Source organism: Paramacrobiotus metropolitanus, unplaced genomic scaffold, assembly GCF_019649055.1.
Source record: "Paramacrobiotus metropolitanus isolate TYO unplaced genomic scaffold, Prichtersi_v1.0 Parri_scaffold0000068, whole genome shotgun sequence".
NCBI lineage: Eukaryota > Metazoa > Tardigrada > Eutardigrada > Parachela > Macrobiotidae > Paramacrobiotus > Paramacrobiotus metropolitanus.
The window spans coordinates 1,818-272,047 of NW_026570288.1; the positions used below are offsets into that span (position 1 = coordinate 1,818).

A 270,230-nucleotide genomic window follows, 5' to 3' on the forward strand; every position below is an offset into this window, starting at 1 on the left:
CAAAGAAACCAAGAAAAATTAACCAACTACTAAATAAATATGGATATATGTAAGTATTTTTATTGTAAGTATTTTAAGTATTTTTGTTTATGCATAAATGATTTCGCTCACCTTGACCGGACGCTGCAAACAGCAGACAAGAGAAAACTATAGTTGAAGCAAAAATGATACGCAATCGAGCCATAATGGAATATTACAGCAGCCAGTAAATAACGGTCTGGTCGCCCGAACAACAGCCAGACAACGCCAACCAGGATGCCAGAAATTAGGCAATAAGTTTTCCAGCGAGTAGTTTAGGTTAATTTCTTCCGTGTGTCAGCGCCGTCGCTGGAAGGTGACTGGCGCGTTGAGAATATTCACTTGGTTGTATGTATCAAGCTATCAATATGTACTTATGGACAAGGCATGCCATAACTGGTTAGCCGCTGCATAAAATAAATTTTCGATAACTTTGAGCAGGCATGTTTGATTTATAACACAATTTATTGTTTTGCTAATGGTTTGCCCTTGGCGAAGCAAGTAAATTACAGAAGCTTGCATAAGGTTAAGGTGCGCCGTCAGCTGGTCATGTCTGCATGCGCTGTGAAATCTCCATGCACATCACTGACCGTGAGCCTCAAAATCAGCGCTAGCTGTGTCACTTCGCTAAAATTTTTAAGTATCCGTTTGCGTGCCGGCTCCACTCTTAACTAACGCCACTCATTCACTCTTGTCGCATCAGAATTTGCTCTCTGAGTTTGCAGAATAACTGTTGCCGCTTTAAATTTAAATATTTTTCAAGACGCTTCTGCATGATTTCTGGACTTATCCGATCCGTATAATTATACAATTTCACCGATGCCAGTCCGAACTTGCTGCTTGCGCACTCATGGTCAGACAAATACATAAACCATTCATGGACAAACATTTACGTGTGCCCTCGGAGGCCTGCAGTGAGTGATACTGTTTAATGCGAGAAATTAATCTGCAGTTTGTGCACTCGTTGACTTGTATTGCTAATACTGAGGCTCCGATGATCCTGACCAACATGCAGCGGAGAAGGAGATCCTTAGCTCTAGTGTCGGAAGTCCAGTCTGAGCAACCTGTGGTCGGCAGGGACTATCGCAAAAATACCGGGATCTTAAAAAACCAGACAAACGAATTCGTTCACATTATTCTGGCCTGATGCCCATTTTCTCAATTTTTTTTGTAATAACTAAATATATGTTTTCTGGTCGCCGGTATGAAGCAACATTTTTTGGTCTTTCATCGGTTAGGTGCATTAACCGGCAACAAGTTTGGAGCTCTTAGTTAGTCCGTTAACCGATACACTTTACATACATGATATATTTGTACTCGTATCGCTTAACGTGCTTCTTAAAGTTATCTGTACGATCGCTGTCAGGTAAAAATTACTACTGATCACTTTTCAACGGTACTAAGGTACTGAGGCGTACTTATTGTTTTGGCTTCACAAGACCTTCGACATGTCGATTTCTTAAAGGATAAACTGGCCAAAAGTGGCATTCATTAACCGCAAACTACATCAGCATATAAACTGCTTCACTAAACTAAATAAAGTTAACTGGCGTCAGTAACCCCAAATCCATAATACAGTACAACTATTTTGCGTTTAAAATTAACGAAACTTTAATGCTGTTGGAGCCATTTAGTCTGATAGATTTTTTCGTGAGCAACAATGCATTTTCCGACTGTGTCAAAGCAGCTTGAGAGGCCAACAGCTTTCGCATTACGACTTAACTAATTATTTACAAAAATCTCTCAGCTAGCAATCTAAGCAATAGAAACGCTGAATTCGTCAAAGACCATTATATATGGTGTGCATGATGACACAGCTTGTCCTTAGTATTTCCACACCGGGCATTGTAATATACAAATTTTCCACCCTGCCGAAATTATATATTTCAAACTGTTTCACAGCATACCTTACTGTGGATGTTAATACATTACTTTTATGAATCCTCTTCCGGAACTCTTCATTGCCATCCGCTTGTCTCGGTTTCTGTATGTTGCTGCGTCGCATTCGGCAGACTCGTTACATCGAGATTTTGGCTATAATTAATATCGTTGGCTCTTGCCTAATTATATAATTGTCAGACATATAATACGATCATGTACAACATTTCAATGTCCGGACATCCGGATTACAACCAGCCGGCGTCGATAGTCACAACTTTTGTTTATCCGCCATTTTTTATTATTTTACTGTCTGTCTGCGTGTGCATCGCAGGAAAGCGAACCAAGTACTGAATTTGCATATCTCCAAAAGTATGCATAAAGATTATTATATTTATGCATAAATGCTTGCATTCGTATACGTAATGTAGAGAACTTTTCGTCACCGTTTCATAGTGTGATAGGAGATCTGAACAAATACGTTCAGCGGGAACAGCTGCGTGACAAGTAAAGTATACGTTGTCGTTACAAATAAAATGTACGATGACACTTTCATAATTTGCGTACTTACCTACATTCCGCTGTTGCATATAGCGCCAAATCATAGAACACCCTCGAGTAAATTGTCATTGATTCTCCCTTAAGTAGAAAGTATTTGCATCAAGTTTTTACTTCGTTGAAGCCTTTTGATTTTATGATATAGTATGGATTTATTTTGGTCAGTTGGATCACTGGGTTTGTGCAGCTATTTACTATTTTCATGTCGCCATGTTCACTGCAAGAATCTATAGTCTCCTGCTGTCAATCAACCTATGATTCTCAATCTCCAGCTACTGTTGCTGAAGAGTTTACCGGTAATTAAAATAATGCGAAGGTACCGGCAAAATACTAATGAGCAGCGCAGCTAAAGGGAAGTGTAACTCACTATGTAACCCACGCTAACATGCCGTAGCACAGTTGATTCTTCGTCATATTGTTCTGGGAATCCGTTCAAAACAAGTTCTCTGAAGTCTGAAGTATGTACATTAAGAAACGAGGTAACCAAATCGGTTGCAAGTGATTCATTGACAAGTTCACTTCACTGGAGTCGTTGTATCGTTTTGTACGTCTCCACTTTTTTTGCTGACGTTTCAAGTGTCTCAATCGCGGAAATCGCCTGATAAACCGGTGACACGGACAAGTACATCTGCCTTTATTAGAGCCCAGGGGCACTATCAAGCCAATCAGACATGTCAAACAGCAAACTCAGCCGTGTGTCTTCTTCGAACAGAAGAATGAACTTTGCTCCATTCAGCATTTCACTGGTATAAAAGCAGCAATCTTAGTAAGTTTTCTTTACTGAGTTTTTGTATTCTGTCCTGTTTGTACTGCGTTACTGTAATAACTGCTTGTTTACCATGTCCACTATTGTCGTTGTTTTTCCTGTGTGGTTGCCAGCCTTTTGCCGGGACTGTCAGCGCCGTTAAAGAGACCGGGATTCCCGAGACCAAATTGAATAACTACTGCAATTTTAGCGCATTTGATATCTACCCCGACTTCCAGCCGGTCAGCATCAAATGCTCCAACGACGAAAATAGCACCACTGATGACAACTACGACAGCGGCTTCTTCCCCATCAATTACATGCAAGCGGACAAAGGAGCCATGTCGCGCGCTATCGAGGACGCCGTTAAAAAGGTCAAACAGCGCTTCTCCAGGAACAGCTCCGTCTTCTTTGGTTTCGAAATCAACGGATTCCACCCTCGCTCCTATCAGCATCGCTATGCGGAGATCGTGGCGGTCATCGATGTATCCAACAAGCTGACGGCGGCTATTGGAAAGAAAGATGAAGTGAATCTGAAGATCCAACATGCCGGTGTTCGGTTTGACCCCAAGAATGGTGCTGATAAGCGCGTCAAAGTCTTTGCCGACAACAGCGTCGTTCTGCTTAACTGGGATTACTTGGTTTAAGCAAATTTTTATCAGGGTGCAATTTGCGGAGTTGTTTGACTGGAAGAAGACTGATAGACTGCACCATATAACTGGATGAACAAGCGCAAAATATACCTGTACTTGCCTCGCATTTAAAAATTGTCTTTAATAAAACCAACCAAAAAGCTGCTTTTAACAATTACGCAGCAACAGAGCTAACAAAGGAGCACAAATACTTACTTACATAAATAAAGGCTTATATTAAATACGAATACATTGTGCATATACACTAAAAACCCAATTAAGTACATACCGATTGATTGCATTCCCACACGAACGATTGATGGTCAAGTACAAATCAAAGTAACGTAGCTTAATTAACATAATACTTCCACGCTTGTAAATTTTAAGACATGCTTTCTCAATGTAATGTGCATTAAAAGTGCATGAAAGCCAAAATGCAAAAGAATAAAAAGATTTCCCCCTCGAGCACCACAATTCGAGACGGAAACGCTCCATAGTGATTGTCGCCCACGCGCCGGTGCTCAAGCGGGCAGAACTAATCTCTACCAATATTGTGCGGAAAAACAAATTTTGCAAAACTCAAGATGCAAATTTTGCTATGTGGGTGACACACGCATCGCAACGATTTTACTCTCCTGTAAACTGCAGGAAATGGCCACCTACCTCCGCGCAGAACGTCGCCAGTAAACGAGGAAGTTACGGGAAAAAGTGTAATCAACGTCGTTAACCGTAATGGCAACAACATCGGTAAATGCGGTCAATGTGAAGATGCCGTCAATGGCGGTGGACCAGTGCGGGCATGGTGGGGTCGATGGTGGTAAACGGAGGTGCCATCCGTTGCGAAACACAACTATCTGTACTTTACCCACGACCCTGCACGCTATCTGATACCTCGTACCCATGATATCAGCCTGAGTAGATACAAAATCACAAATTAATATTTCTTGAACTCTTATTACGTCGGACTAAGCATTCGACAAGTTTTTCCAGAAACGGTTGATAAACACACATAATTTGTAAACGACAATATGAGAAGTACAATACTAATATCGGTCTCTTTTTCTGATAATTTGATCAATAAAATATGGAGTTTCGTTTACTGATTTCGAAATTTATGCCACATGGCTGCAGTACATTTGGGAGTATAAGGATCTTTTCGATCTACAAAGCAGCTGGACAGTGGACATGCGATCATTTCGACAGTCGGCACAAAGCCGAATGTACAAAATGTATGCACTACTACAAATTTTTGGGTGGAAACCAAAATTGGCTATAAAACACTTCCAAAGACGTAGCAGACATGAGACGTGGACTCGTCAACCTTCAAACAGCTATAAGGTAACTCGTATCTCATGATACAGTATTTATTCATGGTCAACGTTTTTGGTACATATATAGTTATTGCTTAGTTTAACTGTAAACTGACGCAGGAATTTCGAACAGCGTAGGATGTTGATTTACTTTTTTATTTTACTGCACCATAAAAACACTATATCTGAGCGTAGCGTACAAAATTAGAACTGCTGATGCCTTTAAATATCAGTTCGTTTGATACAACATAATAATTTTTTACGTCGAGCGCTTTGTTATAGAATGTACAAAATACAAACTGCTTAACAATATTATTATCATCACAGCAAAAATGGAAGGATTAAGTCCAAAATCCAAAATTAAAAAAAAAAACACGCCAAAGGTTTGCACGACAATTTAAAAGTTATTAATCACACGCCCATCACATCAATAACATAAACAACTATTATATAATTTAAAATATTATCAACTTAAATTAATTTAGTGGTAACATCAAGTTCAGATGCGCAGCATTCTACTGTATACGAATACGTGCAGATATCGGTACCTCTAGGTACATATACACCCTGTCCACGCCAAGTTGGCGGCTTCCCTTTAAAAATTTTCTGTTAACCCACGGTCAAAAACTTAAAATTTTTTCAACTTCTACGGTATCACCCAATGTATCCCACATCTTTTAAACACAGGGTATCTAAGATTGGAGCGTGTGACGAATCACAAGAAGATCAAAACTAGAGCAGCCTCCGTTGACAATGCGATGCAGTTTAGCTACCGTGGCTGCCTTCCCATTATTCAAAATTTATTTTAAATTCCCAGGAATGCTTTAGTCCACCGGCTTCAATTTGGGTAAGTTACCCACCCAGTGGTCCTTCAGAGTGCAGTTGAGAGACTTGACTTAAAGTCCCTCCTGGGTCAGGGCAGCGGTTTAGCGGTGGGCGTGGTCAAAATGTAGAGCGGTCTCCTTCGCGAGGTCACCGTGCAGCCGTGGGAAGTCCTTTTTGACCATGCTTTGCAAAATACAGTCAAGGAGGAAATGGGCGTCAACTTTTGCATCACCGTTCGCAAATTAAGAGCGCGACCTTGGAGACTGAGAAATCCCAATGGCCACTTAAATTGTTTTCGGGCAGAGCTTTGTTTTGAAGTAAAAACGATTTTGCTCCCCGTGGCGTTTTGCGGGTTTGGTCCAGCAAACGAATTTCAGTTTTTTCTCACGAAACAGCCTCTCAATTGTTCTCAAAGTATCCCTAATCTCAAGCGCCTAAAGTTGTTCCTGAATTTCTGGGTGAATTATATTCGTTTTAAACGCTGCCATGCATCGTGCAATCGATGCCTTCGCTTCGAAGGTGCTGGTCGCGACACGCAACAAAAAGTCGAGTGAATTTACACTCAGAAAATGCGCAAGAAAAAACTGCACTGTAAACTTTTAAAATAGGGGATATTAACACGCAACACGATTCAGCAGAAAAATAAAATGCCATGCCGCCAACTTGGCGTGGACAGGGTGTATAACATTCAACGTTAGTTAAAATCTGAAGATCACTTTAATTTCAACATTGCGGCATTACCATCGCAAACCACGGTTTACCGTACTGCAAAACTGTTTTCATGCGCGACAAAACGTAGCAGTGCATTGAAATGTCATGGAAAACAAAATCGAACTTTACAGACCAATTTATAAAAGTACATCAGCGTCTGAATTCGAATTTCGTTCGACGATAAGAACGCTGCAAAAACGCCTTGGCGCGCATGCGGGAGAACATTCCTGAACCCTCGATGGAACAATAGGTCTGGAAGCAGAAAAGGGCACATTCGAATTTTGCAGCGTTTTACCAGCGTGTTGAGGCAGTTGAGCTGCAAAGATAGTTGTCACTGATGATTACTGCCGTTTATCAACCGTTAGTTTTCTGCTTAGTTTTGTCCAGACTTCATACTACAGTATTGTGACAATTAAACGGCCAACTCTGCCAGTTTTGATTTACGCGATTCCCCGTTTCCCAGCACTGGTTCAGCGTGTAAACCTCCTTACGATCTTTGTGATCCGCTTTCCTCATATTGTTTTTGTTTTTGTTTTTGGAGGGGCATCACAGTCACCCGTTACTACAATTATAAGTCAGTAAGTGGAGAAAATTACTTACAAGGCTGTTTTATCTGAGTGCTGTCGGTTTTAGTATAAAGCATTAGGTGCCGATATCATTATAATTTTGATTTCTGCAAGCTGACAAATCATCCACTGGGTATTTTCATTTTATTACATTTGAACGTTCACTGTTATATTTTATAATTGTGTATCAAGGTTATCGAGGGCGCTGCGATAATTGCAAAATACTCTCGAGTACTATTTAAAAAGTTTTGTAATTTTCCCGAATTACAGAGTAATTGCCAACTTTTCAGTTTTGTTTTCGTACAACGGTACAACTAATACGTATTAAGCCGATGCTCTTTTCATAAAACTGCATGTTAATTACTAATATCATCATCAGATTCTAAAGACCGGATAAGAAATAAACGATGCGTTATGGAAATTGATCCTGACATGAAATGGTATCTTGTAATTTTAAACTCTTGTTTGGATTTTAACGAAAATGTAAGTGAGATACGGTATACAATATAACTAGTACGCCCAACGCACTCGTCAGAGTCGGTGTCGATTCGAGAACCGAAACGTGTTCATCGGTTGGTAAAGAACTACAGGTCACGGATTGCAAGTTCCATGTGGTGTCATCAGAATGCCGATTTCATCACATGCGCCTGGTGATCAGAACCATGATTATACACTCTGTAGAGTTATAATTACTTACACAGGTGCTTCAGCTAGTAGAAAATTTTGCAGATTTTCCCATGCGTTAGATGTCCTGATCGTAGGACTGCATACACGCGAAATACTGTCTAATTGTTGCTTTAATATGATGATCCTATTATTGTGAGACGCAATTAACATAAGTAAATTAAATATCAAAATTAATGCCACTTCCACTCGCACTTCGTGCTTGTAGGGTAAGGATATACAGCTTCTGAAAATGTGGACACACTTCGTTTGGATTGCCGGTGCCATAGCGATCGCCTTGTGCCAGCCAGTACAGGCAAAAAGTGATCCACTGCCACCTGGTAAGAAGAAGCCTTTTGCACGGACGTTTTGTATTGTACGAGTATTAAACCTTTGCTAACTCACAACATTTTGCTGGGTCGAATCTAGGAACTAAGGAAGCAGTAAAACCATTAGTCGAGACTCGCCCGGTTCCTGCCAATTTTTCCGCGGTTTTCACGTGCAAGCACAAGGATATTACAAAGGAAAAGGTGTCCTGGCAGCATAACAAGGCCAAGGTTATGGACGCGATGGATGACAAGAATACGCAATACGACGTGAAAACGGAGCCAGGAACGTCCACCCTCACTATCGCACGCGTCCAGGTCAAAGATCAAGGCAATGTTACATGCCAGGTGCAGAGTGGGGCAGGGACTGTCGAAGACACGGCGGCATTTAACGTTAGCGAACTCTGTAAGTCAGACATTTTATTACTGCTGGGAAAACAAAGTTATTATTATTGCCTGATTTGCAGCGATAAAAGTAAATCAGCAAAATGTCGCAGGCGACACCGCCTACATCCCTGACGGAACAATCAACGTGACGTACAGCTGTGCTATCCGGTATGCACCGAAAGATGCCAAACTGAGCTGGTTTGATAAGGAAACCGAGCTGACCGCGACAACCTGCAAAGGTGAGATTCTACTACTAGTACCTACGGTAGGATTATTTTATGAATAATATTTATATATTTGTTGTTGGATATATATTAGTTGTTGTTTAACAATATTCACACTACATAATACATTGTTCAATAATATTCTCACTACATATACAGACAAAAACTGCGAAATCCAAAACGGCGCTGCAACTGCGGATGTTAAGGAAGCCACCGTTCTTTACGCTGCCATAGAAGACGTCCTTTACGACGAGCTGCAGTGTAGACTGGTCAGCACATCGTCGCCGGACGGTATTGGTGACAAAGCGCTACTATCGGGAGTCATCAAACTAATACCATATGGTACGCAAGTGATCTTAAATTAATGTAAATACAGTATTATTTTGAGCACATTTCAATTACGTATTGGTGAAAATCGCCCTTGAATATTAGCGAGATTGACTAAACGCTGGCTGCATGCGTGACTGAAACATTCGACAGTATTTTCTACATGATAAATTATGCCAACGATGGCACCTAATTGAACGCTAGCCCAGTGTCTGCCCCGTTCAAGCGAATTTAGAATTAGTTTTAATATCTTGTTAAATCAGTTGGTTTTATACCATACTCTACAGTATATTATGCATATCCTGACTTTTATTTGAGTCATTACTGGCTGTTGCAGGAAAGCCGAAATTTACCGGAACGAATGTCACAATTGCAGAGAATTACATTCAGGTGGAAAGCGGTCAACCGTCACGTTTAGTGTGCACAGACTCCTTGGGCGCAAGCCACACGTCCAAACTGCTTTTGTACCTCAACAACACAAAGGTTGTCGAATTGGTCAGCGGCACGGATAACGAACCGCTTAATGTGATTTACCAGTTCTCTCCTGACCGAGAAAACCACAACGCCCTGTTCGAGTGTAAAAGCATTAACAGAATTCACGGAGAAATGAAAAATTCGTCCGCCCAACTACCACTCCGCGTAATATGTACGTGTCATGCATGTGTGTTCTGTTTATGTACCGTATGTACGTATATACATTATGTACTTCTTGTTTATATTTTCCAGTACAGTTCTAAGTAGAATACAAAATCCTGTAATTCTGAAACAAAACATATCATTTCGATAACTAAAATCGAGAATATTTATAGCTACATTTTATTTTCTACATGTTTTGGATCAACTTACCACTTCTGTCAACTGTGAAGTGCACAGACAGACATCTGCCGCTGTCTCAGACAATAAGTTAAAATTGTATTAGAAGCCAAATCATTCTACTTTAAATCGTTGCACTTACAGTATAATTCCAGTACAGCTTAATGCGCTTAAATGTAAAAATTCTGAAAACAAAATTTGTCAGAAAATGCACTGCGTCGTTCCGTGCGCTGTTCAGTGTTAACTGATGTAAATCACAGTAAAGCGCACCTGTTCGAACAGATAATGCACAGATAATGGGGCTGATAAAGGCATCAGATATCCTTTTTTTGCAGACGGCCCCGAGAACGCATCCGTGATACTGACAGCGCCATCAGTCTTTTCCCCCAGCGAAACTTTCGAAGCCCGCTGCCATGCTGGAAAAAACAATCCGATGATAACGTTTACCTGGACAGTAGATCCTAGGAGGGGATGGAGCAGTTCCGTCAACCACACGGATTGTAGTAAAAATGGTATGGTTATTGCGCCTAAAAAAATTAAACCGAAGATCTGGCTACAAAACCGAACATTTACTTGCGTAGGACCCAACAGTTGGACAGGGGAGACAATATCGTTCGCCAACATTTTGGTAACACCCACCTACGCCGACACTCAGGTCAACGTCACCTGCGTTGTCACGAATCCGGTCAGCGGGGTAACCGTTGCAGCCACCGCAGTAGTGAATGCGAAAGCCCAAAGCGCCAAATCGGGAAAAAACATTGTCGCCATTGTTGTTGGATCAGTGATTGCGGGCATTTTGGTAGTGATACTGGTGGTGGTGTGGGTCATCTATCGCAAAGCCGGACTGCGCCCGAATGCGACCATGCGAGCCAACTGGTACGTCACTAATGTAAACGCGTATAAAACAGTTTTACTTAATACCACACTCTTATGTACTGCTTGCTACCTCGCATTCTAAAATTGTCGCAAAACACTGTTTGGAATACACGTTGTTTCAAATATTTGTAAGCACAGGTATGAGGACAGTGAATTTACAGTGTTCGCCATTTTTCTTACAGTTTCCCCTTGTTGGAGCAGCCGTGCTAACCTGCACTAACCAACCGGCGATCAGTCATGCAGCGCAGATTGTTGCAAATTTACTCATGCATACTCGTACACTTTTTAATTACCGTTAATATTGTATCATTACTTATGCAGTTTTGTTGTTGCTCTTTTTCTGGTTAATCTGCGTACATTTTTCGTATACGCGGGATGAGCACCGATCATTTCGACAGAATGCCGCATGGACGTATAACACTGTATATGGTGTGTGTGGAATACTGCAATTAAGAAAAATGGGTAATGCCGACGGCCCGACTGATGGTTTTTTCAGACATCCAGAATGCTGCAGTGACTTGCTCAACCAATGATATTAAAGCTTGAAATAAAGCCGAAAGCAGTTTGATGACTACAGACGTTTATCCATATTATTTTTTAATCGCCGAATTAATACATATAAAGTGGTATACAAAATTTAGAGAAGCGTTGAACTTGATGTTTTGTGCGTGTGCAGTTACGTAGACATTCGCACTTCCCAATCGTATAACGGTTGATAGCGTCGTACGTTGTTGATCGTACTTACAGTAACAAAAACCGAAAGACTTTAATTAGTGCCGTATTGAATGAAAATGTACTACAGTGGAATTCTCTCAAAGCACAGCGACATCATTACAACAAGTCTTCAGATGAGTTTAACTTTTACATAATTATAAAAGGAATAATAAAAGGTATAATATTAAAAAAAAGAATAATAATAATAAAAGTATAATAATAAAATAATAAAAAAGGAATGGGAATAATAATAAAAGTCATAACTTCTTCATTAAACGCGACAGTAAGCGAGTAGATGGTACATGTATATGAATTGTATATAAAAGTAAACGGTACATGTACCGTTTACAACTTGTACTGTTTTCTTATACCGTTTATTACTACGGTACGACTCTTATATTATTATTCCATCATCCATATGCAATACTAAGCAATGATTTCGCATCGTAAGTCAGACAGTTTAGTGTAATAGGTCTCCCTGATTTTCCCGTAGCCATTTCGGCTGTCAGCGTTTTTATCAAAGCCAGCCAGGTTCCGTTTCTTCTTTGTTGCTAGCACACTGAAAAACATTATGTAGAAGTACCGGCAACTGTTCGTATTCGTATTCATCTGCGCATCAGAACTGTGATGTTATCACTAAATTAATAATTACTTTAGTGGTAGCATCAAATTCAGATGCAAGCATTTTATTTGAATACGTAAAGATACCGGTACCTCTACATGATATTAAACGTTAGTTAATAACTGAACATCACTTTAATTTTAACGTTGCGGCGATATCGTCGCAAACCGCGGTTTTCCGTACTGCAGAAACTGTTTGCTTGCGCGACAAAACGCAGCACTGCACTGAATGTCACGGAAAAGAAAATCAAACTTTACATGTAAATTGGTAAAACTGCAATAGCGTCTGAATTCGAATCTCGTGCGACGGTAAGAACGTCGCTGCGAAACAAGTCTTGGCGAGCATGCTGGAAAACATTCCTGAACCCTTGATGGAACAAGAGGTGTGAGAGTACAAAAAGGCGTATTCGAATTTTGCAGCGTTTTATCATGTATTTGAACACTGCGTATTAGCCTGACAAGAGTAGTTAGTGGTTGCTGCAGAAGTTTTTCGTTGATCAGCCGTTGATTTTAGGCCTGTTTTTGTCCAGAATCCATGCTGCAGTATTGTGATAATTAAACGACCAGCTCCTCCAGTTTTTTATTATACGGTTCCCACGGGTTCAGCGTGTAAATTTACGGCTATTGCACTTGTGTGGTGTCAGTGTATCGGTGTGATTCGTTTTCTTCCTTGTTTCGGACTATAGTCCTTCTTTCGGAAGGACACATCACACTCATACCGCACCTGTAAGTGGAAAAACTGTGACTTTGTTATAATTAATAATGTGGCTATTTCATCTGCGTGCTATCGGTCTTATCATCAGTATAAAAAATTATATGCAGATATAAATATTTCATTTATGCAATATCTGGCAAATAATTCTACAAGTATTTTAATTTTTTTTTTTTGAAATAATTGGCAGCTTAGCGATTTTCTTTTCGTAATGTTTATTGCTGTTGCTCTTTTTATGCATGGTGACTGTTAATGCTGTTACCTTCAGAACGGGCAAAAAAACTACAAATACGCCATACGGTTATCAAGTTGTCGCAATAAAATTTATCGTGTTATGTTAACTCGTATATTCTAATAAGCCTTAAGGGATCACTAGCAATAAAAGTGGGTTTGGGAAAACGGAATAGCTCGAAAACAGTGACCCTTAACCGTGTCTGTACAGGAGCTCTAGTCTTTTACGCTTGTCTAACGTTTTCTTGAGCTATATCAGCCGTTAGCTGCATAATAAATTGAGGAAAATTTAATTCTCTACAATTCAGTATATAACTTGTCCAGGAAAATATAAGCTGAGCAATGCAAAAAGAGTTTTACCGAAAAATTCCAACTGCTGAACCACCTTGCGAACACCCTCGTTTGGCAGTTCAGTGCAGCAATACAGTACAAGACTTTTTCGTTTAATGCTTTCTGAAACTATTTCAGAAAGTTTTGCTTGATCGATTCTGCATCTAAATGTAGAGAAAAAAATTCTCTACGTTTTACTATCTGCCTGACATTCCAATCTCTCCTGAAAAACGTTAAAATAAAAGAAACTTCGATTCCACCCATAGAGCCCCATGCTTTCTCTCGTCTGAAATATTCTGTGCACAGTGCATTACAAAACCCGCATGCACGCGGGTATTGCTCATTTTACTTGCGTTGTGCGTATTCACAGTATTTAAGTGCTTTTTATTTTAGTTGTGCGTATTAATTTAAGTGTGTTAAATGTAAGTAAGTATTAAATTTAAATGTGTTCTACATACATTTAGCATGTCATTTTCACTGGCTCACATTATTAGCCTAATTTTCATAATTTTTCTACATAGGTATTACACTTTGGTAAAATGCCCTCCAAATTCCACTAAATAGTCAGTGTCTGTGTTCCGCTCGTACATATTTGCTCTTTAATTTATACGTGTAGGCCATACACCTACGGAAAAATGAGGACGCTCTGGATGTGGATTGCCAGTGCCACAGCCATCGGGCTTTGCCAGCGAGTACAGGCCAAAAGCGATTTACTGCCGTCCGATAACATACCGTCTGGTAAGGGGATTTCCTGCATGAACTTTTTGCATGAGTCTCATAATAAAGTTAATAAGTTAGTTTAATTAGTCTTGCTAATTTACGACATTTTGTCCAGGGACCAAGGAAGCAACAAAGCCGTCACTCGAGGCGCACAATGTTCCTGCCAATTTTCCGCTGTCTTCACGTGCAAACACCCGGACGCTACAAATAAGACGGTGTCCTGGCTGCATAACATGGCCAAAATTATGGACACGACGCAGGACAAGAAAACGCGATACAATGTGACAACAGAACCAGGGACGTCCACCTTCACTATCGCACGTCCAGGTCGAAGATCAAGGCAGCGTTATGTGCCAGGTGCAGAGTGGGGCGGGGCTTGTCGAAAACACGGTAACCTTTAAAGTTAGCCAATTCGGTAAGTAATGGCTTTATTACTGGTCGACAAATTGCGTTATTATTGCTTGCATTTCTAGAAATAAAAGTAAACCAGCAAGATGTTACTGGCGAGACCACCTACGTTCCTGACAGAACAACGGGTGTGACGTACACCTGTGCGATCAAGTATGTCCCGAAAAACGCCCACTTGAGTTGGTTCCATAACGGAACAGAGCTGAATGCAACGACCTGCAAGAGTAGGGAGTGTTACTGAGAATTTTGTCGAAGAAATACTGAGTAGTTGTTTAATAAATATCTGCATTATACAGACAGGAAATGCATAATCGAAAACGACAATGTACCTGCGGATGTAAAGAAAGCCGTCGTTTATTATCCTGCCGTAAAGAGCGCCCCCTCTGATGGCATGCAGTGCAAGCTGGTTGCGCCGAACTTGGTGTTCGGTGATGGTGGCCACGCGCAACAGTCAGGAGCCATCAAACTGGTAACATATGGTGCGTAAGTGAGAATCGTTACAAATACAATGAGATTCAAAGGCGCGTTGGCGAAGGTCATCTGTATGGGCGAGAATAAGTGAACACTGAGTAATGCTGGTTATGATTTTACTTATTGACTGAAAAGGTCAAGGATATTTTTATCGACATTAAATTTTTAAAAATTCATCTGTATTACTATTTTTTAGTAGCCCAAATTGAACACTAGCTTGTTGCCGGCTTCGTACATTAACGGATATATGTAGACGTACAGACACATAATTATAAAGTACATGCAGATATGTATGTATCTCGTAACTGTATATCATGCGCATCCTGCCTTTTACTTGTTTGTGATCCTGATTGGCTGTTGCAGGAACGCCAAAGTTTTCCGACTCGAATGTCACGAACCAGCGCATTCAGGTGCATAGTGGTCAACTTTCGACTGTTGTGTGCATGGACTCCGTGGACGCAAAGCACACGTCCAAGCTGCTTTTGTATATCGGCAAAGCGATGGTTGCCGAATCATTCAGCGGCCCGGATAACAAACCGCTAAATGTGGCTTACCAGTTCGTTCCCCACCGAGATAATAACACTGCCCTTGTCGAATGTAAAAGCATCAACAGAATCTACGGAGAAATGAGCAATTCATCCGCCAAACTGCCACTCCGCGTAATATGTGCGTGTGTATGAATGTACCTTACGTACTTAATTCTGTACTTCGTAGAATACAATATCATCTAATTTTAAACATGAAGCAAGAAACAAATTTTCAAAACTAATAGTGAAAATATTTAAGGTTATCTCTTACTTGGTACATACGGTGTAAGATGTTATAAGATTGTTTGAGCTGCCTTTGTCCACTGAATAAAGCAATAAATCAAATTAGTCCTTAAACAAAATCATTCCACTAAGAGTTTTTGCACTTGCAGTTCGAGTACTGTGTTATGTACTTAAAGTTAAGAATTCTGTAAATCTAGAATTTTTATGTAACCATATCGTTAAGTACGAGTAGTCATAGACACGAGTAGTTTTTGTGTAACCATATTGTCATGCACGTAGTACGAGTAGTTTTTGTGTAACCATATTGTCATGCATGTTAAGCATTTTTTGGTCCAGTGCGGTGTCAACTTATTTCATATTACCGTAAAGCGAACCTGTTCTATGAGCAAATAATGAGCGCCGCGCTCGGATCTTAAAAGTACAGATAACTACTATATTAAATAATGCCTTCTTTTTTTGTAGATGGCCCCGAGAAAGCATCCGTGTTAGTAACAGCACCATCAGTCTCTCCACCAAACGAAACCTTCGCAGCTTACTGTCATGCCGGAAAGAACAACCCACTGATAAAATTCACCTGGTCCATACATCCTTTGAGGGGACGGGGGAGTTCGTACAACCACACCGACTGCAGTGAAAAGGGTATACTTACTGCACTTAAGGGATTTGGCCCGGTACATAGCACCAAATTCGTGTACATACACGGGAACTTTCGCTGTCGCGCACTCCCAAACACTTTTTTGCATTGCTGTATGGTAGTTTGTAGCCAAAAGATTTGTATACATAGGCGTGAAATCCGTTTGTGCGCGCAACATCCGGTCCGGGAGTTATGGCTGTTAGAATATTCCAAAAGTTTAAATGCATTCAGGTGTACCAAAGTCTCATTATGGACCGATCCTTTCAAATTTTGCACATAAATGCGCATTACCATGAAGATTGTTTTGGTACGGATCCAGACTTTCATGATTTTTTCGAATTTTAAAATGAATTTTAAAAATTTTAAAATTCATTTTAAAATTCGAAAAAATCGTAGAAGTCTGGATCCGTAACAAAACAATCTTCATCGTTATGTACGTGCAAAATTTGAAAGGATCGATCCATAATAGACTTTACACTGAATACATTCTTTAATTTATTACCCTCATAACTCCGCAACCGAATGTTGCGCGCAAACGGATTTCAACTACGTACACAATTCTTTTGCCTACAAAATACCATAATGCAATGCAAAAAAGTGTTTGGGAGTGCTGTGCGAAAGTCTCGTCGGTGTACACGAATTTGTACATATAGGCCAAATCTAAAAAAACTGATACCAGAACACCCTAAACAAACGGAACATTTCCTTGTGTAGGAGCAAACAGTTGGATAGGAGGGGCAATATCACACGCCAGCATTATGGTAACACCTGCACACGGAGACAAGGAAGTCAACATCACGTGTGTAGTCACGAATCCGACCAGTGATGTAACTGTCGCGGCAACCGCAATAGTGCAGGTGAAAGTCGAAAGCGCCAACACAGCAGGAAACATTGTGGTCATTGTCGTTGGAGCCGTGGTTGCGGGCGTTTTGGCACTGATACTGCTGATGGTGTGGGTTATCTGTCGCAAAACCGGACGGTGCTAGAGTGGGACCATACGAGCCATCTGGTATGTTACCAACATAAAATATAAGCATATGTAAAATAATTTTCGTATTATTGGGCTCTTCTTACGTGCCACTTGCCGCTTCGCATTCAAAATATTGCCCTAAAACACTGTTAAAGATTAGGCCTGATTTACTTATTTCTAAGCGTCGATATCAGAGATATATAATGACAAACGCATCATTTTAATTAGTAATTTCAAAATCAATATTGAACCTGTTAGTATCTGTAGCGTATTTCAGCATACTTTATCAGGCATAATTATCACGGCAATAACCAGACACTACTAGTACTGCTTCAAAATTAAGTTAGGAAGTAGTACGTATTGCTTTATTTGTTTAGCGTATTGTTGCATGTTCGATCGGAAGACAATTGATTACTTGTAGTGCCAACAGACAACTGCAGTAAAAATGAAAGACAGCCAAATGGTTCAAATGTAGTACCATTTGCCCAATTATGGAGTGTGCTGTAGTGCGACTTTAATGTTTTAATTGTACGTAGTGCGGCGTAGTGGCATTAGCCCAAACCATCTACAATATCCGCCTTTTTTCAGCTACCCTTGCTCATGCGGCCATGCTATTGCTAACCAACATTAGCAAGTCAGCGCTCAATCCTATTCAGCACATATCCTTGCGGAAATCATTCATACTAGTAAACCTTTTTAATCGTTGCTAATATTATAAATTAGATGGAGTTTCGTTTTGTTATTTTCCGGGTTTAATACGCTACTGCACGCCTGTAGCAATGCTGGGATACTGTACATTTATAGGCTTTTAATTTCGTATAAGGGGACAAGCAGCTGGACAGTGGTCAAGCATTACAGTAAATTCGACACAAAGCCGCATGGCCGTATCTTGGATGTATATGGCTCGTGTAGGAAACTGGTGACTTGGAAATAAAGCCGAAGGCATTTGTAAAATACCAAAATTGATTCGGATTAGTAGTGGAATATTTGCGTATACCGAAAGGTTTGGTTTAATGAGTGCCGCCCTTTCTCAGCCAATCAGCTAGTTAACGTTAGGTCTCTTTAGCTAGTTGCGATTCATTTCCGGTCATCCTGCATCTACCGTACATACTGTGAACTGCCACATTACTTAATCATTTCCTACTATAATACATAAATAACACGAGCTTGCAGAACGATTTTTTCAAATAGCATTACCATTATTCCGCTTTCAGACAATTGCTGGTGATATTGTTGTTAAGATTATGTATATATGTATAATATACTCTGTACTTTGGCGCACCGTGTACAAACACAATTTCAGATTGTGAATTTGTAATTGATCATTAAGCTTTCTGTACTGAGATTCTAAGTAGCAGCAGTAAAAACATGACCAGGAAATGCTTTTCAGCTGCATACTAATGTTCATTATTCAATAAAAATCCCAACCAAATTGACGAAAATTTGTTAATCAATGTATATAAATTTTACTAGGTAATTTCGCAAAATAAATTAACAGTGTATTGTACACTCTGCGTATACTGTGCAGTACAGACCGTTACGGGCTGCAGACGAGTGCATTACTTATGCACATCGCACAGCCACTCCCATCAGAATGACGTCCCGACATCTCAAAAATTTCGAAAACTAGAAATAAAACGCATTTCGGTTACCCGACTAGACGGTGCTACCGAGTTATCGTTTTTGTGGAAGCCGTACCCTCGAAACACTTTTTTCGCCGTCTCCGAAAACGGTGATGAACAACAACATCAGCGAATGTAGAGCAAAATTGAAATGCCTCCAGAGGATTTGTTTCATGGGGTCTACGTGACAATCGTGCTTCAGATACTCAAAGGAAATAGTAGTGTCTAGAAGACATTCAGGCTTCTCGATCATATGGGCAAAGAGCACCGCGGAGAAGCAGGTCAGCAATGCCGCTTTTCGGTTATGAAGTTACCGGTACGAGATAGGACAGCCAGACAGTGCACTACCCGCAGCAGGTTGACATAAATGCTGACGCGAATGCAGATCTGCGAAGCTGAAATTGACCAAGTAATTATGCAGGTCAAATGACGCATTAATACTGCACTGCTTCCTCTTGGTGGCCGAGAACACCGCACCAACTCGCACATGGCTGTCGCTTGCTGCCGCCATTTACTGTTTGTTCCGGACCTTGATGACTCGCTGACGTGCCGTTAACGGATAATATACCGGGTTCGCTTGAACCGGCCAAAGTCTCAGATTTTGAGAAAATTATTGTCACGGACCCGACATGCCAGATGTAATTCATTGTGATCTAAGTGTAGCGCGTAGCATATGAGCACGGTGGATCACGTCATGGCATGTCAGATGTAACATCCCGCTGCAGATTTGGTAAACAAAAATAATGAATCAGGTCGCTTTGGTTCAGCAGTCACTGGGTTCCGCACTTCTTATCGCACACGGATGGCACAGGATAATATGACCTTGACCGCCGTCCTGGCACGATGTGGAACAAAGCTATCTCAAATTAACTGCACGGATGATCTTAAAGATTCTGTTGCACATTCGTCTCTCTGACGAATTCTTTATAATTTCGCAGATATTTCGACTGTGAGCCGTTCGAGGCGAACTCTAATACAATGATGTGCACAGGATTGTACTTGAGTTTCCTTCGAGCTCCTCAGCCGGTGCAGAACGAGGGCAGCGATAGCTCTGGATGCACCGGTTATAAGCGCTGGCTACGCAGCTCGTACAGTCGCGATCGTGAATGGTAACACAGTCGAAAAAGGTCAAAAAATTCAGCGGCAGACTCGGTTCCAGCACATTGCTGGAAGCTGACAGCATAAACCGACAGGGCATTCTCGTCACCCGGAAGTTTTAGCAGCAAACCATCCGTAGTATGCGGCCGGAATCAGCATGCCGGACCCAGTCCTGGGCGACACAGAAGAAACTTTGTAGCGCACAAAATTCCAAAGCCAGGTAATTCCACCAAGGTACGTTATGGCTACCACTGTAAGCAGTATCTCGTGGACTAGAGTAAGCTGTCTACATACTTTCGAGTCCGTCACATGCGCCGACACTGTCACCTCCAATCTGAACGCCGGGACCCGACTATCGAACAACAGCCACTTCCACATTTCCGATGTGGATGCGGAAGTTACCGTTGCTTGACAGTCGATCCTCATCCAGTAACCCTTTAAATGAAGTCGAACATCTCGTCACCAACTCGGCGTGCGCTGTGAGAGATGTTATGGTCGTTGTATTCCGCCGCTGCGCATCGCAGACACTCGTTCCAACTTTCTGACCACACGTCTGCCTGCGTTCCGATAGTAATCATGAAGCCAACAAGCTATGCATGGCGGCTACCTGAACGCCGGAAGCCGTATCGCCAGACTTTGGTGAGAAGCCGGTTAATTGTCGATCGAAATGACTGAAGTTGGGACCGGGCCGAGCGGTGAACAATCCAGCAACAGCCACTTCCACATCTCCGCTGAAGTACGGGCGGCCTTGAAGGTGTTCCACAGCATACGTCTGGCAGATGATCCTTGATGTACAACGGTGCTAACTGGACTGCAACGTCGGCAAGTTGCTTGTGCACCGCTGGTATTGCTGCCAAAAGTCTTCCCGAGATTAATGCCCTCAATAATGACCAGTGTGTCGCCTTTTCAGAGACCTAGTCACGGATGAGTTGCATCCGTCAGTGGGTTTCTGAATAGGCAATACGGTCGCACTTCCGAATTTGAAGCATGGAGATCTTGCCAACCAGCTTCCTGGAAACTGAAGTGGTGCATAGGAAACATAAGACAGCATATAGAAAGTCATGATTTAAATTAAAAGCTAAAATAAAGTTTTCAGTGAATATAAAAAGCACTGTCATCGATATCTGAATAACCATTCAAGGAGCACAATTCTTGAAATTACCGGCATTTTATCTATTTGAATCACAAAACAAATTAAAAGAACAGTTAGTTGTACACTGGGATGAATTTGAATTCAAGAATTATGTCAGAAAAGGCGTCGTTTTTATGAGATTGGAACCGGTTACTGGATATAAGTAGTTTCTTTCGTTTTGGCCACAAAACATCCCACCTTACCGATTTTCAGCAGTGCTTGACATACCGGACGGAATTAATCCGGTCATCCTGTTTCCCATAAAACGCCGACAGGTATCTTCAGCCCGATTCCGTTGATTTTGTGTTGTGCTGCTGCAGCAGTCGCACAAATTCAACGAAATTGTGCTGAAGATAGACATCCACACGACCGAACTGGATTTTATCCTGAAAAAAATTAGGATTTTTGCGATTAATAATTTTAGTAGTGATCGAACAAAAATTAGTCACCCTTGTTTTAATGGTTCAGTTTTAGATGTCCATTCCATGATCTGTATGTTTACAAAACATCAAACAAAAACCAGAAAGTTTTGATACAATATATCATTATTAAGGGATATTGTAAACATTCACTGATGCAAGCATAGAAATATTTAAATGAGCAATCAGGAATCCAACCAGTCTATGATTAGCGTCGATAGAATTAGTACCACTATTCCATCCAGATACTCTATATAACGTATGAATCGGTATGATTTTAATGTGCACATACGTTATATGACATACTTAATGTATTGTCAGCCTGACAATAAATAGTACAACAATAAATAAATAATGTGCACATACGTACAACAGTACGCATGTGCACATTATTTATTTACGTATGTGCACACATAATAAATAGTACAACATTACTGTCCTACCTATTTTAAATTTGTTTGGGTGGAAGACGAAATTCTTTGCGGCACAATACAATTAAGTGGACAACGCAGAATGCTGAAATGTAATCGCCTGACATGCTTCCAAATTCTGATCTGGTTTAACTTGCTGCAGTTTGATACGAGCTCGTACGTCCTAATGCGCTCAGAGATTTTTCTTACATTTCCCAAAAAAATGCAAAGTTTTGCTCAAATGATTCTTCACTCTATTCTAAAAAGATTGTCAATATCAAATATATCGCTACCATGAGTGGACATCGGTCAGAATGACCAGAAGTAGGCAATCTATTTTCCAGTGTTTTATGATTAATCACCTGTGCCCAGGGCCGTCGTTAGACCCCTATCCAATTTTCAAAACACTACTCCTCCTACAGTTTCCATCCGTTAATTTTTCTGAATACACCATTGAACTCAGCGTAAAATTCTGAACAAGATGATTGAGGCCGATTTTTGAAATTCAAATTTCCCCTGGATCGACTACCACGGGCGGTTGCCCTGTGCGACAAACATGTTTTTGGGGCTTTCCCCCCTGGCCCCCTAAACATATTTGACACTAAAAAACACGTTTTTAGCTTGTTTTTACTCGTTTTTCTTGAACTTTAACTAATATTGAGTGATTTAAATTTTTTCATGATTCTACATCCCCCTTCCTTTTCCGAGTAGATCGACATGTCGTTAAAAGACCGCGAAAGATCATCACGAATAAAGTTGGTAAAACAGGATTTGTCGACGGTCGACGTTCGTAACTTTTTAAAATTGTAAAGTCTGTCATGTTTTTTATGTCGAGGTGCGTATACTGAGCTGACGCTTGCTAGAATAACAAAATGTTTCAACACCTTCATTTCTTTACCTAACATTGGCGTTTTGTAAAATATTATTCTACAAAGAGAAACGGCTACACGAGCTGGTGATCAAGCAAAAAGACGGCACGAAAAACAAGTAGAGCTTCGTTTTGGTAGCCCGGAGCGATTGCATACTTGGTGAAACTGGTTAGAAAGTTGGTCCTGTTTGGCACAGCAAAAAGAAAATCGCTCAAAACCATTTAAATTTGATAAAAAACGAGTAAAAACAAGCCAAAAACGTGTTTTTTAGTGTCAAATATGTTTAGGGGGCCAGGGGGGAAAGCCCCAAAAACATGTTTGTCGCACAGGGCAACCGCCCGTGGTAGTCGATCCAGGGGAAATTTGAATTTCAAAAATCGGCCTCAATCATCTTGTTCAGAATTTTACGCTGAGTTCAATGGTGTATTCAGAAAAATTAACGGATGGAAACTGTAGGAGGAGTAGTGTTTTGAAAATTGGATAGGGGTCTAACGACGGCCCTGCCTGTGCCTACCGAGTCATAGTCGCAGTAGCGCATATCGAGAACCGGAGATGTTGGCGAAAACGTCATGGCAGATTAAAAACGATCGTGAAAACATTGAACGTCTTTAACAGCGGAAGGGAGTTAATCTGTGTGCTACCGGTATATTGCGGGTCCGTCTGAATTAGCCAGTACGGATACGTACGGACTCTGATGTCTAATCAACTGCACCGGAAGCCGCATTCCCTCGTTTTTTAGTATGTAATCGCTGAGATCGACGCGCACTGCAATGGCCTTACAAAATTTCTTTGTCGCAGCCAGACATTTTCTCAAAGCCGTTTTCTCATTTTCTTACGCAGCTAGACATTTTCTCAAAGAGCTGCCTAAACTGCAGTTGTAAATGTAAAAACGTAAAATGATATAAATAATTAAAAAATCAGTTCCGTATTAAGTTGAAATTTCAGTTTTCTCAAGCACCGAAATCTGCCTAAAAAAGTAACGAAAGCAATGAAAATGTTGAACATACTGTTATACACTTACAGCTGGCCCGGTAACGATACTATTATAGGTTCTTCGAGCTTTAAATCCGGATCCAATTGAAACACGCGGCTGACGGTACCAGCGTAAATCTGGGCAATACATCCGTGAATCAGGAGGTTCATAAACTTTATAATGCTGCATTGGCGAGGGAGAATTCCGATACAACATGTACACTGTAATGCCGATGCAAAATGGAGCCACCATCGACATGCTGTACAATAGAAAAAATATCAGTGCAAACAAATTAAAAGCAATTTACGAAGTCAAAAAGGTCATATTTGATTTTCATTGAATAATAAAAGTACCGAAGAACATCCTACTGGTAATACGAAAATAGAGATGAAAATAAATTTTTGCTTCTCTCTATAAAAATTATTCACTAGCCAACCTAGCTTTGATCGCGTATTTTGTGAATGTGAGAAATGTGGGCTTGCCGGCTGATAGCTGCTATCGACCTTTGATACGATCTGCTGTGGTCATTGCAAATGCGACGAACATCCCGATTGTCGCGCACGCTTCATTAATTTTGTGCATCGGTGTTTGGCACTGCGAGAAAACAGGTGGTGGTGGACTAGTGGTGGCGTCTGTCGCGCACAGCATGCTAGGCCTTTCTGCACCCGCGACTGTTTCAAGTTATTTGGCATTGATGAACGAACAAAAAATCATAATATTATTAATATTTGGCGAGTACAGACATCTTTTTTCGCAAACTGGTATACGGTCAGCTCGGCGCGTTATCGCCCTTCAGTGTCCGATCAAGCTAGATCGGACAAAGAAACGACTAGGAATGATAAGGTTTACTCTAAAAACTTTATGGGTATCACAGGTCACTGTGAAGATAATGAATTTGCACTGCAAGCATTTTTTCTAATTGCTAACTTTGGTCATGCTAATTGCCGGCATCCAGCCGGCGGCCAATCCTGATCAATGCATACCGTCGAAAAATGCATGCATCTCGTGCACTTTCTTGCAATCACTGATAATTAGGCAATTCAAAATTACAAAACTTTATTTGTTGTTTTTCTGAGCTAACTATGCATGCCCCGTAGTTGTGTTTAGTCTGCGCGTAGATAATATATCTATGTATGTATATCTAATATATATACATGTATGTACATCTTGTCAGGTACTTCGGCATTTCTTAGTAATTGTTCGAATAATACATCTTGGACAGTTGTTCGCCCGTTCATAGCAAAGCAGCAACGACTGTCTGCGAACATCATTTTTCATGTAACAAAAACTCGATGAGAGGGTCGACCATCGTCCCGCAATTGTTGAGAAATGTCGAAGTGCGTCAATCGACAAACCGCAGAACAGTCGATAAGCCTTGATTACTTGGACATAAGGCCGCGTACACAGATATGTAGCGTACCGTACATAATTTATGCCTGCGTCACAGGCTGCATGAAAAACTAGAGTAAGAATTGCGCAACAACAACTAACGCCTCTTTTGCAGAAGATAATTTTAACATGATACATGAACTTGTCTAACTTTCAAAGTTCAGTAATAAATAAGAAAAAAGCACTTCAAAGAGCACTCGCACCTCCATAAATTTAATCAAATTTGGTACATTTGATATCAAATTCTGTTACTGCTGTCTCAAACAAAAATGCATCACAAAACCATCCAGTAAAATCAGAACGACATCAGAATAGCAGGTCCCAAAATTTAAAAATCGTTATAAAATTTTGCAACGCAATATCAACCAATCTAGAAGAAACTCGATCATAAAATTAGTATAATTCCATGCTATTCTGACCAACAAAAATGGTTTTTCAAGCTCCGCACATGCAGATAACCGGCTAATCTGCTACAATGGAAAGTCTTGCTTTTTTCCATACAAATTAAGTCATTTCCGGTACTCTCTTAGTTTTTAAAGCCATCCAGAATTCCTTATTATTTGTTGCGCCTTGCAAGCACACTTAACCCAAACAACCACGGTGCAAATTAAATTTTAAGGGACAATCGTCAGTTCGACTATCATGATTTAAGTTCCATCTGAATTCGAACTTTTATGTGCCGTTGACAACGCCTTGGCAAGCACACTGAAAAACATTCCTCGACCCTGGATCGTACAGTAAGCTTGAAGTGAAAACTGATACTCAAATTACAGCGATTTACAATGTAATGGGTAGTGCGTGTCATGGGCTTTGCTGTCATAGTTATTTGATAAACTCTTCCTCGTTTCGAGTTTTACATTTTCAGTAGTTTTCAGCGTGAGAAAATGCAAAAGCTTCCAATTTGGACGTTCTTGTGTGCACATTTTATCATCTGTGTTGTAGCAAACGACAATCTGCCTGGTAAGATGCTCTGTTCATGAGCGCAACTATAAATAATATCAAAGCGCTGTTAAGCGATACTAATTGTTTTATAGTCGTTGTACCATCAAATACCGGCAAATTGGCCTCTCAGCCTTCGATACAATATCGTAACGTAACAGTGGGTGCCACTGCCGTCTTCAATTGTACCATTCCCGGAAGCAACAGACAGCTGAACGTGTCTTGGCCGGTTACTTAATGGATCGACCATAGTTTTTGAAGACCAGCCGCGATTAACCGATACTCGCCAGTATTTAACACCGGACAGCGGACCATGGTCAAGTCTCCGCATCACCAAGGTAACGATCGATGATAGCGGCGAGATGAAGTGTCGCGCCCGAATGGGAGAGGAAATAGCAGAAGCGACCGTGTACTTTGCAGCTCGTCCGCTAGGTGAGTCAACCACTTATAGGGAAAACTAAAACGCTGTCTGGGATAACAATCTAAGGTATTAAACACGTTTTGTATTCATTGCATACTTATCTAATCACATAATCACATCGAGTTTTTTCACTAACTGCTAACATTTTAAGTTGTTAATGTAGTGTTAGTGTTATTGTAAGTACTAACTGCATTCAATTACCTGCAAGCTGCGCATCCACATAGTTATGGACTACAGACTACCTCGTATATGTCAGCGGCATTTAAATCATTTCGACTTCTAAAAATACAGTACTAAGACATAACTAAAAGTGCGGTCACTTTGACTCCCAGCAAGTTGGAGTGGTGCTCTTACTTACAATTTGATTCTACTACAACATTAAAATTAAAATAACAAAAAAATTAAAATAACAAGCTGAACGATTAATTACCATTCTCATTTTCAGTAATTGAAGTTCATAACCGGACTATTACGGATACCATCGCGTACATCCGCGACGACCAGGCCTCAAATGAACTGTTATTTGCCTGTTCCGTTCTGGATGCACCGCGAGACGCGACACTCCGCTGGTACGATCAGCAATCCCGCGAAGTGACCGCAGCGTATTGTAAAGGTCAGAGCTGAATGTACACTGACTTGACTACACGTACTATTACGCGATTAACGGTTGGTAATCATGCACAGACATATGCCGGGTGGACAACTACGATGCCGCATTAGAAAACGTTAAAAAATCCACAATCGTTTTTCATGCCGCGAATAAAGCTCCTGAGAGTCTGCAGTGTAAACTGGTCGATGAAGCTGGAATTGATCTGTTAAAGCGGAAACCCATAACAATGGATGCTGTCCGTACGTGTACACTTGAATACCACTAGTTTTCGAATACCTATGTACCTATTGGAACATATTCTATTCTACTGTATTATTAATGAATTTATAAGCATTATGCTGGTAATACATGTAGGAGCTGAAATAAAGGTCATTAATATTGCAGAGGTCATTAAATTAAGAACTTCTAAATCCGCATACCGAAATGAACACAGAGCTGTATTAGTGCTATCACCAACGTTCCCTGTCGTGGCGGGGCCATACAGCCGAAACTGTCAACAAACAAACAAATTAAACTAGCCGATGGCTAAGTACCTGCACAAGCTCGCAACAGGGCGAACGATTCATACTCCGTATCAAATAAAAACTAAAGTGTAACGTTGTTCGATTTTGCAATTCATGATTGGGGAATACGGTACTGTTACGTTGTAATTACCGATTTCTCAATAAAAGATCAATTATAGGAAAACCGAAATCGCCAAGAATGTTCCCTTTCAATGCCACAATTCGCGACGGAAATCAGCTGACAGCCCAATGTTCGGCGTTTACCGACGGAAGGCACCAGCCACGGCTATTGTTGTACTTTAACAATACAACAGTCAATCAAACCTCATCGGTTGTCGGCAGAAAATCAAACCAGCTCCTGCAAGTGAGCCACACCTTTGATGTTCACAGCGGACATCACCACGCTATGGTTCAGTGCATATCCGTTAATATTTTATACGAGGCAACAACGGGAGCGCCATCCGCTAAACTGCAGCTTGAGGTTATCTGTAAGTTTTGTGCCCCGAGTGAAGACGCTGTACGTAACTATGCAAAACCTGCTTTCAACTTTAGCTAAATTCTTCAAATCGTTACAGTCCGACACAATTTTGACCAAAGGAATAATAAAAAAATTACACAGTAATTAGTCTCACAATAATTAGTCTGTCATCGCTTTTTTAATGTCTGCAGTTGGTCCCGACAGTTTGTCTGTTGTGTTGACTGCCCCCAAGATCACTGCGCAAAGCAACAATTTCAATGTCCAGTGCAGTGCAGAAAAGAGCAACCCACCTGCGCACATCATGTGGTTAGTTGAACGTGGAGACGTAACCGGAGAAAATGTAACCGTCATAGCTAACCGCATTGCCAACAGCGCCGGTAATTTCTTTTCCCTTAGTATAAAACGCATTTATTTGATTTAGAATTCAGATTGACTAGATGTTGCCTAAATGCAGACAGCAGGCCATCCTGGGCCAGCGCGACGATCAAGCCCCATCCAGAAGCTACAAGTGTCGGGGTCACTTGCATTGCCAGCAATCCCCAAAGTGGCTACGACGTGCGAAAACGTGAAGTGATTCAGGTAGTAGGGTAAGCCAACCAGCCTTTACCAGATAACACGAAGGGCTGTTGTGCTTTACATATTTCCATTGTCTTCGGTTCTTTTCAAAGCACATTTACTATTTCTCTGTATCTATGAAAGTCGCATATTTTTGGTTTGTTCTATGTAATATTTTTCTATAGCACGTGCCACTTTGTTTACATAAATACGCTTAAAAAAACTGACGGAGTAATTCAATGAGTTAGTATTACTGTATCTCGGCCAACGTCAGACTACAGAAACTCAACGAACTTTGAAACCAGTCATACGGCTGCCGCTTTATTTTTACAGAGAGTGGTACACTTCCACATACGGTTATTATTGCAATAGTAGTACACATAGAAGTACGGATAGAAGTGCATTTTTATTTGCGGGCGTGAAAACGAAATTTTATTCAGTTGTGAGACCAATTACGTACGAAGCCGGAAAACTTTCAGCTACACTGTAGTAGAAAACCACTATTGCGAATGCCTTTGACAGAAAGTTCTATTTACGTATTCTGATTACGCGTACACTACATACGGTACAAATCAAGTTAACAACGTTCCTCATGCAGTTTTGCAAGTAGCGCTACGCGCATGCAGTATCATACCCGAAAAGCAGTGAGTAAAGCTGCATAAGAATTAATGCCAGTACGTCAGAGCAGTGATTAAAAATGTGCGTACTTTCATGCACGAATTTTGCGATGATACGCGAACTGATCGGATGTGCGATGGATGATCCACAACACCACCATCATCATCCCCACCATTCCCGCGATCGCAGCCACCGATAGAGCGCCAATTAAGGCAGCGTCAGGTTTATCATGATCAGCAGGTTGGTTCGCTACGTGCAAGAATTCGGTGAGCTTAGTAGGCTGGATGTCTCCAGTGATTTCCGCTCCGGTCTCATTGTTGGCGCTTTCGGTTTTCACATAGACCACGGCAGTTGCAAGAACGATTTGACCGCTGCCCGGTTTCCGAGCCATGCATTTGATACTGATGGAGGTGGCACCGGCTGCTGGTGTTACCCAAATTCTACCGTACGTCGTTGCCCCACCTAGCCGACAGAAATGCGCTTTAAATTAATAAAAGCCTGAAGTCCTGTACAAGCCAAAGTGGTTCTTGTACACAGTATAATCAGCGTACCATTTTTGTGTTCTGTGTGTGTGATGGATGTTCCACACGACTTTCCCGGAAACGCAAACCAGTGAAGCCTTGGCATGGGATAGTTATGTTCGGAATGGCAGCGGACTTCAAAAGTTTGGTTGGGCGAAACAGTGGCTGGCGCAACCACAGTTACCGAGCCGTCCTCGGGGGAAACTGCCAATAAAAAGGGAAAGATAATTCGTAATCGGTGCATAGTCATAGTGCCATACCGTTTCCAACCTTTCACTAAATAGTACGCCGACAAAGAGCACCGACCGCAAAAGCATAATAAACTCGGTAAACCCAGATCATTTTTCAGTGTTTCAGAATTTCAATGAAAGTATGACAGAAAATCACAAATGTTGCAAGCAGTTTACAATCATCACAATCATTTGGGAGAAGAAGAAAGGAAATTTCTGAAAACTTTCAAGCTTACTGGTTAATACCGAATCATTCTGCCACACCCGGGGGTTATAATTACTGAAGCACCGGAAGTATCTAAAATTCTTTCGTTTTGAAATTCTTTGCTTACGAGGTCGTAAAAAATAACCAGAAATTAATCAGGAAAATGATTTGCCGAGAAACTCATGGATGCTGAATTAAATCTCAGGTATTCGGCTTGAAAAAGCTCTACGCGTTGTCAAGGCAGTAAAAATTACGTGGCGCCTTACATAATACGCGAAGTGGCAGTTTGGCGAATGGTTCCATTTCCTCGTGGGTTTGGTTAACGGCGTTACACTTGACCCGAGCGGCGTTATTTTCTGGGTGAACAATGAATCGATAAGTCACCATTATGCGTTGGCTTCGCACAAAGATGACGGATTCGGCAGTCTTCGTGTTGTTCATGTACAGAAGCAGTTTGGGTGCGTGTTTTGGATCTATGTAGGCAGTGCAGGTAATAGTGGACGTTTCGCCGCTGTGCAGTTGAATTTGATTATTTAATTTTTTTGTAACGTCCATCCCGCAAAACTGTGGCTCTCCTGCAAAATGTATTATAAATTATAAACAGTTGCGATTGCTTTTGGCAAACATTTTCTCAACTAAACTGCATTTCATAACACTAGAAGGGTGGACGATCGTTGCCAATTTGTATTTCAAATTATCTAGGAATATCGTTTACCAGTAAGTGTTTTCAGCTTGACGATGGCTGACTTTTGCGCGGTGCCTCCGGTACTATTGATCAGTTTACAACGTAGGCCATTCTTGGGAACGAATTTTACAGCAGAATACACAACGACGGCTTTCTTGATATTCACAGAGTCAGTGTAGCTTTCGACGTCGCAGTTCTTGTCTGCAATATAGTGGATAATATTTAATAAAGAACTCAAAGAGTTTTTTACAGAACAAACGTTCTTCGAGTAATTCCCAGTTCCCACCCCTGCAGATGATCGTGGTCAGCTCGGTTTCCTTATCAAACCAGCTCAATCTGGCGTCTTTTGGTGCGTACTTGATCGCACAAGTGTACGTTACTTGGGTCGTTTCGCTGGGGATGTAGGCGATTTCGTCGATGACACTTCGCCGGTTGACATCTACCGCTACAATACAAACAGTCAGCATTAACATAAAATGGATGACAAATTAAGTAGACATCGGCCAGTCGGTCCGCTGTCGCGTTTCATCCACTTAGGTGTTTATATGTATGGCATGTACAATAATACGAGTACATAGCAAAGTTTATGTACTGAGGAATTATGAACATGTTCGCTTACCGATTGCGCTGACTTCAAAGGTCACCGTGTTTTCGACAAGCCTCGCCTCAGTCTGCACCTGGCTTGTAACCGTGCCTTGATCGTTGACCTGGACGTGCTCGATGGTGAGGGTGGACGTTCCTGGTTCCGTTATCACAGCGTATCGCGTATTCTTGTACAGCGTCGCATCCAAAATCTTGGCACCGTTATGCTGCCAGGACACCGTTTTCTTTGCAATATCGTGGTGCCTACACGTGAACACAGCGGGAAAACCGGCAGGAACATTGTGCGTCTCGACTGACGGTCTTGTAGCTATTTTGCTGTTAATTCCTGAGTTCGAACCAAAACAATGTCGTAAATAAGCAAACTTTAATACAAACATCTCTTGAAGATACTCTTACCAAGCGGCAGGAAATCGGGTGGAAGTGGATCACTTTCTGCCTGTACTTGCTGGCACAGCATGCCCGTGACACCGATCATCCACAACAAGAGCGTCCACATTGTACTAAAGCGGCTGTATACCCTAGAGTACTCTATAAGACATAAATACAAATTACGAAATACGAATATGTGCAACAATATATAATTGTATAATAATTTGTATTTTACGAGTAGACGATAAGCGCTGCATAGAATACATATAATTATTCACGCATAATTATTTTTAAACTAATGTGGCACTGCTAACACGACATCAAAAGATCCATATTCGGAGGACATTTTATCGAAGCCTATTATGTAATAAAAAAGGAAAATTGGGCTAGGAATATGAGCGAGAAATGGGAAAGCCTTTATGCACGTCTTAAGCAAACGGCAAATGCGATCCGGTTCCCTAATTGATGGGTATCCGTTATGGCGTCTGCGTACTATTACTATCTCATCTCTGTCAAATTACCAGTATCACACTCAAATTTCCATATAATATTTCTTTTATTGCAATAAGCGCCGCGGAGCTTAAAAACCAGGAGATTCCATTAATTGATAGGCAATCATGATCCCGTTTTAATGCGACATTTCTTCAGTTCCTCACCTTAAGCTTCTGTAATCGCACTAACTGCAGAGTCCAGGCCCACTTTAGTTCCTCCAGTTCAGTTTTGTCGATGAAAACTGGAACGATTTTTAAACTGGAACGGTTTAAACAACAAAATAACAATCAGTCCGCATCATGAAAAAAGTGCATCGGCAATAAATACAAGAAGAGCAAAATTGCCATATTGTCTCGGAATGGTTGCGAAATTTCCTCTAATACTCGTATGTAGTGGATTAAGTAATTGTGTAAGTACAGAAAACAGTCGTGCCATGAAGTATACGACTCCCTCTTCGCTATTATAAAACCGAGAATAGCAAAATATGCAATAAAAGTAATACATAAATGCATAGAACAATTTGCCACCTATGGCAGGAATCCAACATATTCCTTATTAAAATTCAAATTATTTTACGGCGCCCAAGATACGTAAAACAATCAAATTTTTTTCCACGCACCGATGCAGAACGAGTGAAAACCTTCCAAAACATAGGCGAAGATAATACGAGGGAAAAACTGAGTCACACACAAATATATACAAGTGCAACAGCCGTACAGTGATTCTCTGAATCAATCCTGAGAATGGCATATTAAATCCAGAGCTGTGCTTAAGAAGTTGGTCGTATGATTATCATAAAACAAAAGCGTGGATTCCGGATAAAACAAAGCAAAAATAATTTATGAATGGTAACGATTAATTTAATTACTATCACCCGTGCATGTGGTCATGGCGTACAAAGACTACAGTAATCCGCAGTGTCACTTTTCACCTGGCAAATCATAAAAATTCGAATGCCTCCTATTTGCTTCCACGTCTATTGTTCGATCGAGGGTTCAGGAATGTTTTGCGGTATGCTCGTCCAGGGGTAATCGCAATGTTCACAACTTCATACCGGTGCATGGAGATTCGAATTCAGGCTCTCGAGTAATTTTAAATCGGCTCGTAAAAAGCTTCATTCTGCTTTGTGATATATAAATGCGATACTTCTACTGCATCTTGCGGCGCATGCAAACAGTTTTTATCGTTTACGCTGATAATGGTTTGCAGCCTTGCACGATCGGGGGTACAGATAGTCCAGCAACCACACAACCACCACCACTATCAGTCTCACAATGCCAATCATATTGAAAAAAGCAGACATATGTAAAAACATTTAAAGTGTTCGGTAGTTATCAGTCGGCAAGCCCACATTTTTTCAAATTGCACTCCTGCTGTCAAAGCAGTGGCAGCACGCGACACGTTGGTGGACTGTGCTTCGGAAATGTCATTATTCTCTCCTTTACTCGTCGATTCAAGTTCACTTCCGGATCGCTGGTAATTTCTTTGATTTTTATCGAGAGAAAGTAACAACACTTTTTCATTTTTATCTTCATGTTCATTGCTTATTCCAGGAGCGTATAACTTTAGCGACTACATGTCTTACAGTGCCTGTTGGACAGTACGACCTTTGTGCGTGGAAAATCCAACGCGACATGCATGACTTCTAAAATTAATACTCGCTTTCAAGATATCATATTTAATGCAGTTATGGTTCTCATTTATCTTTCATTGCTCATCACATGGATTTTGTGTCCTTTTCGCGACTGCGCCGACAGTATAGCTATAGTATCGAAATTCACCATTACCGATGCAGGCAACACGGAAAAGTTTGTGCATCTCCATGTACACAGGGACACTGGCACGGTGTACGTCGGTGCTGTGAATCGCTTGTTCCAACTGGATCCGGATTTAGCGCTCGAAGAATCTGTCGTTACCGGACCAGTTGTAAGTGTCTTTGACCGGTTTTTAAGCAGGGTAGTGTTTGGAAAGGCTGGAATTTGAATTTGTAAACTTATTAAACAGATTTTCTTAATTTTTGTGTATTCTTATTTTTAATTTTCATCATGTACATTGGCGACGCATAACAGAAATGTACAGCACATGTACAAAAATTTTGTATAGTACCGATATTGCACTGGCTCCCTGCATATTTGCCCATTCAGATAATTCTATGCGTGCAAGTTGCAACAGTGAAGCTTTACAAAATTGCATAATGATGATATTTTCATGAAAAACTTTTGATTATTGTTTGATGCAACTTGTAAATAGCGATCACGCAAACGGAAATTTTAAACCGTAAAATTAATATAAAGGCGATCATATTGTCTTATCGGTAGGAAATATCAGGATATTTTTTTCCAGGACGAAAATTCAGCATGTCCGCCGCACGACGACTGCTCCGGCCATCCAAGAGCCCTTAAACCGAACGAAAACCCTGTTCTGATTCCGTACTACGAACGCGAACAGTTGATCGTCTGCGGGACAGCTAACTACGGTAGATGCGTTATGCGAGATATGAAGAACATTACGGAGCTGCTAGAAAGCGACAGCGTAGAGGAGGCCGTTATACCGATGGATGCAGAGTTGTCGGTGGTGGCGTTCGTCGCACCTGGGCCGTCGAATGCTGTTGCGGGCAGCACCAGTCACGTTTTATACGTTGGAAGATCCGTTTACGCTGGATCGGAAGACAACTTACTGGCCCTAAGCAGCCGCAGTTTAGATCCTCGTAACCTTTTCCAGCTGGCCTACAATGACCTTATGACCGGTACCGGCACCTATGTGATGGTCGACTCAACAGCGCGGCAACAATACAAAATCAACTATGTGTACGGATTTGCTTCTGGAAGATTCAGTTATTTCATAACAACGCAACCGCGTTCAACGGATCGGTATGAACCTTTACAGAGCAAACTGGTTCGCATCTGCCAAGACGATAAAAATTATCATTCCTACACAGAGATGCCTCTGGTCTGCGTCAGTAAGGATAAGACATATGATGTAGCGCAGGCCGCGTCCATAGGAAATCCGGGAGCAGAGCTGGCCGCAGAGATGAATATAAAAGTAACGGATGATATTCTGGTTGTGGCCTTCACGGACCAAACAAAGGAAAACGATCGAAACCGGCCAGGTTCCAGTTCGACTGTGTGCAGATACTCACTGGCACAAATTCAGCGGCAATTTGCTAATAACATCCGGCAGTGTTTTACGGGAAATGGGAAGACCGGATTTAGTTTCAGCCGGCAAACCAAGCAGTGCTTAAAATCCGTAAGTTGTGACGGTTTGTGATAAAAACCATAGGAACTGCAAAAAAATTACCGCGGTAAACGAGGCGCGTGTTGGGATAATATGCAAATACTATAGTTAAAAAATATGTAAAACAGTTCACACAATGAACCGAAAGTGTGACCCGTAGATTGCAGTTACCCTGATGCGATCTCGTTTTGATGACCCATACTTTGAACATTTGTATATCGTGTTTGTTCCCATGCGAATACCTATCCCTCTTTAACTGATACCAACAGAAACCGATTTAATTTTATGATGGTATCCACGAACTACGAGTAGTTGCTTGGTGTTATCTAATATCAGCGGTATATGGTGCAAAATGGCAGTGTTGTACTGTTAGAACAACAGCAACACGCCTACTTCCGGTGCCATGTCACGACTGACACGACATGACCGGCTAGTTCTGCATTCTGTTTTTCAGTTGGCTGAATTAAGCAAAGCAGATAAGCTGCACTCGCACTCTAGAGATAGTTGCTCAGAAGAAAAAGCTAAAAATTCAATCGTAAAATTCTTATTTTTATTTAAACTGAAGTTGGTCAAAGGTTGCAAAAAAATGTGAGCAATGAGCACACAACGGCCGCCCCGCTTTGAGTCCATTCACAGTAGGCTTTTAAAAATCTTTTCCGCTTAAATTTCCATGACGGTTGTATACCTTCAGACTATGGTTAAAAGTTGGCTTGCGAGCCACTTGCCCTACCTGTTTCTTCCCCGGCGCTTTGTTCTTTAATTTGTCACTATTAGTAATAAGTGTAGTAATAATATGCAATAATTTCTACTTTTCTAGCACAGCCCTGCGTGTGCACTCTTATACAGTATATCGAGCACTACATGTCAGCGTTAGGTACAACATACCGGCCACATATAACCATAAATCAGTCCCCTGTTAGGTTTTCGGTGCGTCCAGCACTGTGGACTGGCAAACCCGACAGAAAATGTGTTGAAAAATGATAGGCAGAAAATGTGTTGAAAACTTCTCGAATTATGGGGCTCAACGGCAGCTATCTCGTCTTAAAAAAGTTTTTTATTGCAGTACCTAGAAGTGCGTGATGATTTCTGCGGCTCGGATTTCAATTATCCAATAAGCGGCTCAATTCCCATAGCAGCGGCTTCTATTCTGACGTATCCGGAAGGTCGAATTACAGCTGTCGCCCTATCCGTCACCCACATTTACACTGTGCTCTTTCTGGGGACGGAGAAAGGGGTTCTGAAGAAAGTAAGTACAAAGTTTTGAAAACGGGTATCAGTATAATTCTACGAAAGGATGTGTTTTATATTTTAATATTTATATTGCCCGTATTGAAAAGCGATAGGGCAATCTGCAGAAATGTCGATAAATAACATAAGTTTCGCCCGTTACGAATTTTGTTTTTGGAACTTGGTTTGTATTCAACATATACGATATTTATTAAAGGTACTTTAAATACAGCTTGGTTTGTGGCTTTGTATATTGGATTAATCTTTGCAAAACTTGCACACTGATTGACATGATTGTTGTGCAGGTTTATATTGATCCCAAGCGACCTGCCCGCGAATATGAAGAAATTTCTCTGTCATCGGTGCCTATTTTGCCGGATATGCACATCTCCCCAGCGAAAGAATTTATCTACGCGGCCACAGCCTCGCAAGTTAGAAAGTTATCCTTGTTTAATTATTTTCTAAATAACTACTAGACGGCCTGAACCAGTGGCGTTACGAGTTCACGTGCCATTTGTTTAGATCAGCAAAATTCGCATACACAATTGCTCTGCGTACAACACCTGTGGAGATTGTTTGGTAAGCCAGGACCCGTACTGTGGATGGTGCTCATACGAAAATAAGTAAGTTTTGTTAACGGGAGCAATTGCTGCATATTCAGTCATGGAAAGCGAACACTTTTCTAACAGGAAGGGAAAACTCACACCATCTTTAGGCAATAGCTATAGCATTTGTATAACTTTGATGGGCTGCAAAAACCGAAATCCGCTTGGTCAATTGGCACAATGCATGGTGTGGCCCTGCCAGAAGAAATCTGAGGGAATAAATATAAAGTTGCTTGCTTGCTTGCTTAAGGCACTTTATGGCTTTTTACATGTTGTTCGGGAAGCTTTTGAGGAATCGTTAGTAATGATGTAGGTACCATACTGTATTGTGTTTAAAGGTGCAGTTTGCGGAGCCAATGCAGTTCTGCCTACTGGCTGCCGTTGGACAAACGAAAGTGCTTTCGTATTATCTCCGTCACGCCAAACCAGATACAGCGTACAACATCACGCACAGTAAGCACCCGGTGATTTGTAAGAAGCTCACGCGCTTATGAGTAATACGAATTCAAGTTGTTCTTGAATGTGTCCTGCGTTTCAGAATATCGTTCATGAATGTTTCTCTTTTTAGAAGACTTATTAATTGTTATTACGAGTATTATTATGGTACATATTGTTAATAATTGTTATTAATTGTACAATGGCAAAACATGCAGGGCTAGTAAGCAGTCAAACGCATATTGATAAAATATTTAAATTTCGATGTAGTACTTCAATTTTATGACTTTTGATGCAATGGCTGGTATCGTTAAACTTGTAAGCTGATATATCTGTAGTTGTTAACTTATAAAACCCTGAATAGTTTGATTTTTCGCTTTCCGTAATGCCGAGTGCTATTTTCAGATAGCTCTGGAAGTTGGACATCTCCCGCATTTTAATGGGCCACTTGTGTGTGTCTTTTCGGCACAAGGTCGCAGTCTGGAAACAAACGCCATTCGAACACAAGACGGTGTTTCCTGCTTGACACCAAGGGCAGATTTGTTACCTCAACTCCCGGATGGCGGGAATGCACTATCGGTCCGTGTTGCGATCCAAGAGGAAGGTACTGGAAACGAGTTCGGCGCGGACTTTGTGACCTTTTTTGACTGCGCCACGTTTAACGACTGCACCAGTTGCGTGGTGAGCCCTCTTCCCTGTGACTGGTGCCTCCAGAATCATCGCTGCACGTCCACTGCCGAAGAGGAGTGTCCCAGCGACTACCTGGTCAATGGGCATACTAAAAGCGGGTACAACGCACGCTCGGGACCGGATTTCTGTCCCCGCACTGAACCGGCTGAAGGGTTCGTCGAGGCTGGATACATCTTGGTGCCGTCTGGTCTGCTGAGGGAAGTCAAGGTCAATGTGGAAAATATACAGCCGTTCCAGACACGTCTCACCTGTGTGTTCAATATTGACGGTCAAGTAGAACGAACGGAAGCCAGTTATGTGGGCGATAAGGTGTTGTGTTCACCGTTAAAATTCGCCTACGACACAACGGCGCCGAATGTCACTGCGCACTTCGCTGTTGAATGGGCTGACAGGAAGCCGTTGGATAACCCGAAAAATTTGCATGCCGTTGTGTACAAGTGCTCGATGATGGCGCCAAACTGTGGGTTATGCCTGGATTTACCGAGCGAGTTTGAATGCGGTTGGTGCGAGAAGAATTGCCAGGTACAAGGACTACCAACAATCCAAAAAATACTGATTTGAGTATAGTATAGGTGGTACTTTCAATCGTTTCGTTATCTTGGTAGAGGCAAAATATCTTTATCATTCGATGTATCTGTAGTATAAATGCATACATATATGCTATGCCGGTAATTTAAAGACTTCTGGCTCATGAGTGGTTATCCAGATAACAAAAATATTTATACTGGTTGCAAATAATGATTTCATTACAGTATTTTATGTTTTCTAGGTAGCACATCAGTGTCCCGGAGTCTGGTTAAACAAAAACTCCACTTGTCCTAATCCCGAAATACAACAGTTTTATCCGTCGCTGGGCCCATGGGAAGGCGGCACAATGGTCACCATTAAAGGTATCAATCTGGGCAAGACTTTCGATGACATTGCCAGTGGTGTACAGGTAGCTGGCAGACGTTGCAGTCCCCTTCCAGACCGTTATGCATCTACATCAAGGATTGTCTGTCAGACGGATGCTGTGGAGCAGCTTCAAAATAACCAGATTCTAAGCGGTGACGTTCAAGTGGCTGTTGCCCAGCAGTTCATCGCTCGTTCCACTTCCGAATTCAGTTATGTCGACCCGCAGGTAATCGGCTTCTCGCCTAAGTTGGGACCCATGTCCGGCGGTATGCAGTTGACTATTCATGGTCGTTATTTAAACGCCGGCAGTCGTGTGGTCGTGAAGATAGGAAAGAACGTCTGCAATGTGCAGCAACGGAACGCAACGACCTTGACATGCGTCACATCGCGTGCCGACGCGCCGACGCGAGGCTCGATCGAAATGATAATAGATCGTGGTCGACGGCAGTTGAAGGAGCCATTGTTTGAGTATGTGGCGGATCCGGAAATAACGATAGTCACCTCCTTCGGATCCGGACAAATTAATCTAGGTCCACGAGGCACTGCTTCCGGTGGCAGTTACATCTTTGTTGAAGGAAGCAATCTCAATGTTGTTACCTTACCGCGCATTGTTGTGCGCTACAGTGGAAAGGATTACGAAGGCATCTGCTTGGCATCATCCGACATTCGGATGGAATGCCGCAGTCCCACCATTCCTGCCCTAGATTCCCCATTACTTTGGCACGGCTCTATGGAACGGCCACTGGAACTGCACTATGGTTTCTATTTGGACGACGTCCAGTCGGCGCGGAATATCTCCAGACTGGGCACACAGTTTCCCAAATTTAAGTTGTATCCCGACCCGGTGGTGGCCAACTTCTCCGACCACAACGGGATTAAACATCACAATAAAGAAGAATATTTACTTATTAGTGGTGAGAATCTAAATCAAGTGTTTCGGTTGGAAGATTACCGCGTGGAGATTGGCTTGGAAGTGTGCAACGTCACCTCTCTAACGCAAAGTCAAATAATTTGTCGCCCTCCTCGAACTGCGCCTCTGGCGCGCCGATTGGATGGAGATGTGCGCTGGGAAACGCAGCCAGAAGTCCGCGTTGCCATTGCTGGGCGACCAGCGGTTACCATCGGGACCTTGACATATGAACCGCTGACTGGTGAGTGTGGAATATTGTTAATCTACTGTACTATGTAAATTTTTTAATCAACAGAAACACACTTTTCAGTTATTTTAAAGCTGGTATCACTTGACCTTTCCAGTTCATCCTAGCACAACGCTGACTGATGCACAGACTGGTGCCATCGCTGGCGCAGTGGCATTTATGGTCGTGCTAGTCCTGATCATCGCGGTGTGGAAGAAACGATCACGAGGAAGGGCTACCGCACCAGTATCCAGCTTCGCAAGCCGCTTAGTTGAGAACATTGAGCTGTATGGCAAGTTAAGGGTCATCGATCTGCCTCAGTCGCTGTCACACCTGCCAAATGTACGTGCTATACCCCAAGAAGCTCTAAAATTCGGTAAGCAACCGTCGCAAATACAGCCACAGTTTACATTTTCGTCAGTGTCCGATATTTCAGAAGCAGGGAACCTGGGTAAAGGAGAATTCGGAATAGTGAGAAAAGCAGTGGCCTTATATGTACCCGGTTGGCCGTGCCCGTGTCCTGTTGCTGTCAAACAGATACTGGACTACAATGCGGAAAATTCTCAGCGAAATTTAATCGAAGAAGTCACCGTTCATAGCCGCTTGAAGCTTCATTTAAACGTCGTTAATCTTCTTGGGATAACGCTATCTGGTGAGAATAGTCATCTGGTCTCCCAGAAAAAGTATGCAGTGCTTAACGTGTTCGTTTTGTCATTAAGGTGACGCCATACACGGAATCGTATTAGAGTATGCTTCGCACGGGTCACTAATGAAATATTTGCGGCAACAAAAAGAATTTGTCAGACCGCAAAACATGCAATCGGCTCTACAGATTGACGAGCAAGGCTATCTTAAGCCCAGCGTACAGGATGACCGAACCCAATGTCCCCTCAACCAAAGCGACCTTATTAATTTTGCTTACCAAATCTGCCGCGGCATGTTACACTTGACCAGTCATGACGTTATCCATCGAGACCTGGCCGCTCGCAACGTCCTAGTCTGTGATAACAAGATTGTGAAGATTTGTGACTTTGGATTGGCCAAGCAAAATTCGGAATACTATCGAATGAGGGTACGGTAATGAGCTGCTAGGTTGCAGACACCGACATTAATTTACCATGATTGTGCGATTTAGTGTGACATTGTCAGCCACGAAGAGTACGCCTTGCACTGTTAATTTTGCTAACCACAAGCTACAGTCGGTACTGCATAAAATCGGCTTGCTCTAAACATATCCGTTACAGAATTGATCATAACACCCCGAATATCTAGAGCGTATTGTAAAGGTCATAAGCTGTCAGAGAATTTCCTTGTGCAAACGGTTTTTTGCCTGAAGGTAAATGTGAACGGTTAAATGGGTGACCTTTTCCCTGCCCTATAGGACAAGAATACACCAATGCCAGTGAAATGGATGGCACCACAAAGCGTCATGGATTTGACCTTTTCGGTGAAGACGGATGTGTGGTCGTTTGGCATCGTCATGTGGGAAATCTTTTCTTTCGGGGAAGATCCATACAGCGACATTATCCGGAATTTCTCGATCGCGGCTATGCAGATGACGCTGAGTAACGGAAGCCGACCGCTAAGACCGCTTAATTGCTCAGAAAAGATGTAAATGTAATAATATCGGCTTTTTGGTATGCGCTGACTTGTGCCAACAGTATTTGCAGAAGCGCTTCTTTTCCTTTGACAGATATGAAATCATGAAGTACTGTTGGAACTACGATCCTGTTGAACGGCCCACGTTTGCGGCTCTTAACGGCTTAATAGAGCCACTTACCGAACAACGTGCACGTGATACCTATGCGGTTTTGGATCAGCCATATCGAGCGTTAAACATGGACTATGTTACTATTAACTTAGTTTCGGAATCCCGCAAGAGCGCGAGCGAGGTTGAATCAAACCAAACTAATGCACCTACACACTCTGGAGCCATGCCAAGGCAGCATGTGGATGTGGGTGGTCCCTCTGTCGATGCCGTTTGGTCTGGTGCCCACGATGTATGCATGTCATCGTAAAGAAGTTTCCAGGGAGGTATCTCCGCTCCGACCGGAACCATCAGCAGGATCTTCTCGACTGAAATCCTTTCTGTTAACAAATTCTCGCTGCTATCTCGGCTCCTGCCCTAAATTCATATTAAAACTGTTGATCTACAGCACATTACGTTATTGACTCAGCTTATTCTGTGGCTCCAATAACATCGGAAATCGTCGAGCTGCAACTGGAAAGTGCCGCGTTTGTGCCTGTTTTCTCCTGTATCCTGCTCAGCCTTCTGGCCGGAATTGCCAGTGCCATTAACGAGACTGGAATCCCTGTAACAGAGTTGAACAATTACTGTGGCTTTAACGCCATCTTCATTTATCCCGATCCCCAGCCTGTGTATATAAAGTGCTCCAACTACAAGAACAGTGCCACGGACTATAACTATGACAGCGGCTTCCATCCCATCAACTACATGCAAGATGACAAAGGAGCCATGTCGCGCGCTATCGAGGACGCCGTTAAGAAGGTCAAACAACGCTTCTCCAAGAATAGCTCCACCTTTAAAATTAATAATATGAAATTTTACTTCGAAAGCTGTGAGGTCATACAGTGCTTTATCATTACAGTGCAAAATGTAAATGAATAGTAACAATGTTAAGTCCAGTTAAGCGGCGTTCTTATGCGGATTAGCGTCGAACGAAAATACCAAAATTTTTGGAGCCCGAACTGCTCGATCAAATTAGTCTGTCATAGCGGCAAAAGTTTTGGGTGATTGTCGTAGCTGTTATCTTGTTTTTCTCTTCTTTTCCCATTTTAAAGCTTATTCACCATTTCTCCCGCGTTCACCATCTATCTGTAGCAAGCGTCTGCAGATAAGTATTATTTTACAGTTTATGTAAAACTAAGTGCCGTTTTTCTTTATGTGCTGTACAGTGTTCTTACCGCTTTTTGAGTTGTTTTTTTACGTGTAAGCACCAGGATTTTACAAAAAAAAACGATGTCCTGGCTGCATAACAAAACCAAGATTATGTACCCGACGCAGAACACGAATACGCGATACGATGTGAAAACGGAACCAGGGACGTCAATCGGCGAACGTGCAAGATCAAAGAATAGGGCACAGTTACGTGCCAGCTGCAGAGTAGTGGCGGGGGCTGTCGAAGACGCTGTGACCTTTGGAGTCAGCGAACTCGGTAAGTAAACGTGTTATGAACTTCGTTACGTATTATGTTAATACTGCTTGGTTTGTGTGTGCGTAGCGATTATAGTGACTGCGCCAGTCACCTTTTTCACCCAGCCAAAGTTTTGAAAGTTCGCTGCCATTCCGGCAATATGTATCCTATGCTAAGGCTTCACTCGATTGCGATTCCTGGAAAGTCGAGTGGAACATCTAGCACACACACAGTGACACACTCAATACGGAGATGGTCCGTTGATTATCCTGTGTACATGAACCGTTTCGGCTTGTACAGGCCTTGATTCTGTTGGTAAGGTGCAGGCCATACCGCAGAATTTGAATTAAACCCGCAGCACGGCAGCCGGAACCGCCTCCATCAACATCACCTTCCTGACCAGGAAGCCGCGCAGCGGTCAAATCTTTTAGGCAAAGGCCACGGTTTATGTGAACGCCGGAACCGCTAACAATGAGACGGGAGCGGAGAGTAACGCCAACATTCAGCCTGCTGGGCTCTCCGGTCCGTTAGCTATCCGGCGACCAATCCTGATCAATTCGCACATCGCCTCAAATCCATTCAATGAAGTAAATTAATTTTTAACTTTAAAACTGTTTTGCTTAAAATTGTAACTATTAAGTGTACGAGCGCTTACACTTTTGTGCTATTTGGGGCGGCTGTTGCCAGTGTACACATAGCGATTTTTAACTTATGCTTTACGTTATTTTTTTGGTTATGTTAAATACTGCATGCGCTTAGCACTCGTGGCAAAGCCGCGTGTGCGTATGTACGTACATTTTAATAATTATTATTGTAATTGTATCCGTCCTTGTACATCATTGTACTTGTACATGGCTAAATATTAATATAAATTGGGCGACAATATGATTGGGCGACAATACTACTTACAAGTAATATCAGGTGAAAAATTAAAATAAACGGGCGTAAAACACTGGAAACGGCATAATGCTAGGACACGCTTTTCCATTACAGACATACCGAAGTTATGTAAAAAAGACGTGTTCACCTAAAGGTTCAGACTTGCATGGGAGTAAAGTATGTCCAGTTTGAGAACTATTTACTTGTATCTCATAATATTGTTACGTGGGGCCTTATGGGCGCCCACGTACCTTCGACGGCGAAACAGCGGCGAACCCGGATTGAGGCTGTAATGCCGAAATCTGACTCGCGCACCGTGGCGCAGTAACACCAGACTAATGAGATCGGATCCTACAGCCACCGCAGCTGTGCTGTAGGTCCGTCAAAACAGCAGCAATGTGTGGGATGGAAATCCCCAGAACAGCAAAACACAATGGCGAATGGCCAATCATGAAGGAGGAGCTATCGGCCTTCACAATACCTTTACGTAATAAGGCATACAGCATAAATACGCGCTAATACGTATATTAGAGTAAACTACTCTGTGCCCACGACAGCCGCCCATACCGCCGCCTACCTGGTTGACTCAAGCTCAAGCACAAATATCTTGATCTTCGCCAACAGCGGCGATGGCACAGTGGCTGTGCTACGTGGATCTCACTCGGTAGCCAGCGGTTCGATTCCGCTCCATCGCCATTTTTGCGAATGCCTCACGGAACCGCCCTCCTCGCTGAGATCCCCACGGACAGCCGACTGAGGGCTGACTCTGTAACACGTAGTATTTTGTAAATGAAAATAGCGAACCATGATTTTACAAAAGCAGTATCTTTCTTACAGTCTGCCTGGATCGTGCTGACCCGCAACAGCCAGCCGGCAATGTCAATGTGCACGAATACCGTGATAAAGGTCATTCAATCTCTATGTGGTTATGGAGTTTTATTTGTTCATGTTAGGAGTTAGTTGCTGCATGTCCGTAGCCTGTTCGCGTTGTACTTATTGTTTCTTTTATACGTCGGTTACGGTCGGTAGCTGGACATGCATCGATCCAGCTTCTGGACGTGTACCGCATGCACATATATGGAATCTTCCTGTGGGAAACTTGCGAGTTCTGACAGCCGGAAACTGATGATGACTAAAGTTTTTCAGTAGAGATATCGAGCGTAACGCATGAAGTTTTTAAATTTTCATGGTTTAGCCTGGAAATAAAGCCGAAGGCTGTTTCAAAACTACTCGTAGATATTCTCCGTTATAGTCAGATGTCTGACATAGGCCTCCTAGCAGTGCTTTCGATTCGCCCTACATTTACTGATGGAGATTGGAGACCAGAAAAAACTAATGGCGAAACTCTGCCTTCGCTGTATCATGCATTTTATGACCTTGTTAATTGTAGCGCGCGGAAAAAAATTCTGATAAAACACACTATAATTCTGATAAAATAAGCACTATAGTGTTCCCGAGACTAAAGGAAGCTCTATTTTACTGGTACTTTTCTAGAATTGCAGTAGAATTTTATCAACATACATTTTGTAAAGAAAGGGTGAGGCCGGAAAGGCTCCCTAGGCTAAAATAAAGCCGGGATAATTATTGTCAGGCGACAGAATACGGCCGTGACGTCAGCATACTTAAGGACTGACATCTATGCCAAAACCACTCAGTCTAGCTAGAATTAAAGGCACCCAGCCCTTCATAATGGCTTGCAGAGGAAGTGCTGAGAAAGCTTAAGAATGATATATTACAGTCCTAAGAAGCTGCAATCCAACGAAATAAATATTGACATACTACACGCGGTTACTACGCGTGTAGTACTACCAACCTGACCGCAGTCAGCAGAGAAGAAACTCTGGAGATTGGTGTTGGTTCTGTTGCCTACTACCGCAGACAACAGGTACCACGAACACACTCTCACCACACTCACTACCACACTACAGGAATACCACACAGTAACTTCCGCCTAGGTACACACTACTGCTTTCCCTAAACGAAGGTCACTCACAGCACAAACACCAACAGGATCACAGTGATGTTACTCGTTTTAATCAGTTATTGATGTTCACTCCAACTCAGTCACACCGTAACTACTGAATGCTAGCCGACGACGAAGCGCAGCTTCTGATCGGAGGCTACCGATAAGAACACAGATCATACGTCATCGCTAGTACAACAGGGAACACTCGTACAAACGCACAGTAAAGTCATACAACATAATCCCAATTATGTCAATATTCTTTTTTGGCCACGAGCTGCTTTCGCTTTCCGTATTTTATGACCCTTTCGTCATAATGCCGTAGAATCCGCCCGAAGCAACGTTGCAAAAGGCGCAAAGCACCACACCAAACGACAAGGGAAAATTAACGAACCGGCTGCTGGTGATTCATCGGCAAGTTCAGTGGAACCTTGAATGGAATCGTTGTGCAAATACGAAAAAACGAACGTACAAGTAAACGTATCGTCAGACATATTTTCGTTTCTTTTGCTGATGTTGCAAGTGACTCATTCGCTGAATTTGTCTGAAAAACAGGTGACACGGATAAGTCACAGGATGTTTGCGTGGGCCTTACTCAGAGCCCAGGGGCGCTATCAAATTGCAATCAGAGATTCAAACAGCAGTTCAGTTTTTCACTTCTCCTTCTAACGGTCGAGTGAACTTTGCTCCGTTCAGTATTTCACTCGCGTATAAAAGCAGCAGTGTGAAGTGTATGCTTAAGTGCTCGTTAAGGTTGTTTACGACAATAGATCAACGCTTGTGTGATAATCGTAATTCCTTCATTTCCTTGCTCACCATGGCCGCGTCTTTCGTTGTTTTCTCTTGTATCCTCCTGAGCCTTCTGGCCGAAACTGCCAGCGCCGCCAACGAGACTGGAATCCCCGTAACAAAGCTGAACAACTACTGCAGTTTCAGTGCCATCTTTATTTATCCCGATCATCAGCCTGTCTATATCAAATGCTCCAACTACAAGAACAGTACCACGGACTACAATTACGACAGCGGCTTCAACCCCATCAATTACATGCAAGATGACAAAGGAGCCATGTCGCGCGCTATTGAGGACGCCGTTAAGAAGGTCAAACAACGCTTCTCCAAGAACAGCTCCGTCTTCTTTGGTTTCGAAATCAACGGATTCCATCCCGACTCTTACCAACATCGCTATGCCGAGACAGTGGCGGTCATCGATATCTCCAACAAACTGACAGCGACAGTGGGAACAAAGGATGAAGTGAATCTGAAAATCAAGCATGCCGGTGTTCGGTTTGATCCGAATAACGTTGCCGATAAGCGCGTCAAAGTGTTTGCGGAGAACAGTGTTGTGCTGCTTAGCTGGAATTATTTGGTTTAAGTATTTTTCGCTCGCAGTACAACAGTCCGTAAAGTTGGAAAAATTTCTTTTTTTTGATGCCATAGAATTATGCGCAAGTGCAGTATACGTATAAGCAGATTTTGGGCTTATGTAACTCTTTAAATTTGATTGTCGCATAAAGATATGTGTGCGTTTGATTACCGAAATCAGAACTCCAAATTCTTTCGAGATGAGCTTTTCAAATGAAATTAATTTTAATAACATCGTCCAGCAACCAGCATTATACGCAGAATGGACATTATGAAGTACATGCTTTAACAATAAAGTGCAACAGTTTGATCGTGTCATTGTAGATTTCAAATACTCGTACAATAAAATGGCATAATGTGTAGAAGCGCCATTTACCGAATACTACAACCGTATTTTGGCGATATCATTATTGTCTGAAGTCTGGCGACTTTAATGGGTTATTCACGTTAACATAGATTAAAAGCAAAATTACGCAGTTCATCATTTCAACACGTAATACACTTCGTCCAGTCTCTTACCGATACAAAACGTTTCCTGAACACAAGCAGCATTACCTCGCATTAAAGCAACACTGATTCTCTGCTTCAGAAACTGAGTGAGTGGAGTAGGTATTGTACAGTACAATACATTACAAAGCATTACATCACGTACACCTTGTTATCACGTACACCTTGTATCTTGGCACTACTACGTATTTTTTCTGATTTCTGACTGAACTGAATATTTCTATTTCCTGGATGATAAATTTCCCATCATCCAGTATGGAGGGTGGCTGCGGGACGTAGCTGGATAGATATCCAGCGAGCTGACGTGGCAGCTGTCCCGCAGTACCCAGCGCCCACGACCGTTACTGACGTAAGTTTCTATTCTCTCTGGTCTCACCACGATATTTCCTCAGCTGATTTATGGAGACTAACACCGTTTCTCCCTCTTCGAGCGCAACAACGGCTTCTAGACGAAATCAACCAGTGAAGCAGCCAGTTGCCTGCCCAGACTGCGGAGAGCTCTTCACCCGTCTGGATTTACATCGCAACAAATCGACTTGCCTGAAAACCCAAGCAAGTAAAGAACGAAACATCCTCCCCACAACGAAATCTGCGATCCCCGCCACTGTGTTGTGCGAAAACCAGGCTCAAACACTGGCAAAGCTCCGCGCTGCTACTCCGTTGGCTCCCCGGGTTCCCCGAGCGTTACGAATCTCTGTTGCGAACGATTTGTGCACGTTGCTTAACGAATGCTGTACAGGCAACACACCGGCGGCATGGACGAAGTTAAGCACTTTTGCGTTCGAGATATTTCGCCTACCAGCTGAGAAAACGGAGTTATCGGTAACCGCTGCCCTACGTCTAAATCTCATTACCCGTGACGCGCCTCCCGTTCCCCACATCCGTCCCCGCCAGGCTGCAGGAAATCCTGAAGAAGCCATTGCACGAAGAGTAAATAGCAAATTCCAGGACTGTGCTATTTCGGCCGCAGTTAAAGCCCTGTGCTCGACGGATAACGTTATTCGTCCATCCCCAGAATCGGCGTTGGTGTTGCAGGAGAAGCACCCCCGGGCGTGTGCTCATGCGACACCGGTTGACAAGCCCCAAGCACAGTTCTTGATCTCTGACGTTACCACTGATGAAATACTCGACGCCGTCCGTTCTTTCCCGCATGGATCCTCTGGAGGTCTATTTGGTATGCGCCCTCAACATATGAAAGACCTGATAGGATACGGAACGAACGAGCACGAAAAAAGACTTTGCTCAGCACTTGCAGGTGCCGTGACGAAGATGATCTCGGGGGATTTACCTGACGAAATCCTCCCCTCGCTGTATGGCGCTACGCTGACTGGGCTTCAGAAACCGAACGGCGGGATTCGCCCCATTGCAGTTGGTAATACGATCCGCCGTATCGCATCGAAAATCATTTGTCGCAGAGTGAAAGATCGTATGGTAGAAAAGCTGTTCCCATATCAAGTTGGATTCGGTGTAAAAGGGGGAGCCGAGGCTGCCATACACGCGACACGCATGTTTGTTAGTCAGGAGGGTGAATGTCGTGTACTTGTCAAGTTGGATTTCGCGAATGCGTTTAATTGTGTTTATCGGCACAAGATCCTAGAGACGGTGAAAACCGAAATGCCAGAATATTTTCCGTTTTTTCATCAGTGCTACGGTAAGCCAACCTCCTTGGCTTTTGGGGAGCACATTATTCAGTCAGAAGAAGGACTTCACCAGGGCGACCCATCAGCACCCCTGCTCTACAGCCTCGTTACGTTACCTATATCAAAAGCTTTGAAATCCACATTAAAGGTGTCATTTCTTGATGATGTCACTTTTGGAGGAGAGTTCGACGTGGTGTGTGAAGACATCGACACTGTCCGGGCGATGTCAGCTGAAGTGGGACTGCAACTCAACGAGGACAAATGTGAGTATTACATCTGTGGAGGAAACCCAGAACAGCGCGCGCAGACCGAAGCAGCTTTCGTTCAGCGATACCCAAGCATGAAGCGCCTCACCGAGCAAGATGTCATCCTCCTTGGTGCAGGGATTACACGTGAATCGGTCGGCCCACTTTTGGAAGAGAAAGTCGATATGGTAAACAAGATGATATCTCGTTTGCCACTTTTGCCATCCCATCAGGCACTCTTTCTCTTGAAGAATTGCCTGTCTGTCCCTAAACTGATGCACATTTTACGAACTAGCGAAGCCTTTAGTTTTCCGGAAATCCTAACGAAGTTCGACTCTACTGTGCGCAAGAGTCTGGAAAGAATTGTCAACGTGAGCATTACTGACGAAATCTGGGAACAAGCATCCTTGCCTGTCCGGGTGGGCGGTTTGGGCATCAGACGCACCGAACGACTAGCAGCTTCGGCATTCCTTGCCTCGGTCAATTCGGTACGCTCGCTGGTGCCATATATGACAGACCTGTACAGCGAAGCATATGCGACATGTGCGGAAAAAGCTTGGAAATCAATGGGGCCCGCGGAATTCCCCGATGAAAATTTGCGTGCTTCGCAGCGTGCTTGGGACATCCCGGTCGTCCTTTACCAGAAAGAAGCAGTATTACGTCAAACTGATTCCGTTAACCAGAAAGCCCGGCTGTTAGCTGTGTCTCAGCCTGAGTCTGGGTTGTGGCTAAATGCAGTCCCAGTGGCGAGCCTCGGCACTATGTTGTCGAATACCGAAGTAAGGATATCCATTGCGCAGCGCATCGGCGCCCCAGTATGCGTCGAACACCGGTGCAAATGCGGCAGCACTGTTGATAAATGGGGATATCACGGCTTAGGATGCAAGCACCTGAAAGCGAAAATTTCCCGCCATAACGAAATCAGAGATGTGATCCACCGCGCCTGTGGGTCAGCCAGTATCCCTTCCGTTCTCGAGCCACCAGGCCTTTACCGCGATACCCAGAAAAGGCCAGATGGCATGACCTCGGTTCCCTTCAGTCAAGGAAAATCCTGGGTGTGGGATGTCACCTGCACGGATACCATGGCCACCAGCTACATCGCCAAGACATCCCAGGAAGCCGGCGCTGCCGCCACCATGGCGGAGGCGAAGAAAAACCACAAGCACGGATATTTACGCGATAATTTCAATTTCTCTGCTTTGGTTTTTGAAACAATGGGTGTGTGGGGTAAAGAATCGAAATGTAAGATGTCTATACTCGGTAAGATGCTTTTTGAGAGGACACAGGAGAAACGGTCCACTCAGTTTCTGAAGCAGAGAATCAGTGTTGCTTTAATGCGAGGTAATGCTGCTTGTGTTCAGGAAACGTTTTGTATCGGTCTGAAGTCTGGTGAAACCGCCTTTCCAGAAGGTACATACTGTACCTATATCGAACAGTGAGAAATTACCTGCATTTCCAGGCTGTCCAGATACTTTATCAAATTACTCGTTTTTTTTGCTATAAGTTAATAATCTGATTAAACGTAAACTGGGATAAAGGATGCCGAGAAGCGTAGAAATCTGGCCTACTCGCTTTAAATGCACTTATACCACAAAAGTATAATGTATGCGTTTGAATCCGGAACTTAAAATTTTTAATTTGAAAATTTCACTTTAAATACACCAACGTTTACACTGCTTTTATTTCAGGATGTACAAATTTAAATTAATGCCCGTACTAATCTTGTCTGTCTGTAGTACAGTATGTATGTAATACTACGTATTCATCTGCGATAACACATCCTCGGTACATGAAATTTTAGAAATATTGGAAAAAAGTACTTCAGTTAAAACAGGTTTAGATAAGCAGCAAAATTAGGCAAGTTTAATGACAGTTAAGAACTTAAGGTAACCATAATGTTAACATTGCGGAGATCTCTCTGTAAACCACCATTTAACACAATGCAACAATTGTTTGCATGCACCGGAAGATGCAGTACAAGTACAACTGTACTATATAAGTATTGCACTGGATTAGGATGTTACAGCTTACAGGGAATAAAAAGAAGTTTTACGTGCCAGTTTAACTCCACCCAAGCGTTTGATTTCGAATCTCCATGAACCGGGATGAACGCTACAAAAACGTCTTGGCGAGAATCTTGCAGAACATTCCTGAACCCTCGGCCGAACAACAGACGTGGAAGCAAACAGGGGTGCATTCGAAATTCAGTCGTTTACCAGGTAACTGCTGTGCGTGTTATTAGGTTCACCAGGCAGTATCGTAGTAGTGACGATAATTTGATACCGTTTATAAAATAATTATTCTTATTCTTGGTTTTTGTCCAGAATTCATGATTCAGTTTTATGGTATTATCATACGACCAACGTCTCTTCCAGTTGTGCATTTATTTCCGATTCCCAGTACTGGTTCAGCGTGGGAATCACTGTACGACAACTGCATTTGTGTGCATCTACGTCATTCCCCTTCATATTATTTTCGCTTCTGTTTTGGATGGACTTCACAATCACCCACACCTGCATCGGTATGTGGAAAAAAAACTTAAGGTTGTATTACAAGGCTTTGTTGCCTGTTGGTGCCGTAAGCGTGATTCGAGCAATAAATATGTTTGACTGCTCAATGTGCAACAGCTGGCAAGCAGTTTTATGCATTTCTTAATTCTGTTTAGTATTTCATTATTATTTTTCCCAGTTATATTAAGGAAATCGCATTTCGCATTGTATGATTTGTATCCTATAAGTTTCTGTACTATTACAAAAAATTGTGCAGCCGTTCCGAATAACTGTGAACATAGAAATTTTCTCTTTCTATGTATAATTTTACTGCCGAAGCCAAGCACTCTTCGTCGACCAGGGTATTAGTTGCAGTTTTTATGGGCATAACTGATAATCGAAACTGCGGCCACTAAACTGAATTTGGCGCTTACAGACGTTTGAGGCGACAAATCCTAAACGGTTGTCGTGATAAAGAGTTATTCTAATTAATGGTATCTTCTAGTTTTACATTTCAGCTGTGCGTATTTGGCGAAAATTTAAGTGAGCTACAGAGTACTGTAAAAATTAAAATTAGTGCGCAGTCGCCACAACATATATCTATCAGGGAATCGAAGGGTGCTTACCGTTTGCTGAAGACGGGACGTAACGTGTCTTCAGCATCCTGATTTCATCAGACGTATAAAACCCGTTTGATGCTCAGAACCATAAATATTGATCACCAAAAAGGTGCTTTCTATCAGGATGAGGCGTAGTTAGTACATTATCCGTTGCTTGCTGTGTACAGAAGATACGGCAGGCATGTACTCGTATTATTAATTTTTATAGTTTATGTAAAACTTAGGTGCTGCTTTTCTTTATGTGCTGTATTTACAACAAAATATTCTCATTTAATTTCTCTCATTTTACGTCGCTCAAATGCCAGATGTACAGTATACAACTTTATTATTTAATACGCTACACATACATACGCTTTTATGAAGAAACACAATATTTTGTTTTTGTTGATTTCCCGTTTGTAAGTAAAGCCAACACCGTCCGAAAAGACGAAAAAACTACTCTCAGTTCTATGCTTCATACGACTAATTGAAGGAAGTAAACACTTTTTGCGTCCAGGATGTACAACTGCTTAACCATGTGGATGCTTTTGACGTGGATTGCCGGTGTTGCAGCCATTGGGCTCTTCCAGCGAGTGCAGGCTAAAAGTGATTTACCGCCACCCGATTTCTTTCCGCCTGGTTAGAGGATTATCTGTATGATCTGTTTATATTAAACTAACTTATAACGACATTTTGTTGGTTCGAACCCAGGAAATGGCAAGAACACAGCTGGAAGACCTTCGGTCGAGACGCACAATGTCCCTGCCGGTTTTCCCGCTGCCTTCACGTGTAAGCAGCAGGATGTTACAAATGTAACGGTGTCCTGGCTGCATAACACTACCAAGATTATGGATGCGACGCAGGACAAGAATACGCGATACGCTGTGAAAACGGAACCAGGAACGTCCACCTTCACTATCGACCACGTTCAGGTCAGAGATCAAGGCACGGTTACGTGCCAGGTGCTGAGTGGGGCCGGTCTTGTCGAAGGCACGGTGACCTTTGAAGTCAGCAAAATCGGTAAGTTAACGTGCTATTTACAGTTGTTATGCATTATGCTAATACTGCTTGATTTGTAGCCATTGAAGTTAACCAGCGTAATGTTAGCGATGAAATCGCCTACATCCTTGACACAACTATTACAGCGACGTACACCTGTGCAATTAAGTATGCACCGAAAGACGCCAAATTGAGCTGGTATGATAAAGAAACCGAATTGAACTCGACAACCTGCAAGGGTGAGAATTACTGGGAAACTGTTTGTTCCATGTAGAGTAAAAAATCTTGAATTTCTTATTATATTTTATCTCCATATTACAGACGGACAATGCGAGGTTATAAGCTATCCTGAATCTGAGGATGTCAAGAAAGCCATCGTTATGTATTCAGCCGTGAAATTCGTTCCCAAAGATGGCTTGCGTTGCAAACTAATCAATAGTACTGGTGGCACCGCGCAACAGTCAGGCGTTATCAAACAGATAACTTTTAATAGTAAGTGATAATTTTCCATATCTGTTAAATGTGTAGTACTGTACATTGGCGCCCCTTGTCATTTCTAGTTGGGCGTGATAAAAGAAATGTTGCGCAATACTAATAGTTATTGCAAACTTTATGGCTTAAAAAAGCCGAGATATTTTTTATATGTTGACTATGTGTTGATTAATCACATAAATAAGACTTATGTGATTAATGAAGACGTAGTCATAACTCATAAGGCATGTAGTGCCGTGTACGTAAGCGGACAGTCCCTTTATTTTACTGTCTTCCGCGTACAAATACTTATGATTATCGATAATCGCTCGATTTAATATGCCATGCTCTTCTGCAACTTGCATAGCGATTATTTTACTTGTTTGTGGAAATCGGTTGTTTATAGTTTAAAATGTGTTTTGCAGGGAAGCCAAAGTTTTGCGGGATGCATGTGACAAATAAACACATTCTGGTGGAGAGCGGTGAAATGGTCACTATTACATGTGTTGCCTGCATAGACCCCAAGTACGCATCCAAGCTGCTTCTGTACATCAACAACACGAAGGTTGCCGAATCCGACAGCTGTGTGGGAGACCAGCGGCTAGTGCTGACGTACCCATTCGTTGCTCATCCAGAAAACAACACCGCTCGAGTCGAGTGTAAAATCGTTAACGAAACCCACGGGGAACTGGAACCATCCGCCAAACTGCCACTCCGCGTACTGTGTAAGTGGCCATATTTTTTTACTGAATTTATTTAAAGCCGCACATCAGTGACATCACGCACTCGCACCCGTACGAGAGATCTGCTTTGGTTTGACCTGTGTTTTTGGAAAATTTTCTAGAAATCTGCTGACTAACTAATTCGAGTTATATTTTTCACGACAACCTCTTAGCTAAAGATTTTAAATTGGTAAAATTTCAGCTACTTCCGGTGCGTGACGTAACTACAGCCGCCCGTTTTGGCCGAGTAATACGCTTTCTGGTTTGAAGTTTTTGAAAATTACCCTTCCTTTGATTTTCCTTGTGGCGCTTGGGATTTGCTGCCATAGTTTCATAGAAAAATTAACGAAAAAGTAAAATGAATTATTTTAAGCTGTAATTCAGTAAACGTGTGAGGAATAGGAGCCTGGAGATTTTCAGAAACCCGGCGATGAGCAAGTTTTTGGTTGTGCGTTTTAGTATTATTTTTTTTAAAAACGGGCCGTTGAAACGGGAAATGGGATGGGATGGAAGGAAATGGGTCTGATCCAAAAATTATGGGATCTGGAAAAAGGAAACATGTGCAACCTTTGGTAACGAATATCATCTTCTTTAATAACTATTATTGGTAGTTGGTCCCGACGACGGATCGGTTATAGTGACTGCGCCAGCCACCGTCTCGCCCAACCAAAAGTTTGAAGTCCGCTGTCATTCCGGAAATAAGTATCGCATGCTATGGCTTCACTGGTTTGCGATTCCTGGAAAGTCGTATGGAACATACACCACTCACACTGAACCTGGTACGTTGATGTCCTCTGTGCATGAACCGTTCCTGCTTGTACAGGCCTTTTACAGGCGTTTATTAATTTAAAGCACATTTCTGATGGTTAGGGGAAACGATGCAATACGGCAGCATTTGGGTAACACCCGAAGCCGGAGCCACCTCAATCAACATTACTTGCATGACCAGGAAGCCGCACAACGGTCAGATCGTTCAGGCAAATGCCGTGGTTTATGTGAACGCCGAAAGCGCCGCCGACGAGACTGGGGCGGAGAGTAGCGCCAACATCCAGCCGGCTGAGCTTACCGGTTCGTTGCCGCGGACGAGCCAACCTGTGGATCATGACGAACATGATGCCGTCTTCGTTGGCGTTGGATCGGTTGCTGCGGCCGCGGGCGTGGTAGGATTACTGATGGTGGTGTTTGTGGGTTATCCATCGCACATCCGGGCATTCCACGAAAGCGACCTTGCGAGCCATCTGGTGCGTTACCGTCGCAACTAGCTGATTACTTCATAAAGTTAAGTGAAATTAATTTCACTTAATATCGGTTTCAAGTTACGTATTTCTGGTTACGTACCACGCATTCGAAGACTTGTTTGGTGCACGAATTTGGTACCATGTACCGGGCCACTTCCCTTAAAAATAAAAATTATGAAGTTGACGATCGTACGATACTAGCTATTTTCTTGTAGTGTCCCTTGATCGGAAGAACCTCACGTTAGCCATCCGGCGAACAATCCTCAGTTCGCATACCGCCGCAAAATTCTTTCAAGAAAGTACCCTCTTTATTATGTAGCTTATGCTTTACTCGTTATTTTTTGGTTATGAATTATGATAATACTGCCTGCGCGAAGCTCTCGTGGAAAAGCCGCGCCTGCGTACGTATGTGCAAGCACTACTACTACTAAAGTAATTATTACTTAAGTATGATTCATGTAGAAAACTGGAACGGCAGAATGCGGGCCAGCGTTTTTCCAGTATAGCCATGCCAAAGTTATTCAGTAAATAAATTCTTGATCAGCTGCTTGAATTTAAACTGGTGTAAACATTTCGAGAAGAACGTTGTTAACGTAATCAGAATACAAAATGAAACTTTCTGTTACAGACATTCGCAGCTGCAGTTCCCAACCAGGTGCCACCGGCTGCGGCTACAGTAAAGATAGGATTATACATGTTTTAGGAAAATAAGGAAAACAAATACTGGAAAAGGCCTGTAGACAACTGCTCATTTTCGCGCTGTATATACCCTGTGGCTGTAACACCTGCTTTTGCGCGCCCGCAAACACCGTTGCCGCACTGTTTACGGCACTGTTTACGGCCAAAACGAAGTGAAAAATTGCAGAAAAAGGGTTTGAACAATTAGTAGGTCATCTGGCTACAACATGTTGTTAAAAGTAATGCCACAAAAGCTTCAGTTTTATCTATACACATAATTATGCACTTACTACCACATACACACACATAGTCACTGACATCACCTTTGGACGGCCAAAACGGAGCGTGAGGTTTAATAAGGTAGTTTGCACAGCGTCGATCGAGAGTTTTAAAGCGCTGTATGGAACTTCGCCGAAAGAAAAATTGGCGAAGTTCGTTACAGCGAAACAAAAATCCCACATGGGTTTCTGAAAAAACGGATGTTCTTTTTCCGAAAAATCAAGTAATCAAGACTTTGTGGTGACATCCATTGGTACAACCGTACAATCATTACAATTCTCGGAGAAGCGTCTACGCTGTACAGAGAAATGACAACGGAAACAGCATCTCCTCGAACAAATCGCTTTTATTTCAATGAAAATAAATGCTAAAATCACATCAAATGCAAAATCTAAAGGAGAAAGGGCATAAAAACATCTCCATGCTGAAAGTACTGACGTTGTCACTTGTCAGTACCGATGCTGGCACTCGACTGAACTGGCATGATGAAGCACGCGGTTTATCCGTGTGCTGAGTGGCCAAAAAGGAGGCGTGGCTATCCGCCGTATCCTGTGCTCTATGCACGGCACTCTGACACAATGGATGTCACCACAATGTTTCGATGACCACAGAGTCTTGGTGACTAAAGTCTTAACTGGATGCTAGAGGCTTCCATAACTGCTAATTTTCCGCTACAGTACCTATAGTGGAGCGTTTGATGGCTGCATACGTGCTTGAGTGATTTTAATAATAATATCTCACATAAAATAACAATGAAATAAAAACTACGGATTTCATGTGGTGGCGCCTCGAGTAAAATGACTATTCTAGGTACTAACTTTTCGGTTACTTATTAAGTTTTTTTAATGGAGAGGACGAGAGCAAAATTTTTAATTTTGCTTTCGCCTCGTGCACGCCATATTCTACTGAGCTTGCAACGCGCCGAAGATTTTCATGAGCTTCCTCTGATGTAGTAGTCAGCAAATACCACAATAACCCTGGAGTTTTCGAAATATTTTACCGACATACGTTTCCACACTGCCAACCAACTATTTTACATATTCTAACGTTTCACTCTGCCGTGATTTTTTGCATACACAATGCACGTAGTGCCGTACCGTACATAATCGGAATCAAGGAGACTCAGCTTAGCACGTATTCGCAAATCAGTTGCATTTCCGCTAAATGACTTCGTATGCGATTGATCTTAAAGTTAAATACACCGACAGATACAGACCTGTAGAAGATTTATGATAATTCTATATGTAGTGGCGTTTCGAATGAATATGTACCGCAAAAAAATCCTTTCAAAATAAAAAGGCATCGCAACATGTTTTAAGATGCGTTAAATTTTTATACGCGACACTAACTGAGCAATAATATGCTAGGCTATAAACACCTATAATTCATGCAGCCCTAAACAGTGATTTGGCTTCTCCTTTCGCTTATCAAGCTGATATAAGAGAACTTCCTGATTTTCCCGTGCAAGTCAATTTCCGGTGTCCGCTTATTTACCAAAACCAGCCAGGCTCCATTTTTTCTTTGTTGCCAGCACACTGAATGCGAATAACCACGGATCAAATATCGCCTGTATGGAGTACATCGTCATGGCCACTGATAGCACATTTTCCGGTATCCATTTCCCCGAATATTTAATCGTACCGAAGCTAACAATACCCGGTGTCCAAAAGATGAAACAGCTGACGGCCGTCAAAGACAACACCAAAAACGGTTTACTCGCTTCTTTCCGGGTGTTCTGTCGGTCACTTGCACCGGATTCGTTTCCTGACGTATAGACTGCGTTCTTCCGGTGTCGTTTCCATCGGTTGATACATAAATGCACATACGCCACGATGATGAACATCAATGTCAGCGCATGCAGCGCGAAATCGAAATGGCTCCACAGGATTTGTTTCATGTAGTCCACGTGGCAACCGTGCTCCAGATAATCAATGGAATAGTACAGCGCGTCGAGGACACATCCGGGCAATTCGATCAAATGAGCGAAGAGCACCGCGGCGAAACAGATCAACAGCGCCACTTTTCGGTTGTGATGTTGCCGGTACGAGATGGGAGAATGCACTGCCCACAGCCGGTTGACGGAGATGCTGACGTGAATGCAGATCTGCGAAGCCGAACCGACACTGGTCAAGTAATTATGCAGGTCGCACAACGGTTTGCCCATCCACCATCTCCCGTGAACATTGCTCAGCAGATCCATCATGGGCGAAAACTGATAGATGGCGTTGCACACGGCGAGTGCCACCACGTACATGGTGAACGGAGTCAGCAAGGATTTGCGCAGAAACACTTCTACTAACAGACCAACGTTGGACGAGAATGACAGCAGCACCACAATGGTTTGACCAATCAGGTGCGAACTCCATTTCACTGTTAGCGCACTCTGATTTGCAGCAGTGAAAGTATGATTCGCAAGGCCAAGAAGGGAGGTGTTAAGGTCAACCCTGGTTAAAGAATGCACGGTGCCATTTGAATCCATAGCCAACCGGAAAACATGCGTTGAAATGTTTGATGATGTGGATGCGTAAGAAAATGATGCCCGAGTGCTGAAAACATGTGTTTAAGAACCGGACATGTAATACAGGGCAAAATGGGTGACAGCGAATGCCCAGGGCACGAAATCACACGACAAGCGATTGTAAGAAATGTTTCAAAAGGTTATGCAATGCGTACGGCACTAAGCTTTCCCTGCTAATCTGATTAAATGCCAACGAATAAACAATTCCAGCATATTTTCCAAGGCTACAGCATTTTAATCACCATAAGTTTGGTTTTTCTACCGGATTATGTGCCAGGTTAATCTTTGCTGCAGCGACTGGTTTTCTGGAACTGCTCAATAAACTGTAGAATACCCAACAAGATATTACGCCGGACCTACCCCTCACCCGATGCGATGCATATTAAACTGACCTTTTAGGTATGATAGTAATCCTTTTGATTACACAGTAAGCAAAACATCTTTGCAGATGTGCGGCCTTTTCTAATCCGCGCAACTTTGGTTTTTCAACCAGATTAACTGGTTCGACTGCTATGGAAATGATCAGCTGAAATTCGGCCTTTACAGCTGCTGATTATTCTGCAGGTTTCGGCCTGTACAGTTATATACATGCAGTGACGTTTAAATAAGCAGCAGTTTAGAGGCGATATTTGGAATATGATGCATCTGGATGAAAAGAACGAAGACTGTAATACTACCGCTCGATTCTCTGCGGATTGCGTAAGCAGTTTAAAACACACCGGCATAATTCTTGTTCAAGCGCAGATTTTTTCCGAATAAGTTGCCAGACGTGACACGTAACGCGCTACAGCAGTATTTGTCGTTAAGCATGGATGAACCTTGCTAAATAAATTCAGTAACCAATAGTGTCCTGAGTACCACGCAAGGTACTGTTACTAACGGTCACCAGACGATTTGTTTCTCGCGGGGATTTAGTCGAGCAGTGGCAGAACAATTAAAAGCGGTTGCAAACTCCTCCATGTTAGACATCACACCATTGATTCTCCACTCCGGTGGGGAGTGAACGTTGGTCAGCAGGGATACCCTTTCATCCTCCGGGCGCATTTTGAAACAGAAAACCTACGTTGACCAAGAAAAGCCGCTCAAACATCGTGCTAGATGTAAAGACTGTGACGTAAACCACGTACAAAATCAAAATGCTAAAACAATTATGCAGAAACCTGAGCACCTACTTGTGCTGCTGACAGGAAGAACAACTGATCTGGTGAATACTTTTCCAGTCCTTTGACTACTACTTCACCATGTTTTAGCCGCTCCAGATGGCGAAGATATCCCTTTAACAATAACTGTCATATACAACTGAGCGCTGGCAGCACCACTGCGACAAGCGTGCGTTGCACCGAATATTACGAAACACCGAATATTTTGTAACACTTAATGAATACATATTACGAATACATATGGTGTAAATTCATTGGCTGATACTGTGCTTCTAAAGATAAATTTACTGCATTTCGTCATATTTTTTTGCACATGATTTATGTGGCTTACTTTATAAGCAGCGCGCATGCCCCCGTTATCCGAAATATTTTCCTCCAGGGTGAGGCGCCCATTAATTTTGCCTGCCCTTGTGGTGTAGTTGTTATACTGCGCCATGATACCATCGCTTTTGACTTTGAACGCAGCTCTTGCCTGGTCGGTGGCCCATGATCGTGGAAAACCGCGATAGTCGTACAGCACACCAGTACTGTCGAAGCCATGGGTAAATTCGTGTCCAATGATCAGTCCTATGGCGCCATAATTATAGTACGGTGGACTATCGGGGTCGAAAAATGGTGGCTGGAGAACGGCTGCGTTGATGACTGTAATTGAACGATTTGATAAGGCATGAATGACGTATATTACTACGTACTACCCACTTATATACAATTATTCTTTGTGACCTTTAACCCCCTTCAAATTCTTCATAATGGTGTTCCGCTTACTAATGCAGTTCCTGTCAATAGAATAATAGGCACTCGGGGAACTGATGTCCAGTTCATGAAATCTGCCGAACGCCCCGCAGCCCACAATGGACGGTCGTACAAGACGGTGCAGGTCATGAGATCGCTTGTTCTTCTCGATTTGCATCATGGAAAGAGCGTAGCTCTCTTGAATAACTATCTAACAAAGTGCAGAAATATATGACATCAGGTGGACTGTAGACATGCCATTGGAAAGGCACAAGCTACTTGCATTTTCGTATTCGGCGTCGATTAAAGTAGTGTTGGAAGCCATGAATTCGGGATAAGCGATCATTCTCTGTGCATTATCAAGCTTCCTTAACGCTGCTTCGTGTGTGCTGGTATCCATCCAACTGGCCGACGTCAACAATAATCTAAAGGATGCCTCAATATCGTCCACCATAACCGTGGCCTGAAAAAAAGAAAAAGCAGTTAATATTACAGTGTAGCACTTCACGGTAAGACAGATAATGTTGATACGTACCAGACCTGGGCAGTTAATTTTAACTATTTAACTTAACGCGAGTTTTTTTCGAGTTAACGAGTTATAACTTAACTTTGAAGCTTAACTCGCCAGGACGAAAACTTAACTCTAGCGCAACTCAAAGATAATATAGCGCAACTCGAGTTTAACGTAACTCTGCGGGTTTCGGTTGAAAGCAAAAATGAAACTAAAATATAGAAAATATCAGAAAAAAGGCATTTTAACCGTGGATCGCATAAACTGCCATAATTACAAAAGTATGTGTGTACAAAATTTCTCGAGCCGACGTACACTACGACCGCCCAAGGCTTTGTCTAGATGAATATGCATCGGGGAGTCCATGCTGACAGGGAGTGTGGTCGTACAATTTGAGCTCAATTAACAGCGTGCAGAGAACGTAATTTTTTGCGCAGCAAAATTTTGCCAACGCGAGGACAAATCATGTTCCGCCCCAAAATAACACGGGAATTGATCGTCTGTGCGTCTTCGCTACCTGCACATTAGGGAAGCGTAATAACGCGGTCAACACTGTCAAACAGCTACACTAACTTCGGTAGCCATGTGAAGCGAAATGATAGTAAAAAAGTTCATCGTTGCCGGCGCTCGGCCCTAAAAAGCCAGGGTCAAAAAGTGGGAGGAATTTTGAGAGGGAGGAGTTTTTGTGTGGTTAAAAAGAGGGAGAAATTTTGTCAGATAAGGACTTTTCTTATGTTTGATTTTTTCTTGAGGGAGAGAGAAAATAATAAGAACAAAAAACACAAGAATGTTTTCTTGTGTTTCATTCTTTTGTTTCTTTCTTATTCTTTCTTATGTTTCATTTATATTTTATCTTCTTCCCTCAAGAAAAATGCGTCTCTTGCTCTCTCCCTCAGGAGAAACATGAAAAACAAACATAAGAAAATGCATGAACTTTCCAAATCAGTTTTAAGAAAAAAATTAATAATGGTCTGTCTCAAATCTGGTGAAAGTGATATCGGCATGCATAAAAGACTACTTGAAATTGATTAATAAAATTATGATTTTTTTTTAATTAGAAGTTAACTCCAGTTAACTCTAGTTATTGCGGCTGACTTAACTCGTAGCGTAACTCGAGAGCTGCGATTAACTCTTAACTCTAACTATGAGCCGAAATCTCATAACTGCCCAGGTCTGATACGTACCTTTGGCTTCATATCTTTTGGTATAATATTCCGCACATACAGTGCTCCCATCGCTAAGGGCATTGCGCCGGTTACAATCCCCAAACAGCGTTCTTCAGCGGTTGGGTCGTCTCTGACCTTTTGGCCTCTGGCAGAAGCTTTCTGATTAAACTCCGCCAGTTTGTGCCGGTAATCTTTGGACAAGTGCCTCAACGCAGTCACAATCGCTCGCCAACCAAAGTAATTCGCCATACGCCTTAATCCGTTTTCCCCTTGCTGCTCCAGCTCTACAAGCTTTTTATCCAGAGTTCGCCAGAATTTCGGATAGTCTGCAATGACAGTTGTGTTGCCGTGGATTTTCTCCGTTATTCCAGCTTCAGCAAAATAAGCCTGGACGTAAGCTGTGAGGTTTCTTAAAAGGGATGAGTTAAACTGGTGTCTTTCTTGAAGCCTTGTTAAGGTCATCTTTGTGGAATTATCGCTGTCACCGGGAAGATACGGTCCATACTCTTTGCTTTCCCACTGTAATAACAGATTTCTAGTACATAAAACATACCGGCAAAGATACTCGGGGTTACCCTTGTCAAAGGTCGTTGAATTGCCGCAATATCCAAAAGATCTGGTGAGACGGCATTCAGATCGACCGGCAGTTTCTTCTCCCGGAGCAGCAGCTCGGTAACGTTGAACATGAGTTCAAAGTAACTTTTAGTGTACAGTTTGTCTTCAATATCGCGCATCAGCAGATCACCCATCAGATCGCCGACACCCAACATTGACGGCGCCTCAATGTGGATGTAATTGGTCAAGGGATTTTCCGGGTCGTGTTTGATAGAAATGTCGAAGAACGTGTCGGTTCCCACGATCAGACTGTTGACTGAAGCGCTAAAGACGTCGAACTTTGAGGAATTCCAGTTGGGTGTAACGATAGGCCAACCGCCAATATGCTGGTCAAAAAAATCCAGCAACGGCTTCGCTCGTAATCTGTCGAACTCGTCTGCGGATGATTGCATTGTGGTATAGCATATTCATATTTCACAATAGCACAAGATCGCTTTATTTTACCTTCGTTTGTACATTGCTTATATAACTGCTTTAGCTTGACTTCCGACGATGATGCGTCTTTTGATAAGTTACTGAGCAGCTCTAGAATAAGAACGGCGACTTTAAGTATGATAGTGAATGTAAGTTATCTCGATTTGTTCAGCAGGGAACAATTACCTTGGCCAACGCGTTTGACAAGTTTTGTCACAGAATGGAATTCACTTATAACAGTCTCGTTATCCGGGATTTCGTATTTTTCACCCATTCTCCACATGCATATTCGTAAAAGTTTTCGCATGGATCGGCACTGCTGTTAATGCGGCTTAGGATCTTGTCGGCTAACAGAAACGTTTTAGGTTAAATGTTGCACTAAAACGGCACAAAGTCTCGACATACTTGAAGCTTTAGTTTCAGACACATCGTATTAATCCGACAGCCGCTGACCGGGTTATCGAAACGTTACACTATATGCGGTTTACGGGCTTGCTTACCAACTTTTCTGCAAGTCGCTGTATCGCAAACCGTATCGTTTGCGGTGTGCGGCGAATTTTGCGGAGTGCCAGAATCTAAACACATATGGCCGAACGCAACAGTAACAGTTAAAAGGGTAAATGTACAAGCTTGTCCCGTAATTTCCATCGCATCAGAACAGCGAACATTACAAATTTACGTGTTGCGCGTAAATCCGTACTACGGCGCGCCACGCCACACTATTTAAACACGTAACATGCATTTGGCTGGCTGGTGGCTTGGTACACGCCATATAATTCAATGAGAATAACAGTAACTGCCTGGCGTAAGGTGGCTAAGAAACAGTCGGTGTGGTAATGGACAATCTAACTACGGAGCGGATTTAGGCAAGCAGATAAGCGTAGCGACGTGGCCATCGTTTCAAGCGCAAATTTCGCGCTAGCTGTACCTTTACGATGGAAATTAGGGGACAAGCTTGTAGACCAGTATCATTATGGGGTTTCTTGATGAGCATTACCGTAACTGTTGCTCGACGTGCTCAGCTTGTAGTAAAGTGGTGCATTTCCGCTGAGAACACGGTCCTCTGGATACATAGCTGCGTGGACTGGCTGATTAGGAAAGTCATTGCCGGTGATGGGAGTAAACGTTACAGCTTCGTGATGAATAGCAGCCTTGACCACAGCCAGGTAACCAAGGAAGCTCACGGCTTCGATAAACTGTACTGTCGCAATTAAATGCATTAAATTTTGTTTCTCATAATCGTATCTATGTACAGATATAACGCTTTACACAAATCTATCTGCCACTTTAAAACAAAAACAAAGCTCTGGAATTATTTTATTACGTGTCACTACGGTTATGCTTTAAATTACAAGTAGAGATTTTCTGTTGCTTGTAACTCATAAGCGTTCTTTTAAGCATCGAAAAAAGTTCCCGCTGTACAGCCACAGGTAGCGATACATACAGTACGTATCGTTACATACAGTACACTTTGTACAATACAATACATGCATCTTTAAAACCATGATGATACTATCGCACAATTTATTATCACTGTGTAAATCGCTCATCCATTCTGTAGGACTCTCGAAATCTCCGAAACGAACTCATTCAGTTGTGGGCTGCTGCTGGTCAACGTACAAAGTGCAACTGTGAACAAATTAGTAATATCGTATTGTGAGCAAAATAAAAAATTCAGCAAATAAATCCAATCCACTTAAATGTTCCATCGGAGTACATCGGAGTATATAACTACAGCAATACTATAATTATTAGTACTGCTGTAGTATTGCTGTTATAAGATGTGTATTTTGCCTTCAAATTAGCCGAGCGAGAATGATGTTGTGTATTTTTGTTATTGTTACTTCTGTAATACGCGATGATCTTTCAGTGTGGCGCCTATTATGCGCAATAAAGCCATACCTATGTATAAAAAAAATTATTATGACTACGTTCATTGGCAGATCAGGCAGTTGTGTTTTGTGCATTGACGTAGTATAAAACTGAAGAACATACGCAGATTTGGCGGCTTAAGGCGGGGTACAAGCAGAATTTTAACCTGCATCTTCAGCCGTACGAAATTTATGGTAAATTATTCTGGATCGGCAATATGATATTCATCCCCACTTTACTGTTTAATTTACAGAATTCTGTTAACGCATGATCAGCATGATCAGTTAAAGATAAATGGTGGATAGTTCAATAAAAACTGTGCTAAAGGAGTACTCGTAGTAAAATTTTAAGAGTGACTCAGTCAAGGAAGCTGTAATGCGTAAGTATTACAATACTGTACATATAATATATGCACAATAATGTAAACTAAGTACAAACTGATTAAAACAAAAATCCATAGCAAAAACACTTCCTCTACTCTATCTTGATCAGGGATTGTACCCATCACACAAACTGCGTTAGCAAAATTATTTGAATTGTGTTTTTTTCGCAAAGAGTGATACACCATCGCAAGCGAATCCCTATCACCACACACTTTGTTTATCTCGAGGATTCATTCGGGCAGAGGTCGAACAGTTAAATGCAGCAGCAAACTCCCGCATGTTCGACATCATTCCATTGATTCTCCATTTCGGTGGGGAATGCCGGTTGGTAAATAAGGGAATATGTTCCTCTCCCGGCCGTGTTTTGTAACAAAACGCCTGTGTTGGCAAATGGTTGTACCGATTCCCGCGGAATTTACTGGAATTGCTTTAAGAACACAGGAGCATTTACCTGCGCCGTAGAGAGGAAGAAGAGTTGATCCGGCGAATAGTTCTCTAGCTCTTTAATGACGTCTTCACCATACGGCAGTCTCTCCAAATGGCGACGATACGCCTGGTAACCGGCATAACGAAGTTTCAGCAGTCAGTGACATTTTACGATTAGCTTCACGAATACGTCAGTTTTCATACTTCGTAAGCAGCGCGGATGCCTCCGTTGTCCGCAATATTTTCACTCAAAGTCTCCTCCCCGTTCACTTTCCCCGCAGGCGTGGTATAGTTGTTATACTGCTCTACAATACCTGCGTTCTTAACGTTGAATGCCGCTGTCGCCGTGGCGGTTGCCCATGAGCGTAAAAACCCGCGTTCATCAAACTGCAAACCATGGCCGCTGACGCTATGGGTGAACTCGTGTCCAATGATAAATCCTATTACACCGTAACTGTAATAATGTGGAGCATGGGGATGGAAGAATGGTGGCTTTAGAATGCCCGAATCAATTTCTATAAACAAACGGTTCCATAATACATCATGCTTAACATTTCTCAGATAATTTAATAAATTTAGTTGGATAGAATCGGTAATAATACGCGGTGCTGATAGTCCCTTACTCATGCAGTTCGTGTTTTTGAAGTAGTATGCAGTAGGGAGAGTGATGTCCTGTTCAGAAAGTTGGCCATAACCAAGCGCGCCACAGCGAAAAATGGTTGCTGTACCAAACGATGAAGTTCGCGAAATCGCCTGCTTTTCTCGATTTGCATCATGGAGTGGGCGTAGTTGTCTTTAATAACGATCTGAATAGCAACTAGTGTTGTGCTACTAAATAAAATTAAATAACGGCCATTTACTTAGTAAAAGTCCGCCTAATATTAAAAGTGTAGTAAATAGTAAGGTTTTGGAAACAAAGTAAGTAAAAGTAAGTAAATGTGCTGCCGGAATAGTAAAAAGTAAGTAAATATTAAGGTTCAGCGTTGAATAAATAAAAATCATTTACTAAATTATTTACTGATTTGTTTTATCAGCGTTACGTAAAATTGGCGTGGCAGGAGCCACCACTCGCTGGTAAAGTGAGAGTGCGCAGTAGTCGGCTGCCAGCCTGCCGCCCTCAAAAGCAGCAATATTTACTGTTCAGTATGCACCTGTACTGTATAGCTCGATTAATGCATAAGAAATTCATCTGCACTATTTTCAGTAGTCTGTTGCGCTCTGAAACTAGGGCAATTCGAAACTGCTAATGCTAAATTATATTTATTTAGTAAATTTACTTTAATTTAGTAAGTAAATGTCCTTGGAAAAATTGAAATAGTAAGTAAAAGTAAGTAAAAGTCCCGAAAAATTTTGAATAGTACGTAAAAATAAGTAAACTTCCAAAAGCAGATAGTAAAAATAAGTATATTGGCAAGGACTTTTACTACCCAACACTAATAGCAACCCAACAAAAGTCGATAATTTGTATTGCGGGTTCAGTTGGAATTAATGTTTTGGAATCGCTAATGGAAATTCTGGTACTTGCGCTTTCGTATTCGGCGTCGATCAATGAAATGTTGGAGGCCATGAATTGTGGATAAGCGATAATCTTCTGCATTCTAGCGAGTTTCCGCTGCGCTGCTTCCTGCGTGCTAGCATCCATCCAGCTGGAGGAAGCTAATAGTAATTTAAATTCAGCCTCAACGCCGTCCACGATGGCCGTGACCTGAGCGAAGGCTGTAGTAATGCATAGTGTCTAAATGAGGTCACGTATGATAGATAAACGCACCTGCGTCTTTAAATCGTTTGGTACAACTTCCCGTACGTAGAGTGCTCCCATCGCTAACGGCATCGCGTTGGCCACGACATCCACGCAGCGCTCTTCAGCCGTTAAATTGTTTCTATTCTTTTGGCCTTTGACTGAAACTGCTTGAACGAAACCAGCCAGTTTTTGCCGGTACTTCTTAGATAAATGATCCACTGATGCTTCTATCACTCGCCAACCGATGTAATTCGCCAGGCGTTTTAATCCTTGCTCACCTTGTTTGTCGAGTTCATCAAGAATGTTATCCAATACTTGCCAAAATTTTGGATTTGCTGCAATAACGGTGGTGTTATCGTCGATCTGTTCTGTTAATCCGACTTCTGCGCAATATGCCTTGATGTACGATGTCATATTTTTCAAAAGCCAAGATTTGAACTGATGTGCTTCTCCAAACGTCGCCAAGGTCGTTTTTGTAAAGTAAACATGGGCTGTTTTCCGCTACAGGAACAAATATACAAGGCGTTGATCGTTCTTATGAAACCCGATTTCTGTACTACTGCACCTGGTATAGCTCTTTTTCAAGTATTACAATGTCTTCCATGCCCGAATGAACGTTTGATGCGATTCCCAATAAACCGTCGACTTCAGTGAAATTCAGCTCCCATATCACCAATGCAGTTACATTATAAAAAAAATTTAAATAATGTTCTCTGTAAACCACATCGTAAATATCGTGCATCTTCCGGGCCTCAAGATAGATAATACTGGTCTGGGGGTCTTCGAGGTCAGCTTTGATGGAGATGTTGAAGAAACTGACAGTTCCCACAGCCAGGCTGTTGACTAATGCGCGGAAGACACTGAATCTGGAGGAGTTCCAGTTTGCTGTCACTAGAGGCCACCCACCCATGTGCAGATCCAAGAAATCTAGCACTGGTCTTGCTCGTAGTTCGTTAGTTTGATCTGTCGATGATCACATTATGTTCAGCAATGAACTGATACTATGCGTCGTAAGAAGAGTATTTACTGTACCTTCATTTGAGCACTGTTTGTAGAGCTGTTTCAGTTTGACTTCCGAAGAGGACGCGCTTCTTGAGGAGTTCTTTAGCAGCTCTGAAATTAGACCCATGAATAAGTATACAAACATGTACAGTATATGCATAGGTGACCTCAAATTGTCGCATGGAAGATTACTCGTACCCTTGTTAACTTGTTTAGCAAGTTTCTCCATAAGATAAAATTGGCTGACGGCTTTTTCTGTATCAAAAATTTCCTGCGAGTCAATCCATTGTCCACAGGCATATGTGTAGAAGTCCTCACAAGGATCGGCACTGACGTTAATACTCATTAGAATCTTGGCGCCTAGTGAGAATTGTGGAAAGGTGCATTAGGTGTAACGCGAAACAAATGTCTTGCATTCCACGAGCATTGATTGGAATATTACCGATTTCTCTGCATGTCGCTGTATCGCATACCCTCTCGTTCTTGGTGTATGATGAAGTTTGCGGAGAAACGGTTGCATCTACAACAAAGAACCCGATAAACGTAATTTTTTTACATTAGTGAAATACGTATCCTTGATGTTCTAACTTCTAAGCGATTAGCGTACTATTGCTGCCTCTGTTCGACGTCCTGATTTTTGTGTCGGTAAAAAACGGGGCTTTCCCGTTGAGAGTACGGTTGTCTTTTAAGACATGTACAGACGCAGCGTGCGTCTGATGAGGGTTATCTTTGTTTATTATGGGAGTAAACGTTGCAGGTTCGTGATGAATGGCAGCCTTCGCTACTGTTAAGATTCCAACGAACCTCAGAGTTTCAAAAAACTGTATTGCCGCAATCGGATGCATTTGTGATAAATTTGTTGTTATTCTGGGCAAGTGCTGCTGTATTTACCATTTAGTACCTACAGCAACACGCGAAAACTTTAACGATTTCACTCTACAGATACTTATCAAAGCGTTTGCTTGGAGATAACATCTGGATACCGTAGGAAGATATTTAGGTTGTAAAAGATATCTGCCCATAATATGCATTGACAAATTTTCTCACTGTACGAGCATCTGGGTGCAACCGTATATCTGTGCGTACCAAGTTTCCGCCTTAATCTAAATACAACACAAAATTCATTAAAATTTTTAGTTGAACTATTTCACAATTATTCCTAATCCTTCATATCCTTATCCTTATGTCCTTCGTCCTTATTATTCCTTCATATTTGTTATTACAAATCTTAAACTAGAACGGATCGCTAATCGACTTAATGTACGAATTAAGTACCAAACCAGTCGAATAGGTGTAGGTTTTCCATAAGAAGATGATCGAGTTTGGTCAAAATCCAGGCGTTGTAACTGGGCTATGAAGCAGTATTAGCGAGCACCACCTGCGTGTTGGTGATCACTGGAAAAGGGAATTGCAGTTTTTCCAAATTCCGTCTAAAGCATGAAAAAGTTCCTTGATCCTAAGAATACTGAAAAAACTGCGTTTGAAATTAGATCCTCTTATGCAGCAGGTGACGCATGGGTGGTTAACGTTTTGTCTATCTGTGATTATCGGAGCTGGGCAAAGCTCTGCTTGTGTGCTCGGCAAAGGTTTCAGTGGTTACTTAAAGTAACCATTACTGCCATAGGGTTTACAAGCGACATTTCGTTTCACTTATTGCGTAGCAGCAAAAATTTGCTGTGCCACAACCTGTATCGCAACCGCTACATTGAGTGATATTAAATTTGTTGGCGCGGCACTTGGGAGTCGGAAAATTCTGGACGGGCAAATTTATGGCAGCAAACATTCGAGCGACACAAAAACGAAGTGCCTTTTGGTGAAATATGCGTAAAACCGATAGCCCCACAGGCTACCGCTAACTGTCTCCCGGCAAATTTTTTCACGGCAAAATGTGAAATGCAATGATTTGGCAACTGCAATGATTTGTCGCGGCGCAGTTGGATAAACGTTGTGCTCTTTAATGCTAATCAAGTACAATATACTAGTTGGTGTCACTTGTGGAGATTCTGAGCTTTATGTTGACTTGTTTTGTCCAGCTGTCTTTAGTGTTTGGTAGATTTGCTAATTTTGCTAGTGTTACTGTTGTTGCGCGCTGTCTTTATCATTCTAACATCCTCTGCTACTACGACCCAATAAATATACGAGCTAGATTTCTAACCGCAATCGTACAAGCAGTATCGATTGGCGGTAAGTTAAGGATTAAAACCACCCTGCGAGTGGCGCAGCGTAAACAGCAATTTGCTGAAAAGAAGCAAAGATGCAATGCAAACCAACCAGACATTAGACAATATAAAGTAATCTATGTCAGGGCTTTAGAGACTACCAGACGATTCGTTTGCTCTCTGGGTTCATTCTTGCACCGGAAGAACAACTGAAAGCTTTAGCGAACTCCTCCATATTCGACATCATGCCGTTGACCCTCCACTGCGCCGGTGAATGAACGTCCGTTAGTAATTTGGTCCGAGCAGTCTCCGGTCGTATATTTTGACACCAGACCTGTAGTTGCCAGAAACTCTCGACTACAGCCGGGGCATTTTCGTTGCATGAGTACCTGGGCAGCCGACAAGAAGAACAGCTGTTCAAAAGAATACTTTTCCAGTCCAGCAATCGACGTCTCTTGCCGCGATGACAAGTCCAAGTGCCGAAGATATCCCTTTAGAACAGAGAAGCACGAAGTAAACCTTATCAAATTTTGTTAAGATTATAATGGTACAATAACAATACTTTGTAAGCCGCTCTGATTCCACCATTATCAGCGATATTTTCTGTCAGCGTCAGCTGGCCATTGACCTTTCCGACAGCAATGTTGTAGTTGTCGTACTGCGCCACCATACCGTGCGTTCGCTCGTCAAACGCTGCCCGTGTCGCGTTCGACCACCAAGATTTTCTCGCTCCCTGGTCGTTATAATTAGACCCGAGGCTATCGAATCCATGGGTGGTTTCATGCCCAATTACCGTTCCAATACCGCCGTAGTTGTAATACTGGGGACTCTCGGTGTCATAAAATGGTGGCTGCAGGATGGCGGCGTTTACATCTACGATTTTGCTTTTGATTAACTGTGCTTCACATAAACGTATGGCATCTGTCGCTCACTTAGGACGTTGTTGGCTTGTTCATAGTACGAATTGACCCAAGTGACGTCCAAAGTGTCTCGTACTGGGTCATATCGTGGATTGTTCCTTGGATATCGTTGCAGCTCGCGATATTTAGCGTTTCGAGAAACTTGCCACATGGTTTGTACATAGTTTTCATGAATGACGACCTTTTCGAAGTGCGAGAATGCGGCTTTGTATATTATTATTATTGCTAATGTGCATGAAGTTAATACGTGTACTGCGCGCATTATTAACGATACACTTTAGTTGATACTACTTAAGACGAACGATGATATTGATGGTGATCTACTCTTTGGTAATTTATAGCATGTAGGTTTACTATATACATATCTCGCAGACTCGCACAGTGTTCAAGGACTTACGTCAGCATATTCCGCATCAATCAGGAAGATGTTGCTGATTAAGATATCTGGGTACGCCGCTACATCAATCATCGCCCCAAGTTTCTTAATAGCAGCTTCTCGAGTTGCGTTGTCCATCCAACTGGCCGAACTCAACAACTCTCGAAATCCATATTGGATGTCACTGACCATGTTTGTTGCCTGCAAGGTATATGGCATTCTTTTCGTGTTATATCACTTACAGTATATGTATGCCCCATTTTATGCGATGACTGACACACATAAACAATACGTATACCACAGTTACCCTACATGCATACACTTGTAAATTAGAACGACTCATTGTACATACTGCATGTACCGTACGATGTATTCGTACAGTATGTAAAACAATAATAACAACGAAAATTAATTTCATGAATAACAGAATAAGTACTTTTTCTTTGAGTTGCTTAGGAAGAGTGTCCCGCACATACACTGCACCGATCGCTAGCGGCATGGCTCCGGTGACAACCGTTAAGCAGCGTTCTCCAGCGGGCGGGTTATCTGGCGCTGTTTTGCCAGATATCTTCTGGTTGTACTCCGCCAAGGCAAACCGGTAATCTACCGGTAAGTAGTCTAACGCACGGGATATTACGCTCCATCCGATATAGTTGGCAATTTGCTTCAAACCGGCATCGCCGCCAGATTCCCACTCAGCCAATCGAATGTTAAGTTTCGGCCAGAATTTCTCATTTGGAACAACCAGGGTGTTGTTTGCGGAGATTGTATTCGTAACGTTTGTTTCGGTGAAATACGCAGCAATATACATTGGGATATTTCGCAGAATAGAGGAATTAAGACAGAATTTCTCGCCAAAGTCGGATAGCGGCACTTTGTTCAAAAACAGGGAATCGTTCATTGATTCTACCGTTGTTAGTTTTTCCTATTGATAAATACAGGAACAAGAAATTTCTATTCATGCAGATGTCAACTTTCGTAATGACCACTATTACCATTCCGAGATAATGTTGAAAATCCACAATTTCTTTTATACTGGCGACATCAATTTCGGATTGGCTTAGATTCGTGTCTCGCAACAGCAGTGCGGTAACGTTCGATAAAAGCTGCTGGTAGCTTTCTGTATAGAGTTTCCCTGTGATGTTATTGGTCAAAATATCGACTCCTGCATAAGTATCGCCTGGTTCGACAACGATTACATTGACCAGCGGGTCGACCAGATCCTTTGTTACTTGCATGTGGAAGAACGGCTCACTGCCCGTAAAATAAAACCAGACCAGAGCGCTGAAAATATCGAATCGGGAAGCATTCCAGTTGGGAGTGATAATTGGCCATCCACCAATGTGCGTATCGAGAAAGTCCAGTAGTGGCTTGATGCCAACGCGTGCAGTTTGATCTCAGAACAACGCATACATCAGTACTTACAATTGTCAAGCCTAAAATATTCCATACCTTCGTCTTTGCACTGCCGGTATAAATCCTTCAGTTTGGCTTCTGATGGAAACATTTGATTGGTTTCGTTGTTTAGCAGCTCTAAACAAACCAAAATCGTTAAAGATAGCTAAAAAATATTCAGTAAATAAAAAAACAATAAAATGCTTTTACAAATTTTTTATTAATATTATTTACAGATTTTAAAAGCTACTGTAATTATACAAACGAGCTTTGGTCAGTTCATTCATGAAAAGTATTTGCCTACGCTGCCCGGTTTCTTTAATGGCTTTTTGCAAGTAGTAGAATTCGTCAACGGTGGTTTCGTTGTCGGGAATGGGATGCGCGTTTAACCAGTTTCCACAGGCGTAGAAGTAAAAATCCTCACACGGATCAACGGACGTATTTATACGATCCAAAAATTTCGAGGCTGTAATGCGGATATAAATACGTACACGTAGCACATGTCTACATCGCCATCCTATAGCTAATGTACAGTCTGTATCACAGCCATAGGTACAAAACTTGGACTGACCAGTTTTCCTGCATTGTGGTGTTTCGCATGCTTTTTGGCTGGATGGCGCATACGATTCCAGTGCTCTGACAGGATCTACTGGAACACGAACGAACAATGTATTTATGTAACCCTGGGTGGTGGTACCGATTAATCTTAAGACTTACTTTGGACGATGAGCAACCACTCAAACACTCGCAGTAATGAAATCAGCGATAGGAAATACCAAGATGGATCCATATGATAGTTATATACTCCGAGTATACGAGTATAGTACTCGTATACTGATTACGCTTCTACAGAAGCAGCGGCACTCTCTGCCTAAAGTCAGCCTTACAGTATCTGTAATTCTATTATTGCACGCAGTTGCTGCTTGTTCTTTTCATTAACGGCGCATGTCTCGAAGTATGGAAGCGCGGAAGTATCGCTATAGTGCACTTGTTCTCTACTTGTTTGTGCGGTTCCGTTGAACACTTATACAACACATAATATTTATACCGGAATATACCTTACCGCGGGCATGAAAACCGTTCACATTGATTGCACTTTTGTAACAGAAGATGTAATGCGACAATTCTGTTAACGATATTAACCTGTAATACTCACTCTGCTACAGGTACTGTAATGTACCTCAATTCTCGTAATGAGTCGTACCTTTAAATGTATCGGCATTATTGTTTAATGCAATGCGACCACTTACATATGGCGATACACTGGATTCGTCTACACAAAACAAGAAAATGCAAAACTCCAGAAGTCCATCTGATCATAAATTTTAATGCGATACTGCCGCTTTGGGTTTCAATGGACGTACAACGCTTTTCAGCGCTCTTTTTCTATAAAAACAGCCAGCCGTACGCAGGCGTAAAGTCTTCAGGCTTAGGCAAAAGAATACCGGATCTAGGACCGACTGTAGTCGGTAAATGAGTGACACCGCTGTGAAAAGGGATGGAAACTGGGCCCGTATGCTTGGCTTGAAGTCCAGTAAGGTATAACACACTATTCCGGGTATCCAGCAAACAGCCGCCGTGCATGTGTACAGAGTTAAGATGACAAAAGGACGGGGCATGGAATCATATTGTTGTCGATTGGCTGCTTTGATGCTTATGTTCCTACGTGATCTTTGGCGAACATCGCGGATTCGTTTGAGAGACCTCCAAAATAGTAGCGGATAGCACAGCGGAACGAACAGCTTCGGTATATCAAAGGCGACAATCTCCGAAAAAATGGTCCACCCATGCTGAGCGGTGGCGTTCATCCGGCAAGCACTGCCGGGCGGACGATAATACACAGCGTCCAAGATAATTCCTGGTAACTGGATAACGTGGACATACACTACCATAGCGAGACAAATCACCCATGCCACAGTGTAGGTGTGATGGTGCCGGTAGGAGTGCGGCCAGAAGAGCGCCCACAGACGGTTCAGGGTGATGATCCCGTGACTGTGCACCGTGATGACCACGATGACGTAACGACAGTACAAGTGCAGCGTGCACACGGGATGATATGACAGCCAGGTTGTGTAACACAGGGTGAGAATGGTCATCAGCTGGGTAAGTCCAAGATACAGGAGATGGCTAAGTGTTATAACCATAATGTATACGTTGAATGGTGGCCGCGGGGAATTCTCCTTCAGCAGAACCCATAGCACGATAACATTCAGAATGCCGGCTGTGGCAGAAGTAAAGACCAGTTCGTACCAGTCGTACGGCGACCCGGGCGAAGCGCCGGTTGCATGTGTATAGGTCGTGTTGTGCGATCGCCCTGTCATTTGAAATTCGGATAAGTTGACAGGAATGTTCAGCATCTTCTCGAACCGAAAAATACGCGAGCGGTTGTTGGAAGCGCAGCGCGCTTGCACAATCCAAGTGCATGTGAATAATCCATGTGGCAGTTTTCCAAGTGCAGGTGAACAGGAGCGGGCGTTGTACGGCTGTACTTCCATTTTCAAAACTGCACAGCTGCAACGCAGATTTCCAATGTGGGGGAGTCAAACATCTCAAAGGTTAGCCAAAGCTCAAGGGCAGTTTTTCAGTATTACGATGGGAATACGTATCTGTAAAGTGACGCTGTTGTTTTCAAGTCAACCGTGACACACTGATTGAAAGAACTGCTACAGGCAAGCGGCATCGTTTACTAACCTTTAGCACACTGGATGGTTCTTATGAGATTGTCCATAACTGTCTTCTCCTGTTTCAGTCTTCGTTCATGGCTGAGATTTACATTTAACAGCTCTGGGTTCATGGCTACGATTTGCCTTCTTCGGGGTACTATGTGATGAAGCGGGGGTTGCTTGGTGAGGCGGAGAGGCAATGGCGAATCCCAGCATTTATCCTATGCGAAGATTGTTCTACTACCGATTTATTGTATTGCTCACTGCACTTAGACCAAAAACTGGTCTAAGTGCAGTGAGCCGTATAAATAAACAAATTTTATTTGACAGCTACGAGGATACCGTGAATAGATGAGATAAACGAACGTGACCGTGAACGGAGTGCAATGAAAATCGGCCGAAATTCTTTGATTACAGCAGGGTACATTTACCGGGTTCGGGGCAGCGCATATACACAAAATGGTCAAGCCCCAGAGTGGGCATCGCATTGTATGTCCACGTAAGTTGTGACGTAACTATCTCAGAATTTGTATGTTTCCCACGCCTGATGCACAGCGATGCGTTCGAGCGACAGGCGAGTGTGACGGGAAAGCGGCATCAAGCTTCGAAACCGAGACACACTCTCGCTTTTGTAAAAACTCGAAGGAAGCTAGCGACTCAGTGTAGCTATTTCCAGTCGGTTGCACGTGAGTAATTTTAATTAACAAGTTAAACGGAGGATTGCAGCTTGTGATAGTTTGCAGCACTATGTCGATTTTGGACGGTAGTTGTTGAATGTTCGGCACCATTTCCGGTATAATACGTCCTGTTTTAGGGGGCGACCACAGTGTGTAGCCTAGCGTACGAGGTGTTACCAATTTGACGAATCGTTCCAAATGACGCTTAACATGGATCACGACTCTCTGCGTCGGAAGCCCATCCAGTAGGCAGTAAGTGGGGACGGTGTGCAAAGTGCAAAGACTATCATTTTATGGGAAGCTCGTAAGAATTCTTGGTTAACTGCCAGTTTGTGGCACTTTCCATATTCTGAGATTTAATTCATTGATTTCCCGTTTTATTCCTGTACGCTCCGGCTTTATAGTGGGCCGACGGCCAGCTCGTTGGTGCGTAGGCCTTTTCTTTCTCGTATTCTCGTCTGGGGTGCTAGGATATCCGAGATCTCACTCCAGAATTCTGCCTTCTATCAGAAAGATGTCATTCTGTTTCTCCGTCACAACGAGATTAACTAAATTCCCATCGCGAAATATTATCCCGGCTCCACTATGTCTTATAAATGCAAGCACAGAAACGATCTCTGTTTCCTAGGGAATTTACGGTTTTACCTGATGCACTGCTATTCCCATGACTGGTTTCTTGGGAAAGATATCGCATTGGCATTGAACGTGCCCGCAAATGCAAACTGGCCCTGACAGCCGAATGTCGGCCATGCCGAATGTCGACCAGCCAGTGGACCACATTGCCGAATGTCGACGGAATTCCTGAGAACACTAAAGTAAAGTTTTAAAGTGATGTAGCCTTCAATGGAATGCATTAAACCAAGAACTAAACCAGCAATTAAAATGTAAACTGAGCTCCTGCAGTCTTGCATTCGCTATGATCGCTCGGCATGCGTTTAACTGCAGGCATTAAGTTCAAGAAAACTGTCCAAGATTTTTAAACCTGAATCAAATAAGATAGATACAATCAGCAGATCCGCGCTCAGCGGCCAGAGAAACTGAACTGCATTAACGAGAAAACCGCTCAACAGCTGTTGGAGGCCGTGGTGGACTTCGAAAAGGACAAGGATGCTCGAGTGGCGGTGATATATGGCAAAGGTTAGTGGCAACAGAAACGTGTGCCTCATATCAAAATATCCCGTGTTTCAGTTTTACGAATGTGACAGCAAAATATTTTCTTTTAAAATTTCTACAGATGGATGCTTCTGCTCGGGCTGGGACCTCGACAGTCTGTTTGGCGAAGACGAGAAAGGGGCTATGAACATGTCAAAACTACCCGGTCTCCTTGGACCACCGCGCAGGAATTTGATTTCCAAACCGATGATTGCGGCTGTTAATGGGCTCGCTGTGGCTGGCGGTTTAGAATTGGCGCTCCTATGTGATATGCGCGTGGCTGAAGAGGACGCCGTTTTTGGTGTCTACAGCAAGAAATACGGTACGGTACGTCTCCATTTCCGTACGAGGTAAAACTAGCAAAATCATTTTATAGCCGTTGCTTTGCTCTAAGCGCACACAAGGGCTTCTCTGTCCGAACCGGGTGATGAAGATTTATGTGCACTGGGTGTTTTACCCTTCGTCGATTTTGTTATTAGAATTTTGAACCGTCTGGCCAATTTCCACCTTTTTATTCCTCCCACATTGTACTTACGTGTTAGTTATTTCTGCTTTATTTTAGTGCTTTCTGTTTTAGTGAATCTGTATTTCATTTAATTCCTGATATGATACAAACTGCTGCACATCTCAGCTTTTTCTTCTTGCGTAAAACGATTTCTGTGAATTCTGTAGCCGCGCAAATCTCTATTTTGTAAACTGGCAAATTTGCTTATTATATCGCTTTTGTGTATCAGAAATTTCCATTTGATGTGGGTTTCGTTTTTAGATTGTTGTATATTTATTTTATATTGTGTAATGTTTGTTATTTTGTTTTTTTATCTAAATTAGCTGATCTTACGGAGCAGTTCTGATGAATGGTGTATACATAGCTGATTTCCATTTTCCAGGTGTCCCTCTGGTTGGTGGCGGAACCGTTCGTCTGCCAGCTTTGATCGGGGTGTCTCGCGCTGTGGATTTGATTCTGACTGGGAGAGGAGTTTCCGGTCAAGAAGCTCTTCAGATGGGTTTAGCTAATCGCATCGTCGACAGAGGCACCGGTACAACTTGCACTGAAACTTTTGATCTAACAAAAAAAATCGGGTATTAGTCAGTAGTACTAATTTATATGTGGCGGCAGCGTTTAAATGGTGGTAACGGAAAGTTACGGAATTGTGATGCATCCAGTGAATCAACCGTACTTTTTAGATATTTTATTTAGAAAACCTACACCAAAGCTGCCAGACGTTAACTTGGGTGTTGTCCTTTCCAGCTGTAGGTGAGGCGGTTAAAATGGCAACTTTGATTGCGAAGTATCCACAAGAATATATGCTAGCTGATCGGAAGTCAGTCTACTATGCCACATACAATGCTAAAACGCACGATGATGCCCTTCTGTTTGAACATGACAACGGCAAAGAAATAATTGCGAAGGGTTCGGAAGGTGCGGTACCTTGTGTTTGTTATCGTTTATTTGTAATCAGTAGGCAATGATGTGTGAAAGTAGGCAAAACTCTGAAGGTTTATTTGCCCACGAGTAAACTTTGTGTAATGCTTCCTGATAGTACACTAGTTTTGTATCTCCTTCCTTGTTGAAGTTGCGTAGTTTTATCAGCTGAGACCGCTACGTGCTCATCAACCAACTTTGCACATGGCTAATGAGTTTGTTTTTGAAGGGTCCCCAGGATTCCCTAGCGGTGCAGGAAGCGAAGACAACGGTTCCGATGCCAAAAAGAAAGGGAAAAAACCGGGAACCTTTCATCGTCTTTGAAAAGACAATTACTCTTGGAAATATTGTGCTATGGGTCTGGATCTGTTTTGTCACTTGGGTGTTCAGTGTATACCGAACCTGGTAGGTAGACGCTTGATATTCAACTTCGGACTATCGTTACACTTTGTTACACGCATGCATTTGAGCTGAAGTTTTGTGCATGACATGCGCTTGGCGACGTAAAATTGCTTCCTATGATATAAAATATGACCTGATCACTGATGCAACCTTTCTAATTTTGTGTAAGTAACTCTTTTTTTGATAAAAATTGATTCGCTCTAACGATGACGGTTCAGATCGTACTGAAGTACACGACTTTAATGACAGGTGTAAATGCATCGGTGACCAGTGACCACTTTTCTTTAGATCTGTGCGAGTAGTTTGAATGCAGTTTTGTTAACCCCATGATCAACTGTTTAACTGTCCAAAGCCTTTCAGACACGAGTACATCACTCGTATGCAGTACAGTATGCACTATGCAGTACGTTAACCAGTTTCCACAGGCGTAGAAGTACAAATCCTCGCAGGGGTCAGCGGACGTACTTATACGACCCAAAAATTTTGAGGCTGTAATGTGCATATAGCTATATAATGTGTATATAGCTATATAACTATATATAGCTATAATGTGTATATAGCTATATAATGGCTATATAATGATGTAATGTGCATATTTACATACAATGATACACGTAGCACATGTCTACATCTGCACATGTCTGCACGCATACGGTGCGTTTCACAGTTGCAAAACATGGACTAACCGATTTTCCTGCATTGTGGTGTTTCGCATGCTGTTTGGCTGGATGGCGGCCGCATCATGGCGCATATGATCCCACTGCTCAGACAGAATCTACTGGATCATGAACAAACAACGTATTTGTGTAATCGTGGGTGGTGGTACTGCTTAAGACGTCGTACTTTGGACGAACACCAACCACTCAACAACTCGCAGCAATGAAATCAACGATAGGAATACCAAGATGGATCCATATAATAGTTATGTATATGCTCGTATACAGACTGCGATTTTACGAAAGCAGCGGCATTGTCTGCCTAAAGTCAGCCTTATAATCAGAATTACTAAGAATCAGAATTACTATTCAGAATTACAATAATCAGAATTACTATTTTGATTATTGCACGCAGTTGCTGTTTGTTCCTTTCATCAACGGCGCATGTCTCGAAGGTTTTTTGCAGAAGTGGAAGCGCGGAAATATCGTTAAAGTGCACTTGTGTTTTCTGCTTGTTTGTTCCATTCCGTTGGACACTTGTAGAGTACAACGTATAATAATATTTCTACCGGAATATACCTCACCGCGGGCACGAAAACCGTTCACATTGATTGCTGTTATAACAAACGGTTTAACTGCGACCATTCTTTTACCGATAGTAAATCATTAATCTGTATGCTCACTTGTGTCATGCACAATAAATGCTGAAATACGTATAGTACTATAGGTTACGTATATAAATATACCTTTCGATACTTGCACGAGTACCTTAAAATTAATACACCTTCAATACTCGGCAGTATTGTTATCCACTACGAGCACTAAAGCTTACGTATAACGATACACTGGATTCGTCTACATAAACAAGAATCCAGTATTTCAGCATTTATTGTGCATGACACAAGTGATCATCTGATCATTATTGTAGTGCGACGCTGCCGCTCTGGTTTTCAAATGGACGTACAACGCTTTTCAACGCTATTTTCCTATAAAAACAGCCAACCGCACGTATGCGTAAAGTCTTCAAACGTATGCAAAAGAATACCGGATCAAGAATCGACTGTAGTCGGTAAGTGCGTGACACCGCCGTGAAAAGGGATGGACACTGGGCCTGTATGCTTGGCCTGAAATCCAGTAGGTATAGCAAACCCAGCATACCGCCGCCCTGCATGTGTAGACTAGAGGTTCGAGATGACAAAAGGAGGAGGCATCGAAGCTTAGGCCTTGTCCCGAATTCAAAGCGAATCTCGTTATGGTACGGTTGCTCAACCGCACGAGGTGGCTGTATGCAGTGGCCACGCCTACAGATACGGTACGCGAAGCCACCTCGCGAGGTGGAGTTGCTGTATCGCAACGAGATTCGCTTTGAATTCGGGACGAGGCCTTATTGTTTTTGGCTGGTTGCCGGCATCGCTGTTTTGATGCTTATGTTCTTACTTGACCTTTGGCGGACAACGCAGATTCGTTTGAGAGACACATAGTAGTCGCACTAGTCGCTAACTTCCGTTGTAGTAGCGGATAGCACAGCGGAACGAACAGCTTCGGTTTATCAAATGCAGTAATCTCCGTAAAATGATCCAGCCGCCATTCATCCGGCAAGCGCTGCCAGGTGGACGATAACACACTGCGTCCAACATAATTCCCGCAACTACTAGAGTAGGTAATATGCACAATTATGCTACCATAGCGAAGCAGAATATTAAGCCAAGCCAAAATGTACGTGTGATGTTGGCGGTATGAATGCGCCCGGATGGAAAACGGTGGAAGTGGTTCGCGGATTGCTGTTAGATTGGGGTATCACGTGCCGAGATATACGATGGGTGACTCTTCCATCGGAGCGACTCCAAAGAATAATGGCGCGCCGGCCGAACAAGCGTTTGTGGAAATAAACAAGATGTACGTGGGTATTATTGTTAGCCTGTGGACCTTTGATGTTTGGTGCAACGCTTTTGGTAACCTCTCAAAGAAAATCGGGAGAAGGCTGTTTAAAAGAACCAAAGAAGGTCGCCTTTTTTTTGTATCAAACTTTCAGCCTCGAGATCCAACGCGGAAATGCTCTGAGTTTGTTTCCGTGGGAATTGTTCCTTTCCGTGTTTTTAACATGTGGGAACTGTTCCTTCACGTGTTAACTGGCTTTTTACTTAAGCGATGTCTTAGCGGCGCAGCCATTTGTAAATACTGAATTAAGTTTTCCACATATTATGTAACTTTAAGTGTGAAAAAGTTAGTTGAATCGTCCCCATTGCTTTACAATTCTTCCGCGGAGCCACTGGTCGTTGCTTCGACACGGTTACATCATGATGTTAATTGGTCTGTTGCCGTTCAGTTTAAAGGCGCTGCGTGTATTGTACTATAAATTATAGGCGCAGTGTTATTACTTGTGTCCGAACTGAACCTATTAACCTATACTTGTTATGCCTTGCGCTTGTACTGTAGCTGGGTTAGTTTTCCGTATTTGGTGCCCTTTTGTGCGACCATGGCCGCGAAAGGACTGCACCAAAAGACGGAACGCCGATCCACATGTAGCTGTTTACCTAGTCCATTAGCTGTAGTGTACAGATTTAAATTCAGAAACGAAAGGGCCTGTATGCGTCGTAAAAATTATGTAAAAATAATAGCACTAGCTTTACCGTAGTGCATATGAAGCCGGCTTCATATGCGGCTGCATATGCACTACGGCTTTACCATACGTGTCCAAATGTGCGAAGAACTTTGAAACGATTTTGAAAGTTAAAACAGCTGTCTTTAAAAACAGTGAAATACCGACAGATATACGGTCAAAATACCCTCTATTAAACGGCGGCTAGATTCTTGCTTCGTTACGAAAAACTGTAACTTTTGCTTCACGCTGTACATTAAGCACACAAAATGTCTCGTTGAACGTTCTACGCGTTTTTCAGTTCAGCGGATCGAAGCAGCTGTTCGCGATGCCGAAAACAACATGAAAGATGGTGTTATTAATCTTCCGGAAATCAGTCCTTATAGCCAAACTGACGACCCCGCCCTAACGTATGTCGAAGTGCCAGTCGGAACGACTGTCAATTTTTCTTGCCAACCGTTGCAGAATGCTGGACTGTATCTGAGCAACTACAGTTCGAATGAAGTAGTTTGGAAACATAAGAATATCGAAATTCGCTCTAACGCTGTACCCGCCATTTCCGAAGAGTTCTTTTACAGCTACGGTAAAGTCAAAGACGTCTACTATTTCTTTATCCATAACGTCAGCCCTGGTAGTGCCGGGATTGTGGAATGGCTGCAAATCTGTACCAACATCATAACTGCAAACCTGTGCTTTATTCGAAAATTTTTTCTGCGACCGACATATTTGCGTGCCAGTGACCTTTTCGTGAATATGTTTAACAACATTACGACCCGGTTTGGTAATATCTCATTTACCTGCACGGCGCGCTTTGACTGTTCAGAAACCGATACTGGGCCGCATTTTATGTTCAAAATCCGCGATTATTTTTTTGGCCCCCCTCGGGATCACTATCTAAATGTCCTGCCGATTACATGCTTTAGGGATATAGCTGAACTAGCTTCCGAGAGCAGAAGATCCTCCCCTGGCGATCCAGAACCTTTTGCGAAGTGACTGTATTCTTCGTGATGTTGAAAAAAGCTTTCTGGAAGCCGGTACGAGTTCAGTGTTGGGTGCGACCTAATGAGAACAGTGATAAATGGTTTGTGCAGTCCGCATACGCTCTTTTCAAAGCGGAGCCTTAATTAGCTGGCAAGATTGCTTGGATGGAGAAGTACAGTCCTAAATGTTTGCAGTGAATGATGTTGTTGTATTCCTTCGTTTCTGGATTACTTTCTTCGACTGTCGTTAAAAACCAAATATAGTTAATAAAATCCTATGGTTCAAAAAGAGCGATGTACCAAAAAGAATCGTGACGGAAAACTGTTGAAGAATACTGTACGTACTACGTACCATTGAAGTGACTGAATGCTGAAATTACTACTGCGTCTGCCTGAAGCGGCTACTCCCATACGCGGCTACGCCATTATACGAGTACATACAACAATACTTGGCTTCGTAACTAGACGAGATGAGAAAATAATATATTTTGTATACCAGTATACGGGATCGGATACCGCACCCGACATACACTAGTAGTTCATTCATTCTGTACTACTGGACAGGGTAGATCGCTGTTCTGACTGGATGCAAGTATGGGTCGTGCTGATCCTCTTCTTCAAGCGGACCTCATCGGTTTCGACTGGGGATTACGGAAACTTCGACTGGCTAACTGAAGCGGTCAGCTACTTTTGTACCCAGCCCATATCTATCGTAGGCCTAAAACCCAAAAAATACTAACATATCGTATTTTATCAATGGAAGACAGACAGACATGAAAGTGCCTTTGGCCTGGTCATTGAGAAATTTTAACTAAACTATGGTGCGCGAAACGTTTTGTTGGTTAGCCGCTTCTTTAATAGGACCGAAACGCAGAAATGAGAATAACAAAAACTTCAAAGGCTACTTTCTAGTTTCTACTACTAGTGTAAATTATAACAGGCAGAAATATGCAGGCATAACACCGGGGCATTTCCATTTATTGCAAGCAAGCTTAATCGCTTGTTAAATATGCCGAGCAAACGGCATTAAAATAAAGGTACCCTTATGGGCACCCCCTAAAACCCCCGTATATTTTAGGCACCCCTTTTCTCACCCTGCTTATTATAGGCACCCTTTTTTAATTATGATGTACAATTAGATTCAATGTTCTCAGATAATAATACTGCTATACACATACACATATGTATATGGAAAGATGCGGATGATTTTGTCATATAGCTTCCGCCCAACCGCCACGACATCTGCCAGTTCGCTGTCGTAAAGGTCCAGCGTGACACCTATGCTTTTTTCACCAGGGCCTCGGTTTTGAATTTTACCTGCTCTCGTTCTAATATTCACAGGACATCGCCACGAATGCTGGCTGCAAGCCTGACACGAGCTGGGCACTGGTTCCGTCGACTATGAATGAATATCCGAACGCCAACCTGCTTCTTTTCGTATTCTCTATGAAGCACAGTGACTGTACACAATCGTAAACAAATCTTTTGTACTTAAGGGAAGATTGCAGAGCTTTCCCTTCTTGAACTTCTCGGACTCGTATTATACGAGTAAATGTCTGGAAAGTCCTGATATCTTTCGGAGTCTTTCTCGAATTCTTCGAAAGAAGGGTATGCATCCTTCAGGTTATACTAGATGACTACTGGGTAGATCAGCGATCATGACTTCCGATTGCCGCGGCACAGGAGAGCTGCTTGAACCCGCCATAATATATGAAATTTGCCGATTACAACACAAAATTTCTGGTGCTTTTCTAATAGTTATGGTTGTGTATCGCTATTAACAACATTGACCTTTTGTCCATAGTAAGTTTTTGCGTTCATAACAACTGTATAAAACAATAATAATTTAATATCGGAATACGTAAATAATATTGCGCTCACATAATACTGTATACCATAATTAGTAATTCAGAAAGGGTGCCTATAACAAACGGGGGTTTCACGGGGTGATATAACGGTTTCCTGACAATAATACAATTGTACTTTGATCCAGCCCTTTAACCGCAGGCATCCTTAGGTCCAGCAGGATACGACGTGATTTAAGTGTATTACTGTTACACGTTAAACTGTGCTTGTATTACGGTTAATTACTTTTACCGGCAAAATCAAACTGGTTGATGGCGATGAATATCATTACGGTGGCTTCTTTCTGCATTAACTGTGTCACTTCAAACCTTAGCGTTGTAAACATATATTGTTCCATGTGTGAGCTAAATTATTACAAATCAAGTTAGTTAGTGATAGCTATTAGCTATACTTAATGCAAATCCTTTACCAGCGACAAAGATACGAGTACAATGCCCACTCGAGGCTTATGATTTTATGGACTTTCAAAACGATACTGTACGGGAGAAGGTATAATATAGAGAAACCGACTTAGGGCGACGGAGAGGTAATCGGTCTTCTCTTCAGGTGAAACATATTGATTATCCCCAACAGATCCTACAAGTGCAGTTGGTACTGGTAGGACACCGTTCTGCCGCTGCTAGGCTCTATTATTGCGAAAGCCTTCGACTTGTTGCAAAGGAAGCATCAATGAACAAAGCCCAGGTCTACCTTAATGTGCCGAATTTGGTCATCGTAGCGGAATGTCTTAAAAAATCGACGTCGGAATCATTGCTTAATATAAAAAATGATCTTGTATTTCATGCAGTCCAGTAAAACACAAATCGGAAAGAGTGAATATTTTTATGGCAAAATCAAAAATGTCTGCAGGTTTTATTTTCCGGCTCGCTGTTGATCGGCATCTTGCCATCCAGAATGATAACATGCTATGGCGCATGTACCACAGTACGAATATTGCTTTTGGTTAACTTGTATGAGCTCCGGCACGCGTCTGTACGACGGTGCGGTTTGTCCTGTGTTAAGTCATTTATTACGAGAAATTCCATGTTGTAACATGCTGATTTGTACCTGATTCTGGAGGCAGAATCAGTCGATCGATACGTGAGCTAGCGAAATAAGACCTAATAAACTTGTGTTGTGATATCCGGATATTCGTGTGTTGTGGTGACCTTCGTAAAGACAACTAGGGATAGTTATCTGAGCGGAAGTCAGTGTGTGTAAGTCGGAAGTAACATCATCAGACAAAATCTGGGACAACAACATCGTCCTAGTAGGATCCTGAGTGTGTGTGTGTACGCGCGTGTTTGTAGGAAATATTAGTGCTAATATTTCCGTGGTGTTTCCATTATTATACATCTAGAGCAGATTCCATCTTTATTGCCTGAGTAAGGTTGGTCATCCTGCTGTACTTGTGAGTACAAGTACACCAGAGCATGTCAATGATGAGACAAATTTTTTAGAAAACCACGTGCAACGTTTTGCTTAGCCATCCGATATTTTTTAATAAAGAAAGCCCAGACACAAAAACAAGCGTTTAAACAAAAGTATTTTGTCTCCCGTTAACAACATCGATCACATGATGATGAAAGATAGTTTTGGCAAAAGCGTTGATTGGCGAAAAAGTCAAGAGTGCTCTCAATGTATACTTAGTATATATGTGGCGGAGCAAGTAGCAGACATTTATGGAATTGCATGGGTAACGAATGCGATAGCTTCACTAAAGTAGTAGTTTTAAAAGTTATATCGATCATTGATGTACCAGTGAGTTCAGAGAGAAGTTGAACCGCCTCGCCCAGTTTCGACTTTCACCAGGAAGTGATAATCACGCCAAATATTCTCCGGGTCGCCTTTGTGCCGCAAAAACAGCCCCTCTATTTGTGCTGGGGTAGTTTTGGTGTTTAGCTCATACGCTTTTTCCGCAAAGCTCTTCGCAAAGTCGCCCGCGTTGTCCACCACGTTGCACCGGTATTATCGTCGCGGTAAGAATAATGCCGCTTACACAGTAAATTCGCTATGCATTCACAAGCCATCGAAATGATCCTAGATCGATCGTCATCACTGCACTGGTTGAATATCTTGAGAATGACCTCTGAGTCTTGGAACTGCCGTTTATACGTCTCTATCGCCGAGGTTTTGTTATTAATCAGGTGCTTATAATGCCAATGCAAAAATAGGAAACGCAAAAAAGGCAAATGTAGGTAAATGCAAAGAAAGTATTGACTTATTACTAAGTAATGTTATAATACTGTACATCCCTGCCAACATAATGGGCTTTAGACTACTGCGCACCAGTGATATGACTCGTATGATAAAATTATTTAAAGATACTCCACAAACTGGAAAGGCCGAATTTCTCCACAAACCTGAAAGAGCCGGTTCCGGATTCTTCTTCTCTTAACTGCACTTAATTCTGGTACGCTTTCCGAATAAATAATTAATAACGAATAAACAAACTCAGCTCAATGAATACACCATTTCGTATGCTGTCTCGTACCGGGTCATATTCGGGGATTATTTCTTGTATATCGTTGCAGTTCGGGAACTGCATATTTGGCTTTGTTTGTAACTTGCCACTTGCATTGTGCATATGTCCTTCGAATAAGTGAACTTATCAAAGTGCGCGAGGGTGCGGCATTGGCTCACGGACATCATGTGGACTAACATTTCGTCGACCGCACGATGTCGACCGTCACGAGGGCGACGAATAAGAAAACTAAAAAACATATGCCGATTAACTCCCGACATGTTAACCACTCCAGCCGACCGACGGAAACCCACGTCATCGCCGTCGGATCGGTGGCTGCCGGCACTTGCCGGTGGTTTATGTTATAGGCCCCGGACAATCCGTAAAAGCGCGAATCATTTGTTTGTATTGAACATTTGCATATGTATCAGTTTGAAATATTTATCGGTTTTAAATTTCTTTCTCACGTAACAGAAGGTCGACGTACTATTCCAGAATCCACATTTTTACAAAAAACAAAGAACATATCATCATCTCTCTTAGTAACAGAAATTCATCGTGAAAATTTACTGCGCTTTTCTGCAATTAAAAACCTGTGCAAATGTCAAAACCAGCTGTCAGGGAAAGTAGCGAGCAAAATCAGCAACAGCGGTTCCGGTTTCTGGTACATACTGTACTGGAGGCGCTTACGTACGGCATAATATTGCTGTGTATACCTTAAGTACTCGTACATCGAACAAAACGTTGCCTCTTAGACAGTCTACACCACTTATACGAGCGAGCCCAAGTACTTACAAGAATGACGATAAAGAAGTACCCGTAGAAGATGATTTTTTCATTGCTTACTTGTTTTTAACTCATGGAGCAGACAGATATATCGTTATCTAACCCACACCAAACCTCCTATAAAGTACTGTACTAGTTCTACCACACCACATGTTTTGACTTTGGATTCATTTTGGCATCAGCAGAACAGTTAAATGCTTGAGCGAACTCGGGCATGTTGGACACCATGCCGTTGACTCTCCACCTGTTGGGCGAATGCTCATCAGTCAATATGCTAACCCTTTGGGTTTCGATGCGCACTTTTTCACACCATATCTGGAAAACCAAACACTTGGAAAATCGTAAGGCTATTCTCACTGGTCCGTAAGACCTACCTGTGCATTGGACAAAAAGAAAAGCTGGTCTGGGCCGAAATTTTCCAAGCCAGGAAGTGCCGGTTCCGGGTTACTTCGACGCGAATAATGCTGGTAACCCTTTAAAAACAATAAATGGAATTTCGGTTTTATGAACGCACGCTGTATCTAGTTCTGCCATAAAAAAAAGGAAAAAACGCTTTCCCCAAAAACCCCACCTCATATGCTGCCCTCATGCCGCCGTTGTCGGCGATATTCTCCGTCAGCGTCAGCTCGCCATTCACTCGGCCGGTCTCTGTCGTATAATTCCCGTACTGCCATTGTATCCCCTTGATTTTTTCGTTATAAGCCGCCTGTGTGACATCCGTCCACCACACCCGTCGTACGCCCTGATCGTCGTACTTGGCACCCTGATTGTCGAATCCATGCGTAGTCTCGTGGCCGATCACCGAGCCGATTCCTCCGTAGTTCATACACTTGAGATTATCTGGCAAATAGAACGGACTTTGTAGGATGGCTGCGTCGATCACTGCAAAATTCGTAGTGGTCAGAAAAAAGAATTATTTTAATTAAAACTGTTTACGTAGTAGACGAATGTCGCACCTACTTAAACCGTTCAGGTTAGGATTGTAGAAGGCATTAACCTCCGTGACATCATCCGTATCGCGAATCGGATCGTACCGTTGATTGGGTTTGGGCAGACGCTTCATTTCTCGTACTGCGTAGTTCTTTAGAATCTCCATGACGGTTTTCACAAATGTTGGTTGAGGTTTAATCTGCAAGCAGATACACTTGTTGCCTGTTGGTGAACATCGCAATGGTATTCGGTTCACCATTGGATGGTACTTACGTCGGCATATTCAGCATCAACAAGACTGATGTTTTTCTCGTAAATGCTCGGGTACGCGACGACATTAATCATCGCTGCGAGCTTCTTTAACGCCGCGTCACGCGTAGTATTATCCATCCAGCGTTCATTAGCTAACATATGTCGGTAGCCTTCTTGAATATCCTTGACCATTTGCGTCGCCTGTTACGAGAACTCAATTTTAAACAACCGTCATGCGGGTGTTAGTGCCAAAGGCGTAGTTTTAGTGACCTTGGGCTTGACGCTTTTCTGGACAACATCGCGTACGTACAGCGCCCCGACCGCCAATGGCATCAGTCCCTTGGCGGTATCCCAGCAGCGTTCCCCGGCGGAGGGATCCCGCTTCTGCACGCGTCCGCTAATACGCTGCGTATGCGCTAACATCGCGTCGCGGTAATCTTTGTTGAGATAATCCGTGAACCCGTTAATAATCTGCCAACCAATGTACGTCGCCAGACGGCGTGTTCCCTCTTCGCCCTGCTGCTCAAATTCCACCAGTTTCTGGTCGAGTTTAGGAAAAAATGTCAAGTTGGGCAGAACAATCTTCGTGCCGTAATGGATTAAATAACCCAATTTAGCGTTGTCAAAGAGTAAGCGCAGACGGTGCGTTGTGTTACGAAAAACAGAAGAGTTGAAGTTATAGCGCGTTTCAAATTCGCCCAGGGTCATTTTGTTTAGGTAGATGTCGTCATTATTTGCTTCCGTTGCTGACAGTTGTGCCTGAAATACTCAAACTGAAATCGACCAATTGAAAAAAAGGTTTCTAGCTTTACCATGCCGAATTGGCGTTCCATGTCAATCAGATCGGTGATATTAGCCGAAAAATCATCGACGCTGGCTGGAGAATTGGTGTCGTTCAGCAATAAGGCCGTAATGTTCGTGACCAGCGTCAAGAAGCTTTCCGTGTACAGCTTGCCCGTGACCTCATCGGATAGAATGTCCACACCGGCGAAAGTAGCCGGTGGTGCGAATTCAAGAAGATTTACTTTGGGGTTCTCCACGTCTGGCTTGATGTTGATCTGGAAGAACGGTTCAGTTCGCGTGAGGAAGGTGCTTCGCATAGCTGTATGTATGTAGAACTTGGAGGAATTCCAGTTGGGCGTTATGATGGGCCATCCGGCAATGGCGTGATCCAGCAGCTCTAACAACGGTTTGGCACGCAATGCATTGATCGTTGCTAAAAGATTTTCAACCTCAAAACATCACCACGTTATAATCCAAAATTGGAAAAATTCTCCGAGGACCAAGACCTACCATCATCGCTGCACTGGTTGAAGAACTTTTTAAGTATGACCTCGGAGATATAGGATGAACTATCGTTTACAGGTCTCCGCAGCATTTCTGCAGGGATGCATTTTTGTTTAACAACCTATTTCGCGACATGATACGAAGAACATTTTACCTTGTCCAATGTTCTTGGTCTGTAGTTCTAGGTAGTGGAAGTTGTGGATGTCGGTTTCGTTATCCAGAATCTGATGGTTAGCTCTCCAGCCTCCACACGCATACTCATAGAAATCTTCGCAGGGGTCCGCCGAAGCGTTCATACTTTGCTTGGTGAATCTTGCTATAAGAATTTTAAACCGACTACTATAAGTGAACTAACGAAGTAATATTACGATGTGCAAGTGGTCACTAATTTGGAGATTTGCTTACCGACTTTCTGGCATGTTGGTGTCTCACAAATCTTTGGCTCCGCAGGCCTGTTACCTTTGGCGTTGAACTCTGAGCTAATAAACCCTGTTAAAAATTATGCACAAGATTCCAGATTTAACCCGTAAAAAGATCTTTCAAAAAATGAAAATTTTTCCGTACCTTTGTGCTTTAGTATGGCGCACGATGAGGATGATAAACTGCCGATAAACAAGAAACCTGCAAATAATACTGAAGACATTGTGGCATAAAGGACGAATGTTTGTGTCCGCCGGATGCGAATGTTTGCTGCAGCATCAGATGAAATTAGCAGGCCACTAGTTCTGTCAACCAAACATTTCAACTTCGGTTATTTAAAAAAACATAATTACTCCGTTAACATAGAACAGCAGTAAAATTGACGGATTAAATAGCTGCGCTTATAGTGATTTCTGCCTCGTTTACGACAAGTCGAAGGCTTTCGCAACAACAGCTGTAGCAACGGTATTCTACAAACTGCAGTTGTAGAGTTTGTTGAAATTAATACGTTCACCGCTACGAAAATACCGGTTCCCTCTCGCACCACACCGGTTTTATGCTCTTATTTCCGCCCGTAGCGTTTTGTTTTGAGAGACGATCAATTAAGTGCGACAATGGGAACTGCTTGATTATTATCGCTAAATTGATAAGACACGAGGAAGGGGCTGAGGATATACAATTATACATAAGTAAATAATCAGTAATTAACTGGATAATAAGTCAAATCACGTCATATCCTGCTGACAGGAGGTTGCCTTCGGCTGACGGGTACTCGTAAAAATATTCATTATGTCAGTCACTGGATTCCGCTAGGCATTTTCTGGTTGCACTTTCATTCATGCATGAAAACGCGTTTTTTTATAATTAATTTATTTACGACACGAGCAGCTTAGTCCCACTTCATTCATTTTTATTGTGCCAAATAGTAAGCGTGCTTGCAGAAAAGGGAAATGACCGTATTTCCGTACTTTTACGCGTGACCAGCGAAACTCCCTTCGTACCCCATCCATAAGTGCCCAAAACTTTGGTGACCCGACTAATGCACTTAATTATGTCATGATTATGACCATGCATACGGGTTACTACATAACTCGTACACTACGTCCATGAGCCGCAATCTGTATGGTATTAATCTCAAATTTTTAACAACCGGTTGAATTACTTGTACAGACCGAGATCTAGAGAAAGCAAGTGATTTACACATCCGCTGATCAAAGCGTGACGAACTGGCTATACGGAGTAACAACTATCTTTAATTCTTTGCCGATGTTTATCACTACAGCGATTCTTTGAATAATTTTTTTAAGTTTTTGGATGTACACTGAAAATCTCGTGTTTTTCTGTATAATACCAACGCACTTTCATACTTAGAAAGCCATACAGTTTACCGGAGTGACTATCGTTGTAAGACATTTTAATTTACGTGAGCAACAAGACGTTCACGACACAAATGAATTTTTAATTGCAGCTACTGTATTTGATTAAATACAGACAGAAATTGCACGAAATCATATACAGACAGACAGCAAAATGGAGCACAATAGGAAATTGCTGAACTCCAGATTCTCCAAACAGTCATCGACTTCAAATTAGCCCGCAAAACACCACAAATATTGACAACGCGTTTAGTCAAGTGCGACCTTTACTTCCACCACGGTCCCGGACCGCCGAAGGGTCCACCGTACGGCCCGCCGTATCCGAAAGGTCCTCCATAGCCGCCATAGCCCCAACCACCGCCGAACGGACCACCCCAGCGTCCACCGTAGAAGCCGCCGAATCCCCGTCCGTACCATGCGTCCGCCGTGGTCACAGCCATCACGATGACCGCCAAAACAAGGAGCAAGAACTGCAAAATTAAAGACAGTCAGATACAGCAGTCAAGCCGTGTGCATTCATTCGATATCAAATAAACTACACTGAGATTTTTTCGAGCGACGATAAATCTACAGTTCAAGGAATTCAACAAAAACATCATCGTCCTGATTATCGTTTGCAAAACCGACTCAGCATAAAATCTTAGCCCAATAGCCAAAAACTAAGAACCGCATGTGCGGTTTACAAATCAAGTGCACTTACCGATTGAATGGAGATCATGTTGGCAAAAGGTCACGCACTGGTCCTAACCGTTACCACAAACTACAAAGCACGACGGATCAGAACTAAAAAAATCGACTAACCAAACGCAAACTCTATCAAACCGAAGAAATTCCAACTACAAACTCAGCATCACGCTGCGAATGGCTTATATAGGGGACAGCCAAGACTAGGAAAACTGCATGCCGGATGTATGCACCATCGTTGCGCATGTATCGGCTGAAATCCGTCGCTGCGGTTGTCAGTTCATCTCATTGCGCTGGTGGAAACAGGAGATCATAAAAAGATTTCTGAAAACTGGTAAGAATAATAACTTCTCTAGCGTTATTACTCGGCAAAAAAATGTGAGATTCATACCGAGAAGTAGGATCATACCCGTATAATAAAAATTCGTGTTATGATAACACCATCGATCTGTATTATAACCTTTACTATTATGGACAAGCTTTACACCGAAAAGACGGCAATGTCCCGCGTTTGCACTATACCTGGCGAGTTTAAGTTTAAGTTTAATGGTTTAACGTCCGCACACATTCAGGGAAGAATCCCAATTCGAGGCAGCAGACACTCACAACAGCAACAATGCAACAGAGTCATACGCCCGTTATTTTAGTAACGAAATTTGCGATAAGACAGCTACTTTTCTAATGATCAGTTGACGGATCGTGCAGGTAGTTTTCGTTAGCTTTACTCGATACTTCGAAATTAGCATGGCTGCGATCATGCAATAGAGCTACCAACGCAGCAAACTATCTAACAAAAATTCGAAAATTATAATTACGATTAAGTTCTCTTTCCTTATAAAAATGTCTAGAAAATGTATAAACAACTATTCACTCATAATTTTCATGGTACGTACGATGAATGATAAATCAAAATATAATAAATTCATAATCTATCCATTAATTTATTGTTAATATTGAGGGCAAGGGCATAAAGGCTGCCAAATTATTATTATTGTATATATAATCGCATAAACGACTCAAACTTCAGACCTATATAATATATTATATTTTACTGGATACTGCAACATCTGCAAACAAAAATTTAAAAATTTTACGTGTATTATTGGCGTACATCGAACATTTGTCAAGCATGGAGTTCACATTCTCCGCGCATATGCCCCTGTTATTGTCTGTGTGTATTATTGGGCATGTAATTTACGAGAGCATGGAAACAGCGGATAGCCTCTAATACTCGTACAAATTTTACTCCAGCTGGTGTTGTAAATGAATGACATAGGTAACCGCTACTGATCCATCAAAGCGATGCTTAATGATACTTCTCCAGAATGTAACCATGCATAAAAAATTACGCGCACCTTTATCATGCAGAAAATTATTACTATCCAGCAATCTCTCGATGGTGTCGTTTTCCGTAACAACTATTCGATTTTTCACCGAACGGACATTAATAACAGCAGCACGTACGAATAATCGTAGCTTTTCTTAAATTTTTGAATATTTTACATAATAATTATCTCAATCTTCCGGTTGACCAGTTACAGCAATATGCGGATGGAAACCGGTATATATGCACACGACATTAAACATATCTCGGTTAACCTGTTATAAGCGCTCCATCGTTGTCGGCTTTTTCGTGATCCACCGTGCCAATGCTGTTTCCAGTTTCCTGCAGTTTGACTTCAGCAAGCGCTTAGTATTGTTGTTCCGCTGCAGACGAGTGTTTGTTGGAGTGTTACATCAGCCTTTTCTCCACTACCTGTATGCTGTGTGTGTTTGACTCGGCAACCGGCACCGTGGTGCGATAGAAAAACAGGTCACCTCGTCATCAGTCAGCCCAGAAATAACAATCGCTTCCTGCTCGCCAAACAACGCGAGAGAGAGAGACTTTCACTTTTTCCACCATCATTTGTCCATGCATTGTTATAATTATGTGAGACCTGCCAACTGCATGTAACCCGCGCGTACAATGACTGGGAGATTTATTGCGCTGTTCACCTTGTGGCATTGCTGATACAGCGCTGTCATTATCCGGCGCTGCGTATATACGCACGCGATGCCATTGATATTCCAGTTCCTCTTGCGCTAGTGGTGTTTGTTGAATAATTTTTCTTAAAGGAACGGAAAATGTGGATCACGTATTGCTGTTTTTACTCATTTTTGCCGGTGATATTATCCGCTGCCAAAGCACAGAAAGGTCAGCCACATAAATGTAATATATAAACGAATATGACTTATATATGCTATAATGCTTCATAAATCACATTTTAGCGGATTTTATTATGACAAGCTGTAATCGTAATTTTTCTTATTGGTATTATAATATTCGCAGGAAACGTACATGAATTATTTTTACAGAGATTGCTGTTGATAATTATCTGGACAGTGCACCGTTGATTAGCTCACAACCGGTGATACAGGATGTGGTCAACGCTTCCGCTTCCAATGACACAGCAAAAACCATTTGCACAACGGCATCGTGCCAAAAAACCGGTAAGCCAAGTCGTGCACTGCCTAATTAGAGGTTTGCTTAATCATGTATGAAGGTTGCCTTGTTGATCTCTGGATTTCAATTTTCCCGGTAATGGTTAGTTGTTTTGTAACTAAAATGATACGTAACTAAATCTGCAAGCTGAATACAAAGCAAAGATCCAAGATCATTACGTACATATAGAAGTAATAGAACATGACGTTATCCGCTGTGTTTAAAACAAATTACTGTATATGAAAATTGCAATATGTATCAAACTGATTTTGGTTAATCATTGGTTTACAAAATTAAACGAAATGGAAAATCTATATCTTGGATTAATAATTTTAAAAAGAATACAGATAGTGTAAAACGTACAAGAAAATACACAATGTGTGATTCTGATGTGGGACCGGCTGAGGGTCGATAAAAAGAATAACCGGTACTGTATCTGTACATAACAGTGTACTGTAGTAGAATGCATATATTTTATATTCCAAATGAATGTAATTTTTAGCTGATAAATTTCTCATCCGGATCAACAGTTCCGCTGATCCCTGCGATGACTTTTTCGAGTATGCATGCGGCAAATGGGTGAGCACGCACGAGATCCCCGATAACGAAAGCGAAATCAGCGACTTCTACTTCTTGACGCAAAAGATGAAGAAAGTCGGACAACGTAAGCCTTCCCAGTCTTTCTGCATGAAATACGGAAATTTTCCATTTGTATTCCCATTTTAATAGAAATTTTAAGATCCATGAAGGGTCACATGTTCCCCTCGGAAGTTAAGGCCAAAACTCTTTTCCGGCAGTGCAGCAACGAAGGTACACGTTTATACACAATCGAGATGATTAAATTCCCACAAAATAAACACCTTCTGCGTTGCTAGCGGAAATTGAGAAATTGCGCGCGCAACCGTTGTTGGACATCCTGCAGGAGTTTGTCAGCGGATGGCCGCTGCTGGAATCCAACTGGGATGCATCGCGTTTTGATATCTTCGACACACTGGTGAAGAACTTCTTCGTGGGCAATGAGCCCTTCTTCGCCGTCACCGTGGCCGCAGATGTGGAAAATCCCTTGACGAATGTCATACAAATTAATTCCCCTTCGACGTATGCCGCCATCGATGTGCTGACCAACGAAGTTACCGGCAAACTGTATACCGAGAGCTATTTGACCTTTCTGATGAACATGACTTCGTTGTTGTTGCGGGATTTGAACAGCACGGTGGATGTGAATACTTTCTCGCCTAACATAACGGAAATTGTGGAGATTGAGAGATCTTTTGGCATGGTAAAGAAATAAACAATGTATTTTTGAATCATTATACCCAACGGCGCGATGGTCTATCCCATGGACAAGTTTTTCACTGTCCGCCTTTTTAAAAATTATTATTTGTATAATAAAAGCTTATCATAAATGGAATCTTTTTTCAATTGTTATGAATAAATGTAAATATATTACAATACAAGATAGTTTTAATAATACGGTTCCTTAATAAAAATTTCTCTTAATATAATATTCAATATACATACATAAAACTGAGATAATTATATGTATAAAAATTTTTCCTTGTCAGAAAATACAAGCGCGCTTATTTATTATAATTTTTAAGAAGACCTTAGCTAATGTGTTTTACAGGCCAAATTAACCGCCGTAGAAAATGCCGACGACAGCATATACCTGAACCGTATGACCTTATCCCAACTACAAGACCGCTACCAGTTCAACTCCAGTATTTTACGCAACCTGACCAACTACGTCCGCGAATATTACAGCGCCGCCAATCTGTCCAGTGCCATTACGGACAACACCACGGTGGTGGTGCCCAATCTGCGATTCCTGCCGGTCATCGATGCCCGGCTGGCGGAATTTGAAAGCCAGGGGGAGGAGGGAAAACGGCGCTTAGCTAACTACATCGGTTGGCAACTGGTATCCGGTATGCCTATTTATTTACCCAAGGAATACCGGTACGCGCTGGCGGAGTACAGTCAGCGGATTACGGGCCGGAAGGCCAAACGGGATCCGCCGGTGGGCGAGCGGTGTCTGAGTATTGTCACACAGACGATGCCGTTGTGTATGGGAGCGATGTATGTGAGGGATTCGGTGCCCAGTGGAATGAAGTCAAAGGTCAGTATTTCATTTTGAACAAAACCCTGATGTGGCAATATTGTATGGGCTTATAATTCAAATATAACTCGTCGTGCTACACTGTGTCTTAATGCGAAAAAAAAACTACATATAAGAAAGATTTCGGTAGACTTTCTCTGATGATTTGTTTGTTTGTGTGTTTGCTTAATGTCTAATCTTTTTTGTACGGACAGAATCAGAATAATTAACGAAAAGATATATATGTGTTTGAAGTATCTGTAGGTACTCATAAAAATTTAATGATTTCAAACGCCTTTTCTCGCAAGAGGGGTGTTATGTGAATTACCCTGCATTTTAATGGTACTACGCGGTTTGAAAACGAAAATTTGTAGTTCACGATAAAAATAAATTTGTCGATAACGATAATCGCATATTCTGGGACTTAATAACGGTCTTTTCTGGCACGTGAAAACAACATTATTAAAAATATTGTAATTTTCCAGTCTTTTAGTGAAGAAATTATTACTAGCGGTACGAAATGCCATTAAAAACGACGTGCTGAAGTTTTTTCCAATGTCTTGTACTCGTATATATAGGCCACCATGATGGTGAACGATATACAAGTTGGCTTTCGAGAACTGCTGGACGGCGCAGACTGGATGGACAATGCCACCTACCAGAAGGCGATGGTCAAGCTGAACGCCATCATCAACGTCGTCGGGTATCCTGATATCTTTCTCACCAATACCTCCGCGATCGATGAGGAGTACCAATACGTAAGTCGTAAGGACACATTAATCGATTCAATATGATGGATATGGCGGACTGTCTAAAGGAACAATAATAATTGAAGGTCACGATTCAGCCGACATATATGGAGACGATTACCAAGAGCATCAAGAACGCGGTGGTGCGTGTGATGAAGCGATGGTCAAGGCCCAATATCCGCTACAATCCCATCGAAGATACCATGGATATAACGGAAGTCAATGCGTTCTACTCACACAATAATAATCTTCTCAGTATGTACCGTACTTCATATTATACAAACATAGTTTATATGTGTAATATGCCAATAAGATAGACAGAAAAATGATTACACGTTACATACATACATATGCACTAATATCTGTTTACATAAAGTATTACATTTATCATAAACGTAATAAATATGCATAAATGATTTATGCATATTTATTACGTGCATATGCGTAATACATTTATTGTGCACATTAAGTTCTCAGTAAAGATATCGGATGTGTATATGTAATTTCAACAAATAAACAGAAATTATATACGTGTGTGACGTAGCCGATAAATTGTACAATTTGGCTGCAGCAATGTTAGCCGCCATATTGCAGCTGCCGTTCTATGACTCCAAGAGTCCGCAGTATCTGAATTACGGAGCCATCGGGTCTATCATCGGGCACGAGACAACCCATGGGTTCGACGATACCGGTGCTAAGTACGATGATCAGGGTTTCCGGCGCGTATGGTGGACCAACACTACCGCGGTGCTGTATGAAGACAGGAAGAAGGGAATGATTGAACAATATAATAATTATACGCTGCCAGCCGGAAAGGTCAACGGGCAATTGACACTCGGAGAGAATATTGCGGATAACGGAGGATTAAGGGCGTCCTTTAAGGTACTTTCAAATACACCGTGCTGCTCGTTTATTGACGTAGTAAAATTTATGTGATAAAACAGAATATGTGATACAGTAACTATACGAAGTTTAATACGTGATCTTCGCTGCGAACCGTTTAAATGTAGGGCCTATCGGTAACTCAACGGTGCAGCAAACGCAAAATTAAAGATTTAACTGATTGGAAAAAAATTAACATGGCATGTGTTAGTCACAGTGTGTCTGTGCTTGCACGTTACTGCCTACTAGAGAAAAAAATTAATTCAATATTCAGCAAATTTATTACGAAAATTATGCGAAAATCTGGGTACGCTCTTAAGTGATTCATTATCCATCTTTGCAGGGATATACGCGATACCTACAGCGGTTATCCAAACCAGAACCTGTTCTACCTGGACTGGTGGACTATACACCACTACAGTTATTTTTTCTTTCGTTTGGCCAGGTTAGTACTGAAATTATAACATATACTTTATATTATCTGATTGTGATGATGAGCACGTTGCTTGGCTTACTGCATCGCAGAGGGTTTTTGAAAATGTATTTTATGAAATAACTGGTTTGCAGGTGTGGTGCAATAAAGAGAGGATAGAAAGTGAACGCGTAGATTTATTAACGGAAGAGCATTCTCCTAATCGATTCCGGGTGAACGGAGCGGTGTCCAATATGCCGGAATTCGCTCAAACATTTAACTGTACTGAAAATGCTAGAATGAATCCCGCAGTCAAGCAAGTTGTCTGGTAATTATTCAATGTTTAATATAAATGTGAGTTAATGGTTATGTTTACTGGTTTGTTGTACATGTTGATGTTGTCCACTCATGATCATGATCACAATACGTGCCTAGTATGTATTGTACGAGACGTTCAATTAAAAAAACAAAAAAGCATTAATATCGTGCGTTGTATTTTATGAGGGAATTGCTCATAATATTAGTAGCTAATAATATCGTAATTGTATCCGTAACTGCGTTTACGTATGTATGTGAAATTAAAGTTTTACAGATACTATATGCATATACTGTAATATCTTAGTACGAAACTACTTACAAGTTAGCAGACTGCAGCCAGATCGATATCAAGGTTTAAACTTTTAATAATTTCCATTACTCTTGCATTATTTCAAACAATTAATCACATGGACGCGCATTTGTCTGATAAAAGAATTATTATGGTCTTAATGCGTGTGCGTACTGGTAGTACTGAACACCAGCTATAATAATATTAATTTTATCTATGTTCCATCATTATCCGCATGCAACTGCTCCTTCATTAACACTTCTTATTATTAACTTATGACACATCATGGGATTAACGGTCTTAGTAATGAGATGAGTTCTACTGAAGTATTGGTATTGATATTTATCAAACAGTGGTATGTCGCAAGTAGTAAACGAAAGCCTTTTAAATTTAAATTAATGGAATAACTATTTTCTAATTAATCCGCAGGTAGTGGCCGGCAACAAGGTGGTCAAGTTAAAAAGCGTTTTTAATGCTGCCGCAGCAATATCATTGACATAGATAAAATACTGTACATCGCACCAATAATTATTATTATATTCGTGATACTGTAATTGTTCTTGTTATCATTTGCAATGATGAATATTTCGCTGCTGTTGGGTGTATTATTTACTAAAATTAGCATAATTACTTATGCTGCAGCACACCGGAGGTTTGCATTGATAAACTCATCGGCATTTTTGAGACATCACCGCGAAATCGTAAAGATGTAGCCGATGTGCGATAATTATTATATATAATGATTATTGCATCAGTTTTATCATTTCGATAGATATATAGATAAATAAATATAATGAAGCATATCAGCTGACATGTTTCCATTTGTTTTTTTATTAATATTGAATGTACGATTCTAAAAGGCGGGGTGAGTAATCCGCGGCTTCCAAGAGCAAATTGTGCGGTTTTGAACTGTTTGTACTTTCGCCATGAGTCATAAAGCGCCGTATAAAATGCATGACTAAGCCGGCCGGCTACAAGCGAAAGTTGAAGAGAGCCGTACGAGTTGGAGAGAACACGTTCCATCCAGCTGGTTGGCACACTACCGACTGACTGCCGGTCGATGATATCAGAGGAATGACAGCATCTGTATTGATTTGTTGTGAAAAAGGCTAAATCTGATAAATCCACTTTGTACAGTACAGTTAAGCCGGCACCGAATATTTCGTGTTTAAACCTGAAGCTAGCAGTAGCATCGGCTACAGTAGACCGATCTCTTTATAAACGCCGTTCATCCTTTTTCTATCGTATTATTCACTCGAGCATCGAGTTGCTTCGCTCTTTTTATTTTCCTACTATTAAATTTTTATCAGCGACATTTTTCTCTCCTCTGGAAACCATGGTGGCGTCGGGTCCGGCGCGCCACATGATGGCGGAGTTCATCAAGTACCTCGGGAATGATCCCTACATCGCCATCCGCATCCTGGTCGTCGTCGGCGGGGTGTTTGTGGCGCTGGTGCAGAAACTGATCTGGAATGTGTCCATCGCGGATTACATGAACTTCCTGGCGCAGAACCCGTACTTCGGGGCGACGTTCGGGATCATGGGGGTGGGGGCGGGGTTGGCGTGTCTGCAGCAGATCTGGACGATCTGTCGGAGTTTCTACACGAGCTACATGACTAGCTCCCTGCAGATCCCCAGCACGGATCAGAGTTTCAACTGGGTGCTGCAGTGGATCTTCTCCCTGGAGATGGAGAATCAGTTCCATATCAGTGTCAACACCACGACGTCGCACAATAATTATGGGCATGAGTGCGGAGTGAATTTTGATTTTATCCCCAATGAAGGCGTCCATTTCTTCCGGTGAGTGTTACCGAAATTTAGAGCCCCCAAACAGTAACAAATTTTTGTACGGCTACGTACGGTTTCCGCGTACGGCTCCTACGGCTACGGTACGGTTACGGCAGAAATAACTGGATTGACCGTACGGTATACCGTATACGGCAGTACCGTATACGGCAAGCCCATTGTAAAACCGTGTTTTTGGCTTACGGTTACGTACGGCACTTTCGTTACAGTACCAAATTTCACTACGGTTACGTACTGTTGTGCCGTACAGTATGCCGTATACGGCAGTACAGTATACTGTTTGGGGGCTCTATACCGAATTTATTGACATTTTTTTATTTTTTTAAACGTTTTCTGGTATTTTTTTACTTTAATATTTTTAATGCGTCATATGAAATTTTTTAATTTTTTAATGAATATAAGCGACTTAAATCAGTGTATGAAAGTGCCCGCCTGCTAAAATTATATCAAAAATAATGATTTGTAATAAAACAGACGACGTTAATGGTTTAAATCAGAGTACAAAAGTGCCGGCCGGCAAAATGACATCAGCACAGTGTGAGTCATTGTGCTTCACGTAACTATATAATTATAGTAGAACTACTGTTAATAATTACAATCGTTGTACTTTGATTATTGATAAAAGCACATGGCGCTTATTGTAAACGTTGACAGATGAACTTAATTTGCTGAATAATATCAAATCTTTTGGTGGTCAATGTTATCTGCCGCTTTTTACATTTAGACGTTATTTACGTATTATGAGATTCGTTTTGTGTTTTTTGTTTTGTTTTGTGTTTCCGTGATTACACTTTGCGCCAGCGGGTAATTTGTGCACGGATTGATCAATTAAATACCTAACAGTATTTAAAATCTACTATCATTTGCAGTTATTAATTGTATGAGTATAACAATTTCTGAATTTGCAGGTTTAATAATCAATGGGTCCAAGTCAGTCGTACCAAAACGCCCGGAGATCGTTTGACCGGGATGCGCTCTTTCGAATGCATTACGCTGACCGTCAATAGTCGGGACACGTCCATCTACAAAGATATCCTGAACGAAGGTAAACGCGCTAACGCATTGTTCCTTAAACTGTTTTCTTACAAATTTGTTGCATATTATTTTTTACAAACAATTATACAATTTTAGTAGCATTTTTAATTAATTATTTTGGTCTTGAAATAAATATAAAGTATGTACAATTCGTACATTGTTTGTATTTGTATATCTCTAGTGCCGCAATTTCCAAAATTAATTAGAATAAATACGAGTTAATAGTATAATACAATAATAAATGGAATAAAATTACTTTTTATGCTGACATGTATCGTTGTCATTATAGCGCACAAATACAGTAAGGCCAAGGATGAAGGCAAAACGCAGATCTATTACCCATCCGGCGGCTCGTGGTACAGCAACAACACGCCGCGCTACAAGCGTCCGTTGGAATCCGTCGTCCTGGAGAAGGGCGTCGCCGAGAGTATCATGGAGGATCTGGATGAATTCTTCAAACATGCCAAGTGGTACTTGGACCGCGGTATTCCCTACCACCGCGGTTATTTGCTGTACGGACCCCCCGGCACCGGGAAGACCAGCTTCATCACCGCGCTGGCCGGGCATTACAACATGGACATCGGGATTCTGAATCTGAGTGACCGGTATCTGACGGACGATACCTTCAACCAACTGCTGACCAATGCGCCGAACGGGTGCATTTTGCTGCTGGAAGATGTCGATGCGGCGTTTGTTAATCGCGAGGAGAAGAGTGTTGCCGACGCCGGTGTGGAAGCTAGCGGTAAGTTAATTTTATTTGTACATCTACTTAATTTACTACTGATTGTCATTCGAGAATTCTTTTTAATTTAAAGCTATGTGTCGACTTTCTTACGCTTGTAGTTTCGAGATTGAATTATTTATTTAAACCGCGATATCAACGTTGATGCAGTGCTAGTGCTAATTATTGAATTATGTATTATACGAGTATATGCACTATAAGTAATTTTATGTTTTTGCTGGTTATTCGTTGACCCTTGATACCTGATACTTCGTAAAATTTAGCAGACAACTGTAGTAAAAAAATTATGCAGGCAGTTTTTTTGATTACTTAACATTTTGCAGATAATTGTAGCGCTACAAATTTTGCGGTTAATATTATCTGGGATTTCCTTAATCTTTTTATTAACTTTTTTTATTTTCTAGATGGAACCGTGGCTCATAAAGGCGTCAACGCGCTGACCTTTAGCGGGTTCCTCAACGCTTTGGACGGAGTGGTTTCCGGCGAAGGCCGCATTCTCATTATGACCACGAACTACATTGACAGGTAGGAACATTTTCACACTCCATGCAGCAAATTTTGAACGACATATATTTTATTAAACTTCGATGCGTTACAGACTGGATGCCGCTTTGGTACGTCCTGGTCGTGTGGACTTCCAGACCGAGATCGGTTATGCCAGCCGCTACCAATTGGAGAAAATGTATGCCCGCTTTTATCCGGAAGTGGGCAGTGCCGAAGCGGAGAGTTTCGCGGAAGAAGCATACAAACTCAACCCGGAAATCACGTTGGCGCAGGTGCAGGGACTGTTCCTGCGGCATAAACACGATCCCAAACATATTCGCGATGATTTCCACCTCTTGTTGAAAGCCAACGCCGGACCGAGGCGGCACAATCTCTGAGAAAACTGGCAAATTTGGTGATAGTCAGGATAAAGAATCTGCGATAAAAATGAGTGTTTACTGAATTCTGGATCTGTTGGAATTTTATACCCTTTGATTCGGTGATGTATCTCTGAGAATTACCACATTAGCGAAGCGCTCATATCCGTAGTAGTGCCTTTTATCGTTTTTATGCTGCTTTCTCGGACATATATTTTCGCCTTTTTTTGCCACTCAACGCTTTTGCCAAAGCTTGATTAACTTCCCCGATACATAGTACTTTCATGTATAGTTTGTTACTTTATTTGGGTTTTGTTTCTTAGAAAAACCAAATGGTTATTCCTGTGGCATTAAAAAAGTTTTTATCAAATAAAATGCTACACGTGATTTTCTAAAAAGTCTGCTAATTTTGATAGACAAAAATTCACAAAATATAATTTACCACCACCGGAACGTAAATGCACCAACAGTTAAACAAGTGAGATTAAAAAAGAACAGCATATAAAAGGAAGAACGACAGTGATCATTTTACGATGACGAATGGTCCATCAAGTCATCCAAAAGTTTTCCGTAGAGATTCAGATCCCGCGCCAAAATAGCCGACATGAGGCGAACGCGTAAGCTGTGCAGTGCCGGTTTCATCGCTGGTAATTTGGGGGCGATGCGCGCGGCCAAATACCAGAACTGATCGGGCGGTTCCACTTTGCGTGTCTGCTGGAAGACCAGCGCGCCCTGGATCAACTTCAACGCTGTCCTGCAGATACAAGACAAAAATTTCGCTGATCAGATTATATAGAAAAAAAATAAGCAATATGGAAAACCATGTAGAAGATGCCATTTATTTTATGTTTATTCCAGAGTACTCAGGCTCGTGAGGAAAATCTTGGGCTTCGACATGCTTTAACGCATAATAATAAAACAATAAAAAAAATTAAACTGGTTAAATGAATGCAATATGAACCAGAGAGTAAAGCGATTATAATGGCGATTTTGTATTATAGTCAACATGATCACTACACTACGCAATTTACTACAAAAACATGGGTGTGCTGGACTGTATACTTAAAGAGTTAAAGCTGAAATTGATTGATTGAAAATAATCAAGCAGTAAGTACGTACATTAATTCATCCTTGGCCGTCAGCGTTAAGGCTTTATTGTATACTGCGCGGGGAAAATCGGGGCTCATGATCAAAACCTGATCCTGAACTTCCAGGGCGGTGTCGAACTGGCGGAGATTGTGCAGACAGGCACTGATCTGATTCAGTACCGAGGGACTCGTCGGGCTCTGTCGGATAATGTGCTCAAAGTGCTGACCGGCGGCGGCATACCGGCCCTGGCTGAATTCCAAAATGGCCAACGCCCACTACAACCGAAAACAACTTACAGCTTGAAAAACACGCATTTTTATTTTTATTCGACCAAAAATTAACAAAACGTTTGGGCCAGCGCTGAACCTTAAAATAATATAGACAAATTAATTAACAATATTCGTTTGTGCTAAATGAATATAAAAATGGCGAAGTAGAAAATTACTGTAACCGCACGTCTCATATGGACCAAATCCTAATATTACCGGTTATACTCCAGAACTGCGCGATAAAGTATAAAACTTTAGTAAAATTAGTTTAAAAAATTACGAAAAATATCGGCTTGTATGCACATGTATAACGGGTATAAATGCTATATCAAATAATTAGAAGTCAAACTTACGCGTAATGTGCCATCGGCCGGCATTTGCGGAAGAAATTCCTGGCAGATATCGGTCAATAATCCGGCAACATCTCTCTCCCTAAAAAATCAAATATATATTTCAGGAAGATTTGTGCTGACGGGAAACAGCACCAAACTAACACATCGCAGCCATCAGCGGAATTCTCATCGGACTGCAAAAATCCCTGGACCATAGCATCGGATAGCGCGAAGTAATCCACCATCCACTGGAAGAGCACACTGTGCATGGCGGCCAGATCGCCTTCATTGGACAGGCACGTTGCCAGCAAGAGCAGCACCATATTTTTGGAAGATTCGGAAGGGTCGTCCTGGTGAGCAAGATACCTGCAAAACAATTATCGCAAGCATATTATACGTAAATTCCACGAAAGATTTATATAGCATACCGTTTGCAAACGGAGATGGCTTTGCTGTCGTTCTGGCTGAAATAGCTGGCCAGCGCAAGGAGCATCCAGGCCTATCGGAAAAGCGTTCTGGTAATTAACTTGGAATTACTGCATTCTGCAAAGACTCATTAGGGAATCAGCTTTAACTTTCATTTACGAAATAAATTCAATAACGCGTATAATAAAGTTATTCAGAACTATGGTGAATGCACTATGCTTATAACGTATCCGTTGTAGAGTAGTGACATTCAGATGACGTGCTCGGTCATACTTTAGGCAGTCGTCTCGATAGTCGATAACAAAAGCGTTGATGATTAAATAAGCTTTACCACTTTGTAAACTTATTTAATATAATTTTATTCTTACCGCGTTGCTTACGCAACAATCACGAATTCATGGTGCACGTTTTAACTGTAAATAACTTATGCATACATCGATACGCAAGTGGCAAAGCCGAAGCAATTTTTCAAATCTCTAAATCGTCGTTGAGTTGTTATGTATATGTCTGCAAAATCTAATATATAAACTACCAAACGCAATGGCAATGCATGGATTCCTTTCAACTATCTAGCGGCATTTTAAATATCAACACTATTGTTACTAATTTTTGAAAGTCTATTGTCTATCAGTTGTTTCAACTACCGAAATACATACCTCGCAGTTGTTCGGCTGGGATTTAGTAACAATCTCCAGGAGCGGAATGGCCTCCACCGGCTTGTTGGCGCTGATCAGATCCGCCGCTTTACTGAAGGCGTCCGCGCAGTTCGCCATGTGCAGCTTGGATAGGATAGGCTATAAACGGATACAGTGAAGAAAACACTGGAAAGGGCAATTAATTGCTTCAACCTGCATTCCTACTTCCGATATGGCAAACCGCAGTCAGCGTGAAATCTCGTAGTACAAGGTCTAACTGCCGCATGAAAATAGCAAAGCTAACCACCATAAGTTCATAACGATAACAATTTGCCACATTAATCATATACTTGTACTTTCCGGATAGATTTTTCTATTCGCTAACGAGGAAACACAAAATTTACACTCAAAAAATTTTTAGCAATAAGCAAATAGTTTCAAAGCATTAAATTAACGCACAATCGTTCAAATTCAAAATCTGTCACATTCACAATGTACTTACAGTAATTAAATACAAATTTTAACGAAAAAATACAAATTTTCGCACTACAACTTTGACGAGCAGGAAACGAACAGTCAAAAAGCAAGCAGTAATGTGAAAAACCACAGTTAGTCGGAAGCCAGAATGGTATTTTCTATACCATTAAATTTTTTTGATTCATTTTACTGTAAATTCCGCACAAACGCACCTTTCCTGCCACCGGTAATCCCATCGTGAACGACCGCGAAAACTGCTCAATCACCGACGTCTCCGGCATGGTCTGCGTCGTTTTCTGCTCATGGATGCGGTGCAGTGCCGTCAGGAGATTCCCGACCACCGCGGCCTCCCAGGTGGGATTCTGCACTTCAATCAGACAGTCCACACCGGAAGTGGGGGTGCAGTCGTCGTGGTGGGCATCGGAAGTGGATGACTGACTGGCAGCACGCTCGGAAGACAACTGGCAAGGAGATTCCGGGAAGTGCGTGACGGTTGGCAACATGGGGTTGCGCAGGAAGGAAGGGTCCAGAAGAAAGGAAGGCGGGATGAAACAGAATTCCGAGAGAACGGCCGAGAGCGCTTTCTGCAAAATTCATCAATACAAACGTCGAAACTGCATGGAAATGATGAACGGAAGGAAAACAAGACAAAAAATCTGCAAGATTACAAACACAACAACGAGCGGAATGAAACAGTCAAGCACAGAACTTTCCAGTCAGCAAAAATCAGTCAATTTTAAATGAAAAAAAGGCAACTTAGTACAAATTTCATACGCGTACCATTTAAAGAGCGACAGGTAAGGATATACTAAAAATTATCAGAGGAGAAATCACAACATTAAGCGAACAGTTTGAGGATAAAAAGCGCATGAATCACATAAAAATGGAGGAACGCAAAGAACTTGACGAAGAACGCAGTTTGCGTGTGTGCGACTTACTTCGGGTTCTTCCACGTCAATTTCTGGCGATTCCACTGCTGTATATGGGATTGCTGGAGATTCTTGAGACAAGGTAGTCGTGTGCGTGTCTAAAATGGGTTCTTTCAGTTTCTGGAGCGCCTGCATTGCAAATAGGTACGTTATTCCACCGTATAAAGTTATAAACATAATAAACTCACTGTAAAGACCTGTATGTTACCCGTATCATCATAACATGATGCCTTAGCCCTTATGGGCTTTCTAAAAGCAGTGCCATTGTGATGCACGTTGTACCTGGATAGGTGTTCCCTTCAACGTTTCCCCATGCTCCTCAGCTGCTGCGGGATTGGATTCTAGCTGCACTGTGCTACCCGTGATAGTCTGCTCGGTATGTGCTGCGTCGTCGCAATGGTTGCGCAGCACTTCATCGACGCTTTCCATCTGTGCTGCGAGCAGCGCAACAGGGCTGGCCTCCCCGCATTTTGCACCCAGCAACTTGTCCAGGAAGGTATCCATCGCGTAACTGCCGGAAATGCAGGATTATGCACTGCTTACAACGAGCAACTGGATCTAGCAGTAGCAGATCAAAACATTGTTCCAACACATTGCAACGTTCCAACAGTTGGGTTGGAGAATCAAGAGGGACCAGTCGATTCCAGTGGCAAATTCATTCGAATGCAGTTTCAACACGGTGACTGGCACCAACCACTCGACTCTGGAATGATCGAGCAATATAAAACCGTGATAATTAACAAGGAGCGATAAGTATTTGAATTTTACGTTGACAACGACATCAAAAACTGCAGTATAAATTTCAACAACTTGAAAAGTTGCACGAGTGACGAGTACTGTTAACTGTACCTTCTTTTCTGTTGCAGCTTGCAGTTAGCACTGCAGGTGCTTGTTTAATAAGTACTGCAGAGATCAACGTACAGTCGCCCAGGGCGGTCGCAATCAGTGCGCTGCTTTTGGAGGCGGGGTTAGGACCGGAAATTTGGTTTGTGTATGCTCGAAAGCAGACAGCTTGCTTTCGCATCTTGCTTTCTTATTTTTGATCAACAGACTTCACTCAAAGTTTTTAAAATTAGAATCAATCAATCAAACCAAAATCTTTACCAAATCTGTTTAACCAATTTCTTCCCAAATTATCTGAATCAACCAACTTGATCAATCTTCCCATTTCCTCTGCAACCAAAGCCTCTGAAGTCCGTGGACTGGCAGTCGATGTTGTTCGTGGTAAAAATCAGAAAATGGACGACAGTTTTCTCCGCTCGGAAATGCAGGCGCGCATGGAATCTCAGGATCGTCGCATCCAGCCCCGGATCGTCTTCAACGACAACGATGTGACATCGTTCCGGCGCATCCTCTCCTACTACATGGCCGGGGATTATTCCTCCGCCATGCTGGAGATGAACGGCCTGAAGTCGCGCGGCTACACCGATGTCGTGCACATCAATCTCAACGATCTGGTGCTCAAGTTCTATGCGTCGCGCTGTATCGAAGCCGAGGTTCTGATCACGGACCTGCGGGAGGCCATGATGAAGGTACGTTGTCTGCTAATTTTTCACAACATACAAGTTGTAGTTGAGGATAAACAACTGCAGAAATTCAACGGGCTTTTAAAAGTGGATTGCAGATTTAGAGTTGCATGGTAATTACTGCGCATGTTGTGAGTTACCAGTTGTGTTTACGCCGTATTACGCACACTGTACAGAGAAATTGCGCGCTTTCATTATAATATTGACTTGAAATAATCACAAAATATCAAAGCAATGTTTGCAAACACTCAGCCAAACAGGGTTACAGGAGATTTATGTTGCAGGCGTACGGGCCGATGTTCGAAACCAGCAAGGAACGGGATCTCACGCAAGTTGGATATCTCTACAATTACGCCTTGATATCGTTCTATTTGATGCGCTATAATCAGGCGCTGGCGATCATGAATGCTGTGATGCGCTATGCAGAAACCCTCGGTAAGTCAAAATCGTAAAAACCATTCGCAGTTTGAGTGTTTAACGTTCATCATTCAGCGTTTTTTTTGTTGTTTCTCTGAAATTTGTTTCTTCTAAGTCTTCATTTTATAAACCTGAACTGGCAGTCATTTCCCTAAATTATTTTGAAATTTTGCGTAGAATTATAAGATTAGCTGCCTGTTTTAAGTGTTTTTCGTGAAATAAGTTATTTACAGAGATTTTTGTATTGAAATCGTGTACAGTCTGTACTGGTGGTGCCTTGTGTATTTGATAGTATCTGTGGAGGTTGAAGCTGTTTATATGAATTTTGCAGCTGTGAGGTCTGCCATTATTAAATGAAACTTCACTTTTATACTTTCGCGTTTCTTGTGCATCAGTGCATGTACAGTTGATTTGGAAGACGGTACTTGCTTTGTTTTTGTGGAACCGAACGATGACATTCGTAACGATAATGATACGTTAATTTTTACCAATCCCTAATTTACTTGACGTTGATCGTTTGCAGAAGATGGATTGGTTCGCGACTGTTGTTTTCTGCTTCTGGAACTGCACATACGGCTTTTTCAGGTGCGCTTTATTGCTGTTTTTATCCGGTACTTATACAGTTATACTTTCTTAATTTTTTTCCTTTTTTGTAAAATATTCGTGGCAAACCGCATACTATTGTGTTTGAATGTAAAATCCATCGATCTGATATATCATGAGAGCATCATTGTGGTTTGGGAGTGCGGGCGAAGTGGTTGTAAAGACGGTATTAAATTAGGTGAACGAAGCGCTGCAAGTGATTAGCTATTTGGAGGATGATTTCGATGAGGCGACCGGCCTGCGTATTAAACTCCCGGATAACTACCACACCGATTCCCTGTTGTTCGATGAAAACTGCCAGCTCTTCCGTCCGGCTATCACATTTAAAGCGAAACTCCAACTGGTTAGTGCACGATAATGGGATCTTGTATTTTCTTTATTTTTACATAAAAATATTTCCGGTGACGACTATGGATTAGTTGGTAACGGCGGGTGCATTTTTACGTTAATGTAATTTTGTACGAGTATCTTTTGTATTTTATTGCGTATTGTTAGAGTAAAATATCTATATGCACATAATAAATTTGGTTTTTAATAATGTTCTCGCGTTTTTCTGGGTATCGTTAAAATTTTCAACTTTCCGATCCGGATTTGATTTGCATTATGTCGGCCTTTCGTTGCAGTACAAACTGCGAGTGGTCAACATGTTGTGGAACCAGAATCAGAGTAAGAAGGAATCCAGAGGCCTGCTGTCCACGCAAGGCACGGTGAGTACTGGAATAGCGACTTAAATCGGTTTGCTAAGTTGTAAAATGTCCGGGTTTGCAATAACCCAACAGCACCCATTAGTGCTGCATTGTAATTTTTTTAAAAATCAGTCTGCGACAATGGGGAAAGTTGAGTAGTAGCTGGTACGGGCACTTTAGGTAGTCGATTGTGTGTCATAATGCCGGAAATCATTAGTTTTGTGTGGAGATAGTTGTACAACGAGTAAACACTAATATACTGGTTAAAATTGCATCCAAGCAGTTTTACATATGGAATACGTTGCGAGAATAATAAGCAGTATGTAAATAAAATTGTTAAATTGTTGGCTGGTGAAAATATTTATAACTGCACGCAATTATTAAAGCGGTTTTCGATCAGATTGATGGTGAATAATTTTATCCTACTTCGAATTGATGGTTGACATTGCTTATAGAACCCCGTGTCATTGTACCTGAAAAGCCAGTCAGAGTACAACCGCGGCAACTACTCGAAAGCCATGAAAGCCCTCAACCACACGGCGCCCAACGCCAACGCGGCCAGCAGTGTCCTGTCGGGCGACTGCCTGCCCTCGCTGTACTACAACAACATGGCCTGCATCCACAGCGCCATGGGCAAGAACACCATCGCCACCGTCTACTTCAACCTGGCGCTGGAGGAGAACACCAAAGCCATGCAGGCGCTGCAAATGAACGGCAAGGTGGACTACGGGCAGATGCCGTTGCAGTGTGTGCAGGCCTCGCGCTTCGCCGAGTTGGTGTACAATCTAGGCACGCAGCTGCTGGTGTCCGGGCAGCCGGCGCAGGCCTTCCCGCTGCTGGTGGAGGCCTCGCATCGCTACCATCAGAATCCGCGGTTGTGGCTGCGGCTGGCCGAATCCTGTATTGCCAAACATAAAAACGTAAGGAAAATCGGTTTGATTGTGTGGTGCATAGACATACTAAATTATTCTGCAGTCTTAACAAAAGGGACAAGCGAATTTGATTACTCGTAAAAAAAGTTGGTATATTTACTCGTTTTATTATCTTTAGATGAAGCTTCCACATAGTTAATTGATAATGGCCTAACCGCAACTTTTACATTAAGGCGCCGTTACACAACGTTGCCATCTCCAAAATGTTAACGTGTGAATTTGATATTGATGTAGCTTATATTTGTACCATGTCTTTGCAGTTTAATGTAAGCTTTCGTAGTTGCGAATTGATCTCTTATGTGAGCATTACCTGAATGCGTTTTCAGCGGAGTACCTAGGGGTTGCATGGTTTATTGGTTTTACACCAGTAAAAAATACTGTTTTTATTTATTTGTTTTCACAAACGTAAAAAATCGTGAAGAATATAATATACCTATCTTGTTTTTCACTGCGTGTGAATATTAATAAGCATTACTAATACTAATTAATAAGCATTACTAATACTTTATGCTGTTAAGGGTGTTGGAGCATTACTAATACTTTATGCTGTTAAGGGTGCTGGATTGTTATGTTCTTTGTTGTAGGATCTCATCGATCCGTTGCATCGGCGTAAGCCAACCCGCTACATGATCAAGGGCTCGATCGGTGCGGGAAAGTACCGGAAACTCCTCTTATCATCAGTATTACTGCCGTATCAGAAGCAGCTAGCTCAGTAGGTTATTCTTTTAATTACGCAGTCTCCATGCAAATAAACTGGATTTTCTTATCTTTGTAAAGGCGAAAAGTGCAACCGCAAACCGAGGCGAAGAAAGACCCGTCGGAACCGGCGCTGACCATCGAGTTCGCTCGCATGTGCCTAATCAACGCACTGGCCACCGTCAATCGGCACCTGGCCAGGTAAGAAACGCCGAATAAAATTTGTTGTTTTTACCTAACATGTTTTTGTATTTAGGGGAAGCGGTCTGCCGATGGAGGACGTGTACGCCATTGCACCCAGTGGGATGACATCCAAGCAGGAAATTATGACTCTGAAGTATTCCGGTTTGGTTGGGAAATTCGGATTATGTGCGCTAACGGTTGACATTGTTGTAGGGCATACATCCTGGTTAATCTAGCCTTTGTTTCCAATTCTTTATGGGATTTCGTTGGGGGAATTGAGTACTCCCGGCAAGCTGAGTCCATTCCGGAATTGCCTGGCGTAATGAAGTAAGTTATCAAGAGTTGTATGATGCGTTTTTGAGAGTTGTATATTTGCAAATTTGCACACATAGAAACTGCAGCAAGTACTGTGCGGTTCTAGAAAATGATGGGGATTTTATAGGTCAGTTTAATTTGATATACTAATTGTGTCGTCATAGGCAGTAAATTATTTCCATTATTGTGGATATGGTTGTACTTACTGGTTAAGTACTACCGTACTTACCAAAATCACGTATATTCATATGCTAAAAGTAATATAATTACTTATTATTTGGTAAGTAGACGTCTTTTAAATCGTTGGTTAATATCGATTAATGTTTTGAGCGCTGCGAAGAAGTCATTACACTACGCTGCACACGTAGTTGCAATAAAGGTGTCGAGTTGGATAATAATGCTGTAAAATTTTACATATTTCTAAATCTGCTGTTAAATGAACTTGAACTTCGTTAGTCGGTCGGCAGTAGCTTATGTTAAGAAATAGCTGGCGCTCAGTCGGAATAGATTTCATCCCAGATGATGTTGTTTACGTTGTGCCTAGCAATGCATTATTAAACTGCTTTTGTAGTGACTTTGTACTGTGTATGCGGAACGTTTGCAGTGATCGTCATGAGAAGTACCTTATCACATTTGCGTTGGATTATTATAGGTTTCTGATTTCGGCCTACGCTAGCGAAGGCTTCATGCGGCTGAACCGATTAAACGACGCCGGACACTATTTGTCAGTATCGAACATCAACAACATCTTCCGCCAGATGAACACGGATCTGGAGAAGGACGGCCAGGTCAACATGACCCGTTCGCAGGCGGCCAGCCATGAGTCGGCTGCATCGCCCGCTGGAACGCGCAGCTCGGAAGAAAGTGTCAACGATGAGCAGGGAAAGATCTACGAACAGCCGGAAGCCGTTATCAAATGTATGGAATTTACACGCGGTTTTTGTAAACGAAGTTAGCTTATGCACAGATTGATTCTTGCAGCGTTCCTCCACATTCCAAATGATTATCTGCGGAAACGCCCGGTGTTTGCCAGGAATCTCTTGGGCTACAATCATGCGGTGTGGTTGGCGATGACTGGGGATTTGGAAGCCGGCTATGAGATTGCCGAAAAGGTATGTGGAATCACTAGAATGTAGTTAGCCGCTTTCCTTCGGTGCTTGTTTTTTTTCAAGATTCTTCGTAACAACACTTAACATAATATTGGTTTACTTGATCTTACTGTGGCAATATGTTCACCGCTCAATCTTATTTATTGGCGTTTTATTTATTGTGTTGTTCCTTTAATTTTTAGGTATTTATTTTTCTTTTGCTTTTATTTTGTTTCGTATAGATAGTTGGGCGTTGTTCAGTTAGCGTGTTATCATTATTCCTTGTTTTAATTTTTTGTTAATACATTGCTTCTGAAATACTGTACAACTACGAGTACTTTAGTGAGTACGCCGCGGCGTACTTACGTACTTACTTAAGGTAATAAAATAAACGGAGAATTAAACAACGCAATGCAAATGAATTAACGCTCATACACGGCATTGAATTTTGCCTAGTTTATTATTTATTTTGGTTATTTGCGTTACGGTCGTTACGGATCCCTTACTTGTCTTTGAATTGATTTTATATTTTCCCTTGTGCAGCTGCGCAGTGCGGAGACCAACGCCGATTCCATAACGCGTGCCCGCGCCACCCAGTTGTGCATCTATATCCGTTTCCGTCAGGAGAATCGCACGGAAGCACTGAAACTGATTCTGGATGAATGCCCGGAATGGAAAGACCGGTTGTACAAGGATTTCGATGAGGACGAGAAGAAGCTGCGGGCGCTGCGCGAGCAGCAGGGTGTCCCGTGGATTCTGGAAGGATGACTGGGATGATACTTGTGATGTTGCTGCTGATCAGGGTTTTTGCTCGTTGTTATTGATTTGGATGTTGTCCTCTGCGTTCGCTGCCGATGCAGCGTGCATGCTAGTGTAGTCAGTGTTTTTAACCGTTTTGTTGTTTTTTGAGCGTTTTGGAACGTTTGGATTTTGAACGGGAAATTTGTTTGCCTTAATTTAATGATTATGGTTGCGCAGTACTATTCCGAGAGTGGACAGTCCAGCTGAACAGTGCGTAGTTTCCGGCTTTGACTGCTGTTGATTTTGTGTTAATACGAAAAATAAAACCACCTTTAACGTTGAATGTGTTAACACGAACTCGTACAAACTGAACTGAAGAAAGTTTTAATTGCAGTACTTTTAACTGAACAACTGAGCCCATGGATTTTTTAATAAAGAGCAATTTTCAAATCACTGTCAACACTTCTTGTATTCTCAAAAACGAAATTATTATTATTATTACATCAAGAGCAAATGGCGAAATGACAAGCCAACCCTGGTTAACAAAGTTAAGCAAACACAATCGAGATAAAAACTATCAAGATAGCAAAAAAGCAAAGCATTTCAATAACGCCAAAACGTCACAGGCTCTACGAAGAGTCATATGGGAAAATCCCTCTACCGGCTATTTTCTTTTCTGTCCTGACTGTTCACGCGTCGCTCGATAGGGGCAATTGGTACTCCCGGGTATCTTCTTTTCTGTTCTGGCTGTTCACGCGTTACTCGGGTGAGGTCATATGGGGAAACCGTTACTGGCGGAAATCTTCTTTTCCGTTCTGGCTGTTCACGCGTTAAGCGGGGCTCGGAGGGGAACGGACGCGGCGGCTGGACCGTGGCGTTTTTGTACTTGAACAAACTCAGCAGCTCCGCATCCGTCAATAACCCGCTCTGCAGCCATATCTGTACAACAGCACGAAATCAGTCAAAACTGAATGCACACAAAATTACAGCCGCCAATGGACGGCGCAAACTTCCACTCACTTCACCCGGGCCGTCCGCCAACTCCTGGTTAGTCAACAACGAAAAGCGCACATGGAACAGCGCTTCGCCCAGCATCTCCCGTCGATTCGCGGCCGACGCGGCCATGGCGTTACGAGCGCAGGCGGCCGTCGCCCATCTAAACAATCACGCATCGGTGTCACATTCGTGACATTCCCAACATTCTATCAAAATTTAATAAGGACGCCACTTTGCTTACAAGTCTGTACGTTTATATTCAAAGCGCTTACTGTTATTATTAAAATGTATAATATAAACATATGCATACAAACATTGTACAAAGATTTTATTCATGTAATACGTATTTATACGATTATCTGAGTACATGATAACCTCTACTCTACGTATAACTGGTCGTATATAGATATATTATACTCTTGTCGTATTACTTTACGTTGGCTTTTACGAATTAATTACGAAGAAATGTAATTACGAACGTAATGTAATTAGTAATTACGAAGAAATGTCACCGTGATTGCACCTCTTTCTTTCTGGTGGCTTATTACTTACCTAATAAAAGCCAATACACGTTTGTATTTAATTCGAGACTTAACTAATAACATCAAATGTTTACCTTGTATACCTAATAACATATTATCTTGTAATAACTTACCTGGTATTACGTAGCTGATAAAAGTCAATATCTATATCTGCATACGTTTGTATTCTAATTCGAGACTCCTATTTTTTATCTTCAATAATGTCGAGGTTTTTCGTGACGTTTATGGTTTATATTTATTCATACGAGGTGCAGAAAATCACTAAATCTGTACCGTTCAACAGCCCGATAAATGACGAATTCCTCCGCCATCAGGGTGTTGCGCTGCAGAATACGCTGCAAAATATCCTTCGAGATGTCAGTGAAGTGGTCCGACTGCAAAATCGCCACAGCATCCTTGTCCACGATAGTCAGACACTTCTCCACGATGCTGTCAGCATGCCAATGCACAGCCTACAGAAAAGAATGAATCCATCCCTGATCTTCACAGTACACACTTTTACATCACATGAGCGATGTGAAAAAACTGCTAACAACAAGGTAAAAAAATTATGAATAAAAACACAAACGTAAAGTACTCGCATTTCCATTTATGTTTACAGAATAAATTATTTCCACGTTGCAGTTGCCATAAAAACATTTATTAAGAGATATGTGTGTGATCAATTCCTTGCCTGTTCTAAATTGGACATCCATGTGGTGGTATTCAACCGGTTACCGATGAAACTGCAGCATTTTTGCACCAGCTCCGGCAAATCGTACTTGTCAGCGCAAACCATCGTCGCGAAAACATTGTCGTTATCCAGATCATCCACGGTATCGGTGTACACGTAGCTGCAAATGGACTCGTTGAACGGCAGCTTATTGTAACAGTGAAGGAACAAGCGACGACATTAGACCAGGAATCGTCATCTAAAATCTACCACTTCAAGTACTTCTACAGTGCTACTGGAAAAAGGCCAAGCTGTCAGCAGAGCAGGTTCCGTAAAATAAAAATTTTCAGTCCATGTTGCGCTACTCGCAACACACCACATTATAAACGGGTACATACCGGTCATACCCACCTGAGCATATTGGCAAAGGCATCGGGAATAATATCGGGAATGTCGATCGTATCATCTCCTTTTTTAGCCAGCCTGCCGTAGAGCATGGCACGAAACACGGGACTGCGCATGCCCAGGAGGAACCTGAACAGATGCACAGACTCACAGATAGAACACAGTTGGCATCGTTACGAGCACACCGCAATTTGCCAAGATCCTAAGGAACGGGACAGAAGAATACGCAGGGATCATACTTATGCGCGGGGAAGTCTTTTATGCGACCAAACTGACGTCCCACGGTGAAGCACACATCACTCAGCTCTCCACTGGCGTGCGCCTGCTCCACCAAATCAGCAATGCGACTGCGACCACCTGCATTTGTGGACATGGTTAGCTAATTCGTCGACAACGGAGGAATCAATCAATATGGAAAATACTATGCAGTGTAAATGGGGACGGACGCTGAGAAGCTCTTCCTAAAAGTTAAAAGAAGGTGTGCTGTGGAAAAACAAGTGCTGTGGACCCGGAAGGCCGAAAAATATGAGAAAACAGTACAGTATACGTTCACGTAAGCGCCCTCCCACAGTTGCCGGATGTGATGCAAATATTACTGCAAACTGCAAACTCGTTAGAAAAAAGAGTATCAAAAACTATAGTGATACTATACTACTTTCAAGTTTCAGGCTTCACTTCTCCTGATTGATTCGATTTTTTTTTGCTCAGAACTTTGCATCTCTTTCTCGGCGTTTTCCGTGTGCGATCACCGCGCGTCCGCATATTGTGTTGATGCGGTTCATCCTGCGCTGTACTGCAGCATGCATTCCCCGCACTGCAAAACCCCGTTGTAGAGCCGGCGCACGTTCTGTGACGACACGCTCTTCCCATCCCCGATCGCGGACTTCCCTCGACACCATTCCCTCTGCCTCCGCTGGGCAAAAGGTAATGCCCGGTCTGACAAGTGACATGATTATCGTTGTCAGTCGCACACTCACAGGCAGTTCACTGACTTGAGCCTTCTTCGACCGAAGTTGCTCCATGTCCGAGTTACCCAACAGCGACATCGACGTTGCTGCCCATCAGGCCATCACGTCAGTCACGGATTAATATTTTTACAAATAAAATTATGAAAATTATTTCTAAAAATATTAGTATATTTAACAAGTGGGAAAGAGAGTAATCGATCCAAAATAAAATCAGAATAAATAAAAAAAATAATGCTGAATTCTGGGCCGTGCAGCTTGCTTCGTTCTTTCAGTGCCAGCAGCTCGTGGTAATTTTAGTTAATTATTTTGTTAAATTTTAATCTATCGCGTTAACAGGTACCCCTGCCCAGCCGGCTACCAGCATGAACGACGAGATCGAGGTCCGCGTCCCCGGGAGCCCCAAGCGCTTCCACCTCAACTGCTGGTCCGTGTCGGGTCTGGAGTCCTGCGTGACGGTGCGCGTGGACGATTCGGTGCGGTATGCCTTCGATATCGGGCATGCCACGCGCGCCTCCATCATGTGCGACCATGTCTTCGTCACGCACGGCCACATCGATCACTGCGGCGCCCTGCCCAAACATGTCTCGCAGCGGGAACTGCGCAGTCGGCCCCCGTCCACGTACTACTGTCCCCCGGACATTGAGGAGTCGCTGCTGACCATCTGCCAGGGATTCGCCGCCATGAATGAGGGGTACGTGGGGAATGAGAATTAATTAACAATACGCAAGGAGAATTACAAATTGGTTCAAGGCTTCAAGCGATTTTGTTGGCGCAACGTAACCGCAATCCTCTTGCTTGAATGTATTTTGACAAAATGATTTATTGAAATAATTCATTAACAAAATAATAAATAAATTCATTGTTTTATTTATTTAAATTTTTTTCAGTGCGTGATGTTTCGTTGTTGTATTCAGTGTAATGTGGCGTTCGGCTGAATTTGTGGATTTTCATTTTTCACTGTGTTTACCTTAGCAGTACTGTACTGATAGTTTTGTCCTTCTCTCGTTCGTGGTCGTACATGTATCGTAGTGTGTGGGATATATCTATATGAAGATATATGAAGTGTGTGGGATATATCTATATTGGTCGAAATCATTGTTACAGTCCCCAATAATACCAGCTGATATTTGTTTATGGTCGGTCGAATTTTTTATATTTTACATACACCAAAGAATTGAGCAAAATTAAAGAGACATTTTTGTTATTATTTGTTCAGGGAGAGCAGATCAGAGCAGAGCAGATTTATTTCGGGGTGATTTCTATTTTTTAATAAACATGTTTATTTCTTCCGGTGATATGTGCCTTCACGAAATTGAAACAAATGAATTGACGGTACTAAGAATGGCGCATTTATGTTGAGCTCAACTGGCTGCACCGTTTGCAGAGATAAACAAGCCTCTCTCACCCAGCCGCAAATCCGTGGCGTCCCCCGTGGGCCAGGACATTCCCTTATCCCATGGGCGTGTCGCGCGCCCCTTCCGCACCTACCACCGTGTGGCCAGCCAGGGCTACCTCATCTACGCCCACACCCGCACCCGCATCACGGAGTACATGCACCTGTCCGGACCGGAAATCGGCGAGTACATGGCGCAGGGCATCCAGGTGTGGGAGAACAAACACCTACCGGAAATCGCCTACACCGGTGACACCACCTTCGACACCTTCCTTGATCCCGACAACGCTGATCTCCTGCGCTCCAGTGTAAGTGTAGCGCATGCAGAGTGCAGACTAATTAGTGCAACGAAAGAAGTTCAATAACCAACCCGGATAATTCAATATTGAAAATAAGATGTAAAAGTAGTGTTCCCCTGTTGTATACTGTGTAGTGTGTACTTATTTAAATAATGTACATTTAATTCAGAACAATGAATGGTTTAGTCATTAATTTAAAATGTATGTAATTAAATGAGTTTGGAGTAATATTTTATTTTGTTCCTCTGTTTGAGATAACTTTTATAATGTTGAAACTTATTATGCGAAATGACTGTGCCCGACAACCCGTTATCGTTAATGATTGCGTCGTAGTGTATGGGATGCAGATACAGTATTTTAGGCAACATCGGTTTCTGTTCTGCGATGTGAAAATATACGTAACAAGAGAGTGCTGTTGTCCTGTTTGTGGTTTGATTAAAGTTTTTTTGTATGTGTAGTTTTTCTCAAATATATTTTTAAAAATGCAACGGTGGAAAGAGAATTGCAGAATATAATTAAATATTTAATAATATTTACAAATTACCGACTAATAATTAACAGTTAAATATTTACTAATCTCTCCGTATTTGAAAAACGGTAAAGTGGTTTGTCCGCGTCTGCCTTCCATTATTTAATCATAGTTCTGATATAATCCAGTTATGATTCCAGTATACTTCTATAATTAAATATTAAATATGAGTCTTCTATGTTGAGTGTATTTTTTAAAATTATTTTCGGTGGCTGTAGTTGCTGAATTGGTGATAGGTTTGTCGATAAAAGCAGCTCATGGAAAAATATTATAGATTTTGATAACCGAAGCTACGTACATTGACGACCGGCAGCCGGCGGAGAAGGCCCGCCAGCGCGGCCACATCCATCTGCAGGACATAGCTAAGAACGCCGAACTATTCCGCCATATTGGCGCGCTGGTGCTGGTGCATCTGTCGGACCGGTACACCAGCGGCCAGGCGCAGCACTGGGTGCGCCGTCTGCTGCCGCAGTGGTTGCTGAATAAAACCTGGGTCCCCATGTTGATGAAGGATATGGAGGGCGGTTATACGTACTGAATTACCCGGACCAGTTTGTGTCATGATTTCATTCGAAGGATTCTTCCACAGTGATGATGGCTCATGGATATTTGACGGAAGTACTTGACGTTTTTGTACCACATTGTTATTTACAGTGTGAGTATCTGGGATGACGGTCCGGTGGTTTTTTTTTTGGACCTTTTATATAAAAAATCCAGAGATTTTGTTTGCGGTGAAATGAAGTTAGTGGAATGGTTGTGACTTCTGTAAAAAAAACTGTGAATAGATTTTTGTAGAATTAAAACTGCCTGATTCATTCTGTGAAACTTTTGCCTGTCGCCTTTTCGCAAAGAACTAATGGCTTGAAAATGCAGCAGATTAAACTGGTCTTCATTGCTGCGTTGTTTATCTACGAATTATGCTTGGCGAAGACGCTTTTTTATTGGTGCCATTTCTTTTATTATTATAATTAGAGGTCTGTCGTATTCCGGCCGCTTTTTTCAATATATCTTCGTATTCCAAACACCAGAAACGCGGAATTTTCCGCGATGTTCCACATAAAAAATTGGTTCTAAAAGCCTATAAATCATATTTTTGTCGTAAATACTAGTGCAAACTTATGCACAAGGTTCATAAAGAATTATCAAGTTTCTCATTTTAGAGAAAAGACATAATGAGTAACGGCGTCCGGAATGAGAAAAACATGGAAGTGTGCATTTAACCGTACTCGTGTACTATAGATATTATCATACAGTACATATTACATAGTACATTGCAATAGGTACAGTATCTATATCTATAGTAGGCATACTTGTGCTACAGACAAGTAGCCGGAAGTTGTGACTATCTGCAGGATGCATTTTTTTAGAAGCATGTGCTTATGTTAAACGTTAGCACACTGCAGAAATATCTTATTAGTATACAATTAAAATTCGAATGCATTTTAATAACCCACGTTGAGGCAAGGAACACAAAAGCCAGTTGCTATTTAACATCAGGAAACATCAGTGTATCACAACAAATCCATACCCGGTAGTCAACAATGGCATGCTCCAAAATACGAGTTTTTGCGGCTGACGGACATTCGGTTCTACTTCAGATAACGGCGTTGTACGACGTACAGATCACCAGCAATAAAAAGTGTATTGAAAGTTGAACGGCGATGATCCTGCCGCCGGCTAAAACGGTAGCTTGTGGAGATCATGTTCCGTGAAGATTTTATCCGTGACCTCGTAGACCCTCTGCATAGCTTCCCCGGCACTCCGCGTAATCCTGATGGTATCCTCGTAGTTGTACTTGGATGTTTTCTCGCACAACTGCACCTTCGTCGGCAGTGTACTGATAGCGAAACCGGCAGCGGCGCTGAGCAGCCAGGAATGATATTTACCCAACGAGGCTTTATATACCGGCTGACATACCGTCGACATTTTGTCATCATCCCCAATGTTTTCCAATTGGCCAAGGAAGCGAATGAAGAAATCCAGCATCCTGTTGAGATGTAGCACGGTGCGGCTGCCGGACTGGCTGGGATCTTTGGCGCGGCGCTGCGGCTCCAGTCGCCGGTCATCCGCCGCCTCGAAGGCAACCAGGCGCTCAATGGTCGTGTAGTGCTCGCGCTCACCAGATTGCAGGTAACGCTCCAGGATGCGAATCTGCTCCCGGATGTCGGCGGCCATTGTGGCGAATAGAACGCCCATCATTTCGAAAAATCTACAATACATGTTTTTTATTACACGGTATGTTGCTCCTATGTTGGAGTGACAAGATAGCCTGTGGCGTAAAATGGTTGTATACAGGTATAACAAAAGAAGTTAAAAAAACCGGTGCAAAAAAACTTTACCAGCTTTCAGCAGAGCCTGCAGAGGTCGTAATTGTTTTCCTACTTTTACTTAGATGACGATTATGTCCAATCTACAACGCACTAATGCTACCGGTATGCTCAGTAGTTTATATGCGCAGCGCATTAAGGTCATTATTTCTGGTAATTTAGCAACAATTAATTTGCCACCGAAATTGTTTAGCTTCTTCTGACCGGCAGTAACTTTTTTCGCCACAATGAATTTGTTGGCAAGAAAACGTGTACTAGATTTCTTTCAAAAATGGCAAAATTATTACTATAAATGGGATCCGCGAACATCGTCCGCATGATGTCATGCAGGTATACCTCGCCAGCTCTTGAAACGCCTCAATATAGCTGGTGATTTCCACGCCCGCATCCTTTTCCAAGGCGGCATCAAAGCTGTCAGCAATCAGTTGATTGTCGATGCCATCCTCGCGCGGAATATAATTAACAAGGGCCATCCCTCCCGTGATTATAACAGTTTTTTATTAATTCGAAGCAACTTGCTGGCAACACACTCAGTGTACAGTCAGGACAATGCAGCGAAAAACTCCGCGGAAAGATGCCGATAGTTATGAGTAAATAAATTCCAGAATAGTACGTGACTTCCAGCCGACAGTGATGAGTAAATAAAATTCCAGAATAGTACAGTACGTACGGGCGCACATGACTTCCAGTACCAATAATTATAATTCAGTGCGGCAGTAAAAGATTAAAGAGCCGCGCGTTTCAAGCCAGTGGCCGTGCAGTACGTACACTCACAGTACACCGCATGCGACATATATCGGATCTTTTGTTTAACTCCAGAAAACACTCATTCCGAAACCGGTTTCCATTCTCACCCCGTTTATTACGGCGGTTTGTTCACACTTGACTGATAGACTTGTTATACTTCGATGGAGGTACATGCACCAGTATCAAAGGTTTTATCGCGCAATGTGTGCTCTGCAATGCAGTGGGTGATATCATTCTTGGATGTTGAATGATATCAAAGTGGATTGCTCATTTATCGAAGAATTCTGTCAGTAATAAGTGTAGCCATTTCAAAGTCAAGTACTCGGGTATATTCCGAGTATACATGTACCGTGGTGGTGATAACGGATATGATTTACGGCGTTCGACTGGAGTAATGTCCAATGGGCGTCCGATTGTCCAGCTTGTTACATAATGAACACTGTTACACAATGATCTCGTACACGAGCTGCAGATGACAGACACAGCAATACATGATATTATACCTACATCTGCAGTTGTGCCAGAACTCAGCGTTATAAATCTCACTTACAATTGTTATCGTTAGTTTGATTTTGCAATCACACTCACATACGATTCTACGAGTATACCTAATTGCCACCTTTTTAGAACTTAACATTTCCGTCACATTTACCAAATCGTTGGAAATTTATACTGATATCGAATTTTTATTGAATCATATTCCGCCATCACCAGTACCGACCTTATGAATTCAGCGATGTGACGAAATGTTTCAGGATACACCGTACTGCGCCGACAGTGCTGGCGCTCAGTGCGCTCTGCTGTGGGCCGGGTGTCTTCTTGCAGTTTTGCTAACTGGAAAATAGGCACGGCGTATCCTTTCGGCTTCAGTTTTTCAGGCAGAAAACAAGATAATACGATTAGTACTCGTATTAACTATTAAGTATAAACACTGCATGCACTCTTCAAACCAAGCCGCCTTAAAAATTCGGAAAAGTCTCGGAACTTTAGCTCTTCCGTGTCCCCGCACTATGATTTTCTTAATTTCGAAGAGGGTTTGTAATAATGTACTACGCAAAAGTACTGTAAATGTGTGAAAATGATGGTGACCTACCGTTGGATGTCATCACTCTCGGAAGGGCGGCTGCCATGGTGACAGTTGGACAGACATGAGTTTTTGTCTGCTTTCTCAGCAGATCCCTTTTCTTTTCTATGTCTAGCCTCCCAGAAATGAGTTTCTGCATTCAGTAATATGATCCATAATACTGCACAGTTATAGTAAGTTCTTGATACAAGTATTATCATTTTTAATAATTTTGAAGTCAAAGCCACAGTGCCTTTAAACCTTTACGAACAAACGCAGTCCCTAGGAGGCTGGCTTACCACCTGAATCCACCACCCTGGCGCGGCGTGTACATTATGCTAGGGTAGGGTTTTAAAATGCTGTACACAGTGTACAGCACTCTGTAACTATCGATGTCTTGTTGGTGTTTTTGTTTATATTTATTTTTTTGAAAGTTGTCTTCTTAATTTGGATGTATCAGAATTTTTAAGATATAAATCATATAACTGTGTTTCGCATTGTAGCATCATCATCATCAGCTGTCATCATTGTGTTTTCCTTCATATCTTTGCAGTCTTTGCATGCTGCGTGATAAAGAGTAAAGACCATAAAGTGCCACTGTGCAGTTCTTCGTTTGCCCAACGATGTCTTCAAATGCAGTTTCCTCGTCCCCTAAGGCACCAGAGTGCCAAGAGTCTGGCTGTGACTTCATGAAACTGCTGAAGCAGACATTTGCGAGCGGAGAACTCAGCGATGTGTGTTTCGCAGTGGGACGCGACTTTGGTAATGCACAGAACTTTCCCGCACACAAGTAAGACTCCGTCTCTCCCTGCCGAGTTCTTGTACGACGTGCTGGCTTCCGTTCCTTGATTACGTGCCTAGGTGCCTTGACATTGATCATCGCATGTATCTGTAGACTTATCTTGAGCATCCGCAGCGCAGTGTTTCGAACGATGTTCTACGGAAGCCTGCCAGAAAACTGTGACAAGGCTATCAGCATTCCCGATATTCATCCAGATGCGTTTGCCAATATGCTCAGGTGCGGGGGGATTTTTACTGTATCGTGTCAAGTACTTTAACAAAGCTCGATGTGTTGTACCTTCAGCAAAGTACGGTTGTATTCACACCCAGGCTCGAGGAATCAGTTTTTTTCTTTATGCTCCTTATTTTGTGGATAATGCGTTTAACGTTGTCTTTTTCTCGGTCTTGCAGTTTCGTGTACACGGAAGCAGTTGAGAATCTCACGTCTGACAACGTTTTCGCCACCATGAGCTGTGCGGACAAATACGATCTACCGCAGCTGGTGCGGATTTGTTCTGACTTCATCGGGAGCCATTTAAATGCCGAGACCTGCCTAGCCACTTTGCAACAGGCACGTGAGTCTTGTGTTTACATTGACTTTGTACTGCATCACATGCGGGGTGCCTGAGATTTGTCTGTTTTGCAGGCTGTTTCTTGGCATGCTGACAGCATCGTGGAGAAATGCATGGGTGTCCTGGAGGCGAACACTGTGGCGATTCTGCAGTCGGATCAATTCACCGCCATCTCACAGGATACATTGAAAAGCATATTACAGAGCGACACACTGTCTGCGAAGGAGCACGCTGTCTACTTAGCCGTTGAACGGTACGCGAGACGTACACAAAAAACGCAACATTATCGTCTGAATTCCGGTGCCCGAATTTTCTGGCTGCTGGCACAGTATAGATATGCCGTGATCGTTGTTACAGGTGGGCATCAGCAGCCTGTGCGCGCAACGCTCTGGATGCGCTAATCGTCGCCAGGTACTGGGTGACGCTTTGTTTCTTGTACGCTTTCCGCTCTTGACTGGCGCCCAACTGGCTGATGGTCCCTGTAAGGTTGGTTGGCCTTCAGTTTGTCATTTTGACCGGTCGATATTTTCATGCTGCGTTATGGTAGAGCGGTCTGCTAACTGAGCTGGAGCTGTGGAGCCTGTTCATGTATCAGAATGCCGCGGTGAAGCCACCAAATCTAGCGTTTCCGACGGAGCGCCGAACAGGAGTCGGTAAAGCCTTTGCGGTGGGAGACGCAGTGTTTGTGCTTCAGAATAGCACGTGGTGGATTCCAGCCACCATAAATCAGGTCCAGTCGGAACGTATTTCGTTTACTTGTTATAATAACGGCGGCGAGAAAAATTATGCAAGGGCAGACCAGGTAATTGCTGTTAAGGACATTCTGAAGACAGGCCAGGTGGTGTATGTGCGTTCGGCGGGGCAATATGGAAAATACGACCATGCAGTGGGGGATGACCATCGGATTACTGTGAATGGAAGTCTGGTTGTGGGAATCACGGATTTGCTGCTGCGGCAAGGTGATGTAGTGTCATGGAAGGCGAAGAATAGGAATTGATGTTTACAAGTTGTGTTTAAAGTTTTAACTGTTTCTCCACGTTTTATGACTGAAAGTTTGATTTCCTTAGTTTCGTATTTTGCAAAAATCGTGACTTTTGTGTTCTGATCGAGTTTAACATTCCTAGTGTGTAAATAACCGCTTTTTAATAAAACTCTGCGCGCTTTTTGCATGGCATTTGCGTTATTAGCGTTCTCAGTTGAATCCCAGATGCATTGTGCAGTGCAGTCCAGAGCAATGGCGTGGTGACATTAAGGATGAAGCTCATTTTTCGGATTTGCTGTCTAAAGTTAAAGGAAGATGCGAAGTAATCGTGTTAGTACTAGGCTAGTACTAGCACTTATGCTCACCATTTATGGTGATAATTTACTCGTGGTTAACAATGCTTTATGTTAAACACTTCGCAGGCAGCAGCTTCTAATTAGTGTTGTAATTTGTAGGAGCCGGGGTCGAACCGCTTTCATTATGTTGACAGTTGACAGTTTTATAACATCATCTTCGTTAAATATTTACAACACTTCGATATCCGAAAACTGGAAGGAAGGTTCAAACAAGCAACGTGAAACCTTAGTACAAATATTTGAAACTACGCCCCAAAATATGATGCGTAGTAAATATCTGCATGGCATCGACAACAGTCGTCAGTACTGTACTCACAGGATATGTGCTATAATACAGTACTATAATACTTTTCGATCTGTCGAATCGAGCATTGCAACTTGCAAGTGCTCCGCGCGTACGTCTCCAATCACCATAAATGCGTTCCTTACAGTTAGTGACATTCCTTCCCCAATACGTATGTACTGTATGAAGTGACTTAGTGAATCACTTCAATCCTGTCATTTGCAGTAAAAACCGGAATCCCAGTTAAACTATCAACATGCGCTTGGTCTTTGGTCAACGCAGCTGCCGCCGCCTTCACCCGGCAACAGATAAAATAATGCTCCACAAACGTATCAGTAACGTCTTTGACGTCTGGTTAAGTTTATGGATGTTCTTTACAAAGATCAGCGGACAATGCCCTTTATTAACGCGTCGCGCCGGCTCATCCACATTCTCAACCATTATTTCCCATTTTTGGATCGTGACCTTCACCATTCTTCGCTGCGTCTATCTGTGTCTCATAACTGCTCCGTTATTTTTCAGAGATTTAACCGGCACTCTGGACAGTTTCATCGAGAATATGTGTGCAAAGCTAGGCGATGTCGTGGGATTCGTCTCCGCCCTCTTTATCGCGCTGGAATGGAGGGGCATCAGTATATGCATCCAGCGGATACGGAGCTACGAAGACGAATACTTTGCACACCGCGAGACCAGTCTACTCGTCACAGTGACAGCTGTTTTACTGTCGGCGTTATGTACATTGGCGTACCAAGCGGCTACTTGGTTCCGCCTCTCACTGCAACGTTCCGCGACAATCGAAGCGGATTTCTGGGCGCTACACTACGGGGTCACCGTCTTCCGGACATCCAGTTTTATTAACTACGCTTGCGCCTTCCTCCATGTGATCCGTATATCCTCCGTATACTGCATCCTTGCCATTTGTTTTCTGATGTGTTTAACTGCCGGGCGGTTATGCCGTCGCATGAAGCAACGTCTCGGCGTTGTTAAAAACACCGAGCTTCTGGATAAAATTACACAGGACCATGTCGGGATATGCCGGTGTATTAAGAAGCTGTCCGGGCATCTTGATGTGTTTCTGCTGCTGTTCTATCTGCACGCCACCATGTGGATTGTGTGGATTATTAACAGTGTAGCGGGGAGCAGTTCAACGGTGTATGCATCGGCCGGTGTGCAAATACAGGGCGGAATTGCGGTGTTGCTGGTTATGCTGATTATAACATTCGCTATGATTTACGTGCACGAGCAGGTAAGTTCCCAGCACCGCATACTTGCAAGTTAAATCAGTTTTTGGATCACCAACTTTGTGAAGTTTACTACAAGTTCGTACTCGTAGTTTGCACTTTGTAGGCGGACATTTCTGATGAAATTCAAGAAAGGATAGCTCAAGAAGCCGACGATAGCAAAGTCACCAGGTTATTGGCTGGTCTCCATCGAATAACGACCAAACCTACCGGTTTCTCAATTGCTGGAATCATCCTAATAAACCGACCCTTCATTGCTACGGTAGGGAAGACAAACAACTTCATAAACTTGTATGTTTGAACGTAATTTATAACGCTCTGTGATTTTGGTAAAATTTGTAGATGATGGGCATTTTGTTCTCTTATGGAACGTTCGTCCTTCAGCTTAAAGAATCCCGCAACGAAGGCGCCAGAAGAGATATGGTGCAGCCGGTCTCCGCCAACTTCACGGCATAAGATCCTTGTATTATATCAAATCGATCCAGCTTTGAATCTTCCTTTAGTGTGTACACAATGCTAATGTTCCAGTTTGAAAGCAGTTGTGCAAAATGTGCCTTTCGCTGCTTTTAATTCATAATCTGACATAGCACGCCACATGTATTGAACGTTATACTGTATTAACTTGTACGCTATTGGACTAGTACGCTATTGGCTTGTATTGTAGTTATTGGACTTCGATCTAGTGCTGTAATTAAAAAACATGCTAATTGAACTGATTCTATGTGCGACTTGGTTTTTATTTAGTACTTCTAAAAAATAATTTCTTTTCGCATTATTTTGTGATAAATATAGCTGTACGAGGGAGCCAATAACTTTCCAAACGTACCCTATTATTCTGCGGCACTGTTTACAGAAGTATAGCTGAACTCCAATATGTTAATTTTGTAAGTGACAAATCTCTAGGGCATAACAAATGGACAAAAAATATATATCTTCTTTGGTTTATTCCTTCTTAGATCACACAAGGCCAAATGAAACTAAATCACACAGATGTGCCTCGGCGAGCTCTATATACACTTTTACTTTCTATCCAATCCAGAACGTTTCGACCAATCCCTTACCCTGCAACAGTGAAATAACCCTTTATCGTCTCACTGTTCACTGTTTTAGATCTGTTTTCAATGGTACTGCAGGCAGGTGCGTTAATAACACTGGTACGAGTACCTTCACTTGCACTTGACCCCGCGGTAGAAGCTTTAGGCGGGAAGCAGCTTTAATTTCTTCCAATTTCAGCTTCGTACTGTCGCTGATGTGAATTCTTGATGCTGAAGTAGACCGTGAATATACGTAAAGAAGGCGTTGTTGTACTTGGATATTATTCAGGATATGTAAACTGTATAACGGCTCTTGCTCGGTACACCCGGCCCATTAGAAAACAAGACTAACGCACCTTCTCCATGACTTTCCATTCGGCTGGCTGTATTCATCGTGTCGCCAAACCTGAACCAAAGTAAGGCGATTCAGTTAGTTCTCATTCAGGGTGCTCCCAGTAAAGGAATAATGTATGTAGCTTACAAACAATATCGTGGCATTATCACACCGATGATTCCCGCCGCAATGGGACCTGAGCAACAGTTTAACCGTGTACGCAATACGAACAGTAATTCAGAATTTAACAGAAATCGATTGGCATTACCAGTATGGATGCCTATTCGGATTTTTAGCGGAATCTTTTTCTGCCGTTCCAACTCCAGCAAGATATATTGTGCGAGCGACACGACTTCGTACGCGTGCCGCTCTCCATTACGCAACGGGACACCGCTCGCGACCTGGGAATCACAGGAGCGGTTAATTAATACGTACCGCAATTCGTAGCATCAAATCAGGTTGAAAAGTATTTTAAAAGGAATACCGTAAATAAAATGATACCTTTCAAAATAGTTTAGTGGTGCTGCTTACCACGTAGCCATCTTTGACCGTCTCCACTTTATACACATCGTACATGTGGAGGGTGCTGTCCACGAAGGTGTACAACTCGTTGAGGAAGCTGCTGACTTGCATGGGTGTCACCGTATTGCAGAACACATCGAAACCCACCATACTACTGAACAGGATCGTCACGGATTCGAAGGCTTCCGGTGGAACAACGACTTTGTCCCGCAGTTTCTTAATAAGAGATCTGTGAACATACCACACGATCGTCAACCTTTAGATCAAGTACGCACAATCGATGTATAGTACGCATTGACTGCAATCGTGTAAATGCTGTTGTACTACAGCAAATATCCGTAACAACTTTCAGTGAAAGTAGTCATTGATTTTCCCATGGTTTAAATTAATGTCTTGCAGGTATGCTGTATTTCCTTACGGTGGTATTATTTCCGCAAGTAAGTTATCGACTTTATTCTGCTCCGTGACCAACTCGGCGGAACGAGCCATCACGATTAATTCCAGATTCTCCGCGTGCTCTTCCAACCGTTTGATCAAACTGGCAATGACGGTCAATCGAGGTCGATAGTCAGCTAAACGATTCTGTATGGATTTTACACTGGGACGGGCTTCTTTTTTCTCGTAAAGGCACGCTTCGATCACGCCGCTGATTAGGCGGATAAAGGGCGCTTCATGCAGCTGCTCTATAGAAAAACAGTAAACATTTATTAACCAAAAGCTGTTTTTATAAAGCACACAAATGTATGGTGACCTTACTGGTTTTGCTCGTTTGCTGGTTTCTAACAGCGTCGCCTAGTATCTCCTGCATGATTACTCCCAGAGAGTATATATCGCTTTCCTGCGTAAGGAAGTTGCTGGGATCAGTTACGCATTCGGGTGCAAAGCTGGTTTCTGTATCGAGCGTCAGAAACTTTCTCGATAATGCTTGGAATATCCGTATTGAGCCGATATCACAGATCTTGGCCGTGTAACGATTATCTACGATGACGCTTAAACTTGACAAACTTCCGTGGCAGCGTAACGGTGACGCATGGATAAATTGCAAACCCTGGAAATAACAAATCCATCTTAATATTGCTAAGTTTTACAGTAAATCTAAAACACATTAATCGAAAGCACATCAGCGTCATTCTTGTAAGTCAAACCTTATGGCCAGAAATAATGAGCGCGTGAATTGTGAAAGGTCATGCAGTCATATAGCGTGCAAAAACGACTTCTCGATAATTGGCCATTAAAAACACCCTTAATGCTGTTTTTGCTGGCTGTTGCGTCACTTTGTTCGTAATTCTTACCGTCAGGATATTGTAAGTGAGCGTTTTCTGGAGAATCACGTCGGCGATGATGGTCTCGTTAGCGAATAGGCAGCGTAACGGTCCGCGCCCGTATTCCCACACCACACCGACATACTGCTCCATCCGTGCCACACCGTAAAAGCGTCCCAACGTATCGTGGCGAGGTATATTGCGAATCTGACCAAATTATTCTACTTAAAGAGACTTTAGCGTCAACTTTCTAAAGGTCACCCATACTGTACCTGCATCAACACGCTACGCAGAGCTTTTTTGCTCAATACTTCCGCTTCCGTGATCGCTACGGTCTCCGTTCGAATCCACACTCGATCCTGGCCGTAATAGCACTGCATGGTGCTGCCACCTGTCTGGAAGACGCTGTACCCTGGTTTGTAATCATCGCCGTGTAGAAGCGTCGCATCCAGCAGCCACCAGTTGGAACTGTCTGTCAGTGACGCGGTTTTTCTGTAAACCGAAAATAACCATTAATTTTCTACCTCAGCTAATTTGGTTACGTAATAATTCGACGGTTAGTTTACGCGATTTATAAACGTACATGTAGATGATAATTGCGATGCCAATAATTACTACCGCTCCACACCCGCCACACACCGCCGCGATAATAATAGTCCTCCCTGTGAATTTAGCCTCAAATGAACAGGTGACGTTATTGTTCAAAACTATACATACCATCATTGGCCGTCGCACACCGATCGCTGCGGAAGCCGCAAATTGGCTCATTTAACGGAGGCGTCGATCGTCCGTTCCAGTCTCCCTCCAGTTGCGGATTGAGAACGGATAATTTGGCTTTTGGGAAGTCGTAGTACCAAGTCGGCTAATCAATGACAACGCTATATAAACGCAAAACTATACAAAGCGTTTGATACATACCTCAAATTTCCGGCTGGTGCTGTTTAGTCGGTACAATATACTATCCGACATGCGCATCCCATTGGGCCCAATGCGCACGCGCCGTACCGGTGTGTAGAACGTGCGATTGAGAAACTGCTGACGGAATGTTGCCGTGGTCAGGTTCTCCAGGGGGACGGTGCTTTCATTTAGCACCTACACGTTGCCAACACGCGATGAAAAGTGCCGATTATGACATACTTTTACGAAATCATGTTTTTGCAACATCTCTAAAGAGCACCGTGTCGGATAACATCACGCACCCTGCCAATGGCGAACATGATCTCCGGAATGGACAAGGCAATCTCGTTTTCCTGTCAAAGCGAACAAATCTGTTAAAATATTAAATGAATCGTGTCTTGTGTTATTTATATGTTTACCCGCTCGTCTTGCTGGTAGGTGTGGTTGTATTTCGTCCGCGCCAAATCAGTCGTCATGTTAATCCAGCCGGCTAGTTCGGTGTAGTTCGGATTGACAAAGTTAATGGGCACCAGTGGTTTGTAAGCTTGAGCAATTATCTAAAAAAAGGTTAAGCAATAAAAATGTTTGGTTCTAACAATCGGATGCGTAGTCGTGATGCAGCGGAACCGGCTAAAGTGTAACGTCTCTGCTCACGGTTTTTGCAGCGTCATTACTGAGCGATTGAAGTAGTTACTCGGTGCACACTCACATCATCCAGGCCGTCGTTGCGATCCACTTGCAGTTCGATAAATTCCGGACCCTGACATGGCTTCGGATTAATGTAGACCTGCAATCACAAATATCTGGAATTTTACAGATTCCTTCAGTGTTTTATACAAGCGTACATTTATCGACCGTTAAAGTTGTCCTGATACAATTATTTTAGTTTTGCTGTTATTGAATATTATGTATCATTCTGGTCGTTCTGTTTTAAGCCATATAATTATGAAAAGTTATCTCACGTACGTATTCATCGCCAGTCATGTTCAATCGATAGGCAACAAGCTGCAACAATAAATCGTTCAAATCTGTATCACGACACCGGAAACATTGCCGGTGTAGAAGTATACACTTAGCATTTTACCATGAACTTGCGCACTTCATCCCCATTGGCAAGAAATATTATGACTGAAAATAAAAATTTGATGTTCAAAATTCCAATAACCGGAATGGAATACATGGAATACTGCGAAGTAAATTAAAGGATATTCTGGTACATTTCAACTATTGAGATATTGACGATGAAAATCTAGTTACCACCTGACGTATGCAAATCGGGCAACACGTGGTGAATTGATTACTGTATTGAGGTACGTAACTCGATATACTGTACTCGTATTAGAGGGATACAATAGGTATCCGTCGCATCGTGAGTAAATTAATTAAAATTGTGCATACTTCGGCTGTTTTGCCGCGCTCGCAGGAGCATCGCATCGTAATGCGGATCAGCCAGCGTGGAATCAAACACTTCCGAATACAAATCGAATTCCGCCGCGGACCCGAATGTCGTCTTGAAGGCCCGGCACGTGATGCCCAGGGAACTGGCTGCACTGGTGAACTTGGAGTAGTTATCACAGAATAAGGTCACCGTGCGCCAACCGTACTGCTTGACGAATGCGCGTGCAGCCGAGGAATGACTTCCTTGACCTCTAAAATATACATTACGTTAATAATCATCTTTTTATAAAACGTTGAAAAAAACGTACAGTGGTCCGAACGTAATTATCGTTGGGAAGCGTTTGGCGTTGGCGAACATCAGATCAGCAGATGTACTGTAAATGAAAATGAAATAAACAAGCGGTAAACAATAAGGTCATGTTAGTAAAACGCTCATGGTGTTGCGTATACCTGGCCATCAATGGAAGGTTGACTTCTGTAAGAGAAATGTTTTATGAAGATAAAGTGTTTGTTTACTGTCAGCACTAAAGGAAAGAAGTACCACGTGCAAAGTCTCCCAGCGGCATCAGTTCCAGGCTACATCCTGCAACACAATCAACGACTGTCTGGCGTTCATGGCCCAAGTGGGATTCAAGTAGGCGCTAGAGTGTGTGCTCTTCAGAAACCGAATTAGTTCGACGGATCAGCGCTGTTAAATAAATATTAAAATATGCGGAAAAAGTACAAAAGGGTTGTAGAGAATCGTTTTTTAGTAGCATTGTGCTACCAGTTTGCCTCGTCTCGCTTACGAGAGAGTAAATAATTTCGTTACACAGCACTTTTTTCAACAGGTACCGTATTTCTAAGAGGAGCTAACAGGGGCTTACGTAATAACTGTTAGCCATTTAAAATTTTTTAGTTTAACTAAATTCAGTTACACTTAATTACGAGATCATGCATGAACAAAAATTGTCGCAGTAACTGGTGTCGAAAAGGAAATTGTGAAGAAATTATTTAGAAGAGCACAAACTGGGACAAAATATTCATAATCAGACTTTTACAGATTTCGCAGTTAACATTAAAATTTTCCATTTTTGGCAATCTATATAATTATGTAAATCTGTTGGTTAATTCGTACAGCTTTATACAGTGCTTTATCGATCAAAGCTTACCTGATGATAAAAGAATCGTAAATCCGCTAATTTTCGATATAACGTCGTATATTTCCCCCGTTACACCGAACATGTAATCACCGGCATCGTTACAAGACGGTATATTGGGTTTATAGAAAACCTTCCGGGTGGCATTGGCGAAGACATTAGGATACAGTTTGGTCATGGCGTCAAAGGCCACATCATTAAACGGTCCGGCAGCATAATATCCATACAACAAATTATCCCCGATAATCACTTGTACAAAATTAAGACTAAACCCATTTGTTAACAATAACCTGGTCAACAAGACGAAAGCTGCACCGGCAAGATTCATGGCATATTTATTCGGATTATTCCCTTCCCGACCGTAAAAACTAATGGCAACTGCATGGCGTGGGAAATGAAATTGTCACGAAAGGATGCTGCGGTCACCGGCGCAGCCGGTAAGTGGTGTATTGATTAAAACAGTCACCACCTACCGTCGTCAAGTAGATACTTCGGCGCCTATGTGTGGAAGACAAGGGGCTGTATTTGATCTTTCGATTTTATCGACAAACAGCGTGTGTAAGGTTATTGCAAATTTTTGTGGAGAGGCAATTTTAATATGCGGCTGTAGCGGCGAAAATAACAACTGACAAGAGTGTGGTGCACTGCCAAGTGTGTCGGCATACACGTCATAACGGGCGTTTAGGTACGTCATTAAGCGCGTCGCTGCTTATGATCGGTGGTACAAAGTAATGCGAATGTCAACTTAGCTAACCAGTAAAATTAAGATTAAAAAATGCGGATGCGGACCGGCTCTTAGTTTTTGAATGTAGCCTCACAGGTACACTTTGCATCGTGGTCTACCGGAAATAATCAGGAAGCTGACAGATCAGTTATTATGTATTTGACTACGAGCCTAGGTCGGAAATAATTATTTACGGTCTCATATATATCCTTATTGGCGGTGTATAGCAGACTTAAAAAAAGTAACTTCCGGAAAGTGTTTTTATAAATCCGGAAACGACGTAGTGGGACACGAACGGAATGAGGCATATATACGTAGCTTAAGCTTATTACCCTGCTTGTTATCCGAACGACCATGCGCCAGCAAAATTAAGAAGCCTGTGCTTTTATAAAAAATGCATCGGGAAACTGTCAAGGCACGTTCGATCATCTCGTGACGGGCTGTATAATCCCACAGGTGCTAACTCACAATTCTGATATGATAAGCATCCGTTTTGGGTTTGCAGTCCTTCGTCCAAAAATGATGTAGACACAAAATGGGCAAGAATACGTATGGAAGTGGGCTTTACATTGTTAAGCGCTGGTACGTATAAATTATACGTACGGTATAATTACATAAATATATATAATTACATTACATAAAATTATATAATTGCATTATATAATTATAATTATACGGTATAATTACATAAATTGCGTAAGCTAGACGCAAGAAGGTTTTTGTTAATAGTTGTGCGAACAGTAAATACGAGTAGCTGGTAACATTTCCTATATTTAGGAGAGTATCCATACGAGAAGCTGCATTAACAACGTAGATTTTCAAGTTTTGCCAGCCTCATGCACCGTCCCGCAAACTTAATTCTGAGCCGATTTTCCATAAATAAATCGCTAATGTTGTATGCCCCTAAATCCAATTTACAACATACGGAGTATAACAAACATATGTATTTGTTAGTCCAAATATTTGCACCAGCCGTATTCTGAGCAAATTGCCAAGAAAGTTATTCGCTTTGTAAAATTGCTGAGAGTTGCGGAAAGCGTCCACACCGGGCGCACAACGTACAGACAGTGTGCAGCAAACATGTACAGTCTGTACATTAAAAAAGTGATATGGTTATCAATGGCAATGATGCGCATTCCGTGGCAAGAAAGTGTTTTTCCGGAAGCAGTTAGGTAGCGCCGCTTAGCCAGAAGGTTTCGATCAAGCCCTTGCCCTTAAAAAACGACGCCTTATCACCCGAAGCTTTTTCAATGGAAATTCACGGAACGCATACCTTTATCATGATAGATCCACGACACTGGAGGTTAAAACGTTTATCCGCGGCTAAGTATTCCTTGGCAGCTGGGCTCACGTGGATTTTCGACTCTAGAGAAGAATCCATGCGTGAAGCATTGTTCGGACATCTTATACCTGTTTGCGGGACAAAGTTCACCTTCTCCATGGCTTTCCATACGGCTTGCTGTATTCATTGTGTCTCCGAACCTTCACCACAAATACAATAACCGTGAGTGTAAGTTATGTAACCGTTAATAGGCCCTCTCGCCGCGCACCTTATCACTGTAGGTACAAAGTGGGCCAAGTCTTAAAACTTTTAAAACTTTTAAAACCTTTAAAAGTTTTAAAAGTTTTAAAACTTGGCCCACTTTGTACCTACCCTCTCGCACTTTAACTTACAGAGAAATTTAAGGTGCGCAGCGAGAGGGCCTGATACACGTCCGTGTGCGTATAAAGCTGTTGACAAAATAATAAATTAACCCTACGTTTCCACTCACAAGCAGTATCGCGGCATCACGGACCCGACAACGCCGGCAGCTATCGGACCTACAGAAACATTTGTACTGGTTCCCTGATGTTCGGGAAGTGTTAGCTGTCTGATCGATGTGCAGATAGGGACACATAATACCTGTATGTATTCCTATCCTTATTGGCAGATGATGCTTCAGGTTGTCCGGTGTACAATTGCCAAGTACCAGCAGCGCAAACTGGGCGATCTCTTTGGCGTGCTCGTCACCGTTCCTGATTGGTACGCCGCTCGCCACCTAACGATTGTTAAAAAGGCCTTGATGAACTTTGTAAGACAGAAGACGCGATCGACGTACAACATAACCGTCCTTGATGGTCTCGACTTTGTACACATTAAACGACGCCAAATACCCATCGATGAATGTGTAGAGTTCGTTGAGAAAGACGCCGACTTCCAGCGGAGATTTGGCTTTGCAGTAAAGGTCAAAACCGACCATACTGCTGAACAGAATGGTCACGGCTTCAAAGCGTTCTGGCGGAACGATGATTTTATTCCGTAGTTTTGAAACGATTGACCTAACAATAAGATCCACGGTTCAAAAAGTAGGTTTGTGATAACCTTGCATATCTTACGGTGGAATTATTTCCGCTAGTAATACGTCCACTTTTTGTCGTTCTAGCAGCAACTCTTGCGTTCGATGGGCAACGGTGTGTTCTAAATGTTCTGCGTGTCGTTCCAGCCGCTCCAGTATACTGGCCACCACGTTGCCCTTTGGCTGGAACGAGCTCAGACGTTCTATCACTTGTTTAATGGTTGGTCGCGCTAGTCGATCGGCTGCTGTACACTGAGAAATCACAGAAGTTACGGCGAGTTGGAAAGGCATATTTTCATACTTTATGGCATCTACAAAAATACGCCCATTTTTTAAACGATTATTGTAGAAGACTCCATAAAGAAGCCGTATCTACTAATATCAAGGGTTTCGCTGGGTGATATTTTTGATCCACGCAGTATTTCATAAATTATGACCCCCAGGGCAAAGATGTCCATTTCTGGAGAACCGGCAACCTTCCGTTCCGGACCAACCATGACATCTTGTTCCGTAATGATGAAAGGCGATTTGTACAAAATCTGGTAGAAACTCTTTGATGCGATATCACATAATTTGGCCGTAAACCGGCTGTCGAGGATCACAGACATGCTGGATAGGCTCCCATGGAACCGAAACGGTGTTTGTAAGTGTACATATTGTAAACCCTGTTCAACAGAAAAAACATGGTATACAAGTATGTTTCCTTAGACTGCAGTATAGACTGTATAGATGCAGTTTATGTATCTTGAGTAAAACTTAAATTATTTATTTTAATTTTATATGCTGCAAAGCTACTATTAATTTTATTTTTTGCTCGTACGTTTGCTATTTTTTGGCAGTACACCTTTGTATTTATTCTCTAAACCGAAAGACATAATTTAAAGAGTGTTTGTACACTCGTCTTAAGTAATCCTAGCGAAATCAAATAAAAGTTTCTTGAGGTACCGAAATTATGTTGAAAACAAGATGGAGCTGCACAATCGCATCCGATATAATCGCCTCCTTGGACAGAAATAACCGCAGCGTTCCCCGGCCGCCATCCCATACTACGGATGTTGTACTAGGTGTCAGTATGATGATGCCGCGAAAGTGGGAAATATTTTGATGCCGCACCTGTCGAAGCTGAAAATAACCATATTACCGCATAGGGTCATGCTGCGTTCGATAGATCAATGCGTACTTGAGAGAAAAGAACGCGAATCGAAGGCATCAACAAAATATCACCGTCTCGCGTATTGATGCTCTCCGTGCGCAGCCACAGGCACTCGCTATTAATCTGCATAGTTTGGACGCCGACATTAACCGTGGGTTTGTTGCCATCCGTGACAAACGACTGTGGTTCGAGCATCCACCAACCACTCTGATCGAATTTGGTCGATTTTTTTCTGTAACATAAATACCCAACTTACAATATTTTGCGGAAGGCAATGACAGTAGGATACATATACCAGCTGAACGTACATGAAATAGTAAAATCCAGAAAAGATTATAGCGGCGGCTGAGACAATACCGCAAACCGATCCGGCAATAACTGCTGTGATGTCTAAAACGTTATTTTCTTACGTTTACTAATCTGAAAACAAAAGAAAGTAAATGCAGAAAATGCGTACTGTCACTTAAGAGACAGCGGTCACCACGGTATCCACACATTGGTTCGTTTAGCGGAGGCACACCGGCACCGTTCCAGTCATCCGCCAATAGCGAGGTTTTTTGCAATGTGGTTGAGGCGAAGTTGTAATACCATGCCGACTGAAAATTGTCTTATTTATCGGTGTCGCAACTAGCAATTTTTCTGAACAACATCACCGTCAAACCTCAAATTTTCTAGTTGTCACATTCAGCCGGGAGAAAACCGAGTCACACAGCCGCATTCCCAGGCCACCCATTATCAAGGGTCGGACGTTGGTCCGGAAGTAACGGTTAAGAAAGGCCTTGCGGAATGTTGTTGTGTCAAGTGGCGCAAGGTTTTTGTCGAATTCATTCAAAACCTGCGACACATATGCCACACATGTAATTGGATCCGGAAATGTGTATCGCACAGCGGGTACGTATATCGTCCTGCACGTGTGTAACGAAGCACTTGTAGTCACCGGATCCGCTTACAGTACCTCTCCAACGGCTGTCATCATCTCCGGTATCGCGAGAGTTATTTCATTGTTCTGCAAGATGCAAAGTAAAGTTTGTCGTAAGTGTTTAGCGTAACGTTGGGAAAGACCTTAAGAAACAAAATAAACGAGGAAGGCTGACCTTTTCATCGATTGTGTAATTATGATGAAAATTTAACTGCGAGTTGAGCGCCACAGAATCCGTGAAGGGTGCCAGTTCGACGTAGTCGGGGAGTGGAAAATTCAACGTTATTAGGCTTTTATACGCTTCGAAGATGTCCTGGGAATAAACGGAAATCCAGTAGGAAATTCCCAGTTTTGCCTGACAGATAAAGCTGACCTTATCATGAACGGTGCCGGTATCGATTTGTATGGGAACATAATCAGGGCCTTGCACCGGAATACAGTGGAGAAAAACCTGTCATTAAGAATTGATTTCTGGTCATCCGATATCGATAGCAGTCACCTGCTTGTGTTACAAATTCGCTGTTTGTCATGTTCAGGGTGTGCGCCAAAACCTGTCAACATTGCGGCTTTTGATCGATCTTCACACGTGTAATACGACAAAAACGGCAATTATGTACCATAATTTTCTGCAGTTCATCCGCTCTTGCGAGGATAATAACGACTGTAGAAATAGATTGCATTAAGCGAAACGCTATAAAGCCAAAAGATCAAGATAATTTACTTCGGCTCTGGCGTTTGGCTCGCAGCAAGCGTGCTTCGTAATCCCGACCGAACTTGGAGTCGTACGATTCCAAGTAGAAACTGTATTTTCCCGCCACATTTAAAATGAACGTTATCGATCGGCAATGGGCTCCCAAAAATGCCGCTACCGTCGGAAATGCGGAGAACGCATCGCAGAACAACGTAACGGTCGTCCAGTTGTAGTAATCCAGAAAGGCTTTAATCGCCGCGGCATGGCCGCCTTGACCCGTGGATCCAAAGGAGAGAAAAGTCGAGTATCGTTTTACATTGGCAAACATGGCATCTGTGGAGGTGCTAAACGAAAAATCCGAGTAAAAATATTTGCAGTTCAAATTGTGCCTTATAGGTTTTAATGTTTCGTATCACAATAAAGTATCTGCTTTAACTAGGATACTAACCTTGCCAACAGCGGAACGTTAACCTCTACAAAAAATCTGGCATAAAAACAGAACACTTTTCTGTTTACAAATATTCTGTTTACAATTTACGTACCTCTCGCAAAATCTCCCAAAGGAACTAGTTCTAAACTGCAACCTTGAAGAAAATGAAAATATGATTGCCTAATACCAGTAATAATTTTCGGATGATAAGGTAATTCCGTTAGTACGTACGGTTTTACCTGGTGCCAGAATCACATTAAAAGATTGTGATTGTTTAATAATTTGGTAAATTTCCCCGACTAGAATGTTCATAGCCGCCGCGGCATCCGGACAGGCAGAATTTCCCGGCTTGTACAGTACTCTTCGTGTGGTGTTGGCGAACGCCGTTGGGTACGTTTTTGCTACCTCGGCAAAAGAACTCTCGAAATACGGCAACGCTGCATAATAGCCATATAACGGGTTCTCTCCAATAACCACTATGATGAAAGTCACGTTAACACTTCTAACTCGCGATTGCATTGATATCAAAATTAAAATACAAAGTGTATTTTTAAACATTTTGCTTGTTGTCAAAGAGCGTTTATTCGCGGTAAAAGAGTGCAAGACGTCCACATCACGGTAGCTACAACTTGTGTTCAACGCTTCGGGAAGATTTGTATACGATAAGCCGGCAGTGGATTTGGTAGTATTGTATTGATCAGGGTTAAAGTGTAAAGGCTGCTGTATCTTTAGTAAACGACCGCCTGAAAAGTATTATACAGATACAACGGAATGACACGAGTATGTGTACAATGCTCGTATCTATCGAAGGGATCAGTGTGGGCGAGCAGCTGCCTGGCATTTCCGGAAGGTAATAGGCGGGGAAGACGTCATATTTGTCGAGCGATGGCGTAATTAGCGGGCGTGCAAAGTCTGCAGACGAGTATGACGTAATTTGCGTAAAGGCTTTTAGCTGGTTTATGGACACGTGCAGGATTACACTAATTTTTGACATGGCGAGAACTCTTTCATTAGGCTTAAATCTTTCATTAGACATGCACTGTTTCATTAGGTTTACGCAGAAAGTTTACGTATTTGTAAGTAGATTCAAAATGTCAAAACAGTGCGAGTTTGACGATAATCTGGGCACCGTGTACCGTATCGACAAAGGTCACTCAAAAGCGAACGTTGTATTTAACTTGCTTGAGATATGGAGGCTGCAGCGACGAGTATTTGATACTAAAGTTAGCAAATTGCCTCGAACTCTTTGACTCTTACGTCAACCGCGTAATGCTGTATAGCGTAATCAGTTATACGACTCCATCAGAAGGATTAAAACTGAAAACGGTGAGATGGATTTGCAACCGGTACCTGGTGGCAGCGCTAAGATTTAATCCAGGTAAGAATACTGTGTCGCTTGTCATCAAACTCTGGAACGGCACTAATTAACTGAATGTCATGGTTAATTCCTTGTCAAGTCATAGTCAGTTCCTCGCCACACCGCTGTAAAGCCATCCATGACTGTAAACACCTTAGAGTCTTAAACAGTTAGACACCAAACTTTTAATTTATTACGCTGTTTTTGCGAGATTGCGGAATTTTCTTATTAAATCACCTAGTTTCTGGCCCACTCATACAGTATCACAGTGCTGCTTTTGACAGTGGTTGTAACACTTGTATGTGGGTCACCCTAAAGCGATTTCCGTATTGAAACGTACGTGCGTTTTTCTTTGTTGTACAGTATGTGCGAGAAATGTTATTTGCTTGTCAAATCACGGTAACTGTTACGAACAGCAGCTGTTTGTCTTCTTATTCGCGTGAAAAATAACAGCAAATGTAGCGAGAAAAGCTGGTCATACAGACTCATACTCGTAAATGAGCGGATGTTTACAAAAGTTACACTTAAGGTGTCGCGAATGCACCTGAGCGCTAGCTAAGGCGAGTCGCCGCTATATTATAACACGGCGCGCGCATAATGTTTAGCTCGTAGGAATCAATTTTCGCATTTGAAAATTTTAATTTGTTTGCGAACTCCAAGGGTTTTGATAAAGATTTAACACCGTAATGCCATTGTGGCAAAATAACCCGCCAGGAAATGCCGGTTATAATCCGGCTGCTGGCAATGCGGATTGGTTGTACGGAAACAATGGGAACGGGAGATCTGGATTGAGGTTTAACAATTTTGATGCCAATGAGACGACGCGGAAATGGTCGTGGTTCTATGAATCGCCACGCGTATCGTTCGAGCGCAACGGATATCCTCCACCTACAGCACGACGCAGTGCTCCATGCCTTACTGGCGAGAACGTCGACAAGCAACAGTCTAGTATCGACAGTGTTAACTGGGAAAAACGTATGGTTAAACGGGTTGACCAGTACGGAATGGAGGGGCGTGGGGGATACGGTTATACGACCTCTTCGGAATTTTTAGCGCGGAAACCCAATTTTCTTGCAGAAATGCGCCAGTTTTGTGCGTATTATCCTACGTAGTCAGTTGCCCTTAATCAGGGTTTCCTCAATATTGTACATCCCCTCGCTGTATAGAGCCAGTTACTGTAGTTGTACTGAGACATCAATAACTCTTGGGACGCCTTAAAATTATTTCATATTGTGGTATTTGAATACGTCCACACGGAATTGAGTTTTTCGTTGAGTAAAAGTTAGTTTATGGCAAATTGCTTATTGCATTTTGCGGTCGGGTAATCCGTTTTCGGCTTTCGGAGAGGAATTTTTCAGCTTACCGACTGTTTATTGTTGCATTTTTCTCACAACTCCCAAAACTACATTACTTTTGATTTCCTAGGCAATGCAGAAGATTCTCATGCCAGAGGAGATCATCCCAACAAAGAATACATAAATATCCACAATGCTGAAACCAGCCAACCTGTGACGTATGGGCATCGTTTTGTCGGCTATGGTTACCCCGGCAAGAATGCTGCCAAGAAAACCAGTGATTGACTACACTTTTTGATTTTTTTGTTCTTTCTATTCTTCGACAAATCTTTATGCTATACTACTCTGCAGTTTATATATATTGCACATGTAGATACAAATGCAACAAAGCCACGTCTTTGGGCGCCAAATCCTTATGTATGATTACAAGAGCTTCTTTTATTTCCGTGCAACAATCATTGTCTTTCATTTTGTTTTGCAAGTAATGTTGGAAACTGAAAGTGCCGGGAGCGCCGCTTACGCATTATTTCGCGATATTTACGGTTCAACGTATGACACTAAAAAAAGAAGCAAATGGCCGGTTATCGTTATGATGCACGTTGCCGCCAAGCTGCATCGTTCGTGCACTCAGCAAAACTAATAATTGTAGAAGAGTTTCAATGATAAATGCACCGGCAAGCTGTCATTAGTTAATGACTATGCTGTATTGCCTTGATTCAACCAGAAAGTTTCAATCATTCCTTTGCCCTGTTGAAAATGAAAATAAATAAATTGCGCATTGTCAACCAAACAGTTAGAGAGATAATGCAGCAGGGTCTTACCTTGACAGTTATAAGCCCACGTGATTCGATATTGAAGCGATTGTCACCAGTTAGAAATTCTTTTGTGCTAGGACTGATGTGAATCTTCGATTCTATACAGAAAGTTGGTTACTAAAATGATAAAACATTAAATCGGTGCCGTACGCTGCCACTCTCACCATAACCATGGCTTTCCATTCTACTAGCCGTGTTCATCGTGTCTCCAAATCTGGAACATGAGGTGTGTCAGAAATTCACGTTACGAAATTTCAGCGCAAAGCTGTACAGTACTGTAGTCATAAGTACTGCAAACTGCAAACTCGCATTTGCAGTCATAAGAAACAAGTCGATCCTTACAAGCAGTAACGCGGCATAACGGAACCGACAACCCCGGCAGCAATCGTCCCTAAAAAAGGCAGAATCTCTTGGGCGTTTTGCACCGAGCCAGTATAAAGCAGTTAGGGCAATGTCAATTTACCTGTGTGTATTCCTATCCTGATCGGGAGATAGTTCTTCAGTTTGTCTTTTGTGCAGTTGCGCAGCACCAATAAAGCAAACGATGCGATCTCCTTGGCATGTCGTTCCTCGTTACGGATAGGTACTCCGCTTGCTACCTGAACCGTGTGCGTTGCGTGTGTTGCAACGAATTAGTAGGCAAACAAAATAGAACTGCAAGTATCAATTTTGCAAGTTACTTACGACGTAACCATCTTTGATTGTTTCCACTTTGTAGACATCGAAAGAAGCCAGGTACCCGTCGATGAACAAATACAGTTCATTCAAAAATATGCCCACTTCAAAGGGCGACCTGGCTTTGCAATAAAGGTCAAACCCAACCATACTGCTGAAGAGGATGGTTACCGCTTCGAAACTCTCCGGAGGAATCACAACTTTGTTGCGGAGTTTCGTGACTATCGATCTACATACAAACCGGTTAAACGCTCAGCTGAAGTACTCTAACATCAAACGTAGTCTATGTTTATCTTACGGAGGAATGATTTCGCCCAACAGCAAATCCACTTTATGCTGCTCCGATAACAATTCCTGAGTTCGGTGAGAAACGATATGCTCTAAGTGTTCCGCGTGCTTTCCTAGCCGATGCAGTATATTAGCTACAACGCTTCCCTTTGGCCGGAATTTATTCAGACGATCCGCGACTTCCCTAATAGACGGTCGGCGTGCTGGGTCCGCAACGATGCATTTCGCTATCATGTCGATTGAAGCCGTTTGGAAATCAGCGTTTGCATGTTTGACTGAACCTAAAAACCGATCGGAAGATTTTAAACCGAGTTTTGTAGTAAACCCATCCAAACGTACTGGTGTTAATGGTGCTGCTGGGAAATACCGGCATGCCCTTTAGGATCTCGTACATAACGATACCAAGAGCGAATATATCCTTCGACTGCGAACCGTCAGTCTGTCTATCCGGCGGAAGCATAACATCCTGATCAGCTAGAGTAAAGCTAGAAGACTTGCTAAGAATCTGGTAGATCTTTCGAGATCCGGCATCACATAGTTTGGCAGTGAAACGACTATCGAGAGCTACTGACAAACTGGATAAACTTCCGTGGTACCGAACCGAAGTTTGGAGGTGAAGGTAGTGAAGACCCTGAAAAACTGTTCAGTGCCGCTTTGACCGTTTCGTTGTATGTTGATTTTAATACCTGGATTACGTTGCAGACGAAATGCAGTTGAATCACTGCGTCGCACATGATGATTTCTTTTGATAAGAAGGAGCGCAGCGTTCCTTGTCCGCCTTCCCAGACTATAGATGTCGTTTTGGGTGTGGATAAAAATATACCACGAAAATGGGAGATATTTTCGTGGTGAATGTGACGAATCTAGAACGCCAAGTGGTAATGTACGATGTTCATTCAATCACATGAAACATGCCTGTACCTGAGAACACACGGTACGAATTGGACGCATCGCCAAGATATCTTCTTCGCTAATGCCAATAACCTCAGTTCGCAGCCACAGCGAATCGTGGCCAAGCGGCATAATCTGGACGCCGAGACTGGGAGACACAGCCATGACCTTTGGCACAAGAAGCCACCAGTTGCTGCGATCCGCCGTTAGTGAGTGTTTCCTGCAGAAGATTCTGGATAACACATATAACTGTTAGTCTAGTCCAAAACTTACATGTAGTAGAAAACTCCTAGCAAACTAGCAATCAGGATAACAACAATTCCGCCGATCGATCCAGCTATGATAGCGATTGTATCTACGATAAATTGTGTATACTTAAACCGTTGCTGTGGACGTTGAAATATTAACCATACTTATCAGCAAGCAATAGCTTACTATCAGTTTCTGCGCATCGGTCTCCTCGAAAACCACAAATGGGCTCATTAAGAGGAGGAGCATAAGCGCCGTTCCAATCGTCCGCCAGGGCCGAAGTTTTGGTCAGTGTTTTCAGTGTGAAATTAAAATACCAGGCTGCCTGCACCAAAGAATATTTTTGCTGTACCCGTATTGCGCGCTGAAATTACATTGCATTACTTGAAACGTTTGTGTCGTCGTGTTGAGCCTGGAGAAGACTGAATCAACCAATCGCATTCCAAGTCCACCCATCACTACCGGTCGCATATTTGTTTGGAAGCGCCGCTTGAGAAAAGCTTTACGGAATTCCTGTGTGCTCAGCGGAAAGCCAATGTCCTCAAACTCGCTCAAAACCTGCAGTACAAGGGACCTGGATACCGGTGCACAAAAGTTTCGATCAGTGAACCAATGCAAAAATATACCTGGCCAATAGTAATCATCATTTCTGGTATAGACAGTGTGATCTCGTTAGTCTGTACGAAAAGAACGGATTATGTATATTACGCTCTGCTGCCTGACCACCTGTAATAACGCTACCTTCTCATCGTCGCTGTAGTTGTAATGAAACAGTGTCTCCGCAGTACGTGCTACAGCGTTCCCCAAAGATAATCGGGCGGCATAGTCTGGCAGGGGAAAATTTAAGGTCACCACCTGTTTATAGAGTTCCACTGAATCCTGAAAACAGCAGGCCTATTCCAGTTTGACAGGGTACACACTTTAGCGGAGCACCAAGTCATCGTGTGTAGCCGGCAGAAAGGTGGACGCGTGGATGGTGGATGTTCAATGAAATCGCATCCACCAATCTGCCGACCTTCGGCAGATTGGTGGATGAGCCGTCCACCTTTCTGCCGGATCACATCCACCTTTCTGCCGAAGGTCGGCAGATTGGTGGATGCGATTTCATTGAACATCCACCATCCACCCGTCCACCTTTCTGCCGGCTACAATCGTGCACATGCAACCTTCATGCGCATGCTTTCTAGGTTTCAATTTTATATATGAATGGGATGTGTTTGCAAACCTTGTCGTTTGCATTTATTTGTATCGGTAAGGAATCTGGTCCTTGAACTGGAATTGGATATATGAAAACCTATAAGATGAGAAATGAAATTGGAACGGTATAATTGTAAGGTTGAACAAAAATTTTGCGGTTCGTCAGTTGTATATGTCTTACGTATTCGTTGCTGGTCATGTTGAGCGAGCGAGCCAAAATCTAGCGCAATTATCTGTATATCATGCATCAGAATGCTATCAATCTCCGTATTGCTCCATTCGCATGCCATCTTCGCATCTGTCTGTCTGATTGAAAATTGTACGTTGTTCTGTGAACAGCAAGTGGCGTATCTCCAGGAAGCACGCACCTGACTCTGAATTGGCTCGGCGCAGACGTCGCCGTGGGCGGAATCGTATTCCTGGAGACGTTTACTCCATTTGATATCGATCGACGGATCCAGGAATGCCGCTACGTGGAAGGCGGAGGCATCACAGGACGGTTGTCTGTAGTACTAGAAATCTGACGTCGCGCCACCCTGGCCGTGGATGCAAGGATAAATCCGGTGTTGGCAAACATACATCCGTGCTGAGAATAGGCTCAGACTGTTGGCGTGTAAATATCTGGGTCGTTACAACAATAATTTTGCATTTTCGCTTACCTTGCAAGCAACGGCACATCAGTTTCTGTAAATAAGACAAAAACGTTATCCGACATATTGAATGCTGTTGCAGGATAGGCATATAACTCTACACCAATAGGAACTACTACGAATGCATAATGTATCCAAAGACCAAAGATAAATGGCAATGAAACGGTTTGGCGGACTGAAAGTATCTGTGCAAAACATATTAGTGCATACTGTACGCACCTCGGGCAAGATCTCCCAAGGGAACCATTTCCAAACTGCATCCTGTAAAACAGAAACTCGTTATAGAAAATATGTACGGATGCCAAAGCAGTCGAAAGCGTTTTCGTCGTATAAACAAAAAATGTGAATTATCAAGTGGAAGAATTTTTGTTTCCAATATCATAGAAGCTTAACGAAAACCAGACGTGTATGTCTATCTTGCGATATGTTAAGTTGTTAACCATACAATTTGTTGCACATGCAGATGCCAGCATTTCATGACAATGATTTTTATTAGCGATTTGTGCTGGGAAATGTAAGCATTTCATTGTACATAGTACGATTACCATAACTGATAACACAATATAAAAAAATTACCAGCAACAACCAAATCTTTTGCCAAAGAGTTTTCCCCGGCAAACTGCCGAGAAATGGCTGCGACCGAGAACACTTAAGAAAACATAAGATAATACAAGAACAAGCTTTAACAGAACCGTTGCACATTATTACAGTCTAGCTAGAAAGCCATACCTGGAGCCAAAATGATATTAAATGACGTTGATTTGGCAAGAATTTGGAAGACCTCCCCGAACAGTTCTGGCATGGCAGCCACTCCATCCGCGCACGTTGAACTGCCTTTTTTGTACAATATTTGCCGTGTTACATTAGCAAACACCTTGGGATACAGCAGAGCAACTTCTCGAAAGGCCGTTTCGAAGTAGGGCATGGCTGCATAATATCCGTACAACGGGTTTTCGCCAATGGTTATTATTATGAAGTTAACTTTGAAGGCATTACATTTCAGATAAGCAGCTGCCAATAATAAAATCACTAAGAGAAAATTCATTTCTGGATGTCAGCTGTGTTACCGCTGAAAACAGATTATGACGCGGGGGACATAATGACGAGACGACCTTTAGAACTGCAGAAATACTAAAGGCTCACGAATGCTTCTCGCATCAAAAATAATTATGGCTCGTAGGAACCGGAAAAGCGCCAACTTTGTTCGCGGAAGGGCGGATATTTTTCAGTAAGGTCAGCAATTTATAAGCAATTATCCCGCATTTTACTCCCAGTTACAACTGCGCTACGGTTATACGCGCAGGTTTGTTAACTTCACAAACTCGGTAAATAGAGATTCTGAACGTGGTATCAAACAAAACTGGTCGCCTCCAATGGAACGATCAGCGCCGTTTAGGTCTTGCATGTTTACTTATGGTGTTAACACCAGAGATCGGCTAGGAACTGATGCAACAGCCATTGTTAATTATGCTGCGTGAGTGCTTGTACAGACGATATTGTACATACACTGTACAATACGTATTTTACACACACATACACCACACTTATCTTCACTTTCATGAGCCATCAGACTTTTAAACCAGCTGTGTGATCAGCCGATCCATGATGTTGTATGATACTCCAATTATTTCTTAAGTGCCCAGTGCTCACATTACAGATAATTGCGCAAGCCAGCCTATAAAGTACCGCACAATACAAAGGTATTTTGGTGCCGTTCAATATTGCAGCATTAGTAACTACAGAGAGATTACGTTAAGTTCCAGAATCCAGATGCTGCCAGTAACTAGAATGCTTATAATTTTAAGTGATCACATGCCGGCGCTCCTTGCTCGACTATAAGTGTTGATGAATACCAGGGGTTTATGCATAAAACGTGAAACACGGCATAAGCCTGATTATGAGTTTCATCTAGAACGAAGGGCAATCACTTTGCGTAACCTTTCACGCTGACGTGCTAGACCGGGGGAACGTATGTCATGTCAGCTGTACCACCTGCCTGTTATCTGCTATACTGTTCCCAACCGCTCAAGTTGAACCACAGACTCCTTTTAGGGTTGAGGGAAAAAATCGCACGCTCTGCTCGATGCAATGTGTGCGACGCCTGGCAAGGCTACTGGCCGGGCTTGGCAGTGGCGTAACTGAAGTCACTGGGTTCGGTGTAACAACAAAATAACTTTAAATGGTGTACAATAAAAGCCCGCTCAAAAGAACTGAGATAATGTATACACATTTTAGGTAACAGCCACCTCGTGCGGTTAAGCAACCGTACCAAAGCTATTTGTTGCAGTGCAGTGAAGTGTTGCAGTGTTTTCACAACACTGTAAGCACGAATTTGATTTTAAGAAAAAAACATTTTAAAGGAAACGTGTGAAGCGTTTGTAATGATAAATGCTTGTGCGTCCTTGTGAAAACGAAAAGAAAAAACTACTTCCGGTGCCAGTATGATTGTTATGGATTTTCATGCCAGGTACAATACAAAATCAATACGATAGTTATTGTTATTTACGATTATTAATCAAAGCACTGGCATGCGGGACTTATAACATTTCTACAGTACGTACTTGAATCGTCCGCCAAAATTCAATGTAAACGGTTCAATGAGATTCTGTCATTGTATGTTTCTTTTCCGACCGGAGAGGCATAAGAAAACCTCAACGACTTACCATGCTTCTTGGAAAGAGGATTTATTCAAAGCGAACAGCAAAAATTTCTATTCAAAGTGAATATGAACGTTTACATAATACTTGTCAAAAATGTACGAATGCATCTAGCTGACACTTGTTACCCCATATAATTAAAATAACAGCATACAATAATAAAAGACGAACAAAACATGTAACATATTACAAAAGGCAAATTAAGGCCGCGACAGGGGTGCATAATGTCAAAGAGCCGGAAAGAATTAATATGAGGAAAAAAGAGATAAAATGAAGTTAATCGTCTACACAGGGAACAATGACATCCGTCAAATTACTTAACCGATCGACCACAAACAACAGTCGCTTATCTGCTACACTAAACAGGGACTCCGCGGCATAACAAGCTCATATATCGATGCTGTACTGCGCCGGACCGCTACATGCAGCTGCACTATATCTTGCAAACAGTGCCAGCAAAAGGTCAGCAACGTCATCTGGCGGTTACTCGTTCCACTCATCGGACTGCGGATCGCGGTACACTTTGGTCAGAAAGGCGGTCGACAGCTTATTCAGTTTGCGCACATCCACATCGGCCATGGTCTCCAGCGTCCAGTCCCAGTCGCGGTAGTGCGTGGTGGTCGGGCGTGGATCATCCGCCTGGTATCCCTGCTCCTTGTCGAGACCCTGTAGGAATACAGGAATTCAGTACAGTACATCAGTGTGCATCAATGTGTGTGCGAGGTGTCGCCCGTTTAAACAATCGGTATTAGAACATCAACGTACATCTGGCCACGTATATAATAATACAGAACCTATCTGTACCTGCCAGAGGATGTTGACGCGGCGGTTACTCAACTGGCATTCACCCGTGCCGCTCGGACGATGGGCGGCAGCGATCATGGCCTGCAGGGCCGGCAAATCCAGCGGCGTCTCCAGTACGAGATTCTCCTCGAAGAGCCCCCACAGCTGCAGCTCCATGGTCTGTCGCGAGGCTCGGGACTGCACGCTGAACTCATGATGAGCAATGTCAGCCTGCAGAAATCCGTCCTCCATGCGGCAATCCTTCCACACTAGCCGCTCGCACGGATACTCGACGGCCACGCCAGCCTCCAGCTCGATAACGTCCCGGAAACTTAGTCGGTCGCAGCCGAAATCGCACTTGTAGAAAACCAGCAGCGGCAGACGGCCGTTGTTCAGTTTGAGCTTAATAGCCGGAAAGAGCGCCTCCACGCTGCCCAGCTGCCGGTGCGTGATGACCAGCAGCTTCGTGCGACGACTGAGAGCCTTGAGGATGCCGGCCATCGCCCAGTACATGCTGGCCTCACCGAACACCCCCTGGTCCCCGTAATCATCGATTTCCGCCGACACCCGCACATCCGGGAAGGGGGCCGCCAGGGTGAGCAGGTCGTTCCACCGCGCGCAGAGCAGCCGCGCGCGGACGCGCTCGATGGAGTCCAGCGAGCGGAACAGCTCCAGCAGCACGAGATCCGGCAAATGCAGACACCCGGCGCTACTGTCCAGCACCTTGCGCCGTTTGCGGCCAGCGGGCCCGCTCCCGCTGCTGACCATCATTGCCATCACCGGCTGCGCTTGTCCCGCCAGGGAACGAGATGTGATGCAACTGTCTTCCGCTGTCGCCAGCTGGCATACCTTTTCCTGCAAGACAACTTCACTTATTTCACTGCATGCGCCCGGGCATCATTACATTACACTTGTACGTTGCTCGATTTAATTCCTATCGCAATCCTGCAGCCCTACATCTGTACAGTACCCGACACCGTAATATTAATAATAAAATAATTAATAATTAACGCGAAACACACGTCAGAACAGGTGCTTACTAGTTCCTGCTACATGTAGTGTCTGTCTGGCAGAAGCCGTGAGAATTATAAGTAAACTGAAATAATCTAGACAGTTCAGTGAATGCAGATTGTACGTACGCGCTGACTGTATCTGTATTTACCAGTCTATCAGCGTCCAGTTGGCCTCTGTAATGGGCCTTCTGCAGATAAAGCAGAGTCTGGTTGAGCCGAGCGACGAACAATACACTGTGCCGCTGGCCAAATTCCCTGTTGAAGACCCTGCCGAGCTGCGGCATACCGGCTGACCAGTAGGCGGCCGGCAGCGGGCAGCAGCGCACCACGAAATCATTCTTCTTCACGCGCCGATTGGTGAGATGGGCGTCCGCGGGCGGCACGCGCACTTGCCGCTCCGGGACCAGTTCCTGGACGGGGCCGTGCGGCAGCTGCACCTCCACGAAGCGAGCATCATCGCTGGAGTACGGGCAAACGTTGGGAACGATGTGGCCCCCGTACCACACCCATGGCTCGTCAGCTTTTAGCTGCCGTCGCAGCAGCACCTGCACATCGGCTGTCCCGCTCTGCACTGGCGCGCGCTCGTGCTCGCTGTAGCGAAAAATGCGCTCATACTCCACAAACTGCGAGCGCTGGCTGGCGCAATGGAAATCCACGATCAGGCCGTCCTCCACCACGCCGATGACGTTGCCGTGCTGCAGCGGACCGTCGTCCACACAGACATCCACGGCGTTCCACGCTGCGACAGCGTCTCTGTAAATCAGCATGGCGCAAATACAGTTAGGGCTGCAGTCGAACGCGGCAGCACAGAGAGTCTCGGTAGTCGTGGCTGGAGACGCACCAGCAAAAACGCAGACCAACGCTGATCGATCAAGCTAACGCAAATACTATCACAGATTGACAGAAACAGAAATACTGCGATTGTGTCTCCTCAGAGTAACAGACAGAACTACAAGGGAAAAGCGAAAACAGAAAGTAGTTCAAGCGCCAACCAACAAAAAGTCAAATCTACAGTTTCCAAGTACTGTACGCCAGCGGATCATGTTCTGGTCAGCGGCTTTGTAGTGTAAGTACAGTACAGCACTCACAGAAACACACAGAAGCATGTTTGAACGGCAGTGGTAACCGCCAGCTCGTGCGGGCTGACAACATTGCCATTACTCAGGAGCGCATCGTCCACGTTATTTGCTGCTTTCGTTTGTAACAATTCTTCGATGCGTAATTTCTGCATTCGTGCAGGAAATACAGCATCCACAGGACAATATTTAGGTGGAATTCAGTCGAACCTTTGGTTCTGTTGGACAGTAACTGGCTCATGGCTGCAGCTGAATCGCTGGCGGTGGACGACTGTGTCTGCATTAATGCCCAGATCGATTACTTAATGATGAGATGGGGATCATCAAAATGTCGTCCTTCGCAACAATCGCAAGTGCATGGGCACTGGGCAGTGTCGTAGATCTAACAAGTAAATTATTACATTATCTAAAAATATCTAAATCCGTGCCTTTGCGTTTAAACATTAACCTGACTCGGTAGCGCCCTGTCTGCTACTTCTATTCCTACGAATGAGAATAAATTCATGCTGATAAAAATATTGCAGCACTGCGCTAATATCTATATTAATAATTGTATTCGTCCAGTTGACTTCTGTAAAATATAAAATGCATGCTGGGATCCGGTATCCCAGAGTTTTAAAAGCCGGAGATCGTATTCGTCCTACCACAGATGTGATACGCGTTTTGCTGATTGTAATTACCCGGGTAATTGGTAAGGCAACGCCACGCCGGTCGGTATGAACCTTTGGCGGTACTTTTGAATAGTTTTGATTCACAGTCTGTGTACAGCTACATGCGCGTAAGCACGTATACATTTCTTCATTGTGCGTGCATTGGAAGGTATCTTAAAATTATGTCGTAAATCAGAGCATGAACAAAGAAAATGGCTTGGAAAAAAGGCAGCGATAAAAGTGATAACTGCAGCTACAGTAAATCGAAATTTAAGGCAGACGCCTTATTGCATAACACCTGCATATTCTGCTGAGATTGTGCAGAATTATCGGTGAGTACCGTATTATCTGTCGACTGCAAACAACGAAAATTTTAGCGAGTAACATAATTATAGCTTACCCATGATCGTTACTGACATAAATTGTCAATAACGTTTTCCCCATCCGTGTACTTCTTTTATGATGCAAAAATGCGACAAACTGTAACATTAACCTTAACCTTATGGCTAATTTGGAATGCCTGCGTCGGTAATACAAACACAAAATTGTAAAATTATAATATGCGTACTTTTAATGCAGTATTATCTGGGCCTTTTTAGATTGTCAGACGACGACGTCGCGACCGCCGTACACTATACCGCAAGGATTAGGATGTGACCGTTGGAGCCATCTAATAGGTGATTCGTGCTTCTACTTTGGACAAGATCCCGGCTCTACCTCGGGTGAGCGTATTCGCTATAATTTCACCGAAGCGCGAAAATTTTGCCAGACAAAATTCTGGTATGGAGATTTGGCTTCCATTACGTCTTACGAAGAACAAAGCTCCATAAACGACATACTTCTTGGGTATGGCGCAGACTTTTGGATTGGTTTACGGTAAGTACTAGTATAACTTCCATGCGTTATTTACGGGTACTCAAAATCTCCGGTAAACTGACAGAGAAGTATGGAGTGCATATAATAACTGGATAGATGGAACGCCGGTGACCTACTCAAACTGGGGAGCTCCTGGGGTGCCTGCGCCCAGTCCTGCGAACCCCCGATGCATTGGAATCCGAGGAATGTTGGCCAATAATCACACTCGCGGCATGTGGTATCCCGATTACTGCAGTATTGAACGACCCGCTCTCTGCAAAGGTCCGGCTTTCCTAACCACAACCAGTGCGCCGCCGCCAACCTTTACAACCACACGAACTACCTCCACAACCTCACGGCAAAGCAGCCCTTGGACGTTTGCTTCGACCACCCGGACTCCAGTGTCAACACGTCCGACCACGCCCAACTGGCCGTACACCGTGCCACCACCCACTACCAGACGGCCAGCAGACATTACAACAACTCGCCCAACAGTACCGCCCACCGAAATTTCCTTTGAGGTTCCGTCGTACCTGCTGAAAACGTTAAACGTTACTTGCCGGTTGGGACGAGTGACCCTGCCCGAAGAGGATCTGGATCTGGTGGACTCGCTGACGACGGTGTTTGACGGTGATAATACACTCAACTGTCGTGTGATCCTCCACGATCTGCATTCATGGATCGTGGCTAAGACTGGCGAAACCAGACAGAAACGGGCGTCGTTTTATGAACCGATTAAAGTCGAATGCACCCGGGGAAATTTAACCGTATCCAACGTCGACCCGGGGACATCAGAATCCACGGGGTTGGTCTTCCGCACCGGCGGATCCAACAGATGTATGGAGACGTACAGAGAGTTTTTGAGCTATGTTACCGGCTTTCGCCACTTTTGAGTTGTTTAGCAATTTGTTTTTACCCGCTGACAACCGAAGCAACAATAATTGCAAATACCGTTGCACTGAAGTAGTTCCTCGAGACATATACGAGTTTTATTAGCGGCCATAAAATTGGCAGCTTTCATCCGTTGTACTGTCGCAGAGCGAGTCACCGACACTTTGTCGACGAACACTGCGTCTAACGTCAAAAGCTCGCTCGTCACGACATTAAGTAAAACTATAAAAATAAAAAAACCTGAGAATGCATAAGAAAACTAAAACTGTTCAGCCAAGTATTAGCTCAAATTGAGGACGTGACGGGCCGGCATCGTGTCATTCTACTTAAAGCCGGTCGACAAAATGGTGGGTCACCGTCGCAACGCACAAACTCACACGATATGTTGCCCAATTCCCATCGCTCTGAATAAGGAAGAGCAAACGCATGTGTTCGCGCATCAGTATACAGCATCACTTTGCTGGAGAAAAGACCACGAATCAGACATTACTGAACCACCTGTAGGTAATGGCCTGCAGGCTTTTTAGCACAGAGCGAGCTGAAAAGGCCTGCAAATAATCAGGTTTGGCCAATAACGTACGGTGGGTAGTCATCAAAAAGTATGCGCTATCAATGAACCCAAATACTACAACCCGCAAACTGCATTACAGTAAGTAATACGTTGCGCTTTGTCTATGTTGCGATAACGCGTTAATACTGCACAATACTGCATGATATATTGATGATAATATATGGAATTTTCCCCTTTTGTCTACCGAATAATTAAAACAGAGCTGAGCGAGTTGCAACTGCCGACTGCAGATCAGGTTATCATGTCCACGTAGTTCCATCTGCAGAAGTAAATACATGTGCTACTTTGCAGGTTCAATGTAGGTATATCAATATTCAGATTCCCGCTACGTTAGTCCGTGAACACAGTAGAATTCTTTATGGTATTTTGGTTATTTTGAAACGTTAGTTCGTTCTCTGGAAAAGATGAAAACTCTGATTAAGGTTGTAGCTTTAGGGCTTATTTGGATGCGCGGCGCAGGTATCTACTAAATATTATTGAACAGCGCCGGTACAGCTTTGGTACAATGGATATTACTCATTGTAGAATGTGACATCAGATCGGCATCGAAAATAGACATTCCACATCCAGATGGATGTGATCCTTGGGGAGTACGGTTTAATAGTTCATGCTTCTACTTTGGGGACAACCCGAGCGACGGATCCGAATGGGTTCCCCGTCCTTATCACAATTTCGATAATGCACGACAATTTTGCCAGACAAAATTCACCAACGCCGATCTAGCCACCATCGGCAGCATGCAGGAGCAGCAACTGATGTCGAACGTAATTTCGCGCATTGGTGCAGAATTCTGGATTGGTTTGAGGTATGTATAGCGCAAAACGGCAAACGGTGCTGGTACCGTTTTGCTAATATCCGGTACCATCTGAGCGTGGAAAGGATTAGCCGCGAATAATTATTATTATTAACACTTATTCAACTGTAGCTTTACATATGCATGGATACATACATATTTCCGTGCACTTGTACAGCATTCCACCTTCCACAGGGAAAACAGTGATCCATGGACTGCCTTCAACTACTGGGTAGACGGCAGCCGAGTAAAGGTTAGTAATTGGGGATATGGACAGCCAGCCATTTCTCCATCTGTTGTAAACAGCTGTGTGGGTTTGCGAGGATCATATGGTAAAGAGCATTTACCCGGCGACTGGTTCGTGGATAATTGTAGCGTACGGAGATATGCCCTGTGCAGAGCTCCAGTTTCTGACCGGGTCACCACCACAAGCCGCCCACAACCTACGTACACTACTCCTCAACCTCCTACTACGGATCCAGCGTATATAGATACAACCAGCACATGGCCTTCCGCAGGCCCGGTGTCGCCGGTTGATGTTCCATCCTATCTGCTTGAACCGTTGAACATTTCTCGCAGTCTTGGACGAATGCAGTTTCCCGAAGGTGATCTGGATCTGATGGACTCGCTGACGACGGTGTTTGACGGTGACAACACCCTTGACTGCCGTGTGATACTGCACGATCAGCATTCGTGGATCTTGGCTAAAGCCGGCGAAGCCAGACAGAAGCGTTCATCGTATTACGAACCGATTACAGTGCAGTGTACATGTACGCGGGGGAATTTAACTGTTTCCAGCCTGGATCCCGGGAACTCGGAATCCATTGGTTTGGTTTTCCGCAGCGGTGGATCCAAGAAATGCATGGAGACATATAGAGAGTTTTTGACCTATTTGAATGGATTTTACAAAGTATAAGTTATGTTGTTGATTTGACGGTGTTTGGCAGTGCGCGTGAGCCAACATGCAGAAGATCTCTATCAACGAAAATGGTTATTCTGAAGCCAGTTTGCGATAACTGTTGACTCTGCATTGTTTAATTTTGCTTGCAACGTACAGATTTTTTATTGGACTGGCTAGCGGCTATCGTTCGTAATGTAGTGGAACTTTCTACCAGCTGAGCTCTAACCGGTGCTGCGAATTCCAGTCGTTACTTCCAGTCGTTTCCAGTCGTGACGGGCCGACATCGTGTCGTTCGACTTAGTGCTGGTCGACAAATGGAGGGTCACCGTCGCACAGCACAACTTCACACGATATGTTGCCCGATTCTCATCGCTCTGGAATTAGGAAGTGCAAACGCATGCGTTCGTGCACCAGTATACAGAGTCACTTTATATACTGGATAAATGACCACGAATCAGACATTATTGAGCCACCTGTACGTAATTATGCGTCGCGGAAATGGGAATCAATATGCAACGACTTACAAAGTAGCAGATGTATTAAACTTTCTGTTAATTATTTCCGTACGCCACCGTATTTCTGCAATATTCTTATGTATCCCGCATGTATTTCACTATAAAGAAGCCTAAGGGCCAAGGGAATTGAAGGGAAGCCTAACAGGATACATCGAAGGTGCAAAAATTAAGAATACAGCTCGTACTGTGCGAAGATTATACCCATATAAAGAAAAAATCAATGGTGCATTCAATTTAATCGCAGCGGCATAATTCTTCCCGCCACATTAAATTTCCTGTTAATTTCTTCAGAAGTGCAATTCAAGTACACTGCCAGTACACTGGAATTAAGCAGTTGTGCAAGAATGCATGGGTGTTTATAGCGCTGCAAAGTGCATACTGAAGTACGTCTAATATTGTATTCCTTCTTGTATTTCAATTGTCCTTAAGAAAATCATTGTTTCTAGTTCGTTAGCGATATTGACTGGATGATTATGATGAATACTTGATGTGCATTCGATTCTGTGGTTGTTGATTGCGGGCTGAGGGGCTACTTCCGGTTGCTGCCTTGCCGCGGCTCGTACTGAACCAGTGTAACGGTATATGCGGTTGGCGTTGTTCGTAGATGGTTGCCTGATGACGAGCAGCTGGCGTGATATTACTGCTGTTGCCCTTAAACAACGCGACCAGCAACCAGTGCACGCACTACGTACCGGCTGGACCGCTATTCGGAGCCCAACCTGGCGTGCTGCTCGTGGTTCGCCGGGAACGCCTGCTGCAAGCGCACGGAGGTGACCAGCGTCTTCGCCGACATGTTCCAATTATTCGGCGCCACGTAGGACTGTCTGAACCGCATCAGCTACCTTATGTGCTACTTCTGCAGTCCCGACCAGTACATCTGGACCCTGGTTACGCGAGTGTGTATGCGACTCCTCCGTACTGCTCAGTTAACTGAACCGCAAGTAACCACCGGTGTTGTGTTGTACGTTTTAGGAACAAGAAGGCCAGCATCTGCCGGTCGTTCTGCGAGTCCATCTACGAGTCGAGCGCCGACGACAGCTTCAAGTCCGAGGGCGAGACGCAGACGCTCTTGCTGAAGGATCCCTTCGCCCAGAAGGGCGAGCGTGAACACCGACGACGGCGGCTTCGGTCGCAACAACTTATTCGACGTCGTCGAGGGCGATAAGGACGGCTACCGCTTCGACTCCACGTCCTTCAGCCAAGCCCACGCCCAGTGAGCACCTTCGCCACCCTCCTACCGACCGCGCTCGGCGTCCTTCTTCTCTTCCGCTCATGACTATCATTCGCGCTTCATTCGACCAAGGCAACAACAATTAGTAATTGCTAATCTGCATCCAGTTAAATTAACAAAATGTGTGATAAAAACAGACTGTCATGTACCGGGTAAAGTTAACGTGAATTAAACAGCAGCAAATTACAGTGGACTTCATAAATGTGGTTACACATATGACATAGCCACCCGTATGCATAGCGCTATCGGCTTTAAGTGTAACCACATTTATGAAGTCCATTGTAACAGGTCGGGCTAAAGGCTAAAAAACACAACAAACATCCAGACAAGAGGTAGAGCAATCAATTACAAAAACTTAAGGCAGACAAATCATGGCACGCAGACCGCGCAATGAATAGTGTCGTGTTTCTGTCCGCGGAATTCCTCGTGCGAGATGTATCCATCCTGCCACGAAACGGTCGTACAGAACCATCGATTGTTTCCAAACCTCCCTGGATTCCATCAAGTGGAAAGATCTTAAGTGGACTAAACGTTTCTGCATACTGAACTACGGAACTACGTGAACTGAACTGATGGAACTACGTGGACATGATAAACTGATCTGCAGTCGGCAGTTGCAACTCGCTCAGCTCTGTTTTAATTATTCGGTAGACAAAAGGGGAAAATTCCATATTATCATCAATATATCATGCAGTATTGTGCAGTATTAACGCGTTATCGCAACATAGACAAAGAACTATTACTACAATGCAGTTTGCGGGTTGTAGTATTTGGGTTCATTGATAGCGCATACTTTTTGATGACCGTACGTTATTGGCCAAACCTGATTTATTTGGAGGCCTTTTCAGCTCGCCTCTGTGCTAAAAAGCCTGCAGGCCATTACCTACAGGTGGTTCAGTAATGTCTGATTCGTGGTCTTTTCTCCAGCAAAGTGATGCTGTATACTGATGCGCGAACACATGCGTTTGCTCTTCCTTATTCAGAGCGATGGGAATTGGGCAACATATCGTGTGAGTTTGTGCGTTGCGACGGTGACCCACCATTTTGTCGACCGGCTTTAAGTAGAATGACACGATGCCGGCCCGTCACGTCCTCAATTTGAGCTAATACTTGGCTGAACAGTTTTAGTTTTCTTATGCATTCTCAGGTTTTCTTATTTTATAGTTTTACTTAATGTCGTGACGAGCGAGCTTTTTTCTTTTTGAGATATCACTATAAAAAAGGCTACTTAATTAGCTTTTTAATGAATACTAGCACTTGTAGAACGATTCAGAGGAAAGTGCGCAGCGAATTCCCAAAGTTGTCATAAATATACGCATGCTATAAACAATTACCTCCCGTTAAGAGCTTTTACTACGAAGGATTGATCGCTGTGCATCCTTAATTGCGCGAAGTGTCTCCGGGCAACGGTTTTTCTTGGAAATGTAATTCGTTAATGGAAGTCCTAATTAATGGAATTTTAATTTGTTAAGGGATTATTTAACCGTAAATTGAACTAGTATAGGTTGTTTTTTTTTACCTTTCCTGAAATATTTATGGCCCCCCGGGGGGTCGGGGGCGTCTTCACTATAGTTAAGCGTAGTTTGAAATTTCGCTTTAAATCAATGGTAAACTAATTCTTGTCAATAAATTTCATATGTGCACTGGAGGCTGCTATCGCTTTTCCAGCAAATGAAAGTGTTGCCATGAAACAATAATAAAGGTCAGTCGGATATCACGAAATTATTGACAGATTGATGTAGCATAAGTTCAGTTTATTGATGTCAACAATAATCAAAGCTACATTCAGCAAAAGATGAAAAATGTTGAAAGTCGGCGACACTTTTGACGATTACGAAAGCGCTATAAATTCTTTAAAAGAGTACGAAAAAGCGACTTTCCAGTTATTCGTAAAAAGTCGAAGTTTTGAAAGGCTTTCAATAAATCATCCGTGTTACAATGACTTAAAATTTAGCTCGATAAAGTTTGTATGTAAACATCATGGGAAATGGCGCAGTCATCGGAAAGACTATGCAGTTGAATGCAGGAAGGTTCAAACAACGGTAAAACTTGACTGTCCGGCATTTGTCAAGTTCAAGCTAATCAAGAATGTCGTCCACGCAGTAACCGTTGCTGGGGCATCGGATCACAATCATGCAGTCGAAGAATCTGTGTGGAATTTTTATCCGGAAAACAGAAAACTGGCGGACGAAGAGAAAAAAGTGATAGATGGTCTTCTCAACTGTGGTGTCCAACGGGCGACTGTTTGCAAAAAAATAAATGAACAGTGTTGGAAGTCTGGTGTAAATGGCCAGTTGAGAACTAAAGATATTCATAATTATGCTGCAGTAACGCAAAGGAAAGTCAAAGGTAACAAACCGGAAGGGCAAATACTGGAAGAATATCTCCAAAAAGTTGTGGAAGAGAATCCCCATACCGACATCTTCACAGTTACTCATCAAACAAATTCCACTGACCGGACTTTGGACATTCTGTACATTCAAACTGGTGAAATGAAGATTTTCTGCAAGCACGGTCAAGCTCTTTTCATGGATAGCACCTACCGGCTCAATTGTGAGCATTTTTGTTTGTATTGGTAAGTCCCCTTCCACTTTGTAGTTGCACATACCAAAATACCATTGCCTTAATTTGGAAATGTAGTACAGAGTGTACAGAGTTCGGGCACAATTTTGTAACTATTTCTGTAAACATAAAAAGTGGAAGTACTGTATGTGACCGTGTATGTGACAGACCCAACATACCAGGTTCAGACTTTTCTCAAAAACTAATAATGGCAATGCAACTGGGTATTTACTCTTCTGGGTATTTACCTAAATGATAGAAACACGTAAAGTGTGCAGTAGTGTGAATTACAGGAACGGCGGCAATAGTAGAAGATTTCATTTTTATTTCAAACCATTGTATATAACTTTCGATTTTCTATTTCTAAGTTTGGCTACCCTTGTATGTTTCAGTATACTGGTGGAAGACGAAAACGGTTTCGGGCAACCTGTAGCGATGGCATTTCTACGCGATGAAAAGAAAAACACGTTGGAAAGGCTGTTCGAAATATTCAAGGAAAGAAATAATGACAGTGTCGAGGGTATTCAATGTATCTTTGTGGATAAAGACTTTGCACAAATTGCCGCGCTGGAAAAATCGTTTCCTGCATCGCCTGTATTATTGTGTGCTTTTCACACCATGAAAGCTTGGAAGACAAAAATAGCAACGCAAAAACTGTCACAGACCGAGAAACAGGAGCTACTCGCTCAATTTAAGCGTGTGCTGCATGCCGACAGCATGAACCGGTTGGAGGAAGAAGAGCGCAAATTGGAGATACTCCTGCCAGACGCAATGGCAGAATATTACTCAAAACACTGGAAGTCTAGGATAAACATGTGGGCATTTGCTTATCAAAAAAGTATTTTGGCTTTTGGTAACCGTACAACAAATCGTATCGAACGCTTTTTCCTCATGGTTAAGTCAGCGTTTCGGAATACCGGAAGATCGGTGTGGACGCGCTACCATTTAAAAGATTGTGTGGAGATTATTCTACGAGTAGTCTCGCATAAACTTGAAATTGCCAAGTACGAAGGATATGTGAACAAGGGAAAGGCCCTTGTGTTGCATGGTTTTCCTTCGATTCAGTATGCCGAAAGCGTTGGGCGTTCGCTTACAAAAATTGCAGCCCTTATCGTGCAAAAGCAATTCATGCTAATGGGAGCCGAGACGTACGAAGTCTTGCCGAGTACTGCCGATGAGTGGAGTGTTACAAACACTACCAGGATAGAGCATCGTACATACGATCTAATACGAATGGACGAAAGGTATACGTGCTCGTGTTATACAAACTGCTCATTTGGTTTGCCTTGCCGCCATATTCTTTATTTACGAAAGAGCAATGGTGAGGACATATTTTCATTGAATGACGTTATAACTAAATGGCATCGCGGAAGTAATGCTTCTGAACTGGAACGTATCCCCGAAAAATTTCTTGACGCGGCGCTGGAAGGTGTGCCAGATGAGGTTCTGGAATGCGAGCGCACGGAAATTTCCAATCAAAACTTTCCGACAATTGGCAAGCGGTTCAGTGCAGCAAAGGATATATGCAACAGAATTGCTTCGATGGCTGCTAATTTTGGTGGTAACCAGTTTAAGGAAGTACTTACCGTTTTAACTTCAGTAGAAGAATCGCTGACAAGCGGCTGCATACCTACTGTAAGAGGAAGTGACACCTCCAGTAAGTCTCCGCTGGCCTGTCCGTTGTTAGCGACTGGGGAATTAGTGCTTCGATCGAGCAACACTTCTAAACCAAAAGGTCGGCCAAATGAGGGAGGTCGGTTTAAAAAATTTAACAAAAAGAACTTAAAGTGACTGCAAAAAATTGTGAGTACTGCAATGTCGAGTAGATTGGATTCTGAATATTGTAATTTTCCCGTACTCTGGATATTCCGAAGCTAAATTAACAATAAAACTACGTCAATTTTGCGCAAAAAAAGATTTGTTTATGTCGGCGCTGTTTGTTTACTGGAATGATAGTCGCTCAAAGTGGCCACCGTTAATTAAGAATTTTACGAAACGATTTTTTTCCGGTTGTTTTCTGTACTTAGTTCAGAATAACGAACTCTATACGAAATACGGGGAATTTTTAATGCTGGTACGTATGCATAGTACTTAGTGTGTACTAGTACGTAGTAAACAACATAAGCATTAATCAACATCACTTAAAGGAGGTTACAGTAAAAGTATTTCATCAGTTCTTATGTTAATTTGTATTGCATTGCTTTTTTAAATCTAAACATGTGAAAGCTGTCCTTAAGGTTCCAGACTGCATTCACAAAAAAGGTGACAAAAGTTTTCTGAGAACGGATTCGGAATTAGTGAGTCCGATTTACCTAATAAAAATAGTTTAAAAGCGAAAAGTTGATTCCCCCTTGCTTGAATACGACTGCCCGTGCTTGGAACGGCGGGTCCATTTTACTTTACCACGTCTCGCTTTTTTAAAAGTTGACAAAGTTCTTAACTAATTACAAAACCTATTTTTTAAAAGTTGACAACGCTAGTATTTCACTTATGTTTAAAAAGCCAGTAAAACAAAAAAGGGAAAGAAAAACTCATTGGCGACGCGGGAAACGGAGTGTCTCATTACTCGGAATATTGCCTTGTTACTCAACATATTGTCCCACTTTTCTGCCTTTGCGAGTAGTAATCGTAAGTTGGTATGTAAAATAAAAATTGGAGAACACAGTAATGTGGAAGAAAATAAAACATAGAAAACAGAATAAAAAAAAGGTATGAGAGTTGTCACACGAACGAAGAAGGGGCTACCCGAAGAAAATAAATGTAGCCCAAATCTAACGCAGTCAAAGTAATCAACCAAGTAACTGTTTTGCTGCGTATGAAAGTGTGTAATTAATATTACTTACAATACTGCACGATATAATGAGAAAAAATGGCAAAATGGTTCCTTAAACTTGACGAAGCTTTACAATACTGCGTGTCAAAGTGTCCCAACACGTTAAGAGTCTTCTCTTTTGAACAGTCTGAATCGGGGTCACGAAAGTTTATTGTGGCTGAATGCGAGCAAATTTGGCGGCTTGTAAATGTTGATTATAAACAACGCCCGTATTTTTTTGAGGTGGTTCTAGAGAGTTGGAAACAAAAGTTATATTTTGACTTAGAATGGAAAATGCACTCAGTTTCTCCAGCGACAAATCTGATATCAAAATTTAGCAGTTTTGCTTTGGCTGAACTAAATACTGAAGAAATTATTGTTTTTGACTGCTCTCGAAATGAAAAGTGTAGTTTTCACGTGGTATTTCCGGGAGTCATTTTTGGCAATCTGAAGCACCTTAAAGCAACTGTGGTAAAGATCGCGCAGAAATTCCATCAACTAGAAACGGTTCCTTTGGTTGATCTTACACCTTACACTAGGAACCAGCAATTCCGAATGTACCGATGCGCGAAATTTGGACAAAGTGCGGTTTTCGAAAAACATTCACTGACAAATGTCCACACTTCAAGCGAGTACAATTTTTTCCTTCTAACATTGCTTAACACTGTGCACTGCCATGAAAAACTAAATGATAATTTCACACCCGTCTCTTTAGCGCGCAATAACGCTTACCCTGCCCGCCTGACTTTGACTTGTTCGGTTATCAAAAATTTGCTTAGCCGGTTTTTTGGTTTTACCTTAAGCAACACGTCTTTTTTCGCCAAAGTGGAGAAAGACATTGCTATTTTTTACGGCTCGAAGCTGACCTTCTGCAAAATTGTGAATCGCTTTCACCGCTCTAACAACGTATACTTTGTGCATGCCTTGGGATCATCGATTATGCAACAACGTTGCCACTCTGTCGCATGCAAAACTAGCAACTACCCAGAACTTAATGTGCTGCCTGCAGAAGCTGCCGCGCTCAGAGCACTAGTCGAAGGTATGCGATGTTGCCAAGAAACCTGTAAAAAATTTAACACGCGGCGAACCGGCTAGAAGTGCAGGCTTTGCAAAGTCTATTTAGATTTGATGAATTTCGGAGTTTTGGTCAAAAGACTTAAGTATCTATATATATTTAAATAAATCCAAGTTTCACATTTATCCAGTCACATTCACATTTACTTTTTTATTTATTTCTATTAGAAAAAATGAATACTGGAAAGGTTGTGAAAAAAACACGTGGTAATGGAAGAAACACCAAAGTCGTGCAGCTGGACACTTCTGATGAATGCGAAGACGAGCAATCAGCTGACCTTCCTGCGTTTACTATCACGAAAGTTACCGTGACTAAACCAAACCAAGAAGACGAACTGGACCATCTTGACAAAGCCTTCGCTGTTCCCGTTTTGCAGGCAAGTCCAGTGATGCAGAAAAAAACGGGATTATAAAAACGAATTAATTTCCCTAATTAACTATTAATTAATTTTTTTATTAATTAACTAAATTGTTTATTTTCCTGACGTATAACTAGTCCTTAATATTACTCAACTAAAGCAAGTGTGGGAGAACGTTTGGTAATGTAGGTAAACGCGCGCGCATCCAAAATACTGCCTATCGGGGCATCCGAGATAAAAATCTTCCCTCAGTATTAAGCGCTAACCTGCCTGTAACAGTAGTCACGTTACCGAGTAAAAAAATACTGCAACAGTGCAACCCATACTGCAACTAGCGCCTAAAGATTGGTTTGTCGTCTAAAAAGATCGGCATTTTTAATGTACACGCGCTTACGCCACCTAACATTCTCCCATTCTTACTTAGCTCAGCATTATAAAAAAAATTTAACGGAAAATTTATAATTTATTATAAGTAATATACGGGGAAGGCTCCGCACACCACGTTTTGTTATTTTTCAATTTTTTTGAAAAAACCACCTAAATCTCCTAACACCACCAGGAGCGTAGTGCACACCACCAGAGTCTCTGCACACCACTATTTTGGAAGAAAATTAAGCAGTTGTTATTACGGGCGGAAAAACAATAGCTCTTTTCGTCTCGCGGTCTGGCTCCCCTTTTTTGATACCACTCGCTGGCCTCCGCTTCCGTTATAGTTAGCGATTTTTTTCGGTTTTACTCGCTCGGCCGCCCTGCCAGGACGGTGTTTGAGTTTTTGCACACGCTTAGCTTCGAATGGTGTTATAATCCACTCCCTCAAGGTTTTTTCAGAAAAGGATCAATTTCACAAAAAAAGGTCAATCCTGTGGGTCAATTCCATTGAACAGCTCGTGCGCAAACGCTAAAGCGTAAAGGAGACAATCGATTCCGTTTCCTTGGTTTTGGACAGCCTTGTGGCTAACCGTAATCTGCTTTTCCGGCAGTGACGTCCCATAAAGCAGCCATATTTCTTCTTTAACATGCCAGTTAAGCTCCATCGCCAAACTATCATACACCAGGTCACGCAACAGCAAACACATGGCATCCGTAATGTTCGGAGAAACGGTCTGGTTGTTTCGCACCCTGGCACTATCAACATCCAGCACACTTAGTCCATTAATAATGTATCGAACGACACGGTCACCCAAAGTGACATTTACGGTGGATGTGGACGCAGGCACCAAAGGGCCCGTTTGCGCCGCTGGTAATGTTTGTCTATTTTGGCTTGAGGGCGACGATGCTTCTCCAACACGCTCGTTAAATTGCGAGTGGGTTTTGTCTCCTTTCTGGACCACTGGTCGCCCATGTTTTCTGCCTGGCACCGGAAATGCCAAAGAGCCGGAAGCAGTGGACGAAGGAAGTTTATCGCCGCCGGTTTTTGCCTTTTCCGTACCATGAGCGTCCGCATTTCCCACCGGCTCCAGACCTTCAAGTCGTGTTACGAAGTCTTGCACAAGGTTCAGATACGCAGCGAGCTCAACGCGGAAGAGGCTTGGTGGCAGCTGTGCCAGCTTGCTTTCGGCAAGTTTGCTGACTTTTCGACCAGCATTCCAACGCTCCTGTTGTCCCATTTTTGCATTGTACGGCTCGTCGTCGTTTTCCTCTTCTATGCTCCCTATTTCGGTGACCTTTTCGATCAGTCCCTTAAAATTATGCGCAGTGTAACTCGTTTTTCTGTTCCAGCGGGCTAGACAATCCCGGGCGCCCGCTACTGGTCAGGAAGGACCTAAAATGTCTTGTTGTTTTTGAAAGTAATTACATAGCCCATAGTAGTCGTATATACGACCGACTACTGCATATCTTCGAAACTACGAGTAAAATGTGGTGTCCCAAGACTACCGACGTTTCAAATATATGTAGTGGTGGCGTAAAAATGGTGGCCCGAGTCAAAACGTGGTGCGAATAGTGGTGTGCGCAGCCTGGTGGTGGTAAAAGGTGGTGTGCGGAGACTTTGGTGGTAAAACGTGATGTGTGCAGCTTTCTCCACAATATATACTATTTATTTAATTTTACAAGGCGATATTCGTCTCATATTTTGGTGAATATGCGCTGATTTTAACTATACTGTTTAATTCTGTTGTGGTTCGCGATTACAATTGAAATTATCAGGCCTAAGCAAATTACCCATGCAAATCGTGTACCGACCAATATAAAGCTCGAGTGCTTGTGTCCGTGATCGGTTTGTTTTTTTGAATTTTGGTTGCGACATAAAATACGTTTCAGAGTTCCTGAGAATTCAATAATTCTGCAATAAAGCGTTAAATAATAATAATTAATTTCTTGTTTTAAAGCATTTAATTAAATATGAAAAAACTCGTGTCTATTGCCATAATTTGTTAAGGATGTTTTGCTTGGAAACGCCCCGCCAATGTTTCCGCTTATCATCACAAACAAACGTGGAAGCAATACCGAGACTACCATTCTTGGACGTGACCGAATTCACGCGTCGTCCGGTAATTAGGCTTCTGGTCCGTGAGTGTATTACAAAACTAACGTCTGATTTTTTAGCTTTCGTGTTGTCGAAAAAGGCAGTGAAAGCGATGCAGTCAATGAATTTGCCGACTGCGGTCAACATCACCAAATATTCTTTGAACTCCGAGTACGAACGTGGCATGAACGATTCCCTTTAAAATTAAAATCTCCAATAACCTGTATAATTTCACAATTTTCAATTAACTTGTAGTGGCGCCATTCACATTGATGACTTGGTTCCAATAAAAACCGGCTGTACGATGGGAGACTACATTGCCTCCAGACTGCCTGTGCCACAGTTTGTGACTGTCCAGTCCGTTGGTTGTACCAAGGCAGTGAAGATGGATATCTTTGATTTGGACAAAGAGACAGATCGGTACGAAAAGCACACCATACGAACTCGCAATGTGTACACAAACGTGGTATCAACACAAACTTGTGCATACTGTATGTACAAAAACAAAAACTTGCATTTCAGAGCGGAGCTTGTGGTTCAGATCACTAATGTTGCGGTGAAACACAAATCGAAAGGCACAGGGCGCTGCCTCCTATTTGAAGCAACGGACGCAACTGGGAACATGAGTGGCCGCCTTTGGGATAACGTTGAAAAATTCGAAGATCTGCTACTAAATGGCGCGCATGTCTCTATCAAGTTTCCAAAAATCGCCTACGCAAAGACTGAATTTAATAAGCCCTACAGTTCGCCTTTTCAATTAACCATCATTCGTGACCGCACTCAAATTACCACTATAAATAAGTGACCTTTCTGTTTTTCTTCAAAGCTGTTTTCAGTAATCGTTTTTCATTTATATTATTATTGTTTCATAGTAACGCGTGACTAACGTTACACTTGACGTGACTTTTTCATTTGCTTAACAATTATACGAGTATATACCTTCTTTACTTTATTTTTTACTTTGTGACAACTGACTTCCTTTATTACCGACTTTGTGAGGTCTGATTTGCATTTATCGCTATTTGTTGCCTTTTTTTCGCATGATTATTATTTCTTGAAGCTTGAGTAACGTTAAACTCTAATTGACAGTAGCTAACGATTGATTAAACTTGTCTCAAAAGCAGTTTTGGTCAAAAAATTCAAACTAAATGTACATGAAATGTTCATTTTTCTGGAGGTTTGCAACATACGTAGTGCAATCCGAACTGAGGTACATATGTAGTAGTATACGTACCATTTTTCTGGTCTTTAAACAGCGCGGTCTTTATAAGGTTTTGCAGACGGTCGTGTTTTAACCATAGACTTACAGGTGCCTGCAAACTACTAGTTACATTTTTGCGCTTAGGCTTTTTCCACTTGAATTCCCCATCGTTTCCATGACGATTGTCGTCAAACATATGGTATTGAGTGTCCACAGTCTTGTGACATACTTTAAATTTGATGAGGCATCAAAACGAATACAACACAACTATCTATATACCCGTCCCGTTACAAGCCGAGCACAGGTAAATATCGGACGACGACTTCTAGAAACTTGATAATATTTCGAGGATGTTTCTTACCGCATACTTATATACTGTCATAACACAAAGTACTAAATACGTTTTTTTAGTACAGTAAAACCTCTGTAATTCGAACACCAACGGTTAAAACAAATTTGTTCAACGTAATATGCTACTGTTCAATATGCTACTGCTACTGTTCAATATTCGCAGTATCTCACGCAGTATATTAGACGCGCCGATTCCTGTCCGGGAGTATATCAGTACAAGCTTGTCCAATAATTTCTGCCGGTTCGAAACAACGAAATACACAAATTCGCGTATTACGCCAAACGTAGTGTAGTGGCAATCCTATAGCGCGAACTTCGCGCTAAATATGTGCTATCTGTACCTTTACGACAGAAATTACCGGACAAGCTTGTACAGTTCGTTTTACTGCATAGTACGGACTGCAGGCATGTACGGACTGCCGACAAGCTTAGTGCTTAGTTAATGCTTACGCACAGTCGCACATTAATTTCAAGAGTAAGTTTGTTCTCCTTCACGTTCGCCAAAATGGTGGGCATAAACTTAGAAGCAATTTCTTGCACTTATAAAAAACAGGAGGTTTCCAAAAGCAGTTTCTTGCACTTAACAAACCGTAACTGAACTGCAATACTGCCTACTACAGAAATCACCAAAAATAAATACAATCACTAAAACGCGGAGGCTAAAGTGCAGCTAGTAATAATATCTTATAAATGGTATTGTCACAATATTGTCATGTGACTTATTGGGATTACTTTATTACTCTACGGACAAAGTTTTTCACGACAGTACAGTTCACACAAAATGCTTATTGCTTAGTCAAGTCCGTCGCGCCATACCTGTAGGTACAGGGACCTTGCTAAGTAACCTTGATGTTCTCGCTAACTAGAAAACTTTAAACGTAGCCACGCTGTGACTTAAACGAGTAAAATTACCGAAACGGGTTTTGCATCCTCAAAAAAATGAAACCATCTACCAGTAAATCTGGAAATGCTAACGTGACTGAAGAACAAGCGGCTCAAGTTTTCGAAAGAGCCCTACAGCTTGCATTTCATGACCTTACCGAAGTTGCTTCTCCCGAATTGTGCAAGGCTTTGTCCTGGTTTGCCGTTGACGGCAAAACAAAGGAATCTGCAGTGCTGATGTCTTTGATGGCCCTGACAGCCACCATTGCCAGTGGGAATCTTGCACTGAAACCGGACGAGGCAATAGACCATCACATCGTACCTGCTTTACTCATGCTAGCAATTGCAGCTCCAGGAAGCGGGAATTCACCGGCAATTGAGCGCTACTGCTTAGGACCGCTGTCTGTCATTGAGTCACTATTCCAAAAGAAATTCCACGACCGGCCTTCGAATAGCGCCAGTAAATATGCAGATAGTCATTAACGAGTTTGCTATAAAAGTTTAGGAACACACGTCTTTTGTATGCTTGTTTAATTTGAAAAAAAATTTTACCGCTACTTTACATGCATTACCGTTAGCTAATTTGGCTATACCGCTGCTCTATACATTTCAGAGGAATATTTTTTATGCAAAACTATTTCTTTTTGTTTTATGGAATACATTTTAATCTCTTTATTTCTAACATAACAGTATGTAATTGTGCAGTGTGTAATACTAAAGCCAAAAATTATGCTAACTTGCAGGCTTTCGGAAATTAATAAAAGAAACCGATGGAAAAGTTTCGATCATTGGAGACGAGTTTTCCAAATTCTTACACGACTTGACCCAGGGCCCAGCAGCGCAGGAGACAATTGCATTCATTAACACAGGCTGGAGTGGCGGGCGCCTCTGTGCAACCTACGCAAAAGCGTGCAGCGTGAAAACGCAGGACTCCTGTGTTTCTTTATACGGCACAATACACCCTCCTACCCTAGCGAATACCATTCGAAATTGGACCGGTGGGGAAGGTTTGAAGGTGTGTACCGCAATTCATAGGTGCCTGTAATGCAGTACGCTTATAATACAACACACCATTTCATTTTCTGCTGCTTCTGTAATCGCATATGAGAATTCTGATTACGAACAGTTAGTATTCGTTTTTTGCTTAAAATACGTTTGGAAAAACTATTTCCACTGTTTGGAAAAACTCTGCCGCTCAAGAACTATTTCATGGCTACAGAGAACGTTTTTCCAGATGTGTGATTGAAAAAATTTATTGTCCGCAAAACCAAGATAAAACTGCCTGGTTGTTAATTCCAGTCCAACACGGTACTATTATACCACTGCCGCTCATGTTGGTACAGTTATCTTCAAAAATTACCATGAATCTCCCGTCGGCAAAGATAAACTTAACTACTATTTAAAAATCTGTCCGACTTCTTTTGCGTTTGAGGTTTTCATGCCGAACTAAAGCTAAAAAGTCATTCGACCCATCGAAATTGTTAGGCATTTGCCAAAAGAGAATCTTTCGAGGTGTTTGCCAAACTCACAACTGGTCGGCGTGGTCGCTATCGACTGTACTCTCTGTGCCACCCGATTATAGTTAGGCTTGAGTAGGGTTATTATCGGTACGATTTTGCACCGGTACACCGGTGAAATTCGAGAAAATCACGGTGAAATATCGGGGAAGATTCGCGTAGTCCACTGGTGTAAGGAAAAAATCACAACGTCCATAACCGGTGAAAACAGCGGTTCACCGGTGTCAAAAATACTAGAAAAAAAAAGGAAAAATGTGTATAAAAAAACTTTTACGAATAACTTCTCGTATTTTTTTAGCTGTTTTCAACTACTTTTCAGCTGGTGCGCATATGATGAGTGAAGAAATTATTGTTTTGGCTGTCGTTTTTCGTTCCTTTTGGCGTTTTGGAGAAATCATCACTAGAGTCGGTGCGATAACAAAATCGCAAAATTAACACCATCGACTATGAAAGGCTTAATTTACGCACCAAATTGCACCGTTAACAACCCTAGGCTTGACTGACCGTAGTCATGTAAACAGAGAACTGGAAACTGGCCTCTTCTGCCTGATCGCCGCTGGCCTCTTCTGCCTGATCGCCGTATAGTCACCCGGTACCGTATTAAAAGTCTCGTGGTGCTAGTCACCCTATTCTTACTGTGCAATGGCAATAAAAATTTTTTCGAAGTGCATATTAATGCCGCTTTCCACGAAGTATTCAAGAAAAGCATTACATATGTAAATCACTCTTCCCTAATGATGAGCACGACTAGGCAGTGGCCATTTAGTGGAGGTTGCGAGCCAACCCAGATCATATTACGAGGTACTCGTGAGTTGTGGTCATATTAACGTAATTTCGATACATGTACTGTGCGCATGACGGCGATTGTCATGGAAACTAATAGTGCAGCACAATCACATTTCCAATATTGACTGACTTGTTCTGCTCTTATTTATTTAACAGGAACGCTGGCTATTCACAGTTATTGAAGATGACACAGGCAATGCGAGAAAATTCCGAATGCACAAACAATCCAATACATCACAACCTTACAACATTCAAGCTACCTTTACGGCCCTGTACAGATTTTTAACTGATCAACCCGAACTATTCGAAATATCATTGTCAGACGAAGCCCTCGAACGATATTTCCAACTTTCCGAAGAGATGGAGCAGTTAAAAAAAGACCGACATGTCAAAATTCGCGAAAAAAAGATGACCTCGTTTACTCAGAGTTATGCGAAGCTGAAAGAAATGGTGTTAAAACTTGCTTTGATACTACATGTGCTAGAACGCGCTCTTCAAAGTTTCAATGAAACCGGAACCATCGATATTCCACAGCAGATCTCCTTAAGTACTTTCGAACACGCCATCAAGTATGCGCAAACAAGTCAGCAGGTTTTGAAAATATTTTCCAACGAAAATGTCCCAACAACTGCAGAAGGTGACATGCTTCTGCTGTATGGCAACCTACTAACAACTCAACTGGTGTCGGAAGCAACACGCTACAGGAACTGCTACCCTTTTGCAGAAAATGAGAAATTCGTTCAGTTTGCAACAACACTTCAACAGCAAGGCTTAGGTCATCTTGAGAAAGTCCAGTACAAAAAAGGAAATGCTACCTTCATGACATCTGTTGATGTTTTCTTCAAAGCACCGCCTTCAGATTCCATTGCTTCACTTCTTGCTACTCATAGCATTACATTAAATGACTATGCAGAAGCCTACAACGCTAAGCACAAAATGCGACCATCAAAAAGGAAATACCTGAACCACCTCATACAGGCATTAGATGAATTTGATCCATACGTCACACGTGTCACCATACTGCGGAATTCCGAAGAGGTGGAAGAACAACACGAAACCGAAGATGACCGTTTTCTTTGTAACGAAGCCGATACTGACAGCATCACCTCAGAAACGAAAAGCGACGGCTTGGAAACAATCATTCAGGATTTTGAAAAAGACGAGTTCCTTCCAACCTGCGATTTTGAAGATGTACATGAACGAAATACCGAACCAGCGACGCCGGCGAAGAAAGCGAAGCTCGTGTGAATTTTCACTTTTTTACTACTAAATCTTCAGAATTTTTACAGGTTTACTCCTGATTTTCTCTTATTCCTAAAGATTTTTCACACGTTTCAGTTATTCAGCGTTACTCCTCATTTCAGATACTTTTGGTTTCGTATTAGTTTTTGCAGTTTTGTTCATTTTTAGGGACATTTCTTTTAATCTAGACTTCAACGAAGATAAAAGGACTTTAAAATATTGCAGAAGCTTTACATATGCGTTTTTTAGTTTAAGTTTATTTTTATGTTGGCTGGCTGGTGGGCTAAATTTAGCTCCGCCAAGCCAGCGGAGTTTCTTTAACTTTTTCCTTTCAAAATGTAACAGAAGCAACTTTTTTCTGTAGTAGAATGTTCAGTAATTTTTTCTGAGTCTTGCAACTGTAAGTTTGTACGGATTGGTTGTATATAATCGATATGGGGACCAAAAAACGCTGCAGCTTATCTTCAGTGGCTTATTACCATCTAAATATACAGGGCATTAATAATCGCAATTCGACCAAGCATAATTTGGTTGAAAGTATTCTTCTCTCTGATGATAACATTTCTAAAATTTTCTGTATTTCGGAATCTCATCTTTCATCTTCGGATCCTGATCAATTATATGAAGTCCCTGGATATAAGCTGTTTCGTAAAGATCGCAGTAAAGACCACTGTAAAGTTCGCGGCGGAGGTCTCCTGCTGTATGTGCCCAATTATATCACCAGTAAACTCGTTGATAGCAAAGAAACGTATGCTCATTGTGAAAGTTGGTGGGTTTTATTACAAATCGGTAAGCGAAAAGTATTGGTGGGTTTGATTTACCGTGCTCCGGATTCCAACGCTTCAGATACAAAATATTTGTTTGCGCATATCGATAATCCTGTCTCGGTTCCCTGATTGTGATTACGTGCTTACGGGAGACTTGAATATCGATACTTCCATCAGTAGTACTCCGTACCACCGCTATTACCATGATCTGCAAACAAATTTTAATCTCGACGAAAAGGTGATAGGTTATACTCGCGTGGCCACCAGGAAAATGAAGAAGGATAACATGAATTCTATCAGCTGCACCAAAATCGATACTATGCTGTGCTCCCCGCCTTCCCTGTATGCCAGTATGCCTGCTACCGATGTCAGTTTTTCGGATCACCGCCTGTGTCGTACTGTTGCACAGTACAAAACTATAATTCCAGTTCACAAAACAATTCAATTTCGATTGTGGAGCCATACGGACGATAACAAGTTTTTGGATGAAATCGGCGAAACAGTGAAGCGCTACGAACAGTATGATGAACAACGTGACGTAAATGAAGTTGTGGAGAATTTCGTGCAAGACCTCTCAGCTGTGGTTGACAAATGTTTTCCTACACGCTCCCGACGTGTAAAGCGTGCATCTCCACCGTGGATGAACGATGATTTAAAAGCTATGCTAAAGATCAAAGACCAACTGTACGAAGAGAAATGCAGATCACGTGGGACACCGATGTACGATCAGCAAGCCTGAGAGTATAAGCGAGTGAAGCTAGAAGTGACCACGGCTATTTTAAATGCTAAAGAGGCGTTTTTCAAAGAAAATCAGCGCAGGAGTGACGTAGTGTGGAAAGAAATCGGCAGAACAATGAAAAAAGATGCGAAACCTAGTGCGGTTGCAGTTAATTTAAATGCGATTAATCAACATTTCGTGACAATGGGCCAACACGGGGCTCCGCACGATCCCCCACAGCGACCGCCACTGGGGGACGATAGTAACGCTTTGTTTTCTAGGTTTGCGCATGTTGATACAGCAGTGGTGGCTGGGATACTTCATCGAATGGCCGCGAAGAAAAAAAGCCCCGGACCAAACGGGATGCCACCAAAACTGCTACAGAAAATCACGCCGCTCATCGCTCCAGTCCTTACGCAAATGGTGAATCAGTCGCTGAAGGAGGGAGTGTTTCCTTCCGTCTTCAAAAAAGCCGAAGTTTACCCCTTGCCAAAAAGTGTTTCCCCGCAGTGTGTTGATGACTTCCGCCCCATTTCGCTACTTTGTAATTTCTCGAAGGTGTTTGAGAAATGCGTCCAATTGCAGTTAGTGCGTTTTTTGAAAGAACAACAGATCTTATCCCCAAATCAGTCTGGATTCAGAGACGGTCATTCTTGTGAAACGCTATTGTTAAAAACAACGGAGAAATGGAAAAAGGCATTGGATAGCAGGAATGTGACAGCAGTGTGTTTTTTAGACCTCAAGAAAGCATTTGACAGTGTAAGCCATTCGCGACTACTGGACAAGATGAAGAAAATCGGAGCCGGGGATATCGTAGTAAAATGGCTACATAGTTACCTTACCGGCAGAGTCCAAAGAGTACGAGATGGGAAACGAACATCCGACTGGCTGCCATTAACATCTGGCGTCCCGCAGGGCACAGTGCTAGGACCAATCCTGTTCACCATCTACATTAATGATGTACTTACTGTTAACGCAGAAGATTGTGAGGTTGATTGTTTTGCAGACGACACAATTGTCCATGCAACTGGAAAAACGAAAAGTATTGCTGCCGCTAAACTGAATGCTGGACTGGTGCGTGTCGGCCAGGTTATGGAAGAAAATCTCTTGCACGTAAATGGAAAGAAATGCCAAGCCATTTACTTATGTTCTGACCGAAACAAACAACCGGATCCGGAAGTCGTCATCAACGGGTCGGTTGTCAGCATTGCAAAATGTGTACGGTATCTCGGCGTTGAGATCGATAACCACTTGAAGTGGAGTGAACAGTTCAGAAAGGTGCAACGGAAGGGGAATTTCGGCATTGCCATGATTAAGCGAGCACAACAAGGGCTCAGCATGTCACAGCGCAAAGGTCTTTACCACGCTTGCTTTGGATGCCATATCGGACACCAGTCGCCGGTATGGTCTGCAGCGTCTTCGACTGAGCGCGACAAGCTGGACGGACTGCAACGTAAAGCTCTGAAAACCATCAGTGATTACAAGATGCCGGTTACTCCGGAACTGTATCAGAAGTTGGGTATTCCTCACATATTCGACCGATGGCGTCAGAGCGATGCGGTGTGGTTGTTCAAGTTCTGGAACAGAAATCAGTTCTCACTTCCGGCCTACCTCCTGGACATGATCCAAGTAAAAGATAACACCGCGCACTACAACTTGCGGAAGCCGGCCCGGATCGATGTTACGCGGGCAAAGAAAGTTATCGGAGGGTCGACTATGGAAATGCGACTAAAGCGTCTTCTTGATAAAATTCTTGCTGTTATCCTAAAATTCTCGAAGCTAGTTCTGTACCTTCTTTTAAATTTCTACTCAGATCTGTTAATCTCTCCTAAATGTTTTGTTAACAGAAAATTGTTTTGTTCGACCAGACTTGAAGTCCCTTGGGGGTTGTCTGCTCTTGTGCCGTAATAATAATAATAATAATAATATGATCCTAAGTAACATTAGCCAGTACGATGACCAGGTGTGCTCGTCTCTAGTTTCCCTCTGCTAAACAATGCCGCGATGCGCACTATAACCAGCCGCCACAATTGACCAATTTAGGTGTGTACCGGGCATTATGTGCCGGCATGGAACAGATAATCATGACACAATCAGTCGACCCGATCTTCGGTGTCCCCTTCTCAAAGTGTCCCGCAGCGGACACTTTTCCGCCTGACTGACCAGTAAACACGGTCAGGCCTGGACTCGAAACAACGTTCGCTGGATCCGGAATAAATCGACACTTTGGACACGTCGAAAAAATAGGAGACATTGGCCTTTCCACACTTACAACCAAAAACACTGCCTGCTGTTTACTTATTTTACTGCTGTTTGCTGCTCCGCTCCGCTTGCCTAATAAAATAATTTACAGTATATGCTGTATAAATAACTTACAGTATATTTTGCCCATTAAAATAATATACAGTATATGCTGCCAGGAAGGTTTGTGTATATTTACAAAATAATTATTAGCTAGGTATAATTATTTGCCTATTAAATAATTTTGTATCAATAGAAATGAGTTTAAATTTCTGCTGCCAAGAAACATTTGCATTTACTTAAAAATAATTATTCGCTTTATTAATTTGCTCATTAAAATTGTCTGTAAGTACTCGTAGAAACAGCCTACATTTAATCCTGGCCTTTCTTTAAATAGTCATTAATAAAACTACATTTAATCCTCGCCTTTCTTTAAATAGTCATTCATAAAATGATCGTATTATAGTTCCGTTTTTTTCTTTAAGGTTTGATTCAGACGTTTATTCCCTTTTAAAAGGTTTCAAGTTTTTAATAAGTAGGAATAGGTTTTTTGTAAATACTATAATGCACTAATATACTGCACTGCTATATTAATTAGTAAGTACGAGTATGTTACAAATAGCTGTTTATCTGTAAGATAGACATGTTACGTAATATCAGAAGGCCACCATGCTCCACCATAGGCTAAAACAGTAGGTTACTGTACCACCATTACAATGGTAGCCGAAGCCTTCACTCTATGGCCTAAAGAACATAAAAAGCATGGACGATGTGAAACCGAGCGTCATCATAATAATGACCTTATAAAACCTTTGATATGAACCTCAACAACCTAACCATAATAATATTTTAGTGACGTAACTTAAGTAGGCGGGGCTGTCACACTGTCACCAAAATTCGACCACAAAAGGAAAATAATAATTTTTAAATAAATTTAAAAAATTATTATTTTAATGACGTAACTGAAGTAGGCGGGGCTGTCACACTGTCACCAAAATTCGACCACAAAAGGAAAATAATAATTTTTAAATAAATTTAAAAAATTATTATTTTAATGACGTAACTTAAGTAGGCGGGGCTGTCACACTGTCACCAAAATTCGACCACAAAAGGAAAATAATAATTCTTAAATAAATTTAAAAAATTATTATTTTAATGACGTAACTGAAGTAGGCGGGGCTGTCACACTGTGACAGCTGGCGAACAAAGGCTCACGATAGTGAGAGAAGGCTTTATTGTGGATAGCAATAAAGTACAGAGAACCAAAAACACAAAGGCTCGATGTGAGCTGTGGAATGAAAATCACCGAATGTCAGCTAGTGAATGAAAATGAACGGCACATCGAGCCGAAAGCATGGGAAAAAGCCTAATGCGGCACTGGGCAGATCCAACACGAGCGAACGAACGCTGATAGGACGAGATGTGGAAAGGGGGCGTGGCTCCGCCTACATCGAGGCCGATGATTGGCCGAGACGAAAGGCTGGGCGGAAAGCTGCCTGAGTCGAGGCCGATCTAGCGCTCGACAGCGAGTGCGACTCGGTGTGAGTCAGCACACCGGAAGCGGGAGACTGTCGCTGGCTGCCTACTCGTAGGCTGCCATAGCGACTGGCCCAACATGCCTCTGGGCGGGAGTCCGAGCCCCTGCGAAGGACCGGCCTCATACCGCTCAGTGCCCGCTCCGCACACGACCCTATTGGGGTCGGTGGCTGCGCCTCGGGGGTGTCCGATGACGAAGGTCTCTCGGTGCCGCGTTCTCCTCCGGACCCGTGGTGGCGATACAACTCACGGCCGAAATCCGAAGGTCGGTCGGTGGTGTTGTTGGACCGGTGTAGGCATCTGTTGGTCGTGTCCGTAACGGCGAAAAAGTAAAAAAAAATAAAGTATTATTCCATCTGTCTCTCTCTCTAGTAAAAATAACATCACAATTCGTGGTGAGCAGGTTAGTGAAAAGATCAATAAAATTGAGAACATCATTTCGAGATTAGAAAAAGTAAACTCAAAGTCTTTGGTCCGGGTCTTTGGTCCGGGTGCTCATTCCGACTAGAGCTGATCCACTCACGGGGGCTCCAGTCCACAGGATATCCGGCCATCTAGGTCCGAGGCATTGGTTCTCGGGATACCCAGTGGTACCGGTTCATTTCACCGAGGGTCGGGGGTTCGATCCTCGAGGGTCAAAGGTTCGACCCTATCAGCTTCGGGTAAAGGGTATGGATCTCCGTTGTCGGGTGTGAAACGGGCGTGAAACACACTTTCCGACCGGGATCCTCCGGTAAAAGGTTGATTGGAACCTTCTCAGCCGGGTAAGACAAGTCGTACTCACGTCCAGCCGGGGTTCATCAAGTAAGGTTAGTGGAGAGGCACCGTCGCATTCGCGAATACCATAAGGTACCCTCTCTAGGTGCAGGATAAGACCTATTGGGTCTATTGAGCAGTGGATCCTCCGGGAAAGTCCGGTGATCCGAGGTTCCATCCGGGCAAAAACCGTAATTTTGTATCCTGTCGCCTATTGGGCAACAAGGACCGGTTAACGCCTGGTCTCCATAGGGTTGAATGGTCGATGGACGTGGTTTACACTGCACTGTGCAGTGTAAACCACGTTCTGGTCCGAATAATGATATGGCCTCTGTACGGGAGTCCGACCCTGTATCCGGTTGACTTCAAGGTTTTGAAGTCCGATGGTAGGCTCGGTGACCGAGGGTCAGCTCCGATTGTGAAGTCAGAGTCCAAACTCAGCCTCGGTTGCTGAGTCTAAGTCCATTGGCAGCCTCGGTACTCGAGTTAGAGTCCGGGTTGTACCCTCGGCTGCACTGGCAAATGGATACGGAGATGTTCCGCTCGGCTGAGAATCCTGAATTCGTCTCCTGTCATCTATTGGGTAACCCGGAGAGGGTGATCGCCGAGATTCGAAAGGTCCGAGGTTCCGAGCCCGAGGGTCGGGGGTTCAACCCTCGAGGGTCAGAGGTTCCAATCCTCGGTATCCAAAGGTCTGATGGTCGTTCCATCTCGGCAAAAACCCTTATTATCGGTGTAAGTCGCCTATTGGGCAACTCTACCGAGGGTCTCGCCGGTGAGATGAAGTCGCTATCCGGGGCAGCCTCGGTGGTGAGGTAGTCAGCATCCGCTAAAGCTGGTCCAAGGCATTCTGCCCGGGCAGAAACCCTTTTTAACATCTCCCGTCACCTATTGGGTAACATGGAGAGGGTCAATGTCGCTGGACAGGGTCCGAACAAGTATCCGAGGGTCAATTGGCCTCAGTGTCCGGGACTCCGAGCCTCGGTAACGAGACTGGCACAACATGCTCTGGTGGGAGTCCGCTTGATGCTAGAGATATCCACCGGGTGACTAGCAAAAATCATGCAAAAGAGGCTCCTCGGCGGCTGCGTAGGACCTAATCGGGTCTAAGCCACGAGGTAGGCACTCTAAGTTTTAAAGACGGAGTCCAAGGTGGTCCGTTCCTCGGCTGATCCCGTGCTTCCACTTAGGCGGAAACACCCGGGATGCCGGAATATGGGGCTAAAGGCCTGTTGGGCCTGTTGGCATAGTTATGGACGTCCGTAGCCTCCTTCTGGGCGTGCAGTCGTGCCGGACTCATGAATCCTCTGCCGGCTGTTATAGCTCTTCAGGGGATTCATGAGTGCCCTAACGTCCTGGTACATCCTTCCGGTGACCACAGTCCGATTCACGGTGAAATGGTCATGCCGGTCACTCATACCATTACTCCAACACAGCGTTGTGAGTAGGGGTAAGGGCATGAGTGTGCCCTAATGTCCCACTTCTTCCGTTCCGTTCCGGGGGTGGAAGGGAGGCCTATTGGGCCTCAATGGGCATCCGCGGTAAGGTAAAGATCGTGGTTGATCTGCGTCGCTTGACGTGGTATCAGATCGTGGTTGTATGCGATCTGCGAAGGCTTGCATCCTCCGATGGTCCTTCTGCCGGAGGGACAGGCCGGTGGAGCGAAGCGGATCGCGCCGCGCAGCACCGTCCCGTCGCTTTTCGTACGACGGATTCCGCCGGAGTTATGCTGCCGAGGCCTATTGGGCACTCGCACTGACTTCGATTACATTAGTCAGCCAGCTACTACTCCGATTCCCGGGGTGTCCATGGGTCTGTTGGCAAGCACGGTGAAGAAGGCGGCAGTGACGTCTTCTACACCATGCTAGCGGAATCCTCTTGGGTTGAGTTCCGGAAATTAGTCATACGGGTTCGCTGACCGAGGGGGTATTTCGTCCTAGGTCGGCGTAATCCGTACTCCGTTAAAGGTTCGAGTCGTGCGGATCGGGTTGGGAGCCTATTGGGCTCTGAAAGTCGGAGTTATGGAACCGTATGTTCACCGGGTCCTTCTGCCGGCTGGGTTTAAGGAGGAGTGCCCAGCAGGCCATGCTGGGAACCCCTAGATAACCTCCTTACGTGCGAAGGGTCCGATATTGAGGTATCGAGCAATCTGCTCGGATCGAAGAAGGTTCGCATTCTGCTTCCGCTGCCGTTGTTCAGCAATGGATTGGAGCTATGTAAGATATAGGAACAGAAGTTCCTATATTATGCCGAAGTCTGGATCCTTCCGCAGATGGAGGCCTATTGGGCCTCATACCCCGGAGCCTTTAGGGTCCGGTGAGGTATCGAGCAATCTGCTCGGACCGAAAGACAGGTTGGTCTGTCGTAGTTAGGTGCGGTCTGCAGGTTGCCTTCCTCGCTGAGATCACCACGGACAGCCGTACTTGTGGCTGACTCCGTAACTTCTTAATGGTAGCGGATGTGGTTAGGACTGCGATCTGCAGGAGGGTAAGATCGTGGTTAAGGCTATGATCTGCAGGGTAATGAAGGTTGGCTCGGTGAAAGGTATGCTCCGGGCCGTTTGGGCGTAGTACAGGGTCAAATCTACCGTCGTATCCCTTATTGAGGGTCCGGACTCGGTAGCTGATCGTGGTTTAACGGCTATAAAGTGGTTGGCCAACGATCTGCGGCTCCACAAGCTGGGTTTCATCTATGGGATACGTCTCTATTGGAGACGTCGTCATGTCCGTTTGACCGGTTTTTCGGTTAGCCTAACCCTATTGGGGTCCAGCTACCGGTCTCTTTCACTCCAAGTCCACGTTGACCGGGGCTCCACCACCGAAGTGGGAGCCTTCCGAGTCATCGTCCTTATCCCTTCGTCCCGGGTGGTTCGAAGATGTAGCCTCCTGGGTGCAGGTTGACTGCGATTCCGAGGCTTCCTGTCCGGGCTTTTCAGCTTTGGTTCGGCGGGCTTCGCGTCTTCGGCGGTTCCTGCCCGAGGATGATGAACCTGGCCACATGTTATACCGGTAGGATGACTTGCCCTCGGGCATCGGTGGTGATGTGAACCCGGGCGGCAAGTGGCGATGGGTCCGGCACCATTCCGAGAGGGTCGAGGCTTCATCGACATCCTTTTCCTCATCCGGATGGTACTGGTATTCCTTGTACCATCGCTCCGCCGTCATCAAGAAGTCACGCAGCCATAATCCTACCACTGTGTCTCGCATCGGCGCGCTCAGCTGGGCCACCGCCGTCCGAAGTCGGGGCGGAATGTTGTTATTCCGGTACGCGCAGTACAGGGTGTAGTGGCTGTGATGGTGGCCAAGTCGGGCCGCGAAGATCAGTCGCAAAGCTGTCTGGAAGGCCAACGGAGCATCTCCCCGGGCTTCTGGTTCGATGTTGCCAAGGTATTCGGGCAAACCCTGGGCCGCTCTGGCTGCAGTAATCACCATGGCTGCTTGTGCCTCGGTGAGTACGAACTGCGCCACCCATTCCGTATGGTCCGTGATCTCCCGTTCCGAAGAGAACAACGGGAGCTGGCTCAGTTGAGACCAATCCAGGTGGTCAAGTGGTAATCCCAAAGTCGCTGGGTCGGTTGTGCTAGGCAAACCGTTCGTCCGGTAGTATGGGAATCCGATGCCATAAGACAGCCGATCATTCATCTCGAAGTCCTCGGACCATTGCCGATGTTCGAACATCTGTTGGTATCCGGAATGGTCGAGGAAGATCCGAAGGTCATTGACCAGGTGCCAGATTTGGTTTCGTCGATCCTCCCGGTACTGCATAGTGCCCATGATATAATTCGTCCGTTCCGTCGGGTGTGGTATCTCCACTGCCATACCCTGTCGGCGTGCATGGTCGTACCGAGGGTCATGCTGGCTAGGCACTACCGGTTCCGGGTCTGGTAATGGGCGCTGTGGCACTGGCAGCTCATCCAGCTGTTCCAAAGGTGGGGGTGGTCGTAGGGCTTGGTGTCGAGCCGCCTGATGTCGGGCCACGGGCTGGGTAAAGTTACGCCGGGACTTGCTGTTGGAGTCCACGACGAGCCCGGTATCCTCCGAACCGGATCGCTTGCCGGGGGAGGGTCGGGTCCGATCCTTCGAAGGCTGTTCATCTGGCCTATGTTGAGCCTCCAGCTTGTGTCGTAGGTCCCTTCCCAGCCTATGACGCAGGTCGCCTGGTGCCAAGTCCGACACACTCTGGGTTCTGCGGTTAGACGGAGTGGACCCTGTTGGGGTCACTGCTGCCGTCGCTGGTGGTTCTGCCGATCGAACCGCCGTTAGGGCCGGGGGCTGCGAGGGTGCGCTGTCCATTTGCTGGAGTGAGCCACCTTCTTGTGGGGCTACCAGCTGCTGTTCTACCTGGCTCCGCTGAATTGCCGGCAGAGCCTCCGTTTGTTGGGGGTCAAGGATTTGGGCCATATATTGTCGGCCGTCAGGTCCGGTGAGTGTTACCGTCAGCCCAGTGAGTGGGGCGGGGCCGACCTGGAACGCATTCTGGAGGCTGGACGTTTTTAGGGTCCGATCCGGATTCAGCACGTCCATATTAAGAGGTGCTGAGGGCTCATCCGGGAACCTTTTGGGTTCCGCCATGAGCCTAGCCTGTAAATCGCCGGCTACGCCTAACGTTGGATTCTTATTCTCCTTCTGGCGTGCTCGCTCGTCGCGCTCGCGCTGGGCCTTAGCGATTCTCCGGTCAGCTGCCGCTATTTCTCGGCGGTCGTCCTCGCGCTCCTGCTCCCGTCGTTGTTCACGGGCATGGACCAATCGGGCGTTGTCCGGGACTGCTGGGGTGTTATCCCAGCCGGGCTCGTGGGTACGTCTGCGGTAGCGCTGCATGTCCCACATGTAGAGCAATTGTCGGCCGTCCAACTCATCAAGGATACGACTGTTATGGACGGCGTGCATGTAGGCACTCAGGTTCCCGGTGACGACCTGGACGTACAGGGCGTTAGCCTGGTCCCGTCGTGTGACTCTGTGATCCCCGGCTTGTCTGTCCAAATGTCGTAACAGGCATTCTGCACAGGGTTGACGTGTCCGAGGAGAGTTGTTATTGGCCTTGCACGCCTGGCAGTCCGAGTCATAGGCTTCCGTTCGGGGCTGGGGAGGCTGTGGTCAAAACACTTAACTTAATATTGTTAAGTTATTTTTGTTTTTAAACCTTTTGGGTCATTACGTAAACCTATTGGGTTAAACGTTCTACGGTTAGATGTAAGCTTAAACGGTCGGGTACGGTCAGGTCTTGTCCGATCCTTTCTTTTCTCGCCTATTGGGCAAGAGAAACATCCCCGTTACGGAGGTTATAGGTCTCGCCTATTGGGCAGGGAACCTCCGATGATGTACTTCCGTTTAGCTCTTCTTCTTCGGCAGGTCAGCCGGGTTAGTTGACTTGGCCCGTGCCAACCGCTTCTGGGCTTCCGTTTCGGCCGAAGTAGGAGCCTTCGCCGGGCTCGCCGAGCTTGCCCGCGTCTTAGGCAGGTGCTGTCCGAAGTCTTCAGGTAGGTAGAAGACGGAGAAGCGCTGCCCGTGGGTCTTGTACACCTCACTCGATCCGAGGACTTTCTGTCGGCAGGCTTGCTCGAGGACATACTCCAGCTCATCGGCCAGATAGTACAGGTTGGTTTCCTTTCTTCGGACCGGTCGGTACCGTGCATCTTCCAATTGAGGGTAAGCGGACATCAAGATGAACTCGAACCGACCTATTAGGTGGTTCAAAATCTCCCGGCGAGTTAATCCTTCCGGGTGTCGATCCGTCCGCAGGCAGGCGATCACTGCGTCCCGCCATCCGAGGTAAGTCTTCGGCGCTGGGTCTTGTTCTTCCCTCGGAAAGACGTAGTACGGTCGTTCCGTTTTGGTATATACCCGAAGGATGGCACCAGTCTCGTATGCCATCCGACAGTAGATCTTCACTCTGTCGAGGCTAAGGTCGAACCAGCTTCCGTCCTTGTCGACGCGCCAATGCTTCAGCAGCTGGTAAGCCAACTCCGGGGTTGCGTAGGTGGGGCCCGACCATGACAGCGCCTTGAGTGCAGCGTGAACATGCACCCATCCAGGGTCGGTGTCGGAGATCCGAGGCTTCGGCTTAGATGCCCGCATGGTTGCCGGCTGTTTTGGCCAAGGAAGCCGAATGATAGGCTTCGATGGGATCTCCCGAGGCAGAACTTGCGCTGTGTCTTCGTGCCACTTCATAAGTAGCTGGTCGGCCGGAGGGCTTGGGGTCCTTTGGTCGAAAAGGCCCGAGGCTTGCTGTCCGGAGGGGACCTTAGATCCCGTGTCCTCCATTGGATCGTCCGGGTCATCTGCCGGAGGTTGTTCCTGATTGTCAGGCTCATCCTCCGGTTCTGGATGTTCGGGTGCCGCTGTTGGCGGCTTCCCTTTGCCATCTTCGTTGTCGTCGTCGTCTCCATCCGAGTCGTCGGATTTGTCAGAGTCTTGGTCTGACTTGGCGTCCTTATCATCATCATCCTCCGAAGAGGGTTCCTCTTCCTCCTCGAGGGACTGGGCATTCCGCGAAGTCCTACCCTTGTTCTTGCGCTTCTTAGTTGAAGACTGGCCCCTTGTTGAGGTTCCAGCCTGCGAAGACGACAAGTCCATGGGTGACGGGGGTTGGGATCCCGGAGGGGCTGAATGTGTGTCCTTGACAAATTTACCCCTTCTGTCTCGGGCCGAATGCTTAATGGGTTTACTGCCGGAGTCTTGGTCGGCTGAGGCGGACCTTTGCAAGCCGCCCGGGGCCCTTGGTCGTTCCGGAGGGAATCTACTACCCGAGGAGGCCGCCGTTGATCTGGCCAGCTCCAGCCATACTCTGGCCTGGGGTGCAGGGTCTTCGTCTGGTCTGACCTGGACCTCAGCTCCTTCTGGGTCGTACTCCTTTGTGTGGAGGTACGACATCCGAAGCTTCTGTTCTCTCCGGTTCTTTTCGGGGATGAAGTTTGGTACTGTGTACCGGAGGTGGACTCTGCGCTGCGCGTTAGTAGTCTGCAGCTCCCTTCGTAGCACCATGGCCTTGAGGGTAGGATTTACTTCCCTCATGATATCTTCAATCTCGGCCTCTCCTTTCGGGTTTATCGCCGTAGGTGTACATTTTGTTGAGGAATCGGGCGATCTGAAGGCGAGTGGTACCTCTTGGGTTCCGATAATAACCGATAGCTCGAACTATCCGCTGTTGCGGTGTTTCCTTCTGGCTTAACTTAGCCGGTGGTTTCGGGAGTACCAGTTCGCCCATTCGGTCCCAGGATCGGTGGAGTATAAAGGCCATACATTCATCCTGGATCCAGCTGACTATCTTCCGCATGAATTGTGCGGTAAGGAAATGGCCTCGCTCTACCCGGTATTCTTCGGTGAGCCTCTCCACTAGGGCCTGGTAGACGTCTCTGCGTTCCGCGTCAGCTGTGGTAATGATCCGCCGGACGTCTTCCTTAAAGATCGCCTTGGAGAAGGTCGGTTCCGGTTCACCAGGTTGTCTGTCCGGCAGCCTGTTGCGGATGTTGTGGGCTGGCAGGTCAGACTCATCGGTGTCAGCATGGTAGTCCCACATCTCTTCACGGGGACCCTCGGCCAGATGTTGGGCCGAGGTTGGTTCCAGCTGGTCCGAGTCATTAAGCTTCCGTTTAACTGGGGTATTCTCCAGTGAGATCTCCGGGGATGCCGAACGTTCTAAGTCCCGGTCCCTTTGCTGGATGTTGTCAACCATCCGCTGGAGGTATGGTGGAAGCGAGGAGTCTCCTTGTGACTCCTTTTTCTCCTTCTTGACCTTGGGTGCCTCTTTTGGAGGCTTCTCCTCGGCCCAGTTTCGGATCTCGTTGATCCAACTCTCGATGCTTTGACCGGGTTTCAACTCGGGCCTAGGCCCCCGATTCTTGTCGGGTTCCTGTCGGCTCGATGTTGACTCTGGTTCGCTATCCGAGGATGATTGCTCGGGTCGGACCTTTCTTCGGCCCTTGTTACGGCGGACTTCTACGTCCGAGACATCGGTATCTCCGCCGCCGCGAGGTTTCTTGGGCAGTCGGTTCGGAGACTCCTTCTTTGAGGTCGACTTTTTGGCCTCGCGCTTCTTCCGCATAGTGGTGGAGTTGGCCGAATGGATTACTGAGCCGCTGAATGTCGGCATTTCCTAATCTTCGATCTCCACTGATGGCCGCCGTTTAGGGTCAACCATCCGTTTTGACGGGACCACGGACGCCTTTTGGGGTACCGTGGCCTTCGAGGCTTCTTGTCCGCTGATTGGGGAAGGTGCGATGGGGTGCGGCGCCGGGATTTCTCCGGAGGCTCGCTTCTTGCGATAGTCATCGCCCATCTGCTGCACAATCTCTTTCATCCGTTGGGTCAGGTTATGGTACTCACGGATGGTTTCGTTTGAGTCGTTGTCGGGCAGGTTATCGCGGCGACTCTTGAGGGCGTTATAATAGTTACGCTCCGCGCTCGCGGCCCTATTGATGCAGTCATCCCTTTCGGTCATGGTCAGGTCCTTTATGGAGTCCATGGCCGGGTCGTCATGGTACTGACGGTGGGTCTGGTTACTAACCGCGGGCCCTAATTGGGGCTGCACAGCCGGTTGTACCTGACTTTCAACCGTCACTTCGGCGGCTATGTCCGGCACCGAGGTTGACATCGATGCTGTGCTGCCCGGCTCTTTTGCCGCTATCTGCAGTTTTGCCGGAGACGAAGTGTCCATCCGTTCTTGGGAGGCTTGCCGAGGTGTCCGCTTCGGGGAGAACCTCGGTGGTGGAGGCTGGAGAGGGGTCATACTAGGCATCCGGTTCGGCTGAGACAGAGCCCTAGTTGGGGACACCTGTTTCACCGGGGACCTGCTTCGTCCACTAGTTGACCGAGGCTCAGTCGAGAGCCTTGATGTTGACCGAAGGTCATTTAGCAGGGCTTGTTGCCACTGTCGCTCCTCCTCGCTATCCTCCGCGGCGTAGACATTAGGGTCCTCATCGTTACCTCCCGAGTTGTCGGGGTCGATTTCAGGGATAAGGTCGGTTTTAGGCTGGCCTTCCTCCAGGGGTGGTTCGCGGATACATACGGCCGGGTTGATCCTCGGGTTCCGTAACAGCTGGACATAGTCCAAAACCACCCTCGGTAACCTCTGTGTCCGAGGTACCTGCATGCTGCTCCGGAGTGCCATAAGTCTCCGTATAATAGTGTCGCGGTCGGTCGCAAAGTCCAAGATCTTCTGGGTTATGCGGTTCCGATCTCTTGACGACATCTTATGTTCGAGCTGTCCACCGGTAAGTTCACCTTCTTGGATGACCCGGTAGAATTCGGCCTGTTTAATCTGGTCTACCAGCTGGTTGTGGTAAGCCAGGGCTTCCCGTTCCGTTGCGGTTAAGTCCGGTTGGATGGCCTGTAGTACTAACTGAGGCTGGGGGGCCGTCTTGTGGCTCTCACCCGGCGTCGGTCGTACCTTCTGACGGGGCTTCGATGGGTCTGAAGCTGTTTCCCGCATCACAATCTCTCGGACCTGTTCGAGGGTCCGGACTTGTCTCGGTGGTGATGAGAACAGCTTCCGTTTCGGGCCCTTGTCCTCATCCCTGTCCTTAGACCGAGGCTTCCTCGCGAACTTAGGCGAATCTGGGCCTCCGGGCTGATGAATAGCCCTGCCATCCGGGGTGCTCTCCGGGTTATCGGACTGTTCTGTCGGACGTCGGATGACGAGCACCTGTTCCGTTCGTTTTGGCCGAGCCGAACCACCTATTGGGGGTACCGGCAATGTTGTTGGCCTCGGTGCCTTGCTTGTGCTCGGTGGGTCCGGGGTTAAGTCCCGCGTCCGAGCGTAAGCTTCCCGTTCCGCTGTGGAGGGCTCGAGGGTCTCTTCTTCACCTTCTAAGGGTGGGACATCCATAGGCTCACCGGGCGGCGTAGCTGGTCGTGCGGGTGGCTTAGCCTGTTGGGCTTTACGCTCCGCGGCTTCACGTCGCTTGTTACGGTAGTAACCCTCGGTGATCCGCTTAATATCTTGCAGCGCCTGTATCAGGGTCTCCTCGGTGTCCGAAGATCTCGCTGCCGATAGGGTTAATATGGTGGCAATGGTCTTCCGGCTCGTATCCAAGGTGTTGGTATCGACGTCGAGCCTTGCCGCTCTAGGGTCCCAGGCGTTCATGGCATGAAGTTGAGCATGCATTTCATGGCTGGCATCCTCGGCTCGCTGAAGTGCTCGCCGAATCGTTTCCTCCATTCCGGGTACTGCCAGTGGCCAATTTCCTGACGGTGGAGTAGCCGTCGAGGGTGGCTTGATGGTCGGTCTCCGGGTTGATTGGTCAGATGTACCCTGCTCTGGGGGTTCAATCTGCCTGATCCGAGACTGATCCTTGGAGGCTCGGTCCGCCTCTCGCCGTTCTTTGGCCTGCTTTTCTTCTTCATAATCCCGGATGAAACCCGAGAGCCAAAGCACGCATGATTGCAGCTGAGCCTGGCTGTACTGATGTTTCGGGGTTTCCGGGTGTAGAAGTATCCGAGTTGCCCGGGTGTGGTTCTCAACTCCGGTGATGTCACCATCCAGTTTGAAGAACTCTGCGCTATGACGGTCGCAGAAGCCTCGGCGAGTCCGCATCTCCGTCAAGATGTTGTTAGCCCGAGTCATGGCTTCAACTATGTAGGGTTGAGCGTCGGGCGGCAGGACTCCCGGGTCCGATATGTTTTCCATCGCCCGTACCATTGAGCGGGGCGAAAGGCGCTGGGTCGGTGCAACCTGTTGGGTCGCTACCGGCCGTTCCGGTTGTTGCGGTAGGTTCGCGGGGGCTTGAGTCGGCGGAGTAGCCGGGGGCTGAGTTGCCCGGGTAGCCGAAGGTTGGGTCGGCTGAGTGGCCGGAGGCTGAGGTGGAACCGTTTTGCGGCTCTCTTCCTCATGCCTTTTTCTCGCAAGTGCCACTTCTAAATCGGCTCTTAGGCTCTCCAGGTCCATTGTGGCTACCCGGTGTTGATCTTGGATCCGCTCCTTCAGCTTCCTCTGAGCCGGGGTCCGATCCTCCAGTTGGTTAGCCTGAGCGGCTAAGTCCCGGACATAGCCTTCGTTAAGGGCTATGTCGTCACGGAGAGTTTGGATCTCTTGTTCCGTCGGGGCTGGTTGGAGTTGAGGTGGCTCAGTTGGGTTGCCCCTCGAAGGTCCGGGGGTCCGAGGTTGAGGAGGCCCCGATGGTTGAGCCTGTTGAGGTCCGGGGGTCCGAGGTTGAGCCTCCTTGTGGCTTCTTTCCTCTAACTTCCTCCGGAGTTTCTCGGCATGCCCACGAGCCATGTCGCGCTGTTCGGTGATGGTCTGTAGAGTCGCATCGCCCGGTTGCAGCGTAGCAATCCGCTGGGTCAGAAGGTCCGCCGTTAGCTCAGTTTCGGCTAAGTCCCTCCTCAATTCTTCGGTAGTTATGGTGATACCGAAGTCCATTTCCGGTGGGTCATCGAACATCTCGATGTCCGGTGAGGGTATCGGTGACGGAGGTTCTGACATTGGTGATGCGCTTCGGTGTGAGCCTGGGCCGGGGGTCACTGTTGGTTCCCCATCACGGCTACGGCTCCGACTCGGACTATATTCCGAGTATTCATCCGAGTCCAGGTCGCCCTCTTCGGCGATGCGTCTCCCGAGGTATCCGAGTGACGCATCCAATTCCCGAACGTCTGCTGGTGCTGTTGGCATTCCGGCCTCGGTGAGCCTAGCCACTTGACGGAGGTTTCTCTCCAAGTTGCACCGATCATTCAGCAGCTTGGATTGTTCACGGTCCTTGTCGAAGTGAGGCTTGTCCTCCGGCTTGTTTCTTTATTCTAAGGTGGATAGGAGCGTATGGCCCTTTTCTAGGGTCTTCCTAATCTCCTGCCACTTGCAAAGTCTGGCTTCGGCTTCGTCGGGCCGGTTTGATGAGTCGTCGGAGAGGACTATGCCGTAATTGTCGGCACGTCGTTCGATGGAGGACAGAAGTCTCGGGAGCTCACGGGTTTCCCAGGGTCCTGTTGGGATCCCTTCCCAGACTAGGCCTGCAATGTCTGCGGATTCTCGGTTAACTTCGACAATTAGGTCAGTAACTCGTCGGGCGGCTTCTTGTCCGTTGAGGCTGTAGGCCTGTTCGCGGCGTCGTATCAACATCGTTATGATGTTGTCACTGAGCCTCCTCACTCGGTTGACTCTTTCCCAGAGTGCCATTCTGTCTCTGGCTCGGTCATACGCCTGGCGGGTGGCGGGGCTAGGTTGTTGCCCTTCCGGTCCGGCTCCCTCGGTTAGGTTGAAGGCCGCTATCTGTTGGTCCACATAGGCCACCGCGCCTTCCAGGAGCCATCTGTCACGGACGTCCGCTGGAATTCTGTCGTGGCTGAGACGCTCAATTTCACCGAGCTTCAATTGGATCTCGATGTTGAGTTTCTCGGTTTCCGCCCATTGTTCCGAGTTAAAGGGTATCGGTCTCGGCGCCGGCGTAGTTCCGTTAGGAGTACGAGTCCTTGTTGCCGAGTTCTGCGGATAGCCACAAACGCGTCTGACTTGGCTACGTCACGCGGGGTCGGTGATACCGGGTTTTGGTTGTCATCGATGACCCTACGCAGGTTCCGGAACGCTTGCCGGGACTGCTGGATTTGCTGCGGGGTGAAGTTAGTAACTTCAGTTGACCGTCGGAGCATGTAGGAGTCATGGATGATACGGTTGATGGTCAATTCCTGATCCAAGTATCGAGGGTCGGTCGGTGAAGTTTCTTGATGCTCGCGGTTAAGTCGCACCGCTAAGTCATCCGACTCCCTCAAAGTCGCATAAACTTGTAGCCGGCTTGGGCTCGCTTCTCTGTCATCCGGGGTCCTTGTCGTTCCAGCCGAAGCCCCCGTACTTGTGGTTGCGACGGCTGATCCCCGTTCTGACCCTTGGCTCGTCAATCCGGGCACATCCACTGTTCTAGGGGGTGCCAGAGGGTGTTCGTCTCGAGCCTCTTCGATCTGGGCCTTCAGAAGCCAATAATGGGTGTGGATCAATTGCAGTTGTTGTCCTGTTAGAGGGGTTCGCGACAGCAGTTTCCGGAGTATTTCTACTCCAAGGTTCAAGGAGCTGACCCACGTGCGTTCGGATGCCGGATTTTCCAGTCCTTCGGCTTGTATCTGGCCTCTCATCCCTTTCACGAGAGCTTCGGTCTGTCCGAGCAATGCGTGTACTTCGGCTATTGAAGGGTCAGGAGGAGGGTTGGTCGCTCCGGCCGAAGCCCCCGTAGTTGCGGTTGCTAAGGCTGGCCCTCTCTCCGAGGCTGGAGTCTCGGAGGTTGACTTCCGGGCTCTAAGTATGGCTCGGGTATCCTGGATATATTGTTCCAGCTCCTTCATCTCCGAGTTCAGTCGGGTCAATTCTTGCGCGAAGTTAGGGTCGCTCAACTTGAGAGCTTCTATCTTGCGCTGGACGAGAGTCCATTCACTCTCAGCTTCCATAAGACCCAGTGTGAGTTCTTCCGAGGGTCGATCCGGCCGAAGATGCGGCCGAGATCGGTTCAACCGTAATTGCGGTTGCCGAAGGTCTGGCTGTGGAAGGTCCGGGTATCGAGGGTTCGGCTGTCGGTTGAGCCGGGGCTGCCTCCGCCGATGATATCGGAATCTTCGGTCTTTTCAGCATATGGACCGAAAAGGCCTTCGTTCCGTCTTCGTAATATCGAGTGAACGAAGATGGTGTCCGTTGACGTTCCGGCCGAGCTGTCGCTGATACCACCGGAGGCATATTTGTGCCGTCCTGTCGTGGCGCCGCCGGTAAAGTCGGCTGCTGCGAGGCTCCCATGGGTCCGGTTACTATGGGGTATCCCATCAGAGGGTTGACCGCGCCGCCTTGTGGCTGGTTCATACCCATCTGGTTGCACCATTGGGTGAACATGGCGAACATTTGGTTCGGCATGGGGTTCATCCCGGCTTGAGTCATCAGCGGCCCTATTGGGGCCGGCTGGATGCTCGTTACCGTAATCGGGATGTATGGTAGCGTCGGTGGCATGACTGGTCCGGGGATGAATGGTCCCGGTAGAAGTGGCGGGCGGATCTGACCTAATGGGTCGATCGGTACTGCCGGTACGTTCTGACCGGTGGCCGCGCTCACATTCACCAAAAGTCCGGTTTCGTCGAGCATAGTGCCCGGTGGCAAGGTCTGGAGGGGGCATCGTCCGGGGTTGAGTGACCATCCGTGACCCGACCGTTAAACCTGCCAAAGAATCAGCCGCTACGTTCGCATGCGGATTTGTTACCTGTGGGATTGGGGTTTGGGTGGCCGAACGCGTTTCAGCTCGAGCCCGATCGGTCGTGCGGGTACGGCTGAGATCGTCGGTTGTCGCGTCGGCTGCTGTTCGATCCACTCGACGGAGGGTCTCGTCGTCGGTCAGACATCGTTATGAGAGGCTATTGGGATAAAGGAGATACGGCTCGTTAGCATTCTGATAAGGCCAAATAAGTTCAACTGAAGATTCCATGCACAACTGAAGAGGTCCCATTCCGACACCAAAGGTCCATTCTTAACTATGTCCTAGCTAAGCCCTAACTTATTCTAAGTTAACTATGGCCCTATGTTTGTGGTGTGGTGGGTTTTGATGTTTTGGGCTTCTTTGTGGGTTTGGTCGATTTGACCGGTTCTGCCCGTCCTTCAGCGATCCTGTCGAGGATGTCCTTGTGTGCCTCGTCTTCGGCCACTTGAGCTTCTTCAAGTACTTCCTGAGCCGTTAACTTAGGCTTCTTAACCGTCCCGTACTTCCGCTTTGGAGCCGAGGGTTCAACTGTCTTATCGGTTGGGATTGTCGGGACCGGTGTGTCGGGTCGCTTCTTCACCGGTTTCGTCGCTTTTACCGGCTTCTCCTTCGGTACCTTAAGCTTCTCAGGCTTGGTTAAGGTAGCCTCGGGTTTTGCGGCTAAGTCCACTGACTTCTTCGGGTTAGCCTCGGATGATCCGGCTAAGTCCTTGGGTTTCTCCGGGATGGCCTCGGGTTCATCCTCTATCACAGCCTGCTTCTGCAGTTCCTGCAGGGCTGGTGTCTCGAAGTCCGACGGAGGCTTCTTCCTCGGTCGGCCACGTTTTCCTTTTGGTTTGGAGGGTTCCACTGGACTTAGTTTGTCGGACGGACCCTTATTGGGGTCCTGAACCGACGTTAAGTCCGGTTTCTGAGGCTCCTTTGTCGGTTCCTTTGGCTTCTTTTCGGTTGAGTTAGCCTTTCGGGCCCGGGTATTGCGAGCGGGCTGACCCTCATGGGGGTACGGCACCGTTGCAAGGTTATTACCCGGGGATACCTCGGATTTCTTCTGGCCGTAAGATCGGGTGATCCGCCGACGCTTGTTGCTTGGATGATGCTTACATCTATCCACGGCGACAACATCTTCCTTTCCGGTTTCGACGTTGCGGAGCCAAAGGTTGTTGGGTCCTTTATAGTTGAGTACCGTCCATACTCCATCGTACCGTTCCTTCCTGGTAGGATCCTTATTGGGATACTCTACCAGGACGAGGTCTCTCTTCTGGAAGTCCGGTATGGATTTCTTCTTGTTGTAGAGTTCGGCTGCTTTCTGGAAGGCTTCGTCGATATTTGTCTTCGCGATGTCGTGAGCCCTCCGGAGCCGTTCCTTCATCCTTCTGATGTATTGTTCCTTGTCGGTGTAGTGTTCCGGTGCGTTGGTTCCGGTGATGACGTCCTGAGGTATGGTCATCTCACGTCCGTACAGCATGTAGTAGGGTGAGAACCCGGTGGTCGCATGTTTGGCTCGGTTGATTCCGCATACTACGTACTGTAGGTTCCGGTGCCATCGGTGACCATCCTTGGCGTCGCATTCCTTCCGAATTCCGTCCCAGATCGTCTGCATGGAACGTTCGACTTGGCCTTGACCCTCTGGGTGGTAGGCTGTTCCGAAGGTATGCTCGATCCCGAAGATCCTGGCCACTTTGGCGAAGGTCTTAGCCGTGAAGTGGGATCCTTGGTCGGTGTGGAGGTGGGTCGGCATGCCGTATTTCAAGACGACATCCTCCACGAAGAATTTTTCGAACTCCTTTGCCGAGTTAGTCTTGGTCGCTCGGGCTATGGTGAACTTGGTGAACTGGTCGGTAACGACCGCGATATATTGGTATCCTTTCGACTCAGTCCGAGGTAAAGGTCCTTTAAAGTCCGCGTAGATTCGGAACCATGGTTCACCGACCTCCATCTTCTGGAGTTTACCGGGTGGTTTAGTCCGAGGCTTGGTCACCAAGGTACACCGGGGGCAGTTATCCACGTAGTCGTGAATGTCGGATAGCATCCGGTCCCAGTAGTACCGAAGCTTCGCTGCCTCCAGTGTCTTCACGCGGCCGAAGTGGTTGCCGGTTTTTCCGTCGTGAAGTGCTCGGATGATGCCTTTTCGCATGAAGAGCGGGACCACGAACCGTCGTTCCAACTTGGTGTTGTGGGTGGTCAGCCGGTACAATAGGCCTCCGCTCATTTGGTAATGTTCCAACAATGGCGACTTGTGGTCCAGCTGGTCCTGGTTTTCCAGCTCATCGATCTTTTTCCGGAGGTGAGGGTCCCGGAGTTGCAGTCTGCCTAACTCCTTATTGGACTCCATCGGCTTTTCTTCTTCTTCGTCCTCGGGTTCGCCTTGTGAGCCCGGGACCTCCGGTCCGTTAACCTCGGTAGTCCGTACCTTTGCGGTTTCGACCCTAGACTCGCCTTGTGAGCCCGGGTCGTCCGGTACGACTACGTTGATTACCCTTACATATGGGGTAGACAGGTCGTTCCAGTCCGAGATGACCTTACATCCGGGCAGCGGAGTTGCTTTTGGAACGGGGCGACGCATATTTGTGGTCTGCCTCCATTCAGCTGCCACTCGGAGAGACCTTATTTTAGCCTCGTCCGTCCAGCCTCCGGGCTCGAGTATGAGGTCCGGATGTCTTCGGCTCTTTTCCTTGATTTCGTGTCTTTGTACCCGGAGAGACCTTATTTTGATCTCATCCTTGAAGTCCTCAAAATTAGGTACCTGGTCCAATTCTTCATGGGGGTCGTTATCGTTCAAGGGGCCACCGAGACAGAGCATCCGCATTATCGCAGAAAACTCCAGGTTTGTACTCGATGGTAATGTCCTTGCCTTGCAGAGCCAAAGCCCACCGTGTTAACCGGGGGTTGATGCCGGGTCTATTGGACTCACAGCGCATCAGGTTCTGTAAGGCTCGGTGATCCGTTTTGACGGTGAAGGTTCCGTGGTCAATGAAGTGTTTGAACTTCTGGACGGCCCAAACTACGGCTAGGCATTCCCATTCGGTGACTCCGTAGTTCTTCTCGGCTCCATGGAGAACTCGGCTGGCAAATGCTACGGGGTGGTCTTCTTGTGACAACACCGCGCCAAGTCCGGCTCCACTGGCATCACATTCGATTACTGTCTTCTTGGTCGGGTCGAACTTTGCGAGTACCGGGGCTGTGGTTAGAGCCTCTTTGATGCCGTTGAACTCCGCTGTATGGTCGTCCGTCCAGTCTGTCCGGATGGAATTAGTCTTCCGAAGGAGTTCGTACATCTTCGATGTCCGTTGGGCATAATTACGGATGAATTTCCGGTAGTAGTTGGCCAACCCGAGGAACGACCGCAATTGGCGTTCTGTTCGCGGGGGTTGGTGTTGCGCAATAGCCGCTACCTTTTCGTCGTCGGTTTGGACTCCGGCTTTGCTGAGGACATGTCCGAGGAAGGGTAACTTATCCGTTCCAACCTCGCACTTCGAGGGTTTGATGGTGAACCCGGCCTCAAGTAGGCAGTCCAGGGTGGCTCGGAAGGCTTCCTTGAATTCTTCAAAGGTCCGGCCGAAGAAGATGATGTCATCGATGTACGCAAAACACCTTTCTTGCGGGCTTTTGCAGTTATCTTATCGACATGCATCTGGAAGGTTGCGGGTCCGTTACAGACTCCGAACGGCATCCGGTTAAACCTGTACATGCCTTCTGGCGTAACGAAGGTGAGATTTATTAGCGCAAGCCAGTTTCACTCACACAGAATATAAAGAAAACAGAAATAATTACAGTAAAAATATTTCCTTAAATTTCTCGGCTCCATCCATGGTTCCGAGTACGGAAGCAGCGTTGCCTCTTTGGATTTCAATCGACAAACGCTGACGGAGAAATTCGAGTGAGCGAAGCTCGCCAGTATGCTGCTGTAATCGTTTGCCAATTTCCTTCACTAAAAGTGATGCCGACTTTCCCCAGGGACCAAAAGTCTCGAATGCAAGAGGCGCAAAGATGTATCGGCCCTCCAGATAAGCATACAACTTGGCTTTTTTATCTTCCGCCTGCGCTGCTGCGGATCCGGCGGCAGCCGAAGTAGACTTTATATGGGACAAGGCGACAGTATCCACGCAGGTCACGTCCCATGCCAAGCACATGCCACGTTTCCAGGCAAACGTAGTGCATCCGTCTGGGCGGCGACCGGACGTATGGGACGTACCACGCGGTTCCAGTTTTGCTGGGACGCCCGCTGAAACCAACGATCGGCACACAATGCTGTTAAGTCCACCGTGTCTAGGATGACGTCTAGCGGAAAATGAGCATGACAGTCCGTGGTGGCCATATACATCTACGGGCTTGTGACATTTCGCGCATAGATGTGCTTCGCAAATGATAGCGCCTAACCTGAGCCCAACTGATATCTTCAGGGTGTCGTCGTCCAGGAGGTTGCCGATGTGAGCTGAAGGCAAAGCATTCAACCAAATGCCAGCTTCCGGTTTTGATTGTGCGAGGAGTCTGGCCCTGTTTATTTCATCTTCATGAAAGATCTCAAGCAATGTGGACAGCGATGCATTACATAACGGTAAATCCCACGTGCGTTGTGAATTCCTGAAAGAGGCCTCCGGGAGTTCCGTCTGCCGGGATTTAGCTTTCCACGACTGCCGTGCGCTTTCAGCGTCCACTGCCGGGTGATGAGGAAGCAGTTGCGGCATTAGTTCGGATACGGAATGAATCGAAGCCAAATAGGCTGGGAGGGATAATTCTTCCGCCCGACGGATGCCGATACCGCCTCTACTCACTGGTAATGACGCTTGCCGCCAACACGGGTAATCGTTTTGGTTTGTTCGCACATTGCATAATATCTGAAAACACTCCCGCATCGCTTCGTCCAACTGATAAAGCTGTTGTGGCTGCTTCCAAGCGTTGCAACATCGCAGCATGTACATTATTTTTGGGGCACCGAGGCAGTTCTTTAAGAGGAATAATGCCTGGTGCCGGGGGAGGAGCTCCAGTCTCGCGCAAGCCATTTTCAACGTGGTAGCCTTCTCGGCGATAGCTGGGCCGATAGCGTCGTCCAGAACGGGAGCGCCTAGCAATGAAAATGTCGCACTGGTTAAGATTCGCAGACTGGGGTACTTTTCTCGAAAACTGTCCACGACTTCCTGCTGAGCTTCCTCTGATCCACCGCAGACGTAAAGCTCGCATTTCGCTTCGTTAACAATCAGACCGATAGCCCGTGCACGTTCGGTGATCTGATCAAACGCATGGGCCACTGCCGCAGGCTTACCGCCCAAGGTACCGTCATCTAAGAACCACGCATTCAGGTCCGCTATCAGATCCGCTATAACCGGTTGTAGCGCTAGACAAAACAATAGCGGTCCCAAAGGATCACCCTGCTGAACCCCGGATTCAGACGACAGCAGGAACTGCTCCAGAAAAAGCCACGAGTGGTTTCCGTAAGCTAACTGGAGAAATTTGCCATATTCAGGGAGGTGCAATTTACCGGCGTTTAACACAGCTTCCCGTGACACGGTATTAAAAGCATTTCTGAAATCAATTTTCAGTATTGCCGTGGGCGTCGCTGTTGAGGACTCCGCAAAAAGTCTGGTGGCGTGCACAATGGCTTCAGCCCCGCCGCGAACGTTGAAGCCGAGTTGCTGAGGCGACAGGACAGCTGTTACACGGTCGGCCACTCTGGAGCAGATAATTTTTGCTATCAGTCTCCGTAGCGTCAGACCAACCGCTATCGGGCGCAGGCCACCATCTTTCTTGCGTAAAGCAAGCAGCTTTCCACCAAATAACACAGGGCGAACATCGTCTGGTAGAGTTCCGTCGACCAACAGATTCAGTACGGCTGCGAGCGATTCACACAAAGGTTTAGAATGATCGTCCAGTTTGTGACCCACCATGTCGAGCAAATGCTGAGGACGCAAAGAGTCTGGTCCGGCTGCTGATCCCCCCGGAAAAGCATGTATGGCAGAGAAAACTTCGGCTGCGGTTACAGGTGGCGCTGCGTTCGTTGGCGGGTCGAGCTGAGCCGTAGTTGGTGGGGGCGGACTTTCGGGGTGTTTTTCTCTCAACTCCTGTAGAACGATGGGAGAAGGGGAAGCGATGGCGTCGGTGGATAGGATGAGGCGCATGGCTCCGGAAATGCAGCCGTCATCGATCTTTTGGCCAACCCGACGGGCCAGATCTTCGTCGACAGAGCGTTTCTTCGTGGTACTTGGGGGTGGTGTGGGAGGGGGTTCTTCATCCCGATCATAAGACCCTACATTCCTCTTCACAACGGAAGCAAGTGACTCGTTTCGTTCGGGTTTGGCCTTTGGTGGAACGCGTAACGTTGTTGAGGCGAAGGCGAACAACTTCAGCCACGAGGTTTTGTCGTTTTTACTGGCGACCCGCTGGAGAGCTGCCTGGAGAGAGGCTCTGGCGGCCGGCCGGGCGCCGTGTGGGATACGACGCATGACACGCTCCTTCGAGGGCTGAAACGGAGCTTCTGTCGTAGGTGGCGTAGGCGCAGCTCCGGCGGCATTGGTCGCTGCCGCACTTTGAACTGGAAGGGTAGATGCGCGCCGCTGGCATGCTTCTTTGTGCTTGGTGATCCCGATACCTTTTGAAAAACGATTCTGGCAGAACGGGCACTGCTGATCGCGTGGCTTTGTTTTCACCATATCTGGGATCCAAATGAAGAGCGACTAACCTGTTGGGATAAGGGGGACGCGGGATGCTAGGAGGATCAGGTCCGCCGGACCCGTAAGGTAGTGGGATCCCGTTACGAGGCGATCCGCACCACGGTTAGATCCTCCCTGCCACCCTTACAACCAAGAGGGAACAATCCCCGATTTGGTGCACAGGGAAATTATGCGCTTGAGATGAGCATGGTTCCGTATGGTACATCAAAAATCCACATCCAAAGGAACACTCCAATGTATTACAGACTCCTCTCTGTGATTGCTACCGAAGGACAACGAAGGTTGTCATGTCCTTCGAGGCTTCGTCCATTGGGATCTGCCAAAAACCGGATTGGCAATCTACCTTGCCGTAATATTCCATCCCGGCGCACTTGTCCAGTAGTTCATCCGGGTTCGGAAGGGGGTAGTTGTTCTTTTTGGTTACTGCATTCAACTTAATGTAGTTGATGCAGAACCTGGTTCCGACGGAGCCGTCCGGGTTTTTCTTGGCTGCCAAGACCACGGGGAAGCTCCATGCTGCGTCGGAGGGTTCGATCACTCCTTGGTCCAGCATCTCTTGGACATGTTTGGAGATGAATTCACGACCCTTCCAACTGGTTCTAGTTGGGTTCATCTTTAAAGGCTTTGCACCTTGGACGTCGATGACGTGAGTGACTCCCTTGACGTCACCGTAGGGTCGTTTTGAGGTTGGAAAACAAGCCGATACTCCCATGCGATGTCCCGTAGAACTTGTCGCTGCTCATCGGTTAAGTTGTCACCGAGCTTCATGGAGTTAATGGCTTTCTTTTGTTCTTCGACGGTTGCCGGGTCTTCGTCACCTTCTTGGGTAAGTCGGACCCGGGCCTTTTGGTCGTCCGTCATATGTTCGTACGGCTCGACTCGACCCATTGGGGTTCCTTTCCGGATGGTTATATCCTTATTAGTATGGTTAGCCACGAGGATGGTGAACTTCTTCCCGTCATGTGGGGTCGGACCATCCTTCATCTCGATACCTTCCGCTAAGGCTTCTTCCGAGCCGAGGTACATCAGGTACTTGTTTTTAGCGGGGTCGACTTCTATGTCGAGGGTTACCGTAACTTCGACGATAGCCCTGGGAAGTAGCTGGACCTTCTGCTGGGTCCGTACCGTAGTGGCGTCATATTGTGTCGTCCTCGATAAGCTGTATGGCCGGTCCCCATGTTGTGAGACCCGGGCTACTCCCATCGGGATTTCCCATTCGATCCCTTCATTGTCGGGCTCGAACCCGTAGGTGTCGCTGTAGTGCATGTATCCGATCTTCGCACCCCTTCGGAGTACCTGGTTGTACTCAGTCGCGTTTTGGATCTTGATCCAAGCGGTATCGCAAGTTGGTCGGATCTCAATGGTGTCTTCGATCGGCCGAACTCCGGAGTGCTTCCGCCGGAAAGACTCGAAATGGATATCCCGGTGAGGGGCCATGCTCTTAAGGGTTCGCACCAGTACGGCACATGTTGAAAAGGGTGGTAAGGTACACTTGTTCTCAATGAACACGGGCTGTCGGTATTCATCCTTATCCTCGGTATGGAGCTGAAGACGATTGACGGTTGGGCCCGTGGCTATTGGCTTCGTCCTCCGTGCCCGTTTCCATGGGTTATAGACGGTGGTCTCGGACTTAGTCTGTCGTACCGAGGCTGCCTTCGGTTTAGCCGAGGCTCCGTCTGGACTTGTATTTTTGTCGGGTTCAACCGGGTTACCTCCGACGAATGTCGCCTGTTGGGCAATCTGTTCGTCGTCGGTCTGAGATACCCGTTGTCCCGCCGCACGGACGTCATACGTGGGACTGCCTTCCGAGGACTCAGTTTCGGAGGTGTTAGAGTCCTGTTCTAGGGCCGTGTCGCTGGACGTAGCCGAGGTTACTAGGCTGTCACCCGGGTGGGAAACCGTAATTGCGGTTAACTCAGCCCGTCGTTGGCCCGAGCCTCCGTTCTGAGGTTGCTGGGCTTCCTTTAAGGGTTCGTTGCCGGACGATCCGCCTTTTGGGGGTTCGTCCGGGGGTGTGTCGATTCCTACCCACTGAACCGAAGGATCGAAGCCTATGTCATTATCATCGTCGTCATCAGAAGTATCCGATGAGTTGTTATCTGAAGGGTCGGATGGCTCATTATCAGAGTCAGTGTCCGGTGAGTCACTTGTACTCTGTACGTCCGAGGCTTCCGAGTCCCAATCTCCGAATTCGTCGGTTTCGCCTTCCACCGCTGTTCCGGCGGATGGTCCAAGTAGACCGTCAGTAACCCTAGTTGGGGTCTGCTGAGTCGGTCCTTCCCACCTTCTCGGTTCGGGAGGTCCAGGGGATGGTGGCCTACCATGCTCCCAGACTTCTTCATTCCGAGTTCTGAGGGCTTGAACGATCGCTCCATTGTTTTCATGGCAGACGGGCATTCTAGGGCCATGTATTCCTGATCCGGGGCTTGTGCCCGTGTATTAGCTAGGCGGCCCCCGTTTTGTGGGTGCACAGCCTCGGCTAACCTTACTTTCTTGGCCTGGTGCCAGTTACAAGGCTCAATCGGAGGTTCAGAGTCCGGTACGACCCTAGTTATACGGGTGTCTTCTCCGTATCGACTCCAAAAGGAGGCAGTATCCAGGGTACCGAAGTGGTAAGGGTCCCGGAAGTGCCACATAAGGCGTCGGCCCAGTTCATGGGACTGGATCTCCAGTAGCGCCGGTATGGGGAGCTGATGTTCCACAAATTGTGCGTGGAGTACGATCCGCTCTTCTTCCCATTCGATGATCTCTTCTTCTAAGGCTTCGGTTAGGTTAATTACCTCCTGGCATTCCTCCCTTGCAGCTCGGATCTGATCATCCGTCCTTGCGCCGACTCGATCGAGTGCGAGTCTTATGCCGATCGTCCGGGTTTCAAGGAGGTGTCGAATGCCGGAAAACCAGGTTCGGTACCTTTGGTTAAGTATACCAGAGGCCGATGCCTCTGGTATCGGGATAGACTTTAGTATCCCTCGGACTGGTTCCAATCGGGTCGTCCGTACTTTCGCCAAGTATTGTTCGATGGCGTTATGGATCTGCAGCTCCGTTACGAGGCTTCGTTCGGTATCCGAGCATTGCGGGCAGACCGGGGGTCCGGGGTTCATCGGGTGATCAAGCCGATTTATCCGAGCCTCATTCGCTGCCGTGCCCGATGCCTCTGGTATCGGGATAGGCTGCACTACACCCGAAGATGGGTTCCGCTGACCCTCATTGGGGGTCGTTCGTTGGCGCCCGGATGAAGACAAACTTGGAATGCAAGTAGTCGCATCCAAGAAGTACAGGAACGTCCGAGTCGTTGGGTTGGACGTGGAAGGTATGGGGACTGGTGAATCCTTGCAAGGTTACCGGTACGGTACAGCAATGGGTCACCATGAAGGCGATTTGTCCGCCAACACCGCGTATTTTGGTGAAGTACCCCAGGGATTCGAGTTTAAGATTGTTGGCCCGGCAGAAACGCTCCTCTATTAGGGATGTTTCGGCTCCGGTGTCCAACATGGCCGTGGTTGTTACCGGTCCAATTTGAACTTCATGTGTCCATGCCCGGACCACCTTCGGTCGTCCGGTGGACTGTAACGGTTGGATCGTTACTTCTCGGATGGTCACTTCGACCGGAATTAGGGTTGTCGTTGATCCGCCGGGGACACTATTGGTGTCTACGCGCAGCGGTGATGAAATTCTGTCCCGTCTCGGTAGGTCTACTCCGTCTTGTGGGATGACCTCCGAGGGTCGGTGTGGACTTAGTCGTTCTGCCGGGGCTTGTGAGCCTGGTAGCCCGGATGGAACTTCCATAACCGAGTGACTCGCCTCCGGACGGTTAGCTACTCCGTCCATTAACGATTCGGCGGTTTCCATCGGGTGTATCCGACTTGCTATTCGTTCTTCCATGGATGGTTGACCCTCTCGTAAGGTTGAGAGGTTGTATTGCATGTTGAAGAACGTCCGCGATCCGGTTACAGTTCGTGCCGGTTGTCGCTGGAAGAGGTCCGCTTCCTGCTGCAGACAGTAGGCGGGTACCTGTGCCTCCAAAGGTACTGCTTCCCAGTCTTCGAAGTACTCCGTTACTTCGTCGGTCGGAGCCTCCGGCCGTCTACCTGGTTGGCCTACCAAGGACGGTTCAGGCGTCATTCTGACGTCCTGCGAGGTTGCGGGTCGGCGTCCCGATTCTCCGCTTAGCCCGTGGCTCGTAATGCCTAATTGGGCACCGAGCCGTCCGGGCAGCCTGGTGACGTTTCTCGTCCCGGCTGGTCGGGTCCGGTTTCTCCGGCCGACATCCCCGGCTTCACCTTCTGGGCCTGGGGGTCCGGGCACGTTCTGTGTCCCGGCTGCCGATCGGATCCAAGTTCCTTGGCCGATCCTCCCAGGTACCTGTTCTGGTCCGGGAGCCGCATTTTCGGCGTGGCGAGGTTCGGGTCGATTCTCCGAGTATCCGAACCGGGGATGTTCGGCGCCTAGTTGGGCTGCCGTCCCCGCCGCTAAGATTCTAGCGGACTCGCTGACCGTTGCGGAGGCTAAATCCTCGTTGAGGTTCCGAGTTATGTCCGAAGGGTTAATCCGGTTAGTAGGGTTATCCTTATCCGGTGGTTCCGTTGGATGACAGAGGTCGAATGAGTCACCGGAGCTCATCGACCTTAGGCGTTTCCCTGGGATGTACCCGGGACAGGCCCGCCAATTGCCGGTTGGTATCCGCCCGGGCCCCTATTGGGGGCCGGGGACGGCGGCAGTTGCGGCCGTTGGGCTGGTGGCGGGGTTGCCAATGGGGGTCGACCACCATTCTGGGGTTCCTCCGTTTCCTGGCCGGGCTGCCGGTTAGGGCTGCCTTGGCCGCCGAATCCGCCGGCATTCTGCTGACGGGGGCGTGGGGTGGTACGATGTTCGGGTAGTTCTGATTCGCCGAGCCTAATGGCCATCCGTTATCGTACCGGTACCTCCAGTCCAGGTACCATCTCCGGTTTGGGTTGTCTTCCAGCCGGAGGTTGGCGTAGCCACAACTCGCTTGGTTGTGGTTGCCCCATAGGCAGTGACCACAGGAAAATATTCCGTCCTGGGTCCACTGGAAGAACTTGGCTTCCATCCGATCGACGTAGGTTGCCTGCTGGCGAGCCTCCTGCTGTGGTGTCCGAGGCTGCCGCTGCACGTTCTGGGGCTGTCCGCCTCCACCCGCGCGGTTGCCGAAGTTTCCGCGGCCGCGATTCCCGCCGCCACGTCTTCCGCCGGAGCCACCATATTGTGAGGCTCCACCGCGTCCATATCCGCCTCCGAAGCCATACCCCTGGTTCTGAGGTTGGCCGTAGCCGGAGTTCTGGCCGTAGCCCTGTTGGGGCTGGCCATAGCCGGGGCTCCGAGGCTGGCTGTAGCCCTGTTGGGGCTGGCAATAGCCGGAGTAACCCTGGCTCTGTGATTGGCCGTAGCCGGGGCTCCGAGGCTGACTCGGTTGGCCGCTATTTCCATAGGCTGGCGGCGTGACCATGGTCCCTGTTGGGGCTCCATTCAGGTTCATCGCCGCCATTGCTGCCCAAGTCTGCTCAATTTGACCACGGGCCTGGGGTGGTGGTGTCGCCGGAGGGCTCTGTCGGTGAAGCCCCGGTTGCACGTTCTGGTAACCTGGCGAGTTGGGTTGGATGTATCCGGGAGCCGGTTGGGTCACAGGAACGGGAGTCGCCGTCCTGACGGTGATGTTGTTGGTGGAATTGCCACCTTTAACTACCTGATACATCGGCTTGCCCCGGGTGAAGTCCCGTACATAGTCCCGGAACTAACGCGTCGTCTTCGGCATTCGGACGTCCAGGGCTGCCCGAAGGATTGGCTCCGTGACATTCGTCCGTAGGTAGAAGACTGCCAGTTCTTCGGTGAGGTTGCCTCGTTGCTTGAGGTTTATGATGGCATCATAGTACTGCTCGGGGGTCTCTTGCCCCAGCATGTACTTTCTGGTGGTAATGTCCGCGACTGCCGTGACCTGCTTGTCAGGGTCCATAAACCGGGCCGCAAATTGCTGCAGCCAGTAGTCGACGGTCCATCCGTTTTCTTCGGGCTCCAGAGTTGACTGGTTCTGATACCATTCCAGGGCTTGTCCAGTAAGGGCGCCCTCCAGCTCCGTCATAAAGGCGACATCCGTCATTGCGACGCCGTCAGCCTCCGACCGATAGATTCGCCGGATCTTTGTGATCCAGCCTTCCACCTTGGCCCCGTCGCCGTTGAACTTCGGCAACTCTGCCCGATTCTTCCGGGCCAAGATCCGGTTGTTCCGCTCTTCGTATCGGCGCCGGCCTTCTTCGTAGCCTTCCTGTCGGGCTTGAGCAATGTCTTGCTCATCGGGTGGTGGGGTCTGATGGTGTTGGACCGCCGGCATTGCCTGTTGGGCTACCGGAGGGTTCCAAGCTACCGGGTAGGCCGCTTGCTGGTTCTGCGCAGCCGGGGCGGGTTGAGGTGGGTACGGCTGTGGTTGGGGTTGGGGGTATGGATTACCAGGGGGTGCCGGCTGGGGCTGTCCAGGTCCAGGCGGAGGATTCTGCACTCCGTACCCCTGGTTCTGTGGCGGGTTTGGTGCCACATACCCAGGCATCCTTTGAAGGACTCTGTTGTGGTCAAGCCACATCCCCGGTGGTATAACCACGTATTGGTCGGCCTGGGGCACCGGACCTATTGGGTCCATATTGCCTTGCCGAGGCTGGCAAGGTCCATTGCCAACAGCGCCGGGGCCAACCAGACCTATTGGGTCACGGTTGTCTGGCCGAGGCTGCTGTGATGCGTTATCCGGATATCCGGGGCGTACCGGGTCAGCCCAATTGCGCTGCCCTGCCGATACAGGTTGAACTTCGATCCTCGGCGGGTACGTGTTCTGGGAACCCGAACGTTGTCGGTCCCGGTTGGAGTTTCCCGAATTAGGCTGTGAGCCTCCCGCCGAAGCGTTCGTCGGTGGTCGAAGTCCCATGCCGGATCCGTTTACCGGGGCTCGGAGGTTCGAGCCTCGGGGGTCCGAGCCTCGGAGGTTCGAGGCTCGGGGGTCGTCCTGTCCGGTTGAAGTCGATACTACAGGCCTTGTTCCGGTTGAGACCATCGTCGTTGTGGATGTTCCTCCGTAGGCCGTAGTCGTTGTGGTAGTTGACTAGGTCGGTGCGTTGGGAGTGGCCGTCGAAGTGTTTCGCTCCGGCTCCGGGGCTGACGGTACCGCCGGTGCCCTCGGTACGGGTCCCACTGATGGTTCAGCCCTAAGCATTCCGACCTGGTAGAACTGACTCTCGAGAGCCCCCATCTGACCTGTTGGGTTCAACAGGGGGTTATCTCGTCGCAGGTAGTCATCAATCTGCTGACATTTATCCTGCTCTTGGGTAGTCCGGTAGGACGGGGGTTGCTCGGTCATGGAGTCCTCGAGATATGTCTTCTCTTCCTTCAGGCATGCGACCTCGATGCCCAGGTTTTCTCGTTCCTGGTACATCTGGTTGTACTTATCACCAAGGTCGTTGTACCGGTTAGATAGGTCGATGCCGAAGTTGTAAAGCTCCTGTTGGTACTTCAGGAGACGGTCCTTGTCCATTTCCCACTGGGTCTTCTCGGACTCAAGCTGTGTGATCCGGGCTCGTTGAGCCTCGATGACTGCGAGGCTCTCGGTACGAGCCTGTTCGAACCGGGCTGTCTCGTTCTGGAGATGGGTGGTGAGGGCAAGGATCTGCTGGCCAAGTTGAGCCTGGCATAGCCGAAGGTCTACGGCTATACCCTCCGGGTCGTTCTGGTTCTCTCGGAGGTTCGCATAGGCCGTCCGGAGGAAGTCGAGTTCCGAGTTGAGCTCGTCGATCTCTCCCTCCAGGCCGATGATGCCCTGCTTAAGGTGATGGTTCTCCTCGCGATACTCATCCACCCGGTCGAACATCTTATGGAGTTCCGCCGAGCCAGCCTCGGAGTGGCCGAGGGCATGTAACCGCTGCTCCAAGTCTTGGCGCAGGGTGGCCACTTCGGCCCGAGACTGCTCCAGCATGTCCTGGAGTCTAGTGACTTCGGCTTGTTCATGACGGCAGGGCTCCTCAGTTACTTGTAACTGGGCCTCTAACCGTTCGATCTCCTGGTTAAGGTCGTCAATGACGGTGTTCGCACGTTCGAGTTCGTCAGTGAGCCTCTTGCGCTCCTGCTTGTGCGATGCTACCGTCTGGGACAAGACGTTCTCCGTCGATTCGACGATGTTTTGTCCGGCCAAGAGCTGGTTTTGCAGCTCGTATATCCGTTGGCGGAGGATCTGTGGGTTGTCGATCTTCTCCGGGGGGGTCTTTGTTAGGTACCGCCGGGGTGTGTAGTCCGAGGCTCCGATGTGTGAGCCTGGGTATTGCTTCGGTGACGGAAACCTGAAGCCTTTTCTGCTGTCCGGACGCTCGGTCACCTTATTGGGTAACACGGTTGCGTCGAAAACGTCGTCGGTCGGTGATGGAGTTTTATCAGCCCCGGGGTTCGGGGGTTCGAACATCGGTGGTGTAGCCGGAAGGTCCGAGGTTGGCTTCGCGACCTTCGGTGAAGCCGATTTCGACTTACGTGCGGCCTGTGAGGCTTCAATCCGGCTGGCTCGGGCTGGCGTAGGTTCACTGCCGGGGGTTTTGGGTTTCGGGGATGACGGTCCGCCAGCCGAGGTTAAGTTAACCTCGGTAACCGAACCCTCAACCTCGCCCGTGGAGGTTGCGACCGACGAAATCCGGAATTTGATCGGAGAGACGGCTTTTTTAGCCGAGGAAGTGGGGGTTGCCAGCCGGGTCTTGGGTGTTCCAACCTGTTGGGTCGGAGTCCGGGCCCCGGTGTTGGGGGTCCGAGCCTCGGTGTCCGAGGCTCGAGCCTCGGTGTTCGAGGTTCCAGCCGACTGCAACCTTCCCGTTGAGGATTTTGAAGTTCCCGAGGTCGGCTTCGATAGGTTCGAAGTCCGAGTTGGAGTCCCGGTGAGGGTCCTCAGGTCCGGTGTGGTCGCCTTCGGAGTCCCCGAGGGTCGTTTCGGGTCCGGCGACGTCGATTTCCGACTGTTGTCCGAAGATTTTGGATTATTGCCCGTTGGTTTGGGGCTTTGAACCGGGGTCGGTGGGGACTTAGTCGGTGAACCCGCCTTGTGGGTCACCCCCCGTATCGGTGATGCCATACCCTTCATTTGGCTCGGGCTCATCTGGCCTTGCCTCGACTTTGGTCCAGCCATGCCGCCCTGTTGGGGCAGCACAGGGTCACCCATGTCTGGTGACACCTCGGAGCTACTTAGCGCCGGGCTCGAGGCTCCATGGTCCGGGGTTGTAGCCGGGAAGAAGACTGGCGAGGCACCTATTGGGTGCCCAAGTCCAGCCGCAGGCTCAGAGTTCGCAGTTTGACCTATTGGGTCATGCGGAACCTCCGGCTCAGCCTGTGGTAGCTCGAGGAACGTCCGGTCATGTGCGTCCTCGAAGCTATCCTCCGGCGATTGGGTAAAATCGTCCGCAAGGATCCGCGCATCTCGCTTCTCCTTGGCCGATTTGGTCGACTGGTTCGATTTGTTGGATTTGCCGGACTTACTCGATCGGTTGGAGTCCGATGAGTGAGGGTCGCCGCCCGGGCCTGCATGACGGAAGGTGTACCCGCCTGCATTGTCACGTCGGGCGTAGCCTTGGTCGAACTTCCGTTCGTATGGGTTCTCTCGACCGGACATCTTCGGTGGTGGCTCTATTGGAGCCTTGAAGTAGCCTCCGGGTTGACCCTTCAGCCAAGAAGTCGGACTATCCCTATTGGGGACTTGTCCGAAGTTGATGAGGCTTTTTGCCTGTTGAAGGTCCGAGGGTCCGGTGGGGGGGGCAGAGGTCCGGTGGGGTGTGGGGTGATGGTGTGGGTGTGCTTGTACTACTTGCAACTCAGTACTGTTGTCAATACAGGGTACAGCTTGCGTACGTCCTATACTACGGCACTGACCGCTATGACGTCGCACACCGTTAAGTGGTCTTGCAGATTACTGCCTACGTCACGATTCTGCGCGCCGCGTGCAAAATTCCAAAAAAACAGTGACTCACTACGGACTTATAACATAGGGAATCTCCCCGTTATCCTGATTGGTCAGATTTTAGTATGGTAAATCGGCCGTCGTGACGTCACAATTATTTAAATTTTTGAATTAATTAATTTCCGAGATGGAAAAATTCGGAAAAATCAAGAAAAATTCAGGAAAAATTTTCTAGCCGGTCAAAAATTAATTTACCCGGGGGAAAGTTATTCCCTTAGTTTTTGGAAGGTTCAGAAAGGTCGTTAACCGAGGCTCAGAGGGTCTACACCGAGGCTCGAGGGTCCGGCCTAGTAAGGCTGGCTAACCCTATTTTAACCCGTAAAAAGATGTTTTAAGCCCGTTTTATCCGGGTGAAAATAAGTTTTAGCCGGCCAAATTACTTTTGGTCCGGTGAAAATGAAAAATGCCCGGCTATATCGGGTCTTATGAGGCTCTACACGGTTTACCGAGGGTCAATCGACCCTTTTTACCGGGTAAATCCGAGTGAATCCGCCTGGTGATCCGGTGAATCCGCGCTGTTATAGTTGCGGGTGCCACTTAAGACAAAGGCGACCCCGACTGATGAGGCTGAGAGGGTCCGCGAGGGTCCGTGCCGTACGTTCTGTCCGGGGATCCGCGGGAACCGCCAATCAACCCGGGCAAAGTCCGTCCGAGGGTTGTCTCCGCGAGGAACGTTCCGTTCACGCGCAAGGAAGAGGGTCCGCCGAGGCTTTCTGCCCGCAAGAGAGAGAGAAGAGACCAGACCGTTCTGGCTGGCGGCGATCAGATGGGGATAGGAACCGTTGGTTCTCCCCTGTCTTCACGTCGGCCGTTACGGATGTAATTCTACACCGTGGTCTCAAAGGGTCCGTTGAAGGAAAAACTCAACGATATGCTATCATGTGACAGCTGGCGAACAAAGGCTCACGATAGTGAGAGAAGGCTTTATTGTGATAGCAATAAAGTACAGAAAACCCAAACACAAAGGCTCGATGTGAGGTGGAGAATGAAAATCACCGAATATCAGCTAGTGAATGAAAATGAACGGCACATCGAGCCATAACATGGGAAAAAGCCTAATGCGGCACTGGGCAGATCCAACACGAGCGAACGAACGCTGATAGGCCGAGATGAGGAAAGGAGGCGTGGCTCCGCCTACATCGAGGCCGGTGATTGGCCGAGACGTGAGGCTGGGCGGAAAGCTGCCTGAGTCGAGGCCGATCTAGCGCTCGACAGCGAGTGCGACTCGGTGTGAGTCAGCACACCGGAAGCGGGACTGTCGCTGGCTGCCTGCTCGTAGGCTGCCATAGCGACTGACCCAACAACACTGTCACCAAAATTCGACCACAAAAGGAAAATAATAATTTTTAAATAAATTTAACAAATTATTATTTTAATGACGTAACTGAAGTAGGCGGGGCTGTTACACTGTCACCGAAATACGGCCACAAATGGAAAATAATAACTTTGAAATAAATTTTGAAATTAGTAAATTAAATGACGAATTAATTCATAAATAAAATCAATTACTTAATAAAACACAATAATTAAAAATATCCAGTTCCATTAAAACGTTTTCCATTTACAATAAAAACATTTGCCCAGAGACTTGAGCTTAATTGCGAATCCGCTGATTGTGTTTGACAGGGAAGGCAGGATCCAGAGTCAGGATGGATGCGATGGAAGTGGAAGGAGCGGAGACGGAGGGATCCCTGCCCCAGCTGACGAGGGGCCCGTCCACCCCCCTGCGCAGCGCGGACAGCAGTGAAGAATAAGATGCCTACCTGGCCATGATGCCCGAGCCCGGGAGGACAAACAAGTGTTGGGAGCCTCCATTTCCTTCCCTCTCATCGTCAAGAAGTTCAACCCCGTCTTCTTCTGGAGCTGGGACGTCCACTCCGACAACTGCGCCATTTGCCGCGTCATGCTCATGGAGCCCTGCCTCAACTGCCAGGTCAACAACAAGACCTCCTTCATCGGTCAGTATCTGTAAATTCGCATTCTGTGCAATATTAAAAGCATTTTCCACAGTTTGGCATAATCGCGACATCGCCTTATCCTCGATTTAATTTAAATTTAAACAAGAATTTAATTTGAATTAATTAGAAATTTAGTTTGAATTAAAAAAAAATTTAATTTGTAATTTGAATTAAACAGGAATTTAGATAATACGAATTACAGACTGAATTTAACTTGAATTAAACAGGAATTTAATTTCAGTTAAGTAGGAATTTAATTTGAATTAAACAAGAATTTAGATAATTCGAATTACAGCCTGAAGAGGAATTTAACTTGAATCAAACAGTTGAATTAAGTAGGATTAGTTCAGATTTAATTCAGAATTAATAAACTGAGGCTATTCTCGGCAGCCGAAGTGTTTTGAGGGTGTTTGCTTCTCGGCATCAGTTTTGAGGGTGTTTACTTTTTTGTACAAATAAATTGAAATAATTGCAGTAGTGTGGGGCGAGTGCAACCACGCCTTCCGCAACTGCTGCATGTCCGCCTGGATGAAGAACGCCAGCCACGCCGGCTCGGGCGCGGCCAGCAAGTGCCCGCTGTGTTAGTCCGTGTGGCTCATCGAGGGCATCGGCAAGACGGCAACTGACCGGAAAAGCAACCTGGATTGCGGATATTTGGATGGTGCTGCTCCTGTGATAGAATCGTCAAATTGAGCTTTGCTGTATTTCTCTGCTCAAGTCTTTTTGTTAATTAAGGGTTATAATAAATTGCTATTTATTAGGAAAGTCAATGACTCAATGGTAACGGACAACAGTTGAATTCTGGGCTGAAGTGCGGAAACTCAAACAGTTGTTTCTGAAATGATTTGAAAGGAAATTTGAAAAACAAATATTCAAAAAAGATTTATTCTTGAGTATTCTTTTCATAATCACAGAAATAAATATTAGCATAGAAGTAGTATAATTATATGGAATAGTTACTGATATGTCTGTCGTTCGCTTCTATCTGTACAGTATTTCGAATGTATCGTTGTTATCGTTTCACTTCTCAAAACCCGCGCGCGTCCCTCACAAAAATTTTTAATCAAATCACACCGACATGGTTTCGAATCTAAATTGAAATGAGATTACAATTATAGAGTTATTGCAGAAATCATGTTACAAATCACGCTACAAAAATCCTACAGCAGCTTTCGTTAGGAATTCAGCCTGCACATGAAAACGAGAGAAAAGCGCGCTCACGAGAGCAAAACAAGCGCTCGATACTCAAAACAAGTACTTACAGTAGTGCTAATAACAGTGCAGCTGATAAGCAGCGACAAGAATGTGCTAAGTACAAAAAGCCAAGACTGGTGAGCATCGGAAGGCAATCAGGAGAATAGTCGGGGGAAAGTAGGAGAGAGAAGATGCAAACAGCAAATGCATTCAGTATAATCAGAATTCGCTACGAAAATCATCTGCGTCGGATCGGTGGTGCACAGTTATATCGGCCAGAGCAGAGAGGAAATTAGACAATCAATAGGGCCACTGCAAGGGCAGGTCCTCCGGCGGTGCCTGCGGCTGCACCACCCCGGCTGCCGGTGCCACGCCGGGCTGCGGCAGTTGCGGCCGACCGTTGAATGGAGGTGGCGGCAGCTGCGGAGGGCGTGGGAACCAAGGTGGCGGAAACTGTGGCGGAAACTGCAGCGGGCCGAAGAGCTGCGGTGGCGGGAGCTGCAGTATTTCCGGGTGGCCGGTCCGCATGCGCCGCTTGGTCTCCCACTTCTCCTGCCAGAAGGCGATGTCCTCCTGCTGTTGGACGCCCATGTCCTGGTTGGCCATCTGTGGCTGACGCACCTCCGCCACTCCAGGAGCCACGGCTTGATATCCAACCGGCGCTTGCCCGCGCACTGGCGGCGGTCCGGGATGGCGGATGTCCAGTTGGGCAGCGTGTGGGACAGCGAAGTTGCCGTGCTGCACCGGAGGCCACGGCGCAGGGAGTGGCTGCTCCACCGGCATCGGTACCGGAAACGCTAACGGACCAGCGGACGGGTGGGCGGAGGCGGACGCTGTGGGCTCGCCGACGCCCACGGACGGCTGTGGAACGTGCTGCACAGCCTGCTGAACCACTGGACGCGTTTCCCCACGGTATTTTGCCAGTTTTTTCTCGAAGTCCTGCTCGTCATCACACTTTGCTCGCCGGATGTAATATTTTTTCCCTTTCAGCTTCTGTTTTCCATCTCTGTAAGAAACTCCATCAAAAAAAGCCTGTGAATGTTTCGGCAGCAGCCAGCTCAAAATGCGCTAGTGTAAATTAATGCAAATTCTTACCAATCGACTGCATTGAGTAATAAAGAATGTCAAAATAAGCACTGGATCAAAAGGCAAGGCACCAGACTAAATAAAATTAAAGAAACGACTAACTGAAATAATGCAAATTTTAAAATATTTCATTTTTTTCCCACTGCACTTACTCGTGCGCCTCTGTCATCAGCATCTCAGTTGCGTAGCATTTCATGACGACACACGGCTCCGGAGCTGAACGGAGCACAAAGCACGGCTCCTGGACGGTGAATCCCTTGTCTTTATCAAATATATCATCCAAATCCAAGCTACCGAGGACAGCTGCAGAAGACACAGTGTTGACATTGTACCAGTTGTACTGCGCTAAATCCGACTGTTCCACATTCTCCATCATAAAGCGAACTGCATAGCAACACGTGTCCTGCAATAACAAGCACTGCACTATCAGCACCGGCGGGAACGACAACAAAATGCAAACCGTTTTCTATGCAAACCATTTTTACAAGAAATGCAAACCATTTTTCTTGCATAAGTTGAAGTACTCCGGCAGCGAGCGCTTTTTGATGGCGCTGATGGCTATCACACGATCAAATATCAGAGCCAAATCCCAATTATTTCTGCTTTCGAAAGAAGTAAAACTGCGATACGGTTTAAACTAAACTGTACACGTAGTAAACAATCCACAATCCACTGAACAATCCACAAATCTCTCAATAAAAATCCGGAATGATAAATGGCGAGCTGCGGTTCGCGGTAGTGCAGCACTAACGGAAACCGCCCAAATAGCATGCAATATGCCATTTGGGCTTTTCCCAGCAGGGCAGCACAACCCACACGTTCGTCGATCCCGTCACCCGATCCAGGTACCAGTTAATTTCAAAAGAACTTCCAAAAAGATTTTAAACAATGATAAAACGATAAGAAGGAGAGGTTGTAAAGATGCAGCAAAACGGCGCTGACAGACTGAAAGCTGCAGCCTGCTGAGACTGCCTATCTGAGACTGCTGAGAATGCCTAGCGCAGTAAGTAAGTAACACCGTTTCAATGGGTACAGAGACGGAGCAGTAACTATCGAGTTTAACATCGCGTCTCCAGCACAACGTATAGGTAGGTACTCAGGCTCGAAGCCTCGATACAGGCAGCACTGCGCATCCAATAAATAACATGTACTGTATGTATGCAGTTTTCCTGTGCAATAGATGGATCTATTTTGAGCGTATGCTCCGCCCACCGACTCGAGATGGCTGAGACGATTCTCGCGAGGATGGCGCCCCGTGGCGGTTTGATATGTGTGGTGGGCTGAAACAGTCTACATACTCATGAGTGATGTAGACTTGCCCTTACAACGCTCTGCGTTTGGCCCTTAACCAGTGAGCTCGTTGGTGTGGCACCTGTGGATTCTGGCTGCTTGCTTCTGTAATTTTTTTGTCGGTCTCTGTGTTTGCTAGGTTCGCGAATGTTTTAAATTCATCTTAATTGTCAGTTGTTTTCATCTGTGTTGGTTTGAAATGTCCATCGACCGAGAAGAATACTTATTGAGTGATCTGATGTAAACTTGCATGAAGCCATGAACTTTCGAAGGCTAAATTGCACCAGATAAAGTTTGAAAACTAACTCCTGATTCAGGCGATCTAATATGATTTTTAAAACTTGATGCACTGGGTGTTGAAATAAATATCTTAAAAGTATAACTGCGAGAGCGATTTTGAAAAAAATTGTTTTAACTCAAGTTATTTACGAAAATCAAAACCCCAAATGTGTTTTTTTAAGTTTGTGAAGTTTAAAAAATTTTTTTCAAAAAAAGCCCTTGCAAGGTGCAGGAGGACTATGTTTACGATTTTCTGGGTGGTCTATCTAAAATTCTGTATGGTTGCCTGAAGGCTGAAGACTAGTTAATTTTTGAGCGTGATTTATTCAATCCACATTTTAAAATGTGTATTTAAACCGATCTTTCCGGTTTTAAGTTATGAATTTTTCCCAATTTAAACTGGATATAATAAAGTATATCAAGAAAGAAAATACGATTTAAAAAAACTTAAAAAACCGACCTTCATCTGAATAAAGCCAAAAAAGGCACTAGCCATGGCCTTAATAAATTGCAGTTAGCATGCAAGTCTGTAGCAAATTCTCGAATCTGACGCAGCACCCGTGGGTAGCGAGCTCTGACGACAATTTCGGCACGCACATCAAACTGATCGAAGTCGAACGCGCCTATGCTTCGCACAACGATTTTAAACTGTTAATTTGTCAATTATGCAATTTATCATCATTATTATTTGTGCTTCATTTTGTGATTTTGGTAATATAATGCTCATGCAGGTTAAATGTTGGATAACCTACTAATTATATTTTGGTTAATTATTTGATTTTACATGTAAGTATTTTTACTCATGTTTAATGTTGAATTTATTGTCCCGGTATCAGTTTTCGCGAATTGTGCAAGTCAATACTGTAATTGTATTCAGGTGGAATAATTCATTGGAATTTGTTTCGTTGTAATTAATTATGCAACTGCAGCATCAACGCCATTGCGAAGCGCTCGCTGTCGGAGAACTTTAACTACCAGAACGCATCCAGGAGTCCCGAGGCATACGGCGCAACTTCATGATCGACTCGTACCCCCTGAACCCCACCGAGTACCTCATCTCCACCTCGTTCCGCCGCAACGTTACGCGACGTGTGCGGCATCGTGCGCATCCAGGCCGTCCTGGAGCAGTGGGGCCTCATCAACTTCCAGGTGCACTCCGATAATCGCCCCATGGACTTCAGACCCAGGTACACCTAAACAGACTCTGCAGTTCAAACCGTTTTAACTTGCACGCAGATAGTCAGTGTTCCTTCACTTCTTCAATTGCTGAGAGCATGCTCCATGCATACTTCTTGTAGCTATAGCAAGAATTTGCGTTGCCAATTTGAAAGTTAAATTTTTAACGTTGAATTAATTTATACTCGTAATAATTTCGATTTCACTACAATGCAATTGATAGTTGTATTATGAAGCAGATTTTTTAATTTATTTGATAACTGAATGCAATGCTTATGCAGCAACACGGCCCACTACAACATTCTGTTGGACACGCCGGTGGGCATCCAGTCGCTGGCGGGGGCCGGACAGACGGCGGTGTCGGTCCCGCGCTCCGGCGCCGGCACGCGAACGGTCTTGTCCTTGCTCACGGTGACGGACGCGCCGCTGATGGCGTCGGTGATTCGCTCCAGAGTTGGTTAAACTGTTATTCCGGTTGCAGTAAATATTGTGGTATTTTTTTTACAGACTGATAATCATTTAATTCACGGCTGAAACCGCGCTTCCGGTTGTAGTGAATTAAATAATTTTTTTGCAAAAACACTTTTGCACACATTATTACAGAAACTGCACTTCATTCAATAGTGAAAGCGTTTATATTTTAGAAAGAATTGTTTTTGCTAATTGCAACGAATAATGACAGCGTGTCGTTATTAGTTGATAACTTGATGTTATATAATTTTGTGAATGTCTTATGCAGAGTCGGGAAAGCAGCGAGGAGATGGAGAGCTCCAGCGCCGCCGAGAGCTCCGGCTCGACACAGGCACAGCTGCGGCGGTTCGGTGTCCATTACGGGGGAGCTGTGCAGCCGGCCGAACCGCGACGACCGGGCGGCATCGGAGCTGGGCCTGCCGGTGTCGGCGGAGGAGATCGTCAACATGCCGGTGAGGAGCTCAACAGCCTCGTCAGCGGCCAGAGCACGGGCCTCGGCCTGAGCCTGACGCTTAGCCAGGAGCAGATCCAGCTCATGAAGGATATCCGCCGCCGCGGCACGGACAAGGTGGCCGCGCAGCACTGCCGCCAGAGGAAGGTAGGCACGGCGACGCCCCGCATATTGGTCTCGTTGTTTTATTTTAGTGTTACTTAGTGTTGTCCTATTATCAGCCCGTTCTATTAGTAATTTCAGTAATAACCCTGTTCTTATTTTGAATTTGTTTTATTATTAATTCTGTCTTTTTTATCACTGTGTCTTGTCAGTTTCGCTGTTAATTCTCTTGCTAATTTGTTCATAAAAAATCTTTTCCTTATTTCCATATTTGTTGTGTTTTGCTGTTGAATTCTTTGTTATTTTATTTTTAATTCTATCATTTATTTTTGTTTGAGTAACGTAGCGTTTTTGGACAGATCGACGACATGAGTCACCTGGAGCGGGAGATCTACAATCTGCGGCAGGAGCTGTCGCTGGCCACCGCTCGCCGCGACGAAGCCGCCCGGCAGTGCGAGGTGTTCCGGGCGGCGTTGGCCGGGCCCAGTGTCATCCAGGCGCTGAGCAGCAGTAAACAGACGGTACACGTCGGCGGCCAGCAGCATCATCACGCGTTCGTGTTGGTGGCCAATGTCCAAGCCAACGCTAACGCCTCCGGCCCGCTGCGCAAACGGAAGAAGGACGCCTGAGCGGATGAGAATTATTCTTTAATTTTTTTTGTTTTCTGGTGATGAGCGGCGCGTTATGAGGAACGCTGTAGTGGAAAGAGGGCGGAGATGGTTGATTAATTGGATTAGATTCATTTTACGGTTGGTATTTTGAAGAGTTTTATTCGGCATCCAACCCGACCCGAGCGGACCTGGGCGGAAATGGGAATTCAACTCCGTGGTCAGCAAACCTTTCATTTGGCGTGTTGTATTGATCCTGATCAGATGGTGTTTTGTTGTTTTCGCGTTGTACACACAAACAATATTATTATTAATCTGGCATTAAAAAGCATTCTTGCCGTGTGCTGAAACATTTCAACATAAGGAACTGGCAATAAAATGAATGAATGTTGTCGTTAATAAATAATTTTATTTACTTCACTGAGCACATAGAGCTATATGGGGGTACTAACTAAAGTAATTACAGCATTTTGAGCATTATTGTACTTAAATTGTGGGTGAGCACATAGGCGAATTAACTCGCTTGGGCGGGAGGGGCACTGAGAACCCGAGAACCCAAAAGACGGTCATCTAATTGCCGTAGAAACTGCATCAACATTTTTGCAACTTCATCGCATCGCATTATGAGGAAGTGATCAAATGCACAGGTGAAATACAGTGAGAAAAAAACAGTCCGAATGATCTTGCTGTTTGCTTCGCACTCCAAGAAGACTCAGAATTTTCAAAATCGCTGCAGATCCGAAAGCTGCACCCCGGAAGCAGCGCACAAATAACACAGATACGGCCCAGTCGGTGGTGTGAATTAGACTCTAGGTCCGGATCCTATGAACGTTTAGCGTTTTTATCAGTGTCGAATCAGTCTGCTTTTACTTCTATTATTACGTTCGCGGTAGGCTCGGCTTGCCCACTGAATAGCGGCTCGCCCACTCAATACCTAACAAAATCAGCATGCTGGAAACGTAAGTGCATGTCTATACAGTAGCCTATTTCAGATTGCACGGTTTGTGCTAGTTTCGGCTCCGGTTCCATGTGGAACCTTCGGTTCCGGGTTGTTTTACGTCCGTTCGCGACGTTAGCAGCTGTAACCTAGCGTCGTGCGGTGACGCGTAAAAACTATCTGCCTTACGCGGATGCTTGCAACGGCTCAGACACATCAGTGAATGGCAGGCCAGCGTATGCTGCCCGTGGATCTTTTTTGAGCACTCAGACCGCCGACCGTTAGCAGGGTGGTCACGTCCTTGCGCGCACTCGACTCGATTTATTTTTTCGTTGCTGTACGTGACCAAAGTGTAACCGCACAAAGATCTGAAGCAGTTTTCATCCTGCCAACGTACTGCTTATCTGACGCCGTGCGATTCTGTGTACGGAGCCTCTACCGTATGCAATCTGAAATAGGCTAGTTACAGACACTTACAGTCGCTGACGGCATTATCACGCCGTTGCCAGATTGGGCCCATCGATGTTGTTGAGTGTTAACTTGCAACTACGGGCACGCTCTTCTAGTTTTTGCGAATTGTTTTTTTGCCATCTGTAAACTGATCTTTATAGCAGGGAATTGTTGGCCGATAATCCATCTTACACCAGGTTTATCGCGTTTTGATGGTCTGGACGCACTAATTTGTTAACGCTTCGGCGTCTGCATATATCTTTATAATAAATTCTGTATGTGCTCATAGAAAAATTTTACGAGCACACTTTTGGAGTTATTTTGCGAAATAGATACCTACATCACATCGCATGCCCAATTGCGAGTATCCATATTAGTACTAGTAGTTTCGTACAAGTATTGTATGTATCTAATTGGGTGTACTGTACTTTATTATTTCAATAACGCGATAACAATATCAAGTATCTAATTGCATGTCTATTGGTTAAGTTGACAACTGGTACTTGATCGCTACGTGTTTCCCGATGCAGAAGCGACTGAGTTCTCCAGCGCTGCAACGACTGAGGCTTTCGTCCCTTCGAAGTCTTTCCCGTCGGCCCAGGGCGTTAAAGTTACTGTTAATTACGCATGCTTGTACAGAAAATGTTCGATTACTGCAGGGCAGGCAGACTGACATATTGTATACAGGTAGACTGCATGTGGCACTGTGTGAAATTTTATGTGATTCGCCAAAATTGCACACTCATAATAATTATTATTCTTTGCAGTACTCCTACCGTCCTACGCTCGCTGTAATATTATTGCAACACAATACAGTACTTTATTATAAAAATTAGCATTATACGATGCGGCAAAAGTGAAATGAATGTCGTTGTACGTGTATTAAGGGATTTGGCCCGGTACATAGCATTAAATTCGTGTACATCCACGGGAACTTTCGCTGCCGCGCACTCCCAAACACTTTTTTCCATTGCTTTATGGTATTTTCTAGCCAAATGATTTGTATACAGAGGCGTGAAGTCCGTTTTCGCGCGCAACATCCGGTTCGGTAGCTATGGCTGTTAGAAAATTCCAAAAAGTTTAAATGCCTTCAGGTGTACCAAAAGTCTCATTATGGACCGATCCCTTTCAAATTTTGTACGTAAATGCACATAACCATGAAGATCGTTCTTACACCGATCCACTGTTCTAGCATGTTTTTCAAATTTTAAAATGAATTTCAAAAATTTTAAAATTCAGTTTAAAATTCGAAAAAAATCGTGGAAGTCTGGATCCGTGTAACAACGCTCTTCATGCTTATGTGCATTTACGTGCAAAATTTGAAAGGGATCGGTCCATAATGAGACTTTTGGTACACCTGAATGCATTTAAACTTTTTGGAATTTTTTAACAGCCATAACTGCCGAACCGGATGTTGCGCGCGCAAACGGATTTCACACCTACGTGTACAACTCTTTTCTCTACAGAACACCATAAAGCCATGCAAAAAAGTGTTTAGGAGTGGGCGACAGCGAAAGTTTTCGTGGATGTACACGAATTTGGTGCTATGTACCGGGCCAAATCCCTTAAAGTGTACTATGCATTGTAGCGAATAATTATTGAATACAGTAACTATAAGACTTAGTACAGTAGTCAGTACAGCACTTTCCGTATTAATAACGATAAGAAGCTAGGTAACAACGAATTACTGTACAAGTACAGTACAGCAATTACTGTACTGAAGGCGGTGTAATGATCGGCTTAACACAGATGTTGCCAATTTGCAGCGCAACGTTACATGGATGCGGATGGCAGGATTTCGACGGCTTTTGGTTGGCGCAGAGACCATCAATTACCAGAACACCGTAGCGGTGCGGGTGGATCCGGCGACAGATGAGTGCTGGCTGGGCTACATTCAGGACCTGCGCGGTGACCACGTGCTGGTAGATTTCGACTGCGCCGCCGCACCGGCGCGCTACATCCATGCTTCAAGAGTGTGGCCGCAAGCCATCGCGTCGCACAGTCCGGTTAACCCGTCGGCATCGGCATCCGGCCACGAGACATACCCAAAGTGTTGCGGCATGTCAGTGGTGGCGGCCCTCCGCGACGCTCCCGACGGCCCCTTCCGCTTCCGTCCGGCCACGGTGCTGCGTTTCATCTCCAAATGCCGAATGTACTTCGTCAGCACGAAAGAAGCTGCTAACGCGTCGGGAGGTGGAGAGCGTAATGTGATTGCCGTTGTGGATCGGTGTCAGTTGATGGGCCGGCTGCCCTTCAACGAAGCACCGCTGCTGACCAGGACCAGCGGCATCCTCTACACACAGCACGAATTCGTCAAGCGTACGGCCGCGATCACGACGCAGTCGCTCTTCGACACAAGAACGGACGCGCGTCAGTTTGTTGACGCTCTTCGTCAAGTCTACAGGGCGTACCCGTTGGCCATGGGCGACAGGGAAGACAGCTGCCGTTTTCACATGCGCATCGGTTCGGATGACTGTACGCTTGTTGTCGTTGACAGCCAGAACGACCTCGCAGCAATGGACTGGACGACCGGATTACTACTGCAGCTACTGGAGACGCATGCCACGTTGCGTGCCAGTCGGGCGACAGTAACTGTTCCTGATCATACGAAGCAGACATCTCGCTGCATCGAGGGTGCACATTTCTTCAATTTATAGACATATATATTTTAAACGTACATTATACATACAAATGATACAGTATATAGATACATAGGTATATGACGTATATCATACGGTATATGTAATTATCGTATGTATATAGATATAAATTTTATAAAATAATAATATGTACTATAGTATTTACCACTAGAAGTACGTACTCGTAGTACTGACATTGAGTACCTTGCGTCTGTACATACATCCGAACACTATTTAAACAGTACTACTATATCTATAATTATACTGTATTTCACTGTACTTTAACCAGTTAATTAATTTAACGATACGCTGTACCGTAAGTGCACAAGACGCTTAACTACACCGTCTACACGGACACCGTCGCACTGATATCGAATTTAGTGTAGCTGCCAATTAACGGGCAGTTGTGAAGTTAAGTACTTACAAGTTAATGTACAGAATCACAGATGCGTACAGATAGAAGCACTCATTTCCGTCATTTGACAATTCCAATCGAAGATTACAATAAGTATAGGAAAGTGCTGCCCTAATCGCAAGTGAATGAATGTCAACGTTGCCATGCAGATTTGTTCTCGCTGTTATTTAACCGGTTGTATTTCTAAGGATTTAGCCGATGTGTGGGAAGTAATGGCAAGAGAGTGGCGAAGTGGGATGCCGGAACTGGGAGCTACACTTGTGCGGTCGCTTGTTCATTTACAGATATGTGCCATTTGCCACTGATACTCTTGACGGAGATCCTGGAAGTTCTGGACCTGCACACACAGGCCCAAGCCAGACGGTAGGTTACAGTAATTGACACGGGAATAATCGTGTTAATATAGATAGATACACTTTAGCAAATTTCTTCTGCAGAGTGTGTGCGTTGTGGCAAGAGATTCTGCAGCAGCCCCGCGCGGCGCACCACATCAGCATCTTAACGGAAAACTTCCCCCAAACGCAGGACGGTGACCCTCACTATAGCTGTTGCCGCATCGCGATGGTGTTGAGCAGGAGCATCACTGCGGCCACGAAGAGCCTCACCATCACAGCACGCGCCCACGACTGGGAGGCGGAGGAGTTCAACTGGCACGTCGAAAGTTTTGTGCGGGAACTATTGGAGAATATGCGCATCATGCTGCCCTTCCTCATCATCAAGTCCTTCTGCCTGCGAAATTGGGACTATCCCTACGTCCAGGGATGGTTTCATCCACACTGCGAACGATTGATCGTTGATAAAGGGGAAGTACGCGATTTTAATTATGACATGTGTGCGGACGCCAACCTAGACCTAGACGACTTACCGGATGTCGAAAGACGCTTCTTCGATTGGCACTTTTCTGCGGAGTTGGTTTTGAAGGGGACGATTATGTCCTTCCCCCGAGTAGTATGTCGGTGGGGGGACGGCTATGCGGAAGTCAAAAGACTGATCACCTGGGCCTTGGACCGGCCGCTACCCCCAGTCAGCGCCGAGGGGTACTCCCACGTAGCCGCCGTGCACGCTCGCTGGTGCAGCACTCTGGCTTACCCGCAGGAATGGAAGCCCATCCGCTACTTCCTCAACAAGCAAGTACTTACTAGTCCTAGTTTTGTGACTCATGTTATGCAGTCGGAGTAGAAATGTAGTACACATGTACTAGTTAGTGGAAATACGCAAGCGCCGAGCCGTCAGGCCCGTCACTAGGTTTGGGCTATGGACGACGGTGTTCAGTGTCCATGTTATTCTTGTGTACTGTAGGTTCAGTGGATTCCATCCGGATGGCAGTCCGCACGCGTGGGACCATGTCGACCTAAGAAATCTTGATCTCAGCCAGCTCAGCAAGCTGGCCCTATGGGGCATCTATGGGATGTTCAAAGTGTGATTATTTAAGTAATTATTCGCCTGCGCACGACCGAAAACCAAGAAACGCCTCTTAAGATAATAACGAATGAATATTGCTATTGACTCACGACTAGTTAACTAATTTTAACTAGTCGCGAGCCTGTAGCATAGGGGGCCCGCCATTTCGTTGATGGAAATTCGTCGACCGCCACTTCGTCCAACAGACACGATGCTGAATCGTCACGATGTTGAGCTGGTACTTAGCTAAACCGTCTTGTTTTCTGGCCCACGCTCAAGCTCTGACTCAGACTCTGACCACTCAAATTTTTTTCCTAGTTTTTGGTTTCCTTATGCTTTCTTATGGTTTTATATGTTTGCCTTTTTAGTACTTTTTGTCTTATGTTTTACATATCACTCGTTCCAAACTGCAATGGTCATTGTGATTAGTTTCTCCTCAAGAAATTAAGTACTGAAATATAAGAATTGGACATATTAAGTTTTTCAACCGTTTCAGTTGCTTGGAGCCCGCGCGCATCCCGCTTACAGTTAGATATTAATTTCATCACATCACACTGACATGGTTAACAATTTTGATGAGATTTAAAGGCAGAATTACTAAATTTATTGTCGAATTCAGGTACAGAAGTCTACGATTACATAAATTTAACAAGGTCATCGAAGTTTCTAGCTCTTCTTCCATTCCGTCAATCGTGGAAAGGGCGCGCTGCAGAGACTGCGTATCACAGTCCAACACACGCAGCAACTGCAGTACATAGCTGGTCTTGGTCGGCCGCTGCGCGACACGCTTTGGAAAACGCTTCCCATCCGAATACATTCGTCTTGGCCGCTTTCTTCAGCACATCCGTGCACGGGTGGCCGGTGCACATCTTTCTTAACCGTTTCATCGACGTGGGTAATGGAAGGCGCCAGTTGCTTCCATACACAGCATACTTTTTTATACAATCCACAAATTTCTTCCCGAATTCCCGTAGAGCTTGTTGATTGGTTGTCACTCGCAAATCCACATTAAGGACTATATCAGACATGGATTTTAGTGGTGTTGCGCGAGTGTATAGCGCAAGCGTGTTCTGTCATGAGCGGCATGCATCATGAATCACGTACATTTTCATAGCCATAACGAGCGTGCCTAAAATGGATACATTTATGGATGCACAACAGCTTTTTGTGGTATGCAAGCCAGAGGTTGTGGCTTAACGATACCAAGCAAATGATTGTGCGTGAAGAAAGGAATGAATCAATAAACCAAACCAATAGTCTTTGTTGTCTGCAGTATTTTATCTCTCGTAACACGTATTAAGTGCCTGGCTAAAAAAAGTAGTGTGCGATGAAGTTGTGGAATTGATTTAGTACACCACCAACCAGCCTCGGATCAACTTCTACTGGACTAACTAATCTGTTTGGCATTGCATGCCTGTTGTATTTAGCATTCGAGTTGTTGTCTGCTAATCTGAATAAAAGGTCATCGGGTCGGTCAGGTCATTGCCGCTAAAGCTAGTAGTCTAGTAAAGGTCATTATCCACCGTAATCCACAGCTACCTTCAGCTACGTAACAGTAGACCGTGTAGATTTTTCAACAGCGCCGCTGCATCGGCCGATGGTGTGTAACGCTCTGAGTTACTTGCTCTTGCAAATCTTCTAGTGTCTCGTCACTCATCGGCAGAATTTCCCGCAGGAACCTCATATTATCTGCGATAATACGGAGAAAGATAGACTGGGACAAACTGCCTACCTCCAAATTATTCAACAACTGGGAATTCAGAGCTTTCAGTTGATTAAGGGCACTATTCAGCCATTGCTGGCGTACCTCATCCCGAGACGGCACATTTCAACGCTCATTATTCAATTTCTCGATCGGCCCCGTTACAGCCTAAGTGGTCGCGCAGCATTTCGTCGTGGGACATTTCGCCACACGTTTTCCGTCACAGCGGCTAGTTTTTTTGGGACAACTGCTTCCGCAGCTGTTTTGTTGTGGGGCATTTGATCGCGCGACATTTGGGGAATCGAAAAATTATCGACTGGTTTATGGCAACGAACTGTCATATGACTTTTTGCCACAAAATCGAATTGTCTTAGACGAAATGTCCGTAAAACCAAATGTCCCGCGACGACCTGTCGCGTAGGCATCAGCTGCGAGAACGACCGCACGCCATCGGACAGTTCGTCCAAATAGTGTAGACTGGCCGGCGCCACGTCGAAATCACCATGCGCGGTTGTATCCTCCATAAAGCTTGTTCACTGTTCTAGCACGTTGTCAAATTTTAAAATAAATTTCAAAAATTTTAAAATCCATTTTAAAATTTGAAAAAATCATGGAACTCTGGATCGGTGTAAAAACGATCTTCATGGCCATGTGAATTTACGTCCAAAATTTGAAGGAGATCGGTCCATAATGAGACTTTTGGTACACCTGAATGCATTTAAACTTTTTGGAATTTTCTAAGTGCCATAACTCCCGAACCGGATGCTGCGCGCACAAACGGTTTTCTCGCCTGTGTATACAAATCATCTGACTACAGAATGTCATAAAACAAAAGAAAAAAGGGTTTGGGAGTGCGCGAAAGTAAAAGTTTTCGTGCATGAACACGATTTTGGTACCATGTACCGGGCCACTTCCCTTAAGCTTTACAGAAACACAGCACATGCACAGAGAAAAACCAGATCGCACACAAGTGCAACGAAACAAGTGCAGATTTCCGCACATAAAGGACAAATTGACAAGACAATATTGCTAGCGATGCTGCAGCTGATACACTGTGACAGGAATTACGGAGGGGCCACCAGCGGAAAACGAAAGAAAAAGAGGGAGAAAGAGGAGAGGCAGACAGACAGCAAAGGCAGACCACGGTGCATTTAGTTAATTATATCATTTGTTAGAGATAATTTGTCATCTGCGTCGGATCGCTAGATATCTAATCGTCCCGACATGTACCCAGGCTCAATCAAATAAGTAATCAATGGGAATGGATGCGGGGATGGCGGAGTAGGAGGTGGTCCGGTCGGCAGCCCGCACAGCCACTGGACTGGAGAGTGCAGTGGCCTCCACGCGGGGAGACTGCTGCCGGGTGCTGTGCGTGAGTGTACAGAGGCACTCACGAGACTCCAACTTATCCTGAATTTTGATTTTTTTTTAAAGCGTTCTGGTTAGAAAATTTTAGGAGTTGGTCTTAAGTATGGCGAAACGCAATTGCCATACTAAGAATACTTAATAGTACTTTAGCAGTGTGAAATAGAGTATGTAAAAAAAAGTACATACCTACGTGGATACTGTAACCACGGATAGATTTGTAAGACAGTAAGTAATTAAGTAAGGATAGATTTATAATAATTCAATTTTTGAACTGCCGTACGACTGCCGGAACAGTCAATAAACTCAAACCTGACCTATCCAATACACACGTGCCGAGCTCGAATGCGCGAGGCTTACCTTGTACCATTAAGACGGTACCGATAGCTGGCCAAAAAAGCGCGGCGCCGGAACTTATTAGACGCCCCGGGGAGATAGTTTCGGGGGGGGGGGGCGTTCTTATTATTTCGTGACGGGGTGCGCTCCTTCGAGGAGCTGCCGGCCTACCTCCGCGACTTCATCGAACATCACTTCAACACGAACGACATGAACAGTACGTACAGCTTCATAATTTTACTTCATTCACTAAGTAGAGTACAGATACACCAAAAAGTGGCCTTTAGCGATTGTCCAATTAAAACACTTTTCCCAGCGACTGCATCGACTCTTTACATAACTTCAGCCACTATGTGCTCTGTATATCAATTGGGCTACGTTGTACTCAAATTTGCATTATGAATACCAAATAAAAAACCCCATAAAACTGTTATTTTATTTTGCCCGCGCCGGTTGAAGCTGTCGGGTTACAGTTTGCTCAAATTAGCCAACCCCAGCTGCACGGTGTTTTGAATGTGCATATGAATTTGAATGTGACCTTTACACGTAATACATATGCGTCTAACAGGGGTCGGACAAGTGGACGCCAACGAGTAACGACTGTACCTGTGCGGCCGCAACATGGACGTCAAGATGGTCGGTGTTTGCTTCGACGCCCTGCTGGCCGTGTGAGAGGGATGAGGGTAGCGTTAAAGCACTCCCTGTTACCTGGTGCCGTAAGCCGACTGAAGTATGACGTTGTGGCTGAACATGGTCCTTATGTACCGCGCCAATTTAACCATATGTACAGCCGTAGCGTCACACTCCAGGCGCATGACTGCAGCAATACAACGATTACTGAAATGCGCTACTGTTATCCCCTCGTATTTATATACGTATCTGTATAGATAATTATACGGTACCTATAGTTACGTAAGACGCTGCGCATATGGACCGAATTCCGCATGTACCGGACCGAATTTGGTACAATGTACCGGGCCGCTTCCCTTAATTACGTGCTGCACAAAAATATTACTGTACCAGGGAGCAAATTTAGATCAGTTGTTCTCTGTTCTTAGACCTCCCGAGGCTGTTTTCTGCTGATTAAGTGTACTGCGTTGTGATGTTAACTGTTGTGTATAAGCTAAATGTACAAGTTTTCAGTCATTTTGCTGCCACATTAGTTGAGACTGTAATAAATGACAGTCCAGGTAATTTACGGTATGCGAGAGGGCAGCCGCGCACGGACGGCAGTTCGTGAAAACCGGCGAGTGGTCGGAACTTGGAAGTCGCTGTTTCTGTCGCTAAGCATATGTAATTTTATTTCCAAAACCGCGATACCAATATCAAGAATCAGTTTCGGTTGAAGAAAACAACATTTTCAACCGTACCAGTAACAGAAGCGGCATTACCCCTTTGAATTGCTAATGAAATATTCTGCCTTAAAAACTCGTGGCTTTTTATCTCGCCGGTTTGTAGCTCGATCCTCTTTCCGACTTCTTTGAGCAGCTTCTTTGCCGATGTACCAAAACTACCAAAGGTTTCAAATCCGACAGCGGCAAACTCATATTGTCCTGACAGGAAGCTGTACTTCTTCATTTTTTCAACTTCAGCATGATCTATGTTCGAAACAGCGATGTTATATACTCGTACTGCTCATTCAGCTAATGATCTGTTAGCAACACCACGTCCACAACCAAAATGTACAGAAAATTGTGCTCTACAAGGAAACGTGCATCCAATGCGCGTGTTTGCACCGGCACCGCCCCTCTACCGCATACCTACCAGGAATTCGAGCGGATACTGTGACAGCTGGCGAACAAAGGCTCACGATAGTGAGAGAAGGCTTTATTGTGGATAGCAATAAAGTACAGAGAACCAAAAACACAAAGGCTCGATGTGAGCTGTGGAATGAAAATCACCGAATGTCAGCTAGTGAATGAAAATGAACGGCACATCGAGCCGAAAGCATGGGAAAAAGCCTAATGCGGCACTGGGCAGATCCAACACGAGCGAACGAACGCTGATAGGCCGAGATGTGGAAAGGGGGCGTGGCTCCGCCTACATCGAGGCCGATGATTGGCCGAGACGAAAGGCTGGGCGGAAAGCTGCCTGAGTCGAGGCCGATCTAGCGCTCGACAGCGAGTGCGACTCGGTGTGAGTCAGCACACCGGAAGCGGGACTGTCGCTGGCTGCCTACTCGTAGGCTGCCATAGCGACTGGCCCAACATGCCTCTGGGCGGGAGTCCGAGCCCCTGCGAAGGACCGGCCTCGTACCGCTCCAGTGCCCGCTCCGCACACGACCCTATTGGGGTCGGTGGCTGCGCCTCGGGGGTGTCCGATGACGAAGGTCTCTCGGTGCCGCGTTCTCCTCCGGACCCGTGGTGGCGATACAACTCACGGCCGAAATCCGAAGGTCGGTCGGTGGTTGTTGGACCGGTGTAGGCATCTGTTGGTCGTGTCCGTAACGGCGAAAAAGTAAAAAAAAATAAAGTATTATTCCATTTCTCTCTCTCTCTAGTAAAAATAACATCACAATTCCTGGTGAGCAGGTTAGTGAAAAGATCAATAAAATTGAGAACATCATTTCGAGATTAGAAAAGTAAACTCAAAGTCTTTGGTCCGGGGCTTTGGTCCGGGTGCTCATTCCGACTAGAGCTGATCCGCTCACGGGGGCTCCAGTCCACAGGATATCCGGCCATCTAGGTCCGAGGCATCGGTTCTCGGGATACCAAGTGGTACCGGTTCATTTCACCGAGGGTCAGGGGTTCGACCCTCGAGGGTCAAAGGTTCGACCCTATCAACTTCGGGTAAAGGGTATGGATCTCCATTGTCGGGTGTGAAACGGGCGTAAAACACACTTTCCGACCGGGATCCTCCGGTAAAAGGTTGATTGGAACCTTCTCAGCCGGGTAAGGCAAGTCGTACTCACGTCCAGCCGAGGTTCATCGGGTAAGGTTAATGGAGAGGCACTGTCGCAGTCGCGAATACCGTAAGGTACCCTCTCTAGGTGCAGGATAAGACCTATTGGGTCTATTGAGCGGTAGATCCTCCGGGGAAGTCCGGTGATCCGAGGTTCCATCCGGGCAAAAACCGTAATTTTGTATCCTGTCGCCTATTGGGCAACAAGGACCGGTTAACGCCTGGTCTCCATAGGGTTGAATGGTCGATGGACGTGGTTTACACTGCACTTGTGCAGTGTAAACCACGTTCTGGTCTGAATGATGGTATGGCCTCTGTACGGGAGTCCGACCCTGTATCCGGTTGGCTCCAAGGTTTTGAAGTCCGATGGTAGGCTCGGTAACCGAGGTCAGCTCCGGTTGTAAAATCAGAGTCCAAGCTCAGCCTCGGTTGCTGAGTCTAAGTCCACTGGCAGCCTCGGTACTCGAGTTAGAGTCCGGGTTGTACCCTCGGCTGCGCTGGCAAATGGATACGGTGATGTTCGGCTCGGCTAAAAATCCTAAATTCGTCTCCTGTCACCTATTGGGTAACTCGGAGAGGATGATCGCCGGGGTTCGAAGGGTCCGAGGGTCCGATGGTCATTCCATCCCGGCAAAACCCTTATTCGCGGTATAGGTCGCCTATTGGGCAACTCTACCGAGGGTCTTACCGGTGAGATGAAGTCGCTATCCGGGGCAGCCTCCGTGTCTGGGGTAGCCTCGGTGGTGAGGTAGTCAGCATCCGCTAGGGCTGGTCCAAAGGCATTCTGCCCGGGCAAAAACCCTTTTTAACGTCTCTCGTCACCTATTGGGTAACATGGAGAGGGTCAATGTCGCTGGACAGGGTCCGAACAAGTATCCGAGGGTCAATTGGCCTCAGTGTCCGGGACTCCGAGCCTCGGTAACGAGACTGGCCCAACATGCTCTGGTGGGAGTCCGCTTGATGCTGGAGATGTCCACCGGGTGACTAGCGAAAATCATGCAGAAGAGGCTCCTCGGCGGCTGCATAGGACCTAATTGGGTCTAAGCCACGAGGTAGGCACTCTAAGTTTTAAAGACGGAGTCCAAGCTGGTCCGTTCCTCGGCTGATCCCGTGCTTCCACTTAGGCGGAAACACCCGGGATGCCGGAATATGGGGCTAAAGGCCTATTGGGCCTGTTGGCGTAGTTATGGACGTCCGTGGCCTCCTTCTGAGCGTGCAGTCGTGCCGGACTCATGAATCCTCTGCCGGGCTGTTATAGCTCTTCAGGGGATTCATGAGTGCCCTAACGTCCTGGTACATCCTTCCGGTGACCACAGTCCGATTCACGGTGAAATGGTCATGCCGGTCACTCATACCATTACTCCAACACAGCGTTGTGAGTAGGGGTAAGGGCATGAGTATGCCCTAATGTCCCACTTCCTCCGTTCCGGGGTGGAAGGGAGGCCTTTTATTCTTCGATGGGCATCCACGGTAAGGTAAGGATCATGGTGGATTTGCGTCGCTTGATATGGTATCAGGTCGTGGTTGTACGCGATCTGCGAAGGCTTGCATCCTCCGATGGTCCTTCTGCCGGAGGGACAGGCCGGTGGAGCGAAGCGGATCGCGCCGCGCAGCACCGTCCCGTCGCTTTTCGTACGACGGATTCCGCCGGAGTTATACTGCCGAGGCCTATTGGGCTCTCGTGCTGACTTCAAGTGGAGGTCAGTCAGCTATTACTCCGATTCCCGGGGTGTCCATGGGTCTGTTGGCAAACACGTTGCTGAAGATTGCAGTGGCTTCTTCGGGAACATGTTAGCGGAATCCTCCTGGATTAGGTTCCGGAAATTAGTCATACGGGTTCGCTGACCGAGGGGTATTTCTTCCTAGGTCGGCGTAATCCGTACTCCGTTAAAGGTTCGAGTCGTGCGGATCGGGTTGTCAGGAAGTATGGCTTCCTGTACCACACGGTCCGCATTCGGTTGAGAAATAGGAGCCTATTGGGCTCGAGAGGTCAGAGTTATGGAACTGTATGTCCACCGGGTCCTTCTGCCGGCTGGGTTTGGGCAGGAGTGCCCAGCAAGTCATGCTGGGAGCCCCTGGATAACCTCCTTACGTGCGAAGGGTCCGATACTGAGGCTGTCACCAGGGCCTTGCTGATATAGGACGTTTTTCGCTGCCTATGTCCACGAGGTCCCGGCTAGTAAGGTTCAAGGGTAAGAGCCTATTGGGCTCTACGGTCCAAGTTACGGAGCTGATCCGCCGGGAGTCCTCTGTCGGAGGGACCTGAACAGGGACAACTGTGTTGTGCGCAGTTGTGCTTGTCCAGTCGCTATTCGTACGATTCGTCCCGATATGACGTTCCATGGTTCACGCTTTCTTCCAAGGTCAGCCTCCAGGGTCCTTCTGCCGGAGGGGATGGCCAATGACGAGCCGTGTTGTACCCGTCTCGCCTCTGGTCAGCCGCTATTCGTGCGATTTATCCCGGTGAACTGAGGTTTTCTTCCAGGTTCGACCCTTCTAGTCCGAGGGTCGGAGAGTTGGACGTCGGGGTATCCCTATTGGGGTCTACTCCCTGAGTCGATGGTGGGTCGGGATTCTACCACGCCCTATGATGTTCCCTTTTAGCTCCGGGGATAGCAGGTCGGCGGGGTCGCTGATCCAGCTGGAGCCAGCTAACCGTCGGGGGTCGGCTAACCCTTTAGTTCGGTTGCATCCCCTCGCTTTTTGGCTCGGTTCGCCTCCTGTCATTGTCGCCGGAGACCGGAACATTCCGTCCGGTTCATCCAGGGGAAGCCTGGGGAGACGTCCGGTACGGTCCAAGTTGAACTCGTACTTATCGGGTCTATCCGAGGGATCCATCCGAGGTTCGATTCCAGAGTCTTCTGCCGGGGTGGATTATCCGTGCAGAACAGCAGGTCATCCTGATCTGCGCGGAGAAACCGCCTTTCGTGCGAAGGTCCGGACTAGCGTGGTTTAGGAGGCCTCTCTTCCAGAACTACGGTAGTCCGAGGGTTGCCGGTTCGGTTCTCCTCTACTGACGACGAGGTCTAAATTCTGCCTTAGTCGTCCGTGGGGGATCAGGCTCCGCTAACTTCTGGCGGCCTATTGGGCACCTTCCCTGGAACCTATTGGGTTCACGGGGAAGCTATCGAGGGTTCATGTGCCATGTCCGACTTTGCTTCAAACCGTCCATTTCCGGAGGGTGAGGTGAGATCCATGTTTCGGTGGTCCTGGCAAGAGCGGTCAGGTTCCCTATCGGCCAAACCCACCCTTGCCAGGGCCTAAAGGTTCGTCAGGCCTGGCTGGGCACTTGCCTCAGAACCTATTGGGTTCACAAGGTAGTTGTCTAGCCTTTCGTGAGGTTAAGTCCGGTTAGGTCCACTTCTTTCGGACTCTGTCTTTTGATCCGAGGTATTTCCGTTCCCGCGATGTAGGTGATATCGCTTCCCGCGTCGGAGGGACGGAACTTTAGAATGTTCATCCACAGGTGGAGGCCTATTAGACCTCATACCCCGGAGCCTTTAGGGTCCGGTGAGGTATCGAGCAATCTGCTCGGATCGAAGACGGTTCGCATTCTGCTTCCGCTGCCGTTGTTCAGCAATGGATTGGAGCTATGTAAGATATAGGAACGGGAGTTCCTATATGATACCGATGTCTGGATCCTGCCGCAGATGGAGGCCTATTGGGCCTCATAACCCGGGGCCTTTAGGGTCCGGTGAGGTATCGAGCAATCTGCTCGGATCGAAAGACAAGTTGGTCTGTCGTGGTTAGGTGCAGTCTGCAGGTTGCCTTCCTCGCTGAGATCACCACGGACAGCCGTACTTGTGGCTGACTCCGTAACTTCTTAATGGTAGCAGATGTGGTTGGGACTGCGATCTGCAGGAGGATAAGGTCATGGTTAAGGCTGTAATCTGCGGGGTGATGAAGGTTGGACGTAATACAAGGTCAGATCTACCGCCGTATCCCTTATTGAGGGTCCGGTTTAGGTAGCTAATCGTGGTTAATGCGATCTACACTGCTGTAGGGTGGTTGGCCAACGATCTGTGGCTCCACGAGCTGGGTTCCATCTATGGGATACGTCTCTATTGGAGGCGTCGTCATGTCCATTTGACCGGTTTTGCGGTTAGCCTAACCCTATTGGGGTCCAGCTACCGGTCCCTTTCATTCCAAGTCCACGTTGACCGGGGCTCCACCACCAAAGTGGGAACCTTCCGAGTCATCGTCCTTATCCCGTTCCCGTCGGCTTGGGTGGTTCGAGGATGTAGCCTCCTGGGTACAGGTTGACTGCGATTCCGAGGCTTCCTGTCCGGGCTTTTCAGCTTTGGTTCGGCGGGCTTCGCGTCTTCGGCGGTTCCTGCCCGAGGATGATGAACCTGGCCACATGTTATACCGGTAGGATGACTTGCCCTCGGGCATCGGTGGTGATGTGAACCCGGGCGGCAAGTGGCGATGGGTCCGGCACCATTCCGAGAGGGTCGAGGCTTCGTCAACGTCCTTTTCCTCGTCCGGATGGTACTGATATTCCTTGTACCATCGCTCTGCCGTCATCAAGAAGTCACGCAGCCATAATCCTACCACTGTGTCTCGCATCGGCGCGCTCAGCTGGGCCACCGCCGTCCGAAGTCGGGGCGGAATGTTGTTATTCCGGTACGCGCAGTACAGGGTGTAATGGCTGTGATGGTGGCCAAGTCGGGCCGCGAAGATCAGTCGCAAAGCTGTCTGGAAGGCCAACGGAGCGTCTCCCCGGGCTTCTGGTTCGATGTTGCCAAGGTATTCGGGCAAACCCTGGGCCGCTCTGGCTGCAGTAATCACCATGGCTGCTTGTGCCTCGGTGAGTACGAACTGCGCCACCCATTCTGTATGGTCCGTGATCTCCCGTTCCGAAGAGAACAGCGGGAGCTGGCTCAGTTGAGACCAATCCAGGTGGTCAAGTGGCAATCCCAAATTCGCTGGGTCGGTTGTGCTAGGCAAACCGTTCGTCCGGTAGTATGGGAATCCGATGCCATAGGACAGCCGATCATGCATCTCGAAGTCCTCGGACCATTGCCGATGTTCGAACATCTGTTGGTATCCGGAATGGTCGAGGAAGATCCGAAGGTCATTGACCAGGTGCCAGATTTGGTTTCGTCGATCCTCCCGGTACTGCATAGTGCCCATGATGTAGTTCGTCCGTTCCGTCCGGTGTGGAATTTCCACTGCAATACCCTGTCGGCGTGCATGGTCGTACCGAGGGTCATGCTGGCTAGGCACTACCGGTTCCGGGTCTGGTAATGGGCGCTGTGGCACTGGCAGCTCGTCCAGCTGCTCCAAAGGTGGGGGTGGTCGCAGGGCTGGGTGTCGAGCCGTCTGGTGTCGGGCCACAGGCTGAGTGAAGTTACGCCGGGACTTGCTATTGGAGTCCACGACGAGCCCAGTATCCTCCGAACCGGATCGCTTGCCGGGGGAGGGTCGGGTCCGAACCTTCGAAGGGTGCTCATCTGGTTGTCGCGCGGTCGCGGGCCTATGTTGAGCCTCCAGCTTATGTCGTAGATCCCTTCCCAGCCTATGACGCAGGTCACCGGGTGCCAAGTCCGACACGCTCTGGGTTCTGCGGTTAGACGGAGTGGACCCTGTTGGGGTCACTGCTGCCGTCGCTGGTGGTTCTGCCGATCGGACCACTGGTTGGGCCGGGGGCTGCGAGGGTGCGCTGTCCATTTGCTGGAGGGAGCCACCTTCTTGTGGGGCTACCAGCTGCTGTTCCACCTGGCTCCGCTGGATTGCCGGCAGAGGCTCCGTTTGTTGGGGATCGAGGATTTGGGCCTTATATTGTTGGCCGTCAGGTCCAGTGAGCGTTACCGTCAACCCGGTAAGTGGGGCGGGGCCGACCTGGAAGGCATCCTGGAGGCTGGACGTTTTTAGGGTCCGATCCGGATTGAGCACGTCCATATTAAGGGGTGCCGAGGGCTCATCCGGGAACCTTTTGGGTTCCGCCATGAGCCTAGCCTGTGAATCGCCGGCTACGCCTAAGATTGGATTCTTGTTCTCCTTCTGGCGTGCTCGCTCGTCGCGCTCGCGCTGGGCCTTAGCGATTCTCCGGTCAGCTGCCGCTATTTCTCGGCGGTCGTCCTCGCGCTCCTGCTCCCGACGTTGTTCACGGGCATGGACCAATCGGGCGTTGTCCGGGACTGCTGGGGTGTTATCCCAGCCGGGCTCGTGGGTACGTCTGCGGTAGCGCTGCATGTCCCACATGTAGAGCAGTTGTCGACCGTCCAACTCATCAAGGATGCGGCTGTTATGGACGGCGTGCATGTAGGCACTCAAGTTCCCGGTGACGACCTGGACGTACAGGGCATTGGCCTGGTCCCGTCGTGTGACTCTGTGATCCCCGGCTTGTCTGTCCAAGTGTCGTAACAGGCATTCTGCGCAGGGTTGGCGTGTCCGAGGAGAGTTGTTATTGGCCTTGCACGCCTGGCAATCCGGGTCATAGGCTTCCGTTCGGGGCTGGGAAGGCTATGGTCAAAACACTTAACTTAATATTGTTAAGTTATTTTTGTTTTTAAACCTTTTGGGTCATTACGTAAACCTATTGGGTTAAACGTTCTATGGTTAGATGTAAGCTTAGACGGTCGGGTACGGTCAGGTCTTGTCCGATCCTTTCCCTTCTCGCCTATTGGGCAAGAGAAACATCCCCGTTACGGAGGTTATAGGGTCTCGTCTATTGGGCAAGGAACCTCCGATGATGTACTTCCGTTTAGCTTTTCTTCTTCGGCAGGTCAGCCGGGTTAGTTGACTTGGCCCGTGCCAACCGCTTCTGGGCTTCCGTTTCGGCCGAAGTAGGAGCCTTCGCCGGGCTCGCCGAGCTTGCCCGCGTCTTAGGCAGGTGCTGCCCGAAGTCTTCAGGTAGGTAGAAGACGGAGAAGCGCTGCCCGTGGGTCTTGTAAACCTCACTCGATCCGAGGACTTTCTGTCGGCAGGCTTGCTCCAAGACGTACTCCAGCTCATCGGCCAGGTAGTACAGGTTGGTTTCCTTTCTTCGGACCGGTCGGTACCGTGCATCTTCCAATTGAGGGTAAGCGGACATCAGGATGAACTCGAACCGACCTATTAGGTGGTTCAAAATCTCCCGGCGAGTTAATCCTTCCGGGTGTCGATCCGTCCGCAGGCAGGCGATCACTGCGTCCCGCCATCCGAGGTAAGTCTTCGGCGCTGGGTCTTGTTCTTCCCTCGGAAAGACGTAGTACGGTCGTTCCGTTTTGGTATATACCCGAAGGATGGCACCAGTCTCGTATGCCATCCGACAGTAGATCTTCACTCTGTCGAGGCTAAGGTCGAACCAGCTTCCGTCCTTGTCGACGCGCCAATGCTTCAGCAGCTGGTAAGCCAACTCCGGGGTTGCGTAGGTGGGGCCCGACCATGACAGCGCCTTGAGTGCAGCGTGAACATGCACCCATCCGGGGTCGGTGTCGGAGATCCGAGGCTTCGGTCTGGATGCCCGCATGGTTGCCGGCTGTTTTGGCCGGGGAAGCCGAATGATGGGCTTCGATGGGATCTCCCGAGGCAGGACTTGCGCTGTGTCTTCATGCCACTTCATAAGTAGCTGGTCGGCCGGAGGGCTCGGGGTCCTTTGGTCGAAAAAGCCCGAGGCTTGTTGTCCGGATGGGACCGTCGATCCCGCATCTTCCATCGGATCGTCCGGGTCATCTGCCGGAGGTTGTTCCCGATTGTCAGGCTCATCCTCCGGTTCTGGATGTTCGGGTGCCGCTGTTGGCGGCTGCCCTTTGCCATCTTCGTTATCGTCGTCGTCGCCATCCGAATCGTCGGATTTGTCAGAGTCTTGGTCTGACTTGGCGTCCTTGTCATCATCATCCTCCGAAGAGGGTTCTTCTTCCTCCTCGAGGGACTGAGCATTCCGCGAAGTCCTACCCTTGTTCTTGCGCTTCTTAGTCAAAGACTGGCCCCTTGTTGAGGTTCCAGCCTGCGAAGACGACAAGTCCATGGGTGACGGGGGTTGGGATCCCGGAGGGGCTGAATGTGTGTCCTTGACAAATTTACCCCTTCTGTCTCGGGCCGAATGCTTAATGGGTTTACTGCCGGAGTCTTGGTCGGCTGAGGCGGACCTTTGCAAGCCGCCCGGGGCTCTTGGTCGTTCTGGAGGAAATCTGCTACCTGAGGAGGCTGCCGTTGATCTGGCCAGCTCCAACCATACTTTGGCTTGGGGTGCAGGGTCTTCCTCTGGGCTATACTTCTTTGTGTGGAGGTACGACATCCGAAGCTTCTGTTCCCTCCGGTTCTTTTCGGGGATGAAGTTCGGTACGGTATACCGAAGGTGGACTCTGCGCTGCGCGTTAGTGGTCTGCAGCTCCCTTCGTTGCACCATCTTCTCGAGGGTAGGGTTTGCTTCCCTCATGATATCCTCGATCTCGGCCTCACCTTTCGGTTTATCGCCGTAGGTGTACATCTTGTTGAGGAACCGTGCGATCTGGAGGCGAGTGGTACCTCTTGGGTTCCGGTAATAGCCAATGGCTCTGACTATCCGCTGTTCCGGTGTTTCCGTCTGGCTTAACTTAGCCGGTGGTTTCGGGAGCACCAGTTCGCCCATTCGGTCCCAAGATCGGTGGAGTATAAAGGCCATGCATTCATCCTGGATCCAGCTGACTATCTTCCGCATGAATTGTGCGGTAAGGAAATGGCCTCGCTCTACCCGGTATTCTTCGGTGAGCTTCTCCACTAGGGCCTGGTAAACGTCTCTGCGTTCCGCGTCAGCTGTGGTGATGATCCGCCGGACATCTTCCTTAAAGATCGCCTTGGAGAAGGTCGGTTCCGGTTCCCCAGGCTGTCTGTCCGGTAGCCTGTTGCGGATGTTGTCCGGGGCTGGGAGATCAGACTCGTCGGTGTCAGCATGGTAGTCCCACATCTCTTCATGGGGACCCTCGGCCAGATGTTTGGCCGAGCTTGGTTCCAGCTGGTCCGATTCGTTAAGCTTCCGCTTGACTGGGGTATCCTCCATTTCAATCTCCGGGGATGCCGAGCGTTCTAAATCCCGGTCTCTTTGCTGGATGTTGTCAACCATCCGCTGGAGGTATGGTGGGAGCGAGGAGTCTCCTTGTGACTCCTTTTTCTCCTTCTTGACCTTGGGTGCCTCTTTTGGAGGCTTCTCCTCGGCCCAGTTTCGGATCTCGTTGATCCAACTCTCGATGCTTTGACCGGGTTTCAACTCAGGCCTAGGCCCTCGATTCTTGTCGGGTTCCTGTCGGCTTGATGTTGACTCTGGTTCACTATCCGAGGACGGTTGCTCGGGTCGGACCTTTCTTCGGCCCTTGTTACGGCGAACTTCTACGTCCGAGACGTCAGTGTCTCCGCCGCCGCGAGGTTTCTTGGGCAGTCGGTTAGGAGACTCCTTCTTTGAGGTCGACTTTTTGGCCTCGCGCTTCTTCCGCATAGTGGTGGAGTTGGCTGAGTGGACCACGGAGCCGCTAAATGTCGGCATTTCCTCATCCTCGATCTCCACCGATGGCCGCCGTTTAGGGTCAACCATCCGTTTTGAGGGGACCACGGACGCCTTTTGGGGTACCGTGGCCTTCGAGGCTTCTTGTCCGCTAATTGGGGAAGGTGCAATGGGGTGTGGCGCCGGGATTTCTCCGGAGGCTCGCTTCTTACGATAGTCGTCGCCCATCTGCTGCACGATCTCCTTCATCCGTTGGGTCAGGTTATGGTACTCACGGATGGTTTCGTTGGAGTCGTTGTCGGGCAAGTTATCGCGGCGACTCTTGAGAGCGTTATAGTAGTTACGCTCCGCGCTCGCGGCCCTATTGATGCAGTCGTCCCTCTCGGTCATGGTCAAGTCCTTTATGGAATCCATGCCCGGGTCGTTGTGGTACTGACGGTGGGTCTGGTTACTAACCGCGGGCCCTAATTGGGGCTGCACAGCCGGTTGTACCTGACTTTCAACCGTCACTTCGGCGGCTATGTCCGGCACCGAGGTTGACATCGATGCTGTGCTGCCTGGCTCCTTTGCCGCTATCTGCAGTTTTGCCGGGGACGAAGTGTCCATCCGTTCTTGGGAGGCTTGCCGAGGTGTCCGTTTCGGGGAAAACCTCGGTGGTGGAGGCTGGAGAGGGGTCATACTAGGCATCCGGTTCGGCTGAGACAGAGCCCTAGTTGGGGACACCTGTTTCACCGGGGACCTGCTTCGTCCACTAGTTGACCGAGGCTCGGTCGAGAGCCTTGATGTTGACCGAAGGTCGTTTAACAGGGCTTGTTGCCACTGTCGTTCCTCTTCACTATCCTCCGCACCGTAGACATTAGGGTCCTCATCGTTACCTCCCGAGTTGTCGGGGTCGATTTCAGGAATAAGGTCGGTTTTAAGCTGGCCTTCCTCCAGGGGTGGTTCACGGATGTATACGGCCGGGTTAATCCTCGGGTTCCGTAACAGCTGGACATAGTCCAAAACCACCCTCGGTAACCTCTGTGTCCGAAGTACCTGCATGCTGCTCCGGAGGGTCATGAGTCTTCGTATAATAGCGTCGCGGTCGGTCGCAAAGTCCAAGATTTTCTGGGTTATGCGGTTCCGATCTCTTGACGACATCTTATGTTCGAGCTGTCCACCGGTAAGCTCACCTTCTTGGATGACCCGGTAGAATTCGGCCTGCTTAATCTGGTCCACCAGCTGGTTGTGGTAAGCCAAGGCCTCCCGTTCCGTTGCAGTTAAGTCCGGTTGGATGGCCTGTAGTACTACCTGGGGCTGGGAGGCCGTCTTGTGGCTCTCACCCGGCGTCGGTCGTATCTTCTGATGGGGCTTCGATGGGTCTGAAGCAGTTTCCCGCATCACAATTTCTCGGACCTGTTCGAGGGTCCGGACTTGTCTCGGTGGTGATGAGAACAGCTTCCGTTTCGGGCCTTTATCCTCATCCCTGTCCTTAGACCGAGGCTTCCTCGCGAACTTGGGCGAGTCCGGGCCTCCGGGCTGATGAATAGCCCTGCCATCCGGGGTTCTCTCCGGGTCACCGGACTGTTCGGTCGGACGTCGGATGACGAGCACCTGTTCCGTTCGTTTTGGCCGAGCCGAACCACCTATTGGGGGTACCGGCAGTGTTGTTGGCCTTGGTGCCTTGCTTGTACTCGGTGGGTCCGGGGTTAAGTCCCGCGTCCGAGCGTAAGCTTCCCGTTCCGCTGTGGAGTGCTCAAGGGTCTCTTCTTCACCTTCTAAGGGTGGAACATCCATAGGTTCACCGGGCGGCGTAGCTGGTCGTGCGGGTGGCTTAGCCTGTTGGGCTTTACGCTCCGCGGCTTCACGTCGCTTGTTACGGTAGTAACCCTCGGTGATCCGCTTTATGTCTTGCAGCGCCTGTATTAGGGTCTCCTCGGTGTCCGAAGATCTCGCTGCCGATAGGGTTAATATGGTGGCGTTGGTCTTCCGGCTCGTATCCAAAGTATTGGTGTCAACGTCGAGCCTTGCCGCCCTAGGGTCCCAGGCGTTCATAGCATGCAGTTGGGCATGCATCTCATGGCTGGCATCCTCGGCTCGCTGAAGTGCTCGCCGGATGGTTTCCTCCATTCCGGGTACTGCCAGTGGCCAATTTCCTGACGGTGGAGTAGCCGTCGAGGGTGGCTTGATGGTCGGTCTCCGGGTTGATTGGTCAGATGTACCCCTGCTCTGGGGGTTCGATCTGCCTAATCCGAGACTGATCCTCGGAGGCTCGGTCTGCCTCTCGCCGTTCCTTGGCCTGCTTTTCTTCCTCATAATCCCGGATGAAGCCCGAGAGCCAAAGCACGCATGATTGCAGCTGAGCCTGGCTGTACTGGTGTTTCGGGGTTTCCGGGTGTAGAAGTATCCGAGTTGCCCGGGTATGGTTTTCAACTCCGATGATGTCACCATCCAGTTTGAAGAATTCTGCGCTATGACGGTCGCAGAAGCCTCGGCGAGTCCGCATCTCAGTCAAAATATTATTAGCCCGAGTCATGGCTTCAACTATGTAGGGTTGAGCGTCGGGCGGCAGAACTCCCGGGTCCGGTATGTTTTCCATCGCCCGTACCATTGAGCGGGGCGAAAGGCGCTGGGTCGGTGCAACCTGTTGGGTCGCTACCGGCCGTTCCGGTTGCTGCGGTAGGTTCGCGGAGGCTTGGGTCGGCGGAGTAGCCGGGGGCTGAGTTGCCCGGGTTGCCGAGGATTGGGTCGGCTGAGTGGCCGGAGGCTGAGGTGGAACCGTTTTGCGGCTCTCTTCCTCATGCTTCCTTTTCGCAAGTGCCACTTCTAGATCGGCCTTTAGGCTCTCCAGGTCCATTGTGGCTACCCGGTGTTGGTCTCGGATCCGCTCCTTCAGTTTCTTTTGGGCCGGGGTCCGATCCTCCAATTGGTTAGCCTGAGCGGCTAAGTCCCGGACATAGCCTTCGTTAAGGGCTATGTCGTCGCGGAGAGTTTGAATCTCCTGTTCTGTCGGGGCTGGTTGGGGTTGAGGTGGCTCTAGTGGGTTGACCCTGGAGGGTCCGGGGGTCCGAGGTTGGGCCTCCTTGTGGCTTCTTTCCTCTAACTTCCTCCGGAGTTTCTCGGCATGTCCACGAGCCATGTCGCGCTGTTCGGTGATGGTCCTTAGAGTCGCATCGCCCGGCTGCAGCGTAGCAATCCGCTGGGTCAAAAGGTCCGCCGTTAGCTCGGTTTCGGCTAAGTCCCTCCTCAATTCTTCGGTTGTTATGGTGATACCGAAGTCCATTTCCGGTTGTCATCGAACATCTCGATGTCCGGTGAGGGTATCGGTGACGGAGGTTCTGACATTGGTGATGCGCTTCGGTGTGAGCCTGGGCCGGGGGTCACTGTTGGTTCCCCATCACGGCTACGGCTCCGACTCGGACTATATTCCGAGTATTCATCCGAGTCCAGGTCGCCCTCTTCGGCGATGCGTCTCCCGAGGTATCCGAGTGACGCATCCAATTCCCGAACGTCTGCTGGTGCTGTTGGCATTCCGGCCTCGGTGAGCCTAGCCACTTGACGGAGGTTTCTCTCCAAGTTGCACCGATCATTCAGCAGCTTGGATTGTTCACTGGATTGTTCACGGTCCTTGTCGAAGTGAGGCTTGTCCTCCGGCTTGTTTCTTTGTTCTAAGGTGGATAGGAGCGTATGGCCCTTTTCTAAGGTCTTCCTAATCTCCTGCCACTTGCAAAGTCTGGCTTCGGCTTCGTCGGGCCGGTTTGATGAGTCGTCGGAGAGGACTATGCCGTAATTGTCGGCACGTCGTTCGATGGAGGACAGAAGTCTCGGGAGCTCACGGGTTTCCCAGGGTCCTGTTGGGATCCCTTCCCAGACTAAGCCTGCAATGTCTGCAGATTCTCGGTTAACTTCGACAATTAGGTCAGTAACTCGTCGGGCGGCTTCTTGTCCGTTGAGGCTGTAGGCCTGTTCACGGCGTCTTATCAACATCGTTATGATGTTGTCGCTGAGCCTCCTTACTCGGTTGACTCTTTCCCAGAGTGCCATTCTGTCTCTGGCTCGGTCGTACGCCTGGCGGGTGGTGGGGCTTGGTTGTTGTCCTTCCGGTCCGGCTCCCTCGGTTAGGTTGAAGGCCGCTATCTGTTGGTCCACATAGGCCACCGCGCCTTCCAGGAGCCATCTGTCACGGACGTCCGCTGGAATTCTGTCGTGGCTGAGACGCTCAATTTCACCGAGCTTCAATTGGATCTCGATGTTGAGTTTCTCTGTTTCCGCCCATTGTTCGGAGTTAAAGGGGTATCGGTCTCGGCGCCGGCGTAGTTCCGTTAGGAGTACGAGTCCTTGTTGCCGAGTTCTGCGGATAGCCACGAACGCGTCTGACTTGGCTACGTCGCGTGGGGTTGGTGATGCCGGGTTTTGGTTGTCATCGATGACCCTACGCAGGTTCCGGAACGCTTGCCGGGACTGCTGAATCTGCTGCGGGGTAAAGTTAGTAACTTCAGTTGACCGTCGGAGCATGTAGGAATCATGGATGATACGGTTGATGGTCAATTCTTGATCCAGGTACCGAGGGTCGGTCGGTGAGGTTTCCTGATGTTCGCGGTTAAGTCTCACCGCTAAGTCGTCCGACTCCCTCAAGGTCGCGTAAACTTGTAGCCGGCTTGGGCTCGCTTCTCTATCTTCCGGGGTCCTTGTTGTACCAGCCGAAGCCCCCGTACTTGTGGTTGCGACGGCTGATCCCCGTTCTGACCCCTGGCGCGTCAATCCGGGCATATTATCCACTGTTCTCGGGGGTGCCAGAGGGTGTTCGTCTCGAGCCTCTTCTATCTGGGCCTTCAGAAGCCAATAGTGGGTGTGGATCAATTGCAGTTGTTGTCCTGTTAGAGGGGTTCGTGACAGCAGTTTCCGGAGTATTTCTACTCCAAGGTTCAAGGAGCTGAGCCACGTGCGCTCGGATGCCGGATTTTCCAGTCCTTCGGCTTGTATCTGGCCTCTCATCCTTTTCACGAGAGCTTCGGTCTGTCCGAGCAATGCGTGTACTTCGGCTATTGAAGGGTGAGGAGGAGAGTTGGTCGATCCAGCCGAAGCCCCCGTAGTTGCGGTTGCTAAGGCTGGCCCTCTTTCTGAGGCTGGAGTCTCGGAGGTTGACTTCCGGGCTCTAAGTATGGCTCGGGTATCCTGGATATATTGTTCCAGCTCCTTCATCTCCGAGTTCAGTCGGGTCATTTCTTGCGCGAAGTTAGGGTCGCTCAACTTGAGAGCTTCTATCTTGCGCTGGACGAGAGTCCATTCACTCTCAGCTTCCATAAGACCCAGTGTGAGTTCTTCCGAGGGTCGGATCTGCCTTCGCGATCCGGCCGAAGATGCGGCCGAGATCGGTTCAACCGTAATTGCGGTTGCCGAAGGTCTGGCTATGGAAGGTCCGGGTGTCAAGGGTTCGGCTGTCGGTTGGGCTGGGGGTGCCTCTGCTGTCGATGTCGGAGGCTTTGGTCGCTCCAGCATGTGGACCGAGAAGGCTTTCGTTCCGTCCTCATAGTATCGGGTGAATGGGGATGGTGTCCGTTGACGTTCCTGCCGAGCCGTCGCTGATACCACCGGAGGCATATTTGTGCCGTCCTGTCGTGGCGCCGCCGGTAAAGTCGGCTGCTGCGAGGCTCCCATGGGTCCGGTTACTATGGGGTATCCCAACAGAGGGTTGACCGCGCCGCCTTGTGGCTGGTTCATACCCATCTGGTTGCACCATTGGGTGAACATAGCGAACATTTGGTTCGGCATGGGGTTCATCCCGGCTTGAGTCATCAGCGGCCCTATTGGGGCCGGCTGGATGCTCGTTACCGTAATCGGGATGTATGGTAGCGTCGGTGGCATGACTGGTCTGGGGATGAATGGTCCCGGTAGAAGTGGCGGGCTAATCTGACCTATTGGGTCGATCGGTACTGCCGGTACGTTCTGACCGGTGGCCGCGCTCACATTCACCAAAAGTCCGGTTTCGTCGAGCATAGTGCCCGGTGGCAAGGTCTGGAGGGGGATCGTCCGGGGTTGAGTGACCATCCGTGACCCGACCGTTAAACCTGCCAAAGAATCAGCCGCTACGTTCGCATGCGGATTTGTTACCTGTGGGATTGGGGTTTGGGTGGCCGAACGCGTTTCAGCTCGGGAGCCCGATCGGTCGTGCGGGTACGGCTGAGATCGTCGATTGTCGCGTCGGCTGCTGTTCGATCCACTCGATGGAGGGTCTCGTCGTCGGTCAGACATCGTTATGAGAGGCTATTGGGATAAAGGAGATACGGCTCGTTAGCATTCTGATAAGGCCAAATAAGTCCAACTGAAGATTCCATGCACAACTGAAGAGGTCCCATTCCGACACCAAAGGTCCATTCTTAACTATGTCCTAGCTAAGCCCTAACTTATTCTAAGTTAACTATGGCCCTATGTTTGTGGTGGGTGGTCAGCCGGTACAATAGGCCTCCGCTCATTTGGTAATGTTCTAACAATGGGGACTTGTGGTCCAGCTGGTCCTGGTTTTCCAGCTCATCGATCTTTTTCCGGAGGTGAGGGTCCCGGAGTTGCAGTCTGCGTAACTCCTTATTGGACTCCATCGGCTTTTCTTCTTCTTCGTCCTCGGGTTCGCCTTGTGAGCCCGGGACCTCCGGTCCGTTAACCTCGGTAGTCCGTACCTTTGCGGTTTCGACCCTAGACTCGCCTTGTGAGCCCGGGTCGTCCGGTACGACTACGTTGATTACCCTTACATATGGGGTAGACAGGTCGTTCCAGTCCGAGATGACCTTACATCCGGGCAGCGGAGTTGCTTTTGGAACGGGGCGACGCATATTTGTGGTCTGCCTCCATTCAGCTGCCACTCGGAGAGACCTTATTTTAGCCTCGTCCGTCCAGCCTCCGGGCTCGAGTATGAGGTCCGGATGTCTTCGGCTCTTTTCCTTGATTTCGTGTCTTTGTACCCGGAGAGACCTTATTTTGATCTCATCCTTGAAGTCCTCAAAATTAGGTACCTGGTCCAATTCTTCATGGGGGTCGTTATCGTCGGGTCGTTCAAGGGGCCACCGAGACAGAGCATCCGCATTATCGCAGAAAACTCCAGGTTTGTACTCGATGGTAATGTCCTTGCCTTGCAGAGCCAAAGCCCACCGTGTTAACCGGGGGTTGATGCCGGGTCTATTGGACTCACAGCGCATCAGGTTCTGTAAGGCTCGGTGATCCGTTCTGACGGTGAAGGGTCCGTGGTCAATGAAGTGTTTGAACTTCTGGACGGCCCAAACTACGGCTAGGCATTCCCATTCGGTGACTCCGTAGTTCTTCTCGGCTCCATGGAGAACTCGGCTGGCAAATGCTACGGGGTGGTCTTCTTGTGACAACACCGCGCCAAGTCCGGCTCCACTGGCATCACATTCGATTACTGTCTTCTTGGTCGGGTCGAACTTTGCGAGTACCGGGGCTGTGGTTAGAGCCTCTTTGATGCCGTTGAACTCCGCTGTATGGTCGTCCGTCCAGTCTGTCCGGATGGAATTAGTCTTCCGAAGGAGTTCGTACATCTTCGATGTCCGTTGGGCATAATTACGGATGAATTTCCGGTAGTAGTTGGCCAACCCGAGGAACGACCGCAATTGGCGTTCTGTTCGCGGGGTTGGTGTTGCGCAATAGCCGCTACCTTTTCGTCGTCGGTTTGGACTCCGGCTTTGCTGAGGACATGTCCGAGGAAGGGTAACTTATCCGTTCCAACCTCGCACTTCGAGGGTTTGATGGTGAACCCGGCCTCAAGTAGGCAGTCCAGGGTGGCTCGGAAGGCTTCCTTGAATTCTTCAAAGGTCCGGCCGAAGAAGATGATGTCATCGATGTACGCAAAAACACCTTTCTTGCGGGCTTTTGCAGTTATCTTATCGACATGCATCTGGAAGGTTGCGGGTCCGTTACAGACTCCGAACGGCATCCGGTTAAACCTGTACATGCCTTCTGGCGTAACGAAGGTTGTCATGTCCTTCGAGGCTTCGTCCATTGGGATCTGCCAAAACCGGATTGGCAATCTACCTTGCCGTAATATTCCATCCCGGCGCACTTGTCCAGTAGTTCATCCGGGTTCGGAAGGGGGTAGTTGTTCTTTTTGGTTACTGCATTCAACTTAATGTAGTTGATGCAGAACCTGGTTCCGACGGAGCCGTCCGGGTTTTTCTTGGCTGCCAAGACCACGGGGAAGCTCCATGCTGCGTCGGAGGGTTCGATCACTCCTTGGTCCAGCATCTCTTGGACATGTTTGGAGATGAATTCACGACCCTTCCAACTGGTTCTAGTTGGGTTCATCTTTATAGGCTTTGCACCTTGGACGTCGATGACGTGAGTGACTCCCTTGACGTCACCGTAGGGTCGTTTTGAGGTTGGAAAAACAAGCCGATACTCCCATGCGATGTCCCGTAGAACTTGTCGCTGCTCGTCGGTTAAGTTTTCGCCGAGCTTCATGGAGTTAATGGCTTTCTTTTGTTCTTCGACGGTTGCCGGGTCTTCGTCACCTTCTTGGGTAAGTCGGACCCGGGCCTTTTGGTCGTCCGTCATATGTTCGTACGGCTCGACTCGACCCATTGGGGTTCCTTTCCGGATGGTTATATCCTTATTAGTATGGTTAGCCACGAGGATGGTGAACTTCTTCCCGTCATGTGGGGTCGGACCATCCTTCATCTCGATACCTTCCGCTAAGGCTTCTTCCGAGCCGAGGTACATCAGGTACTTATTCTTAGCGGGATCGACTTCTATGTCGAGGGTCACCGTAACTTCGACGATAGCCCTGGGTAGTAGCTGGACCTTCTGCTGGGTCCGTACCGTAGTGGCGTCATATTGTGTCGTCCTCGGTAAGCTGTATGGCCGGTCCCCATGTTGTGAGACCCGGGCTACTCCCATCGGGATTTCCCATTCGATCCCTTCATTGTCGGGCTCGAATCCGTAAGTGTCGCTGTAGTGCATGTATCCGATCTTCGCACCCCTTCGGAGTACCTGGTTGTACTCAGTCGCGTTTTGGATCTTGATCCATGCGGTATCGCAAGTTGGTCGGATCTCAATGGTGTCTTCGATCGGCCGAACTCCGGAGTGCTTCCGCCGGAAAGACTCGAATTGGATATCCCGGTGAGGGCCATGCTCTTAAGGGTTCGCACCAGTACGGCACAATGGCACATGTTGAAAAGGGTGGTAAGGTACACTTGTTCTCAACGAACACGGGTTGTCGGTCTTCATCCTTATCCTCGGTATGGAGCTGAAGACGATTGACGGTTGGGCCTGTAGCTATTGGCTTCGGCCTCCGTACCCGTTTCCATGGGTTATAGACGGTCTTCTCGGACTTAGTCTGTCGTACCGAGGCTGCCTTCGGTTTAGCCGAGGCTCCGTCCGGACTTGTATTTTTGTCGGGTTCGACCGGGTTACCTCCGACGAATGTCGCCTGTTGGGCAATCTGTTCGTCGTCGGTCTGAGATACCCGTTGTCCCGCCGCACGGACGTCATACGTGGGGCTGCCTTCCGAGGATTCAACTTCGGAGGTGTTAGGGTCCTGTTCTAGGCTTGTATCGCTGGACGTAGCCGAGGTTGAAGGGCTGTCCGCCGGGTGAGAGACCGTAATTGCGGTTAACTCAGCCCGTTGTTGGCCCGAGCCTCCGTTCTGGGGTTGCTGGGCTTCTTTTGGGGGTTCGTTACCGGACGATCCACCTTTTGGGGGTTCGTCCGGGGGTGTATCGATTCCTACCCATTGAACCGAAGGGTCGAAGCCGATATCATTATCGTCGTCGTCATCGGAAGTATCCGATGAGTTGTTGTCTGAAGGGTCGGATGGCTCATTATCGGAGTCAGTGTCCGGTGAGTCGCTTGTGCTCTGTACATCCGAGGCTTCCGAGTCCCAGTCTCCAAATTCTTCAGCTTCGCCTTCCTCCGCTATTCCGGCGGATGGTCCAAGTAGACCGTCAGTAACCCTAATTGGGGTCTGCTGAGACGGTCCTTCCCACCTTCCCGGTTCGGGAGGTCCAGGGGATGGTGGCCTACCATGCTCCCAGACTTCTTCATTCCGAGTTCTGAGGGCTTGGACGATCGCTCCATTGTTTTCGTGGCAGATCGGGCATTCCAGGGCCATATATTCTTGATCCGGGGCTTGTGCCCGTGTATTAGCTAGGCGGCCCCCGTTTTGTGGGTGCACAGCCTCGGCTAACCTTACTTTCTTGGCCTGGTGCCAGTTACAAGGCTCGATCGGAGGTTCAGAGTCCGGTACGACCCTAGTTATACGGGTGTCTTCGCCGTATCGACTCCAAAAGGAAGCAGTATCCAGGGTACCGAAGTGGTAAGGGTCCCGGAAGTACCACATAAGGCGTCGGCCCAGTTCATGGGACTGGATCTCCAGTAGTGCCGGTATGGGGAGCTGATGTTCCACAAATTGTGCGTGGAGTACGATCCGCTCTTCTTCCCATTCGATGATCTCCTCTTCTAAGGCTTCGGTTAGGTTAATTACCTCCTGGCATTCCTCCCTTGCAGCTCGGATCTGATCATCCGTCCTTGCGCCGACTCGATCGAGTGCGAGTCTTATGCCGATCGTCCGGGTTTCAAGGAGATGTCGAATGCCGGAAAACCAGGTTCGGTACCTTTGGTTAAGTATACCAGAGGCCGATGCCTCTGGTATCGGGATAGACTTTAGTATCCCTCGGACTGGTTCCAATCGGGTCGTCCGTACTTTCGCCAAGTATTGTTCGATGGCGTTATGGATCTGCAGCTCCGTTACGAGGCTTCGTTCGGTATCCGAGCATTGCGGGCAGACCGGGGGTCCGGGGTTCATCGGGTGATCAAGCCGACTTATCCGAGCCTCATTCGCTGCCGTGCCCGATGCCTCTGGTATCGGGATAGGCTGCACTATACCCGAAGATGGGTTCCGCTGACCCTCATTGGGGGTCGTTGGCGCCCGGATGAAGACAAACTTGGAATGCAAGTAGTCGCATCCAAGTACGGGAACGTCCGAGTCGTTGGGCTGGACGTGGAAGGTATGGGGGCTGGTGAATCCTTGCAAGGTTACCGGTACGGTACAGCAATGGGTCACCATAAAGGCGATTTGTCCGCCAACACCGCGTATTTTGGTGAAGTACCCCAGGGATTCGAGTTTAAGATTGTTGGCCCGGCAGAAACGCTCCTCTATTAGGGATGTTTCGGCTCCGGTGTCCAACATGGCCGTGGTTGTTACCGGTCCAATTTGAACTTCATGTGTCCATGCCCGGACCACCTTCGGTCGTTCGGTGGACTGTAACGGTTGGATCGTTACTTCCCGGATGGTCACTTCGATCGGAATTAGGGTTGTCGTTGATCCGCCGGGGACACTATTGGTGCCTACGCACGGCGGTGATGAGATTCTGTCCCGTCTCGGTAGGTCTACTCCGTCTTGTGGGTTGACCTCCGAGGGTCGGTGTGGACTTAGTCGTTCTGCCGGGGCTTGTAAGCCTGGTAGCCCGGATGGAACTTCCATAACCGAGTGACTCGTCTCCGGACGGTTAGCTACTCCGTCCATTAACGATTCGGCGGTTTCCACCGGGTATATCCGGCTTGCTATCCGTTCTTCCATGGATGGTTGACCTTCTCGTAAAGTTGAGAGGTTGTATTGCATGTTGAAGAACGTCCGCGATCCGGTTACAGTTCGTGCCGGTTGTCGCTGGAAGAGGTCCGCTTCCTGCTGCAGACAGTAGGCGGGTACCTGTGCCTCCAAAGGTACTGCTTCCCAGTCTTCGAAGTACTCCGTTACTTCGTCGGTCGTAGCCTCCGGCCGTCTACCTGGTTGGCCTACCAAGGACGGTTCAGGCGTCATTCTGACGTCCTGCGAGGTTGCGGGTCGGCGTCCCGATTCTCCGCTTAGCCCGTGGCTCGTAAAGCCTAATTGGGCACCGAGCCGTCCGGGCAGCCTGGTGACGTTTCTCGTCCCGGCTGGTCGGGTCCGGTTTCTCCGGCCGACATCCCCGGCTTCACCATCTGGGCCTGGGGGTCCGGGCACGTTCTGTGTCCCGGCTGCCGATCGGATCGAAGTTCCTTGGCCGATCCTCCCAGGTACCTGTTCTGGGCCGGGAGCCGCATTTTCGGCGTGGCGAGGTTCGGGTCGATTCTCCGAGTATCCGAACCGGGGATGTTCGGCGCCTAGTTGGGCTGCCGTCCCCGCCGCTAAGATTCTAGCGGACTCGCTGACCGTTGCGGAGGCTAAATCCTCATTGAGGTTCCGAGTTGTGTCCAAAGGGTTATTCCGGTTAGTAGGGTTATCCTTATCCGGTGGTTCCGTTGGATGACAGAGGTCGAATGAGTCACCGGAGCTCATCGACCTTAGGCGTTTCCCTGGGATGTACCCGGGACAGGCCCGCCAATTGCCGGTTGGTATCCGCCCGGGCCCCTATTAGGGGCCGGGGACGGCGGCAGTTGCGGCCGTTGGGCTGGTGGCGGGGTTGCCAATGGGGGTCGACCACCATTCTGGGGGTTCCCTCCGTTTCCCTGGCCGGGCTGCCGGTTAGGGCTGCCTTGGCCGCCGAATCCGCCGGCATTCTGCTGACGGGGGCGTGGGGGTGGTACGATGTTCGGGTAGTTCTGATTCGCGGAGCCTAACGGCCATCCGTTATCGTACCGGTACCTCCAGTCCAGGTACCATCTCCGGTTTGGGTTGTCTTCCAGCCGGAGGTTGGCGTAGCCACAACTCGTTTGGTTGTGGTTGCCCCATAGGCAGTGACCACAGGAAAATATTCCATCCTGGGTCCACTGGAAGAACTTGGCTTCCATCCGATCGACGTAGGTTGCCTGCTGGCGAGCCTCCTGCTGTGGTGTCCGAGGCTGCCGCTGCACGTTCTGGGGCTGTCCGCCTCCACCCGCGCGGTTGCCGAAGTTTCCGCGGCCGCGATTCCCGCCGCCACGTCTTCCGCCGGAGCCACCATATTGTGAGGCTCCACCGCGTCCATATCCGCCTCCGAAGCCATACCCCTGGTTCTGAGGTTGGCCGTAGCCGGAGTTCTGGCCGTAGCCCTGTTGGGGCTGGCCATAGCCGGGGCTCCGAGGCTGGCTGTAGCCCTGTTGGGGCTGGCCGTAGCCGGAGTAACCCTGGCTCTGTGATTGGCCGTAGCCGGGGCTCCGAGGCTGACTCGGTTGGCCGCTATTTCCATAGGCTGGCGGCGTGACCATGGTCCCTGTTGGGGCTCCATTCAGGTTCATCGCCGCCATTGCCGCCCAAGTCTGTTCAATTTGACCACGGGCCTGAGGTGGTGGTGTCGCCGGAGGGCTCTGTCGGTGAAGCCCCGGTTGCACGTTCTGGTAACCTGGCGAGTTGGGTTGGATGTATCCGGGAGCCGGTTGGGTCACAGGAACGGGAGTCGCCGTCCTGACGGTGATGTAGTTGGTGGAATTGCCACCTTTAACTACCTGATACATCGGCTTACCCCGGGTGAAGTCCCGTACGTAGTCCCGGAACTCACGCGTCGTCTTCGGCATTCGGACGTCCAGGGCTGCCCGAAGGATTGGCTCCGTGACGTTCGTCCGCAGGTAGAAGACTGCCAGTTCGTCGGTGAGGTTGCCTCGTTGCTTGAGGTTTATGATGGCATCGTAGTACTGCTCGGGGGTCTCTTGCCCCAGCATGTACTTTCTGGTGGTGATGTCCGCGACTGCTGTGACCTGTTTGTCTGGGTCCATAAACCGGGCCGCAAATTGTTGCAACCAGTACTCGACGGTCCATCCATTCTCTTCAGGTTCTAGAGTTGACTGGTTCTGGTACCATTCCAGGGCTTGTCCAGTAAGGGCGCCCTCTAGCTCCGTCATAAAGGCTACGTCCGTCATTGCGACACCGTCAGCCTCCGAGCGATAGATTTGCCGGATCTTTGTGATCCAGCCCTCCACCTTGGCCCCGTCGCCGTTGAACTTCGGCAACTCTGCCCGATTCTTCCGGGCCAAGATCCGGGCTTGAGCAATGTCCTGCTCATCGGGTGGTGGGGTCTGACGGTGTTGGACCGCCGGCATCGCCAGGCTACCGGAGGGTTCCAGGCCACCGGGTAGGCCGCTTGCTGGTTCTGCGCAGCCGGGGCGGGTTGAGGTGGGTACGGTTGTGGTTGAGGTTGCGGGTACGGGTTACCAGGGGGTGCTGGCTGGGGCTGTCCAGGTCCAGGCGGAGGATTCTGCACTCCATACCCCTGGTTCGGTGGCGGGTTTGGTGCCACATAACCCGGCATCCTCTGAAGGACTCTGTTGTGGTCGAGCCACATCCCTGGTGGTATAACCACATATTGGTCAGCCTGGGGCACCGGACCTATTGGGTCCATGTTGCCTTGCCGAGGCTGGGAGGGTCCATTGCCGGCAGCGCCGGGGCCAACCAGACCTATTGGGTCACGGTTGTATGGCCGAGGCTGCTGTGATGCGTTATCCGGATATCCGGGGCGTACCGGGTCAGCCCAATTGCGCTGCCCTGCCGATACGGGTTGGACTTCAATCCTCGGCGGGTACGTGTTCTGGGAGCCCGAACGTTGTCGGTCCCGGTTGGAATTCCCCGAATTAGGCTGTGAGGCTCCCGCCGAAGCATTTGTCGGCGGTCGGAGTCCCATGCCAGATCCGTTTACCGGGGCTCGAGGGTTCGAGCCTCGGGGGTCCGAGCCTCGGAGGTTCGAGGCTCGGGGGTCGTCCTGTCCGGTTGAAGTCGATACTACAGGCCTTGTTCCGGTTGAGAACATCGTCGTTGTGGATGTTCCTCCGTAGGCCGTAGTCGTTGTGGTAGTTGACTGGGTCGGTGCGTTGGGAGTGGCCGTCGAAGTGTTTCGCTCCGGCTCCGGGGCTGACGGTACCGCCGGCGCCCTCGGTACGGGTCCCACCGATGGTTCAGCCCTAAGCATTCCGACCTGGTAGATCTGACTCTCGAGAGCCCCCATCTGACCTGTTGCGTTCAACAGGGGGTTATCTCGTCGCAGGTAGTCATCAATCTGCTGACATTTATCCTGCTCTTGGGTAGTCCGGTAGGACGGGGGTTGCTCGGTTATGGAGTCCTCGAGATATGTCTTCTCTTCCTTCAGGCATGCGACCTCGATGCCCAGGTTTTCTCGTTCTTGGTACATCTGGTTGTACTTATCACCAAGGTCGTTGTACCGGTTAGATAGGTCGATGCCGAAGTTGTAAAGCTCCTGTTGGTACTTCAGGAGACGGTCCTTGTCCATTTCCCACTGGGTCTTCTCGGACTCGAGCTGTGTGATCCGGGCTCGTTGAGCCTCGATGACTGCGAGGCTCTCGGTACGAGCCTGTTCGAACCGGGCTGTCTCGTTCTGGAGATGGGTGGTGAGGGCAAGGATCTGCTGGCCAAGTTGAGCCTGGCATAGCCGAAGGTCTACGGCTATACCCTCCGGGTCGTTCTGGTTCTCCCGGAGGTTCGCGTAGGCCGTCCGAAGGAAGTCGAGTTCCGAGTTGAGCTCGTCGATCTCCCCCTCCAGGCCGATAATGCCTTGTTTAAGGTGGTGGTTCTCCTGTCGGTATTCATCCACCCGGTCGAACATCTTGTGGAGTTCCGCCGAGCCAGCCTCGGAGTAGCCTAGGGCCTGTAACCGCTGCTCCAAGTCTTGGCGCAGGGTGGCCACTTCAGCCCGAGACTGCTCCAGCATGTCCTGGAGTCTAGTGACTTCGGCTTGTTCATGACGGCAGGGCTCTTCAGTTACTTGTAACTGGGCCTCTAACCGTTCGATCTCCTGGTTTAGGTCATCAATGACGGTGTTCGCACGTTCGAGTTCATCAGTGAGCCTCTTGCGCTCCTGCTTGTGCGATGCTACCGTCTGGGACAAGACGTTCTCCGTCGATTCGACGATGTTTTGTCCGGCCAAGAGCTGGTTTTGCAGCTCGTATATCCGTTGGCGGAGGATCTGTGGGTTGTCGATCTTCTCCGGAGGGGTCTTTGTTAGGTACCGCCGGGGTGTGTAGTCCGAGGCTCCGATGTGTGAGCCTGGGTATTGCTTCGGTGACGGAAACCTGAAGCCTTTTCTGCTGTCCGGACGCTCGGTCACCTTATTGGGTAACACGGTTGCGTCGAAGACGTCGTCGGTCGGTGATGGAGTTTTATCAGCCCCGGGGTTCGAGGGTTCGAACATCGGTGGTGTGGCCGGAAGGTCCGAGGTTAGCTTCGCGACCTTCGGTGAAGCCGATTTCGACTTACGTGCGGCCTGTGAGGCTTCAATCCGGCTGGCTCGGGTCAGCATAGGTTCACTGCCGGGGGTTTTGGGTTTCGGGGATGACGGTCCGCCAGCCGAGGTTAAGTTAACCTCGGTAACCGAACCCTCAACCTCGCCCGTGGAGGTTGCAACCGACGAAATCCGGAATTTGACCGGGGAAACGGCTTTTTTAGCCGAGGAAGTGGGGGTTGCCGGCCGGGTCTTGGGTGTTCCGACCTGTTGGGTCGGAGTCCGGGCCCCGGTGTTGGGGGTCCGAGCCTCGGTGTCCGAGGCTCGAGCCTCGGTGTTCGAGGTTCCAGCCGACTGCAACCTTCCCGTTGAGGATTTTGAAGTTCCCGAGGTCGGCTTCGACGGGTTCGAAGTCCGAGTTGGAGTCCCGGTGAGGGTCCTCGGGTCCGGTGTGGTCGCCTTCGGAGTCCCCGAGGGTCGCTTCGGGTCCGGCGACGTCGATTTCCGGCTGTTGTCCGAAGATTTTGGGTTATTGCCCGTTGGTTTGGGGCTTTGAGCCGGGGTCGGTGGGGACTTAGTCGGTGAACCCGCCTTGTGGGTCACCCCCCGTATCGGTGGTGCCATACCCTTCATTTGGCTCGGGCTCATCTGGCCTTGCCTCGACTTTGGTCCAGCCATGCCGCCCTGTTGGGGCAGCACAGGGTCACCCATGTCTGGTGACACCTCGGAGCTACTTAGCGCCGGGCTCGAGGCTCCATGGTCCGGGGTGATGGTCGGAAAGAAGACTGGCGAGGCACCTATTGGGTGCGCAAGTCCAGCCGCAGGCTCGGAGTTTGCATCTCGACCTATTGGGCCGTGCAGAACCTCCGGTTCAGCCTGTGGTAGCTCGAGGAACGTCCGGTCGTGGGCGTCCTCGAAGCTATCCTCCGGCGATTGAGTGAAGTCGTTCGCCAGGATCCGCGCGTCCCGCTTCTCCTTGGCCGACTTGGTCGACTGGTTCGACTTGCCGGACTTACTCGATCGGTTGGAATCCGACGAGTGAGGCTCACTACCCGGGCCGGCATGGCGGAAGGTGTACTTGCCTGCGTTGTCCCGTCGGGCGTAGCCTTGGTCGAACTTCCGTTCATACGGGTTCTCTCGACCGGACATCTTCGGTGGTGGCTCTATTGGAGCCTTGAAGTAGCCTCCGGGTTGACCCTTCAGCCAAGAAGTCGGACTATCCCTATTGGGGACTTGTCCGAAGTTAATGAGGCTTTTTGCCTGTTGAAGGTCCGAGGGTCCGGTGGGGGCAGAGGTCCGGTGGGGTGTGGGGTGATGGTGTAGGTGTGCTTGTACTACTTGCAACTCAGTACTGTTGTCAATACAGGGTACAGCTTACGTACGTCCTATACTACAGCACTGACCGCTATGACGTCACACACCGTTAAGTGGTCTTGCAGATTACTGCCTACGTCACGATTCTGCGCGCCGCGTGCAAAATTCCAAAAAACAGTGACTCACTACGGACTTATAACATAGGGAATCTCCCCGTTATCCTGATTGGTCAGATTTTAGTATGGTAAATCGGCCGTCGTGACGTCACAATTATTTAAATTTTTGAATTAATTAATTTCCGAGATGGAGAAATTCGGAAAAATCTAGAAAAATTCAGGAAAAATTTTCTAGCCGGCCAAAAATTAATTTAGCCGGGGGAAAGTTATTCCCTTAGTTTTTAGAAGGTTCAGAAAGGTCGTTAACCGAGGCTCAGAGGGTTTACACCGAGGCTCGAGGGTCCGGCCTAGTAAGGCTGGCTAACCCTATTTTAACCCGTAAAAAGATGTTTTAAGCCCGTTTTATCCGGGTGAAAATAAGTTTTAGCCGGCCAAAACTACTTTTGGTCCGGTGAAAATGAAAATTGCCCGGCTATATCGGGTCTTACGAGGCTCTACGAGGCTTACCGAGGGTCAGTCGACCCTATTTACCGGGTAAATCCACGTTAGTCCGCTCGTTGATCCGGTGAATCCCGCGCTGTTAAAGTTGCGGGTGCCACTTAAGGCAAAGGCGACCCCGATTGATGAGGCTGCGAGGGTCCGCTGGGTCCGTGCCGTACGTTCTGTCCGGGGATCCGCGGAAACCGCTAATCAGCCCGGGCAAAGTCCGTCCAAGGGTTGCTTCCGCGAGGAACGTTCCGTCCACGCGCAGGGAAAAGGGTCTGCCGAGGCTTTCTGCCCGCAAGAGAGAGAGAAGAGACCAGACCGTTCTGGCTGGCGGCGATCAGATGGGGATGGGAACCGTTGGTTCTCCCCTTTCTTCACGTCGGCCGTACGGATGTAGGTCTACACCGTGGTCTCGAGAGGTTCGCAGAAGGAAAAACTCAACGATATGCTATCATGTGACAGCTGGCGAACAAAGGCTCACGATAGTGAGAGAAGGCTTTATTGTGGATAGCAATAAAGTACAGAGAACCAAAAACACAAAGGCTCGATGTGAGCTGTGGAATGAAAATCACCGAATGTCAGCTAGTGAATGAAAATGAACGGCACATCGAGCCGAAAGCATGGGAAAAAGCCTAATGCGGCACTGGGCAGATCCAACACGAGCGAACGAACGCTGATAGGCCGAGATGTGGAAAGGGGGCGTGGCTCCGCCTACATCGAGGCCGATGATTGGCCGAGACGAAAGGCTGGGCGGAAAGCTGCCTGAGTCGAGGCCGATCTAGCGCTCGACAGCGAGTGCGACTCGGTGTGAGTCAGCACACCGGAAGCGGGACTGTCGCTGGCTGCCTACTCGTAGGCTGCCATAGCGACTGGCCCAACAATACTGTACCTGATCGTTGCTCACTAACTGAATGGCGTCTTTTGTACAATACAGGGCGGCGACCACGGGAAGGGCAAAATCAACAAGCGGCAGTTCTGCGTTCGACTTCCTCTTCTCCGGCAGCCCCGACAGCCAGGGCACCTCTACTCGGTCAAGCACACCGCCATCCACGTCTACGCCCAACTGGCCGGCGTCTGAAATTACTTGCCTTCTCTATAACTGTACGTTGCAGCTAGAGGTGGGCGCAGGGCAGGGATCCTGTCCTGAACCTGCAGGATCCTGTCCCTGCAGGACAGGTTCCGGGTAAAATGCTGGCCTGAAATTTGGTTCAGGTTCAGGCTCAGGGCAGTTAAACTCCCTGACAGTTCAGGGACAGGGCGCAACTCATTTCCGCAGGAATCCTGAATTTATTTGAAAAACTAAGGCTAGTTAGGCTACCGAAACTCCACAGAGGTACCAGAGACAATCATGGTGCCCGTAAGTTAAAACTCGGGGGTCAAGACCCCCAAGAAGTACATTAAGCGCCTTAAGGTGAAAACGTTCACGTTACCTCGTTACGCTAAACCCAAAAATGCGCGCTAGCTCGTTACGTTACCAGCTATTTTTCGCCTTACAAGTTCGCAAGTGCGTAAGAAATAAAAAAATTATATCTAAAGTTTAATGCGGTCAGAGTTTCAGGTCAGGCTCAGGGTGAGTACTGTCAGGCTCAGGACAGGTTCAGGTTGGTCGACACGGTAAATTTCAGGGACAGGACAGGTTCAGGGAGGAGAAAAATTGAAAAAGTACAAGTTCAGGGCAATATAGCCGTTCAGTTCCCACCTCTAGGTCACTTGCAGCCACTTGCTGTATAAAAGTATTCTGTTCTATTCGTAGAACTCACGTACAAGTATGTCGTATTACTACGTCTGTATACTACGACACTACCAGTATAAGGTCGTAACCGCCCTTAGGGCAAGCGGGCGGCGGTGTTAAGGTTTGGATGTGTAAAGAAGAGAAATTGAAATCCTTGGTCTCCAGATGCTGTTTTATAAGTTAGCCGATTAAGGAAAGTGATTTGAACGGGTGGCTGAACAAAATCTCACCCCCATTTTCGGTTTATTTCTCCTGAATCGCTTATCGCGGATTGTTCAGACTCCTTCGATAGACTGTCTTTGTGACTAACCAAAACAATAAACCTTGTTTCAGGAAAACAAGCCGTGCTTGATAAAAGTAATGCGAATTGAAATTGTGTAAGTAATTATTGTGTCCCAGCTCGATGGAGTCAGAATCTCTTCGCAATTCTTTTACGTACGTCATGCTCGAGTATCTTTAACTGGTTCAGCAAGAAAATAGCCATTATTTCCAACAGAAAATGTTAGCTGGCACAGTGCTTTCGCCGATTGAGCTATATGGTCAGCAAATTTTGAGAGCTTACTGTAAGAATACAGTTTTTTATCTACTTCGTTTTTCGCTATTTTTGTTACAATTTTTTGCTGGGCAACAGGCGGCAACACGGATGCCGGTTTAACTGAAAAATGTAGCCAAGGTATTATCCTTACAGAAACCAGTTTGATCCAAATAAATTCTTAATGCACAAAAGAAAATTTATTTTTAAACGGATCTCTATGGATTTCATGAAAATTTGATGGCTAGGGTCTGATTGACCGCTGTCCTGGTCAAATAGGGCCACTGAAAGTTGCATTTCTGATAAAAACAACAGGGAACAACCCCTCTTTCAAAAACTGGAGTAAGACCTAGGCTCAGTCAGACTTGGCGAGTTTGTCTATAAAGTACCGTTGTATTGATAACACTTTTTATATTGTTTTCTCGTTACAATCTCATGTTATACATTACTGTACCTTACAAATCGCGGCTAGATTTTTAAACCTAAAAAACCAGCGGATTTTTGGTAAAATCGTAACTCAGTAGGTAGGCGCGTCATTCTCTGCGTTGAGAGTACTCGTATCTTAACAGCGAGTAAGGCGAACGCAGTTTATTATACCAAAGATTCGAGTTGCTGTAAATTTCAAATTAAACGCTTTGGATTTTTATTTTTTTACGAGTTTCGGGAAAGGTGCTTAAACCCGCGATGGGCGTTTTCTACGAGGGGAGAGCGAGCACATATTTAAGTGACGCGCCTAAGATATCCCAGCTTTAAGGGATTTGGCCCGGTACATAGCACCAAATTCGTGTACATACACGGGAACTTTCGCTGTCGCGCGCTCCCAAACGCGTTTTTGCATTACTTAATGGTATTTTGTAGCCAAAAGATTTGTATACAAAGGTGTCAAATCCGTTTTTGCGCGCAACATCCGGTTCGGGAGTTATGGCTGTTAGAAAATTCCAAAAAGTTTAAATGCAAAAAAGTGTACCAAAAGTCTCATTACCACACCGATCCCTTTCAAATTTTGCAGGTAAATGCGCATAACCATGAAGGTCGTTCTTTCACCGATCCACTGTTCAAGCATGCTTTTCAAATTTTAAAATGAATTTCAGAAATTTTAAAATTTATTTTAAAATTCGAAAAAAATCGTGAAAGTTTGGATCCGTGTAAGAACGATCTTCATGGTTACATATGTGCATTTACGTGCAAAATTTGAAAGGGATCGGTCCATAATGAGACTTTTGGTACACCTGAATGCATTAACACTTCTTAGAATTTTCTAACCGCCATAACTCCCGAACCAGATGTTGCGCGCAAAAACGGATTTCACGCCTATGTATACAAATCATTTGACTACACAGTGTCAAAAAGCAACCTAAAAAAGTGTTTGGAAGTGCGCGAAAGCGAATATTCCCGTGTATGTACACGAATTTGATGCTATGTACCGGGCCAAATTCCTTAACGAAAAAGATATTATTGGTACGAACAAAACGCCCTAAAGTTTAAGTTTTTCTTGCTCCCCAAAGTTTTTTCTTTTTTACTTGTATTTGAAGAGTAGATGCACTTAATACTTCATCAAGATGCAGCAAAGCATTGTTATGCTTGAAATCACCCGATGATAAGATTACGAAGGAAACCCCATATTCTAGAAAACATTACATAAAGAACCAGAGAAGCTGTCTCACTAAAAACCGTAAATACGCATTTTAAATGTTCAATTCTTTAAAGGCGATAGTTTAACATTATGCTGCCATCACAAAATATGATTAGCAGGTAACTAAGTTGTAGAAATTTCACCTTTAAATTAAATTTTATCCCAGAGTTGGAACAAACAAGAAAAGGTACTAGTCGCAATTCAGTGCTTTGTCAATAAAGTCTATAAAGTGCCATTAAGGCGACACCCAGGTAACCCAAAGTGCACAGCAGTAAGCAGTTTAGATAGAACCTACGGCTCCGACACAACACTGCGACAGCCAACAATTATACCTCCATGGACTGTAAACAAATTTATCGACAGTTGAGGTTTAGGTTGAATTACTCCATATTCCTTGTGCGATCAAACAAACCTGTTGCAAAAGAAAAGTACAGCGAAATGTTATAATATATATGGAGAGGTAGTAAATAAAGCAAGCTACGCTTAGAAACTGCTTTCGCTGCGAATTCGGCGTTGATCGAAAAAAAAGCTCAGTGACCTCCCGGATTTACGGTGTCAGAAGCCCGAGAGTCTCATGGTGCAGACCACATTATTCGGGTTGATTTCAAGGCTTCGAGGAGGTCAAGACATTAAGGTTATTAAGGGTCACCACAGCGACCTTTAGGTTCGCCGCGTAAAGCAGTCACCTCTTTGGGGGTGTAAAAAATCTTAAAGATCACAAAAGGTTAGATATG

General features: G+C 45.9%; 35 protein-coding genes, 1 long non-coding RNA gene and 2 pseudogenes across 56 annotated transcripts; 22 read left to right on the forward strand and 16 right to left on the reverse strand.

Moving 5' to 3' along the window:
- Positions 1 to 5,833: 5,833 nt before the first annotated feature.
- Positions 5,834 to 6,208, reverse strand: LOC129594446 (uncharacterized; the record flags this gene model as incomplete). Its single annotated transcript, XM_055491147.1, has 2 exons — positions 5,834 to 5,919; positions 6,118 to 6,208. Coding segments are annotated over 2 exons (177 nt in total), but the record flags the coding sequence as incomplete, so codon positions are not given.
- Positions 6,209 to 6,928: 720 nt separating this feature from the next.
- LOC129594448 (uncharacterized) lies at positions 6,929 to 11,069 on the forward strand. The gene is made up of 9 exons (XM_055491148.1): positions 6,929 to 7,251; positions 8,136 to 8,247; positions 8,336 to 8,638; positions 8,700 to 8,858; positions 9,003 to 9,185; positions 9,508 to 9,816; positions 10,319 to 10,495; positions 10,565 to 10,859; positions 11,042 to 11,069. Exons 2-9 carry the CDS (start codon positions 8,160 to 8,162, stop codon positions 11,067 to 11,069), a joined length of 1,542 nt encoding a protein of 513 aa, XP_055347123.1. The 5' UTR covers positions 6,929 to 7,251; positions 8,136 to 8,159.
- Positions 11,070 to 12,672: 1,603 nt separating this feature from the next.
- Positions 12,673 to 14,352, forward strand: LOC129594509 (uncharacterized). Its single transcript, XR_008691206.1, has 3 exons — positions 12,673 to 12,920; positions 14,084 to 14,205; positions 14,303 to 14,352. It is a non-coding gene; the product is annotated as an uncharacterized LOC129594509 (long non-coding RNA).
- A 138-nt stretch (positions 14,353 to 14,490) lies between these two features.
- LOC129594501 (uncharacterized) lies at positions 14,491 to 18,302 on the forward strand. The gene is made up of 7 exons (XM_055491202.1): positions 14,491 to 14,602; positions 14,661 to 14,819; positions 14,892 to 15,074; positions 15,430 to 15,732; positions 16,299 to 16,475; positions 17,185 to 17,479; positions 18,029 to 18,302. Exons 1-6 carry the CDS (start codon positions 14,536 to 14,538, stop codon positions 17,454 to 17,456), a joined length of 1,161 nt encoding a protein of 386 aa, XP_055347177.1. The 5' UTR covers positions 14,491 to 14,535; the 3' UTR covers positions 17,457 to 17,479; positions 18,029 to 18,302.
- Positions 18,303 to 29,276: 10,974 nt separating this feature from the next.
- Positions 29,277 to 33,684, reverse strand: LOC129594431 (uncharacterized). 3 transcript variants are annotated; one of them, XM_055491122.1, is made up of 9 exons: positions 33,201 to 33,684; positions 32,746 to 32,822; positions 32,117 to 32,248; positions 31,737 to 32,045; positions 31,404 to 31,562; positions 31,148 to 31,318; positions 30,699 to 31,007; positions 30,028 to 30,201; positions 29,277 to 29,956 (listed from the first exon to the last, which is right to left on the reverse strand). In XM_055491122.1, the coding sequence occupies exons 3-9, from the start codon at positions 32,214 to 32,216 to the stop codon at positions 29,568 to 29,570; spliced, it is 1,611 nt and encodes a 536-aa protein (XP_055347097.1). In that variant the 5' UTR covers positions 32,217 to 32,248; positions 32,746 to 32,822; positions 33,201 to 33,684; the 3' UTR covers positions 29,277 to 29,567. The 3 variants fall into 3 exon arrangements, with proteins under 3 accessions (XP_055347097.1, XP_055347098.1, XP_055347096.1); XM_055491123.1 differs by having other exon boundaries at positions 29,277 to 29,938; positions 32,746 to 32,839; XM_055491121.1 differs by having other exon boundaries at positions 32,746 to 32,839.
- Positions 33,685 to 34,270: 586 nt separating this feature from the next.
- On the forward strand, positions 34,271 to 48,171 carry LOC129594449 (plexin-A2-like). The gene is made up of 14 exons (XM_055491149.1): positions 34,271 to 34,507; positions 34,925 to 35,827; positions 36,879 to 37,061; positions 37,348 to 37,473; positions 37,565 to 37,665; positions 37,986 to 38,100; positions 38,488 to 39,294; positions 39,542 to 40,817; positions 40,921 to 41,144; positions 41,635 to 41,874; positions 42,184 to 42,413; positions 42,496 to 42,689; positions 42,959 to 43,381; positions 47,570 to 48,171. The coding sequence occupies exons 1-14, from the start codon at positions 34,271 to 34,273 to the stop codon at positions 48,169 to 48,171; spliced, it is 5,661 nt and encodes a 1,886-aa protein (XP_055347124.1).
- Positions 48,172 to 52,778: 4,607 nt separating this feature from the next.
- LOC129594444 (uncharacterized) lies at positions 52,779 to 57,641 on the forward strand. The gene is made up of 9 exons (XM_055491145.1): positions 52,779 to 53,074; positions 54,159 to 54,280; positions 54,353 to 54,661; positions 54,721 to 54,879; positions 54,962 to 55,132; positions 55,537 to 55,836; positions 56,445 to 56,612; positions 56,704 to 57,074; positions 57,287 to 57,641. Exons 1-9 carry the CDS (start codon positions 52,896 to 52,898, stop codon positions 57,314 to 57,316), a joined length of 1,809 nt encoding a protein of 602 aa, XP_055347120.1. The 5' UTR covers positions 52,779 to 52,895; the 3' UTR covers positions 57,317 to 57,641.
- A 1,873-nt stretch (positions 57,642 to 59,514) lies between these two features.
- On the reverse strand, positions 59,515 to 60,282 carry LOC129594450 (tyramine receptor Ser-2-like). Its single transcript, XM_055491150.1, has one exon. It carries the CDS (start codon positions 60,280 to 60,282, stop codon positions 59,515 to 59,517), a length of 768 nt encoding a protein of 255 aa, XP_055347125.1.
- Positions 60,283 to 61,269: 987 nt separating this feature from the next.
- LOC129594513 (neprilysin-11-like) lies at positions 61,270 to 66,555 on the reverse strand. Of its 3 annotated transcripts, none has more exons than XM_055491215.1 (11): positions 66,142 to 66,555; positions 65,645 to 65,719; positions 65,331 to 65,491; positions 65,175 to 65,255; positions 64,691 to 65,106; positions 64,251 to 64,634; positions 62,722 to 62,901; positions 62,472 to 62,649; positions 62,038 to 62,348; positions 61,719 to 61,820; positions 61,270 to 61,605 (listed from the first exon to the last, which is right to left on the reverse strand). In XM_055491215.1, the coding sequence occupies exons 3-11, from the start codon at positions 65,449 to 65,451 to the stop codon at positions 61,429 to 61,431; spliced, it is 1,950 nt and encodes a 649-aa protein (XP_055347190.1). In that variant the 5' UTR covers positions 65,452 to 65,491; positions 65,645 to 65,719; positions 66,142 to 66,555; the 3' UTR covers positions 61,270 to 61,428. The 3 variants fall into 3 exon arrangements, with proteins under 3 accessions (XP_055347190.1, XP_055347188.1, XP_055347189.1); XM_055491213.1 differs by having other exon boundaries at positions 64,134 to 64,634; XM_055491214.1 differs by having other exon boundaries at positions 62,472 to 62,645; positions 62,718 to 62,901; positions 64,134 to 64,634.
- A 703-nt stretch (positions 66,556 to 67,258) lies between these two features.
- On the reverse strand, positions 67,259 to 68,452 carry LOC129594451 (endothelin-converting enzyme 1-like). Its single transcript, XM_055491152.1, has 4 exons — positions 68,449 to 68,452; positions 68,030 to 68,340; positions 67,851 to 67,952; positions 67,259 to 67,777 (listed from the first exon to the last, which is right to left on the reverse strand). The coding sequence occupies exons 1-4, from the start codon at positions 68,450 to 68,452 to the stop codon at positions 67,601 to 67,603; spliced, it is 594 nt and encodes a 197-aa protein (XP_055347127.1). The 3' UTR covers positions 67,259 to 67,600.
- Positions 68,453 to 68,518: 66 nt separating this feature from the next.
- LOC129594514 (endothelin-converting enzyme 1-like) lies at positions 68,519 to 71,430 on the reverse strand. Its single transcript, XM_055491216.1, has 8 exons — positions 71,176 to 71,430; positions 71,011 to 71,088; positions 70,767 to 70,928; positions 70,599 to 70,679; positions 70,132 to 70,529; positions 69,594 to 70,067; positions 69,347 to 69,530; positions 68,519 to 68,631 (listed from the first exon to the last, which is right to left on the reverse strand). Exons 1-8 carry the CDS (start codon positions 71,411 to 71,413, stop codon positions 68,621 to 68,623), a joined length of 1,626 nt encoding a protein of 541 aa, XP_055347191.1. The 5' UTR covers positions 71,414 to 71,430; the 3' UTR covers positions 68,519 to 68,620.
- A 1,217-nt stretch (positions 71,431 to 72,647) lies between these two features.
- On the reverse strand, positions 72,648 to 76,306 carry LOC129594511 (neprilysin-11-like). Of its 2 annotated transcripts, XM_055491210.1 has the most exons (11): positions 76,136 to 76,306; positions 75,990 to 76,067; positions 75,723 to 75,884; positions 75,476 to 75,556; positions 75,019 to 75,419; positions 74,460 to 74,948; positions 74,045 to 74,224; positions 73,660 to 73,828; positions 73,290 to 73,600; positions 73,117 to 73,218; positions 72,648 to 73,061 (listed from the first exon to the last, which is right to left on the reverse strand). In XM_055491210.1, the coding sequence occupies exons 1-11, from the start codon at positions 76,206 to 76,208 to the stop codon at positions 72,885 to 72,887; spliced, it is 2,223 nt and encodes a 740-aa protein (XP_055347185.1). In that variant the 5' UTR covers positions 76,209 to 76,306; the 3' UTR covers positions 72,648 to 72,884. The 2 variants fall into 2 exon arrangements, with proteins under 2 accessions (XP_055347185.1, XP_055347186.1); XM_055491211.1 differs by lacking the exon at positions 74,460 to 74,948.
- Positions 76,307 to 79,072: 2,766 nt separating this feature from the next.
- On the forward strand, positions 79,073 to 81,789 carry LOC129594515 (uncharacterized). 3 transcript variants are annotated; one of them, XM_055491218.1, is made up of 7 exons: positions 79,073 to 79,184; positions 79,387 to 79,573; positions 79,772 to 79,895; positions 79,993 to 80,232; positions 80,798 to 80,947; positions 81,160 to 81,330; positions 81,563 to 81,789. In XM_055491218.1, the coding sequence occupies exons 2-7, from the start codon at positions 79,514 to 79,516 to the stop codon at positions 81,655 to 81,657; spliced, it is 840 nt and encodes a 279-aa protein (XP_055347193.1). In that variant the 5' UTR covers positions 79,073 to 79,184; positions 79,387 to 79,513; the 3' UTR covers positions 81,658 to 81,789. The 3 variants fall into 3 exon arrangements, with proteins under 3 accessions (XP_055347193.1, XP_055347192.1, XP_055347194.1); XM_055491217.1 differs by having other exon boundaries at positions 79,129 to 79,573; XM_055491219.1 differs by having other exon boundaries at positions 79,129 to 79,573; positions 79,829 to 79,895.
- An 8,961-nt stretch (positions 81,790 to 90,750) lies between these two features.
- LOC129594512 (neprilysin-11-like) lies at positions 90,751 to 94,463 on the reverse strand. Its single transcript, XM_055491212.1, has 11 exons — positions 94,099 to 94,463; positions 93,940 to 94,023; positions 93,689 to 93,850; positions 93,541 to 93,627; positions 93,060 to 93,463; positions 92,518 to 93,006; positions 92,269 to 92,448; positions 92,026 to 92,194; positions 91,637 to 91,947; positions 91,440 to 91,538; positions 90,751 to 91,380 (listed from the first exon to the last, which is right to left on the reverse strand). Exons 1-11 carry the CDS (start codon positions 94,175 to 94,177, stop codon positions 91,204 to 91,206), a joined length of 2,241 nt encoding a protein of 746 aa, XP_055347187.1. The 5' UTR covers positions 94,178 to 94,463; the 3' UTR covers positions 90,751 to 91,203.
- Positions 94,464 to 97,635: 3,172 nt separating this feature from the next.
- Positions 97,636 to 103,096, forward strand: LOC129594427 (neprilysin-11-like). The gene is made up of 11 exons (XM_055491115.1): positions 97,636 to 98,208; positions 98,370 to 98,504; positions 98,999 to 99,160; positions 99,226 to 99,306; positions 99,372 to 99,775; positions 100,124 to 100,612; positions 101,170 to 101,349; positions 101,427 to 101,595; positions 101,912 to 102,222; positions 102,566 to 102,667; positions 102,790 to 103,096. Exons 1-11 carry the CDS (start codon positions 98,139 to 98,141, stop codon positions 102,964 to 102,966), a joined length of 2,280 nt encoding a protein of 759 aa, XP_055347090.1. The 5' UTR covers positions 97,636 to 98,138; the 3' UTR covers positions 102,967 to 103,096.
- Positions 103,097 to 104,364: 1,268 nt separating this feature from the next.
- LOC129594417 (mitochondrial chaperone BCS1-like) lies at positions 104,365 to 108,071 on the forward strand. The gene is made up of 5 exons (XM_055491100.1): positions 104,365 to 105,041; positions 105,956 to 106,092; positions 106,372 to 106,824; positions 107,229 to 107,349; positions 107,423 to 108,071. The coding sequence occupies exons 1-5, from the start codon at positions 104,578 to 104,580 to the stop codon at positions 107,703 to 107,705; spliced, it is 1,458 nt and encodes a 485-aa protein (XP_055347075.1). The 5' UTR covers positions 104,365 to 104,577; the 3' UTR covers positions 107,706 to 108,071.
- Positions 107,882 to 112,801, reverse strand: LOC129594416 (uncharacterized). Of its 2 annotated transcripts, XM_055491099.1 has the most exons (10): positions 112,691 to 112,801; positions 112,124 to 112,544; positions 111,851 to 111,970; positions 111,125 to 111,496; positions 110,457 to 110,594; positions 109,803 to 109,873; positions 109,537 to 109,740; positions 109,396 to 109,474; positions 108,804 to 109,048; positions 107,882 to 108,438 (listed from the first exon to the last, which is right to left on the reverse strand). In XM_055491099.1, the coding sequence occupies exons 2-10, from the start codon at positions 112,343 to 112,345 to the stop codon at positions 108,213 to 108,215; spliced, it is 1,677 nt and encodes a 558-aa protein (XP_055347074.1). In that variant the 5' UTR covers positions 112,346 to 112,544; positions 112,691 to 112,801; the 3' UTR covers positions 107,882 to 108,212. The 2 variants fall into 2 exon arrangements, with proteins under 2 accessions (XP_055347074.1, XP_055347073.1); XM_055491098.1 differs by lacking the exon at positions 112,691 to 112,801 and having other exon boundaries at positions 112,124 to 112,677.
- Positions 112,802 to 112,884: 83 nt separating this feature from the next.
- LOC129594419 (CCR4-NOT transcription complex subunit 10-like) lies at positions 112,885 to 119,357 on the forward strand. The gene is made up of 13 exons (XM_055491103.1): positions 112,885 to 113,373; positions 113,652 to 113,802; positions 114,308 to 114,369; positions 114,566 to 114,730; positions 115,011 to 115,094; positions 115,529 to 115,993; positions 116,590 to 116,717; positions 116,783 to 116,902; positions 116,958 to 117,038; positions 117,098 to 117,211; positions 117,852 to 118,117; positions 118,181 to 118,311; positions 118,831 to 119,357. Exons 1-13 carry the CDS (start codon positions 113,080 to 113,082, stop codon positions 119,053 to 119,055), a joined length of 2,286 nt encoding a protein of 761 aa, XP_055347078.1. The 5' UTR covers positions 112,885 to 113,079; the 3' UTR covers positions 119,056 to 119,357.
- A 75-nt stretch (positions 119,358 to 119,432) lies between these two features.
- Positions 119,433 to 122,324, reverse strand: LOC129594420 (BTB/POZ domain-containing protein 3-like). 2 transcript variants are annotated; one of them, XM_055491105.1, is made up of 8 exons: positions 122,279 to 122,324; positions 122,164 to 122,225; positions 121,863 to 122,084; positions 121,630 to 121,752; positions 121,240 to 121,399; positions 120,840 to 121,018; positions 120,049 to 120,184; positions 119,433 to 119,967 (listed from the first exon to the last, which is right to left on the reverse strand). In XM_055491105.1, exons 3-8 carry the CDS (start codon positions 121,994 to 121,996, stop codon positions 119,686 to 119,688), a joined length of 1,014 nt encoding a protein of 337 aa, XP_055347080.1. In that variant the 5' UTR covers positions 121,997 to 122,084; positions 122,164 to 122,225; positions 122,279 to 122,324; the 3' UTR covers positions 119,433 to 119,685. The 2 variants fall into 2 exon arrangements, with proteins under 2 accessions (XP_055347080.1, XP_055347081.1); XM_055491106.1 differs by lacking the exons at positions 122,164 to 122,225; positions 122,279 to 122,324 and having other exon boundaries at positions 119,433 to 119,955; positions 121,863 to 122,152.
- Positions 122,325 to 122,928: 604 nt separating this feature from the next.
- LOC129594472 (uncharacterized) lies at positions 122,929 to 125,711 on the forward strand. Its single transcript, XM_055491171.1, has 3 exons — positions 122,929 to 123,286; positions 123,978 to 124,292; positions 125,087 to 125,711. Exons 1-3 carry the CDS (start codon positions 122,954 to 122,956, stop codon positions 125,348 to 125,350), a joined length of 912 nt encoding a protein of 303 aa, XP_055347146.1. The 5' UTR covers positions 122,929 to 122,953; the 3' UTR covers positions 125,351 to 125,711.
- Positions 125,712 to 126,053: 342 nt separating this feature from the next.
- LOC129594471 (ceramide-1-phosphate transfer protein-like) lies at positions 126,054 to 127,965 on the reverse strand. Its single transcript, XM_055491170.1, has 2 exons — positions 127,476 to 127,965; positions 126,054 to 127,021 (listed from the first exon to the last, which is right to left on the reverse strand). Exons 1-2 carry the CDS (start codon positions 127,610 to 127,612, stop codon positions 126,490 to 126,492), a joined length of 669 nt encoding a protein of 222 aa, XP_055347145.1. The 5' UTR covers positions 127,613 to 127,965; the 3' UTR covers positions 126,054 to 126,489.
- Positions 127,966 to 128,420: 455 nt separating this feature from the next.
- On the forward strand, positions 128,421 to 131,755 carry LOC129594443 (BTB/POZ domain-containing protein 3-like). Of its 3 annotated transcripts, none has more exons than XM_055491144.1 (7): positions 128,421 to 129,292; positions 129,503 to 129,739; positions 129,845 to 129,967; positions 130,141 to 130,300; positions 130,376 to 130,554; positions 130,659 to 130,787; positions 130,849 to 131,538. In XM_055491144.1, exons 2-6 carry the CDS (start codon positions 129,573 to 129,575, stop codon positions 130,753 to 130,755), a joined length of 726 nt encoding a protein of 241 aa, XP_055347119.1. In that variant the 5' UTR covers positions 128,421 to 129,292; positions 129,503 to 129,572; the 3' UTR covers positions 130,756 to 130,787; positions 130,849 to 131,538. The 3 variants fall into 3 exon arrangements, 2 of the variants coding, with proteins under 2 accessions (XP_055347119.1, XP_055347118.1); XR_008691195.1 differs by lacking the exon at positions 128,421 to 129,292 and adding an exon at positions 131,739 to 131,755 and having other exon boundaries at positions 129,344 to 129,739; positions 130,849 to 131,260; XM_055491143.1 differs by lacking the exon at positions 128,421 to 129,292 and having other exon boundaries at positions 129,344 to 129,739.
- Positions 131,756 to 132,019: 264 nt separating this feature from the next.
- Positions 132,020 to 133,763, forward strand: LOC129594442 (uncharacterized). The gene is made up of 4 exons (XM_055491142.1): positions 132,020 to 132,069; positions 132,148 to 133,168; positions 133,270 to 133,425; positions 133,506 to 133,763. Exons 2-4 carry the CDS (start codon positions 132,179 to 132,181, stop codon positions 133,617 to 133,619), a joined length of 1,260 nt encoding a protein of 419 aa, XP_055347117.1. The 5' UTR covers positions 132,020 to 132,069; positions 132,148 to 132,178; the 3' UTR covers positions 133,620 to 133,763.
- A 347-nt stretch (positions 133,764 to 134,110) lies between these two features.
- On the reverse strand, positions 134,111 to 140,094 carry LOC129594485 (atrial natriuretic peptide receptor 1-like). The gene is made up of 23 exons (XM_055491183.1): positions 139,762 to 140,094; positions 139,152 to 139,193; positions 139,061 to 139,085; positions 138,919 to 138,984; positions 138,611 to 138,861; positions 138,297 to 138,340; positions 138,179 to 138,217; positions 137,922 to 137,999; positions 137,632 to 137,769; positions 137,515 to 137,565; positions 137,234 to 137,407; positions 137,033 to 137,177; positions 136,899 to 136,977; positions 136,588 to 136,807; positions 136,346 to 136,522; positions 135,810 to 136,101; positions 135,472 to 135,736; positions 135,063 to 135,282; positions 134,800 to 134,932; positions 134,679 to 134,727; positions 134,554 to 134,603; positions 134,328 to 134,428; positions 134,111 to 134,225 (listed from the first exon to the last, which is right to left on the reverse strand). Exons 1-23 carry the CDS (start codon positions 140,075 to 140,077, stop codon positions 134,190 to 134,192), a joined length of 2,991 nt encoding a protein of 996 aa, XP_055347158.1. The 5' UTR covers positions 140,078 to 140,094; the 3' UTR covers positions 134,111 to 134,189.
- Positions 140,095 to 141,360: 1,266 nt separating this feature from the next.
- On the reverse strand, positions 141,361 to 147,525 carry LOC129594426 (atrial natriuretic peptide receptor 1-like). Of its 3 annotated transcripts, none has more exons than XM_055491114.1 (22): positions 147,353 to 147,525; positions 146,242 to 146,478; positions 146,115 to 146,156; positions 146,021 to 146,045; positions 145,603 to 145,916; positions 145,499 to 145,542; positions 145,394 to 145,432; positions 145,057 to 145,332; positions 144,918 to 144,968; positions 144,624 to 144,797; positions 144,420 to 144,558; positions 144,271 to 144,352; positions 143,990 to 144,194; positions 143,755 to 143,931; positions 143,186 to 143,474; positions 142,850 to 143,120; positions 142,573 to 142,792; positions 142,377 to 142,512; positions 142,246 to 142,294; positions 141,906 to 141,955; positions 141,747 to 141,838; positions 141,361 to 141,686 (listed from the first exon to the last, which is right to left on the reverse strand). In XM_055491114.1, the coding sequence occupies exons 2-22, from the start codon at positions 146,312 to 146,314 to the stop codon at positions 141,642 to 141,644; spliced, it is 2,793 nt and encodes a 930-aa protein (XP_055347089.1). In that variant the 5' UTR covers positions 146,315 to 146,478; positions 147,353 to 147,525; the 3' UTR covers positions 141,361 to 141,641. The 3 variants fall into 3 exon arrangements, with proteins under 3 accessions (XP_055347089.1, XP_055347088.1, XP_055347087.1); XM_055491113.1 differs by lacking the exon at positions 147,353 to 147,525 and having other exon boundaries at positions 145,057 to 145,194; positions 145,255 to 145,332; positions 146,242 to 146,622; XM_055491112.1 differs by lacking the exon at positions 147,353 to 147,525 and having other exon boundaries at positions 146,242 to 146,622.
- Positions 147,526 to 147,814: 289 nt separating this feature from the next.
- LOC129594445 (uncharacterized) lies at positions 147,815 to 149,178 on the forward strand. Its single transcript, XM_055491146.1, has 2 exons — positions 147,815 to 148,451; positions 148,785 to 149,178. The coding sequence occupies exons 1-2, from the start codon at positions 148,046 to 148,048 to the stop codon at positions 148,937 to 148,939; spliced, it is 561 nt and encodes a 186-aa protein (XP_055347121.1). The 5' UTR covers positions 147,815 to 148,045; the 3' UTR covers positions 148,940 to 149,178.
- LOC129594452 (speract receptor-like) lies at positions 149,129 to 153,666 on the reverse strand. The gene is made up of 20 exons (XM_055491153.1): positions 153,639 to 153,666; positions 153,429 to 153,453; positions 153,138 to 153,273; positions 152,951 to 152,989; positions 152,798 to 152,866; positions 152,314 to 152,451; positions 152,199 to 152,249; positions 151,957 to 152,130; positions 151,759 to 151,897; positions 151,597 to 151,678; positions 151,354 to 151,543; positions 151,119 to 151,295; positions 150,772 to 151,063; positions 150,443 to 150,713; positions 150,154 to 150,373; positions 149,933 to 150,068; positions 149,812 to 149,860; positions 149,634 to 149,683; positions 149,476 to 149,567; positions 149,129 to 149,401 (listed from the first exon to the last, which is right to left on the reverse strand). Exons 1-20 carry the CDS (start codon positions 153,664 to 153,666, stop codon positions 149,351 to 149,353), a joined length of 2,409 nt encoding a protein of 802 aa, XP_055347128.1. The 3' UTR covers positions 149,129 to 149,350.
- Positions 153,667 to 159,991: 6,325 nt separating this feature from the next.
- Positions 159,992 to 161,409, forward strand: LOC129594498 (uncharacterized). Its single transcript, XM_055491200.1, has 3 exons — positions 159,992 to 160,126; positions 160,198 to 160,474; positions 160,539 to 161,409. Exons 1-3 carry the CDS (start codon positions 160,069 to 160,071, stop codon positions 161,344 to 161,346), a joined length of 1,143 nt encoding a protein of 380 aa, XP_055347175.1. The 5' UTR covers positions 159,992 to 160,068; the 3' UTR covers positions 161,347 to 161,409.
- Positions 161,410 to 162,158: 749 nt separating this feature from the next.
- On the forward strand, positions 162,159 to 164,113 carry LOC129594481 (macrophage mannose receptor 1-like). The gene is made up of 3 exons (XM_055491177.1): positions 162,159 to 162,374; positions 162,441 to 162,720; positions 162,904 to 164,113. Exons 1-3 carry the CDS (start codon positions 162,320 to 162,322, stop codon positions 163,622 to 163,624), a joined length of 1,056 nt encoding a protein of 351 aa, XP_055347152.1. The 5' UTR covers positions 162,159 to 162,319; the 3' UTR covers positions 163,625 to 164,113.
- LOC129594453 (uncharacterized) lies at positions 163,671 to 165,341 on the forward strand (annotated as a pseudogene).
- A 1,554-nt stretch (positions 165,342 to 166,895) lies between these two features.
- LOC129594482 (zinc finger SWIM domain-containing protein 3-like) lies at positions 166,896 to 169,843 on the forward strand. 2 transcript variants are annotated; one of them, XM_055491180.1, is made up of 3 exons: positions 166,896 to 167,057; positions 167,320 to 167,930; positions 168,310 to 169,843. In XM_055491180.1, the coding sequence occupies exons 2-3, from the start codon at positions 167,848 to 167,850 to the stop codon at positions 169,706 to 169,708; spliced, it is 1,482 nt and encodes a 493-aa protein (XP_055347155.1). In that variant the 5' UTR covers positions 166,896 to 167,057; positions 167,320 to 167,847; the 3' UTR covers positions 169,709 to 169,843. The 2 variants fall into 2 exon arrangements, with proteins under 2 accessions (XP_055347155.1, XP_055347154.1); XM_055491179.1 differs by lacking the exon at positions 166,896 to 167,057 and having other exon boundaries at positions 167,133 to 167,930.
- A 2,010-nt stretch (positions 169,844 to 171,853) lies between these two features.
- LOC129594476 (uncharacterized) lies at positions 171,854 to 175,743 on the forward strand. The gene is made up of 5 exons (XM_055491174.1): positions 171,854 to 172,180; positions 174,540 to 174,651; positions 174,707 to 174,797; positions 174,882 to 175,046; positions 175,149 to 175,743. Exons 1-5 carry the CDS (start codon positions 171,977 to 171,979, stop codon positions 175,429 to 175,431), a joined length of 855 nt encoding a protein of 284 aa, XP_055347149.1. The 5' UTR covers positions 171,854 to 171,976; the 3' UTR covers positions 175,432 to 175,743.
- A 2,326-nt stretch (positions 175,744 to 178,069) lies between these two features.
- LOC129594454 (uncharacterized) lies at positions 178,070 to 180,611 on the forward strand. Its single transcript, XM_055491154.1, has 2 exons — positions 178,070 to 178,075; positions 179,520 to 180,611. The coding sequence occupies exon 2, from the start codon at positions 179,577 to 179,579 to the stop codon at positions 180,609 to 180,611; it is 1,035 nt and encodes a 344-aa protein (XP_055347129.1). The 5' UTR covers positions 178,070 to 178,075; positions 179,520 to 179,576.
- Positions 180,612 to 201,091: 20,480 nt separating this feature from the next.
- On the reverse strand, positions 201,092 to 203,335 carry LOC129594455 (uncharacterized). Its single transcript, XM_055491155.1, has one exon. It carries the CDS (start codon positions 203,333 to 203,335, stop codon positions 201,092 to 201,094), a length of 2,244 nt encoding a protein of 747 aa, XP_055347130.1.
- Positions 203,336 to 219,065: 15,730 nt separating this feature from the next.
- Positions 219,066 to 220,067, forward strand: LOC129594456 (RING-box protein 2-like; annotated as a pseudogene).
- A 385-nt stretch (positions 220,068 to 220,452) lies between these two features.
- LOC129594434 (proline-rich protein HaeIII subfamily 1-like) lies at positions 220,453 to 222,348 on the reverse strand. The gene is made up of 3 exons (XM_055491125.1): positions 222,153 to 222,348; positions 221,807 to 222,057; positions 220,453 to 221,574 (listed from the first exon to the last, which is right to left on the reverse strand). Exons 1-3 carry the CDS (start codon positions 222,153 to 222,155, stop codon positions 220,869 to 220,871), a joined length of 960 nt encoding a protein of 319 aa, XP_055347100.1. The 5' UTR covers positions 222,156 to 222,348; the 3' UTR covers positions 220,453 to 220,868.
- Positions 222,349 to 223,720: 1,372 nt separating this feature from the next.
- On the forward strand, positions 223,721 to 226,369 carry LOC129594435 (uncharacterized). Of its 2 annotated transcripts, none has more exons than XM_055491128.1 (5): positions 223,721 to 224,009; positions 224,101 to 224,410; positions 224,681 to 224,852; positions 225,139 to 225,468; positions 225,783 to 226,369. In XM_055491128.1, the coding sequence occupies exons 2-5, from the start codon at positions 224,394 to 224,396 to the stop codon at positions 226,050 to 226,052; spliced, it is 789 nt and encodes a 262-aa protein (XP_055347103.1). In that variant the 5' UTR covers positions 223,721 to 224,009; positions 224,101 to 224,393; the 3' UTR covers positions 226,053 to 226,369. The 2 variants fall into 2 exon arrangements, with proteins under 2 accessions (XP_055347103.1, XP_055347101.1); XM_055491126.1 differs by having other exon boundaries at positions 224,153 to 224,410.
- A 1,097-nt stretch (positions 226,370 to 227,466) lies between these two features.
- Positions 227,467 to 232,352, forward strand: LOC129594440 (uncharacterized). Of its 6 annotated transcripts, none has more exons than XM_055491134.1 (7): positions 227,473 to 227,693; positions 227,949 to 228,105; positions 228,186 to 228,209; positions 229,185 to 230,052; positions 230,661 to 230,835; positions 230,910 to 231,599; positions 231,772 to 232,352. In XM_055491134.1, exons 2-7 carry the CDS (start codon positions 228,046 to 228,048, stop codon positions 231,893 to 231,895), a joined length of 1,941 nt encoding a protein of 646 aa, XP_055347109.1. In that variant the 5' UTR covers positions 227,473 to 227,693; positions 227,949 to 228,045; the 3' UTR covers positions 231,896 to 232,352. The 6 variants fall into 6 exon arrangements, with proteins under 6 accessions (XP_055347115.1, XP_055347109.1, XP_055347112.1 ...); XM_055491135.1 differs by having other exon boundaries at positions 227,512 to 227,615; XM_055491140.1 differs by lacking the exons at positions 227,949 to 228,105; positions 228,186 to 228,209 and having other exon boundaries at positions 227,467 to 227,615.
- Positions 232,353 to 270,230: the final 37,878 nt, after the last annotated feature.

What these genes read in the sequence shown, in the direction of transcription:
- LOC129594448 (XM_055491148.1), top strand. Translation starts at nt 8,160, where the DNA reads ATGTGGACACACTTCGTTTGGATTGCCGGTGCCATAGCGATCGCCTTG. An exon ending in GACCGCGACAACCTGCAAAG is followed by an intron (nt 8,859 to 9,002) that starts GTGAGATTCTAC and finishes CTACATATACAG; the next exon opens with ACAAAAACTGCGAAATCCAA. An exon ending in GCGACCATGCGAGCCAACTG is followed by an intron (nt 10,860 to 11,041) that starts GTACGTCACTAA and finishes TTTTTCTTACAG; the next exon opens with TTTCCCCTTGTTGGAGCAGC.
- LOC129594501 (XM_055491202.1), top strand. Translation starts at nt 14,536, where the DNA reads ATGTGCCAGGTGCAGAGTGGGGCGGGGCTTGTCGAAAACACGGTAACC. An exon ending in GAATGCAACGACCTGCAAGA is followed by an intron (nt 14,820 to 14,891) that starts GTAGGGAGTGTT and finishes TGCATTATACAG; the next exon opens with ACAGGAAATGCATAATCGAA. An exon ending in CATCAAACTGGTAACATATG is followed by an intron (nt 15,075 to 15,429) that starts GTGCGTAAGTGA and finishes TGGCTGTTGCAG; the next exon opens with GAACGCCAAAGTTTTCCGAC.
- LOC129594431 (XM_055491122.1), bottom strand. Translation starts at nt 32,216, where the DNA reads ATGTGGACGCTCTTGTTGTGGATGATCGGTGTCACGGGCATGCTGTGC. An exon ending in CAAGCTGAAAACACTTACTG is followed by an intron (nt 31,008 to 31,147) that starts GTAAACGATATT and finishes TACATTTTGCAG; the next exon opens with GAGAGCCACAGTTTTGCGGG. An exon ending in ACACACAGAACACAAAAATG is followed by an intron (nt 29,957 to 30,027) that starts GTACGCTGATTA and finishes ATTAATTTAAAG; the next exon opens with CGCATTTCTGTCGGCTAGGT.
- LOC129594449 (XM_055491149.1), top strand. Translation starts at nt 34,271, where the DNA reads ATGGTTCTCATTTATCTTTCATTGCTCATCACATGGATTTTGTGTCCT. An exon ending in CCAAGCAGTGCTTAAAATCC is followed by an intron (nt 35,828 to 36,878) that starts GTAAGTTGTGAC and finishes TTTTTATTGCAG; the next exon opens with TACCTAGAAGTGCGTGATGA. An exon ending in AGAAAGGGGTTCTGAAGAAA is followed by an intron (nt 37,062 to 37,347) that starts GTAAGTACAAAG and finishes ATTGTTGTGCAG; the next exon opens with GTTTATATTGATCCCAAGCG.
- LOC129594444 (XM_055491145.1), top strand. Translation starts at nt 52,896, where the DNA reads ATGGTATTATCATACGACCAACGTCTCTTCCAGTTGTGCATTTATTTC. An exon ending in ACCCGATTTCTTTCCGCCTG is followed by an intron (nt 54,281 to 54,352) that starts GTTAGAGGATTA and finishes GTTCGAACCCAG; the next exon opens with GAAATGGCAAGAACACAGCT. An exon ending in CTTTGAAGTCAGCAAAATCG is followed by an intron (nt 54,662 to 54,720) that starts GTAAGTTAACGT and finishes CTTGATTTGTAG; the next exon opens with CCATTGAAGTTAACCAGCGT.
- LOC129594450 (XM_055491150.1), bottom strand. Translation starts at nt 60,282, where the DNA reads ATGTACGTGGTGGCACTCGCCGTGTGCAACGCCATCTATCAGTTTTCG.
- LOC129594513 (XM_055491213.1), bottom strand. Translation starts at nt 65,451, where the DNA reads ATGCGAAAACTTTTACGAATATGCATGTGGAGAATGGGTGAAAAATAC. An exon ending in TTCAACGACCTTTGACAAGG is followed by an intron (nt 64,635 to 64,690) that starts GTAACCCCGAGT and finishes CTGTTATTACAG; the next exon opens with TGGGAAAGCAAAGAGTATGG. An exon ending in TCTTCCTGTCAGCAGCACAA is followed by an intron (nt 61,606 to 61,718) that starts GTAGGTGCTCAG and finishes TGGTCAACGTAG; the next exon opens with GTTTTCTGTTTCAAAATGCG.
- LOC129594451 (XM_055491152.1), bottom strand. An exon ending in GCATCCGCGCTGCTTACGAA is followed by an intron (nt 67,953 to 68,029) that starts GTATGAAAACTG and finishes GCCGGTTACCAG; the next exon opens with GCGTATCGTCGCCATTTGGA. An exon ending in TCTTCCTCTCTACGGCGCAG is followed by an intron (nt 67,778 to 67,850) that starts GTAAATGCTCCT and finishes TTGCCAACACAG; the next exon opens with GCGTTTTGTTACAAAACACG.
- LOC129594514 (XM_055491216.1), bottom strand. Translation starts at nt 71,413, where the DNA reads ATGCATCCGATTGCGGCAATACAGTTTTTTGAAACTCTGAGGTTCGTT. An exon ending in GTCGAACAGAGGCAGCAATA is followed by an intron (nt 71,089 to 71,175) that starts GTACGCTAATCG and finishes TCTTTGTTGTAG; the next exon opens with ATGCAACCGTTTCTCCGCAA. An exon ending in CAAACAGTGCTCAAATGAAG is followed by an intron (nt 70,530 to 70,598) that starts GTACAGTAAATA and finishes GATCATCGACAG; the next exon opens with ATCAAACTAACGAACTACGA.
- LOC129594511 (XM_055491210.1), bottom strand. Translation starts at nt 76,208, where the DNA reads ATGGATCCATCTTGGTATTTCCTATCGCTGATTTCATTACTGCGAGTG. An exon ending in CTAAGCAACTCAAAGAAAAA is followed by an intron (nt 74,225 to 74,459) that starts GTACTTATTCTG and finishes TATACCTTGCAG; the next exon opens with GCAACAAACATGGTCAGTGA. An exon ending in ACAAGCCAACAACGTCCTAA is followed by an intron (nt 73,601 to 73,659) that starts GTGAGCGACAGA and finishes GCAAAATCGTAG; the next exon opens with ATGTAAACGCCGCCATCCTG.
- LOC129594515 (XM_055491218.1), top strand. Translation starts at nt 79,514, where the DNA reads ATGTCGACCAGCCAGTGGACCACATTGCCGAATGTCGACGGAATTCCT. An exon ending in CATCGTCGACAGAGGCACCG is followed by an intron (nt 80,948 to 81,159) that starts GTACAACTTGCA and finishes TGTCCTTTCCAG; the next exon opens with CTGTAGGTGAGGCGGTTAAA. An exon ending in AATTGCGAAGGGTTCGGAAG is followed by an intron (nt 81,331 to 81,562) that starts GTGCGGTACCTT and finishes TTGTTTTTGAAG; the next exon opens with GGTCCCCAGGATTCCCTAGC.
- LOC129594512 (XM_055491212.1), bottom strand. Translation starts at nt 94,177, where the DNA reads ATGTCTTCAGTATTATTTGCAGGTTTCTTGTTTATCGGCAGTTTATCA. An exon ending in TTGATGCTGAATATGCCGAC is followed by an intron (nt 92,195 to 92,268) that starts GTAAGTACCATC and finishes ATCTGCTTGCAG; the next exon opens with ATTAAACCTCAACCAACATT. An exon ending in TCCTAACCTGAACGGTTTAA is followed by an intron (nt 91,948 to 92,025) that starts GTAGGTGCGACA and finishes CGAATTTTGCAG; the next exon opens with TGATCGACGCAGCCATCCTA.
- LOC129594427 (XM_055491115.1), top strand. Translation starts at nt 98,139, where the DNA reads ATGTGGATCACGTATTGCTGTTTTTACTCATTTTTGCCGGTGATATTA. An exon ending in GGCATCGTGCCAAAAAACCG is followed by an intron (nt 98,505 to 98,998) that starts GTAAGCCAAGTC and finishes TGTAATTTTTAG; the next exon opens with CTGATAAATTTCTCATCCGG. An exon ending in GATGAAGAAAGTCGGACAAC is followed by an intron (nt 99,161 to 99,225) that starts GTAAGCCTTCCC and finishes CCATTTTAATAG; the next exon opens with AAATTTTAAGATCCATGAAG.
- LOC129594417 (XM_055491100.1), top strand. Translation starts at nt 104,578, where the DNA reads ATGGTGGCGTCGGGTCCGGCGCGCCACATGATGGCGGAGTTCATCAAG. An exon ending in GAAGGCGTCCATTTCTTCCG is followed by an intron (nt 105,042 to 105,955) that starts GTGAGTGTTACC and finishes CTGAATTTGCAG; the next exon opens with GTTTAATAATCAATGGGTCC. An exon ending in CGCCGGTGTGGAAGCTAGCG is followed by an intron (nt 106,825 to 107,228) that starts GTAAGTTAATTT and finishes TTTATTTTCTAG; the next exon opens with ATGGAACCGTGGCTCATAAA.
- LOC129594416 (XM_055491099.1), bottom strand. Translation starts at nt 112,345, where the DNA reads ATGGATACCTTCCTGGACAAGTTGCTGGGTGCAAAATGCGGGGAGGCC. An exon ending in GCCATCTCCGTTTGCAAACG is followed by an intron (nt 109,741 to 109,802) that starts GTATGCTATATA and finishes ATTGTTTTGCAG; the next exon opens with GTATCTTGCTCACCAGGACG. An exon ending in ACGGCCAAGGATGAATTAAT is followed by an intron (nt 108,439 to 108,803) that starts GTACGTACTTAC and finishes TTGTATCTGCAG; the next exon opens with GACAGCGTTGAAGTTGATCC.
- LOC129594419 (XM_055491103.1), top strand. Translation starts at nt 113,080, where the DNA reads ATGGACGACAGTTTTCTCCGCTCGGAAATGCAGGCGCGCATGGAATCT. An exon ending in TATCAGAAGCAGCTAGCTCA is followed by an intron (nt 116,718 to 116,782) that starts GTAGGTTATTCT and finishes ATCTTTGTAAAG; the next exon opens with GCGAAAAGTGCAACCGCAAA. An exon ending in GCCGGAAGCCGTTATCAAAT is followed by an intron (nt 118,118 to 118,180) that starts GTATGGAATTTA and finishes TGATTCTTGCAG; the next exon opens with CGTTCCTCCACATTCCAAAT.
- LOC129594420 (XM_055491105.1), bottom strand. Translation starts at nt 121,996, where the DNA reads ATGTCCACAAATGCAGGTGGTCGCAGTCGCATTGCTGATTTGGTGGAG. An exon ending in AAAGACTTCCCCGCGCATAA is followed by an intron (nt 121,753 to 121,862) that starts GTATGATCCCTG and finishes GCATCTGTTCAG; the next exon opens with GTTCCTCCTGGGCATGCGCA. An exon ending in GGATGTCCAATTTAGAACAG is followed by an intron (nt 121,019 to 121,239) that starts GCAAGGAATTGA and finishes TCTTTTCTGTAG; the next exon opens with GCTGTGCATTGGCATGCTGA.
- LOC129594472 (XM_055491171.1), top strand. Translation starts at nt 122,954, where the DNA reads ATGAACGACGAGATCGAGGTCCGCGTCCCCGGGAGCCCCAAGCGCTTC. An exon ending in CCGCCATGAATGAGGGGTAC is followed by an intron (nt 123,287 to 123,977) that starts GTGGGGAATGAG and finishes CCGTTTGCAGAG; the next exon opens with ATAAACAAGCCTCTCTCACC. An exon ending in CTGATCTCCTGCGCTCCAGT is followed by an intron (nt 124,293 to 125,086) that starts GTAAGTGTAGCG and finishes AAAATATTATAG; the next exon opens with ATTTTGATAACCGAAGCTAC.
- LOC129594471 (XM_055491170.1), bottom strand. Translation starts at nt 127,612, where the DNA reads ATGGCCCTTGTTAATTATATTCCGCGCGAGGATGGCATCGACAATCAA. An exon ending in GCGTTTCAAGAGCTGGCGAG is followed by an intron (nt 127,022 to 127,475) that starts GTATACCTGCAT and finishes CATGTATTGTAG; the next exon opens with ATTTTTCGAAATGATGGGCG.
- LOC129594443 (XM_055491144.1), top strand. Translation starts at nt 129,573, where the DNA reads ATGTCTTCAAATGCAGTTTCCTCGTCCCCTAAGGCACCAGAGTGCCAA. An exon ending in GCCTAGCCACTTTGCAACAG is followed by an intron (nt 130,301 to 130,375) that starts GCACGTGAGTCT and finishes TCTGTTTTGCAG; the next exon opens with GCTGTTTCTTGGCATGCTGA. An exon ending in GTCTACTTAGCCGTTGAACG is followed by an intron (nt 130,555 to 130,658) that starts GTACGCGAGACG and finishes TCGTTGTTACAG; the next exon opens with GTGGGCATCAGCAGCCTGTG.
- LOC129594442 (XM_055491142.1), top strand. Translation starts at nt 132,179, where the DNA reads ATGCGCTTGGTCTTTGGTCAACGCAGCTGCCGCCGCCTTCACCCGGCA. An exon ending in TGATTTACGTGCACGAGCAG is followed by an intron (nt 133,169 to 133,269) that starts GTAAGTTCCCAG and finishes TGCACTTTGTAG; the next exon opens with GCGGACATTTCTGATGAAAT. An exon ending in ACCGACCCTTCATTGCTACG is followed by an intron (nt 133,426 to 133,505) that starts GTAGGGAAGACA and finishes TAAAATTTGTAG; the next exon opens with ATGATGGGCATTTTGTTCTC.
- LOC129594485 (XM_055491183.1), bottom strand. Translation starts at nt 140,077, where the DNA reads ATGAATCTTGCCGGTGCAGCTTTCGTCTTGTTGACCAGGTTATTGTTA. An exon ending in ACATGACTGGCGATGAATAC is followed by an intron (nt 138,000 to 138,178) that starts GTACGTGAGATA and finishes TTGTGATTGCAG; the next exon opens with GTCTACATTAATCCGAAGCC. An exon ending in GCACCAGCCGGAAATTTGAG is followed by an intron (nt 137,178 to 137,233) that starts GTATGTATCAAA and finishes GTCATTGATTAG; the next exon opens with CCGACTTGGTACTACGACTT.
- LOC129594426 (XM_055491112.1), bottom strand. Translation starts at nt 146,560, where the DNA reads ATGTTTAAAAATACACTTTGTATTTTAATTTTGATATCAATGCAATCG. An exon ending in ACATGACAAACAGCGAATTT is followed by an intron (nt 145,333 to 145,393) that starts GTAACACAAGCA and finishes TCTTAATGACAG; the next exon opens with GTTTTTCTCCACTGTATTCC. An exon ending in TATGGAAAGCCATGGAGAAG is followed by an intron (nt 141,839 to 141,905) that starts GTGAACTTTGTC and finishes ATTCTTCTCTAG; the next exon opens with AGTCGAAAATCCACGTGAGC.
- LOC129594445 (XM_055491146.1), top strand. Translation starts at nt 148,046, where the DNA reads ATGCCATTGTGGCAAAATAACCCGCCAGGAAATGCCGGTTATAATCCG. An exon ending in TGCAGAAATGCGCCAGTTTT is followed by an intron (nt 148,452 to 148,784) that starts GTGCGTATTATC and finishes TTGATTTCCTAG; the next exon opens with GCAATGCAGAAGATTCTCAT.
- LOC129594452 (XM_055491153.1), bottom strand. Translation starts at nt 153,666, where the DNA reads ATGGTTCCCTTGGGAGATCTTGCCCGAG. An exon ending in CGACGACACAAACGTTTCAA is followed by an intron (nt 151,898 to 151,956) that starts GTAATGCAATGT and finishes TCTTTGGTGCAG; the next exon opens with GCAGCCTGGTATTTTAATTT. An exon ending in TTGGGCGAAATCATTCCTCC is followed by an intron (nt 150,374 to 150,442) that starts GTAAGATAAACA and finishes GTTTGTATGTAG; the next exon opens with ATCGATAGTCACGAAACTCC.
- LOC129594498 (XM_055491200.1), top strand. Translation starts at nt 160,069, where the DNA reads ATGCGACAAACTGTAACATTAACCTTAACCTTATGGCTAATTTGGAAT. An exon ending in AATTTGGAATGCCTGCGTCG is followed by an intron (nt 160,127 to 160,197) that starts GTAATACAAACA and finishes GGGCCTTTTTAG; the next exon opens with ATTGTCAGACGACGACGTCG. An exon ending in GACTTTTGGATTGGTTTACG is followed by an intron (nt 160,475 to 160,538) that starts GTAAGTACTAGT and finishes GTAAACTGACAG; the next exon opens with AGAAGTATGGAGTGCATATA.
- LOC129594481 (XM_055491177.1), top strand. Translation starts at nt 162,320, where the DNA reads ATGAAAACTCTGATTAAGGTTGTAGCTTTAGGGCTTATTTGGATGCGC. An exon ending in TATTTGGATGCGCGGCGCAG is followed by an intron (nt 162,375 to 162,440) that starts GTATCTACTAAA and finishes TACTCATTGTAG; the next exon opens with AATGTGACATCAGATCGGCA. An exon ending in GAATTCTGGATTGGTTTGAG is followed by an intron (nt 162,721 to 162,903) that starts GTATGTATAGCG and finishes CACCTTCCACAG; the next exon opens with GGAAAACAGTGATCCATGGA.
- LOC129594482 (XM_055491179.1), top strand. Translation starts at nt 167,158, where the DNA reads ATGTTGAAAGTCGGCGACACTTTTGACGATTACGAAAGCGCTATAAAT. An exon ending in GAGCATTTTTGTTTGTATTG is followed by an intron (nt 167,931 to 168,309) that starts GTAAGTCCCCTT and finishes TGTATGTTTCAG; the next exon opens with TATACTGGTGGAAGACGAAA.
- LOC129594476 (XM_055491174.1), top strand. Translation starts at nt 171,977, where the DNA reads ATGAATACTGGAAAGGTTGTGAAAAAAACACGTGGTAATGGAAGAAAC. An exon ending in TCGCTGTTCCCGTTTTGCAG is followed by an intron (nt 172,181 to 174,539) that starts GCAAGTCCAGTG and finishes TAATTTGTTAAG; the next exon opens with GATGTTTTGCTTGGAAACGC. An exon ending in AAATATTCTTTGAACTCCGA is followed by an intron (nt 174,798 to 174,881) that starts GTACGAACGTGG and finishes ATTAACTTGTAG; the next exon opens with TGGCGCCATTCACATTGATG.
- LOC129594454 (XM_055491154.1), top strand. Translation starts at nt 179,577, where the DNA reads ATGCACAAACAATCCAATACATCACAACCTTACAACATTCAAGCTACC.
- LOC129594455 (XM_055491155.1), bottom strand. Translation starts at nt 203,335, where the DNA reads ATGCGTCGCCCCGTTCCAAAAGCAACTCCGCTGCCCGGATGTAAGGTC.
- LOC129594434 (XM_055491125.1), bottom strand. An exon ending in CTGATGACAGAGGCGCACGA is followed by an intron (nt 221,575 to 221,806) that starts GTAAGTGCAGTG and finishes AGTTTCTTACAG; the next exon opens with AGATGGAAAACAGAAGCTGA.
- LOC129594435 (XM_055491128.1), top strand. An exon ending in CGTCGGTGATTCGCTCCAGA is followed by an intron (nt 224,853 to 225,138) that starts GTTGGTTAAACT and finishes TGTCTTATGCAG; the next exon opens with AGTCGGGAAAGCAGCGAGGA. An exon ending in AGCACTGCCGCCAGAGGAAG is followed by an intron (nt 225,469 to 225,782) that starts GTAGGCACGGCG and finishes GTTTTTGGACAG; the next exon opens with ATCGACGACATGAGTCACCT.
- LOC129594440 (XM_055491134.1), top strand. Translation starts at nt 228,046, where the DNA reads ATGCTTGTACAGAAAATGTTCGATTACTGCAGGGCAGGCAGACTGACA. An exon ending in CCTACCGTCCTACGCTCGCT is followed by an intron (nt 228,210 to 229,184) that starts GTAATATTATTG and finishes GCCAATTTGCAG; the next exon opens with CGCAACGTTACATGGATGCG. An exon ending in GACATCTCGCTGCATCGAGG is followed by an intron (nt 230,053 to 230,660) that starts GTGCACATTTCT and finishes TGTATTTCTAAG; the next exon opens with GATTTAGCCGATGTGTGGGA.